The following is a 288,358-nucleotide window of genomic DNA, read 5'->3' on the forward strand; positions in this document are numbered from 1 at the left end:
ATAACTATCACTTACCAATATTAAATCAAGAACAGACAAACAACTTAAATAGACCTATAACCCACAATGAAATAGAAGCAGACATCGAAAGCCTGCCAACCAAAAAAATTCCAGGGCCAGATGGAATCAATCCAGAATTCTACCAGACATTCAAGGAAGAACTGATACCACTACTCCTCAAACTTTTCCACAAAAATAGAATCAGAAGGTTCATTGCCAAAAAGTCTTTATGAGGCCACAATAACCTTGGTCCCCAAGCCTCACAAAAGACAATTAAGGAAGAAAACTACAGACCATTATCCCTGATGAACATTGATGCAAAAAAAAAAAAAAAAACTCAATAAAATATGGTAAACAGAATTCAAGAAAACAACACAGAAATCATCCACAATGTCCAAGTAAGCTTCATCCCTGGAGTGCAGGGATGGTTTAACATACGAAAATCTGTCAACGTGATCCACCATATAAACAGAAAAAGAAAAACCATATGATTATCTCCCTAGATGCTGAAAAAGCCTTCGACAAAATTCAACACCCTTTCATGATAAAAGACTTGGAGAGGTCAGGGATAACAGGAACATACCTAAACACAGTAAGTGCAATATACAGCAAACCAACTGTCAACATCAAACTGAGTGGAGAGAAACTTATGCCAATTCCTCTAAAATCAGAAACAAGAGAAGGCTGCCCTATATCTCCATATCTCTCCAATATCAGACTAGAAGTTCTAGCTAATGCTATAAGACAACAAAGGGATATCAAGAGGATCCAAATTGGAAAGGAAGAAGTCAAACTGTCACTATTTGCAGATGATGTGATAGTTTATATAAGCGACCCAATAAACTCTATCAGGGAACTCCTAAAGCTGATAAACACCTTCAGCAAAATAGCAGGATACAAGATAAACTAAAAAATATCAGTAGCCCTACTTTTTTCAGACGACAAAGAGACAGATAAAGAAATCAGAGAAACTTCACCCTTTACAATAGGCTCAAGAATCATAAAATTTCTTGGTGTAACACTTACCAAACAAGTAAAAGTCCAATATAACAAGAAATTTGTGGCTCTAAAGGAAGAAATTATATAAGATACCAGAAATGGAAAGATCTCCCATGCTATTGGATAGGTAGGATAAACATAGTAAAAATGGCAATCTTGCCAAAATCAATCTAAAGATTCAATGCAATTCACATTAAAAGCCACCACAATTCTTCACTGACCTTGAAAGGATAATAACCAACTTTATGTGGAAAATCAAAAAACACAGGATAGACAAAACAACCCTATACAATAAAAGGACTTCAGGAGGCATCACTATTCCTGACTTTAACCTCTATTACAAAGTTATAGTTATGAAAACAGCCTGGTTTTGGCATAAAAATAGACAGGCACACCAATCCTGATATTAACCCACACACCTAAGAACACCTGATTTTCAACAAAATATCTAAAATTATACAATGTAGCAAAGACAGTATCTTCAACAAATGGTGCTGTTACAATGGGAAGAGAATGTGTAGAAGACTGTAGATAGACACATGTGTGTGGCCATGCTCAAAACTCAAGTACAAATGGATGAAAGACCTCAACATCAATCCAGCCACCTTGAACCTCTTAGAAGAGAAAGTAGGAGGTACCCTTGAACAAATTGGTATAGGAGACTGCTTCCAGAACATAATACCAGTGGCACAGACACTGAGAGAAACAATTAATAAATGGGACATCTTCAAACATAAGCTTTTGTAAGGCAAAGGACAAATTCGACATGACCAAATAGCAGCCCACTGACTGGGCAAGATTTTCACAAATCCTATATCCGACAAAGGGCTGATCTCTAAAATATACAAAGAACTCAAGAAACTAGTCAACAAAACACCAAATAAGACTATTAAAAAATGGGGTACAGAACTGAAGAAACAATTCTCTATAGAGGAAATCAAAAAGGCTGAAAGACACTTAAAAAAATGATCCAAATAGCTACCAAGGAAATACAAACGAAAACAACTTTGAGATACCATCATACTCCTGCCAGAATGAATAAATTAGAAACACCAATTATGACTTATGTTGGAGAGGATGTAGAGAAATGGGAACACTCCTCAATTGCTGGTGGGAGTGCAAACTCATACAGCCATTTTGGAGATCAGTGGCGGTTCCTCAAGAAAATGGAATTAGTTTACCACAGGACCTGGCAATCGCCTTCTTAGGAATATGACCAAAGGATTTACATCCGTGCATCAAAGACATCACTTCAACTATGTTCATAGCAGTACTATATGTAATAGCAAGAACCTGGAAGCAACCTAGATTCCCCTCAACTGAAGAATGGTTAATGAAGATGTGGCACATCTATACAATGGAATACTACTCTACAGAAAAAAAAAATAATGGTATCATGAAATTCGCAGGCACGTGGATGGCACTTGAAACCATCCTGAATGAGGTAACCCAGTCACAAAAAAAAAAAAAAAAAAAAAAAAAAAAACAATCAGAGTATGTACTCACTCATATAGGGATTTTAGACCTAGATGAAAGGATCACCAGCCTATAATTCACACCACCAGAGAAACTAGGATACAAGGTGTATTCTAAGAGATACATATAAAGTCCCTCAAAGAACCAGTAAGGGACATGTCCCCCCAGAGCTCAGGTGAGGTGGACAGCAGTGAATGGACAGAGAAGTTGGAGAAAAAGAGGGGGAGGAAAGGAAAACATGTGAGACCAGGAAGATTGAGACTTGTAAGAATTGAAGACAGGAGAGAGAGAGAGAGAGAGAGAGAGAGAGAGAGAGAGAGAGAGATAGAGAAAGAGCATAAAGAGGGAGCTAATATTGTTTTGAAGATAAAACTGAACACAAAGAAAGGTCTACAGAACTACAAGACTGCTGCCATCTAACAATTTGAGCTTCCTTGGAAAGGCTACTACCATAAATGCCCTTCCCGAGGAGTGAGATAAACAACTAACTTATCCATGGATTCCCATCTAATGCCTGTTGGAAACATGAGCAAACACCCATACATAAACACTGAGTCAAAGTAGAACCCAGATGCAGATGCAGAGGACAATACCAGGCAGCAGAAACACATAGAGACTGCATACCTGAATAAGGAGTAGCTAACAGGCCACCAGACTGATAGCTGGGAATCCAGCATGGGGCTGACTCAGCCCCCCCTGTATATAGGTCCCAGCCAGAAGGACTGAGCAGTCTAAGGGATGTCATACAGTGGATCCAGGATGTATCCCTGGTGCACAAAAGACTTCACGAACACATCCCCCATGGAGGGATAACTGCCTTAATCTAGAGATAGGAGAGAATCCCTAGTCCCCCCTTCACCTTGCCTGTCAGTTCTACATGGCCCCATCTGGATGGCATTACCTTACATATGGAATTGGTATGGGGGATGTGAGGGGAGGATGGTTAGGGTGCATGTGAGAGGGCAGAGAGGGTAAAAGGGAAAGAGGGAACGAGGGAGAGGGAACTGGAATCGACATGTAAAATAATAATTTAAATAAAATGCTTTGACTCCAAAATTTAAGTTTAAGTACAAGTTACTAGGGAAATGGATTTCTGTTTTTGTTTCCACAGAAAATGAAAAGATGTGGATTCCTTCCAGACTAATGTGGTTTGATCAATCCAGACCACCTGAAGCAGAGTACCAGGTGATCCTACATTCAAACATCTGCACAAAGCAGCCTTACAGACTACAGTAATCTTCTTCGAATCCCTCATATAAGCATCTCTTAACTGCAGGAAGTACTTTGGAATGAACGATGCCCAAATTCCCAAATATTGTCTATAAATATTTGTTTTTATTTAAATGGACTTGGTTATACAAAATAAAAAATAAATAAATAAAAATTAAAAAAATGTGATGACTCATAAAGCCCTACCCTCAAAGCCATGAGATCTTGAATTCAATCTTCAGATTTCTAGAAAAATAATCAATATTGCTGGTTCGTGTCATGTCTTAACCCCACCAATTTTGAAGCAGAGGGAGGCAGATCACACAAAGTCTGCTTGGTCTTTTCGGTGAGTTTCAAAACAGGGCTTCACAGGTTAAACATTTCTAAAGGGAAAAAAATATAATAGTGGCATAAACTTCTAACTTAAGGATTGGGGAGGCAGATATAGGTGGATATTGGAGGCTTAAGCATCAAAGCTATGAGAGACCTTGTCTCCAAAATATGTAAGAAGAATTTAGAAGCGTGAGAAAGGTTGAACATTTGAGGATATTTGCTGCCCTCGAATAGGAGCTTGTTTCAGTTACCAGAACATACAGTGGCTTACTACTTTCCTAACCCTTATTATAGGGAGTACAGCAAACACTTTTGACTTCACTGGGAACCAGGTTCACAAGCAGCACACTGAAATGCATGCAGGAAAAATGCTCATAGTCATGCAGGAAAAAAATCTCATACTGTTGAAAGTTAGCATTTAGAACAAAAACAGGGTAGACAGTATCAGCCAAAATTTTATCTCTGTCCTCCTTCACTTTTTCTCATATATATCTGTGCTATCATCACCCACAAAGAATAAGTGGGTACATAATAGCCAAGGACATCTACTGACACAAATAAGTAGTACCAGACAAACTTTAGCTTTCGTGGCTGTTTTAATGATCAAAGCTGTATACCATTGAGACATCAAGAATGGATGTGATTATTTGGGAAACCCAGGAAGATTTGAATGGTAATGCTGAGGGATCTCATGTTCCAATTTCTGTTAATGGAAAATCTTACCACCTGTTTCTACATATGAAGTAATTCTAGCAGGAAGAATTCCTTTGAATGTAATGAGAATTGATCCTCGTAGTGAAGATCATTCAAGCAGAAGATAGCATTAGAGAGAACAGTAACTTTAAATTAACATAAACAATTTCTTTGCTATATAAATTTTCTCTTTTCTTTTAAACTCTGAACGTCAAGTTATGTACATGTGAAGTTGGGTGTACACTTGTACATCTCTCTTGCTTGAACATATGGCAAGATTATAACAATGCTAACTGAAACTATATTTCTACAAGATATAATTAATATTCAGTCTACTCTCTTTATATCTACTAGGAATAAAGCAGATTCTACTAAATTGATTTTTGTTGATAAAGAGATGTTCATTGGATTATTGGTTTAAGTGTTTTATAATTTGACTACTGAATTGAAAGTGAAAAACTGGCTTTGTTTATACTTGAATATAGATACTGCTGATGGCACATTGCTTTTGTTTCATTGTGAAAATGAAAAATCATGAAGTCTGTTGTTAAACTGGAAAATACTGTATTTAGTACCACTGCACTATACATTTATTAATGGTAAATATGTTAACTGTAGGACAATAATTTAGGGGTATTTTACTACAGTAAAAATTAAAACAGGAAGTTGGGCATGGCGACCAATACCTTTCATCTCAGCACCTGAAACAGAGTTTCTATTATCAGGATGGCTGTGGTCACCCTGAAGTATAACAAAAGTCAAGTAATAAAAAAGGTCCTATTTGCCCTTCATTGCTAAAAGTCCTAGTTGGTTATCTTTACATTATTTTCAGTTGCCTATAAGCTACTTAATTTTTTGACAGTAATTGTCTGTTTAATAGCCCTGGGCACCTTGGAACTCACTTTGTAGATCAGGTTGGCCTTGACCTCAAAGAAATTCCTTGCCCTTATCCCTTCCAATTGCTGGAATTAAAAGTGTATGCCACCACCCCAGTGACAAACTGTCTTATTTGTAAATTTAAACATTTGTCATTCCTATTATCTCCTGGAACTCACAATTCTTTGACCTTACTATAGTCATAGCTTATTTCATACAGTAATAAAAAAGAGATACAACTCTCCTTTGACTAGAAAAGAATTGGATACTCAAGTAGAATTTCTTAGAAAACAGAAAAAGGAGAGAAAGCAGAACTTAAGCTACTACAAGAACAGGATAAGAAACTATTTAAAATTCTTTCTATGTATGATGTTGATAGAAAAGCGGTCCCATCTTAGAGGAGCTGAACTTGATTCAACATGTGGCAACTTTGAGGGAAAAAGAGTTATGCTCACTTCATTCATTCTCCACTAAACTTCATTCAGATTCTAGGTATCTTATAATAATTGTATTTATTTTAAAAATCTAGGCATGAGCAGTTTGTCAACAATTTTCAACAAATCATATTGCATATAAAGTAATTAGTACCTAAGTCTGATACAAGTTTTGAAGAAAGATGTAGTGAGTGAAGTTTAAAGCATCATTTCTTTGTCATTGGAGAACATTGAAGAACAACACAAGTTGCTAGATCAGGAATTATTTGCTCACGTTATGGCGTAACACCTCGATAGTAATTATCAGTTTGAAAAAACTGACAGCCTGTGCCGTAGTTATAAATAAAGTGCCAGTGTGAATTAAGGGAGGTATAGGCATGCATCTCTTAAGTCTGAGGCCATCCTTGTCCACAGAGTAAGTTTGGGCCAGACTGGGATACACAGAGTAAAGCTTTCTTTAACAAAGTGTGCCTTGTGCAGGAGGAAAGTAGATGAAGACCAAGAACACAAAGAATCCAATAATAAAATGTAATATATTTGTTTTTAGTATGTGAGTGTGACAGAGATAGAGACAGGCAGAATTAGAGAAAGAATATGTAAAATATAAATTCAATTCCAAGTGTCAATCTTATTAATCACTTTCTCACTTATGAAGTTAAGATTTTTAGCCAGTGAGACTTAGAGATCTCTTAACTTGCCAGTGATAAGATGTAGGTGGACTTTCTTCTCAGACACTCTTGAACTATCTTTCCCCAAATAATAACACAGACACTTCTTAATTATGAAAGATAGATCTTTAACTTAACCTTGTTCCTAACTAGTTCCTATGACTTAACCAATGTATATTAGTTTATGGATTGCCATTCTTTATGATCAGCTCCACACATGTTGTCATGGCATATCCCCTTCCTAGATTCATCCTAGGGGAGTTGTTATCTTGGCCCACTAGCCTGGATTAACTTTTCCTTTTGAACTATTGGCCATTCAGCTTTTTATTAAGCCAATTAGGATTCTTAGTCAAGCAAGGTAAAACAGCACCACATTTTCAATTTTCCCACAACACTAACATTTGGAGCATCTTCTTCTAATCTAAGCATTTTGATTCATATAAGTTCCTTATAGCTGAAGTAGAAAGTATTGCATTGACTTAGGTGCCTCCTCAGCCCGTATTTTGCTTATTTAGTGATAGAGGCTGTACTCAAATATTATAATCTCAGGAATCATAGACTCTAACTGATGATCACTAATAATAGCCCTTTTAATTTAGAAAAACAGTCTTACCCACATTTTGTGTGAATAAGAAATGTAATAAATATACTTAAAATAGTAATTGGCATGAATTCACCATTTTATCTACCCTAATATTTAAGTATAATAACAATATAAATACTTTTTCGAAGCTGGGCATGGTGGCTCATACCTTTGAACCAAATACTCAGGATCCAAAATCATGAATCTCAATGAATTACAGCCCAGTCAGGGTTAAATAATGAGGCCATTTCTTAAAACACAACAATAGACTGGAAAAAATGACTAAATGTTTAAGAACACTGACTTTAATTCTGGAGGTTCTATGATAATTCCCACCAACAACATGGTACATCACAATCATCTACAGTGAGATTTTGTGCCCTCTTCTTCAGTGCAAGTATACATTCAGGTAGGATACTACATTTACTAAGTAATTGTTTAAAATGGTACATAACAACAAAACAAGTCAACATTTTTATTTTCTTATAGGTCTGATATCATATGGCAATAACAGAATTACAGTGTATGTTTGCCTGGCATGAAAATATGCCTCTCAGCACCCAATGAAGAAGTATGATAACACACACCTAAACTATAATCCCAACATTTAGGAGGCTAATTGAAAGTCAGCCTGTGTCACACAGAGGATATATGAATATAAAAAAAAATATGTATCATTAGTAAGCGCTTTCTCTCCTCAAGGGGCCAGGCATTTTCCTATGAGAGAATAGAAGGCTAGCTTTCAACATTTTCGTGTAGCCATGCCTTTCCATGTGCCATGCTCAAACCTGAAACCTCTGGCATAGATGAAGAAGATAAAGAAGCTTTGGCTGCAAATAGGATTCTATCAAAGTCTGGTAAGTAAATCAATTAGCTCTGCTTAAATAGTGCTCTGGGAATTTCTGTGTTTATTACCATATCTTACTTCCTTCCATTTTGGGCCATCAAAGTCTTGTTTTATTTTAGCACATTTTGTGAGTACATACCTTAGCTATCTTGCATTTATAATCTTAAAAGACTAGTCGGTTTACTTTTATAGCTTTATGTTTTAATTTTATTTAAACATGGAAAGGTGAAGAAATGAATATAAAACTATGGCTATAACCTATTCCTTTTTCTTTTTAGCTCCAATTGGAAATGGATCACTTAGTAGAACTGAAATGCAAAACATAAATCGAGTGATTGAGATAGTTTAATTAGAGCTGGCTCACTTCTGGGACAGGCATTTTTATAGCCACATGTAGAGATAAGCTTTTATACCTTACGTTTGTGGTTATTACATAGGTGGTTATCTTAATGTGGCCACTCTCACAGGACTTTTCTAAGTTCAGACACTCACCAGGATGTTCTTTATTTTTACTTCTGGGAAGATGGTGCCAAGCATTAAAATATGCACTGACTCAGTTTTCTTGTTATAAATAAAGACTACTAGCTGTGTGGTTGTGGTGCACAAATTTATCATCAGCAATCAGGAGACAGTGGCAGGTGGTTCTCTGTGAGTAAAAGGCCTAAAGTAAGGGTTTGCAAAAAAAGAAAAACCACACATTTCAGAGAATTTTTATCAAAGTTTACCCTTTTACTCTATTCCCTCTAATGTGGTTTGCTTTTATGCCTCTCTCCCTTTTTTCTTGTATAAGTTATATTTTTGTTTATTCCTAAGTCATTTTTTGTCACAGGTTTTCTCCATAGGTTTTGTGACTGTCCAGTTCCTATGCTACTTTGAATAATAGAATAAAAAACAAACTTTTCACAATGTAGAGTTAGGTACCTGGAATACCAAACACAAGAACAGTGGTTCTCAACCTTTAAAATTTGTGATCTTTAATACAGTTCCTCATGTTATGTTGAGCTCCAACCATACAATTAATTTGTTGCTATTTCATCACTGTAATGTTACTACTATGGATCCAATATAAATACCTGATATCTTGTATGTGATCCCAACATGTCTAGAAACACAGGTTGAGTATCGCTGTACTAAAGGAATTTGATTGAAATAAGCAAAAAATACTGAAACCCCCAAAACCCCATTACTAACCTTTTATGTTGCAGAATAGTACATAGAAATCCTGCTTCATCTTTATGGTGCAGAGATTATATGGTTAAGAAACTATTATGAAATATATAAGGCAGTATTTGAAAGTGTCCTGGTGTGGGAATGGAGAAGAAAATTTTTTCTGTAGTTTGAAGGAATATTATTTGCTTTTCTCTATTGTGAAATTAGCCATCATGCAGCATGTCAGGTGTGTAAGCACATACCTGTAGTCCTAGCACTGGGAACCTAAAGGATTGTCATGGGCTCTACTGCAGCCTGAGCTTCACAGAGAAAGTATAAAGCATTATCATTATAGAAGTCAGAAACAGTGGAATTAACACAAATCAAATCAAGACAAAATCCAAAAATTGAGGTGTGCCTACAGATTCTTCCTCTGTTTCTTTATTTCTAGTTGCAAGTAGACAGAAATCATGGACAGAAATAAACAAGAGGAGTCCATGGATGGCACACCCACATTTTTGTTAGCATGAAAGAGTTTAGTGCTCCCTACAGTGCTTCATAGGCTATAGCAATCAGGCATTATATAAAAAATGCTAATGATTACTTGCCCCTGGTTGAATAGTACACCTAATTTATAATATGTAACCAGTTTTATGAATATGTTAGAAATTAACAAAATTCAAAAGTTAAAAAAGATATCTTTTGTATGGCCTTGAGGATTGAACCCAGAGACTCAGATAAGTTCTCTTATTTAGCTATATAACAAGCCCGATATTTTTCATTTTCTAGTAGTGCTTGGAAGTTAACTCAGGCCTGAACTTGTGCTAGTAGTAAGTACAGAAGTTAATGTGCAAGTAAAGGAACCATTCTATTTCAGTTCTTGAATGCAGGCCTCCTTGCACCCGCTTCACATATTCTCTATTCAATTTCTTTGTAATTAGAAAAAAAAATGATCATACCTGCCTCAGATGTTACATGCCTTTACTCTCAGCACTTGAGAGGAAGAGGCAGGCATAGGCTACTAAGTGAGTTCCAGGGAACATGGTACCATTACAGATAAATTGTCTCTCAAAAAATAAAACCACAACAAAAGCAAAGAAACCAACACGAAATATCTCACTCTGTAGCTCCAGATAGCCTGGAACACCTATATATGCCTGCCACAAAAGCTGGAAATAAAGACTTCCTACTCAATATACTCAATACTGTGTCATCTCACATACAACAAAGAAGAGAACACATTTTACATATACATATATTCAAACATATCTTATAAGGGAACATACAGGGAGGGTGCGTACCAGGCCTTCCCACTTGCCTAATGATGTATTGACAATGGTTTTTAAGGGAGGGGCCTTTTTTCTTATGTAGTATTGCTATTGAAAAGTTGTCCTTGTTCCTATAAATAACCTTTCAACTCTGATCTGGTAAGCAACCATGATTGAAAGTTCTTGGAGTCAACTCCATCAAAATAAAAAAAAAAAAAAAAAAACTAGATGGGATAGTTCACAAGAAGAATGGATTCACCAGCCTTGGAAAGGTAATGAGTGAGTAAGAGGCTGAATATAAACAAAAAATCACATACATGCATGAAATCATGAAACACAGGCAGGGATTGTTGATGACACACAACTTTAATCCCAGATCTTTGGAGGCAGAAGTTGGTGTATTTCTGAATTCAAGAGCAGTTTGATATAGAGAGTGAGTTCCAGGAAAGAAAATTAGGGCTAGCAATACATAGAGAAACTCTGTAACAAACTCATATTTGAAATGTCTTTATTATTTAATATATTTGTTCTTTGTGGTTTTTGTAGTTACTATTTTATGGTATTCTTTCCTTTGGATTATTTCGTGTCACTCCATTCTTAGAGGCTGAACTATTTCAGCCTTTCAGGGTCTAAAGTAAAATTTATTTCATTTCATATTGGAAAAACATTTCCAGTGAATATAAATCTTACATGCAGATCCACTGATGGGAGATTTCATTCTGTAAATATTTATCCCTTATTGGTTATTGAATAAAAGACTGCTGGCAAATAGGAAAGAAAGATAGGTGGGACTAGGAGACAAGGAGTATAGAGGAAGGAGGAGGGAGGATTTCAAGATAGGGGAGATAGAAGATGGAGGATGGAGAGTGCAGAATGCCAGCCTCTCTCTTTTCTGTAAAATAAGACCATGTGTAAATACTTAGATTAGCAGAATTAGGTTAATATTTAAGACAGAGATAGCTGACAAGAAACTAGTAACTGACTAACAGCATTGTATCAAATATAGTGTCTCTGTGAGTTATTAGGAACAGGCGAGGAGGTGGGATTAGACTGGGAATGGAAAAACTAATTAAAACATAATGGCCCCCGAATGTGGACAATGAGAATTTCCACTTAAAACTTAAGAAAAGCTTAGAAAGGGCTTTAGAAACGAAAAAAAGGGCTTCTTGGTAGCAGCATTTTTTCTTAGGTAGGCTCTGTTTTTCTAGAGACAAACAGGCATTTGTTCCGCTTCTTTAAGGGAGTTTTCCTGATTCAGCACAAGTGGCAAAAAAAAAAAAAAAAACCACTGAATGGGGTTTAAGAAGGGCTGCTAACAATTCATTGGTGTGTATGTAAGCTGGCAGTGACAATGACAACATCTCCAAGCTGGCAGCATGTTACTGGAGGATGGCAGTAAAGTCTCAGACTTTGAACAAAGCTCTCAGTTCTGGCAGGAAAAGTATCCACTGCCATCTTTGATAGACAGAGTCTAATACAGTTGTAGCTTTCATTTTAGCAATAGTGTTTAGCAAATAAAAAACTCATGGCCACAAAAAGATATCACTTTACAGTAAACACAAATTCTCATTAAGATTTACAGTGTGTTTTAAAATATATGTTAGCTTGGGAGAGAAAATTAATAAAATATTTTTAAAAAGACAGAGGCCACATGCCTTTCATTCCAGCACTCTGGAGGCCAACAGAAGCAGGTCTCTTTGACTTCAAAGTAAACCTGATATACAGAGATAATTCCTGGACAGATAAAAGTTACACATAAAAACCCTGTCTCAAAAAAAAAAATGAAAAAAAATAAAAATAAAATAAATAGAGTATTTTTAAAAAAAACACTTAAAGACAGGAAGCATAAAAAGGGGGGTGGGGATACTATATTTTCTTTTGTTACCTTTAAATTATTTGACAGCTGAGGAAATAGCAACAACTGTTAAAACAAATGCTGCTGTAATTTACATTGTAAAATGTTTTGACTGTGAAATGTTACTGGGAGAAAGGACTTCTATTTTTGTTTCCACAGAAAATGAAAAGATATTCCTTCCAGAATAACATGCTTTGGTCATGCAAGACCTCCTGAAACAGCATACCAGTTGATCCATTATTCAAAACAGTTGGTCCAAGGCAGCCTTACAGTCTATAGCCTCGATTTCTTTGACTTCTTAGGATACCCCATGACAGCCTCCCCTACCACCAGGAAGCACTTTGGAAAGAACAACGACAAAATTCCCAAATATTGTGTATAAGTGTATGTTTCCATTTATATGGGCTTGGTTATAAATGGTTAATGACCACAACCAATCTTTTTAAAGAAAACAGAGGATTACGTTATAGATATGAATACTCTGTTTTGGAATCGATTTTCATTCATTGATACAATTTAATGTCAAATTTGTGAAATGTGTATTTCTCTTCTTGTTTAGGTATTGTGTTTATATAGCTCATTTAAAAATGTACTGTATAATACAATAGAGTTTATAGAAAATATTCAAAATTTATAGTTAATTTTGATTTCTAGATAAACAAATATGTATTTGAGATGAATAAGCATTCTGTAAACAGTTGAAATAGCTACATAATATAGTTTAAAATGGTTTAGGCGCAACTGCTCATGGCAACACCACTTGTGTAAGAAAGGAAGTTGGACATCGAAGGAACTCATTATGGAATTTGTTTCCTATATGGCAAGACTAGCAATTAGGACAAGATACTGCTCTTGTTCAGACACTTTGATTTATGCTGTATGATCTGAACATGTAGTTCCCATAGGAAACTGACTCCTAATGAAAGATGGACATTGACCCAGGAATTCTGCTTCATGAAAGAGTCTGCCAGACATTATGCAGCAAACAGAGAAAAGTGACTGACAAAATGCCAATACCGGTGGACAGTTTTGTAAAGTTTTTTGCTTTGCTGAGGAGTCTGCTACACACAATATGGCCTATAGGCTGAAGATGGAACACTACAGAAGAGCACTGGGTGACTTACCCGTTAAGCTGTCTCTCTCAATTCTAGATTTTATATATAATCCTTCTGTGGTCTTTGAATAGTTGAAGACAGATAGTTATGTTAATAGTTTTCCTTACTTAACATTAAAGAGAAATTACATAAAAGACTTCAGACTCACAAAGATGTATAGAGGAAGAATGTTTTCTTTAAAACTTGCTATTTTTTAAAATTTTATCTCTTCTTTTATTTTTATTTATTTATTTATTTATTTTATATAACCAAGTCCATTTAAATGAAAACAAACATTAACAGACAATATTTGGGAAATTGGGTGTCGTTCTTTCCAAACTACTTCCTGCTGATAAGGGGTACTGTCATGGGATATTCGAGGAAGATTCAGAAATCCTGGCTGTAGACTATAAGGCTGTATGCATGTCCAGCTGTTTTGAATGTAAGCTCACCTGGTACTCTGTTTCAGGTGGTTTGGCTTGATCAAACCACATTAGTCTGGAAGGAATCCACATCTTTTCATTTTCTGTGAAACAAAATAGAAATCCTTTTCCCCAGTAACTTGTCCTTGACCTTAAATTTTGGAGTCAAAGCATTTTTTTTTTAAATTTAATTTATTTTTTTTACATGTCGAACCCAGTTCCTTCTCCATCCCTCCCTTCCTCTCTCCTTCTCTCCCTTCTTCCCTCTCTCCCTCCCTCCTTCCCTCTCTTTTACCCTCTCTGCCCAATCACATGCACTCTAACCACCCACCCCTCTGATACCCCACACCAATTCCATATGTAGGGGAATTCCATCAAGTTGGAGTCATGTAGATCTGACAGGTCATGTGAAGTAGGGACTATGGCTTCTCTCCTTTCTCTAGATTAAGGCAGTTATCCCTCCATGGGGAATGTGTCCAAAAAGTCCTTTTGTGCACCTGGGATACATCTTGGCTCTTCTGTCTGAGGTCTCTTAAACTGCTAAGTCCATCTGGCTGAGACTGATATTCAGGGGGGCCTGAGTCACTCCCATGCTGGCTTCCCAGCTATCAGTCTAGTGGCCAATAGCTCCACCTTGTTCAAGTAAGCCATCTGTATGTGTTTCTACTGTCTGGTTTTATCCTCTCCATCTGCATCTGGGTTCTAGTTCGACTCAGTGTTTATGTATGGGAGTTTGATCCTGTTTCCAACAGGCATTAGTTGAAGGGCTCCATGGATAAGTTAGTTGTTGATCTCACTCTCCGGGAAGGGCATGCATGGTAGTGTTTCCACGGATGTTCAAATATTTAGTTGGCAACAGTCTTGTACTTTTCTAGACATTTTTTGGGTTCAATTTTATCTTAAATCAAATATTGGCTCCGTCTTTTATGTTCTCTCCCTCTCTCTCTGTCTCTCTCTCTCTTTCTCTCTCTCTCTCATGTCTTCTATTCCTAACAAGGCTCAACCTTCCTGGTGGCATATGTTTTCATTTCTTACCCCTCATTTACTCCTACTTTTCTCTCCATTCGCTGCCCCCCCACTTCCCCTGAGCTCTGAGGGCCTTTTTCATTCCTGGTTGTGAGGGTCATTATATGAAACTCTTAGAATACTCCTTGTATCTTAGTTCCTCTGGTGGTGTGAATTATAGGCTGATGATCCTTTGATCTAGGTCTAAAATCCAAATATGAGTGGGTACATACCGTGCTCCTCTTTTTGTGACTGGCTTAACACATTCAGTATGGTTTCTTCCAGTGCCATCCACTTGCCTGCGAATTCCAAGATACCATTTTTTTTGCTCTGCAGAGTAGTATTCCATTGTGTAGATGTGCCACATCTTCATTAACCATTCTTCAATTGAGATTGCTTCCAGGTTCTTCCTATTACATATAGTGCTGCTATGAACATAGTGGAACAGATGTCTTTGTTGCATGGATGTGAATCCTTTGTGTATATGCCTAAGAGTGGGATTGCTGGGTCCTGTGGTAAACTAATTCCCATTTTCCTGAGGAACGGGCATATTGATCTCCAAAATGGCTGTATGAGTTTTCACTCCCACCAACAGTGGATGATTTTCCCATTTCTCATATCCTCTCCAACATGAGTCATCATTGGTGTTTCTAATTTTAGCTATTCTGGAGGGGTAGGATGGTATCTCAAAGTTGTTTTGCAATTCCCTGATAGCTAAGGATGTGGAATATTTTCTTAAGTGTCTTTCAGCCTTTTTGACTTACTCTATTGAGAATTGTTTCTTCAGTTCTGTACCACATTTTGATAGGGTTATTTGTTGTTTTGTTGACTAGTTTCTTGAGTTCTTAGTATATTTTGGGGAAAAACTTGCTAAATACTAATGGACTAAATATTGTTTAATGTGATTCTTTTTTGATAAGTGTTGTGTTATATATTTTGCTTTGTTAAAGTTAAAACCCATTTTTTTATTTTAGATACAAAAGAGGAGATGGTTAGAGATGTCATTCTATACATATATTTCTCTTATTGGTTAATGAATATTAATCCTTTTTTGCCAATAGGAAAGAAAGATAAGTGGTGCTAGTAGACAAAGAGAAGAAAGTATGGAGTAGTGAGAATAGTCAAGATGGAGGAAATCCAAGTTGAAAGACAGAGAGAGCAGAATCCCACATGGAAGCACTTAGGTTAATAGAAATGGATTAATATTTAAGACAGAGCTAGTCAATAAGAAAGTAATAGCTGACAAACAGCATTATGTGTTACTTGGGCCAGGCATATCTTTATCTCCAGGCTGGCAGAAAAACTAGTCATAAAAAATCCACCATAAGAATTTTGAAGACATTCTGCTGTGGCATACTTTTAGTTTTCTGTTCTTTTCCTTCTGCTTCTTTTCTCAAATTTCCTTGCTGGTTTAAAGAAACCTGCTGTCTTCTGTTATACTAGGTATCCTGATTATCTCTTTTGGATGACTCTTCTGTGGTGCATAATGCTAACACAGAGTAAATACTGTGCTTAACTTTGTCTTTTGCTTTCATATTTCAATGGTACTATAATATAATCTCTATTGTTCCATTTTAGCCAGTTGGAAAACATTGAAGTAAAGACTATTTTTAATGTAAAAAAAATTATATACTGCACTCAGCATTTAAATCAACAAAATGCTTTGTCTATACACATACAATTGCTAAATAGCTTTATCAGATCATATATACATACATATATATGTATATATACATATATGCATACATATATACATGTATATATGCATACATATATACATACATATACATATATATGTATATATACATATATATGTATATATATATATATATATATATATATATATATGATGAGTAGGAAAAAAACTATTGTATACTGAGAAAGTACATCTGCATTCTAATCTTGTTTGAGTGATATATAAGAAATTTTTTTAAAGTTCTTATTAGTACCATATCCAAATTCAAAAACCAGAGCAATACCTTAGAAAACTCATTTTCTTGGTTTCTTTATAGAAATAATCAATGGTAGGTTTATATTTTTAACCATACCCTTGTACTATCTATCACTTTAAAAAGCCATCAAGTTAGCAAACTAAACTACATTTTAGTAAATAGTTTGATCTCTGAAAACAAAACTGGAAAACAGGCATATATATGAAATACACCTTTGAAATATTTGGTAAAGACATGACAAGTATATACATAGATGAGTAGCTTGAGTAATAGAATCTTACCAAACTGTAGATTAAAGCATGCAGATGAGTATGACCACCTGATCCAAAGTTTAAATTCATTTCAGGATGAACCTGTATAAATAATGCTATGGTTTAAGACATAGAGCAAAGGATCTCCAGCCTATAATTCATACTGCCATCAGAACTAAGGTACAAGAAGAATTTTAAGAGATTTATATAAGGTCCTTCACAGAAAGGGGCAGAGACAAGTTTTACAAAGCACATGAGGAGTCAGGGGAAAATAAGTGGAGAAAGAGAAGGAAAGGAGAGGAAAGAATGTGGGCATAGGAAGAATGAGAGTTAGGGGAGGAAGAGAAGAGAGAAGAGATAAGAGACAGAATGAGATAGAGAGAGAAAGAGAGAGTTTTAAAAAGTGAGAGAGAGAGCATAAAAGACAGAATCATTCTTGGTTTGAAGATAAAACTGAACCTAATGAAATGTCCAGAGACCATCAATACTTACTCCACCTAACAAATTGAGCAACAGTAGAAATGTCCTTCCCTGATAATGAGATCAATATCTAACTTATCCACACACTTGGAGCCCTCATCTAGTAGCTGATAGGAAATGAAGCAAACACCCACAATTAAATACTGAGCTGAACTGGAATCCAGATGCAGAGAGGGAGGACAAGACCAGGATCTAAGAACACATAGAGGCAGCTGACCTGGAAAAGGATAAGCTAATGGGTCCCTGAACTGATAGCTGGGAAACCAGCATGGAACTGCCTCAGACTCCTTGAACATGGGACTAAGATAGAATGCCTGATCAGCCTATGGGAACTCACACAGTACAAACAGAATGTATTCCTGGTGCACAAAAGGACTGTGGACACATACCACATGGAGTAATGCTCCCTTACCTTAGAGACAGGAGAGAAATTCTAGTCCATACTCCAAAGGACTTGACAGATTAATATGACCCCTCCTGGAGTGTAACACCCTACATGTGGGAATGTGATGGGAGGGTTGTTAGGGTGCATATGAAAGTGAGAAAGAGGTAGGGAGTGAGGGAGGAGTAGGGTACTGGTATCAATATGAAACAATGTATTACTGAAAAAAGTATATTATGAAACATAAGACCTTTGAAGAAATTAATTTTCTTTTTCAATAAACAATACCATAACTAAATAAATAATGCTATGGGAAGGCAAGTAATAGATAAATACTATTTGCAGCATACTACAATTAAAGAAACTTCATGGTATAAAAGACAGAAAAAAAATAATCTTTGCTTTTTATTCAGAAGAAAAAAATGGCAACAATGTGGTAATACTTAGTATGTTTCAATGAATTTTCATTGATTATCACTTAAGCCAAGGTGATTAAAACCTTACTGTATAATTTTGCATACAATGGACACATTATACAATCACAGCATTTTCAAAACCTTTAGAAGTTTTTAATATGTAAAATTAGGTAACCTGAATTGAAAGCACTCAGAAAAGGAACACAGCAAAAGAAATGTCAAAGGCACTATGAATCTCTAAAACTACAGCTTCAAAAGTTATCACACATGCAAGCAATAAATGAGTCATACCTGAGATCATTATGCTAACAAAATAATTACTAATATTATTATGAAAATGTCTAATCGCCACTTTAAAAATTCCACTGTCAAGGTCATGAAAACATTACTGATTCTATGTCAATATTAGTTGCAAGAAACTTCTGAAATCATAAAAAAAGTAAGGTAATCTGAGTATTCAGAAGTGGGCCTATAGTCTCATGTTTTCTTCTGGAAGCATTTCAATTTCACCCACCAGGTCTTTATAAAAATAGTATCTTTCCAGCAAAGAGTGAATTGCATTCCGGAGAAGCAGGGAAATGGATTTAAATTATTTGCACCTCACAGTACTCAGTAGGCTGTGTTTTTCAAACAATCAACCTTCATTTCCTTAATGGTCAATTAACTAGCTAAATGTTATTTTTGGGTTTAACCACAATAATTACCAGATTAATTAAATATCTGCAAGATTTATAATCCCTCATTTGGGAATTTTTATTTTTTACTAATCAAAGAACATATATATCTGTGAGAAAGACTCCTCAACTATTAAAAGTTCAAAATTTCATGAGCAGCTAAAGTCTGCTTCAATTGTTAATATGCCTGCACCTGCAATTAGCTGTAACAACAATTAAAACATGTATTGGTTTTTCGTGTAATATTTTCTCAGATCTCCACCCTCTATATTCTTCCAAACATTGCTTGTTACACATACCAGTTATATATGAAAGTTTTTTATAAATTCACAAAGGCAAGATTCCTAGGAAGAATAAAAACCCTTCTTAAAACTGTACAGTGTAACAACAATAAATTATTTGCAAAGGATTTTATTTATTTACATGCTGAGTAGGCATTAATCTCAGGTGTGCCAGGGTACATTAATGTTTACTGTGTGCCTTGCAGTACAGGAATTCTTTAACTTAAAAATTGAGGAACTCGTTCATCTTCACAGAGATAATGAGCATTTTTCCAATGGAAAAATCAAGAAAGATCTGTCCAAAGTCATCCAACATCACACAAATGACTATACAGGTTGCCATCGGATGTATCCTTCTCTGCATCTCAGTGTGTGCATGGCTCTACATGTGGAATTGTGGTGGGGGATGGGAGGGGATGGTGGTCAGGGTGCATGGGAGTGGGAAGAGAGGGAAAAAGAGAGGAAGGGAGGGAAGGGGGAGCATGAACTTGGATCAACATGTAAAATAAAAAAATAATAATTATAAAATAAAATAAATGGGTCCCTGAGGAGATACAGACTAGAAAGTAGATCAGAAAGCTCAATGTCAGTATCTTAGCACCTGAAAGGGATGCCAGTTGAGGAAGCCATTTGTTTGTCTCTAATAATTAGTGCCTATAAAGGACTCAATACAAATTAGTAACCATAATAAAATGAAAATACATTATAGCACACATTAGCAAATCTTAGAAACTTCCATGTGTTCACATCTGATGTCACTTCTTTAGTCCTGCACAATATTTTAAGTCGTCTGAATGTTATTGAGCAAAGGAAATCTGTTCTTTAACAGTGCATAATGTGACTTAATATTTGAACTATGGTCACTTTTAAATGTCACAAAAATATCTGTACTACTGTACACCATGTCTTATTCTACACAATGTTACTATTATTATTACCCTTTCTATAGTATAACATATTCAGGATTGCTATGTCTACAGTAGTTCTTTTATTGTCCAGAATTTTTGGATATCCTTGGTAATTTTTGTCTCCTAATGAAATTTAAGAATTTTTCTTATTTCTGTAAAGAAATATATTTTAGTAACTTTTGGTAGGACATCCATTTTCACAATATTAATCCCAGTAATGTATAAGCATGAGATCTTTCTTATCATCTGACACCTACAGTTTTTTTTATGTCTTTTTTGAATTATATTTATTTGTTTTATTATAACTTTAACATTTTATTATATGAGACTTTAGCTTCCTTGATTTAATTCATTTCCATAACACCCTTACCCCACCTGCCCCCAAGACAATTACCAATGGGATTGTTTCTTTGAAATAGACAGAAAATCCTACTACGTGAGTATCCATTAGCATTTGGAAGTTACCAGAAAATAGAGTCATCTTTCTTAAATGACATGATCTTGGAACATTGATCATAATCCACGGCAGCGCTCACTCCCAAGAGAATTTGGGGTTTGTGCAGTAAAGATGAGAACACATTTTGCAAACCAGGCTGCCCTCAAACTCACAGAAATCTTCCTGCATCCTCATTACAGTTTAAGGGATTAAAAGTGCACCACCAACAAATTCACAACTCGCCAAGAAAAACTTAAAAGATTCAGTATCTTTAGCAATCAGGGAAATGGAAATCCCATGGACTCAAACATTCCATCTTACACTGTTCAACATGCCCCATATGAAAAGACGTCATGCAGGAGAGGATGTGGAACCAGAGGGTAAAGTCCCGTATTGCTGGTGGAATTGCAAACGTACAGACCCACATTGGAAGTAATTATGGCAGTTATTCAGAAATCTAGAAATCAAACTTCCATAAGACCCAGCTATTTCGCTCCTGGGTATATATACAAAGGATGCTTCAGAATCTCTGTTCAAAGAAACATTATTCATTATAGACAGAATTTTGTTTCGTTTTGTTTTGTTTTTGCTTTGTTCTTTAAATTTATTTATTTATTTTATATAACCTACTCCATTTAAATGAAAAAAATATTTATAAACATTATTTGGGAATTTGGGCGTCGTTCTTTCCAAACTATTTCCTGCTGGTAAGGGGCGCTGTCATGGTGGATTCAAAGAAGATTCAGAAATCCTGGCTGTAGTCTGTAAGGCTGCTTATTCCAGCTCTTTTGAATGTAGGATCACCTGGTACTCTTTTTCAGGTGGTCTGGCTTGATCAAACCACATTTGTCTGGAAGGAATCCACATCTTTTCATTTTATGAGAAACAAAAATAGAAATCTGTTTCCCACGTAACTTTTCCTTGAACTTAAATTGTGGAGACAAAGCATTTTTTAATTAATTTATTATTTTATATGTCGATTCCAGTTCCCTCTCCCTACCTCCCTCCTTATCTCCCTTTTACTCTCTTGGCACTCTCACATGCACTCCATCCATCCTCCCCTCCCATCTTCCCACACCAATTCCATATGTAGTGGAATGCCATCCAGTTGGGGTCATGTAGATCTGACAGTTCATGTGAAGTAGGGACTAGGGTTTCTCTCCTGTCTCTAGATTAAGGCAGTTATCCCTCCATAGGGATGTTGGCAAAGACCTTTTGTGCACCAGGCATACATCCTGGCTCCACTGTCTGAGGTTTCTTAGACTGCTCAGTCCTTCTGGCTGAGAACCGTATTCAGGGGGGCCTGAGTCAGTCCAATGCTGGCATCCCAGGTATCAGTCTGGTAGCCCGTTACCTCCTCCTTGTTCAGGTAATCTATCTGTATGTGTTTCTGCCGCCTGGTATGGACATAGTTTTGTAGGAAATATTTAGATGTCCCTCTACAAATGAATGGATAAAGAAACTATAGTACATTTACACAATGGAATATTACTTTGATGTTGAAACTAAGGACAACAGAAAATTTGAAGGTAATTGGAAAAAGATAAAAAAAAAAAATCCTATATGAGTTTACGAAGACCAAAGAGGACAAATAAGGTATATACTCACTTATAATTTGATATTAGCTGCAAAATAACTTTAATGTTATCCACAGACCCAGACAGACTAGGTTAGATTCATGGGGGATGCCCAGGTCAAACTGGAATTGGGCAATAAGTGATTTCAGTAGACTGTGGTTATATTTGGTTGGGGAATGTGAGTATTCACGGTGGAATTGCAACAGGATGGGTAGTTATTGAAAGAGAAGACTAAATGGGGGCATTTAAGGCTATGATAAAAATCGGGAACAAGGAAATCACCGATGATTCTGTAAGGATGACACCAGCTAAGATTTATAGAATGGAGCCTGCATGATAATAACCTGGGCACTGTGCATGTATGTAACCATTTTTTCATCTAAGTCTCATTGTAATACACCTAAATGTGGGAACAGGATATAACTGTCGATTTTACTGGCCCCTGTTTCACAAATTGGATTTTCTGGTCTAGCTTTAATACAAGGGAAGCTTCTTAGTCATACTGCAATATAATATGCCATTTTTGTTAATATCCATGGGAGGCCTGCATTTTTTTGAATGGAAATGAAGGAGAAGGGTTTCGGGATGTGGGGAACAAGATAAGTAATACGGATGTAAAAGAGAATAGAGAAGGGAACGGAAACTGGGCAGCATGAAAAATAAATAAGTAAATGTTTACGTATTATTTTTTGAAAAACAAGAAAACTCAAATTTGTGAGAGGAAGAAGAGTGGATATGGAAGGAAAAAACAATGTATGAATATCTCCAGAATTTATAAAAATTTTAAGACAATCTCTTCCTATGAATACCATCAACTCTGGTTACATGCATTCCCAAACCAATCAATTTTCTGGTTGCTACTATAACAGATTTAATTTTTTTCTCGTTAAATTTCAGTATGATGAATGCTATTTTATAAAACAGAAAGTGTTACAGGTGTAGTTCAGTGATAGATCATTGCCTTATGTGTAAGTTCCAGGATTGTGTCTTTTCTCAAGTACAATAACAGACAATTTTAAAACATGAATACAATTCAGAAGTATATATTCTAAATAAAAAAGAACATATTAGAATGATTGGTGTCATAACTAGTAGAGTGTTTGCCTACCAAAGATTGGGACCTTGGTATTGTTCCCACGAATGTGAAAACAAAAGACAACAAAGCATACAAATGTTGTTATAAAACCACTAACAATACAAGGTTCAAAACTTACTGTCTTACACAAAGGGAAAAATTCCAGATTCATACTAACCTCTCCTATTTCCATCCTAAAGGTGTATTAATTATGGCAAACTATGCAGAGATGCAAAAGGGACATGGTTCTTGAGATACTCTTCCTTGGAAGAGAAGATATCCTTCCCTGTAAGAGTATGTGACTACCAATAAAGTCATGGTGAGATCCTAAATAGAACAAGTTTAAAGAAAAGCAAGCATGATGTGTCCATGAGAAAGGAGCAAACTCGATTATAGTAATATTTTGCTGGATTGAATGAAAGGAAATCAAAGAAAAAGTAACGGCTAAGAAGCACAGGACATTTGGACATTATTGGGGTTTTGTTAAAAAAAAATGACCAAGATTAAAACATGGAGTTTATACTCCAAGCATTAGATGTTATACCACAAGTTGACAGACTTAGCCATGTGAATAAAGATAAAATAAGTTAAACTAAATATAAGCAAAACCAAACCCAGCAATGACAGAATCAAGAATCTGCCTGACAAATGAAAATCTTCTAACATCATTTGTGAAGTCTCCTCTCAATACTAATCCCAAGTACAAGCCTGGTCACCTATGAAACTGTAACTGTTAAATTATCCAGAGTGGCAAATATGAAGAAATTTAAACTATAACCATACAAAAGGAAATTTCATCCTGAACAAAATAGGTCCAAAGCTCTAGACTGATAGTGTGCAAAAGAAGCACCCTTTGAGAAGGTGACAAGGACTAGCTAAAATATCCACAGATTTTAAAGGTCAATTGGAGACAGGACACAGAGTTTAGAATCCCTAAAAGCTCTGCTACCAAGCCTGCACTGACCATGTTTCTTCAATGGACCTTCACTAAGTGCTTCTATTAAAAACCATGGAGGAGCAAAGACACAGTGAAAAGAGCCCCAAAGTCACAGAGCATTTGACATCTCACAATTAGGAACTAAGCCTCTGAAGCTTCACAGAGAGAAGCTGCAATGAGAGTTAAATGAAATGACTGAGTAATTTCCACTGCCCCTCTTTGTCCACAATATCAGAGGTTACTCTATGTAACCCATATGAAGCAGAGACATAACATTTAACAGAGAGACCCTGAATTGCTTAGAACCCAATGCACCAAAAGCCAAGACAGTCTCAGTAAAAGACAAACCATGACGAAATTTGGCAGTGCACCAACGTGTCTGCATTTGTGAAGAAGAGAACGGTGTCCCTGGGACATACATACTTTTCCTTTTGAAGGGAAGCCAGAGCCCATCTCTGTAGAATCTGTACACATCAGTGTGTACTGACTGTCAAATATAGGAAGAACTACCGCAGCACTCCTGTGCTGAAAACCATTTATTAATTCTGTGTTTTTTCATTATGCTCTCTTTTGTGGCCACAGGTCCTTCTCTACGCAGACATTCTAAGAATTTATAATTACATCTCATCCCACATCGTCTGCTGCACACATTTCAGTGTAAAACAAATGTCTCCTCAGCAATAAGTGTCTTTGTATGAATTCCCAAGAAAATTTCTCCCTTTCTGTGTCTTCAAAATTTTATTGCACTAGACTTGACTTTTATCTAGACAAGAAATATTTATGCAGTTCTCAAAAAAAACCTAATATTTTTTTTTAAACCAGGCACTTAAAATAGTAGAGAAAGGATTAAGGCATACCACTTATATCCTATGCAACTGTGTATGTTATGTATAGTACTAACCAAAAAAAGTCCTTGAAAATGTACCAGTACAATTAAAAAACATGGTAAAAAATTGATACATTAAAAATTGAATATACATTGCCTGAGCATAAAGAAATGATATGGAAAGGGAGAATAGGAAGATGATTTGAAGTTACAAGAGCAAAAGGAAAATATGCCCAGAGATAGAGAACAATAACAAAGAAAAGACATTCAGAACAGTACACAGAGCTACAACAATCTGAGGAAGCAGATGAGTAGTGTTCCTGTATTTGATTTGTTCATATATCTATGTTATTCAAGTTCTTCTTACATGACAAAATTTCCTTATCATACTGTCAACAGTGGCAAACTTGAATGAACTAATTCACTTTTAAACACATATGCATAGGTCAAAGTGAATCTATTCCAATGAAACTATGGCCACTGTGGTAAGATTTCCACTTTTGTATTCTTAATATCTGACATATAATCTAAGCACACCATGATTATCACTATGACAATCTTTCAATATGAAAATATCTAATATTTAAATATGTACTTCAAAAACATTTTAAACATTAAAAAAATGTTTAGTCAAATGTTATACCACTTTGCTATTCCCTTACAATAAATGTGTACCCCGGGCTGGCCTCAAACTCCTGATCCCCTTACCTCTGCCTCTTTCTGCAAACCTACAAGTTTGACGGTGTGTAGGCAAGTAAGTACCTGTGTTTGAAGGATACCTCAAAATAACTTAAAATAAAAAAAAATTGAATGTATACCTGAATCATCCAACGTTTCTTGTATCAGGATATTTAAGAAGCAGATTTGAAGAGAGGACAGGTTTTCACTTTGGCAACAGTTTCTGAGGGTATTGAGTATTATTTTCTGTGAGAGAATGAATTACTCTAGCAGGGACAGAGGGATTTAGATTTCAGGACCCATTGACTACTATGGGTACATGTATCAACTGATGATCTTCAAATTCTTTTTCTGACCTTTCAAAATATTCAATATTCCTTGTTTGGCTAGATAACTGAGAATGATTTAGAATTCCAGGTTCAGCACCAGAGGAAATCAACTTTGTAAATTTCGTAGTTCAAAAAACAGAGACTTCAATAATTCATTTTTTCGATTCTTTTTAAATATTTCAATTTTTGAGGGAGAAGGAGATTTTTAGACAGAGCCTGTCCTGGATCTAGCTGTGGAGACCAAGCTCTCCTCGATTATTTTTCCTTTTCAAATTACCTTTTATTTGAAATTACACTTCCCCACATGTATTTTATGATCCAATACTATAAAATAACCAATAACCCAATACTAAAATTTCTAAAATCAATTTGTGAAATTTTTCTAGGTGATAAATGGTGGCTGTCCTTCAGTAAATAAGGGAATACTTTAGTTTCTGTATATAGGACACAGAAAACACACTTCAAAATTTTAACATGTAATTTTCAGGATAACATGTTTCATAGGAATATGCAAGGTTTCAATTCCTAAAAGATGACTTAATTTTTATGTTCAATCTTAGATTCTTCACATAGATTCATGCTTTCTACACTCATCTGTGACTGGTCCACGCCACTCCTGATAATCTTGACATGACTGATCTAGAGTGTTATTTATCTTCCCCAAAGAAAGTTAAAAAGCAGTGTATCTTAATTGCAGATATCTAATACTAGGACATGCACTATACTATACACCACAAATCTTTCAAAAGATCATTTCTTTCCTCCTAGTAGGGATTTAGTCCCCTGTAAATGCAAAGAAGATCCACGAAGTACAACAGTCCTGTCCTTTCACAACTATTCAATGACGTAAGTGATAATTACAACTTTAAGAGTATAATAAAGCTTGGAGAAAAGCAACACAGCTGGACACACTATAGATTAGTTAAACTAAGTGGTATTTGTACTGTTTTAAGGACTAGGAAGCATTGAAAGCTCAAAAACTCCAAATCCACCCCCCAAAAATGGGGTGGTCCTTGCTACCAACCAATTTATTATCAATAGTATCTTGGGCTGTAGGAGTGAGATTTTGAACGTCACCTGTACCCGCTATAACAAGGAGAAAGTGGCCTTCTTCTGTACTTGTAATCATTAATGTCATATCTGTCATAGCATCGGTAACACACTCTATCATTGTAAGAATCTCATCATCACCATGCAGTAGTCGCACATGCCTTTAATCCCAGCATTCAGGAGGCACAGCCAGCAGATCTCTGAATTTGAAACCAGTCTGGTATACAACAGCTAGTTCCAAGACAGTCTCCAAATCCAAAGAGTAACACTGTCTCAAAAAAAAAATCTGGTCACATACTACCAGAAGCACCTCCTCCACTGCCTTCTACACCACCATCATGAGGTGGTCTGCCCATATAAGACCCTGGTGTCTACATGTGTGCTCTCTTGGAGATATAAGAATTCACATATATTCCGTGAACTTCCTCCTCCAAAACATGTGTCATTTCCATAGCTTCCTTAGTGTCATCTATCCCCTGAAAATATGCAAAAGCAATTGTACATGTGTTGGGGATAATGGACATCCTCACAACCTCAGGTCTCTGACATGGAAAATTACTGGCTGTTAAGAAAGAAACAAACTGTTCAGAAGAATATTCCAATGTATGGACTTTAAGTGTCACAGCCAGGCAAAGAATAGACAGCATAAAGCATTTTTTTAATTTAATTTATTATTTTACATGTCAATCCCATTTCCCCCTCCCTCCATCCCTCCTTCGCTCCCTCCCCTGCTTTTACCCTCTCTGCCCTTTAACATGAACGCTAACTACCCTCCCCTCCTATCCCCCACCGCAATTCCATATGCAGAGGAATGCCATCCAGTTGGGGTCATGTAGATCTGACAGGTCATCCTGTATAGATATTGGTGATATTATGAACACTAGTTCAACCACACACTACCAGATTTTCAATATGGATTCAACCTCTTATCTATCAGTAAGTGTGAATAAGTTAAAATTCTTAATGAATAGGTTCTCATCACTACACATGGAAATAACATTAACCCATGGGGATATTTTATAATGAAATGAATACATGATATACCATTGAATACAACCTGATCAAATTCAATAAATTATATGTAATATTATTAGTAAATTGCAGAAAATGAGTACACAGCACTTTTGTAAAGGTTTGCCTTACGCTATAGCTATAAGTTTATCCTAATATTTACTGTGAAGTTTCAAACCTAGTACCCACACTCATTGTTATTATCTGTCCACAGTCTTTAAGTTGTGATTATCAAAACTTGAAAGAATGATATAGTGGGTACTCCTGCATAAGTACATACCAGTCATAAAGTAAAAGATACCCAGCCTACAATTTATAAGCACAGAGAAGCTTGAACCCTTTTCCAAAACAGCTTATAGGGGTAAACTATTAATGAGATGAGACCCTCATTCAGCCCACTTGTTTAACATCTATGACAGGCTACAGAAAGATACGTAGGCTTCCATGTGCCAAGATTACCAGTACGGGCTATCACACCTGGAATCCTTCATGATGCCTAATTTTATTATATATGAATACAGAGAAGATTTCCTCAAACTTCAGAAAGAGTTTCCTGCTCCAATCCCACTTCTCAATACCTTAAAATAGTTATTATACACTTCAAAATAGTTTCTTACCAAACAGTCTCTGCACCATGAAGATGAAGCAGCATTTCTGTGTACTACAATGAAACATAAACGTTTAGTAATGTTTTTTTTTTTTTTTTTTTTTTTTTTTTTTTTTTTTTTTGCGTTTTGGGTATTGTTTGCTATTTTCATACAAACTCCTTAAGTACAGTGATTCTCAACCTCTGTGTCTAGACATAATGGGCTTACATATAAGATACCCTGCATATCAGATATTTACATTGGATACATAATATCAATCTTACAGTTATAAAATAGCAAAAACTAATGTTGTGGTTGGGGGTTACCATAACATGAGGACCTTTATTAAAGTTTCACAGTATTTGATAGGTTCTTGTGCTTGGTATTCAAAAAACCTAACCCTACATTGAGAAAAGATTTATATCCTGTAATTTAAAATGGCATATGAACAGTTCTGTCAGCAAACCTATGAAGAAGTCCTGTCTCAAAAATGACATATGAATAAAGCTAAAATAAACCTTCAACAACAGAAAATATAAAAGCAAGCCACTTTAGTTGGAATGGAGTAAAATGGAAAAAAATGATAGATATTCCACAAAATGTCTTTTCTTTCTCTTTTTTTCTAACCATTCCTTTATGCTTTTAAGTCACAGAGATCCACCTGCCTTTTTGTCTTGATTTCTGAGATCAAATATTTGCACCAACACCACACAGCTTAGTGCCCTTGTATAGTAACATGAAAACTGAGTGAGGAAATATTTTTAAGGCTTGGTTCCATCTAATCAGATGTAAAAATACAGAACTTCCTGTTGAATTTCTGAGCTTGTATAAACCTTCTGATGGCAGTCATGTGAAGATTACCATGTCTGTATGAACTAAAGTTGGAAGGGATGAAAGCCTATCCCTGTTCCTGGCTATGAAAATGCTGGTACCGTAACTAAGCCATCTCTACTTAAATATTCTCAATCACTTGATTATGTTTTACATTTTCACTTTCTTAATGTTTTTCATTTTCAATTCTTCTAAGTGATCCACTTCCAATTGCAGCTAAAGCAAAAAAAGGCAAACCTTATAGCCATACTTCCATATTCACTTCTTTACTACTACAAGTTTAAATAAAATTATGACAAAACGCTATATAAGTAAATCAACACATCTTATAACATTACAAACAAGTACAATATAAAGTATGTAACCACAAAATATGGCAAAATATAACTTGTCTTTGCTGCACCAAGGCAGTAGGTAGTACGACAATGGACTAAACCCAGCAATGCTCACATAGCATTATTTACCAAGCACCCATTGGTTTTATTACCACAATTTGATACAGTCTCTGCCTTCTTCAAGTGTTTGTAACATATCATAGAAGTTTCAGGAATAAGAGTGGGGCCTTTTGCACTCTGCTTCATTTTTCTGAATTTCTAATTCCCATATGTAGCAAGGAAAGGCTGTCGTTACACTGAAGTTGTGGAAGCTAGACTTCTATTATCTCAAAGAAAAATGTCTGGGCCCAGTAGATGAGCAAGCACTATATATATATATATATATATATATATATATATATATATATATATATTCATATCTTCTCTGTGAGACACAGGCTGGGTTTTACTTGTCACCCTGAGTGCTGGGATTATAGATTAGGCTCCATGATGTTGGATATGTTAGCCGTCGATCGCATTATCAATGAAGGTCATCATTTATGGAAGCCTTTCCATTGTTGCTCAAATTGTTAGTTTGGTTCAGGCTTTTAGTACTCTGGAAATTACTTTAGTCTCAGTTTTCTCTTCAAACCTATAGTGGCTCACTCTTTTATGTTGCATCACTCTCTCTCTCTTCTCTTCTCTTGTTTATTCCTCCCTTGACTCAATCTTCCTAGTTCCACAAGCTTTCATCTCATCCCCTTCTCTTTGTCCTAGTTCCATCTAAATTCACTGTCCATATGCTCTGGCGATTTTGTTCCTTTACCCTTCTCTGAGGGACCATATATGAAAATGTTAGAATCCACCATGAAACTGTGTTTCTCATTTGGTGTGAATTATAGCCTTTTGATACTTTGCTCTAGTATCATATGTAAGAGCGAGCACATTCCATATTCCTATTCTTGATGCTGGGTTACCTCATTCAGCATGGTTGCATCATGTTGCATCCACTTGCCTGCGAGTTTCAAGATTGCATTGTATTTTTTCGCAGAGTAATATATCATTATGTAAATATGCCACATATTCTTTATATATTCTTCATTTGAGGGTCATCTGGGATGCTTCAACATTTTCATAAGTTGTGATTGGTGTTTGTAATTTTAGCCATTCTGGCAGGAGTAAGACGGTATCTCAAAGTTGTTTTATTTGATTTTCTCTGATAGATAAGGTTGTTGAGCACATTTGTTTATGTCTTTCAGGATTTTTGACTTCATATTTTGCAGATCAGCCCTTTTTCGTATACAGGATTGGGGAAGATATTTTCCCATTCTGTGTGCTGCTATTTGTTCTTTTCAACTATGTTTTTTGACTTAGAAAAGATCATCAGTTTGAGGGGATCACATTTATTACTTGGATGTTGGTATGTAGAAAACTTCAGACATAACCATGTCTATTGCTATGCACAAAACTAAAGTACAAATGGATCAAAGACATCAACATAAATCCAGCCACACTGAAACTCTTAGAAGAGAAAACAGGAGGTACCCTTGAACAAATTGATATAGGAGACCGTTTACCCAACATATCTCCATTAGCAAAGACATTTAGATCGGCAATGAATAAATGGGGCGTCCTCAAACTTAGAAACTTCTGTAAGGCAAAGGACAAAGTGGACAAGACTAAATGGTTGCCAACAGACTGGGAAAAAGATTTTCACCATTCCTACATCAGACAAAGGGCTGATTTCCAAAATATACAGAGAAATCAGTAAACTTGTGAACAAACATCAAATAACCTTATAAAAATGGGGTACTGAACTGAAGAGAGAATTCTCAGTAGAGGAAATGAAAAAAGCTAAAAGACAACTTATGGTAAAGAAGATGTGGAGAAATGGGAATACTCATCCATGTCTGGTGGGATTGCAAACCCATACAGCCATTTTCAAGATAAGTATGGTGGTTCCTCAGGAAAATGGGAATTGGTTTATCACAGGAACTGGCAAACTCCCTCCTAGGCATATACACAAAATATCTACATGCATGCAACAAAGACAAGGGCTCAATTCTTTTCATAGCAGGATTATTTGTAATAGCAAGAAGCTTGAAGCAACCTAGTTGCCACTCAATTGAAGAATGGATAAAGAAGATGTGGCACATCTACACAACGGACTACTACTCTATGGAAATAAATAATGTAATCTTGAAATTCACAGGAACGTGGATAGAAATTGCAGAAACCATCCTGAAGATGGTAACCCAGGCACTAAAAGAGAAACATGGTAAAGAATGAGAGAACATAGAAGAGGGAACCATTGTTGGTTTGAATAGAAAACTGATCCTAAAGAAATGTCTAGGGATATACAAGGCTGACTCTAACTAAAAATTTGAGAAACTGTGGAAAGGCTACCATAAATGTCCTTCCCTGATAATGAGATCAGGAAACAAGTTATTTACTTTCGTGGAGCCCACTTTTAGTATCTGTTGTAAACAGAAGCAAACATCCATAACTAAACACTGAGTCTAACTAGAATGTAGATGCAGAGAGAGATGGAAAGATCAAGTTGGAGAGACACATTGATGCAGCTGACCTGATGAAGGAGGAGCTAATAGGACCCCATAATGATAGCATGGGTCAGACTCAGACCCCCTGAATATGGGTCTTAGGTAGAAGGACTAAGCAGTCTAAGTAAATTCAGACAGTGGAACCATGATGTATTCCTGGTGCATAAATGCAACTTCCAGACACATTCCCCATTGAGGGATACTCCCTTAACCTAGAAATAGCAGAAAAGTCCTAGTCTCTACTTTAAATGAGTTTTCAGAAATACATGACCCCAACTGGATAGCATAACACTTTATGTGGAGTGGAGGTGAATGGGAGGGGAGGGTGGTCAGGGTGCATGGGAAGGGGAACAGAATGTAAGTGGGAGGGAGGGAATGAAGGTAGGAATAGGGATCGACATGTAAAATAAAAATATAATGAATTAATTTTAAAAATCAGGTATGCAGGGACTCATGATTTTCCAAGAGGATTGGGGGATCTAACTGAGATCTGGCAGTCTGTAGTTGAGGCCACTCTAGCACAGGCCCAGTGATGGGTTTCAAGTATCCATTAGGACGTTTTATTTCACTTGTAAAAGTTATTTTTCATATGTAGTATCCTACTTGAATGTCTGCTTATAGAAAAGAGTGCACCAAATCTCATTGTAGATGGTTGTAAGCTACCATGTGGTTGTTGGGAATTTACTCATATCCTTTATTTATTCACACAAAAGATGAGTTAGATTTAGTTTCTAATTTAAAAAGGAATAAGATTTGGGCTATGATTAGGAATCATGGCCTATGGTCTAGAATTCCTGATACTACAAGATTTAAGTTCAGTCTCTATCACTAAAATAGGCAAATAGGGGATGAGGAGGTATCTCTAAATAAAGTACAAACTCTAAGGACCTGAGATAGAGAAAAATGTTGAATCTAGAAGTTGATGTTTGAAATCTTAGTCTTGTGGGACATTAAATCATTATGTGATAGTATGCTGCTCTTTAACTTGCCTGCCTAAGGCACTTAATTGGTTTAACAAAAAGCTGAATGGCCAATAGGTCAAAAGGAATGGATAGGCAGGACTGCTGGTTTGACACAAAAACTCAGAAAGATTAATCTAGCCTTGGACGCATCCCAGGAAGACATAGAGGGGGCTGAGGATACAGAATAGCAGACAATAGACTAATAGACATAGATTAAGTTATAGGAAATAGTTGCAAACAAGGTAAAGTTAAAGGCCAAACTTTCATAATTTGAACTATCTGTGTCATTTTGTGGGGATGGATTGTTCCAAGAAAATCTCACAAGAAACTCCCACTACATCTTAGCACTTGAAAGGTGAGAAATATCTGTAAGTCTTAGTGGCTGAAAAGACTACCTTCATAACTGAGAATCTAATTAATAAGAAGAACACTTGGAATTTAATTGACCTTTGGCAAATGATCTCTATCTCACTCTTTCTCTCTCTCTCTCCCTGTAACATGCACAAACAGACACACACACACACAAACAGTAAACAATCAGATATATTCCATATTGTTCTAAGTTGATTGTCTTCACCTATTTGGTCCCTCTACTGTGCCCTGGCTGTCCCCAACCTCACTCTCTGGACAAGGCTGGCCTAAAGCTGAAGAGATGCCTACTTCTGCCTCCATTTATATACACTGACATTTATTTATAACTAAGGAAAAAGGTGTCAGATTTTTCAAACTGATAAATAAAAGTGAGTTCTTACTCCATAATCTACCAATGTGTGCAGTGCCTCAGTGTTGTTCAATGACAAAGAAAATACACTTTCAAATTCACACAATACATCTTTTTCAAACCTTGTAACAGGAGTTAATTCTAATTCTTTCATATACAATGTGATTTGTTTATTAATATTGACAGACTTCTTCTTAATAGATTCCTAAAATAACCAAAAATTATAATGAAATACCTAAAAGATGAGTGAAGTTTTAGGGGAGAATGAATGCAGCAGCTTACCTTTGTTTCCCTCAAAGTGGCCCCTTTTTTTTTAACAGGTTCAGCTCCACTAAAATGTGGTCAGAGGTGATACCCACAGCATACATTGGCATATGAAGAAATTTAAAGAGTTCCTTATATTGTTATTGGAGTAGTTTATGTTCTGATTTCACTCTTTTTTTTCTGTTTTCTGAGAAATTCTCCTTGAGTATCAAATTCTTTTCTAGTCAATGGAGACTTGTCTCTTTTTCTTTCTGTATGGAACGAGATATGAGTATATTAAGTACCAAGGATGGTAAGGGAACTACGAAGTAATAGGAATGCCAACTGGTTAAATATACAAACAAAGCATTTTAAGCCTGGGGTGGGGGGCACACATTTTTAATTCTAGCACTTGGGTGGAAGAAGGACATGGGTTATCTGTGAAGGGGCCACGCTTGTTTACAAAGCAATTTCTGAGATTGGAAGGGCGATTAAACAGAGAAAAACTGCCAAAAATGTAAGTTATACCTAACAGAAAATAATGCAAAGTGGATCAACTAATACTTCTAGCAAGGAAGGACAATTATGACTTGGTTTCTTTCTTGTCTTCTGGTATGTGGCCAAGAAATACTTCAGGGTCCTGATCCTCCAAACACTGTCACTGTTGCTAATATTACAGTTATATTTCCCTGTAGTGAGATAATCATTCTGTGGCACTGACCATGCCCATTGGGGGGGTGGAGCCATGGGCAGATGCGACCTGTGGAAGGAGGTCTGAGGAAGAGCCTGGAAAAGCTCTCTTGCTGGTGGGACTCAGACAGGAGAGATTCAGGTGGAATTTCCTGGTGTTTATCTGTCTAGGTTGTTAGATATTTCTCCCTAAATAAACATCTATTCGGCCTATTTGTTTATCCTGATTCTTATTTAACCAAGATATGTGGTGTCAGAAGTGGGATTAGGATTTTCACGGGACCTGGGTTTTACCCAGGCAGCCCTTTCTCAAAGGGCAGGGTCCCTTGCTTAACCAGGTGGACTCACCACAGCTTTGGGACATTTGCCTCTTCCTTACATCTCCTATGCCTCCACAGTGAACCTGAGAGGGCACTCACCACTTCTCATATTTTGCCCATTTCTGCACTGGATCTTGCCCTCATCACCTGCACTGCTTGTGTGTTTCCCCGTTGTTAATCTTAAGGTCTCAGCGATTCCACAAGACTCCTTTTAGTCATTTGTCTAAAAAAAATTGGCTTGCCATAGTTTGTTTAGAGCTATTGTACAGGGACCGGGATCAGAAGGATCATCTCCTGGTGGACGACATTTGGCGGTACACTTCCGGGCAGAACCGGGATCAGACGGGCATTGGCAGGTAGGCGCTATTGGTGGTACACTTCAAGGTATAACTATTACAAGCTAAGATATACAACTAAAAGCATCTAAGTTCCAGGACAGCAGAATTACACCTAAGGTAATTGTAACATCCTTTGCAATTTAAGCTGATGTAATATCTGAGGTCAATTGTTCCATAACTATGGCAGATAATTTTACAATGCAGGACTTTAGAAATTCTTTTACTACATATGGAAGGACTTTTAGTAGAAGAAAATTATGACTGGACCAATATGTACTTTTATATTGTGATAGCAATGGGTTTCATCATTAACATGATATTCTTAAAGAAATGGTTTGAGATTACAGCAAACAATAAGGAACTTGTACAAACAATAGGAGACTTAGTAACAAGGATTCGAAACATTGAAAATGATAGAATTCAAAGCATAGAAAGCATAGAACGAAAGGTTCAGAATATTTAAAACAGAATTTGTTTCATGTCTGAAACCTCAGTAACGAGAACAGAAACAATGCAATGCATTAACACTCTAGCAGTAACAGCTTGTTCCTGGTTGGAGGAAGCTATTAATAAGTTTAAAAAACTGGAACGTCAGATAGAAAGACTAGATGCCATGTCTGAGGATAATGGCAAGCTAACAGTTAGAACATTGTTTCTGAAAGGCAGTTTACATGCCATTCAGACAATATCTAAGGATGAGAAGATTAAAAACATGGATTCATTTGTAGTTGGAGAAAGTAAGCAACTGACTGATGCAATGAAGTGTCTAGAAAGTTATTTGATTCAAGAAGTTCAGACACTCAAAGAAACAATGGTGAATAGACTTCAGGCTCTAGAAGACCTTCAGTCTCAGACATCAGAAGAAGAACTACAGGTAACAGGGCATGAAAAATATTTAAAATGTTCCACACTATTTAGGGTCAGGGGAGCTTCCCTGTATATATTAATGAAAAACCAGCAAGGAAAAAGCACACAAAAGGTGTCATTGCATATCAGTGGGAACCAGTATGTATGAAATATTTAAAAGGTATAAAGGAAGCAGTCGTCTCTTATGGAATGCACTCACCTTATGTGAAGCAATTAGTAGAATCATGGGCAAGGAATAACAAGGTAACCCCTAAGGATTGGGATCAAGTAATATCAGCTGTCCTTGAATACTCCTCTCAATTAGAATGGAGGGCTATATTGAGAGAAGAAGTGAAAGCTTTTGAACTTCAAGGCTTAAAGAAAGTTTATAAAGCTCCCCAAGATAAAATTCTTGGTGAGGGTCTTTATGCTGACCCAGAAAACCAATCTTCCTATGATGAACATATCTTGTCTCTATGCAGTACAGTAGCTTTGAATGCTTGGGATAAGGTTCATGAATTAGGAGAGAGGATAGAACCCTATACCAACATAAGGCAAGGAACAAGAGAATGCTTTAGTATCTTTCTAGAAATATTATCTAGGGCAGTACAATTAGAGGTAGCAGACATAGATTATAGGCAAATACTCATAGAATCATTAGCTTATAAGAATGAGAATCCTCAATGCAAACAGGTGGTTTCACCTTTAAAAATGCGATCAGCACCCCTGGATGAATGGCATCATTGAGTATAATGACAATAAGACTGAAATATGGGTAAGAGAAGCCATATCTAAAGGTCAGAGAAGACATCAAGATAACAGAGTTCTTTACTATGTTGACTTAGAAGCTTGGGGAGGACAACCAATCTGCAAAGATTTGAAGAAATATCAACATGTCAGATGTTATAACTGTGGTAATATAGGACATCTAAAAAGAAATTTTACGCAAAGCTTCCCTAGAAATAACACTCAAACAGAATGCCTCAGGCTCGTGGGTTATGTAGAAGGTGTGGCAAAGGCAGACACTGGACAAATGAGTGTAGATCAACCAGAGATAAACAAGGAAACCCTTTACCATTGGATAATTTCTTGGGGGGGGGCTCTCGAAGGCTCCCAAGTGACAGGTGGTCCAAACATTCTCAGTCACAATGGAAGACAATATCCCACAGGACAATTACAAAATTCTTAGCCTATTATAAAAACATATACTGCTCTGAATGACAAGTTAGTGATGGAAGTTGAACCAAACATGACAGAAGGATATAAAAAACGTATATTTTGGCAAACCGTTATAAAGAGTCATAGGCCTAGAATGATAGTTAAGATGAATAATAGACTGTTTGACAGTTTACTGGACAAAGGTGTGGATGTACCTATCATATCTAATAAATCTTGTCCTCGAAGATGGCCCCTGCCTGAGGTAAATGATCAATTCTTAGGGATTTGAAAGCTGTCTCAGGTAAAACAGAGCACGAGTTGGATTGAATGTATAGGACGAGAAGGACAGAGAGGAAGGATGAGACAATATGTGGTTGATGTTGTAATAAATTTATGGGGTCGTGATCTATTACAGCAATGGAATACACAGATTAACATTCCTTCAGTATTAGATAGGAACATGATTGTGGAAAAAATATTAAAAGTCCTATACAAGACAGATACCAAATATCCAGGCTGTACAAAACAGAATACAAGAGCTGAACATACAGAGGAACCAAAAGCCCTACCTTTAAAATGGCTAAGGAAGGAATCTGTCTTGGTAGGACAATGACCTATGATCTCTGAGTAGTTAAAAGCTTTAGAATGCATGGTTCAGGAACAGCTAAATGCTGGACATATCGAAGAACCAACCAGCCCTTGGAATTCTCCTGTATTTTTGATAAAAATAATTTTGTAAATGGAGAATACTTACAAACATGACAGCCATCATTAATGTTATCAAGCCAATGGGCTTTCTACAGCCTGGAATGCACTTGCCTTCTTTGATACCCAAAGAATGGCCTATTATAGTTATTGATTTAAAGGATTGCTTCTTCACTGTACCTTTACAAGAACAAGATAAAGAGAAATTTGCCTTCACGGTACTTAATTCCAATAATTCTCAACCGGTAAAGAGATATCAATGTAAGGTTTTGCCACAGGGAATGCTAAGTAGCCCCACCGAGTGCTAAAATTTGGTACAAAAACCCCTAGAAATAATTCATAAATAATTTCACAATCCATAATCTATCATTACATGGATGATATATTATTGGTGACTCTAAAGGAGAAATATTAGAAAAAATGTTTGAGAAAGTAAATTTACCTCACTGGGTATTACAAATTGCACCAGAAAAAATACAAAAAGGAGAGTCTAAAAACTACTTAGGAAATAAAATAATCCTACAGAAAATTAGACCACAAAAAGTACAGATCAGAAGAGATCACTACCAGACTCTTAATGATCTTCAAAAATTACTAGGAGAGATTTCTCAAATGCAATCCATTATTGGAGTAGAAGGGCATAATTTGAAAAAGCTGAAAATTGCCCTAAATGGAGGTAATGACTTGAATAGTCTAAGAATACTATCACTGTTTATACATTTACAAGATGTCAGAAAGAGGACTCATCCGAGATATATATATATATATATATATATATATATATATATATATATATATCCCATATATCCCATACGGGTCTGCCAGGTCCTCTAGCAGAAAACAATGATGAAATTTACCGTTTATTGATAGGAAGTGTCCTAGAAGGCTCAGATTTTCTTAAGAAACACCATGTGAAATCAAATGTTTAAAAAAGGATTTTTCTATCACATGGGAACAAGCCAAGGAAATAGTAAGGAAATGTCCTACTTGCTCATTTCTTTACCACCATGCTAACCCTAAATGTATAAATAGGAATGAAATATGGCAAATGGATGTGTTTCATTTTGCAGAATTTGGAAAATTAACATATGTACATCACACTATAGATACATTGTCAGGGTTTCAATGGGCTACTGCTCTGTGCTCTGAAATTGCTGATTCTGTTACCACACACCTGTTAGAGGTAATGGCCATTATGGGCATACCTGCACAAATAAAATCTGACAATGCTCCAGCATATGTCTCCAGCAAATTGATACAGTTTTTTGAGTATTATAACATAAAACACATAACTGGTATACCACACAATCCTACAGGACAAGCAATGGTTGAGAGATCCAATCGTCCTTTAAAAGAAATGCTCCATATATAGGCAGGAGGAACCAAGGCACTCAAACACAGATTACATAATGCTTTATAAAAATTAAACTTTCTTAATGCTAATGAAAAAGGAAAAACAGCTGCAGAAATACACTGGAAAATAGAAAAAAATTCTGAACCAAAACAGCCAGTGTACTTCACGGATGAATTGACCTCAGAATGGAAAGCAGGATATGTGTTTTTCATTCGGGTAGGGGTTTTGCATTTGTATCTACAGGAGAAGAAAAACTATGGATATCATCTCAGTTAATCAAGATCCGAGTTGAACAAGAGAAACATCTTAATGAAGAGAAATGACAAGTCATCCAACAAATTAGGTCCCATGAGGTATGTGGAGACCTTTCAAAGTTATGGGAAGTGTTCTGTTCTTGTTCTTACAGGAAAACAGAGAAAACCTATCATCAAACAGCCAAAAACCACTGAACATGTAGGTACTTATGGAAGAGAAGACAGCTCTTCAGAAACAATCACTTATTGAAGCAGAATCTGATATATGGTAAAAATCACTTAATTATAGTAAACTATTTTTATAAGAAATCTACTTCTCTCTACTATATTGTATTCCTGAAGTCCCAATTAATGTAAACCAATGCTGGCTTTAGAGTTGGATTTGGCTTTCCTTCTCTAAATTCAATCATGTTTAAGCTTAAATTCATGGTTTCTGCCTTAAGTCAAGAAGACAATTGTTGTAAGTCAGAAGAAAGCAATATCTGGAGACTCATTTCTTGTATGCAATTTTCTCTTTGAAATCCTTATTTTCCCACATATATTTTAATTTGTTGTCTTTCCCTAAATCACACCTTAAAACTTGAAATTTTTACTTTAATATTGATGTGTAACTTTTCCACAAGGAATAATGATTCCTAACAGCAGTCTTTGAACTCTCCAGAAAGAAGATGGGGCCCCACATCATCGGTTCCACTTGACTCAACCTGATGCATCTGAATTACAAACATCACCCTAAAACCGATTTGAGACTATTTTGTTCGAGACAACTCATGACTAGCTAGCTGTAATGGTGCACCTTCTTATTACACCCTGGCCAGAGTTTTAAATAGAACTACAGTCAAGATTTTTCTGCCACACAGTGACTAGCTGCCTATGCCACAGCCAGTTCTGTTGAGAAATTTAGTTGCTAATTTTTTTTCCTACAGGATCAATTGGAGCTATCATTGTCCTATTTCAGGAGGAAATAGCCTTAAGATAAAAACACTCCCTTTCCCTACCCTTGGAGTTGTGGGATTATCGTCATCTTCTTTGGGTTGGTTTTAGTTATTTAGGGTTAGGTATGGAAGGTGATGCTTACACTCAGCTTTCTCTTTTAGACAGGAATAGGGAATCGTTACAAAAGTTATTGTTTAGATGGGATACAGGTAGATTAGCCTATTTTCTTGTGAATTTGAGTAAGAATGAGATAGTATTTTACAGCTTATGTTGTTATATATTCTTAAATGTGGTAAGCTATGTAAAACTAAGTTTATATTTTTTTTATATTATGTGAAATCTTTCCACTTATGGTGGTTTATGAACATTTTTACCATATTCTATGCATGTATACTTTTCTTGTATTCAAGAGATTTTGTGTATTGATACAATTTGGGATATTTATCATGATGCCCTCCCTTCATAGTTCTACCTCTTGTCTTGAAATTTATACTCTACCTATATTTTAGTGATTTATATGTATGTATATGTATATAGTTATAGTGTTTAAGTATTTGTTCCTGCTTTACTCATGAAAGTTTTAGTCAGTTTTTTAGCTAAGTTCCTGAGTATTACAGATTGTCTTCACTCATGTTTCCTCTCCCTATGAGATTATTCAGATATAGTTGCTTTATCTTCAATCACTTTATAGATATGAAGAACATGGCATTCATTGTTGCTCCTCATGGCATAGTGCAATTTCCTCGAAAATATGTTGGAGACTGTTGTTGCTCCTGCTGGAGTTCATTCTCGCCTCAGCTAATGGCCTGTTTGCATGGAATTACCCTCACCTTGACCACTGATTTGAATGTACAATCATATGTGCTTGTAGGAGACAAATATAGAAGATTGCTGGACCTTGCCAAATCAGGGTAAGACAGCCATTACAATTCCCTTCTGTTGTTGTGGTCTGTTAAGTTCTCTTGTCCTTAGCCAAAACTGTGTGTATCAACATTGCTGTGAGAACTAGGGGGGATGTCCAGGAAGCTTGCTGTTTCCTGGCTGTTCCTTTTGGAAGTTGCCCATCCGCACTTCCTGTCTACCCTAGTATCATTATTTTCTTTCTCAGGTCTTGATGAGTTTGAAGATTAAACTATGTCATCTATTATTCAATCTTTGTAGTTAGATACATTAGGTACTAGACTTAATGTTTTCCATCTTAGGAAAACTCTATTGTATACTCTGTTATGCCTTCACCCTAGGACTAGATATGTAGTTCATTTTGTTCTCCATTTTCCTTTTCTTAGAGCACACTGTTTTGTATATAGATTTGTATTAAGCCTAAATCTGTTCTTTAGAGTAAAAGGGGAATTGTAGTGAGATAGTCATTCTGTGGGATTGACCACGCCCATTTGGAGGGTGGAGACATGGGCAGATGCAACCTGTGGAAGGAGGTCTGAGAAAGTGCCAGGAAAAGCACTCTTGATGGCAGGACTCGGACAGGAGAGCTTTGGGTGGAATTTCCTGGTGTTCATCTTTCTATGTTGTAAGTTATTTCTCCCTGAATAAACATCTATTCGGCCTATTGATTTATCCTGATCCTTATTTAACTGCGATAGGTCCCCATGCCCAAGTTCCCTTTTCCTAATTTTACTGTAGTAAAATACCATGAATTATTGCCCTGCAATTAACATCTTTGAGTAAATACATATTTACTCATATTTAACAACAATTTACTCATATTTTCTCATATTTAACAACAATCTTAATGAATTTCCACCTTCACAATGCTACAAACGCAGTATGCACTCAACACAATCTATATTACAAGTACAAACACAGCCAGTTTTTCACTTTCAATACAGTACTCAAATAACACAATACTTACACTAATATTGCTATGAACACCTCTTTACCAATAACTATCAATACAGTAGATCCTGCTCTATTGCTAGTGGATAAAGAAGGCAGCAGAGTAAGTATTATTTATATATTGTACAAATATTGTTTCACTTAGTATTGTTAAAAACTTCCTATATATTCAGGGAAGACAGATCTATTAGTATACACAAAAGAATATCATGTACCTAATTTCAGATGAGTGAAATTGAGTGTTAAAGAAAAAAAAAGAAATTTAATGTAGCAAATCTACATCATTTATGTTAACTTAATGAACTTCTTAAATATCATGGTCTGCTTGAATGTTCTTCATGTCCTGGGATCAATTATCCTTACCTTTGAATGGCAGTTTGACTGCTAGTCTTACTCTCCCTACAGATATAGGTGGTTTTCTTTTTGGAACATGAGATCCCTCATCATTACCTTTCAAATATCCCTAGGTGTCCCATATTTTCAGTACCATTCTGGATGGCTGAGTGGTATACAGATTTGATCACTAAAGGGGCCAAAAAGGATAAAGTTTGTCGGGTACTTCTTATTTGTATCACTACATATACTTGCCTCTTACATACCCACAGATTATATATATATATATATATATATATGAAGAATGTATGGAGGACAAAGATCAAGTTTGGGGTGATACTGTCTGCCTTGTTTTTTATGTAAATCTAAATTACAAGACTCTGAGATTCATTCCTGCATGTATTTAAGCATGTTGCTTGTGAGCCTGGTGCCCATTGACGTCAGAAGACAGTTTTGTATTCCCTGGAATAGCAGTTCAGGACAGTTGTGAGCTACTACATGTTCAGGAAACTGAAACCTGCTCCTATGCAAGAAATGAAAAAACTCTCAAATCATCAACCTATCTTCAGCTGCTGTCTTGTTTTTAGGTATTTTGGAGATGAATTATCTCATTGTTTTGATGCTTAACCTACCAATATCCACCTTTCTCTGCATCTCTAATGCTGGAGTTAGAAGTATATGCCACTTGTATGTTTTTCCCCTCGAGAAAAGATTCCTCTATAATGCCCTGGCTGTCTTGAAACTCATGCTGTAGGACAAGTGGCCTTTGGGAGATCTTTCTTCCTCTGCTTCCAAACTACTGGTCTTAAAGTCATAAACCACAACTTGGCAATATGGCTTAATTTGCAAGAATTGTGGGGATTAAATTCAGGTTCTCATGCTATTAAGGGAAATACTTTACAAATTAATCATTTTGTTCAAGTTTTCCATACCTGCTCTTTCAAATAAATATTGATGCCTCTCATTGTTCTGAAGTTAAACTATTATCATGCTCAGAAAAACTGAAATGCCGTAAGAAGTGTTTGATATGTATTTCATGTTAACATGGTAACTGCCTTTCACATTTCTCCAAATGGATCCCTACTCCAAATAGAATGCTTTCCACTTGTATTGCTAATCTGAAAACACATTTCTTTCTCTTAGATACATACTAGCTCCCAAGCACTCTGAACTGAAACAACTGAAATATGGCTTCAGTTGTGCTCACTACTAAGGGTACTCAGTTCTTCCTGCTCATATTTATTGTTGTTCATTTGCTACAACTGAGCAATGAAACACAATGTCGAAACTCAATGAGGCCAAGTGGAGTTCATTGTTGGATGGAACATAAAGAGCCTGTGTTATCTCAGTATGAATGATTAATATTACTCCTACAATTTTATTATGTTTGCTCATGATGTGCATTTGAGAAATGCAAATGCCATAAATTATATCTTATATGGATGTGTTCTGGTGATAGACCTCATGTCTTCAGGCTTATATCATGGAAGTAGAGATGCCTTTACCTACTAAGTTTCTTATCCAAGCCCCTAAATGCCTGTAAGCCTGCTGTTTCAAATAAGGCAGCAACATCTGTACCTCTTGTTCTCACTGCAGAAAGATCGGTGCCACTCAATTTACCTTCATAAGAATTGTCACAGCCTCTGTGATTTGTAATATTGCTTCCTCATTTATCCCTAATAGCTTTATGTTTCCTAAAGGTGAAATTTTAAAGCCAGCCCTCAGGAGGCAGAGTCATGTAGATGTTTGAATTCAAGGCCAGCCTGGTCTACTGAATGAATACCAGGACAGGCACTGCTATACAGAGAAACTGGGTCTTGAAAAAGTGCATATCTTTTAGGGGCTATAATTAAATAGTTGTATGTGTTAAGTCATTGTATCCTTGCCTTCTTTTTCACATGAATTCCTTGAAAACACAGAATATCTAAGAGACAATGATGTAATTGTTTGTGAGAAATTAAGAAAAAATCAATAAAGTTTAAGTTCTGCTTATGTACACTGTTGTTTTTTTGTAAAAGTTGAATGACATGTTAAAAGTATTTCAGAGGTTAATTTGTATAAACTTGCACAAGACTATTTACCATTCATTTGTTGTAGAATGTTGACAATGTTCTTCAATAGTACATACTCCCAAAATATACCCGGAAATATAAGAATATATTAATGAAATATATTAATGAAATATATTAATGAAAATAGTACTAACATATGTTAATATATTAAAAATTCTAAGAACTATGCATTATTGAAATAATTTTCCATTTATGAATTTGAAATTAGATAATAGTATCAATAAGCAAGGAACATCTGTCTGTTTATTTTCAAACAAGAAGGAAAATTCACTCTTACCTATATCAGTGAGATTTCTGTAAGTGATCAGCATCACATATTTGTAGACAGTTTTAAGTGGAGTATTTAGCAACGGCCACTATTCAAGCGTTAAACTGATGTGCATATCATCATATTTCACGAAATCCTAAAATAACCCATACATACGTGGAATGGGAAGGGTGATACTCACATAAGAAATGCCTTCTTCTTTGACAAGATAGTTATAATATCCTGGTGATTATAACACGGTCTTCAGGATGTATGCACCTAGTCACATCAGAGGGAAAGTAATTTGGAGTTAAACATGAACCATATCTTAGCTTTTCAAATTGCTTATAGCCATGAGAAAGAAATTACAATGAAGAGGCATAAAGGGAGAAGGAAGCATGTAGAACAACACTACTGAGAACACATCTAATAAACTATATGACAGGCCCGGCATATCACAGCAACACACCAGGCCCTGGTAGTAACTTCTGTCATTGTGAGGTTTACATTGCCATGAAGGGACAACAGGGACACTGACATCTTTGAAAAACAAAACAAAAATGAAAACTAAAAGAAACATTTAATCGAGGAGTCTCAATTAAAACTATCATCATGTGTGCATATAGGCAGCAATGGTCCTGGAGGTTATAGTTAAAAGCTTAAAAGAGAGGCACCAGCATGTTGACTAATACAGTGGGCAACACATTGATGGTAAGAAACCTCAATCGTGTGACCAATAGAGGCATAATTCATCCAACATTGAAAAGGTAAATGTAAAAAAAAAAAAAAATCCACACTTCCTCCTACTGTCACTAGTGTGATCACAGACTATGAACTGAGAGCTGCAGAATCTTCATGGCACCAAACGATACCCACTGAATGTGGGTGACACTTACATGACTTGATATGCTGAGGGGCCCATGTCACTGAAACCAGGACCCATCCCAGGTGCATGAACTGGCTTTTGCATGGATAATCCCTGTGATGGGATTATTTGCTCATTCTTGATGCATGTTGCAGTGCCTTAGTCCTTTCTCAGATTGATTTGACAGAGTTAGTAGAATATTGGAAATAGGTCTTTCCCTTTGAGGTATTGATGTGGGACATAAAAGGAAAGATAGTTTGTAGATTAGGCCAGGCCTAGCCTGTAACTTTCAACCCTCCTTCATCAACTCAAGTTTTGTGGTAAAATTGTCTAATGTCATGCAAGGGTTTCTCAATTTTTAAGGAAGCTTTAAATGAAAAACCTAAATATATACAAAATTTTTAAAAATTAACTCTTGGAAAGAAACAAGAAAATCGTTTTGAACATCAAAAAATGTAAGCCTAAATATATATCATTTCTTAATTTTATGTAAAAGCCCCATACATTTAGGTAGCTATGGGTAGTGCAAGTCTATAATTGCAGCACTTGGAAATAGGGACCAATGACTGCTATAACCTCCAAGCTAGCCATGTCTATAAAGCAAGACCCTGCTTAGAAATAAATAAATATAGATAAAGGAACTTATTTGTAACCATCTCATATTTAATTAGTGAAAATCACAAGCCAATGTGATGGTGCATGTCTCGCTTGGCATTCAGAAGCTTGAGGCAGGTGTGACCAGTTCAACATCTGATAGGACTGTATAGCTTAGAGCCTATCTTAGAAAAAGAACAAGTAAGATGAAAATACACAATAAAACATACATTTACTTCACCACACTAGAAAAGATGGAAATAAAATTTTATCATTCTGGTGTGCTTTTCTGCTGTGCTAAAACACCGACCAAAAACAATGCAGGCCAGAAAGGGTTTTACTTAGCTTACACTCCAGGTCACTGTCCCTAATGAGAATAACAGCATCAACTCAATCAGAAACTGTGGAGGAATGGCATTGCTATCTCATCTCTGGCTCTCTCACTTGCTCACCTTTTTTATACAGCCCAGGACAACCTGGTTTGTCCTATGTCGAGCAAGTCACTCAGATGTAAACAAAGCACAATAGATGAAAACTCAGCTGAAACACTTCCCATTCCAAACCAGGCCATAAAGTTGACATGTAATGTATGTGAATTAGGGCATATTTTAAATTGTGAGATGTCCAAAAAATAATTTGCAGCCTACATTGATATACTTCTGTAGTAACTGTCTATAACATTCTGCCTTTATGTAGCTGTAATATTTTTCCCATCTAAACAATACTGTCCCGAACAATGCCTTATTCCTCTCTAAAAGATAAAACAGTGTGTAAGCTCCAACTTCCGTACCTGACCCTAAATAACTAAAACCAACCAAAAGAAGATGGTTATTATCACCAAACTCCAAGGGTAGGGAAAGGGAGCATTGTTATATTAAGGTTACTTCATGCTGAAATGTGATGATGATTGCTCCATGGGATCCTGTAGGAAGAAAATTTTAGCAACCAAATTTCTCAACAGAACTGGCTGTGACATATGTAGCTAGTCGCTGTGGCAGACAATTCTTGACTGTAGTTCTATTTTTAACTCTGGCCAGGGTGTAATAAGGTGCACTATTACAGCTAGTCATGAGATGCCTCAAGCAATACAGCCTCAAACCAGTTTTAGTGTAATGTTTGTAGTCCAGATGCATCAGGTTGAGTCAAGTGGAAATGATGATGTGAGTTGTTTCTGTGATTTCTAGAGTTTATATACTACCCTTCTGTGGTCTTTGAATGAGTTGAAGTTAGATAGCTTTGGTTATAGTTTTCCTTAGTTAAGCTTAACGATATGTTACATATAGGACTTTAGATTCACCAATATAGGATCGATGATAGAATATTTTCTTTAAATATTGTTAAATATTATTGGACTAAATATTGTTAACTCTTACTTGATAACTGTTATATAATATATTTTGCTATGTTAAGGTTAAAACCCTTCTTTTTATTTAGACAGAAAAGAGATGATGGGTGGTTTCATTCTGTATGTTTTTCTCATAGTGGTTAATGAAGAAAGCACTGTTGGCCAATAGCAAAGGAAGATAGGAGGGACTAGGAGACAAGGAGGAAAGAGGAAGTAGTGAGAAGGATTCAAGATGGAGAGATAGGGGAGACGGTATGCCTGCCCCATTCTCTGGAAAGATTAGAGCACGTGAAAATACATATATTTAACAGAAATGGGTTAGTACTTAAGACAGAGCTAAACGATAACAAACTAGTATATGGCCAAGAACACTATATCAAATATAGAGCCTCTGTGCGTTAATTGGGGCTGGTGTGGAACCAGACCAAGGGCAGGAGTAAAAAACTTACTCCTTAAAGAGATTCAGTTTGAATTCTCTTTTTTTCTTATTTTTGTAAACATTAATAATAATATTTTTATTTTATATAACATAGTCCATTTAAATGAAAACAAACATGTATAGACAATATTTGGGAATTTGCGCGTTTATTCCAAACAACTTCCTGCTGGTAAGGGGCGCTGCATGGGGGATTCTAAGAAGTTGCGAAAATCCTGGCTGTAGTCTATAAGGGTGCTTTGTCAAGCTGTTTTGAATGTTGGATCACCTGGTACTCAGTTGCAGACAGTGTGGCTTGATCAACCACATTAGTCTGGAAGAAATCCACATCTTTTCATTTTCTGTGGAAACATAAATAGAAATCCTTTTCCCCAGTAACTTGTACTTGAACTTAAATTTTGTAGTCAAATCATTTTTTTAATTAATTTATTATTTTACAGGTAAATCCTAGTTCCCTCTCCCTCCTTCCCTCCGTTTCTTCCTCCCTCTTTCCCTCCCTTTTACCCTCTCTGCCCTCTGACATGCATTCTAACCACCCTCCCTAACCATCCCCCAACCCAGTTCCATATGTAGGGGAATGTCAACAAGTTGGGGTCATGTAGGTCTGACAGGTCATGTGAAGTAGGGACTAGGGCTTCTCTCCTGTCTCTAGAATAAGTCAGTTATCCCTCCTTGGGGATGTGCCCTAAAAGTCCATTTGTGCACCAGGGATACATCCTGGCTCCAGTGTCTGAGGTCCCTTAGACTGCTAAGACCTTCTGGCTGAGACCCATATTCAGGGGATCCTGGGTCAGTCCCATGCTGGCTTCTCAGCTATCAGTCTGGTCGCCTATTAATTCATCCTTGTTCAGGTAAGCTGGCTCTATGAGTTTCTGCCACATGGTCTTCTCCTCTCCATCTGAATCTGAGTTCTACTTGGGCTCAGTGGTTATGTATGGGTGTTTGCTCTTGTTTCCTATAGGCATTATAGAAGCTGGTGAACCTACAAAGTAATATTGGGGAATATGTTATATAATTCACCCAATTTCAGGTGGCCAAAAACATCTAAAATCTTAAGTTCTTTGAATTGATTCATATTTCTGCCTAGACTTGTGAAATGGGCCCCTGTTGTATCACCTCTTCAACAAAATTTGCTCAGTAGCTTCTTTTCTCTGGCTAACTTTTTCCAAGGGCAGTAAATATGTGAGGGCATACCATATACTACTTTACAACTCATTGCCCTAATAATGGACTTATCTCAAAGCCACTGAGACATCACCTACATTCCCAACCTGATTATTTTTCATTCAATCTCTCTCATACATGCATATATGTGTGTATATGTGTCTATCCATATATGTATGTGTATATAATTGTATATATATACATATATAATCATATATTGCACTTGAACATCTCACAATTTATTCACACCATCTTTTCACTCCAAATCTTAGGTTATCAGCTCAGCCATCAATCATATCCCCCTCTTCGAGTTGCAGACCAATTTGGAGACCATTAATGGCAGGCTATTATTCTCAAGTTCTCAAGTTTCCACAGGGACCCATCAGAAATTACCTGAAAACCAAAGCCCCTGCTGGGACGGAACACTGCATGCTTGTTTTGGATGCCACATTGAACTCACATGCTGGTAGCCTGAGGATGCCCAATGGAGGGGTCTACAAGCACTCAGACACCTAATGGAGCTGTTCCGAGATGCCAGGCAAGTCCCCAATCACCATTGCTGCCTCAGCTATCCAACATGGGTGGAGAGTCACCAAGAAGAAAGAGGGGCTGGAGCTGCCACTCCAGGAATTGCCCTGGCAAGCAGCCTCCTTTTCCTTCATATTCTCTACCTGACTTCATACCAATAAAACACACTAAATTTTTTGAGATTTCCTCTTTCTTTGTAAGGGATGGGCAGAAGGAAAAACACTGTACTTGTTTCTTCCTTTACTCAAGAGGTTGAGAGACAAAGATGCTTAGGAACCTGGGCAACAACTGCTCTCCTTGCCTTGGGAAAAGGCAAAATAATATTGATGTTCCTCACCATAAAAAGAGCACTGGTGAAGGTCTCCAGTGAAACCACATTTTAATGTATATAGGTAGCCAAGCTGAGTCCCATCTGGGTAAGTGAAGGCCCTCAATTCTTTGATATAATAAAAAGAAACCAAACTGGAGGAAAGGGTGTTTTCCACAAACAAGTTCCCAGGTTCAACTGTCGCCCAAGGCCAGTACATAAAGCAAGATCAGCATTAAGAAGAGAAATTAGCAGGTGTCCTGACCAATCTCAGCACTAGAAGGTGAACCAATGTCTGGGAGTTCAAAATTATGTTTCATTAGATAGATTTTGAGGTAAGAGTGGAATTCATTAGGCCATTTACTGGAAATCCACAAGTAAAATAAATATCAGAGGCAGCGAGGAAGGTAACTCAGGGACACAGGCAACCACTTCACCAGACAGAAAAAGAACAGGTGATATATCCCTTTGTTGTTGAAGCAAACTCTTAGCTCCCCAATGCCTCACAACACAGCAGGAGGCCTTTCTCTTTTCTCTATTCAATTCAATGGACTCACCCCATCTTATACAGGCGCCCTTCATAACTTTACCAGCTCTTCATCTTCCATTTGCATGCTCAATCCTGCAGGTTTCTCCTCCTAACCCATATCTATTTTAGATGATGTTTGTGACTTTTCCTTACTTTTAACCTAAAATATAGTTTTATCCATATTCTGAGATTTAAAGGATGAAATATTTGTATTCCTACCCAGTAGTCTCACTAGATTTTGCAAGGTTTTGCATTGTCTCCATAATCACAGAGAGAATCATACAGGACAATCTTTTTCTGGATCACTTTGCTTGTTAAAATGACACTCTCAATGGGGTGGCTTATGACCATCAAAAAACACAGTCATTTGTTTAGGACTCATAAATAGAAAAAATAAAATTGTGAAGTAGTAAAAAATAATGTTGTGGTTTGTGGTATACATGGCAAGAAGAAATAAATAAAAACAGGGAAAAAGTAGGAGGGTTGAGATCCTCTGGTGTACGATTACTTTGGAATAGCTTCAAGGAGGGCTGTCTGGATGTAGTCAGTATGCCCAGGTAAATGTTTACAAGGTTTACTTTAGATGAGTTAAAGACTCTCAAGGCAAGGTGGGCATTATGTCCTGAGTTTGAGTGAGTATAATGCATTTATTCATTCTGAGATATTTAAAAACATATTTGTTTTTATTATGAGCATTGGTGTTTTGTCTGCATGTATGTCAGAGTTGGAGCCACAGATCTTAAGAGTTATTGACAAGTATGAACTGGTATGTGGGTGCTGAGGACAGACCCTTGGTTCTCTGGGAGCACAGTCAATGCTCTCAACTCCTAATCCAATTCCCAGGCCCTTGCTTGTTTTTTGTTTGTTTGTTTGTTGTTGTTTTGTATTTTTGCCTTCTGCTGGTAATGAATCCATAGATCTAAACTTACCACACTATCTTTCTCTACTTTCCTTTGTCAATGTTACTATCAGTACACCAGAAGGAGTGTCTATTAGTTTTGAAAGTTGGCTTGGGACTGTCGAATGCTTTGTGTATGTATCATCAAGTTAAAGGCTATAGCTCCAAGTGACTGAGAGCTTGCCCTTTCTTGTAAATCTCTGCCTACATTTTGAAATCCTTTAACAGTTCTTCTGAACTGGCAGGTATTTCTCAGATTTCATTGATTTTTAATCATCTGCATGGCTAAACCACATGTATATTCTAAAAACTGATAATCCCAGGATCCATGGAGAAAAATAAATAAAACTGAGAGAGAACAAGAAGACTAACCCTAACCCCATGTGGATTTAGCTGAGTGGAAGGACTGTGGGAATGGAAACTTTGGTCAGAACACTTTGTATGAAATACAAACAGAAGGAACTAAAGAAAGAAAGGAAGAAATAATAGAACATTCTCAACATAACCCCTTCTCCAAAAACAAAAATAAAAAAGAAACAGTGCGGTGGTGTCACAGTTCATAAATCCCAGCCCTTGGGAGGCAGAGCCAAGCTATTTTCTCTCTGTTTGAAGACAGTCTGGTCTCAAGAGTGAGTTCCAGGACAGAATGCAAAGATGCATAGAATCCATTTCCCCAAACAATTAAAATAAACAAATAAATAATAATACAAGACAGCAGAATTCTGTGACTATAAGTGATTCTTTCTTTATATCCAACCATACTCAGCTAGCAAGGGTCACTGTTCTGCCCCAGATGAGTTATATTCAAGAAATATAGGTTATTGAGTTTAGGCAAAGTGGGCTTAAGCTGTCTGCTTATAAAAAGCCATCATCAAAACATGGAAGACGTTCCAGTTAATATAGCATCACTCAGTCATCGTGAATGTCCCTGGATCAGCAAAGAGGAATATAACCCCACACTTCTAAAGCAAACAATATCCAAGTGAGTCCTTCCTTTGATTTATCCTCACAAGAGGAAAGCCATTAATTTGTATAAGGAAGACAGAAGGACCCAGAAATTTGATGATGATGTTGATGAATAAAACTCTGGCACCCTAAAAACAAATACAATATACACTAAAATTTTTTGAAATTCCTCAGAGATAATATATTACCAACTGAGATGATGTTATTTGGATATCTATCATTCAAGAATGTTTGTTTTCCTGACTGACAACACACTTGCTGGAAGATAACTTCTCATAGGCATCATGTAGATTATGTTGAATTAGGTGAAGGAGCCATGGAGAGTAAGAGGGAGCAAGGGTTCATAATGACAAAATTCACAAGGCCAGCCCAGATGTTAGAGAAAATCCAGCAAAGCTGAGCCACATGTCGGCTGCATTACCTACCTTGGTTTTGATTTCCACTTTTTATTTACTTTTTGAATTTGAAACATATATATATATATATATATATATATATATATATATATGTATATAAATTTTCTTTTCATCTTGAATAAGGTGAAAGAGGTACTCACCAATTTTATTCTATTATTATTATTATTTTATTTTTTATTGTTTTATTTTATTTATTTTTTATAACCAAGTCCATTTAAATTAAAACAAATATTTATAGAAACTATTTGGAATTTGGGCATCATTCTTTCAAAACTACTTCCTGCTGGTAAGGGGCGCTGTCATGGGGGATTCTAAGAAGTTGCAGAAATCCTGGCTGTAGTCTGCAAGGCTGATTTTCCCAGCTGTTTTGAATGTAGGATCACCTGGTACACTGTTGCAGGCAGTCTGGCTTGACCAAACCACATTAGTCTGGAAGGAATCCATAGCTGTACTTTTTCTATGGAAACAGAAATAGAAATCATTTTCCCCAGTATGTTTTCCTTGAACTTAAATTTTGGAGTCAAAGCATTTTTAATTTAACTTATTATTTTATATGTCAATCCCAGTTCCCTCTACCTCCATCCCTCTCTCTCTCCCTCCCTTTTATCCTCTCTGCCATCTCACATGCACCCTAACAACCCTACACTCTTATCCCCCACCCCATTTCCATATGTAGAGTTTTCATCTCCACTTATTTTGTTTAGTTAACTTACTAACATACCAAGATGGAAGAAAGCATATGATATACTTTTTTAGGTCCTTTTTGTTCTTTGTGTTTCCTATTGGGAACTTAAAACCATTTTCACATGAAGAATTGTGAGGATGCTCTCCTATTGAGAAAGCACAGTCTTACATTAAAGGGAAAACACCACCCAGGTTTTGATTTCTATGTAGAGTGAGGCGGAAAGAAAAAGAAAATAAGAGACAAGAAATGAGAGTTTACAAACAAAGGAAAAGGGATAAACGTTACAGACTAGGTGTTGGTGATGCTGGCCATCATTCCTATCAGCACTAGGAAGGCAAACACAAATTGTTCTCTGTGAATTCCAAACCACATTGATTACAGAGAGTGTTCTAGGACAGTCTCCAAAGGAATAGAGGAAATCTTTGTCTGAAAAGATAAACCGAATAATGATAATGGTGATAATAGTAATTATAATTTAAAAATAGTTCCTGTATTTATTTTATGGATGAGTATACTATCTGCATGTATTCTATTTTACTAGAAAAGTGCAAAATAGGTCACTAAGTGATCTCTGGAATTTATAGATAGTCTGTCCTCCTGGACCCTATTCTTTAATATTTTCTGTGTGTGTGTGTGAGTGAGTGTGTGTGTGTGTGTGTGTGTGTGTGTGTGTGTGTATACAACGTTAGAATACTGGGTACTTATATGATACAGCAGCAGGCAATGGAATGTATACAAAACCTGTGACCTGAGTGACCAGAAATGCAACCTCCATGCCACACTCTTCCCGATTTTACTTATGAAAAATAGAAAGGTAGACAAAGAAAGACTCACTTTGGAATCAGTATCTGGGCTTCTTCACTTATCCAAGTTAAAACAAGCACAACCACATGTTTGTTCTGTGTTAGCCTACACTTCCAGACTACTTCAGTTTTCCAATGATACATGAAGTTTTTTCTGAGCTCCAGGCCAAGTTTCCATTGATTTTCTTCATTTGTTTTTTTTTCATTTCACCTGTATTAAAGCCATGATAATTATTTTAACTCTATATTTTTGAATGTGAATGGAGACAAGAGGAAATCGATTTCTTGGAGTGGGCTGACATAATAGAAAAATGGGTAACTAATAGGAAAATTAAATTGATAGATAGGTACAAAGACTTGTAAGGTGTAATTACTGTGCAGTAGTCATGTGAGATTTTATCAGAAGTACTCAGAAAGCTGTGTGAGTTTGAGTTCAAAAGATTCTCAGGTCAGTAAAGGCTGCATAGAGTAATCTCATCTTGAAACAGAAAAAGTAATGAAAAAGGAGAAGAAGAACAAAAGAAATTTATAAGAAAGATGAAGAACAAGAATTCCAAGAAGAAGAAGAAGAAGGAAAGAAAGAAGAAGTTGATGAGAAACCAAAGAAGGAAGAAAGAGGAAAACTCAGTACGGAGCAAGAAATATTGCCACATTCTTTTAGTGTAACCACTCTAGAGCCAAGCGAATCTATGAGTTTATGTCCACTGTGTTCTACAGATTGAGTGCTGAGACAGTCAGAGCTATAAAAAAATAACAATGTCTTGGAAAAGAGAAAACTAACTTTTTTGCACAAAATGAAATTTAAATCTGAAATTTTCCATGCTCAAATTGAGTATGATAGTTTTCAGGGAAGCAGATGAGAAGCACACTCACAAAATAAATGATAAAACCAAAAGCAAACAATTGTCTATAGTTCAGTGAAAAGCTAGAGAGAGACAAGAAGAGTAACAGGATTTCAATGATTTAATAATTCCCAATGAATCCGTAATTACAAATACAAGATAATTATGGCCAAACTTTGTTAAGCCCTGTAGCAAGAAATGTCCCATTTGCCCTTGACAAGGCTGGAGTTTTCATGCTTTGCTTGCCCTGTCTCTGCTGTATAGTAGGATCAATAACAGTAAAAGAGGCATTCTAATTTGGAGTAGCTCACTGCTTTCACATCTGTTCTCAGAAAGAATTCCTGCACCACATAGTGGATCACAGTTAAAGGGACAGGCCCTGTCTTAAAAAAGCAAGTGAAAATATAAAGTAAGCAAAATAAAGTTTATTTTTCCTCATAAACCTGAAAATAACAGAATTCCTAACAGCAATGAAGGGATCCCCTCCTCGACCAATGTTTAACTGGAAAACATCACACATGCATATCTGAATATTCCAGTGGAGATTGGTGCTGATTCCCCTCACCGTTAATCTCAGTATTTCAAAAACACAGGCAGAGGCATGTGGATTTCTGACTTTCAGGCCTACCTGGCCTAAAAAATAATTTTCAAGACGGGCTCTGAAGGTACAAAGACAAAAGCAGTTTGAAAACCAAATGAAAGGAAAAATGTAGGAAGGTAGAGAGAGTGGAGGAAATGTAAATATGGAGACAGTAAGAAAAAAAAAATACAAACAAACAAAACTAAAAAAGAAACACAGTCCCTAACGCAGAAAATTAATAGATTCCTGCTACTATTATTCTGCTACTATTGGGCTCAGGTTTCATTTACTCAAAAATATGTAACAAAATTCCAACTTTTTACTAGAAAGGATGAATCAGGACTCAGTCCTCTGAATATTGAAGGTGGAGAATTTTCAGCTCACCAAGACATCATTGTGAGTTCTAAGACAGAAATGGGTATACAGAGAAATGCTGAAAAAAAAAAATGGGAAGTCAGAAAGACTTCCAATCAGCCCCCAGCCTTCTTCTCATCCTATCTACCCAAAGCTTCCAACAACAACCAGAATAGCTTTGTTCTGAGTCTGTGTTGTGGCAACACCACAGTTTATGTATTGCTTTGAGTAAATGGAACTGCTCCAGACACCATAGAATATTTCACTGATATAATACCTGAAAAATACCACTGATATAAGCAAACAAGATAGGAATATAGAAGATAGATGATAGATAGACAAACAGACGGGCAGACATACAGATTGATAAATAGAGACATAGACAGATGCATAGATATATACATAGATATACAGATAAATAGAGAAGAGATACGTGATAAATGAGAAAGTTGAAATTAGCCTGGGTATGATTGGATTGCAGGATTAAGGAGTCAGAGCATGTCTACGGTACATCATAGAGAGCTAGTTACAGCACAGCCATTATGACAAAAATAGACCATGTTTTGACAAAAGAAAGTAATTAATTAATCATAAATACAAATACTATCCACACCAAATCATTTGAGGCCAGTGCTGGACATCTTCTTTATGAGGGAATGGGTAAGCCCTTGTCTCCAGTCACCTACATGTCATTCAGGTCTCTTTTATATATTATTTTTTACTTATTTCAATAGTGTTTTTGATGTGTGGAGCTTAGTGTTTGGAATTGTTTCTGTGTGTCAAATAAAACGTGAACTAAGAGATTCATCTGCGTATTTCCCCAGTGCTAGGAAGATAGTTGAGCAGCACTGTGATAGGATCTCTTTTATTTCTTGATCAACAGGAGAGTTTAAAATCAAATTAATGTTGGCACCAGTTCATGAACACACATACACATGGAGAGAAAGGACATGGATAAGGAGGAATAATAAGATACATGTACACGTTTACATTTCATTATTCTGAATTCCAGGGCCAGGCAGAGGGACCCAGTCAACATTATCTGAGACAAGGTAATGCAGGTATTATTATTCAAGTCTCTTGTGATTCTTCCTTTGTAGCCTCTAAGATTATTACCTGCTCATATTCAGTATGTTCCCCTTAAAATTGCCCTTCTCCCTCCCTCTCTCTCTCTCTCTTTCTCTATGTCTCTATGCCTGTCTCTGTTTCCTTTATCACTGTAGTGAGAATAGTTTAAAAATGTACAGTGCTGGCTATCTACAGAGATGGCTCAGCACTTACATGCACTGGCTGTTCTTCCAGAGGCCTTTGGCTCAATTCCAAGCAAGCACAGGGAGGCTTGAAAAAAGTGCACAATAAGTAAGTCTAAAATTATCCACAGTAGAGATTCTGCATCAATCAACATAATGCTCTTTCCACATCCTCCCATCTCCTTTACACTGGGACAAGGCTGGATTTTCATGCTCAATACACTGTTGATTCAATATCATAATGGTCTATGTAAAATAATTTGTAGTAGCTCACTACATTCATGGCAGTAATCAGAAAGAAGTCCTTGGTAATACAATGAGATGCTTTTTGTGGAGGACAGATAAAAGACAGGCTCTGCCTCAGTAATAATAAAAAAATGAATGAATGAATAGAAAGCAGTGCAAAATGTGAGGTAAAACAAATAAATATTTTCTGAGATAAATGAAAATGACTAATTTCAAATCAGCAATGATGGCTTCCCTGACTGCAACAAGAAGGTAAATTTTAAGTGAAAGATGGACAAATATGAATATTTAAATATTCCAGTTACTGTGTCTTCCCTACAGATTATGGCTTTGTGCCCTCAACAAACATGTGTGGACATCTAGGTCATGGGGCTAAAGACACAACTCATTTATCTGTGCATGAGGAATGACACAAACATGTAATATAAAGTAAGGGAGAGGACAAGAGATTCCCTCACGAAAATGAAACACTGAGCAAATGATGGCACATAGTATATTCAGTTATGTGGAAATTTATAGGTCTATTGCCCACCTTCAAAAATAATCTAAGGGTTTAAATAATTGACTTCAGTACACACTTTAAAAAAATCACAAAAAACATATAATCCAATTAAACACTAGAAAGAAATGGCTTCAATACATCAATCAACAAATTGGAAAGCTGGCAGAGGTGGAAAAATCCTTAATCCAGTGACTCACTCAAAAAGTAGAGTCAGGTGGACATCTGAGATTCTGGGTCAATTCTAGTTTGCAGAGCTACTCCATCACAGCTAGGGATGTTACATAGAGAAATCCTGTCTCAAAATCTAACTAACTAATTAACTAACTGTTAGTTAGTTAGTTAGGGGAATGGAACCTTTGACTGGCCAGTATTCTAAAACATGATGACTAGAATATTGAAAAATATACATAGTGAAAAAGAAACCTGAGAGGCATTCCAAATTATTGACAAGGATGGGAATGCATAAGAATCATTACAGTAGAACTGAGACATGTCCCTTTAGTTATTTATTTTTTAAATTTCTCGTTTGTTTGATTTATTAGCCAATGGAATTCATCAGCTTTTGAGTTCTATTCAATCACATTTTTTTGTTCTTTGGGCATATTAACCCCTAGTTAACAGGGGTCGAAACCTAGGGTGCCCTTGAAAAAACAACAAAATCTTAAGTACTTGTTTTATAATGTAACATACAGAATTATATATATTTAGTGAGGAATTAGAGACAGATAACCGTGATATAATGGTGACTTTAAGTTAGAGCAACTGATACTCATTTTTATTATTTATTCATGGTGGGTTCTTCCTACTCACTCACCTCTGCTAAAACTAAAAATTACTTAAATGTACAACCAGAAGCAACCAAATTTTAGATAAATCCCAGGAGAAATAAAGAAGGAGGGGAGGGATGGAGGAAAAAAATCAGACAGAAGAGAGATTCTCAATTAGCAATGCAAAAAAACAAAACAAAAATCATGCAAACCTATTCCAAAATATTGTCCCTACTTTGTAGTTTGGATTCAATTTTACTTTATGAAAAAAAAAAAAAAACATTTACACAGTTTTATCTTGAAAGAGAACCCAGTTGCCACTATTTGCGCAGACAACAGTATGCCTGCTTTTGATAAACAAACCACTAAATAGAAAAATGCTCTGTATAGAGGTAAGCTAGATGAGCTCCCATTTCTGAGAAGTAAAAAATGCATATACGATTTCAGTATCTAAACCTGAGGTTATCTTAAGTTGATAATGACAAAAGAATGGAATACATTTCGCCAACAGAGTCTTAGTGAGCGTATAACCACACCTAAGTGCAGGCTCATGATGAATCTTGCAGAAGTTGTGGGAATGGGAAGTGTGGTCATAATGCATTTTATGAAATTTTGAAAAAGAGGGAAGTAAATAAATAATGAATAAAGCATTGATTCCATAATCTCTTTTCCAAAATAAAATATAAGCTAAAAGGTGGTGGCACATGCCATTAATGACTGCCCTTGAGTAGCAGAGAAAAGCTAATCTATGTATGTTTGAGGCCAGACTGAAGTCCAGTGTAAGATTCAGGACTGTATCCAAATATACATAGAATTTGTTTCTTCAACAAACAAAATAAACAAATAAAATAAATAAAGACAAGTCAGCAGAGTACTGTACTTGTAAGTGTTCCTTACTTTTTATCCATTCACTATCATGTAGTTATTGTTCAATTTTGACACAGGTGAGGAATATCCAAAATATATAGGGTATTGAGTTTAAGCAAAGTTGGCTCCAGCTGTATGTTTATAGAAAGCCATCATCAATACTTGGCAGAAATTACAGTTAATGCAGCAGCTGTCAGTCATCTATGAATATCCCAGGGTCAGCAAATAGCAGAAACATCACACAGTTCCTAAAGAAACAATGTCCAAGTGAGGCATTCATTTGAATTATCCTCAAAAGAAGAGAGACATTAATTTGCTAAAGGAAGAATGGAGGAGCCAGAAAGTGGTGATGATGTTGGTGAATAACAATAACTCTGAACTACTATACAACAAATATGACATAGACTGAAAAATAGTTCTTTCCCAGTCTTCACACATAATTAATACCTAATTATATGACAAGGTGTTTATCTTACTGACTAGCAACACTCTTTCTAAAAGGCTACTTAGAACAACCATCATGGGTCACATGTTGTATGGATGGAAAGAGCCATGAAGGGGAAGGGGATCGAGGGAATAATATAGACAAATCTGACAGGAAATGACAAAATTCACTGGGAAAGCATATCTGTTTGAAAAAATCCAATAAGCTGACCAACATATCAGGTGCACAATCTCCTTTCCTTTTCATTTCCTCCTGTTGCATAATACTTGAATCAATTAGTATTTGTGCAATTTCTGCATATTGTATTGATGGAAGATTTCTTCTTAGTCATTTATGACTCGTCCCAGAGTAGTGCTTCTAAATTTCCCCAGCAAAGTCTTCAGGATACTACCCCCTGCCTGCTTTAAAGGAGACTGTTTATCTACTTGCAAAGGTCTTCCTCATTCATTGGAGGTTTTGAGACCCATAAAGAAGCCAGTAGCCTCTTTAACGAGCTATGAGACACTCTTGAAACAGTGTTGCTGTACTCACACAATAAAAACAAGATTTTCAAAACCAAGTAAACTTCAAATGATCAAGCAGAAATCATAAATAGAACCTTTCAAAAAAAGAAAAAACTAAACAAAACAAACAAACAAACAAAAAAAAAAAACTATCCCCTATATGACAGGGACTCAAACATACAGCACACTTTAAGTGAAAAAGAAAACAATAGAAAAATATGACTGGAATAAATAAGTAGTCATAAGGAAAATTTATGCTGAAGAGCATGTGGAGAAAGTGGGACTCTCCTCAACTTCTGGCGGGAGTGTAAACTCGTACAGCCATTTTGGAGATCAGTATGGTGGGTGGTTCCTCAGGAAAATTGGAATCAGTCTACCACAGGCAATTCCAATCTTATACATATACCCAAATGTTCAACATGCATATAACAAAGACATGTGGTCAATTCTGTTCATAGCAGCATTATTTGTAATATCAAGAACCTGGAAGCAACATAGATAATCCTCAATGGAAGAATGGATAAAAAAAGATGTGGCACATATATAAAATGGAAAACTATTCTGAAGGAAAAAATGGAATCTTGATATTCACAGGCCAGTGCATGTCACTAGAAGAAACGATCGTGATTGAGGTAACACAGCCACAAAAAGAGGAACATGGTTTGTACTCCATTATATATGGATTTTAGACCTATAATCCATACCACCAGAGGAACTAGGTTGCAAGGTGTATTCTAAGAAATTCATATAAAGTCCCTAAAAGAAGGTGGAATGGATAAATCTCCAATATCACATGGCAAGTGAATGGAGAGAGAAATAGGAGAAACAGAAGGGGAGGAGAAGAAAGCACATGCGAAAAGGGAGATTGAGCCAGGGTAGGAATAGAAGACAGAAGTGAGACACACACACACACACACACACACACACACGCACACACACACACACACACACACACAGAGATAGAGAGAGAGAGAGAGAGAGAGAGAGAGAGAGAGAGAGAGAGAGAACTAACCTAAAAGAGGGAACCATTATTGGATTGAAGAGAAAACTGAACATAAAGAAAGGTCAAGAGATCAACAAGACTGCCGCCAACTGATAATTTGAACAACTGTGAAAAGGCTATCATAAATTTCCTTCCTGGATAGTGAGATCAACATCTAACTTATCTACCATCATTGAGCCTTCATCTAGTACTTGATGGAAACAGAAGCAAACACCCATAACTGATCAGTGAGTTGAACTAGAATCCAGATACAGAGGGGGAGGAAAAGACTAGGTTACAGAAAAAAATGGAGATAGCTTAGCTGAACAAGGTGGAGCTAACAGGCCTCGAGACAGATAGCTGGGAATCAGATATGGGTCTCAGCTAGACAGGGACCTCAGACAGTGTAACCAGGATGTATTCCTGATGCACCCAGTGCATTGCAGACACATCCCCTTGGAGAGATACTCCCTTAACCTAGAGAAACGAGAGAAGTCCTAGTCACTAATTCAAATGACTTGATAGATTAACATGACCCCAACTTTATATCATTGCCCTACCTGTGGAATAGGGGTGGGAGGATGGGATGGGAGCATGGTCAAAGTGCATATGTTGGGGGAGAAGAAAAGAGGGAGGGAGTGAGGGAAAGAAGGAAGGAAGAAGAGAGAAAAGGAGAGAGAACTTGGATCAACATGTATAATAAAAAATTAAAAATTAAAAAAAATTGATATTTTATTTAGTTTCTCTTTAAAGAAGGAAAAAATCCACAACAAACTTACCAGCAAAAGTAAGTAAATATAAATAAAAATATGCAATATGACACAACTATAACTTACAAGGAATTGAGGAAGATAGGTATCCCTACTATTTTTAAATATTTAATTTTTGCTCAAGATTTTCTTGCTGAATAAATATTAATCAATTGCCAAACTGGGGATGCTAATACTATGTATGTCTGTATTTGTTCAATAAGTACTGTAAGAGAGACAAATCAGTATCATTTCATTAAACACATGATAAACATGTTGATAAATTTCAGATAAGCAACAATATTTGTAATAGTCACAAATGATATAAAGCATCTATGATTAGTCTAACTAAACCAGGGCAAGACCGGCAAGACAAGAATTTTATGTCCTTAAAGAAAGAAACTTTATAATATATAAGGAAATAAGGACTGAGCAGTCTATGGGACCTCAGACAGTGGAGCCAGGATGCATCCCTGGTGCACAAAAGGATCTTGTGAACATGTCCCCAGTGGAGGGATAACTGCTTTAATCTAGAGACAGGAGAGAAGTCCTACTTCCTACATCACATGACCTTTCAGATCTCATGACATCAACTTGATGGCATTCCCCTACATATGGAATTTGGGTAGGGGGATGGGAGAGGAGGGTGGTTAGAGTGAATGTGAGAGGGCAGAGAGGGTAAAAGTGAGTGAAGGGAGGGTGGGAGGGAGGGAGAGAGGGAGAGAGGGAGAGGGAACTGGGATCTGTATGGAATACAGTTTTTCCTCCCGCCTCTGGTCTTGTGCCGCCACCGCGCCAGCCCCAATTAACACACTGAGCCTTTGTATTAGATATAATTCTGTTGGCCCGTTACTAGTTTCTTATCGGCTAGCTCTATCTTAATTATTAACCCATTTCTATGTATTTCCACGTGGTCTTACCAGGGAGAGGCAGATGGCGTTTCTATTCTCTCCAGACACTCCATCTTGACCCCTGCTTCCTACTTCCTAATTCCTCCTTGTCTCCTAGTCCCTCCTATCTTCCTTTCCTATTGGCCAACAGTGCTTTATTCATTAACCAGTATGAGAAACATGTACAGAATTTCATCTCCCATCAGGGATCCACATGTAAAATAATAAATTAAATAAAAATATTTTGACTCCAAAATTTAATTCCAAAGACAAATTCCTGGTGAAAATGACCTCTGTTTTTGTTTCCACAAAAAAATGAAAAGCTGTGGATTCCTTTCAGACTAATGTGGTTTGTTCAAGCCAGACTGCCTGCAACAGAGAACCAGGTGATCCTATATTGAAAAGATCTGGACAAAGCAGCCTTACAGACTACATCCAGGATTTCTGAACCTTCTTTGGATCCCACATGACAGCCTCCCTTACCAGCAGGAAGTAGTATGGAAAGAATGATGTCCAAATTCCCAAATATTGTCTATAAATGTTTGTTTTCATTTAAATGGACTTGGTTATATAAAATAAATAAATAAATAAAAAACCAGAACATTGTGAATAAAATAAAGAAAAAAAAAGAAAATAAAATGGAAAGATCTACCTTGCTTACAGACAAGATGGACCACTCTAGTAAAAACGTTACACTTTCAAAAATCAATCTACAGATTCAATGCAATCCCAATCAAAGCCCCAACACAATTCTTCACAAACTGACAATGAACATTATGTTCTTATGGAAAAACAATAAACCTAGGGTACCTAAAATACCCTGTAGAATACAGGAAATTCTAGAGGCATCAGTGTTGCTGAATTCAAGGTCTACTATAGAACTATAGAAAAAAAAAAAACAGATTGGTATTGCCATATAAACTGACACTTGGTTCAATTAAATGTAATCCAAGATGCTGACATTAATTGACTCATATGGACACCTGACTTTTGACAAGAAAAGCAAAATTATACATTTTTATAAGAGAAAGCAACTTCACAAAATGTTGCTGTTGTAACTGGATATTGACATATAGAAAAATGCAAATTGATACAAATACATCACCTTTCAAAGAACTCAGTCCAAGTGGATCAAAAACGTCATGCAGAAGCACGTGGGCAGTCAGAATTATCTGCAACCATGTTACAAAGAAATGACATCATTTGCATGGAAAAAAAGTGATGAAAAATAGGAGGCAAAGTTGCTTAATGTGCTGAAAGGAGAACTCTTTCAACATGGATACTCAGAGAATATCATATTCAAGACAAACTTGCTCTTTTTGCATTTTTTCAAGGTTTTGAATGGCACTGATATATACATGTATATATCCATGGCTTCATTTGAATATTTGGATAGCTCAAATTGGAATTTTTAAGTTATAGAACAGATATCCCACTGTATATAAGAAGTTATTTTAAGTTATCAGTTATATTTTATATTATTTTATTTTTATGTATACATTTTTCTGTCTGCTTCTGCCCTAAAGATCAGAAGAGAGCACCAGATCTCATCTCAGATGGCTGTGAGGCATCATGTGGTACTGGGAAATACTAAATTTTTTAGCTGTCTTTTTCATGGCTACTCTGTGTAGCTTTGGCTCTCAGGAAATACACTTAGTACTTTATGCTGGCCTCAAACTCACAGAGGTTCTAATGTCTTTCACCCCCTGAGAACAGGGAGTAAATTTGTTTTATTAGTAAAATATAAGCCACTTTTGTTTCCAAAATGTCATGTGTATAAAATATTTTTTCTTACCACCAGCAACTTTGGCTTCTTTGAGAGACTATTTATTTGTGTTTCCTTGGCTGTTCTCTGTAGACTTGGATGGGGTGGAAGGCAGAGATTTGAATTTAAAGTTTAAAAGCATGTATCACCTGGTAACGATATAAAATGAATTAAAATAATTTAACTTCATTTTCTATGTGTTAGTCTGAAGGTTTCAGACTGACTAGGACTGGACTTAAAGAAAGATGACACTGCCATGTGTGTGGGAGTAATTGAACCCATATCTTGAAATGTGCAACTAGTGATGTTAACCATGAACCAATTATCCAGGTGGTTATATTTTTATATTACTATTTTTGACATTTGTGTTCCAATCTGCCTGCATCCACAGATTCCTGAGTTGGTTATAAAAGTTCTTTTGCAATAACATTATTTGGTCTTACTCTCTGCATGCAGAAGGGATGTACAGTATTATATTTGCAATGACATCTTCATTGTGGTACCAGCACTGAAAACCTTGTTTTGGAATAGGCTTCATTTGTTTGTATTTAGCCTGGAAATGTTTATGTAGGCCAGGGTTTTCTACTTTCACATGTCCGTTCTTTGGCTGCTGGGATAAAACAAAGACCAAAAACAATGAAGGCTAGAAAAGACTTTACATAAGTTACTGTGCAGGTCTCAGTCTCTAATGGGAATTAGAGTAGGGACTCAAGAAAGAAAGGAGGCAGAAACCTTGCAGGAAGGCAGTTGCCACCTCATCTCTCTCACTCACAGTAGTTTCTCTATGAAAGCTCAAGACAACCTGGGATGTCCTATGTTGATCAAAATAATGTCAAACAGACATAGACACAGCACAATGGATGAAAACTCATCTGTGGCTCTTCCCAGGCCACTGCAGGCCACCAAGCTGGAGATAAAGTGTATTACAGCATGTTACAAAATTGTGAGAGGTCAAAAGAAAAACAAACAAAAAACAAAACTAATTTGCAGCATATTTTGACATATATCAATAGTAACCATCTATAACATTCTGCCTTTATGTGGTTGTAATACAATGGAAAGCCAGTCTTAATGGAGGACCACAGTTTGGGTAGGTGGACCTGGAATTGCGGCTACAAAGTCAGTGGGGCAGCAGGGGAGAGTACTAAATAATTCCTTTTCATTCTTTTACTGTGATAAACACTCTAAGAGAAAACAACGTGGTAAAGAAATGGCTAACATGACTATCTGTCCCGGTCACAAAACATCACTAAAGGACTCAAGGCACTAGGAACTGAGGGCTTGTGCTTACCTAGATTTCTTTAAGGCCAGAACAACCTGGCTAGTGGTTGTGCTGCATAACCAATCGGCCTTCATGCATCAGTAGTCAAGATAATTACCCAAAGGCCAATATAATCTTTACTTTCGTCTCATGTGATTGATTTCTGGTTGTTTCAACTTACCAAAGCATAGATAATGAGAAAACTCTGGAATACCCCAAAACAAAACAGAAACAAACAAACTAAATAGAAAACAATCCTAAGATAAATGGAAAAAGGTCTGGAGGTCCTACGAAGGACTTCTTTACTAAAACCTCTTCCCATGCTTTCTAAATTCTAGTGATAATTATTGGATTTATTTTAGTTGTCAATTCATGGCCATGCTCTTCTCTGGGAGGCAAAGTGACAGTCAGTACACCAGAGGTACCTCCCTCTCCCTGTTCCCTTACACCACTACTAAGAATTTTTATTCCTGAGGCAATGTCTCTTTATCCTAGAAATGAAATATGGATACCAGGCTAGCCTCAAACTCAGAGATCCACCTGATTCAGCCTCTTGAATGCTGGGACTGAAGGTATACAACACTTGCCCCCAGCCTCTGTGTGTGTGTGTATGATGTATAATTAACATAAATATGAGGATAAATCCACATATTGTGGACTATAGAAAGCAAATTGCCACAGGCCGGACGCAGGTAAAGGCTAGGGATGTACAAGGCATGGTCATTAGGACAGTGTATATTACAATTCAGATCTCTGGCGTATCTTTCAAAATATCTGATCCAGGAGATTTGTTGCCCTCTAGTGGCCTTATTGTGCACTGCATTTACACAGTGCACATACATACATGAAATCAGAACTACAATACCATAAAATAATGCACACCACACAGTGAACATTTAAAGTAAAAAAGTAGAAATTTCAAGTGTTTGCACTGTGTAACTAATAAAATCAAAACAAAGTTCATGAACACAAGTGATGTGAAACAGCGTGGTCAAACAAGAACTGAAACATTATTTGTTGGAGGGATCAAGTCATTCTGCTCTGAATTACAATGAAACCAAGATGATATGTGTATGTCTACACAATTAATAGATACCCAGAGACTTCTTTAAAGTAGATGAATGTCATTCTTGTAGACATCCATATCTCATATGGCTATTATGGACGTTTTATTTCTATAGGGTTTTCAAAGATAACAGTCCTTTCTCAAGACAAATGAATTATGTCGTCCTAGTAACTTAGTACTCAGTGAACTAAACCTCCTGTTACCTTGTCCCAAAACTACATGCATATTTTCTATATTGTTCAAAAATGATGCCCTAACATAAATTATTCAAATGAAACTCCAGTGAAAATTTACTGTTCAAAACCTGGATAATGCATTCCTTGGCTGTTGTTAAATATAGTATTCTCACTTCTAAAGATGCTGCATATTTTGACTGTAATAAGACTTGTATGCCAACATCAATAAAATAGAACAGATTCCATTTTAATTTGTGCAGGAAAGCAATTGATCCTCACTCAACATTATTAAAACTCTATAGAATCTTTTAACACTGGATTGCTTGCAAAGCTACTAGATGTAACACTAGATTTGCAATAATATTGTGGTAGTTTTTGCATTGTAGTCGCTAAGTCAACTGCTGCTAGTAAATTTCAAAGTTGCACATATTTCCATCAGCAAGTGAGGCATGAGGCAAGTGATAGACACTTAGCTGAGACAGAATGTAGAGGCCGGTAATTCCATCCACCCAGAAGTTTGAGATGGGTGAGCACAATACCAACATGAGCCAACCACATCAAGTAGTCCATGCATAATACATCACTCTCAAATGTTACAGGTTCTTGCATTTAATTATGCACTGTTCTCATACAAACACCCAACTATGGGGAAAAAATTCAGAGATGAAATTTGAATTCTAGTACAAAATAAGGATGGGGAAATTTTTATAGAATCTGCACAATTTCATGTGACTGAACCAATCTGAAAACTTGAGTTCATTGAGTTGAGAAGTACTTCTGCTCTGTCTCACAAAATGTACTCCTGTTGTATAAACTGAGAAACAAAATTTGGCTGATGAAAACTACCTCATACTTGCTCAGGGAGCTGGGTATCGGCTTCTTTTATCTGCCTGCCTTATTTCTTAAATGGAGTCACTTTGTGAGGGCATACCATATGCTATTTTTACTATATTATCTGTGCTTAACTCCTTGACCATATTGTGGACCTAAAAATAATATTCTTATGTCAAAGCTACTGAGACAAAAACTATTCTCTTTAATTGTTCATTTTTCACTCACTGTCGCACACATGTGTGTGTATGTAAGTGTATATATACAAACACCTATATGAATACATTGTATTTGAACATCTCACAATTTATTGACACTGAGTATTCGTTCCAACTTCTATACTAGCAGCTAAACCTACAAGCATATATCAGTCTTGGATATGGGGACCAATTTGGAGACCAGAGATTGCAGGCTATAAAACCCTTGTTCTGCAGTTTCCACCGGTACCGATCAGAAACTGATGTCAGATATTGCAGCAGGCACATACTGGGTGCCACAGCAAAATCATCAGCTCGGACCATGATTAACCACAGTGCAGGCTTGCACACGAACTTGGACACCTGGGACAATTCTCTCCCCAAACTCATTGGTCCACCTGCAGTTTGAATAGATGCACCAGGCCATGAAAAGTGTTTCACCAGCAGACAAGGCTGGCTGGCCAAGGGAACACCTTGATCCCAGTGGCCCGGATCCCCGACATGACTGCCCTACCAGGCGTAAAACCCTAGCCTACTAATGGCCTGTGGCCTGGGCACCATATTGATCCTCCTTGTCCATGCTACACTTCCTTGTGTGCACTATGCCCATTGTTCATCTGCAGTCCTGAGCCCACTGGCCACAGTTTGCCAGCAGCAAGTTTTCATAAGAAGTCCTAGTGGGCAGCCTGCTTTAGCAATCCTCATATGCACAGTGCCTAATGCAGCTGGTTCAAGATGCCAGGCCAATCTCCAACCACCTCATCCTCCCCTCTCCCACAGGGTTTGGGGGACACATGGAAAGAGATGTGACAGGAAATGTCACATCGAGCAGCTTGCTGGGTACCTGCCCACTATTCGCTCAGATTCTCTACCTTCCCTTGTAGCCAATAAAACTCACTAGCTTTGATGAGCTTCCATATTTGTACTTAAGGGATGGGCAGCAGTGAACTCAGTGCCTTTGTAAGCTAAAGATATTAAGTGAAAATACTCTTAGAGAGCTGGATAGCAACTGCTCACCTTGAACTGGCTGAAGGCAAATCAACAATTATGATCCTCACCATCCAAAAGAGCACTGTTGCAGGCCTTCAGTGAAACCACATTTAACTCTTAAATGCTAGCCCTGTTGAGCCCTATTTAGATAAGTAGAGGCCCTAAGTTTTATGCTTCATTAAAAACAAACCAAACTGGTGGAAAAAGCATGTCACACAAATAGTTTCCCAGTATCAACACTTTATATGCCATATTCTGTAGGTCTTTAAAAGGTTTGAAAATCGCCAATTAGTCTCAAATACATCTTAAATACATCTTGAAAAATGAACTAACTTAACTCTAAGTTTTGACTAACATAAGTAACCATCTATAATCGGTACTAATTCATACATTACATTTGTATATGATCTATAAAAACACAATACCTAAAGAAGAGGGGAAATAAACATACCACCAAATTCATATGCATAATCCCCTTTTCACCTTCAAAAAGAATTGGCTGTGATCATAAACCATTTATAACCAACCCCATTTAAATGAGATGACATTTATAAACAATATTTGGGAATTTGAGCATCGTTCCTTCCAAAGTGCTTCCTGCTGGTAGGGGGCACTGTCATTAGGATCCTAAGGAAAACAGAAATCCTGGCTGAAGTCTGGTAGGAATTATTGCCCAAGCTGTTTTAAATGGTGGATCTTCTGGTACAGTGCTTCAGGGGGTCTTGCTTGATCAAACCATTTTAATCTGGAAGGAATCTATAGCTTTTCATCTTCTTTGGAAACAAAAATAGAAATCATTTTGCCCTGTAACCTGCCTTAGACTTAAATATTGGAGTCTAATCATTTTTAAAATATATGAATTAAATTAATTCAGCAGTATTTCTTTTAAAAATTGTTATTTTGTCAGCAGTCAAACAATTTGAAGACAACAGAATAGCATATAGTATCCAAAGTTCCTCTGTGCTTTTCATTTTTATGTGGTTTTTTTATTACTCTGTTTATTTCACTTTTTTTTTCAATTTTTTTGAGACAGGGTTTCTCTGTGTAACTTTCAACTGTCCTGGAATTAACTCTGCATACCTGGTTGATTTTGATATCACAGACAACTTCTTGACTCTGTCCCCTTAGTGCTGGAATTAAAGGTTTCAGACCACACACTCAGCTACTCTATGTCTTTATAAAACCAAATGTTGAGGGAATGTAAGGACCATTGATTGCTAATGTTTGTTTATTTTAGATCTGTTGATAGTGCTGGTATTGTGATTTTATTTGCCCTTCTTTACCCTTGGTTTCTGGTAAAGAGGGACTGTCTTTTGTCTATTCTTTTTTAATGTAGCTTTCCTTCCACAATTTCTGTAGTGAATTATTTGTAGATATATATTGTAAAAATTTGGCTTATTCATTAAATATCTTGTTTTCTCCTTGTCTAGTGATGGAGAGTATTGATAGGTATAGTAGCCTGAGCAGGTATCTGTGTAAAACATCTATCTGGGACCATATATCCTTTGGAGATTCCATGGAGAAGTCATGTTTATATTTGATAGGTCTGCCTTTATATGTTTCATGGCAATTTCCTTCACTGCTGTTAATAAGCTTTGTTTAGTCTCCATGTAGCTGTTTTGAATATTATTTGTTGATGGGTCTTGTTTTGTTTTTGGGACCAGACTATTTGGCATGCTTCTTCTAATTTCTTGGGCATGTCCTCCTTAAGATTCGGAAATTTTTCTTCACATATCTTGTGCCCTAGCACCAGTCATGCTGACTGGAGCATGTTTCTCATACCCATGAGGGGTCTCTCAGGTATTATACACTAGAACAGTAAATTTATTTCTTATACACTACACTGGTAAATTTATTACTTAGACTGGTAAATTTATTTCTCAGAACTAAGCTGGTCTTTTTTTTATGTTATACCCCTTGGACTCCAGTGTCATGTTAGTTTCACAAATCCTTCTGACACACTCATGGGGAGAAAAACGCTTAAAAAATCATATGTCAAACATTATGACTTCTGCTAGTGCTTGGGAATGTGTTTAGTGCAGCTGCCATCTTGACAGTGTGGCCTAGCCTCACCCCAAGTGGTTCTTCCCTCTGCTACACCAGCCACCAAGGCAACACACTCCTCCTGTAAGCTGTTTATGAAGTTTAATTTTCTATTATAAAAGGTAGTTTTTCTCTACCTCTTTGTCCTTTGTAGTGTAAATCTAACCTACTAAGTTAAAAACAGTTACAGTAAGGCAGGAGGGCTCTAAGTAAAACATCCATCCACAGCTTCTCATCCTGGATCCAGTTTTTGAAACAGATTAATTAATTACAGGGGACAAGTCTTTCCTAGCCACCTATTGCTTAAAGTAAGCAACCAAAGACATTTTTTTTCTATTGAGGTGAACTAAATATCTAATGTTCAGAGATCTGGAGAACATGGCATTCAATATGTTTCATTAAAATCTTTTATTACAAAGAGACAGGCCAGCTTCTGGATGCACCCATCTCCTCCAAGAAGATTGATGGACACTGAAGAAACTACCCACAATATGGGAAATGGTAGCCACTGAGAAATCGTGGCTTTCCTCTCTACTGATGGAAAAGTCTCCAAGGACCATGGGCAACAGGGCTTTGCAATCGACTTTCTCCCTGTTTCTTGGTCCAAGTGTAAGTATGTACTCCAAAAGCTTTTAAACCACAGGTTTCATGCCATCAGCACAAGACAGATATATTTAAATCTTCTGACTTCAACAACTGTGGAGGTGCTGGGGTTGGCTGTTCATGCAACCAGCTAACCAGTCTCTGTTACACTTAAATCATTCAGTTAAAATTTTATCTTTCACAAGAACTCTGTTGATTTTAATGTGTGATAATTTTGTCAGCTTAAATCAACAGCCAAATTTGCAACTGTTACAAACGAAATATTTAATTTTGCTACTGTTAATATCCTTATCATTAACCAAAAGATTCAATGAGCTACTATTTGTATTCTGAAAGTATACTAAACACCATAAAATACCAATATATGATCTGAACTAAAACATGGCTCTAAAAAATCATAACTATGATTATAAACTCAAAAAAGGGGATTTTCATTGTGCTAAAATCTGTCAGTTGTATGTGTTAATTCTTTCAGCCAAATTGTTTCTAACAGGATTTTGCTGCTAAGATGCCAACTATTTATCTTTTCTCAAACTCCAAGGCTTCTTGTAAGTTCCATGGAGCCAAATTGGACTCACTCAAATAGGTCAGATGTACTCCAAATAAACATTTCTCAAATTTACTCAAACTTTTCCAGGTCCCACGACTCCATTTTCTCACATCCAAAACACTATCTGTTCTTACAATTCTCCCCTCAAGTACGGGGACCTAAGGGAAATATTTTTCTAAACATAACCTTGACTTCTTCTCTTCCAACATCTTGACATGTCTCACAGAGCCATCCTGTCAGGCCTGCGATGAAAAAACCAGCAACCAGGATGTGGCAGCACCATAGCTTTCTCAGACCCCCAAAGTGATCAATGCCAAATTCAGCAGAAAGGAGTATTGAGAATTCAAAGTTCGTATTCTCTAATCTGCCACACCCAACCCCCAGCTTCTTTAATAATAGTAAGAGGTGGAAATGTTGGGAACCAGCAGTCTGTTGACACTGCATCATGACAATGCGAGAAATGCACCTGGCCATGTCATCGCTGTCTTTTGTTACCTGGCTGTGCATGAAACTTGGCAAGGGAGCCAACTGTGACCCCCACAATCTCCTCCTCTCTTCAGCTCTTCTTATTACACCTCCTCTACCTCTTCTTCATTCTTTCTTCTCTCTCTTTCCTGATCTCAGTTGGCCAGCAACTATAACCCTTTCTCTCCTCTCTATCAATTAACTCCCCATGGTCGCTGAATATTGTGTGGGGTTTGTAAGAATAATTTTTGCAATAGAACATCAACCTTGCCTTCTCTGTGCTTGCTTTGCCTTGCCTTCCCTTCCATTGCCTTGAATAGCCTTACCTTACTATGCAATTCCATTCATTCTCTTCCCTTGCCTTGTCTTCTGTTGCATTGCAATGCCTTGAATTGACTAGTATTGCCTTGAATTTTCTTCCAGTCTGTAACCTTCCCTTAGGTTTTGCATTTCCTTTCCTTTCCTTCACTTTCAATCTCTTGCCTTGATTAGAATTTCCTTGCCTTAGCTTCAACAAACCCCTGGTTTTTATAACTTCCCTTCCATTCTATTGGGTCTCCTTCCCCTTTCTTCCTTTCTCTTCCTTTCCATTTATTCTCCTGGTGTTGGCATGCTTTCCTGCCCTTCCTTACCTTGCCATACCCATTTTCTCTTCCATTTCTTTCACTTCACTTATATTCTTTCACTTCCCTACCCTTCCATCCTCTGCACTTACCTTCCATTGACATATATTGCACTCCCTTGACTTCCTTCCATTTCACTCTGATTTCCTTTCTATTCCTTTCCCATTTCTTCTCTTTCCTTCCATGACTTTCTCTTCCCTTCCCTTCCTTTGTCTTTTATTCCATTTTCTTCCGTTTTTCCCTTTCATTTCCCGTCCCTTCCTTTCTCTTCCCTTATGTTCCCTGGCATTCATTCCCCTTGATTTGTCTTACATTTTGTGGCCTTCCCACCCCATTCCTAGCCTTGCCTTACAAATTGTCTTCCTTTCCTTCATTCCCTTCTCTTCCCTTGTCTTGCCTTTCCTTATCTTGCCATGCATTGCATTTTTTGTTTTCCTTTCCCTAGACTATTTGCCATTTCTCTTCCATTTGCTACTCTTCACATCCTTCCCTTCTGTTACCTTGCCTAACATTGCCAAGCCTATTTCCTCCCCTTCCATTCCTATCTCTTCCATATCCTTCATTTATCATCCCTTCAGTTCCCTTATTTTCCATTAACTTCCCTCCCTATTACTTGCCTTGACTTTACAATCCTTCCCTTCCCCTCCATTTTATTCTCTTCCCTTGGCTTGTCTTGGCTTATCCCTTCCCTTGCCTTTCTTTCCCATTGCATTTTATTGACTTATCCCCTTTTCCCTTCCCTTCTCTTCCCATCCCCTGCCTTGCCTCTCACTTGTCTTCCCTTCCCTTCCTTTACTTTGCTTTGCTTTGCCTTGCCTAGCATTCCATTGTCTCCCTTTCTGAATGTCGCATTCCCTTACACTTTCCATTCCCTTCTGTTCCCTTTCTTTCTTTTTGCTTCCTTTCCCTTCATTTTTCTTGCATTGTGTTGCCTTGCATTGACTTGCATTTCCCTCCATTATCTCCCCTTCCCTTCCATTCCCTTCCATTGCATTGCCTTTACTTCCCTTCCATTGCCTTGTTTTGCATTACTTTGTGTAGCATTGTCTTGTCTTCCTCTCTTGTCCATAACCTTCACTTTAATTTTCCCTTCCCTTGCCCTGTCGTGAACTGTGTAGACTTGCATTTCCTTCCCTTTCATTTCATTCTCTCCTCTTCCCTTGTCAATTTCCTTCCATTCCCATTGCTTCCATTCTTGGCCCTTTTCTTCCCTTCCCTTCATTTCCCTCCCTTTATCTACACTTCCAATCCCTTCCCTTCATTCCTTTTGCCTAGCCTTGCCTTGTAATCCCTATTGTCTTCCCTTGCCTTCTTTTCATTTCCCTTCCCTTCCCGTCTCTTCTCCTCACTTCCTTCCTTTCCATTCTCTCCTTGGCCTAGCATTGCCTTTCCTTTGCCTGTCCCATCCCTTTCCTTCACTCCCTTTTCCTTGCATTCAGTTCCCTTTCCTTCCTATCCCTTGCCTTGCATTGATTGCTTTCCATTCTGTTATAGTTCTTAACCTGATGATTCGTTCCCTTCCTTTCAATTCTCTTCCTGTTGCCTTGCCTTGATTTGCACTGGTTTTTCTTATAAAGTTTCTTGCCTTGACATAACTTGTTTTCCTTTCCTTGCATTACCATGTCATGCCATGGATTTTGAACTGCCTTCTGTTGCATTGCATTGCCTATCCTTGCTTTCTGTTTCCTTGCTGGCCTATTATTCTATTCATGTCCTATGCATTGCTTGCACTTCCATTCCATTCCCATCCTTTGCCTTACCTTGAGTTGCCTTGCATTGCCTGTATCATTCCCTTCTATTTTATTATCTTCACTTGCATTAACTTTTCTTAACTTGCATTGTGCTGTGTTTGCTACAGTTCCCCCAATAGCTTAGAGTGACCTACTGCCATTCCTTCTCATTTCTTCCCTTCCATTTTATTCCCTTCCTATTCATAGCCTTACTTGTCCTTGCCTTGCCTCTCCTCTTCCCCTCCTTTCCAGTCCTTTCTCTTCCCTTCCTTTTACTTGACTTCATTTGCTTTGTTTTTACTTGCCTTTCTTTTAAATGACTCCATTGCATTGTCTTGCTATTTACATGCCTTGTATTGTATTGTCTTTCCGTCCTTTGCATCCCTTGACTTTTAACAAGCCTTCCCTTGCCAGGTCTTGCCTTCATTTCTGTTGCAGCACTTCCCTTTCCTAGCCTTACCTTATTTTTTAATTTCCCTTCCTTTCTCTTGTATTCCCTTCCTGTCACATACCTTCCCATATTTTGCCTAATGTTCCCTTTCCCTTCTTGTCTTTTTCCTTCCATTCCATTCCATTCCATTCCATTCCTTTTTCTTGCTTTTCCTAACCTTGGCTTCTGTTGCCTTGCCTTCCCTTCTACTCCATTCCTTCGAGTTGCCTTTTCTTTTTCTTACCCTTTTCACTACCCTTTCCTTTCCATTCTCTCCTTTGCCCACCATTTCCTTGCATTTAACTTTCATTTCCTTCCTTTTTTTCACTTTCCATTTCCTTCTGATCCTTTCCTTCTCTTCACTTCCCTTCCATTCCTAACCCTCCATTTGCCTTGCCTCCCCAAAAATGCCACTCCCTTCATTCCTTCCATTTCCTTTTGTTGCCTTGTCTTCCTTTGCTTTTTCTTATCACTTGCTTTGCCTTAACATAGCTTTTTTTGCCTTTCTTTGCATTGTCTTGCTGTGCCTTGAGTTTTACCTTGCCTTGTGCTGCATTGCATTGCATATGCTTATATTACCTCGAGTAGATTTTTCATACGCCTTGCTTTAACTTACTTTGCTTTCCCTCCTTTCCCAACCCTTTGCTTCATTGCGTTTGCATTCCATTGCCTTGCCATGCCTTGTTTTCCATCCATTTCTCTTCCCTTTTCTGTTTACTTTTCTTACATCCCCTTCCCTTCATTTCCCTTCCTCTCACTTGCCATGCCTTGTTTATCCTGCTTTTCCCTTGAGTTGTCTAGCTGTTTCTTTCCATTCCCTTCTCTACACTTCCCCTCACTTCCATTTAGTTTCCTTCCCTTTCTTTGCCTAGCCTTGCCTTTTATATTTCCTTCCCAGCCCTTCCTTTCCATTCATTTCCTTCCATTACCTTCACTTCCATTTCCTTTCATTGCATTGACTTTCATTGGCTTTCATATCCATGACTTCACTTCTTTTTCCTGCCCTTCTTTTAAATTTTAATTTCCCTTCCCAGCTATTCACTTCCTTCCTTTTCCTTTTCCTTTTCCTTTTCCTTTCCCTTTCCTTCTGTGGCATTGCATTGCCTTGCCTTGCTTCACTTGACTTCCATTGCCAAAGGTAGCATTGCATTATCTTTTCCATTCAGTTTCCTTTCCTTCTTTTGCATTCCACTCCTTTGCCTAGTCTTGCTTACTTATCATTACCTTGACTTGCATTGACTTATGTTGCCTTGCCTTGTCATGCATGCCGTAAATTTCTGTCCCATGCCCTTTCACTTGCCTTGCCTTTCACATGAATTTCCTTTTCTTCCCTTTCGTTCCCTTGCATTGACCAACTTTCCTTACCCTGCCTGACCTTTTCTAACAATTGCCTTCTCTAGCATGCCTTTATCTTTACTTTCCTTCCCTTAGTTTACCTTGGCTTTTGTTTCATTGGCGTTTGTTCCATCACCTTCCATTCCTTTTCATTCCCTTTTCTAGCCTGGCTTTGCATTGCCTTGCCTTCTTATCGCTAAACTTTCCTTGTATTTTCAATTCCATTGCAATATCTTCATTCCCAACCCTTTCTTATCCTAGCCTTACCTAACAAATTTTCTCCTGTACCTTCACTTTTTTTACCCTATGCTTGCATTGACTTGCCTTGTCTTGCCTTTAATTCCCTTAACTTGCCTTGATTTACACTTTCCTCCCTTCCCTTCCCTTCCCTTGGCTTATTGTCTGATTTCTTTGATTGTATTGCCTTCCCAAATTTTCTCTTCCCTCCTCTCCCCATGCCTTGAATTGCCTTTTCCCTTCCCTTCAATTCCTTACAAATCCCTGTCATTGTGTTGCTTAGCCTTGCCTTGACTTGCCTTATGTTGCCAAGTGTTGGCTTCCCATAGCCTCTTTAGTCTTTTCTTTCTTTCACTACCCTTCCTGTCCTTTCCCATTCATTCTTTAACCTAGCCTTTTCCCTTACCTTCTCTTTCCTTCCATTGCCTATTCCTTTCCTTTCAATTCCCTTCTGTTTCTTTCTGTTTCATTGTCTAGCCTTGTCTTTCCCATTCAATTGTCTTCACTTTCCTTCTCTTCCTTTCATTTCCATTCCATTCTATTACCTATCATTCCATTGACTTGATTTCTTAATTTCTTTGCCTTCATTAGACTTGCTTGATTTGCCTTGCCTGCCATCCCTTACCTTGAATAGCCTTGCCAAATTTTGCCTTGCCATCCTTGCCTTATATATCATTGCCTTTCCTTGCCTTGCCTTTTCATGTGCACTGCATCTCATTTGCATTTTCTTGCCTTTTTTTTATTTTCCTTCTCTTGCCTTCCCAATACTTATCTTCCCTCACTTTTTCCATTCCTTTGCATTCCCTACCCTTCCATATTACTCCCTCACATTCCTTTGCCTTGACTTCCACTGCCTTGTCTTGTGTTTCCTTTCCCTTCCCTTCCTTGCCCTTTATATGTCTTACCTTGCCTTCCTTTCCAAATCCTTCCCTTTCCATTTCCCTTCCCTATGCTCCCGTTCTTTCCATTCCATTTCCTAGGCTACTCAAAACTTAAGCCTTTTGTTCCCTCCCATTCCCTTCTATTAAATTCCCTTCCCTTCCTTCCCCTTCCTTTCCCAGCTATTCCTTCACTTGCCTGGACTTGACTTGCCGTGCCTTCCCTTATTTTCATATGCCACTCATTGCCATCCCCTTTCCCATCGCTTGCCTTGCCATGCCTTTTCCTTGCATTTTTTTTGCCTTAATTATTTTTCCTTCCCTGAATTCCCCATCACATCCTTCCCTTTTGCCTTCCTTTCAGTTCCATATCATTTCCTTCCCTTGCCTTCCCTTACCATACATTTTCCAAAACATTCACTTGCCTTCCCTTAAATTCCTTCCCCCATTCCTTAACTATTAATTTCCCATTCCCTTCTCATCATTTCCCTTGCCACATCTTGCTTTCCTTTACCTTCCCTGAAATGTTTTGCCTTTGTCCTGCCTTTTACTTCCCTTTTCTTCCATTCCCTTCCCTTACCCTCATTTCTATTTTATTCCTTTCAATTCCTGTGCATTGGCTTCCCTACACTTGCATTGACTTGCCTTCAATTCACTTATGTTCACTCATTGTTTCCCTTCCATTCCCTTTTCTCCTCACATTCATTTCTATCCCTTAACTTCCCTTTCATTTTCCCCTTCATTCACTTCCATACTTTTGCCTTAATTACCTTTGCCATGGCTTGCCTTTTATCTTCACTTGTTTTTCATTCCTTTCCCTTCCCTCAATAGAACTGATTTGCCTTGTCTTTTATTGTATTCCCTTCCCATAATAGCTTTTCCTTTCCTTTTCCTCCCATTTTCTTCCATTTCCTTTCATTCTCTTACTTTGCATAGACATGCCTTGCTTTTCCTTTCCAATTTTCTTCCTTTCCCTTGTCTGCCCTTCCCTTCCCTTTCTTTACTTCCCCTTCCCTTTTATGGAATTGCCTTTCTTGCCTTTTTTTTTTTTTACTTGAAATGAGTTCACTTCACTTGCTTTCCTTATCTTCCCTACATTTCCATTCTTTCCCATCCCTTTACAATCCTTGCCATACTTTTTCCCTTCCCTTCCTTTCTTATCCCTTGCCTTTCTTTCCATGTGTAACAATTTCTTGCCTTGAGTTTCCGTTCTCTTCCATACCATTTATTTCCCTTTTCTTCCCTTGCTTTGCCTAGATTGTCTTCTGTTGCCTTCCTTTACTTCCCGAGAGTATCCATGCATTTTCCTTTCCCTTATTTCCCATTCTGTTCCCTTCCCTGCCTTTTCCCTGTCTTTTCTTCTTATCCCTTAATTTCCCTTTCCTTTATTTCCTTCCCTTGCCTCGATTTTCCTTGCCTTTCCCTTTATTACCTCGCCTTTATCTATCTTTTCCCTTACCTTCTGTTCCTTTCCCTTTCATTTCCATCCCATACCGATACTTTGGGTGCCCTATCCTTGCTTTGCCTTTTCCCTTCCCTTCTTTTCATTTACCTTGCCTTCCCTTCCCTTCCTCTACATTCGCTTCATTTGCCAATCCTTGACTTGACATTTCCTCTTCTTCCTTTCAATCCTGTCCCTTCTCTAACCTTGCCTTCCAACTCTTACTTTCCCTTGTCTTGCCTTAACTGGCTTGTTTTACATTCCCTTCCTTTCCCTCGCCTTCTCTTGTACTTTTCTCCCCTTCCCTTACCTGCCCTTTCTTTCCCTCCCTTAACTTCCCTTGTCTTTTCTTGTTTGACTTGTTTTCCATTCTCTTCACTGTTCTTCCCCTAATCTTCAGAACCCTTGTCCTTCCACCCCTTCCCTGCCCTTTCCTTCCTTTCCCTTGCCTTGACTTCCCTTATCTTTTCTTTTGACTTGACTTGCCTTGGTTTAACCTGATTGCCATGTCTTGCCTTGACTTGAATTGCATTGCATTGCTTTTCCTTGCGTCGTTATTTCCTTGATGGTGCATTGCTTTTCCTTGCCTTGCTTTGCCTTGAATTTTCGCATGATTTATAATTGACTTTACTTGCCTTCCCTTAACTTTCCTTCCATCTCTGCCCATTCCTTTTCTTGCCTTCCTTTTTCTCTTCCCTTCCTTTTTCACCAATTCCCTCTTCTTTCTTTATCATGCATTGTCTTGATTGCCTTGATTTGTGTTGCATTTCTTCCCATAATAGCCTTCCCTTCCCTTTTAATCCCCTTCATTATTGCCTTACTTTGAGTAGCCCTGCCTTACCTTGTCTTTCCTCTTCCCTTACATTTCCCAAGCTATCATTCCCTTCCCAACCTTTCCCTTGCCTTCTCAACCGTTGCCTTGTTTTCCTTGCCAAATCTTCACTACAGCTGCCTGCCTTTCCATCCCTTGTATTACATAGCTTTGACTTAAATTGTAATCTGCCCTTTGTTGCATTGATGTGCCTTGGCTTGTGTTGCCTAGACTTTTAGCATGCCTTCACTTAAGTTTTTTTTTTTTTTTTTGCCTTGCCTTCCTTTCATTCCATTTCTTCTCATCCCTTTCTATTCCTTGCTTTCTTTTTTCCCTTCAATTCATTTCTCTTTCCTTCCCTTCCCTGTCTTTGCATGTCTGCCATTTTTTTTGCCTTGTGTTTTCCATCGATTCCTTGCCTTCCCTGCCCTGGCCTTTCCTTCCCTGCCTTTCCTTTGCCTTGTCTTGCCTTCTGTTCCCAAGTCTTTCCTTGCCTTTCCTATTCTATTCCCATCACTTCCTTAAGTTCCTTTCTAATTCCTATCCTTGAATAACCTATTTTTCCCTTTCTATGCCTGCACTTCCCATCATTTCCCTTCCTTTGCATTTACTCTCCTTGCCTTGCCTCCTTATCTTTCCTTGCATTATCTTGCCTTTTCCATTTCCATTCCTTCCCATGTTTTCACTTCTTTCCCCTTCACTTGTCTTGTCTTTTGCATTCACTTCAATTCCCTACCCTTCCTTAACCTTCATTTATATTATGTTTCCCATTACCTTCTCTTCATTTTCCTTGGCTTGCATTCCCTTTACCTTTACATTGCTTCCCTTCCATTTTATAATTTTCCATTCTCGTCACAGTGCATACATTTCCTTGTATTGCCTTCCCATTTTTCCCGTTCGATTCATTCCTTTCTTTTCTTCATTTCTTTTATCTCTTCCCTTGCTTACTATTCCACCTTTCCCTTGCATTGCTTGCCTTTCATTGCATTGCCTTGCATTGACTTGCATTCACTTACCTTGCCCTTTATTCCCTCCTATTTCTTTATCATTTGCTTTCCATTCCCTTTAGTCCTATTGTCTTCTTTTCCCTTCCATTGTCTTCCTTTGCCTACACATTTCTTGCTTTGCATTTTTCCTTCCCTTTCTTTCATTTGTCTTGTCTTCCCTTCCATTCCATTCCCATCCTTTGCTTAGCCTTGACTTGCATTTTCACATTTCTTCCTTTCATGCCACTTCCATCCCCCCATTCCCTTCCCTTGCCTTGTGTTTATTGTCTTGCTTTTCATTCTCTCCCCTATCTTTCCATTGCCCAGCCTTGCTTTACATTTTCCCTTCCCTTTCTATTTATTCCCTTCCCATTTGGTCCCATCCCTATCATTCATTTCACTTCAATTCTATACCTTTCACTTCCCTTTATATCTTTTCACTTCCCTTCTATTACCTTGCATTCCCTTCTCCAGCCTTGTGAATTTACTTGTCATGCACTCAGTTCACTTGTTTGCCTTTCATCACCACCCTTTCCCGTTTTCTCCTTCCTTCCCATCACTTCCCTTTATTTCCTTTCTATTCCTGTCCTTTTCATTTGCTTCTCTTCCCTTCCCTTCCTTTTCTATTCCTTCCCATAAATTGTCCCTTTCATTACCTTCCCTTGCTTTGCCTAGCATTGCCTTACTAGCCTCCCATTCCATTCTCAAGGGTTTGCATTGCTATTAATTTTGTTTTGCTCAGCTTCGTTTCTCTTACCTTCCCTTGCTCTCATTCCCTTCCCTTTCTTTCCCTAGCCTTGCCTTTTCTATTCCATTCATTTCCCATCCAATACATTACATTCCTCTCCATTCTCTTCCCTGACCTTTCCATTCCCTTTTCTTCCCCTCCATATTCCCTTCCCTTAAGTTCCATTCCATTCCTTTCCTTTCCCTTCCTTTGAATTGTCTCCCATGTTGTGTTTTCTATTTGCCTTCACTTCACTTGCTTGCCTTGCTTTGCCTTGCCTTAATTTGCTTTTGCTGGCCTTGACTTGCCTTGCAATGCTTGCCTTCTCTTCATTTCCTTTCCATACATTTGACTTACATAGCCTTGCCTGCCTTGTTCTTTTCCTTCACTGCACTTCCCTTCATTTTAATTCTGTTCCATTCCCATATTTTTTCTTGCCTTTCCTTGGTTGTCTTGTCTTCTGTAGCCCTTCCTTTCTTTATTTTACCTAAATGTTCCACCTCTTTATGCTTCACATCCCAACACTTCTCTTTCCTTCCTTTCTTTTAGCTTCTTCCTGTTTTCTTCCCTTCATTTCCATTGTCATTTTCACTTGCCTTGCCTTTGTTAACTTTCTTGTCTTGCCTTGAATTTTGTTGCCTTGTCTTGCATTTAAGTGCCTTTACTTTTAACTTGGCTTGACTTTGCATTCACCGTGACATAACTTCCCTTCCTTTTTCTTCCTTCTCACAATTTTTCTTGTCTTGCTTTTCTTTTCCTTCCTCTTCGCTTCCCTTCCTTTGTAATGTGAAGAGAGGGAAAGAGGAAGAAAGGGATATGAAGGCAAGGGAAAATAAAGTAAAAAGGAAAGCTAAAGGATGCAAGAGAAGGGAAGGTAATTTTTGGGAATGGAAGGGAAAGTAATAGACGGGTGGGGAAGGGAATGAAAAGAACTGGAAGTAAAAAAATGCAATGGAAAAGGGAAGGCAAGGGAAGGGAAGGAAAGGAAATGGAATAGAAGTGAAGGGAAAAGGCCAAGCAATGTATGTTTCAGAAAGACAGGGAGAAAGGGAATGGAAAGAAAAGTAAAAGGAAAGTCAAGGATAGGCAAGGAAAGGCAGAAAAAAGCAAGGGAATGGAAGGGAATGGAATGGAAGGGAATGGCAAGCAAGGCATGACTTTGCAAATCTTTACAAGGGAAGTGAAGTGAATTGAATGTAAAAGCAGGGCATAGCTAGAAAAGGCAAGATAAGATAATGATCAGGGAGGGAATGTAAAGGAGAGGAAGGGAAAGGAAGAGAGAATACAGGAATTGGAAACGTAATACAAGGGAAGAGAAGGAAAAGAAAGGCAAAGCATGGTAAAGGAAAGGAACGGTACGGAAGGCAATCAAAGGGAAGTGAAGGAAAGGGAAAGGCAAAAAAAAAAAAGGCAAGAGAAATGAAGGGAATTATTGGGAAATCAGGGTATAAGAAAAGGCAAGGGAAGGACAGGAAACCAGAAAGGAAGGGAATGTAAAACAATGCAATGGAACGAAATAGAAATTGCAAGGTAAGGAAATGTAAGGGAAGGCAAGGCATGGCAAATCAAGAAAGGTGAATGGAAGGGAAGGGAATGGATGAAAAGAAAAGGGAAGGCAAAGGAAGGTAAATAGCAAGGTATTGGTAGGGAACTTAAGTAAATTAAAGAATAGGTAAGGAATTGGAAGGGAATGTAAGGGTAGTGAAATGAAGGGAATGGAAATTTAAGGCAAATAAAAGAATGACAAAGGAATGGAAGATGATAGAAGAGAAATGAAGGGGAAAAGGATGGCAAGGAAAAGGAATGGAATGAACGTTAAGGATTACTTATGGAAGACAAGGTGAAAGGCAAGGCAAGAAGAGGGTAGATAATGGAAGGGAGGTCAAGACAAGCAAGTCATGTCAAGGGAAGTGAAAAAAAGCAAGGCATACGAATGGAAGGGAATGCAAGGCAAGGGAAGTGATCAAAAATGTTAGTCAAGGCTAGGGAAGGTAAGGCAAGACAATGCTTGGCAATGCATGGCACAGGAAGGACAATCTAGGTAGGGAATGAATGGAAGAGAAGAGAAAAGTAAATAAGATGGAATTGAATAAAGGGAACGAGATTCAAGACAGGAAAGGAAAAAAGTTTGACAAGACTACAGATGGGAATCAAATGAAAGGAAATGCAAGGCTTGCAGGGGAAGGAAATAAATAGTGGGAAGATAAGTGAATGGATAGAATGAAACAGAAAAGGCAACACAAGGGAAAGGACCTGAGGGGGAGAGAAGGGTAGGAAATGGGAGGATTGGGAAAAGATGGGAAGGAAAATCAAGGGTAGATGAGGGAAAAGAAGGGAAGGCAAAGCAATGAAAGTGAAAAAGCAAAGGAAGGGAAGGGAAGGTAAATGCAAGGCAAGGCAAGAGAAAGGAAGCAAACAAAATAAGCAAACAAAATGGCATGGCATATCAAAGAAGTGAAATGTAGTTAAGAAAATGGACAGGAACATATAAATCAAGGAATAGCTAGTCAAGGGAAGGTAAGGGAATGGAATGGAATTGAAGGGAAGGGAAGGGAAGGATTTGTAAAGCATGACTTAGCTCAGAAATGGAAGAAAAAGCGAGGCAAAGCATGGCAAGGAAGTCAATGGAAGGGAGGAGAAAGGCAAAGCAATGGAGGCATGACAAGAAAAGGGAGGGAAGGGATAACCCATGGTAATGCAAGGCAATAGAAGTTAATGAAATGGAAGGGATGGCAAGTGAATGCAAGGGAATGGAAAGGAATGGAGGAGAGCAAAAAGATAAAGGCAAGAGAAGGAAAAGGAAGGCAAATCAAAACACCTATGATATAAGATTTTACTCTGGACAGACTGGCTAAAATTAGGAACACCAATGACAACTTTTGCTGGGGAGGTTGTGGAGAAAGGGGAACACTGCTGGTGGCAGTGCAAACTTGTACAGCCATTTTGGAGATCATTATTGGAAACAGTGAACAGGCAATCCCACTCTTAGTTATATACCCACTTGAACCACATCCATGCAACTATATCCGTAGCAGCATTATTTGCAATTGGAAGAACCTGGAAGCAGCCTTGATGCCCCTCAACTTATGAATGGATAAAGGAGATGTGGCATATTTCCTCAATATAATATGACACTGCAGGGGAAAAAAAACAATGGAACCGTGAAGTTCACAGGCAAATGAATGTAACTTAAAGAAACCATCCTGAATGAAGTAACCCAATCAGAAAAGAGGAACCTCACATGTATTGACTCATATATAGATTTGAGGCTTAGAGGAAAGGATCAACAGCCAACAATTCATGCTGCCAAAGAAACTAGGACTCAAGGAGTATTCTAACAGATTAATACATGGTCCATCACAGAAGGGGAAAGGGACAAGTTCTCCTGGGCATATTGGGAGTGGGGAGAGAGTGAGTGGAGAAAGGGAATGGGAGGAGAGGAAACCACGTGGGACTAATAAGAATAATTCAGGGAAGAAATATAAGGCAGAAAAAGAGAAAGAGAGACAGATACCATAAAATAGGGAACCATTATATAGTTGAAGAGAAAACTGACCCTAGAGAAATATCGAGAGACCTGTAAGACTGATCCTAAAAATTTGAGCAACAGTTAAAGCCTATCACTAATAACCTTCCCTGATAATGATATTGATTACTAACATATTCACCATCATATAACCCTCATCTAGTTGCTGATGGAAACAGAAGTAGAGACACAGAGCTAAACACTGATCCAAACTGGAATCCAGATGCATAGAGGTTGAAAAATGCCAGGATAGAGTACAACAGAGACAGCTAATCTGAACAAAGAACAGATAATGTGCCTCCAAACTTATAGCTAGTAATGCAGCATTGAACCATCTCAGACACCCTGAACATGGGTCTCAATTAGAAGGCAGGGAAGTCTAAGGGACCTCTGCCAGCAGAACTAGGATGTATGCCTGGTATACAAAAATATTTTGAGAGCAATTTCTCCATATAGGGGTTCTCCCTTACCCTAGAAATTGGACTGAGGGAATATATGCTACTCCAAATGACTTTACAGATTTAGATGACCATTCCAGGAATGTATCCCCTAAATGTGTAGTGGGGAAAATGGGTGGGAGTGTTGCATCAAGGGAGCATGGAAGTTAGGGAGGGAGGAAGAATGGAGGGGGAACTGGGTTCAATATGTAAAATAAGAAAAAATTATAGTAAAATAATTTAAAAACATGTATATCTAAAAGAAATTGTTGTGATTTTTGAGGAAAGAGACAACTTAATTAGCACTGACAAGAGCAACATCAAATAATCAATAGTTTACTGATAAGAAAGGATTTCTCCTCTCAAGTAAAAAAAAATAAGATTCTCTTTTGACTCTTGATATAAACTTAACAAAAGAATGAGTAAAGATGACAGAAAGTCAATACCTTCCACAAAATAATGTGTACTTAGGGTAAGGGATGAGGGTTACATTAGGTTTAAGGTTAAGTTTACGGTTCAGGTTAGCTTTAGGTTAGGATTAGGATAAGGTTTTGTGTTAGGTTTAGAGTTACCATTATGGCTTATGTTAGGCTTAGCATTAGGGTGATGGCAGATGTCATTCTGTATATGTTTCTCATACTGGTTAATGAATAAAGCACTGTTGGACAATAGGAAAGAAAGATAGGAGGGACTAGGAGACAAGGAGGAATTAGGAAGTAGGAAGGATGAGTCAGGATGGAGAGCCTGGAGGGAACAGAACAGCAATTCCTCTGCTCTCGGTACAACCACGTGGAAATACATAGAAATGGGTTAATAATTAAGACAGAGCTAGCCGATAAGAAACTAGTACCTGGCTATCAGCATTATATCAAATACAGAGTCTCAGTGTGTTAATTGGGGCTGGCACAGCAGCAGGACAAAACCAGCGGCAGGAGGAAAAATCATACTTCTTACATTAGGGTTAGGATTAGGGTAATGATTAGGGTTAGGATTATGGTTAGGATTGCATTCAGGTTAATTTCGGGTTAGGATCAGTATAATCTGTTGGATTAGGTTTAGGATTAGGGTAGGTTGAGGCTTATGGTTAGGTTTAGGCTTAGGTTTATGATCAGGATTAGGGAAAGGGTTTGGAAAATGATTAGGGTTAAATTGAGGTTTCTAGCTATCTCTAGGACAAGGATTAGGATTAGGGTTTGTGTTATGGTTAGGTATAAGGTTAGGGTTAGTGTTAGTATTAGGGTTAGGTTAAGATAACAGTTAGGGTTAGTTTTATTGTTAGGATTTAGGTTCATTTATGTATTTGTGTTTTTTTAGCATAAGAGTTAGTATTACGGTAAAATTTAGGGTTAGCTTTTGTGTTGCAATTAAGGTTGTGATTCCTGTTAGAGTAAAGTTAGGTTATGGTCTGGCTAGATTTAGGGATAGTGTTAGCTTTACAGATAGAGTTAAGGCTAGGCTTATGTTTGATGTTAGAGTTAGTGTTAGGGATAGGGTTAGGACAAGACTACTGTTAGCATTAGGTTGAGGGTTAGGATTAGGTCTAGGGTTAGGTGTAGGGTTAGGAATTTCTGTTAAGAATAATATATTGATAGACATCGGGTTTGGTTTTGGGTTATGGTTAGAGCTAGTTCTTAATGATGAGGTCAGGGTTAAAGATAGGGTTAGGATTAGTGAGAGGATTTATATTTGGTTTACAATTATGTTTTATATTAGGGATGTGATTATTCTTAGTGTTAGGGTTAGGATTCAGGGTTAGGTTTAGTTTTTGGATAATGGTTAGGATTAGGGTTAGGGTTCAGTGTTTATGTTAGTTTTAGTATTAGGGTTAGTGTTACTGTTAAAGTTATGGTTAGGTTAGGGTTAGGGTAAAGTTAGAGACAGGGTCCAGGTTAGTGTTATTATTAGGTTTAGGTTTGGATTTATGTTTAGGATAGGGTGATGGTTAGGGTAATATTAGGGTTAGTGTTTGGGTTGTGGTTAGCGTTAGGATTATATGTAAGGTTTAGGTAAATATTAGGGTTTCAGGACAGGTTTGGGTTAGGGTTAACATTATGGATAAGGTTAGAGTCATGTTTAGGATAATGTTAAGGATGGGTTTCTATGTAGGGCCCATGTTAGGTTTACGGCTAGGTTTAGGGTTAGGTTCAGGGTAGGGCTAGGTTTCAGTTTAGCGTTTCTGTTAGCATAAGGCTTAGAACTAGAACTAGGGTTATATTTAAAGTTAGGCTTACTGTTAGGTTAGCTTACTAACTGTTAGGTTAGGCTTACTTTAAGATTAGGTTTCAGGATAGGGTTAGGTTTAGTGGTGAGGTTTAGTTTAATATTAAGGTAAGTGTTTGTTTTAGGGTTAGGGTTAGGATCAGGATTGAAATTAAAATTAGGGTAATATTAGTGTACAGTTCAGGTTACCTTTAGGGTTAGGGCTCGGTTTAGGTTTCGGGCTGGTTTTATGATTAGCGCTCAGGTTAAGGGGAGGGCTAGTGTTAATGTTAGGTTTAGGGTTAGTGTAATAATAGTGCTAGAGTTATTGTTATGGCTAGGGTTAGGTTAATTTTAGGGTAAAGGTTTGGGTCAGCTTTAGGGTTAGTATTCATGATAGTGTTTGGGTTAAGTATGCCCTTTCAGTGAGGGTGAGGTTAGGGATACGTTTAGGTTTAGGTTTAGTGTCAGATTCAGTATTAGGTTTGGAGTAATGTTAGGGTTATATTTCTGATCAGGGTTAGGGTTATTTTCAGGTTATGTGTAGGGTTATTGTTAAAGTTAGAGGTTAGTGTTAGTGTTAGGGTAATTTCATATTAGGACTGAGGTTAGCCTTCTGATTAGAATTAGGTTCAGTGTTAGGATTTTGGTTAGGATTAGAGTTATGCTTTATCTTAGGGATGGGATTAGTGTTAGTGTTATTGTTAGGATTCAGGGTTATGTTTAGTGTTTGGATAATGGTTAGGATTAGGGTTAGGACTCAGTGTTAATTTTAGTGTTAGAATTAGCTCGTAAGGGCCGCTGTCATGGGGATATTGAGAAGATGCAGAAATTCTGGCTGTCTTCTGTAAGGCTGCTTTGTCCAGCTGTTTTGAGACTAGGATCACCAACTACTCTGTTTCAGGTGGTCTGGCTTGAATAAACCACATTAGTCTGGAAGGAATCCACTGCTTTTCATTTTCTGTGGAAACAAAAATAGAAGTCCTTTTCCTCAGTAACTTGTCCTTGAACTTAAATTTTGGAGTCAAAGCACATTTTTAATTTAACTTGTTATTTTACCTGTCAATCACAATTCCTCTCCCTCCTTCTCTCCCTTCCATCCTCCCTTCTTCCTTCCCTCCTTCACTCCCTTTTACCCTCTCACATGAACTCTAACCACCCTTCCCTCCCATTCCCCCACCCCAATTCCATATGTAGGGGAATGCCATCCAGTTGGGATCATGTAGATCTGATAGGTCATGTGAAGAAGGGACTAGGGCTTTTCTACGGTCTCTAGATTAAGGCAGTTATCCCTCCATGGGGGATGTGTTCCCAAGGTCCATTTGTGCACGAGGGATATATCCTGACTCCTTTTCTGAGGACCCTTAGACTGCGCAGTCCTTCCGTCTGAGACACATATTCAGAAGGGCCTGAATCTGTCCCATGATGGCTTCTCAGACCATTACCTTGTCCTTGTTCAGGTAAGCTGTCTCTATGTGTTTCTGCTACCTGGTCTTGTCCTCTCCATCTGCATCTGGGTTCTACTTCGACTCAGTGTTTATGAATGGGTGTTTGCTCCTGTTTAAAACAGACAATAGTTGAAGGCTCCACAGATAAGTTAGTTGTTGATGTCACTCTCCGGGGGACATCTTTTCCCAGTCTGTGGGCTGCCGATTGGTCTTGACGGATGTGCCTTTGCCTTACAGAAGCTTCTAAGTTTGCACAGGTCCCATTTATTAATTGTTTCTCTCAGTGTCTGTTCCCCTGGAGTTATGTTCAGGAAGGAGTCTCCTATACCAATTTGTTTAAGGTAACTCCTACTTTCACTTCTAAGAGGTTCAATGTGGCTGGATAGATGATGAAGTCTTTGAGTTTTGAGCATGGCGACAGACATGGGTCTATCTGTAGTCTTCAACACATTCTCATCCAATTGTGCCAGCACCATTTACTGAAGATGCTATCCTCGCCCAATTGTATAATTTTAGCTGTTTTGTCGAAAATTCAGGTGTTCATAGGTGTGTAGGTTAAAGCAGGATTTTCAATTGATCTCCTTTTGTTGTCTTATAGCATTAGATAGAACATCTAGTCTGATATTGAATAGATATGGCGAGAGAGAGGGCAGCCTTGTCTTGTTCCTGATTTTAGAGGAATTGACTTATTTTTCTCTCCATCCATTTTGATGTTGGCAGTTGGTTTGCTGTATATTGCTGTTATTATGTTTAAGTATGTTACTGTTATCCCTGACTTCTCCAAGACCTTTATCATGAAAGGGTGTTGTAATTTGTCGAAGGCTTTTTCAGCATCTAATGAGATTGTCATGCGGTATTTCTTTTTCAGTTTGATTATGGTGGATCACGTTGATAGATTTTCGTATGTTAAACCATTCCTGCATTCCAGGGATGATGCCTACTTGGTCATATTGGATGATTTCTCTCATGTACCCTTGAACTCGGTTTGCCAGTATTTTATTGAGCATTTTTGCATCGATGTTCATCGGCGATATTGATCTGTAGGTTTCTTTCTTAGTTTTGTCTTTGTGAGTCTTGGGTACCATGGTAATTGTAGCCTCATAAAAAGAGTTTGGCAGTGAACCTATGGTTTCTATTTCGTGTAACAGATTGAGGAGAAGTGGTATTAGTTCTTCCTTGAATATCTGGTAGAATTCTGCTCTGAATCCATCTGGCCATGAACTTTTTTTGGTTGGAAGCCATTTCGATGACTGCTTCTATTGCATTGCGTGTTATAGGTCTTTTTATGTTGTCTGTCTGTTCCTGATTTAAAGTTGGGACATTACTTCTGTTATTTCTATTGTGTCATTGTTGAGTTTCTGATTTGTGGTCCTGTCTAGTGTTGAGAGTGGAGTTTTGAAGTCTACCACTATAAGTGCTTGAAGTTTCGTATGAGCTTTGAGTTATAGTAGTGTTTCATCTACGAATATGGGTGACTCTGTATTAGGGTCATAGATGATCTGAACCGAGACTTTATGTTTATGGATTTCTCTTGCGATTAAAATGAAATTACCATCTTCATATCTTTTGATTAATTTTGGTTTGAAGTCTCACTTGTTAGATATTCGGATAGCTCCACCTGCCTGTTTCTTCTTTCCATTTGATTGGAAAATCTTTTCCCAACCCTTTATCCTGAGACATCTTTCTTCTGGGCTGCAAAGATGGATTCTGTCTTCGTACACATTCTGTTAGCCTGTGTCTTTTTATAGGTGAGTTAAGCCCATTAATGTTGACGGTGAGTAAGAACCATTGATTGTTGTTGCTTGTTTGATTTAGGTTTGTTTTTTAGTATTATTGTGAATACATTAGCTCTAGTTTACCCTTGGTTTCTGGTGTAGTTGGATTATCTGTTGCCTACATTTTTGTGGGCACACTTACCTTCCTTGGGATGGAGTTTTATTTCCAATATTTTCTGTACAGTTGGACTTGAAGATACATATTGGGAAAGTCTGGTTTTCACATTGAATATCTTTTTTCTCTATCTATAGTGATTGAGAGTTTTGCCGGATATAGTAGCCTAGGCTGGCTTCCTTGTTCTCTTAATACTTAGAGAACATCTATCCAGGACCTTCTGGCCTTGAGGGTTTCCATGGAGAAGTCAGGAGTTATTTTGATAGATCTGCCTTTATATGTTACCTGTCCTTTTTCTGTCACTGCTCTTAATATTATTTCTTTATTCTCTATGCTAGTTGTTTTGATTATTATATGTCGATGGATCTTTTTTCTTTAGTCCATCCTATTTGGGGTTGATAAGCTTCTTGTACTTTCATGGGCATGTCCTTCAGATTTGGAAAGTTTTCTTCGTTGATTTTGTTGAATATGTGTTTTGGCACCTTTGAGCTGGGTTTTCTCTCCTTCCTCTATGCCTATTATTCTTAAGTTTGGCCTTTTCATGGTGTCCCATATTTCCTGGATGTTTTGGGTTAAGGATTTGTTGGATTTATGATTTTCTTTGGTCGATCAATCTATTTCTTCTAGTTTATCTTATGCACCTGATATTCTTTCTTCCATCACTTGAATTCTGTTGGTTATGCTTGAGTGTGTAGTTCCAGATTTTTATGCCCAGTTTTTCTATTTCCTAGCATTTCTTCGGTTTGTGTTGCCTTTATTTTCTCTATTTCAGTTTTCAAGTCTTGAAACGTTTCATTCACCTGCTTAATTGTTTTTTCTTGGCTTTCTGTATTTTCCTTAAGGAATTTGTTCATTTCTTCCACTTTTTTGTTTGATTTTTCCTCCATTTCTTTAAGGGATTTTTCTCACCTCTTCTTTGAGGGCCTCTATAATTTTTTGATGGTAATTTTAAGTTGTTCCCTTCTGCTATCTCTGCTTTGTTTTTGTGTTCCATTCTAGTTGGTATAGATTCCCTAGATTCTGGTGGTTATCATGCTTGTCTTTCTGTTGTTAGGTGTTTTCTTGTATTCCCTTCTTCCCATAGCTTCTTCCAGTAGGTGTTGTTGGGTGTCTCCCCTTTCTCTATGGTACTTCCCTGGTGGGCTTATGTGGGTCAGAGATTCAATATCTGTAGCTCTTTCTGGTCCAAGGTCTATAGGAATTCTCTCTGCAGACAGGGACCTAGGGATGGGGTCAGGGCTGAGGATCCAGTAGAAGATGCCACTAGCCAATGGCTTTAGAGGAGAAAGCCTGAGCTGAAACTTGGGTAGTTTCTGCAGGATAGTATGATCTCACTGGAAACTAGCACTCTTCAGCTTAGGCCTCTTTCTTTAGCAGTGGTCTGCTTTGGGTGTCTAGTTTCTTGCCAATGGGAACTCAGAGTGGACCAGCAGGGATAGGCAGAACTCCGGGAGTGGCCCAAGACTCTAGCAGAGGAGGGGAGGTGTTGTCAGACACCAAGCAGGTGGAAATGATGGGTGGTCCTGCATGGATAGGACGGCCTCCTTTGTTCTGATTTGCTCCAAAAAGTCTCCAAAGTAGTGTGGACCCTTGCTTCCACCCTATGTTCCTGTGCTCAACCAGAGTGGCAGGACAGTGGGCAGGGTAGAGCACAAGGTGGGGGGGCAGGCTCGAGGTGGGGATGGGTGGGGGTGTATCAGACTTCTGAGGGTGCTCTCAATGGGGGCAGTATACAGGAGCAGCAAGATCAGGGGCCAAACCAGGGAGTTCAGGGGGGTGGAGAGTTTGTAGGAGAGAGGCAGCCCTGATTGGGCCCAGACTCACCTCTCGCCAATAGCTCGTGGAAGAGGAAAAAACGCTAAGCTGAAACTTGGGAAGGTTTTGCAGGGTAGTGGGATCTCACTGGAAACTGGGACTCTCCAGCTGAGGCCTCTTTCTTTGCCAGAGCCCCTTCTTTTCTCAACTTGCATTTTAAGTTGCATTATTTATCACTTTCTTTCCTTGCTTTTCCCTTCTCTAACTTCAAATTCCTGTTCCTTAGCTTCCCATCCCTGCCCTTCCAATGCCTTGCATTACGGAGATTTCCATTCCTTCCACTTTCACTTGCCTTGCTTTGTATGTCTTACCTTGCGTTTCTAGGAAGTATGGTCTTGCCTTGCCGTACGTTTAAAACTTCCTTCCCTTCCCTTCCTTTGAGTTACATTACCTTCTCTTCAATTCCCCTCCTTTCCATTCCTTTCCCTTCATTTCCCTTCTCTACCCTATGCTTGCTTTGCTTTGCCTTTACTGTCGCCTTGTCTTGGATTCTCTTTGGTTTTCTTATCTTCTCTCCCTTTGCATTTCTTTACTTACTACTTCCATTCCCTAATTTTCCTACTCTACCCTTCACTTCCCTTGCCTTCATCTACCTTTGATTTAACCTACCCTTGTTTTGCCTTGCCTTCCCTTCCTTTCCTTTCCCTTGCCTTGCCTGTACTGTTGTCTTCACTTCCCATCATTTCCTTTACCTTGCCTTTCTTTTCCTTCCTTCATTTCCCTTACCTCCTTTCCCTTTCCTTCCATTAAATTCCCTTCCCTTATTTTGCCTTGCCTTGCCTTTTCAAGCCTTACCTTGCCATTTCCATTTGATTACCTACCCTTAAATTTCCATTGATTCACTTCCATTCTCTTCCTTGCCTTTCATTTACCTCCATTGCATTGACTTGCCATGTATTATATTGCCTTCTCTTTCCTTATTTTCCTTGCCTTGCCTTGGCCTTACATTGCCTCGCCTTGTGTTATATTCCCATTGCTTCCATATCCTAGACTAACCTTGGCTTTTCCTTTTACCTCTTTTTGCTTCTTTTCCCTTCCCTTTTATTCTATTTCATTTCCTACATTGAACTGCCCTGTATACACTTTAGTTCCCTTACCTTACCTTCCAGTCCTCTTCAATCCCTTCACTTCACCTCTCTTCCCAAGCATTCTCTTCACTTTCCTTTCCTAATCTTGTCTTGCTTTCTTTTGCCTTGCCTAGCCATTTACTTGTGATACCCTTACATTCCATTTCCTTTGATTCCTTGTCATTACTTTATTAGCTTTGCATTAATTTGCCTTCCTTTACATCACAATGCATTTCCTTCTTTTCCCTTGCCTTGGCTTGTGTTGTCTTCCTTTCATTTCTTTTCGATTGCCTATCCTTGTTTATATTGTTTCCCTGACTTTCCTTCACTTCTTTTCCCTTTCCTTGACTTACATTACATTGCCTTGCCTTTTATTCCCTTTATTTGATTGCCTTTTCCCCATTCACTTCTCTTGCTTTCCCTTCCCTTCCATTGCCTTGACTCACATTCACTTCTCTTCCCTTCTATTGCCCTGATTGAAAGCCTAGTCTTACATTTCATTATTTCCCATCCTTTTCCTTTTCATATCACTTACGTTTTCTTGCATTCTCCTCCCCTCTTCTCATTTCTCTTACCTTGCATCTCATTTGTAGTCTTCCATTCAATATTCTTGCCTTGATTTTCTCTTCTCTTCCATTCCCTTACCTTTTACTTTTATTCCATTGCATGCCTAGCATCAACTTGCTTGTCTTTCCCCTTTTCTTTCCTTCCTTTCCATTTCATTTCCTTTCTTTCTATCTTGTACTTTCTTTTCACTTCCCTTCAGTCTTCTTCATTTTCCTTCATTTCCGTTGCTTTATTTTCCCATTCATATGCTCCACTTCTCATGCCTTCACTTTGCTTTCCTTTCCGTGCCTTGAATTCTTTCCCTCTTTTCCCCTTCCATCTTTCATTCTTTGTCTTGTTTTTTTTTGGCTTCCATGTTCTTCCATTTCCTAGAACAGCCTTGCATTTGCCCTTCTCACTTCCCTTCACTTCCCTTCTCTTCACTTGCCTTGGCATGTCTTACCATGCCTTCCTTAGTTTTCCATTACTTGCATATGTGTTTTCCTTCCCTTCCTTTTTTTGACAATCCCTTCCCTTCTTTTCCCTTCCCTTCCCTTCCATTCTGTTGTCATTACTTGCCTTGCCTTTCACATTTGTTTATGTTTCCCTCCTTACCCTTGACTTCCCTTCTAATCCATTTCCCATTTCCCTGCTTTCCCTTCTCTTCCTTTTATAACACCTCCCTGTACTTTCTTTTGTTTCCTGTCCTTTTCATGCCTTCCCCTTCACTTCCCTTCCCTTTCCTTCCTTTACATTTCTTTCTTATGCCTTGCCTTCTCTTGCTTGCCTTGCCTTGCATTCTCTGCCATTCATTGCCTTCCCTTGCCGCGAATCTCTAGCAAACCCCTGCCTTTTCCCTTCTGCTCCCTTCACTTCCCTTCTTTTGCCCTGCATTAATTTGTTTTTACTTACCTTCCTTTGACTTTACTTTCCGTTTTCACTTCGAATCAATCCCATGCCTTACCTTGCGTTGTATTTTTTTTTCCATTTCAATGACTTGCATTGCCTTTTTCTTTCGCTTGTGTTCCATTCAATTCATTTTCCTTCAATTCTCTTTCATTTCCTTGTCTATAATTTCCTTGTCATTCTTTCCCTTTCATTTCAATTCCTTCGGATTCCTACCACGCTCTCCACTACCATTCCCATTCCTTGCCTTGCCGTTTCACTTGCCTGGCCTTTAAAACTGTCTTGCCTTGAAATGACATGCCTTCTCTTTTAACATGCTTTGCATTTCCTTGCCTTGATTTTTCTTTCCTTGCTTTTCCCTTCTCTTTCTTTTTGTTCCCTTTCCTGTCCTTTCCTTCCCTTGTCCATCCATGCCATGCTTTGGCTTTACTTAATTTTAAAATTTCCTTTCCCTTTCAATTACCTTGCTTTGCTTTCCATACTAACCTCCATTTCTTTTCACGTGCGTTTCCTGGCCTTGTCTTTCATTTACTTTAGTATCCCTACCCTTCTCTTCATTTGCCATAACTTTTCTATCCCCTGCCCTTGTATTTATTAACTTGCCTTTTAAAAATCATTTTCTTGTCTTTCTGCAGGCCTTCCATCTTATTTTCCAACCCCTTCCATTTTTTTCCTTCAATTCCATGTCTTGCCTTGCTTTTTTCTTCTCTTCTGTTCCTTTTCATTTCTTTCCTTTCCCGTGCTTTTCCTTTTTCTCTTCCATTGTCTTTCCATCACTTTCTTTCCTACACTTGTCTCCCTATACATTGCCTTGCCTTGTATACTCCAATCACTTCCCTGCCCTTACCATCACACTCTTGTGATACTTTCCGTTCCTTTTCTTTTCCGTTCCCATACGTTCCTTTGCTTGTCTTGTATTTTCTGTTCCCTTTCCTTTTCTTCCCTCCCTTAGCCTTGCATTGTCCTTCATTTTGTTTGCTTCTCTAGCCCAATCTTGCCTTTTCCATTCCCTTTCCTTCCCTCCCGTCCCCTTCCCTTCTGTTCCCTTCAGTTTCCATACATTCATTTTCTTTGCATAGGTTTACCTTGCCATTTCCCTGCCATTTTGTTGTCTACTCTTTTCTTCCCTTCCCTTCTGTCACCCTCCCTTCCATTTCATAGACTTCCTTCTGTTGTGTTGCCTTTCATTAGCTTCAGTAACCTTGTAATGACTTTATTTCCCTGCATTCCCTTCTCATCCCTTCCCTCCCCTCTCATTCCATTGCTATGCCTAGCTTTGCCTTGCCTTTTCCATTCCTTTCCCTTGATTTCCCTTCACTTACCTTCAATTACCTATTGTTTCCTGGCCTACCTTCCATTGCCATCCCTTCACTTGCCTGCCTTGCTTTGCCTTTACATTTCCCTACCCGTTACTTTACTTGCCTTGCTATGACTTGCCTATCCGTTCCATTAACTTTCCTTTCTTCTTTTCTCTTGATATGCATTGCATTGACTTGCCTTGCTTTACCTAGCCTTCACTTCTTTTCATTCCCTAGCCTAGCCTTGGTCTTTTCCTTTCCCCTCCATTTCTTTCCCTTCCCTTCCATTCAAAATCCTTGACTTGCATTAATTTGTCTTGCCATCACTTTTCTTGACATATCTTGCCTTTTCCCTTCCATACCTCTTCTTTCTTTATCTTCTCTTCCTTTCTAATGCATTGAATTCCCTCGACTTCCATTAATTTCCCTTCTGTTCCTTTCCCATCCACTCTTTTTCAATCCCTCACATTGCCTTTCCTTGCCATGCCTTCCAATCCCTTACATTGACTTACCCTTTTTTTATGTTCAATTCCATTCCCTTGGCTTTACATACCTTCTCCTCACTTGCCTTCACTTGCATTACCTTTGATTCCACTCGCTTCCCTTCCTTTCCATGCATATTGCTACTGTTTACTTTCTTTGCTATGGGTTTTCAATTTGCTTTCTTACCTTACATTTTACCTTGCCTTGCCATTATTTGCATGACAATACCTTGTTTTGACTTGATGTGCATTGCCTTGACTTTCCTCTCCTTTAATTGTAATTCCTTCCACTCCATTGTCTTTTTCGTTTCCTTCACTTTCTTTCCCTTTACTTCCTTCCATTCTCTTCCGTTCTCCAGAATTTTCTTTTGATATAAATATTCTTGTATGTTCATTTGTATTGACTTGCTTGGCATTGCTTTAACTTCCATTTCCTGCCTCCCATTCTCTTTCATGTCTTTGCCATGCCTCCTTCTTACCTTCTCTAGCAATGCATGGCATTTTATTTCCTATTCTTATATTGGCTTGCCTTGCATTTTTAACTGCCTTCTCCTTCCTTCATTTACCTTCCATGGGCTTCTGATACCCTGTTTTTTCCCTTGGATTATATTTCCTTCCCTTCCTGCCTCTCCCCTTCCATCCCTTTACATTGCCTAGCAATTCCCCTTTGTTTCTTTTCCTTATTCTTCCTTTTCCTCCCATTGGGTGCATTTAGCTTGCCATTTCTCTGTGGTTACCTTGCCTGCTACTCCCTTCCTTGCCTTTTCTATCCTCTGCCTTCCCTTCTATTCCTTCCATTCCCTCCCATTCCTTTTCCATGAATAGCCTCGTCTTGACATTTCCCCTTTACATCCCTCACTTTCAAATCTCTTAACCTTCTCTCCCCTACCGCTGGCCTCCTTTCCCTTGCCTCTTCTTTACTTAACTTGTGTTGCCTTCAATTTTCTTCCCTAGAATTGCTATGACTTTCCTTTCAATGATTTTTCTTCCTATTGGTTGCCTTCCCTTTCTTTCTCACCCTTGCATTCCCTTGCCTTTACTTGCCTTTCAATCTCTTCCCTTCCCTTCCCTTACTGGCCTTATGCTTTCCCATGCCTTCCCTTTCATTCCCTTCCCTTGTATTTTCTCTTGCTTTGTGGTGCCATTTTGAAATTTGCTCCTCCCCTCAGCATTGTTTTTCCTTTTTGCCTTTTCTCTTTCCTTCAAGTCCCTTCCTTTTCCAAGGCTTGTCTTGTCATTTTCGTGCCCTTCTCTTTGTTTTCCTTCTCTTCCCTAATAATGACATCCCTTAAGTTGTCTTGGCAGAAATTGCTTTGCATTGCCTTCCGTTCGTTTCCATATCCTTGTTAGGCCTGTTCTTTTCCTTTCCCTTCCATTCTTTCCTTCTATTACCTTCCCTTCTATTCCAATGCATTTGTAATGCCAAGCTTTGGCTTACCGAGACTTTTCAGATTTCTTTCCTTTAGTTCCCTTCCCACTATCCCTTCAATTCTATTCCATTCTCTTCCCCTCTATCCATTTCATTCCCGTGCCTTCGCTTTTCATTGTTTCAATGTCCATTTCTGGCTTGATTTGCACTGCCTTCCCTTGTTGTTTGATTTTTTTCTATTCACTTGCCTCTCCTTTCATTGCCTTGCCTTGCATTTCCCTTCCATTACCTCCCTGGTTCTTCATTCTCATCCCTTTCTTTAATTGATTTTCCCTACTCTACCCTTGTATCACCTTGCCATTTCCCTTCCATTCTTTATCCTTCCATTCCCTACCTGTGCCTTTCCTTCTCTTTCCCTCTCGTCCCCTTGCCTTTCCTTCAGTTCCTTTGCCTTCCTTCCTTTCCTTTCCTTTGCATTTTCTGATTCTTTCCCTTCCCTTGCTTGACTTGCCTTTGCATCTGTTGATTTCCTTTCCTTCCCATCCCACCTCTTATATTTTCCTTTCACATCACTTTCCTCCTGTTCCCTGACTTTCGCTTCAATGACTTTGACTACCATTGCCTCACCTTCACTTTCCTTGTCTTCCATGTCCTTTCTGATCCTTCCATTGAATTTGCTCTTACCTTCTCTTCAATTTAATACCATCCTCTTCCCCTACCCTCCATTTCCTTTCATTGCTTTTCCTCTCCATGCTTTTCCTTTTCTTCCATTACCTAGATTTTCCATACATTTTCCTTTTTCTCCTTTTTCTTCCCTCCTGTTACTTTTCCTTCAATACAATTCCCTCCCTTTCCTTCCTGTCCCTTCTCTTCAGTTCCCTTCCCTCTCTTTCCTTTGTCTTGCCCAGCCTAGTCTTTCCTTTGCTTTCCCTTCCATTCCTTTCCCTTCTTTACCCTCCCTATTTATTGCCTTGCTTCTTCCCTTCTCTTCCCGTCCCGTAGTTCCCTTAAATTCCGTTTTTAATTCCATACCCTTGTCTTCACTTTCCTTCTCACCTTTTGTCTTCCATTCACTTCCCTTGATTTGCCTTGCCTTGCTTCTGATCCCTTACCTGACCTTGCAATTTCCCTTCATTTTTCTACCTTTCCTTTCTGTTCTCTTCCATTTTCTTCCATTCTCTTCCCTACCCATTTCTTCCTTTCCCTTCCCTTTGCTTCAATTGAATTGATGAGCATTTCCAAGCCTTTCCTTGTCTTTCTTTTCCATTACCCCCATCGCTGTCTTCCTTTGTTTCCTCTTAACTTGCATAACATATACTCACCCATCCTTTTCACATGTTGTGTTACTTGCCTGGCATTGCCTTTTCCGTTGTCTCCCCTTGCCTTCCTTGCCTTCCCGTTCCATACCTACCCTTCCCTTTTCTTGCCTTGCCTTATTATACTGTACCTTTCCTTACCGAGTCTAGCATTTTGACTTACCTTGCTTTGCCTTTCACACTTGCCTTGCCTTATATTGCATTGCCTTGCCTTGCCACCTGTTGCCTTCTTTCTCTTCCTTCATTCCATTGCCTTTCCTAGCTTTGCCTTTACACTTCCCTTTATTTTTCTTACATTCCCTTCTGATCTAGTCCATTAACATACTCTTGCCTGATTCCCTTGCTGTGCTTTGCCTAAGCACTTAAATTACCTTTCCATGTGCCTTGTTGCCTTCCCTTGCCTTGCTTTGTATGCATTGCCTTGCTTTACCATTTTTTACTAGCCTAAAATTTTCACTTGCTTTTCATTGCATTCCTTTACTTTTCACTCCCTTCTCTTGCCTTCACTTCCCTAACTTTCCTTTCCCTATGCTTCCTTTCTCTTCCCTCCCTATTCCTTCCTTCCCTTCAATTTTCTTTACTTCCCTTCCCTTGACTTGCCTTTACTTTTCCCTTCTATTTCCTTCCTTACAATGTCCTTCCTTTAACTTTCCTTGCATTGTCTTACCCTTTACTTGCATTGTCTTACCTTACATTCCTTCTGCTCACTTCTCTCCCCTTGAATTTCCTTGGCTCTTTACTTGCATTCACTTCCTAACTCTCACTTTCCTCCTTTACATTGAAATTTCCCTTCCCTTCACATGCATTCCTTTTCATTTTCCCCACTTGGCTTGTGTTGCCTTTACTTTATTTCCCATTTCTTCCATTTTCTTCCCTTTCCTTTCCTTCACTTTCCTTGCCTTGACTTGCATTTTCACTTGTCTTTTCCCTTGCAATTTCTTCCCTTGCATTCCAAAACAATTTCTTGTGTTTTCTTTCCTTCCTTGCCTTTCCTTCCCTTGACTTTTTACTTTTCTTGCTTCGCCTTACTATTCATTGTCTTGACTTGTCTTTCCTTGAATTTCCCTTCCCTTCCCTTGCTTTGAAATGTCCTGTCTTTTCTTGTTATGACTTTTATTTACTTACTTATTCATTCTTATTTTACATAGCAATCCCAGTTACATCTGCATACCTCCTTCCCTCCCTCTCTCCCACCCTCTGATGACACCCAAACCCACCCCAAATGGACCCTGATGTATTCCTGGAGGTGTCGTCTCAATCTGTCAAATCATTTGTGGGAGGTAATTGGCCCTCCCTCTTGCCTCTAGATTAAACAAATGCCCCCTTTGGGGAATATGCTACCAAAGTAATTTTGTGTACCAGGAAAAATCCTGGTTCCATTGTCAGACTTCGCTTCTACTGTCCAGGCCTTTGAACTGAGACCCATGTTCAGGGGGTCTGAGTCAGTCCAATGCTGTTCTCTCACCTACTACTTTGGAGGGCCATTAGTTTCATCTCATTTAGGTCACCTGTCTTTGTGGTCTGGTCTTGGACTCCTTGTCTGCACTTCGATTCCATTTTGGCTTAGTGTCAATCTGTGGGTGTCTGCTTCTGTTTACACCAGCTACATGATGAGGGACCTATAATGTTATATAGCTTAAACTTCAATCTCACTATTAGTAAAGGAAATTATTGTAGCTATTTTACTGAGGCTCAAATTATTGGATTGGTTTAGTGTTGTAATTCTATTTACAACTGTCTAGATTCATTTTTTTTTCTTGAAACATATAATGGCTGACTCTGTTTTGGTCTGTCTGTCTGTCTGTCTCTCTCTCTCTCTCTAACGGTTTCTTTCACCTATTCTTCACTTGCGTCAAACTTTCAAGTCCCATGTGCTTTCCTCTCCAATCACTGCCCACCCCCACTCGCAAAATGCTCACTAGATCATTTCATTTCACCTATTGTGAGAGACCTTGTATGAATTTCTTATTTTCTCCTTGTATCCTAATTTCTGTTATGAAGTGAAATATAGGCTTGCAATCCTTTGCTATATTTCTGTAAGCAATATATGAGTCAGTACATTCCATGTTCCTCTTTTTTTGTCTCCCTTACTTAATTGTGGATGGTTTATTCAAGTTCAATATGGTTGCCTGCAAATTTCAAGATTCCATCTTTTTTTTCCCGCTATGTAGTATTACACAGTGTAAACATTCAACATCTCGTTTATCCATTTCTGAAGGGCATCTAAGCTGCTTCAAGGTTCTTGCTATTAGAAATAATGCTGCAATGTGCATAGTTGAACACATGTCTTTTTTGCAAGGAAGTGGATCATTTTGGTACTAGCCAAGAGAGGCATTTCCCTTTCTTGTCGTAGACTGATTCCTATTTATGTGAAGAACTGCCATACTGATTTCCAAAATGGCTGTACAAGTTTGCACTCCCGCCACTGTGGGGGAGTGGTCCTCTTTCTCCACATCTTCTATAGCATAAGTTGTCTTTTCTGTTCCTAATATTAGCCTATCTTGCAAGAGTAAAATATTGTCTCAGAAATGTTTGATTTGCATTTCGCTGATAGTTTAAGATCTGAGATGCCATTATGTATATATGTTTCTCATACTGGTTAATGAATAAAGCACTGTTGGCCAATAGGAAAGGAAGATAGAAATTGATTAATAGTTAAGACAGAGCAAGCCGATAAGAACAAGTAACTGTCCAACAGAATTATAGCAAATGCAGAGTCTCAGTTTGTTATTTGAGGCTAGCACAGCGGTTGGACAAGACTGGAGGCAGGCTGAAAAACCTTACTCCTTACATATGGCATCCATGTGGCTTATAAGAACGTCCACTTGAAATTTAACAGAAGCTTAAAAAAGGGTTTTAGAGACAAAAGTACAGAGACAAGCAAGGTTTCTTGGTAGCAGCATTTTTCTCAGTTGGACTCTTACTTGCGAGAGAAAAGCAGATTGCGTGGTTTATTTAAAGGAGGATTCCTGACTCAGCATAAGAAGCAAAAAAGCAAGACTTTAAGAAACTCTACTAACAATTCATTGGTATGTATGAGAGCTGGCAATGGCAGGGACCACATCTCCAAGGCGGCAACATGGGGCTGGATGGCAGTGCAGGCCATGGCAGTAAGCACAGCTATCACTGCTGGCGGTAAAATAGCTGCTGCCTTCTTTAAACCCAGGCAGAAATAACAATGGCTTTCATTTACCAATGTTGTTGTTTACAATATAAAAGACTCCTGGCCAGAAAAATGTAAAGATTTACTGTAAAGACAGATTCACATAAAAAAAAAAAAAAAAAAAAAAAGCTAAAGTTTTACACTGTGTTTTAAAATACACGTAGACATGGAAAAATTAATAAAATGGTATTAAAAAGACAAAGAGGAACTGAATGAGTTGGCACACGCCTTTAATCCTAGCACTTGGGAGACAGAAGCAAGCAGATCTCTGTGATTTCAAAGTTAGTTTGCGATGCAGAGTAAATTCCAGAACAGATAAGAGTTACACAGACAAACCCTGTCACAAAAAATAGAACAGAAAAAGAATAATAAAAAACCCACAAATAGAAAAATCTAGATACTATATGATATTATATTTTCTTTGTATTTTTTGACTGCTGAGGAAACAACAACTGTTAAAGGAAATGCTGCTGGACCAATCCATATTATATATTTCAAAAATGCATTGACTCCAAAATTTAAATCTGAGAACAAGTAACTGGGAAAATGTTTTGGATTTTTGTTTCCACAGAAAATGAAAAGCTGTGGATTCCTTCCAGACTAATGATCCAACGTTCAAAACTGCTTTGACAAAGCAGACTTTCAGACTACAGCCAGGAATTCTGTCTTCTTAGGATCCCCAGTGTCAGTGCCCTTTACCAGCAGGAAGTAGTTTAGAAAGAAGGACGCCCAAATTCCCAAATATTGTTTATAAATGTTTTCATTTAAGTGGACTTGGTTATAAATTGTTAATGATCATAGCTAATTCTTTTTAAAGGTAAAAGGAAATTATGGTATACATAAGAATACTTTGACTTGGAATGGATTTTCATTTATTGATACAATTTAAGGTCAATTTTGTGATGTGTATATTACTCATCTTGCTTAGGTGTTGTGTTTATATAGCTCATTTAGAAATGTAATGTATAATGAGTACAGATTTTAGATAGTTACCTATAATAGGTAAAATTAATAGTGTAAGTTAGGATTTCTTGATGTATAGAGATGTATTTGAGATGGATAGGAATTCTCCAAATCTTTCAAAGACCTACAGGACATGGCATTTAAAATGGTTTAGAGTTTTTCTTGACAGTGAGATAGAAATGCTCCTGGCAACACCACATATTTCAGAAAGGAAGATGGACATCGAAGAAACTCATATGGAGTTTGCTTACAGTATGGCAAGACTAGCCATTTGGACAAGATACTGCTCTTGACTTTATGCTGTATAAACTGGACATGCAAGATCCAAAGAAAAGCGACTGCTGATACAAGATGGACATTGCTACAGAGTTCCTGCTTCATGGTAGTGTCTGCCAGATATTTGCAGAATACAGAGAAAAGTGACTGACAAACTGTTAACACAAAAGACAGTTCAAAGTTTCCTGTTTTGCTGAACAGTCTGCCAGACACTCTATGGACAATGGGCTGAAGGTGGAAGATTACAGAAGAAATTCAGGTGACTGACAAGGCAAGATAACTGTCATTTCCTTCTGAGGTCTTTGGAAGAGTTGAAGACAGACAATTGTGGTTATAATTTTCCATAGTTAGGATTTCAGATAAGTTACATGTAGGATTTTTGACTCACAAAGATAAGATAGATGATGAAATATTTTCTTAAATTTTGCTAATTGTTAATGGACTAAATATTGTTAACTTTGATTCTTACTTAATAAGTTTGATATATTTTGCTTTTAAGGTTAAAACCCTTCTTTTTATTTAGACAGAAACGAGATGGTGGGAGATGCCATTATGTATATATGTTTCTCATACTGGTTAATGAATAAAGCAGTGTTGGCCAATAGGAAAGGAAGATAGGAGGGACTAGGAGACAAGGAGGAAAGAGGAAGTAGGAAGGAGGTGTCAACATGGAGAGTCTGGAGAAGTGAGTACCGCCAGCCGCCTCTCGCTGGAAATACATAGAAATGGGTTAATTCTTAAGACAGAGCTAGCCAATAAGAAACAAGTAACTTTCCAACAGAATTATATCAAATACAGAGTGTCTGTGTGTTATTTGGGGCTAGAGCAGCAGCAGGACAAGACTTGTGGGGGGCTGAAAACCTTATTCCTTACAATCTTGACAACTTTCTTAAGTGTCTTTCAAACTTTTTTATTTCCTCTATTGAGAATTCAGTTTTGTTTCTCATTTTAATAGGGTTATTTGCTGTTTTCGTTACTAATTTCTTGAGTTTGTTTATATATATTATATATATTCATATTTGGAGTTAAGACCTCTTTCAGATGTAGGATTAGTGAAGATCTTTTTCCAGTCCCTGGGCTGCAGTTTCGTGTTGTTTACTGTGTTCTTTGCCTTACAGAATCTTCTCAGTTTTAGGATGGTTACGCTGGGAACAGGATAGAGGTCTGAACATGTTTTGGGGCTATTTTCCAGAGTTTCTAGGGGATGGTATAAGAGGGATTTGTCCTAAACTGGTCCCATACTCACCTCTGGCAGAAGCCCGGTGATAGGGTTCCTGTTTTGCCTTCTCATCCCTAGAAGATTCTTGCAGTTTCACTCCTTTCCCATCCTACCATTAGTTAGGTATGACTGATATATTTTCTCCCATTCCCATCCTTTCCTTTCCCTTGTTTTACCTGCACTTACTTTTCCTTTCCGCTTTCCTTAGCTTACCTTAATTATCCCTTCCATTCTCTTGCCTTTATTGCCTTCCCCTTCTCTTCTCATCCCTATACTTCTCTCCTCTTGCCACGCCATGACTTATTATACCTTGCCTTGCCTTTCATTTTCAATTGACTAGACTTTCCTTGCTCTTCCTTTTCCCCAGAATTGCTCTGACTTGCTTTGTCAAGTCTTTTAACCTGCCTGCTCTTCCATTCCCTTCCCTTTACTTCTGTTCCATTCCCTTCCCAACACATTTCCCTTGCATTATCTTGCCTTCCCTTCATTTACCTTCCTTTCTATCCCCTATCATTGCTTTGCCTTTTCCTTTCCCTTCCCTTTTATATAGTTTCTTGCCTTCTCCATTCCATTGCATTAACTTCTCCTATATTCCATTCCATTGACTGTCCTTGATTTGCATTTTCTTTCCTTCTGTTGTCTTCCCTTCTTTTCCACAGGCTTTCCAAGCATTTTCACTTACATTCTCTTCTTGTCCCTTACTTTTGATCACCTTCCCTACCCTTTCATTCTTTTGTCTTCCCTAGCCTTGCCTTTCCATTCTCTCCCATTCCATTTCTTTGCCTGGCCTAGCCTGGCATTTGCTTTTCTTTTCCTTCCTTCCCTTTCCTTCACATGCCTTCCATTACTTCTCTTTCTTTCATTTTACTGCTCTTCCCCTCCATGACATGCTCCTTTTTCCTCCGTTTCATGTGCCTTTCCTTGAACTTTCTGTTCTTTTCAAATCCTTTCCCTTCCTTTCCTTTCCTTGTGCTTCCATTTGCTCCCTTATTCTCACCCACCCTTGCCAAGATTTCAAATGCATTGCCTTGTTTGCTTTGCATTTTCATTCCCTAACCTTGTATTTCCTTGCCTTGCCATTTAACCAGGCTACCTTTTGCCTTGCTTTCCATTGCAATACCTGTTATTCTGCCTTATATTTCCTTCACTTCCCTTCCAATGTTTTTCCTTGCAGTTTTCCTTGTATTAACTCTTCCCTTCCTTCACTTTCCTTCTCTTACCTTGAATTCCCTTTTATTTTTCCTTCCCTTCCCTTGCCTTGCCTCTTCTGTCCTAAACTTTTCTTACCTTTTAGCTCCCATCACTTCTTTTCCATCACTTGCCTTCCCTTCCCCTCCCTTTCCTTCTCCTGTCTTGTCTTGCCTTCCAATTTCTTTTCCCTTCTCTTCTCTTCCCTTCCTTGCCTAGCATTGATTTTCCTTTTCATTACTTTCCTGGTCTTGTCACTTCAATTCTTTCCCTTCCAGTCCCTTAATTTGCCTTGCCTTTCTTTGCCTTGTGTTATATTCCCCTCACCTCCCTATCCTTGCCATGCCTTTTCCGTTCTGTTCCCTTACCTTTTACTTCCCTTCGTTTTTTTCCCCCTTTGGTAGGCTTTCCATTGCTATATGCCCCTTGCCTTGCATTTCCCCCTCTTTTCCGTTCCCTTCCTTCTCTTCAATTGCCTTGCCTTCACTTGTCTTGTGATGCTTTCCATTTCTTTGCTATTTTCCTTCCTTTCCCTTCACTTCTATTCTAGTACCTTCCCTTACCTTTCATTCTCTGGCCAGGCTTTTTCACTTCCCTTCCCTTCCAAATCATTACCTCCACTTGCATTACATTTTCCCTTGCATCAACTTTCTTTCCTTTACTGTTCTTTCCTCCCTTCCCTAGATAAGCCTTGTGTTTTCTCTTCTCTTCAATTTCCTATCCTTTCCTTGCCATACATTTCCTTCCTTTTTTCTTGCGTTTTCATTTCCATTCCCTTCCCTTCCATGCCCTTGCCTTGCCTTTTGTAGCATTCCATATGCTTCCCTAAACTTGCACTGCTTATTCCCTTTCCTTCCCTTGACTTACTTTCCTCTGATATCCTACTCTTCCCTACACTTTTCGTGCCGTGGCTTTTATCTTCTATTCTGTTATGTTCTCTTCACTACTCTTACCTTGCATTTTCCCTGGTCTTCTGTTCCCTCCCCTTCCATTAACTTGTCTTTCATTGACTAGCCTTGATTTGTGTTTGGATATATTGTCTTCCCTTGCCATTTTCCTTCCCTTTTCTTTCCTTTGCTTCACTTATCTTCCCTTCCTTGCACTTTAATTCTTTCTCTGGCATTGCCTTGGCTTATCTAGCCATTTCCCTTCCATTCCCTTATCCTCAGAAACCTTCCCTGCCCCTGAATTGCCTTACTTTCACTTGCTTTCCTTTTATTCCCTCCATTATCATTACCATGTCTTTCAGATTGCTTCCATGCTGTTCCCTTTACTTAACACCCCTTCCCTTCCTTTACCTACCCTTTTCTGTTCCCTTCCCTCTTCTTCTTCCATCTTCTTCCTTTCCTTTCCCTTACCTTTGTTTGCCTTTCATGCGATTTTCTTTTCCTTCTCTTCTTTTCTCTTCCCTATTCCATTGCCTTGCCTAGAATTGCCAACATTTCTATTACCTTCCCTTGCCTTGATTCAGCTTGCCTTGAAGTCTCTTATCTTGCATTGCAATCACTTCTCTTTTGCTGGCCTTTTTAAAATCTTTCCTTATTTTCCTTTTGCTTTTCCCCCAACTATTCCCTTCAATTCTCTTGCCTAGTCTTGACATGCCTTGCCTTTCCTTGCCTTGCCCTGACATTTTCCTTCATTTCCCTTCAATTTGCTTCCTTCTTTGACCTGATATTCCTTGCCTAACATTACCCTCATGCCACTTGCCTTCTCTTCCTTTCCCTTCCCTTCTCGTATTTTGCCTTGAGTTGTCTTGCCTTCCCTAGAAATGCTTTGCATTTTGCCTTCCATTTTCTTCCCTGCACTTCAATTAAGTTGAGTTGCCATGGCTTTTCTTACCTTGCTGAATTGCTCTGATTTTCCTTTCCCATTCCTTGCCTTGCCTTTCTATGCCTTGTCCAGCCTTGACCTTCCTTGACCCACCTAGCCATTCCTTCCTCACCTTCCCTTGCCTTGTCTTTTAACTTGCCTTCCATTTTCTCTTGGCTTCCCTTGCTTCTATTGTCTTTTAATTTACAGTATTTTCCTATCAATTGTTTTCCCTTCCGTTGCCTTGCCTTGGGTTTTCCTTGAATTTTCCTGCCTTCTCTCCTTTTCCTTCTCGCCTCTTCCCTTCACATGTCTTGCCTTTTGTTTCTGTTCCTAGCCTTGACATGTCTTTTGCCTTCCATTCGCTTTGCTTCTCTTCCTTTTCATTCAATTGCCTTGCTTTGCCTAACCATGCATTTTCCCTTCTGTTCTTTTCCCTTCCCTGCTCTTAACTTCCCTTGTCTTCCTTTCAATTACCATCCATTCCCCTGTGGTACCTTCCATTTCTTTCGCTTTAATTTCCTTACCGACCTTTTCCTTCAATTTCCATTCCTTTCATTTCCTTGCCTTGCCTTGCATTGCCTTTCCCTTCCTTTCCTTTCCAGTCCATTCCCTTCACATTTCTTCCTCTACTATTCATTTTAGCATTTCCTTGTCTTGCCTGCTCTATCTTTTCCATTCCTTCCCTTCCATAGCTTTCACTTTCCCTTCATTTTCTTGCTTTATCTTACCTTTTCACTAGGCTTGACTTCCTTTGTATATCTTAAATTCCCTTCCCTTGTCCTGCCTTGCCTTGCCTCATCTTGTCTTACATTTTCAAAGCTTTGACTTTTTACCTAACTTCCCTTCCATTGCCTTGACTTGTCTTTCTCCTTTCCTTCCCAATCCTACACTTTCCTTCCTTTGCAATGCTTTACCTTACATTGTCATGCCTTGCCTTGTCTTCCCACTTCCCTTCACTGCTTTGCCTTGAATTGCCTTTCCTTATACCCACCCTTGCATTACCTTGCCTTGCATTACCATACTTTCTAAACTGCATTGTCCTGCCTTGCCATGGCTTTGAACTGCTTTGCTTCCCTTCTCTTGCCTTCCCTTCTCTTCCTGTTGCTTGAATTGCCTTACCATTTCCTTTCCCTTGTCTTCCATTCCCATGATTCCCTTGTCTTTTCCATTCCAGTCTGTTCTATTCCCTTGCGATCCCGTCTCAAAACTTGTCTTGCTTTTCCTTGCTTACTTATATTGCTTAAATTTTCTTGCTATGTGTTCTGTCTCTTTCTTTCCTTACACTTGCCTTTCCTTTCCTGTCCATTTCCATCCTTTTTCTTCGCTTCAATTTTCTTGCCTTGCCTTGCCTTGCCTTGTTTTGCCTTCTATTCCCTACACTTGCATTGCCTTCCCATTTTCCTTTTTTTACATTGTCTATGTTTCCCTTCTTTTGCTTTGCCTTGCCTCACTTCCCCCTTACATCCCTTCATTTCCCTTCTCTTTTCATTCCATCCGTTCACTTCCAATCCCTTTCATTTCCTTGGCTCGCTATCCCATCCCTTGCCTTGCCTAGCCATGCCTTTCCTTTTGGCTTGTATTCATTTCCTTTCCCTTCTCATGCCTTCTTCTTTCTTTCTTTATTTATTTTATATAACAAAGTCCAATTAAAATAAAAGAAACATTTATACACAAAATTTGGGAATTTGGGTGTTGTTCTTTCCAAACTACTTCCTGCTGGTAAGGGGCGCTGTCATGGGGGATTCGAAGAAGTTTCAGATAATCCTGGCTGTAGTCTGTAAGGCTACTTTGTTCAGCTGTTTTGAATGTAGGATCACCTCATACTCTGTTTCAGGTGGTCGGGCGTGATTAAAACACATTAGTCTGGAAGGAATCCATATCTTATCATTTTCCGTGGAAACAAAAATAGAAATCCTTTTCCCCAGTAACTTGTTCTTGAACTTAAATTTTGGAGTCAAAGCATTTTTTTATTTTAATTTATTATTTTACATGTCGATCCCAGTTCCCCTCCATCCCTCCTTTCCGCATCCCCTCCTTTCCTTCCTCCATCCATTCCTCCTTTTACCCTCTCTGCCCTCTCACATGCACAATAACCACACTCCCCACCCATCCCCTCACCCTAATTCCATATGTAGGGGAATGCCATCCAGTTGGGGACATGTAGATCTGACCGGTCATGTGAATTAGGAACTAGGGCTCCTCTCCTGTCTCTAGATTAAGGCAGCTATCCCTCCATGGGAAATGTGTTTGCAAACTCCTTTTGTGCACCAGGGATACATACTGGCTAAACTGTCTGAGGTCCCTTAGACTGCTCAGTCCTTCTGGCTGAGACCCTTATTCAGGGGGTCCTGAGTCAGTCCCATGCTGGCTTCCCAGCTATCAGTCTGGTGGCCCGTTAGCTCCTCCTTGTTCAGGAAAGCTGTCTGTGTGTGTTTCTGCCACCTGGTCTTGTCCTCTCCATCTGCATTTGGGTTCTAGTTCGACTCAGTGTTTATGTATGGGTGTTTGATCCCGTTTCCAACAGGCATTAGTTGAGGGCTCCATGGAGAATTTAGTTGTTGATCTCACTCTCCGGGGGAAGCCAGAACAACCCTATACAATAAAAGAACTTCAGGAGGCATCACCATTTCTGACCTTAATATCTACTACAGAGCTCTAGTTTTGAAAACAGCCTGGTATTGGCATAAAAATAGACAGGAAGACCAATGGAATCGAATTGAAAATCCTGATATCAACCCACTCACCTATGAACACCTGATTTTCGACAAAACAACAAAAATTATAAAATGGGGCAAGGACAGCATCTTCAACAAACGGTGCTGGCACAATTGGATGAGGGTGTGTAGAAGACTGCAGATAGACCAAGTCTGTCGCCATGCACAAGACTCAAGTCCAAATGGATCAAAGACGTCAACATCAATCCAGCCACATTGAACCTCTTAGAAGAGAAAGTAGGAGGTATTCTTGAACAAATTGTTATAGGCAACCGCTTCCTGAACATAAATCCAGTGGCACAGACACTGAGAGAAACTATTAATGAATGGGACCTCTTCAAACTTAGAAGCTTCTGTAAGGCAAAAGACACAGTGGACAATACCAAACAACAGCCCACAGACTGCGAGAAGATTTTCACCAATCTTATATCTGACAAAGGGCTGATCAACAAAATATAGAAAGAACTCCAGAAACTAGTCAACAAAACACCAAATAACCTTATTAAAAATGGGGTGCAAAACTGAAGAAAGGATTCTCAATAGAGGAAATCAAAAAGGCAGAAAGACACTTAAGAAAATATTCCACAACCTTAGCTATCAGGGAAATGCAAATAAAAACAACTTTGAGATATTATCTTACCCCAGCCAGAATGGCTAAAATTAGAAACACCAATGATGACTCATGTTGGAGAGGATGTGGAGAAAGGGGAACACTCCTCCACTGCTGGTGGGAGTGCAATCTCATACAGCCATTTTGGAGATCAGTATGGCGGTTCCGCAGGAAAATGGGAATTAATTTACCACATGACCCGACAATCCCCCTCTTAGGCATATGCCCGAAGGATTCACATCCATGCAACAAAGACATCTGCTCAACTATGTTAATAGCATCACTACTTGTAATAGCAAGAACCTGGAAGCAAAATAGATGCCCCTCAATTGAAGAATGATTAATGAAGATGTGGCACATCTACACAATGGAATACAACTCTGCAGAACAAAATAATGGTATCTTGAAATTCACAGGCAAATGGATGGCACTTGAAGAAACCATTCTGAATGAGGTAACCCAGTCACAAAAAGAGGAACACAGTATGTACTCCCTCATATATGGATTTTAGACCTAGATCAAAGGATCACCAGCCTATAATTCATACCAGCAGAGGAAGTAGGATACAAGGTGTATTCTAAGAGATTCATATGAAGTCCCTCACAGAACTGGAAAGGGACAAGGCCCCCAGAGCTCAGGGGAAGTGGAGGGGGCAGCGAATGGATAGAGAAGTTGGAGAAAATGAGGGGAAGGGAAGGAAAACATGCGAGACCAGGAAGATTGAGCCGGTTAGGAATAGAAGACAGGAAAGAGAGACAGAGAGAGAGAACATAAAATAGGGAGCCAATATTGGTTTGAAGATATAGTTGAACATAAAGAAAGGTCTAGATAACTACAAGACTGCTCCCAACTAAAATTTGAGCTTCCATGGAAAGGCTGTCATCCCTTCTTTTTGATTGCATTAAATTCACTTCCCTTGGCTTGGCTTGCCTTGTCTTGCCATTCCTTTTCATGCATTGCATTTCGCTTCCCTGCCATTTCCTATTCTTGCCTTGCCTTGTCTTTCCTTGAACTGCCTTGCCTTGCTAGGCCTTACTGGCCTTTCCTGGCCTTCCATTGACTTTTCACTTACTTGCCTTTACACTTCCTTTATCTTGCGTTGCCTTTTCCCTTGTTCTGCCTTCCCTTTCTTTCCCTTCCCTTGCCTCATATTTTATGTTGCATTGCCTTGCCTTGGCTTTTTTTTTTGTTACCTTGAATTCCCTTCACTTACCTGGTCTTAATATGAATTGCCTTTCTTTTTCAATTCTTTTCTCTCTTCCCTTAAATTTCCTTGGCCTGTCCTGTCTTTTAAATTAAATTCCCTCCCATACTTTTCTCTTCCCTTGCCTTCCTTCACATTTGCCTTGGTTTGTCTTTCTATCTTCTCTTTCCCTTCACTTCTCATTAAGTGCATTGCCTTTACTTTTCTCTTCCCATCCCTACCCCTCTATTCCTTTCAATTGCCTTCATTTCTTTTCTATTTTCCCTCCACTTCCATTCCATACCTTTATCTCCCCCCCATTGCCTTCCTTTCCCTTCCCCTTTCTCTTTACTTCTATTGCATTCCCTTCCCTTCTCTTCCCTTTCCTTGTCTTTTCTATTACATTCCCTTCTGTTACCTTGCCTTCTATTCCTTTCATTTCCCTCCCTTGTGTTGCCTTCCCTTCTCTTGCCATGTCTTTTCCCTTTCTTTCTATTCCCCTCCTTTCCTTTCAATTACCTTACTATCCATTACCTTGCCTTATGTTGCCTTTCCTTTTTGATTCCCTTCCAGTACATTGTCTTCCCTTAGCTTCCCTGCCCTTCCAGTCCCTTGAGTGCCTTGCCTTCCTTTCATTTCCCTTCCCTTCAATTCCCTTCACTTATATTTTATTTTCTTGCCTTGAATTTTAACTTGCCTTGCCTAGTCATTTCACTTGAATACCTTTTGTCCTACCTTGCTTTTCATTACCATTTTCCTTCCATTGCCTTCCTTTTCCTTGCCTTTTCTGTGCATGCCTTGCATTTCCTTTCTATTTAACTTACCATGTCTAGCACTCCCTTGCCTTTCCCTTTAAATTGCCATGTGACTACAATTTCTTTGCCTTTCTCTTTCCTTTCCATTGTCTTCCCTTCCCTTCCTTTAGACTTACCTGGCCTGTTCGGGCCTTTTGCTTTTCCTTATATTCCATTTCCTCTATTTTTTTTTTTTTACTTTCCTTGACTTCCCTTTCTCTTCACTTGTTTTGCCTTGCCCTTTCCCTTCCCTTCCTTCCCTTCATTTCCCATCCATTGTCAACTCTAATTTTGAACTTACATTTTTCCTTACCTTTTCATGCGATCCATAACTTTCCCTTCAATTCTCTCTCCTTGATTTATATATTTTTGCTTTTATTCCTTTACGTAGACATTTTCATTCTTTTCTTTTTCTTTTTGATTTTCTTCTCTTGCCTTGCATTTCCATCCCTAGCATTGTTTTTGCTTTTCTTTCCATTCTCTTCCTTTCTATTCTCTTTTCTTCCCTCCCCTTACATTCTTTCCCATCACTTCTGTTCCCTTGCATTCCCATCATTTCCTTTCTTTTCTCTTCTCTTCCCTTTACTTCCATTCCCCTGCCTTGCCTTCTCTTGCCTTGCATAATATTTCACTTTCCATCCATATCCTTGCCCTTATTTGTCTTGTCCTATGTTGTCATGCTTTGGCTTGCTTTGCTATGCATTCCTTGCCTTTCCATGCCTTAACACTTCCTTTTCTTTTCACATGCCTTACCTTTCCAGTTGTCATGCTTGCCTGCCTTAACTTTCTTTGCTTAGCATTTTATATTTCATTGTCTTCCGGTTGTTTCCTTGAATTTAATTGTCTTCCCTTGCCTTCCCTTTTTACTTCCCTTATTTTTCACTTGCCTTGCTTTGGCTTTCCATGACTTCTAACATTCCTTCCCTTTTCTTCTCTTCCTTTCCCTTCCACTCCATTTCCTTCCTTTCCCTTGCATTGTTTGCCTAACTTCTTTCCTCTTCTCATTCCATCCATTTCCTTGCCTTTTTCCTTCCCTTCCATTTTCTGCACTTCTCTTCCCTCCCCTTGCCTTCCTTTCCATTGCTTTTTCCTTACACTTCCATTGCCTTCCCTAACCCTCTGTTTCCATACCATGGTTGTTTCATTCCATTCCATTTCCTTTCCTTTCATTCTTTTCCCTTAGCTTCTCTTCCCTTCCATTATTTTGCCTTCCCTTCTCTTCCATGACATTGGCATTTCTTTCCATTTTCTTTTATTTCTCATAAATTTCCTTCCATTTCCTATTGTTCCAGTCACATGCCCTGCCTTTTCTTCTGTCTTCTCTTCCCTACACTTCCTTTCCCTGGTCCTCTCTTCCCTTGCCTTACCTTGATTGCCTTACAATCCTTGACTTCCTTTGACTTCCACTTCCTTCCATTTTTCCCTTCTGCGGCTTCTTATTGTGTTGCCTTTTCAGTTGACTCATGTTGCCTTTTAACCAGTCATGCCTTGCATTGCTTTGCCAAGCCATCAAACAAGCCTTGCCTTACCATGCTATGCCTGTTTTCCTGTCTTATCTTCCCTTCCATTCCAATCCCTTCCCTTCCCATCTCTTATATTCACTTCATTGTTCTTCCCTTTCAATCCCTTACCTTCCCATGGCTTGCCTTGTGATTTCCTTTGCAATGCCATGCCTACCTTTTCTTTCACTTCCAATCCCTCCCATCTTAGGTTTTTCTTTTCCTTTTATTCTTTTCCCTTTCCTATACCATTTTGTTTCCTTCCATTGCTTTCCATTCCATTGCCTTGATTTGCTTTCCCATCCCTTCATTAGTGTCGTATTGAATTTTCCTTTCCATTCTCTTTTCTTCTGTTCCCTCCCTATATTTTCCCTTCCATTCCCATATTTTCCCTTCCCTTACATTCCACTCTCATTCCTAGACTAGCCTTGTCTTGCCTTACTTTCTTTGTTCCCTTCCATTTCCTTTCTTGCCCTTGCTTTCAATTTCTTTCCTTTCCATTTACATGCCTCCCTAACCCTCTTTCTTTCACTTCCCTCCAATTTACTTGCCTTGCCTTTTCACCTCTCTTTCAATGCTTATCATTCCCTTCCATTGACATGCCTTTCCTTTCTTTGCCATTCCTAACCTTGTCTTCTCACTTCTCTTATCTTGTTTTGCTGTGCCATGCATGTAAATTAACCAGCCTAGCCTTTCCTTGGTTTCCCCTGACATCTACCCTGCTTTGTCTTTCCTTGCTATACCTTTGAAACTGCTTACCTTTCCTTTCCCTTTCCTACTCTTCTCCTCCCTTCCTTCACATTCTTTTCCCTTTCCTTGTCTAACCTTTCCTTGGCTTTCCTATTACTTTCTTTTACATTCCCTTACCTTCAGCTCCTTTCATTTTCCTTGAATTGCCCTGCATTGCCTTTTCTTGTCTACACTTTCCTTGTCTTAACTTTTTCCTTCCCTCCTGTAACCTCGCTTTACTTACCTTGCCTTCCTTTCCCTTGGCTTTTCCCATCACTTCCCTACCATTCAGGTCCCTTACCTTGACCTTTCAGTTTCCTTCCCTTCCATTCTGTTGTGTTAATTAGCCTTCAATTGCATTTTACTCTCTCTTCACTTTGCTTACATTCCATTCACTTTGCTTGACTTGTTTTTTTGTACCTTCAATCCCCTTCCCTTGCTTTTCCTTTTCCCTTCACTTCATTTCCACTCCCTTGCAGTCCATTCCCTTCAAATCCATTTTATTCTGTTCACATCAATTGTGGTTCCTTTCATGTACTTACCATACCTTATCCCTTGCCATGTATTAAACTTTTTTACTTTCTCTTCCCTTCCCTTCTCTGGCCTTTTCCCTTACTTTCCTACCCATCCCAGACATTTCCTTCGCTTGCCTTGCCTATATATACCTTGAGTTTTCTTTTCTCTTTCCTTGAATCCCCTTCCATTTATTTTCCTTCCCTTAACATGCCACTCATTTTTCCTTCTCGTCTTTTCCCTTCCCTTTTCTTAACTTTCTCTTCCCTTTGGATACCTTCCCTACCATCTCTTCCCGTCCCTTCTTTTAACTTCCTTTTCCACATCTTGCTTTTCAATTCCCTTCCATTCCTTAACCATGCCTTGCCTTGGCTACCCATGAATTGCCATTCGTTTCCATTATCTTCCCTTGTTTACCATCCCTTCCATTCCCTTGGCTTGATATGTCTTGCCTTCTTGCCTTTTCCTTGCCTTACCTTGAATTTTTCTTGTCTTGCTGTTTCACATTCCTTGCCTTGATATTTTTTATTTGCCATGATTTGATTTCCCTTGCCTTGTCTTGCTTTATACCTTGCATTACCTTGCCTTCGCTTGTGTTCTTACCTTGCCTTGCATTGATTTGCCCTGCATTGCCTTTTCACTTGCTTTGCATTCTCATAAGCCATGCCTTTACTTCCTGTCCTTTATCTTTCCTTCATCAACTCTTTCCTTGCCTTTCCTTGCTATGTCCCTTCTCTCCCTTAGAATCCCCTTTCCTTACCTGTTATAACGTCCCTTTTCCTGTGTCATGCTTTCCTTCCACACATTTCCCTTACTTTCCTTTTAATTCCTTTTCATTGCTGAGCCTTTCCTTACCATTCCTTGTCTTCCTTTATTTTTCTTCCCTTCCCTTACTTTCCTTCCATGACATTGCCTTGCCTTGCCATGCTTTTACTTTTCACCTGTTTTGTCTTTTTATTTCCATATCCTTTCTCTGAATTTTCCAATCTGTTCCCTCCCCTTCCTTTCCCTTTAATTTCCTTACCTTCTCCCGAGTGATACTTTCCTTTCACACATTTCCCTTACTTTCCTTTCTATTCCTTTTCATTGCCGAGCCTTTCCTTACCATGCCTTGTCTTCCTTTATTTTTCTTCCCTTTGCTTACTTTCATTCCATGACATTGCCTTGCCTTGCCATGCCTTTACTTTTCACCTGCCTTGTCTTTTCGTTTTCATACCCTTGCCCTGAATTTTCCCATCCTTTCCCTACCTTTCCTTTACCTTTAAATTCCTCACCTTCTCTTGCCTTTTCTTTTCCCTTCCCTTCCTTTCCATCCAGCATTTTGCCTTCCGTTGCTTCCATTCCATTGCTTTGTCTTTTCATTTCCCTTTCCATCCCTTCTGGTAACATTACTTCTCTTCCCTTTCCTTCCCTTCCCTTCCATTCCCTTTCATTTACATTTTTCTTGAAGTGAATATGGTTCCCTTCCTTTCACTTCACATCCCTCCCCATGCATTGCCTTTTCCTTTCCCTACCCTTTCAAACCATTCCCTTCCATTCCCTTTCAGTCCTTTCCCTTCCCTTTCTTTCCCTTCTTTTCTCATCCCATATTTTCTCTTCCATTTCATTCCCATCCCTTGTACTTCCTTAACTTTCCATGCATATCATTGCCCTGCCTTCAATTACCTTTGCTTGTGTTTCCTTGCTTATTTCTTTCCTTTCACTTCTTTTCCCTTCCCTTTATTTACCTGCTACTATCTTGCCTTGCTTTGTTTTTCTCCTCTTTTTTACTGAATTCACATTCGCTTCCCTTCACTTGCCTTACTATGCTTTGCTTTGTCTTACCATGCCTTTCTTTTCCTTCCTTTTCCTCACCATACCTCTCCTTAACTTACCATGTCATTTAATATCCCTTCTTTACATTCTCTTTTTCTTCCTTTCCTTTGGCTGCCTTTCTGTTGCCTTGTCTTCCTTTGCCTGATTTCTTTCGTTTTCCTTCCATTAGCTTCCTTTTAATTGACATTCATTTCCTGGCCTTGGTGTGACTTTCATTGTCTTCCTGGCCATACATTCCCATGCCTACATTTGACTTATCTTTCCTTGCATTTTCACTTGCATTTCCTTTTCAATTAGTTTGCATTGCCTTCCTTTACTTTCCATTCCATTAACTTATCTTTCCTTCCCTGCTTTGCATTTCCATTACTTTTGTTTGTGTTACCTAACCTAGAATTTTCTCACCATGCTTTGATCTGCCTTCCGTTATCACTTCCTTTCCTTTGTTTCCCTTTCTTTTGCTTGCCTTGCCTTGCCATTCCTTGCCTTTTCCTGTCTCTTCACATCTATTCCCTTCCCTTCAATTCCATTCCCTTTCCTTCCATTCCCTTTCTTGCCTTCCCTTGTTCTGACTTCTCTTTAAATATCAAATCACCTATCCTACCTTTCCCTCCACTCCTTCCCCTTTGTACATCATATATTCAATTGCCTTGCATTTCATATCTTTTCTTCTCAAAACTCCACTAACCTTGCCATGCCTTTCCTGCTATTACTTTCCCTTCACTTTTTTCCCTTTCCTTCCTTTCCTTGCCTTCAATTGCCTTGATTTGACTTCAGTTCCTTTCCTTTTACCTGTCTTGTATTTTACCTTTCAATCCCTTTCCATACATTTCCTTCTATTCCCTCTTCATGACTTCCATTTTCTTCCCTTCTGTTCTACTCCCTTCACTTATATTCCACTTATTCCTTTCCCTTCCCGTGGCTTGCCTTCACATGCCTTCGCTTCCCTTGCCTATTCTTGCCTTGCCATTTCCCTTAACTTTTTTCTTTTTGGACTGTTATTTAATTTTTATTTTACATATTGATCCATGTCTTATATACCTCCCTGCCTCCCAATTTCCTTATTGCTCATGACTTCATTCCAAATGACCACTGCCTTGCACATCCCCACTACACATGTAGTGTGATGCTTTACAGGTTGGGTTATCTAAATCTATTAACATATTTGGAGTAGGGACAAGGCCTTCTCTCATGTCTCTGGGTTAAATGATTATCCATCCATGAGTGATGTGACTACAAAGTCCTTTTGTGCAGCACGGATACATCCTGGTTCCACTGTCTGAGTTCCCTTAGACTGACCAGGCTTACAAACTGAGACCCATGTTCAGAGAGTCTGTCTTTCCCAAGATGTATTCCCAGGTATCAGTCTGGAGCCCTTTAGCTTCTCCTTGTTCAGGTCAGCTGTCTTTGTGTGTTTCTGTTGCCTGGTTTTGTCCTGCCTCTCTACATCTGGATTTCAGCCCATCTCAGGAATATGCTGTTGGTATTTTCTTCTCTTTCCATAATCCAGTGGAACAGGGCTCTATGATGTTGGATAAGTTAGTGTTTGATCTCTTTATCAGGGAAGGGCATTTATGGTAGTCTTTCCACTGTTGCTCAAATTGTTAGTTGGGGTCAGTCTCGTAAGTCTCTGGACATTTCTCGAGGTTCAGCTCCCTCAATTATGGTCTCTCTCTCTCTCTTTCTCTCTCTCTCTCTGTCTCTCCCTATCAATTTTCTCTCATTTATTCCTCTCCTGACTCAAGTTCCATCTGCTTTCCTGCGGATTTCAAGAGTACTTTGTTATTTTCTTCAGAGTAGTTTTCCATTGTGTAAATGTGTTACATCATCTTTATACATACTTCAGTTGTGTGGGATATAGGTTACTTCCAGGTTTTTGCTATTACAAATAATGCTGCTATGCACATAGTTGAGCACATTTCTTTGGTGCATGGATGTGGATCACTTGGTATATGCCCAAGAAGGGTATTGTTGTGGTAGACAGATTCCCAATTTACTGATGAACTGCCATACTGATCTCCAAAATGGCTATAGACGATTGCTCTCCCACCAGCAATGAAGGAGTGTTCCTCTTTCTCCAAATCCTCTCCAGCAGTTGAATTTTGTGCATGGCGATAGGCATGGATCTTTATGCAGATTTCTACATACCTTCATCTAGTTGTGCCAGCATAATTTGGTAAAGAGGCTTTCTTCTTCCTAGTTTTGTCAAAAATCAGGGGGTGATAGTTGTGTGGGCTAATATCAGGATTTTCAATTTGATTCCCTTTGTCTACTTGTCTATTTTTGTGAAAATACCAGGCTGTTTTCAGAAATAAAGCTCTGCAGTAGTTCATAAAATGCTGATGCCTCCACAAGTTCCTTGAAAGTTCAGAGTTATTTTGGGTATCTTGTGTCTTTTGTTTTTCCATATCTAGTTGATTATTCTCTTTTCAATGCCAGTGAAGTGTGTGGGGATGTTAATTGGGATTATATAGTATCAGTAGATTGGTTTTTGCAGACTGCCATTTTACTATATTTATCCTACCTATGCAAGAGCATGGTAGATTTTTTTTTCCATTTTTTTGGTATCTTATTCAATATCTTTCTTAAAGACACCAAGTTCTTATAAGTGTTTCACCTGTTTGGAAAGTGTTACCTCAAAATACTTTATGTTGTTTACATTATAATAACGTCAGCTGTTTCACTTAATCCATTCCCAGCCCTGTTTTGTCTGAATAAAGTAAGGCTACTGATTATTTTTAGTGTATCTTGTAGCCTGCCCTTTTGATGAACTTGTTTATCATCTCTAGGAGTTCACTCTTAGAGATTTTTGGGTAGTTTTTTTAAACCATCATATCTTCTAATAGAGATGGTTTGACTTCTTCCTTTTCAATATGAGTCCCCTTGAATTACTTTTGCCTTATTGCTTTAGCTACAACTTGATCAAACATATATGGAGACAGAGGGAAAACTTTCTTGTTCTTGATTTTAGAGGAATTGCTTTAAGATTTTCTCCATTCAGGTTGATGTTGTCTGTTGTTTTACTTTATATGTTGTTGTTATCCCTCACGTCTCCAAGATCTTTATCATGAAAGTGTGTTGAATTTTCTCCAAGGCTTTTTCAGCATCTAGGGAGATGACAATGCAGTTTTATTCATTTTCAGTTTGTTATATGGTGCATCACATTGATAAATTTTCATATATTAAACCATGCCTGCTTTCCATGGATAAACCTACTTGGGTGAATTATTTACCTGATGCATTCTTGATTCAGTTTGGCTGTATTTTATTTAGTATTTTTGCATCTACATTCATGAGGGATATTGGTCTGTCGTTTTTGTTCTTCATTTTTACTTTGTGCAGCTTGGGTAAAACAGAGATTGGGTGTCATAAAAAGAGTTTTATAATGAATCTTCTCTTTCTATTTTGTGGAAAAATTTGATGAGTATTGGTAATAGCTCTACTTTGAATCCTGCAGTGTAGCTATGAGACCGTGGACATTTTTTGTTTGGAAGTTTTTTGATGACTGCTTCTGTGCCATTAGAGTGTACAGGTCTATTTATGTGTCTTGTCCTAGATTTAATTCTGTAAGTGTTAATTATTAAGAGATATGTCCATTTCCTTTGAATTTTCAAATTTTCTGGAGTACAGGTTTTGGACATATGTCCTGAATGTTATCTGAGTTTCCTCAATGTCCGTTGTTATGACCAACTTTTTTATTTCTGATTGTGTTAATTTCCATGATCTCTCTCTCTCCCTCTCTCTCTCTCTTTGGTTTTTTGGATTAAGGTTTTTGTGTTGATTTACCGATTTCTGCTTTATTGATTTCAGCCCTCAAATTGATAATTTCCTGGCATCTCCTCCTCCTTGGTCAGTTTACTCCTTTTGGGTCTAAGAATTTCAGTTGCTTTGTTAATTCTCTAATGTAATTATTCTGTTTTCTTCATAAGGGCACTTAGTACATGGAAAATCTCTCATAGCCCTGCTTTCAAGGTGTCCCATGAGTTCGGAAATGTTGTATCATCATTCTCTTTGAATTTTAGGAAGTCCCACTTTATTTCAGCTTTGAAACCTGTATGGTGCAATCCCACACTGTTCATCTTCCATGAGTTTGTAGGGTGTCTGCTACTTATGTTGTTGAATACCAACTTTTATGTATGGCAGTCTGATAAGATACTGGAGAGGATTCCATTTTCTTTCTTTTTTAACGTATCTATTGAGGTATGTTATGTTGCCTAGCTTGTTATCAATATTAGAAAAGGTTCTATGTGGAGCAGAGAAGAAGGTATATTCTTTTGTATAAGGATGTAAAGTTCTATAGTTGTCTGTTAATCCCAAATAATTCATAACTTCTGTAAGTTTCTTTGTTTCTTGGTTAAGATTCTGACTGCTTGTCTTGCAGAGCAGTGAGATATCCCACTTTTAGTGTGTGAGGTTTTATGTGAGATTTTTGTTTTAGTGGCACTTTTTATATTTATTATTTATTTATATTTTTTACGGACGTAGGTGCCTTTGTATTTGGGGTATAGATTTTCAGAATTGAGACTTTGTGCTGATGGATTTACCTGAGAAGAATATGAAATGACTGTATTAATCTCTTTTGATTGAATTTGTTTTGAATTCAAAATAGTTAGATATTAGAACCTGCTTTCTTCTTGGGTCCACTTGATTGGAAGTTAACTCCAAGCCCATTTTCTTGACCTACTGTTTTTCTTTGAAGTTTAAATGTGCTTCTTGTATTCAACAGAAGGATGGATTCTGTATTTGTATCTATTCTGCTTGCCTGTGTCCTTTATAGGTGAGTAAATCCATGAATGTCAAGGGAAAGTAACAACCACTGTTTGTTAATGCATATTAGTTTTATATTTGATTTTGTGGGCATATTGTGGTTATATTTGCTCTGGTTTAAGCTTGGGTTCTGGTGAAGGGGAATTATTTCTTGCCTATGTGTTTGTGAGCATTGTTAACTTCCTTGTGTTGGAGTTTTCTTACCAGAAATATCTGTAAGACTGGGTTTTATATACATATTGTGAACATCTGCCTTTGGCAATAAATATGTTGTTTCTTCCATCTAAAATGATTGATAGTTTTTGCTACTTTTACATTCATGGTCATGTCCTTCAGATTGGTAAAGTTTTCTTTTTTATTTTACATTATTATTATTATTATTATTATTATTATTATTTCAAATATCGATCCCAGTTCCCAGTTTTCTTGAATGATTTTGCTGAATACAATTGTGATGCCTATGAGGTAGGCTTTTTCCCCTTCTAGTATGGATATTATTCTTATTTTTGCCTTTTCCTGGTGTCCCATATTTCCTGGATGTTTTGTGTTAAGGATTTGATGCATTAAAAATTTTCTTTGGTCCATGAATCTATTTCCTCTAGTTTATCTGCAGTGCCTGAGATTATCTCTTCCATCTCTTGTACTCTTGCTTATGTCTTCAGTTTCTGATTGTTTGCTCAGTTTTTCTATTTCGTGCATTCCTTCACTTTTTGTTTTCAGTTTTCAAGTTTGAACTGTTCTTTACAGCTTTTTTTTCTTCCAAATTTTCTTACTTTTTCTTCCATTTCTTGGAGGGATTGTCTGACATTGTCTTTGGAGGCATCTATACTGTTATTAAGTAATTTATTTAAGTAGTTCTCTTCTGCTTCCTCCGCATTGCTGGATTCTGGTCTAGTTTGTGGAGAGTCCCTAGATTCTGGTAGTATTATGCCTTTCTTTCTATTGTTGTGTGTTTTTGTTGTTGTTGTTTGTTTTCACATATTCCCATGGTTTCTTTTATTTGTTACAGGTGGTGTCTCTCCCTCTCTATGTTAATACCCTTGTGGGCTTAAGTGGGTTAGATATTAGATGTGTACAGCTCTGGGTGGTCCAATCTATACACAATGTCTCTTGTCTTAAAATGGTTCAGTTATAGAAGTCAAGTATCAGACTCTAGCTGGAGCATGGCAATGGGGGTCAAAGATTCAGCAAGCAGGGAATCAGGATGATCCCACAGTGCTAGGCAGATATCTGGCCTGGGTCTGGAACTCTGGCAGAGGACTGGTAGTGGGGGGTCTGTGAACAGACAAGCAGGGACTCAGGATGATACAGCTTGGTTAGGCATTTCTCTGGCCTGGGCTAGGAACTCTGGCAGAGGAACAGTTGTAGGGGTCACAAATCAGGAAGGCAGGGATTCAGAGTGATCATCCTTGGACAGGCAGGTCTAGTGCCCTCTTCCCTTAACTTTACTTCTTTTTCCTTCCTTTCCCATCCCTACCTTGCATTTTTGAACCATTTCTTTGTGTTGTTCCTTCAAATCCTTTCCTTTAATGTCCCTCATCTTCCCTTCTTTTCCATTCTTCTCTCTTATCAGTAGTTCCCTTCATTTCCATTTCCATTCATGTTCTTCCCTTGCATTGCTCGACTGGCCTTGCTTTCCATTACCTTCCCTTCCTTACCCTTCTCTTAAGCTGATTTGCAGTGCCTTGCCTTAGCTTGTCTTGACTTGCTATCCTTTCCCTCCCATTCCTTAGCATTCCCTAAACATTTTCCTTCCATTCCCTTCCCTTGACTTCACTTCCCATCCTTTCTGTCCCCTGACTTTCCTAGCCTTGCTTTGCCTTGCCTTTTCACTTTCCTAGCTTACCCAGCTCTTCCAATTTTTCCCTTCCATTCCCTTCCCTTCCTTTGCTTTGATTTGCCATTTTAGTAGAATGTGCTTGCATTGTCTTGCCTTTTATATTCCCTTCCCATTCCTTTCCTTTCCTTTCTATCTATTTGATTCTCATAAGTAACCTAAACTTACCTTGAATTTCTCTTCCCTTCCCTCCTGTGTTTTCCATTCTCTTCCCTTTTCTTCCTTTGCATTAACTTACCTTCCCTTCATTTTGCCTTTTCATTCCATTCTTTGCCTTGCCTTGCATTGCTTTGCCTTGCCCTGTGTCCTGTGCCTAAATTTCACTTGGCTCACATTGCTTTTTCAATTCCCTTGCCTGTTCTAATGCCTCTCCTTGACTTCCTTTATTTTCAATTACATTAACTTATCACTCCTTGGCTTGCCTTATCTTTCCTCTTTCCTTCCTTTATGTACAATTCCCTAGAATTCCCTTTTCTTACTTAGCTTTGCCTTCCCTTTTCACTTCCCTTTCCTTCCTTTCCCTTCCCTTCCCTACCTTTGACTTATCTTTCTGTGTGTTGCCGTTTCCTTCTTTTCCTTTCTCTTCAATTCCAGTGTCCTGGCTTCCCTTGCCTTCACTTCACTTTTCCCTTCAATTCACATCTACTCCCTTCCCTCCCTTCCTTGCATTTTGTACATTTTGGCTTGTCTTCCATTGCCTTGCATTTCCTTCCTTTTCCTTCTCAAACCTCCATTAACCTTACTTTGCCTTTTGTTCCTTTCTTTTCCATTTGTTTTTCTTTCCTTCCTTGACTTGCAGTGCCTTCCCTTACAATCCCTTCCTTTCTCTACATTGTCTTGTCTTTTACCACCCAATCCCTTCCCATAACTTCAATTCTCTTCGCTTTCCTTCGCTCTGGTTCCTTTCTCTATTGTTCACTTCTGTTCTCTTCCCTTCCCTTCTTTTCTTTTACCTTCATTCCCTTACCTTGCCTTCCTTTGCCTTGTCTTGCCTTCCTGTATGTTCCCTAAAATTGTCTTCCCTTTTCCTTTACCTTTTTTTCCCTTCCCACCACTCCCTTTGCCTTGTCTATTCTTGCCTTGTCTTTTCCTCCCAATCATCTCCTTTAACTTCCCTTCTCTTCTATCTCCTACATTTCCTGCATTTCGCTTTACTTCCCTTTCCATTCCTGCTCTTCTTTGCCTTGCTGACAGGCCTGGCTTGCCATTAGATTCCTTTCCTTCCCTTCCATTCTCTTAACCTGCCTTGCATTTTCACTTGCCTTATTTGTTCACTTACCTTGCTTGTCCTGCGTTTTCATATTGCTCCCTTCCATTACTTTCTATTATCTTTTTTGCCTTGCATTTTCTTTTTGATATGCTTGCCTTTCCTTGCCTTGAAGATTTTTCACCTTCCCTTCCCTTTCCTTCCCCTTCCTTTGCTTCTGTTCCCTTGAATTTTCTTGTCTTGTTTTGACTTCCCTTTTCAGTTCATTTCCCATCTACTCCATTGTCTTCCCTTCCTGTCGTATGCATTCTTTGGCCTTTTGTTCCTTTCCCTTTCAAACCTCCCTTGAGCTTACCTTGACTTTTCCCTTCCCATCTCTTCCCTTCCTTCTCATTCCTTCCTTTTACTTGTCTTCCCTTTTCTAGTCTTCCTTTACATTGACTAGTGTTTGTTTCCCATCTCTTCCTTTCAATTTTCTTCCTTCTCCTTGACTTGTTGTGATTTGTCTTGTCTTTCCATGTCTAGGTATGCCTAGATGTGACTTGCCTTGCTTTGCATATTCACTGGCAGTGCACTTTCAATCTCCTTTTCTCACCTTCCTTTCCTTTCCCTTCCCATAACTTGGCCTGCCTTGCCTTGAATTTTCCCTACCACTCTGTCCTTTCCCTTACCTCTCTTGCCTTGCTATGCCTTGCGTTTCCCTTCCCATTGTCTTCTAATCCATACCATATCATTCTGTTCAAGTCTCTTCTTTTACCTTTTCTTGTATTCTCCTGCATAGCCTTGCATTTTCCTACAATTCACATCTCCTCCCTTCCCTTCTTTCCCTTCAAATAACTTGCTTTTTCTTTCATTGCTTGCCTTTCCTTCCTGTCCCTACTTGTACATCACCTATATTTTTCGTGCCTTTCCCTTCCCTTCTATTCTCATTGCTTCACTTCCCTTTGATTCCCTTCCATTTCCTTGCCTGCATTAGACTTGTCTTGCCTTTCTTTCCTTTTCCTGTATTTGCCTTGCCTTTTCACTTCTGTTTTCATTCATTCCCTTCGCAAAACTTCTCTTGCCATTTCCAAGTGTGCCTGGCCTTTTACCTGCCAGGCCCTTCCCTGATCTTCTCTTTAATTCTCTAATTTTCCTTTTTGTACGTTCCCTTTTTTTCTCATCCCTACTATTCACTTATCTTTCCTTGACTGTCCTTGCTTTCCATTGCCTTCCCTCAACTTGCCTTCCTTTTCCTTACCATTACATCCCTCTCCCTTCCATTACTTTTGTAACCCTTTGCTTTTCATAACTTCTCCCTTCAATTCCCCTCCGTTCTCATTGCCTTGCCTTGCAATGCCGTGTCTTTTTTGGCCTTTCCTTGTTTTCGCTGGACTGTCCTACACTTCCTGATATTTCCCTTATTTCCCTAGAACTTTTGCCTTTTTTTTTCCCTTCTGTCCCATTCCTTTCCCTTCACTTCCCATCATTTACATTACCTTGCTTAACTAGGCTAAACTTACCTGGCATTTTCCCTTGCCTTGGTTTGCCTTGCCTATTCAAATGCCTTGTCTTGCCCTGCCTTTTGCATCTGCTTCTCTTATTTATCTTTCCTTTCCTTTCCCTTAACTTCAGTTCCTAACCTTCCCTTCTTTTCTGTATCATTGCTTTTCTTTTCACTTATGTTTACTTTTTTCCATTCCCTATCTAATTCTTCACTTGTATCTTCTAACCTTGCCTGTTAATTTTTATTGCAATCCCCAAACTTGCCTTTATTTCTCTTCCCTCACCTTCTATTATGTTTCCTTCATTTCCCTTTACTTTCCTTTCCATTTCTGCTCTTCCCTAGACTATATTGACAGGCATTGCTATCAATTAACTTCCCTTTCCTTGTATTCCGTTCCCCTATTCTGCCTTCCTTGCCTTGCCTTACCTTGACTTCCCTTCCTTCATTTCCCTTCCCTTCCATAGCATCCCTTTCCATTTCCATTCCTTCCCCTTTCTTTATTTCTCTTCTTGTCAATTACCTTGTCTTTCCAAGCTTTGCCATGTCTTTGTACTTTCCATTCCTCTAGCTTTGACATTACACTTGCCGTGATTGTCCAGGCTTTTCCATTTTCCTTTCCATTCCCTTCCCTTGCCTTGCCTTGCCTTTTCCATTTCCTCTGCTCCCCGAACCTTGTCTTTCCCTTTCCATTTCCTTCCCTTCCCTTGCCTTCCTTTTCCATTTCCTTCTCATACCTTCCCTTGTCTTGCCTTCCCTGGCTTTGCCTTCCCTTCTTTTAAATTCATATATCCTTCTTTCACTTGTATTCCCTTCCTATGTGCTGTCTTGCCTTCCCTTCATTTGCCTTTCCTTCTTTCCCTTCTTATGCCTCCCATAAATTTACGTTTACATGTCCCTTCCCTTTTCTTCATTTGTCTTCCATTCCTTGTCATGTCTTCCTTTGCCTTTACTTGCAATTGCTTCCCTTCCCTTCTTTTCCTTTCCCTTGCTTTGCCTTGCTGTGCCTTGCCTTGTCTTGCTTTGGCCTGCCTAGGAATGAAAATACTTGACTCGACTTGTGTTTTCCCTTCCCTTTTATTCCCTAGAATTCTATTACCTATCCAGGCTTTGCCTTCCACTTTACTTTCCTTTTTCTTCCTTTACCTTCATTTCCCTTCCTTCCCTTGCCATGACTTGCCTTCCTTTATTTCCCTGGTTTTAAATCCACTTGCCATGCTTTCCCTTCCCTTCTTATCCCATCCCTTGTTTATCCTTGCCTATCTATGACTTCCTTTCCCTTCTCTTTGCATCCCTCCCCATGCCATTCCTTATTTTGCCTTCCCATTATTTCATTTGCTTGCATTTTCCTTCCCTTCCCTTCTCTTTACTTGCCTTGCATCTTATGTTGTTTACGTGCATTCTTTGTGTTTTCTTGCCTTGCCCTGCATTTTCACATGCCTTGCCTAGCCTTGGTTTCCCTTTTCACTTTCCATCCATTGCCTTTCCATTTATCTTCCATTGCCTTGACTTGCCTTGTGTTCCTTGCCATGACTTCCTTTTTCTTGTCTTGCCATGTCTTGCAATGCTTTGGCTAGACATTCCTTATCATGCCTTTTCACAACACTTGCCTTTTCATTTGTCTTGCTTTCCCTTCAATTCCTTTCTTTTCCCTGAACTTCTATAGTCTTGCCTAGCCTTGCCTTTTCCCTTCCCTTCCATGCCTCTATAATCCCCTTCAATTGCCTTGCCTTATTTAGCCTTCCCATTCCCTACAATTTCCTTGACTTCCCTTTCCTTTGCTTTCTTTTGCCTACCTTTTTTTTCTACCCCCTCCCCTAACCTGGCCTTTCCTTTTCCCTTTTAATCTGTTTCTCTTCTCTTTCCATCCATTCAATTCCATTGCCTTATCTTGCCTTCAATTCCATTGCCTTCCCCTTTTCCCATGCTGCCTTTGTTTCCCTTCCCTATCCTTGCCTTGCTTTACCCTTCACTTTTCGTCACTTACGATCCCTTGGCAACCCATCCCTTGCTATAACTAGCACTGTCTTGCCATTTACATTCCAGTCCCTTCAGGTCTCTTCTCTTCCCTGCACTATCAGTCCCTTCGTGTCCCTTTCATTCCCTCCCATTCATTTTTCATCCCATCTCCTCCATTGCCTTACCTTGCTTAGTCAGAATTTATGTTACTGCCTCTTGCCATTCTTTGCCTTTTATCTTCCTTTCCTTTCTATTCACTTCCCTTCCATTACCTTGCCTTGTGTCGCCTTGTCTTCCCTGCTATCCCTGTCCTTCTATTGCCTTTAATCTTGCCTTCCCTTGTCTTGCATTTCCTTTTCTCTTTTGTCTCCTACCTTACATTTCTCTTTCCTTGCCTTGCCTTCCCTATTCCATTCAATTCACATCTCCTCCCTCCTCTTTTCCCTTCCCTTCCCTTCCTTTCCCTTCCTTTGCCTTCCCTTTTCTTGCCTTGCACCCCTTTCCCTTCTCATACATCCTGTACCTTTGTCTTGACTTTGTACTTCCCATTTCTTCCGTTTTCAACACTTCCTTACTATTTATTCCATTGATTTGCCATTTACCTTACAGTGCATTCCTATATCTTCTCTTTCCTTCTCTTCTTTCCATTTCCTCCCATATCCTTTCCTGTTACTTAACTTCTGTCATCTTCATGTCCCTTCCCTTCCATTCCATTGGCTTCCCTTTCCTTCCTTTCCCTTGCTGTGCTTTTTTAAATTCTCTTCTCCTAACTCTCTTTCCTTTCCCTACCTGTCCCTTCCCTTTTCTTCTCTTCTCTTCCATTGGATTGCCTAATCTGGCAATGTCATTTTCATACCCTTCCCTTTTAATTTCATCCCTTACATTACCTTGTCCCTTGCAGAAACTTCTATCATTTCCCTTCTATTTTTATTTCATTCAATTCTTTTCCATTTCCATCCCTTCTCTTCTCTTCCCTTGCCGTGCAATGTTTTGTTCCCTTGCCTTAACTATATCATCCATTCTTTGCTTTCTATTGCCTTGCATAGCCTTGACATTCTGTTGACCTGTCTTATTTTGCCTACCATTCCCTTCACTTGCATTTTCTTGCCTTTACTTCCACTTCTCTTCTATTTGCTAACATCCCTTCCCTTTTTCTTCCTTTCCTTTCCCTTTTGTTGCATAGCCATTACTTGCATTTTGCATTCCCTTCTCTTCCCTTCCCTTCATTTCCATTCTATTGACATGAGTTGCATTGCCTTCTGATTTCTTTCATTTTTTATTCTCTTCCCTTGAGTTTACCTTTTCCTTTTCTTTCCTTCAATTCCTGTCCCTTCTTTTACCTTCCTTTCACTTTGTCTCCACTTCATTGCTTTGGCTTTCCTTGCCACCCCATGCCTTGCCATTCTCTTTCTATTCTTTGCCTTTCCTTCTCTTATGCTCGCTTACCTTAACTTGTCCTGCTTGCTTATATCCTCCCATTTCCATCTGCTCCATTCCCTTCCTTCTATTACCTAAACTTCACTTGTCTTGCTTTCCCTTGCCTTGTCTTTAAATTTGTGTTGCCTTGCCTTGATTTGTCTTTTCTCTTCATTTCCCTCCCTTCCATAAGTCCTGGGATTAAAGGTATATGATTATACTGCAGGAAATCTTTATTCTTTATTCTGATCTCCAGACAAATGTTATTATGTCATAGATCATATATCACCTTATGTCCCTAAGGAAGCATGTGTTCCACTGTAAAATTCTACTGAGTGAGTGGATACTGAGGTGAAAAAAGCTGTTATGCCACCATAGAATCCAATGAAGCTTGGAATGCTATAAGGATACAGTTCTAGCCTCTGGATTTTGTCTGAATAAAAGAAAAATCTTTCAACATTTCTATAACAACCTACAATTGCATACAGTGCACACAATAGACACAATAACTTAGTGTTCTATGTAAAGCTGCCCACAGACAGTCTCTGTCTATACAATGGGCAAAGCAGGGAATTGAGAACAATGTAGGCAAATCAATCTAATGCAGTAATATCAGCACTTTAGGCAGTGAGGAGGGTGCTTCTGGACAAATCAAAGTTGAGTCCAAACTCCTACTGCAATTATGATGGTAAAGCACTTATGCCCCACAAAGTTATCTATAGCAGTCTGAGGATGATTGGACTTTATAAAAGTAACAAAATGAAAATTCCCTCTGTATTCAGCCTTCCCCAGCTACTCCAGACAAATTCATCTATCCTATTATGTTTCCAGTGCTTCTGAAACTTAATAGATTTTAGTGGTGGAAATAAGGAACTCTCTGGGCAGGCTTAAAAATATACCTGGTCAAACACCTCAGGACACTTTCATTTACAAATGTTTTAAGTTTAGTTTGTAACAGGGGATTTGTCTTTTTAACAAGTTCCCTGGTAACCTCCATATGACTGCATGTGTGTAACACATACTGAAACACAAAATCCTCTCATGAATAACAAACAATTTTTGGATCAGGCAATGTGCATACAAAATGTGTGTGTGTTTGTGTGTGTGTGTGTGTGTGTGTGTGTGTGTGTGTGTGTGTGCAAAATTAACTGGTAAATAAATTCCTCAGTCAATAAAGGAGATCTGCTGTCATTTTGTCTATACTTTAATAAACAAGTTGGCCTGAAGTTCAGAGATAAAAATACCCAGCCACTAGAGAATTCTTACCTCCACCAAAGCTCAGACTAAAGGGATGATCTTGTCTTCAGACTTCACTCTGAAAATGCTGCCTTAGAATGGGCTGTGTTGTGCCCCTGTTTCCTTCCATGTTGTAATCTTCTTTCCAACCTGCCATATCTTTTCTTGTCCAAATATCCTTAGTGCTGGGATTAAGTCATGTCACTTTAATGCTTTGGGTAACCTTTGTGTGCTCTCTTTTCACTTGAGACTAGAACAATTTTTGTGGTTGAGCATGGCCTTGCATTATCAGAGATCTATCTAATTCTGTGTACATGTGATGGGATTTAAGGTGTGTACCACTGTCAGTCCTTTAGGGCTAAGTAGTGTGGCTAATTTTTTACACCAGTCTTAAGGCAAACTTTAAGTGCTTGCACATGAACAAAATAATACAATACTAATATTTGTAAGAAAGTACAAAGATTACATTGGGTTATTCTAATGCCTTTGTATTTATAGGAGAAGAAAAGTTTTGGATATGAACACAACTGAACAAAATCCATCTGAAGAGGGCTAACTACTTCATGAAGTTTTACTGCAGGAATTGTGTAGAAACCACACAAAATAGGTTGAGTTTTCTGTTCTTGTTACTAGAAGAAAACATAAAAACCCAAGTTTAAGAGGCCAAAATGACATTAGATATATAGATATTTAAAGAAGAGAGAATTCCTATCCATAAAGAGTACCATCAGCAAAGAAGGATCTGACTCATGGTGTCAATATCTGTTATTATGGAGTGATTTCTATGCCTAGTCTTTATCTGCTTACTTCCTAGTACTCTCCTAGTCCAAATTTATGTAAAACTGGCTGTGGAGTTGGATTTGGCTTTCCTTCTCTAAATGGATGCATGTTATTAAAGTGAAATACAGGGTAATGGTAGGTTAGGGTTGGGGTAGAGTTAGAGTTAGTGTTAACTTTATGGATAGAGTTAAGGCTAAGCATAGAGTTGATGTGAGAATTAGTGTTTCAGCTAGAGTTAGGAAAAAACAACTGTTAGGGTTAGGTTTAGGGTTATGATTAGGTCTAGGGTTAGGTTTAGGGTTGAGGGATAGGGTTAGGTTTCAGGTTAGGGATTTGTGTTAAGGTTAATTTATTGATAGAGATCAAGTTTGGGTTTGGGTTACGGTTAGTGCTAGGTCTACAATTATCAATAGTTTAGGGTAATGATAAAGTTAGGGTTCAAGATAGGACTAGGATTAGGGTTAAGTTTTGGGTTAGGTTTAGAGTTAGGTTTTCAGTTAGGGATGGGATTAGTGTTAGGGTTATGATTCAGGGTTAGGTTTACTGTTTCGATTATCGGTAGGATTAGGGTTATGGTTCAATGTTAATTTTAGTTTTAGATTTAGGGTTAGGGTGATTGTAAAAGTTAGGGTAGGGTTAGGGTTGGAGTAAAGTTAGAGATAGGGTCCAGGTGAGGTTATATTTAGATTTAGGGTTAGGATAATGTTAGGGTTAGTGTTATTTTTAGTTTTAGGTTTGGATTTAGGTTTAGGATTAGGGTGATGGTTAGGGTAATATTAGGGTTAGGATTTGGGTTGTGGTTTGGGTTAGGATTATAGGATAGATTGAATTTAATATTAGGGATTCAGGACAGGTTTGTGTTAGATTCGCCTTATGGATAGTGTAAGAGTTATGTTTAGGGTAATGTTAAGGATAGGATTCTGGTTAGGGTCCATGTTAGGGTTAGGGCTAGGGTTAGGGTTTTGTTAGGGGCAGGGTTAGGGCTAGGCTTCAGGTTAGTGTTTGTGTTAGTGTTAGGCTTAGGCCTAGAATTAGGGTTAGAATTAGTTTAGTCTTAATGTTAGGCATAGATTTAAGGTTTGGTTTCAGGATAGGGTTAGGATTAGTGGTTAGGGTTAGTTTAATATTAGAGTAAGTGTTTTTGGTTAAGGTTAGGGTTAGGATCAGGGTTTGAATTATGGTTAGTTAATATTAGTGTACTGTTCTGATTATCTTTATAATTAGTGGCAAGGTAGGGCTAGGGTTAGATTTAGTGCTGGGTTTATGGTTAGGGTTAGGGTTAAGGTGAGGGCTAGTGTAATGCTATGTTTAGGGTTAGTTTAATATTAGTGCTAGGATTAATGTTAGGGTTAGTGTTAGGCTAATTTTAGGGCAAAGGTTTGGATCAGCTTTAGGGTTAGTATTCATGGTCGTGCTTGTGTTATGTACCCCTTTCAGTTAGGATGAGGTTACGGATAGGTTAGTGTTAGGTTTAATGTCAGATTCAGGATTATGTTTGGTGTAATGTTGGGTTACATTTTAAGTTAGGGCTTGGGTTAGTTTCAGGTTAGGTGTAGGGTTAAAGTTAAGGTTAGAGTTAGCTGTTAGGTTTCAGGTTACTGTTAGGGTTAGTGTTAGGGGTAGTTTTATGGTCAGCATTAATCTTAGGTTTTCTTTTACTTTAAGGTTTATGGATAGTATTACATTTAGATTCAGTGTTAGGGTTAGAAATCAGAGTTAGTGTTAAGGTAATTTCATATTAGGGTTCATGTTAGCCTTTGGATTAGTATTAGGGTTAAGGTTAAAGTTCAGTACAGCATTAGAGTTAGATTACTATCTTATTTTAATCCTAACATTAACAATCAACCTAGCCCTAACCCTAACCCTAAACCTAACCCTAATTCTAGGCCTAAACCTAATCTAAATCCTAACTCTATGCCTATCCCTATCCCTATTCCTGTCCCTGTCCCTGTCCCTGTCTCTTGCCCTAGCACTATCCCTAGCCCTAACCAGAACCAGAACCAGAACCATAATTCTGGCTCTAAACCTAACCCTAACCCTAATCCTAACCCTAACTCTAAACATAACCCTAAACTTAACCGAACCCTTTCCCTAACTCTAACCATAATCCTAACCAAATACTATTGTATGGATAAGAAATCTATTATATTCTTCAGGAAAAGAGGCACTGTCTCTTTTGGCAGTAGTTAGAAATATGAATAGAACAGTGATAAAAGGTGACAGAAACGAATTACCAATCTATAAATAGAGGACACTTAAAAAAATGATTGTAATTCTGAATTAGAAAGTTTATGTCATTGCAGTTATGTGAAATCCATTGCTGTTGAACTATTAAGTGCCTTTGACTTACTGTGTTTTTAGAATTATGCTTAAATAAGTGGTATGTTTAGAAGAATATGTTATTTTTTATGTAAAGAATAAACTTATTTTCACATAAACTCCAACATAAAGGCAGAGGATTGGTTAATGGTAAGAAAAGCTTCACCTAGAGTAGTAAAATAAGAAAGAACTCATTAGTCATTTAATGGAAATGTGAATAAAATAGCGCTTCTTGCCAATAGTATGTGTTGTGGGTTTCTAAAAAGAGGCCATTCAATTTGGATTGCACTTATCTATTTGATAATGAATAGGGGCAAGATCTTTTTCAAGTGTTATTAGGAATGTCAATAGACATTGCATACAGTTAAAAGAAAGCCATTGTCATTTTTCTGAATGCAAGGTTCTTCAGCTTTGTTTATATTTATCTAAATTAATGTCAGAATGCTTACAAAAATATGCATTCCCTTTTCAGTGAAAAGCAGCCCTCTCTCAAATAGGTGTGAAGAAATTGTATTCCAATAGAAAGTTTGTATAGAACAATATTATGTGATTTCTAAGTAAGAGACACTTTCACTTTCACAGAAATATAAACAACAAAAGAAGACATTGAGTACTGATAAGTAATGCATTGTTTATGGAAAGAGAAAGACCTCTTTAGACTGTTGCTAGAAATGATATGGGAATAGAGACTACTTGACACAAACGCATTTTATGTTAAGAATATTGGTCATTTCACGTTCAATTGTACTTATCATTAATGTGCACAAGCTTTTTTCAGCAGATCTGGCCTGGCCTAAATCTCTAAACTGAATTTAGCAATGTGAATGAATAAATTTATGTTTAGAACAGTCATTGGGATTTATAGGACAGACTCAAATTCATTGCTCATCAAACAGCAACATGGAAGAAGAGATAGTGTACTGATAAGAAATGATATATGCTCAAAGGGTGAAGCCACGATTCTCTTTCATCTATTGTTATAAGTGCAAACAGACAGTGATAATAGATGAAAGAATGGCAAAGTCTTCTTCTGAATAAAGGTATTTCAGGTCAGTGGCTGGTGTTAGTTTATATTTAGGGCTAGGTTATGTTTTAAGATTAGTGTTAGACTTATGTTAAGGTTAGGGTTCAGGTTAGCCTTAATTTTAAGATTAGGATCAGGGGTTGGCTAAGGATTATGGTTAGGTTTATGGTAAAGTTTAGTGTTTGTGTTAGTGATGGTGTTAGTGGTAGTGTTATCTTCATTGTCAGTATTTGGGTTGAGGTTAGCCTTAGGGCAAGGAATAGGATTAGTTTAGATTTAGGTTTAGGGTTTGTGTTAGCCTTAGGTATAGGATTGGTTTAGAATTAGGGTTAGGCTTAGTTTATTGTTAGGGTGCAGCTTCCGGTTAGATTTAGAGTTAGGAGTATGATTTGGGCTAGTATTATGGTTAGATGTGGATTACAGTTAGGCTGATGATAACGATTAGGGTTAGAGTTAGGCTTAGGGCTAGTGTTAGGTTTAGTGATAGGATTAGGGTTAGGGTTAAGTGTAAGTTTAACATTAGAGTTAGGGTGAGGTTGAGGGTTACTCAACAGTGTAAAGTTTAATGACACACATTATTTTTAGAGTGAAAAATGGCCATATATCCAATTAATTATGAATCAAATGTGTACAAAATGGATTTATGTGTACATGAAGAGACTGTTTTCTAGGAAGGAGAAAACCTCTAACTTCCAGCAACTGAAACTTGAAAAGAAGAGATTGTGTAGAGGAAAAATGTGTTATTGTCTCTAGGAAAAGAGACATGATCTGTTTGTATAGTATGTAGAATACAAAAGAATCTTGATGTTTAGTTCAGAGAAATGCATTGGCTTTGTCAATATTGAGAACACTTCATCTATGATTGTATTACTCTATGTGAAAGTTATTGTGGATAAGGGTGTTTAGCATGCATTGCATTCTCTGCTAATGGGTGACATAAGTGACACAGTGTATTTTTTATTTAATTATTTTACATGTCGATCCCAATTCCCTTTCCCTCCCTTCCTCCCTCACTCTCTCCCTAACGTTTACCATCTCTGCCCTCTCACCTGCACTCTAACAACCCTCCACTCCCATACTCCCACCCAAATTCCAAGTTTAGGGGAATGCCATACAGTTGGGGTCATGCAGATTTAAGAAGTATTTGAAGTAGAGACTAGAACTTCTCTCCTGTTTCTAGGTTAAGGCAGTTATCCCTCCACAAAAAAATGTGTTCACAAGGTCCATTTTTGCACCAGGGATACATCCTGGTTCCAATGTCTGAGGACCCCTAGACTGCTCAGTTTTCTGTATGAGACCCATGTTCAGGAGGGCCTGACTAACTCCCATGCTGGCTTTCAAGCTGTGAGTCAAAGGGCCATTAGCTCCTCCTTGTTCAGGTCAGCTGTCGCTCTGTGTTTCTCCATCATGTCCTCTCCCCCTACATCTGGATTCTTGTTCGACTCAGTGTTTAGTTGTGGGCGATTGCTTATGTTTCCAACAGGTATTAGATGAGGGCTCCATGGATAAGTTAGTTGTTGATGTCATTATACAGGAAGGGCACTTATGGAAGCCTTTCCATGGAAGCTCAAATTTTTAGTTGGCAGCAGTCTTGTAGTCCTCTAGACCTTTCTTTGGGTTCAATTTTCTCTTCAAACCAATATTGGCTCACTCTTTTATTTTCTCTCAATCTCTCTCTGCGTGTCTGTCTGTATCTCTCTCTGTCTCCTGACTTCTATTTGTACCCAGACACAGTCTTGCAATTTGCATGTGTTTTCATCTCCTCCACCTCTCTTTCTCCTACTTCTCTTTCCATTCATGCCCCCCACTTCCCCTGAGCTCTGGGGAACTTGTCCCATCATGCTTAATTGAGGGAATGTATATGAGTCTCTTAGAATAAACCTTGTATCCGAGTTCCTCTGGTAGTGTGAAATATAGGCTGGTGATACTTTGTTCTAGGTCTAAAATCCATATATGAATGAATACATACTATGATCCTCATTTTGTGACTGGGTTACATCATTCAGGATGATTTCTTCAAGTGCCATCCACATGCCTGCGAATTTCAAGATACCATTATTTTTTCTACAGATTAGCATTCTGCAGAGTAGATGTGCCAAATCTTCATGATACATTTTTCAATTGAGGAGCATCTAGGTTGCTTCCAGGTTCCTGCTATTACAACTAGTGCTGCTATAAATATAGTTGGGAACATGTCTTTGTTGCGTGGATGTGGATCATTTGACTATATGACTAAGAGAGGGTTTGCTGTGTCCTGTGGTAAACTAATTCCCATTATCCTGAGGAATCGCCATACTCATCTCCAAAATGGCTGAATGAGTTTGTACTCCCACCATCAGTGGAGGAGTGTTGCACTTTCTCCACATCCTCTCCAGCTTGACATGTTCTTGGGGGTACTTATTTTAGCCATTCTGGCAGGAGTAAGATGGTATCTCAAAGTTGTTTTGATTTGCATTTCCCTGATAGCTAAAGATGTTGAGCAAATATGGTGTATACATTTATGAAAAGCCGTGGATCCCTTCCTGTTTGGTCAAGCCCGTCTGCCTGAAACAGAGTACCAGTTGGTCCTACATTCAAAAGAGCAGGTTGCCAGGATTTTATTGAGTATTTTTGCATCGATGTTCATCAAGGATGTTGCTCTGTAGTTTTCTTCCTTAGTTGCATCTTTGTGAAGCTTGGGTAACAAGATTATTGTGCCCTAATAAAAATATTTTCCCAATGAACCCTCTGTTTCTATTTTGTGGAACAGTTTGAGATGTATTGGTATTAGTACTTCCTTCAAAGTCTGGTAGAATTCTGCACTGAATCCATCTGACACTGGACTTTTTTTGGTTGGAAAGATTTTGATGACTTCTTCTATTTCATTGTGGTTTATAGGTCTTTTTAAGTACTTTGTTCTTGATTTACTTTTGGTAAGTGATAGTAATACAGAAATCTTTCATTTTCCTTTGAATTTTCAATTTTTGTGGAATACAGGTTTTTCAAAGTATGACCTGAAAATTGTCTGGATTTCTTTTCTGTCTGTTTTTTGTTTTTTTTTTTTTTTGTTCCCCTTTTCATTTCTGATTTTATTATTTTGCATGTTCTCTCTCTGCTTTTTCATTAGTTTGGTTAAAGGGGTGTCTATCTTGTTGATTTTCTCAAAAAAACATATCTTTGTTGCAATGCTTATTTTATATTGTTTTCCTGGTTTCTATTTTGGTGATTTCAGACTTCATGTTGATTATTTCCTAGCGTCTGCTCCTACGGGGTGAGTTTGTTTCTCCATGTTGTAATGTTAATTCTCTTTTGTGACTATCCTGTGTGTCCTTAATATGGGCACTTAGTGCAATAAAATTCCCTCATATCACTGCTTCCAAGGTGTTCCAGAAGTTCACGTATATTGTGTCTTCATTCTCGGTGAATATTAGAAAGTCCTTATTTTTTATTTTCTACTTTGACTCAGGTGTGGTGCAATTGCACATTGTTCGGTTTCCATGAGTTTGCAGGTTTTCTGCTATTTGTGTTGTTGTTGACATCCAATTTTAAAGCATGGTGGTCTGATAAGGTACAGGGGACTATTTCTATTTTCTTGTATTTGTTCAGGTTAGTTATGCCACCTAGTACGTGGGCAATTTTAGAGAAGGTTCCATGTGGAGCAGAGAAGAAGGTATATTGTTTTGTGTTTGGATCAAATATTAAATATTCTATAGGTGTCTGTTAAACCCAGTTGAGACCTAACTTCAGATAGTTCTTTTGTTTCTTTGTTGAGATTCTCATTGGTGTCCTTGTCTAGTGTTCAGACTGGTGTATTGAATTCTACCAATTGATGTGTGTGAGGTTTTATATGAGCTTTGAATTTTAGTAGAATTTCTTTTATGAATGGGGGGGGCTTTGTATTTGGGGCATAGATGTTCAGAACTGAGATTTGTGTTGATGGATTTGACCTGCGATGAATACGAAATGACTGTCTTCATCTCTTTTGATTAATTTTGGTTTGAAATCTAATTTGTTAGATATTAGGATATCCATGCCTGCTTGCTTTTTTGTTCCATTTGATTGGAATATCTTTTCCCAACACTTTACCCTGAGGTAATATCTATCTTTGCAGATTTACATGTGTTTCTTGTATGCAGCAGAAATATGGATTCTGTCCTCATATCCATTTTGTTAGCCTGTGTCTTTTTATAGCTGAGTTAAGACCATTAATTGTGAGGGTGAGTAAGGACCTTTGATTGTTGTTACTTGGTTGTTTTAGTTTTGTTGTTTGACAGTGTTATTGTGACTATATTTGTTCTGCTTTACCCTTGGTTGCTGGTGTAGTTTGATAATCTCTTTCCTACATTATTGTGGGTAACTTCCTTGGGTTGGAGTTTTTCTTCCAATGCTGTCTGTAGTGATGGATGTGTAGATACTTATTGGAAAAATCTGGTTTGGGCATTAAACATCTCGTTTTCTCCATGTATAGTGATTGGGAATTTTACTGCTTATAGTAGCCTGGGCTGGCATATTTGTTCTCTTAATACTTGTTGAATATCTATCCAGGACCTTCTGGACTTGAGGATTTACATGGAGAAGTCAGATGTAATTTTGGTAGGTCTGCATTTATGTGCTACCTGACCTTTTTCCTTCAGTGCTCTTTATATTCTTTCAGTTTATTTAGCAATGGGTTCATATAGACAGTATGACAAGCAGTAAAATGTGTTTTATTGGAAAGAAAGACCTTCATTTTCACAACATCAGCACCATAAATACTAGGGATTTTTAAGCTTAAAAAAAATGACTTATCTTCTGTAAAAAAGGGGAATGTAGTCTTAAGGCTTTTGCTAGTAACAAGAATAGAAGAGTAAGTCTACCTGATAGAATTTCATTGTCGGTTTTCTTTTTTTTTTTTTTTTTTTTTTTTTTTTCAGAATAGAGGCCTTTAAACGTGATTTTAATTATCAATGTGTACATTCTTATGTGCAAGCTTATTTTAAACACAATTATCAATGAAACAGGCCTATTATGATATATGTAGTGATCACTGTTTGAATAGGAAGTATGTTTAGAACAAGATGATGTGATTTGGTATGAAACAGAAAGCCTCTTTTTCACGAAAAATACCAACTTGATTGGAAAGATAGTGTACTGATAAGAAATGTTTTTCCTTCCTTAGAAAAGGAGACAGGATCTCTGTTGAATGTTGTTAGAAATGCCGATAGACATTGACTGTAGTTAAATAATAAAGCCATTGTCATTCTCTAAAATTAAGGCATTTCAGCTTTGTCTGTATTTATTAATGTGAAAGTTAATGTGAGAACGCTTACAAAAATCCATTCCCTTTTCAGTGATAAACACCCCTATCTCCCTGTATGTATGAAGAAATGTTCTACAAGTAAGAATTATGTTTGGAAGAAGATCTGGGTATTCTAGGAATGATAAATTTTCACTTTCACAGAAATACAAACAAGAAAAGAAGTTATTGTGTGCTGATAAGAAATACCTTGTCTATTCTAGGGAAAGAGACAAGATCTCTTTCAACAGTATTTAGAAACATTAATTGAACAATGAAGAAATGAATTTCCTTTCACAATAGATACCATGTGAATAACAATTGTAATTTCTCTGTTAACATTAATGTGGATTGTTTATTGATAAGAAAACTTTTGTCTTCTCTGGGTAATCAGGGACGACCTATTTACACTGTAGATAGAAACATGAATAGAAAGGTTCATAAAAGGAAGTGAAATGCATTGCAGTTCTCAAAATCTGTGCCACTCCCACTGCCATTTTTGTTTACAATGGAAAAGATAATTTGATGCATTATTGTAAAACTCATTGACTTTAATTGTACCTAATTCAAATGTCTTATTGTGTTTTCTGCAATGTCTTTGAATATGGAGTATGTTTAGAATATATTGCATTTTGTATTGTAGGATAAAATACATTTTCACAGATGGCAATGATTGAAGATCGAAATCCCCTTCCATCTCTAGGAAAAGATGAACAACTTTTTAGGCTCTTCCTAGAAACCATAATGAAATAGAATCTAATTGATAGAAATGCATTTTGATTTTACGAATATGGGTCAGTTCTACTTGATTGTAGTCATCCTTGTGAACGTTGGGGACATGATTATTTGGTAAGTTTTATCTTTTCACCAAAACTGGCCCATTTTCCTTTACCGTATTTATAAATGTGTACAAGTTATATGCACATTTAGAAAAATACATTATGATATCTAGGAAAGAGACAACATTTGCACATAAAAGAGCAATATCAAAGAAGGGATTGTGTATGGATACAAAATGATTTCTCCTCTCTAGGAAATGAAGCAAGATTATCATTTAACTGTTACTAGAGACACAAATAGACAGCGAGTATAGATGAACTAAAGACAATTATCTTTCTCTGAAAGGAGGACACTTCAATGCTGGGAGATGCAATTCTGTAAATGTTTCTCATACTTTTTAATGAATATAGCACTATTTGCTAATAGGAAAGCACTATAAGCGGGACTAGGAGACAAGGAGGTTTCAAGGAAGTAGTAGGGAGGATTTAGCATGCAGAAGCTGGGGAGAACACAATGCCAGCGCCTCTCCTGTAAGATGACACCACGTGGAAATACTTAGATTAATAGAAATGGGTTAATACTTAAGACAGCTAGCCAATAAATAACGAGTAACTGGCCAACAGTATTGTCCCTAATAAAGCATCTCTGTGTGTGATTTGTGCCTAGAGTGGCAGTGTGACAAGACCAGCAATGTACAGAACAACCTACTTATAACATTTCAACTTCATTGTGCTTATCAATGTAAAAGAATGTTAGCTTTCTCTTACATGAAAAACATTCTTTTCACACTGTGTAACTGTCCACATCTCTAAATCTGTATGAAGCAAATATGTGTAAAAGGAAGTGTGTTGAGAAGAAGTCCTTCTGTGTTCCAGGACAAAGACATATTCTTTTTCATAGACACACAAACACGGAAAGATTGCGTATTGAAAATAATTTATTGTCTTCTCTAAAAAAAGAGGTAGGATCTTTTTCAACAGCATTTTGAAACATGAATTGAACAATGAAGGAAATGTAGGGGAAATGCAATGTTTTTCCCAATAGAGACCACTTCAGCAATGATTATTGTTCTCTGTGTAAAATATAATATGATTGTAGTCATATGAAACTCATTTCATATAATTAAAACAAGTTCCGGTGTCTTACATTTTTTTTGCACTGTGTTTGAATAGGAACAATGTTTAGAAGAACAAATTGCATTTTTCGGGAAGGTATGAACTTCATCAAATAAACAGCAACATAAACATCCCTTTACTTCTTCTTCTTGTTTAGAACAAGAAGTTGTGATATGAAAATTGTTAGATTTCCTACTTTATAGATTTCAGCCCTCAAATTTATTATGTCCTTGTGTCCTATCTTTCGGGGTAAGTTTGCATCTTTTTGTTCTATGGCTTTATATTGTGGTATTAACTCTCTAATATGACTATCCTCAATTTTCTTCATATGGACACATAGTGCAATGAACTTCCCTCTTGGCACTGCTCTCATGGTGATCCACAAGTTCAGGTATGTTGAGTCCTCATTCATTTTGAATTCTAGGAAGTATTAATTTCTTTATTTCTTTCTGCTTTGAACCAGGTATGGTGTAATTGTGCACTCTTCCATTTCCAAGTGTTTTTAGGATTTCTGCAAATTGTGTTGTTGTTGAATTCCATCTTAAATGATTGGTGGTCAGATAAGATACAGGGGACTATTCCAAACTTTTTATCTGTTGAGTTGTGTTATGTTCTCTAGTTTGTGGTCAATTTTAGAGAAGGCTCCATGTGGAGCAGTGAAGAAAGTATGTTCTTTTGTATTGAATGGAATGTTCTATAGCTTCCTATTAACACCAAATGAGAATGAAATTTGTTAATTCTTTTGTTTCTTTGGTAAGATTGTACCTGGATTTCATGTCTAGCATCAAGATTTGGGTACTGAAGTCTCCTACTATGAGGGTGTGAGGTTGTATGTGAGGTTTGAGTTTTAGAAGTCTTTCTTTTAAGAATGTAGGAGCCTTTGTATTTGGGGCATAGATTTTCTGAATTGAGATTTTGTGCTGATGGATTTCTACTATGATGATTACAAACTGTCTGCTGTCTTGTGTTTTCATTAATTTTGTTTTGAAGTTTAACTTTTTACACATTAGCATAGCTACACCTGCTAGGTGTTTGGGTCCATCTGATTAGAAGTTCCCTTCTGAACACTTTGCCCTGCTGTAATATCTCTCTTTGAAGCTGAGTGTGTTTCTTGTATGCAACAGAAGGTTGTATTTAATATTCATATCCATTCTGTTAGCCTGTGTATTTCAATAGGCAAGTTAAGACCATTAATTTTGAGGGAAAGAAAGGACCATTTATTGTAAATTCTGGTTAGTTGTAGATTTGTTGTTGGCGGTGGTATTGTGTATATAATTTCCCTGTTTTATCCTTTGAGTTATGTTGAAGTGGGACTGTCTATTGTGTAAGTATTTGCCAGCATATTTAACATCCTTGTGTTAGAGTTTTCCTGAATTTTAATAATGTATTTTGAAAATCTGGTTTTGTCTTTGAATATCTTGTTTTCTACATCTACAATGTTTGAGATTTCTGGGCATAGTGTTCTGGGCTGGAATTTATTGACACTTAGTATATATGTAACTTATATCCAGGAACTTCTGTCTCTGAGAGTTTTCATGGACAAGAGAGTTGTAATGTTTATAAGTCTGCCTGTAGGTTTTACCTGGTCTTTTCACTTTGCTATTATTAATATTCTTTCTTTATTCTGTATGGTATGTGTTCTTTATTCTGTATGTTATGTCTTATTGCCTGTCAAGTGGTCTTTTTTCTTTGTTCCATTGTATTTGGTGTTTGGTATCCATCTTGTACTTTCATGGGCATGTCCTTCTTCAGGTTTGGAAAGTTTTCTTCAGTGATTTTGTTGAATATATTTTGAGCATTTTATAGCTGTGTTTCTTAACTTTATTCTACGTCTATTATTTTTAGATTTGGACTTTTCACAAAGTTGCAAATTTCCTGAATGTATTGTGTTAAAGATTTGTTGGACTTAAGGTTTTCTTTGGTCAATGGATATATTCCTTTTTAGTTCATCTTCAGTGCCTGAGATTATCTCTTCTATCTCATGTATTCTATTGTTCATTCTTTTGCTCAGTTCTTCTGTTTCCAGCATTCCCTCAGTTTTTGTTTTCTTTACTGTATCTATTAAATTTTGAAGTCTTGAACTGTTTCCATCACCTGTTTCATTGTTCTGCCTTTGCTTACCTTAGTTTTTTAAAAGAGAATTTTTCATTTCTTCAATTTTTTTCTACCATTTATTTAAATGATATATCATATCGTCTTTGAGGGTCTCTATCATTTTTATAAAGTTATTGTTTAAGTCAATCTTTTCTGCTTCTTCTGCTTTAGTGGTTTCAGATGTAGTTGTTGTATAGTCCCTAGATACTGTTGGTGTCATGCTTGTATTTTGTAATGTGGGTCGTTTCCTTGTATTGCTATCTTTCCTTCATTCCCTCTTGGATGCAGGTGGAGACTGTCTCTATGCTACCATCTCAGTGGGTATAGACATGCCAGGATTTAGCTGTAGCTCTCTGTGGTCCAACTGTAGAGGAAGTTGCTGGCAAAGGCCCAGTGATGAGGATCAAATTTATGCAGGTGGGGACTTAGCATGGTCCTGCAGGTATAAGTGTCTTTTTTTTTTTTGCTCAAATGAGGTAATGGAAGTTTCCAGGAGGTGGAAGGATTATTTATCCACCCTCTGACCCAGTGCTCTACAAAAGCATTGGGACAATAGATTCAGAGTGTTGGGAGTAAAAGTTCTGGATTAATGGTTTTTACATAAGTGTGTTAGGGGTATTCTCACTTGGGACAGGATATAGGGAGAACAAGATTTAGGAGTGAACCAGACAGTTTCCAGTGAAGGGCTTGGGAGGTATTCGGCCAGAACTGGTCCCAGACACACCTCTGGCATTGTCAGTACTCAGGGTATTCGGCAAAGTCCCAGAGATATTCTAGAGTCCCAGCGATGGTTGTGAAAGATCAGGGAGGCTGGTAGGGGTTATTTCTACCATGTGGTATTTCTCCTATTTGTAAAACATCAGGAGTGTCTGTATTCACTGTATTCATCCTCTATTTCCATGTTTGGATTGATTATAGATTTTTCTTTCTCATTTAAGTTTTTCTAAAAATGTATTTATTATGCAAACAGAATTCAGCTTACATACCAAGAGTGGGCATCAGCTCTCATTATAGATGAGTGTGAGGCCCCATGACGTTGCTGGGAATAGAATTCAAGACCTCTGGAGGAAGAGGTAGTGCTCTGAACTTCTCAGCAATGTTTTCATGCTGTCTCATTTATGGTATACTCAAAGATATGCATTATATTCTGTAAAAATAAGAGGCATGATCCCTTTGGATGGTACTTATAATATGATTGGAAACATTATGTTTAGGTCAGAGAAATGCATTGGCTATCACATCACTCGGATCGCTTCAACTATGCTTGTAATACTCGATGAGAAATTTAATGTGACCTCGGTTTTGGGGAATGCATTTTATTCTCTGCTAAATAGGGTCCTAAGTCACAAAGTGCCTTTAAGAATGTGTTTGAATAGGGAGTATGAGTAGCAGAAGTAACTGTTTATCTGGAGAAAAAGAGAATTTCCTTTCTAGGAAACGAGGAAAGACTTCCTTACAGTGAAATATAGTCTATTTGACAGAAATGCATTTTGTTTTAAGATACAGGCAACTTTAACTTCAATTGCAATTATGAATGTAAAAGTTAATGTGAACATACTTTTTGAAAAGATTTATCTTTTCAGCAGAATGGGTTTTATAAACCACACTGTATTTAGAAATGTGTAAGATGAAGGTGTATATTTAAGACAAGTAGTTTTAAGTTTTAGGAAAGAGCCAGCTTCAATTGCACATAAAAGACAACATCAAAACCTCTTTTTTTAAATACAAAAGCAACGTGATAAGAGAGATGGTGTACTGATAATAACTGTTTCTCCTCCTCTAGGATGGAGGCAAGATATATTTCAACAGTTGCTTGAAACACCACTTGAGTATAGTTAAAAAAAGCTACTGCAATGCTCTGAATGGAAGTCACTTCAGTTTTGATCATACTTATCACTGGAAAGTAAATTTCAGAACACATACAAAAATATGAATTGTCTTTCCAGTAAAACACTGCCCTATTTATAACTATGTATAAAGAAAATATATTCCAATCATAAGTGAGTTTAGAATATTAGATTGCGATGGACGTTTTCACTTTCACAAATACATAATCAAGAGAAGAAAAGATTGTGTGCTGATGAGAAACTCATTGTCTCTTCTAGTAAATAAGTTATTTCTCATCGAGTAGCACAATCTTATTTGAAGTGACTTCTCCATTGAGAACGACAATGCATTTCTCTGACATAAATATCAAGTTTCTATTGATATTCTATTGACCATTCAAAGATATCATGTCTCTTTTTTTAGAGAGAATAATGCATTTCTTTCCAGTACACAGTCTCTACCATTTATGTTTTAGTTGTAGGTATAGAGAGGTTGTATTCTTCCTAAAAACACAGTGTATAAACCCATTTCAAACACTTTCCCTTCATACAGACTTGGAGATAAAGGCTTTTATACTTTTTCATGTAACAGACACATTGTTAAATTTTATATTATTGAGTAACCTTAACTTTATGGCTAAACTTATGCCTAATTCCAAGACCTACACTAAATCTAACAACACACTAACACTAATCCTTACCAAAAACCTTAACATAACACTAACCCTAAGCCAAACCATATTTGTAATCTTATCCCTAATGCTAAACTCAACCCTAATACTAAAGATAATAATAACCCTAAACCTAAACCTACCACCCCTAGCCTTAACTGTAACACTAATCCTAACCCTAAAACTAAAACTTAACACATACACAGACCCTAAACCTAACAGTAAAACTTAACCCTAGCATGAAAAAAAATCTAACCTTAAACTAAACATTAAACATAACATTACCCTAACCATAACACTAACCCTAACACATAAACCCGAACTTAAATTAGCCCAAACTAAGAATAACCCTAACATTAACACAACCACTAAGCTAACTGTAACAATAAACCTATCTCTTACCTTAAAACTAAAACTAACACTAACACTAACACTAGCACTAACCCTCAAGCTGACCTTGACACTAAACAAACACTAGCCTGAACACTAACCCTAACCACAATAACTCTAATTGTAACCCCATCCCTAAATATAAATCTAATCCTAACCTAACCCTAAGGATAAAATGAACTGAAAATATGAGACTAAATCAATCCCTAAAACTAACACTATACCAAATCTCACCCTAACTCTAAAGTTATACTGAACCCTATCCTTAACCCTCATCTTAAAACTAAATCGAACACAAAACTTTAATTGACTTTAGGCCAAACCTAACACTAACATGTAAACCTAACCTTAACACTAACCCTAACTCTAATGCTAAACCTAATCCTACTACTAAAACAAACCCTAAACTAAATTTGGATTCCAATTCTAACACTACGGATAACGAATCCAAACACTAAAATTATCCCTAACCATAACCCTAATCAAAGACCTATCCTGTACATTAACCTAAACCTAGCCTGAATGCTAACCCCAAGCAAGTCCTAAATTTAACATTAATCCAAACAGAACACTATCTCTAACTTTACCTTAACCCTAAATATGAGCATAATCTTTATCCTAACATAGGCTTACCAGAACACAAGACCTATCACTAAAGTTAACCCTATACCTAACTTATCCATAAACTCAATCTAACTCTAAAGCTATACTTAACTTTAACCCTAGCCCTAATCCTAATCCTAAGGTTAACCTGGACCCTAATATGAAATTACCATAACACTAACTCCAACCTCTAACCCTAACCCTAAATCTAAATGGAAATCTAACCATAAACCTAATAGTAAAACAAAACTTAAGACTAAAGCTGACAATAAACCTAACCCAAACACTAACCTTAACAGTAACCTGAAACCTAACACCTAATCATAACCTGAACTGTACACATAATACTAAACTAACGCTAACCTTAACCTAAAACCTAACGCCAAACTCTAACCTTAACCTTAACCCTACACATAACCTGAAACTAACCCAAGCCCTAACCTAAAACCTAACCCTAACATTACACTAAACCTAATCTTGAATATGACACTAAACCTAACACTAACCCTATCTGGAAGGGTATATTTAACCCAAACACTATCATGAATACTAACCCTGAAGCTGACCAAAACCTTTGCCCTAAAATTAGCCTAACACTAACCCTAACTATAACCCTAGCCCTAACATTACATTAACCCTAAACCTAATATTACACTAGCCCTCACCTTAACCCTAACCCTAAACCTAGTACTAAACCTAACCCTAGCCCGAATACTGCCACTATCCCTAAACATAACCTGAACCATACACTAATATTACCTAACCACAATTCCAATAATGATCCTAACCCTAAGCCTAATGCTAACACAAACACTAACCTGAAGCCTAGCCCTAACCATGACCCTAACTGAAAACTATCCTTAACATTACCCTAAACTTAACTCTTATCCTATCAATATCGCGAACCCTAACCCAAACCTGTCCTGAAAACCTAATATTAATCTAAAACAAACCTATAATCCTAACCCTAACCACAACCCAGACCCTAACCATCACCTTAATCCTAAACAAATCCAAACCAAAACCTTACATTAACCTAACCCTAAATCTAAATTTAACCTAACGTGGACCCTGTCTGTAACTTTACTATAGCCCTAACCCTCACCCTAACTTTAACAGTAACCCTAACCCTAAATCTAAATCTAAAATTGACACTGACCCCTAACCCTAATCCTAACCATAAACAAAACAATAAACCAAACCCTGAATCCTAACCCTAACCCTAATCCCATCCCTACATTAAAACCTAACTCTAAACCTAACCCAAATCTTAACCCTAATCCTAACCCTATCCTGAACCCTAATCTTAATATTACCCTAGACCTAATGATAATCATAAACCTAGCTCTAAGCATAACCTAAACTCAAACCCGATCTCTATCAATAAATTAACCTTAACACAAATCCCTAACCCTAAATGTAAGTGACTCTATCCCTCAAACCTAAACCTAACCCTAGAACTAACCCTAACCCTAAACCTGACCCTAACAATAGTCTTGTCCTAACCATAGCTTAAACACTAATTCTAACATTAACCCTATTCCTAGACTTAACTCTATCCATAAAGCTAACACTAGCCCTAACTCTAGGCCGACCATAACCTACCTTTACCGGAATTTCACTTTAATAACATGTATCAATTTAGAGAAGGAAAGCAATATCCAAGTCCACAGCCAGAGTTAGTTTTACATGAATGCGGGCTGCAGAGTTCTAGGAAGTAATAAGATAAGACTAGGCATAGAAATCACTCAATAAGAACAGATATTGGCACCATAAGACAGATCCTTCTTTGTCGATGGTTCTATTTCTAGATAGGAATCCTATCTTCTTAAAACATTTATACATCTAATGTCATTTTGGCTTCTTGAAACTGGGTTTTTCTGTTTTCTTCTAATATCAAGAATAGAAAACACACCCTATTTTATGCAGATTCTACACAGCTCCTGCAATCAATCTTCATGAATTGGTTCACTCTGTTCAAATGTAATTTGTTCAGTTGTGATGGTATCCAAAACTTTTCTTCTCCTATAAAATCAATGGCATTAGCATACCCTATGTAATATTTGTATTTTCTTACAAATGTTTTTATTGTATTATTTTGTTTATGTTCTAGTACTTAAAGTTTTCGTTAAGACCAGGGTACAAAGTTAGCCCCACTAGTTAGCCCTAAAGGACTGAAAATGGTACACAACTTACATCCCAGACATTGGCACACAGAATAAGATAGATCTCAGATAGTGCAAGGCCATGGTGAACCATAAAAAGTGTTCCAGTCTAAAGGAAAAAGAGAGTGAGCACAAAAAAGGTGACCCAAAGCATTACATTGACCTGAATTAATCCCAGAACTAAGGATGTTTGGACAAGAAGAGATATGGCAGTTTGAAAGAAGATTAGATGTTTGAAGGAAACAGGAGATCAGTGAATTCCCTTCTACGGAAGCAGTCTGAAGACAAGATCATCCCTTGATTCTGAGCATTGGTGGAGATAAGAACTCTCTAGTGGCCTGCTATTTTTTTCCTCTGATCTTCAGGCCAAGTTGTTTATTAAAGTATACATAATATGAGAGCAGATTTTGTTTATTTTCTGCAGAATTTCTCTATTTACCAGTTCCTTTGACACACACATGCGCACGCGCACACACACACACACACACACACACACAATCACACACACACACACACACACACACACACACACACACACACACTGTGTACGGAAATAGCCTAATCCAAATTTTTTTTGTTTGTTTTCATGGAAAGATTTTGTGTTTCATTATGTGTTACACAAATGCAGACGTACTGAGGCTACCAGGGGACTCGTTAAAAAGACAAATCCCCAATTACAAGCTAAACTTACATAATTTGTAAATGAACGACTTCTGAGATGTTGTACCAGTTATATTTTTAAGCCTCCTGAGTGAGTTCCTTATTTCAACCACTAAAACCCACTGGTGAAGAAATGTTTCAGAAGCACTGGAAATATAGCAGGAGAGATGAATGTGTCTGGAATAGCTGGAATGTCTGGAATACAGAAGGAATTTACATTTTCTTACTTTTAAACAGTCCAATCATCCTCTGTCTGCTATAGTTAATTTTGTGTGGCATAAGTGCTTTACCATCATTATTGCAGTAGGAGATTGAAGGCAGCAATGAGTTGGCCAGAAGCATCCTCCTCAGTGCCAAAAGTGCTGACATTACTGCATTACATTGTTTTGCCTACATTGTTCTAGATTCCCTGCATTGTCTATTGCATGGAGACTTCATGTGTTGAGCTTTACATAGAACAATAAGTTTCTGTCTCTATTGTTGAGTGCACTGTATGCAATTGTAGGTTGATAGAGAAATGTTGAAAGATTTTTTTGATTGAGACACAATCCAGAGACTAGAATTCTATCCTTATAGCATGCCAAGCTTCATTAGATTCAACGGTGTCATAACAGCTTTATTTTACCTCAGTCTAAACTCACTCAGGTATTTTAAAGTGGACCAGATGCTTCCTTAGGCACATATGTTGATATACGATTTATGACATAAAAACATTTGTCTGGAGATCAGAATAAAGAATTATCAACAAGCGTAGAGTACAGGTAGTGCAGCATATACCTTTAATCCAGGGCTTATGTAATGGAAGTGATGTGAAGGCACGTGAAAGGCAAGGGAATGGAATTGAAGGGACACTAAGAGGGAAGGGAAGGGTAGAGACATGAAGGTGAAAGACAATGTAATGCTATAAAAGGCAAGGGAATGGTTGTGAAGTTAACGGAATGGAACAACAAGGAGGAGGAAAATGAAGGCAAGTATATGGAAGGGAAGGGAAAGCAAGGCATGTCAAAGGATGACAAGGCAAGGGAAGGGAATGAATGATAAGGGAAGTTAAGGGATGAGAGACAATTGAAAAGGCAAGAAAAGTTTAGGAAATATAGGAGAAGGGAAAGGAAGACAAGGGAATGCAAGGCAAGACAAGGAATAGGAAGGGAAAGGAAGAAAGAGAACTAAAGGTAAGGAAAGCAAGGAGATGTGTATTGAACTGAAAATAAAAAGCAAGGCAAGGATAGGTAAGTTAATGAAAGGGATGGGATTGGAATGGAAGGAAAGGGATAAGGGAAGGAAATCAAGGCATGTTAAAAAAAGGGAGGGAAGGGAATGGAATTGAATGGATGGAAAAGGAAGGGAAATTGAAGGCAAAAAGGGCAAGGGAAGATAATTGAAGGGAAGTGAAGGGTAGAGAAAAGTAAATGCAAGGAATGAGTTGTTAAGGTAAAGAAAAACATGGAAGACCAGGCAAGACAATTGAAGAGTCTAGGCAAGTGAAATGCTATAGCAAACCACGACAAGTGAAAACATGGCAAAGTAGGCTTCTCATGACTAGGCAATAAAATGTAACTCAAGGAATGGGAAGGAAAGGGAATGGTTTGAAGGGAAGTGAAGGGAAAGTAAGGGAAAGAAAGAATAAGGTAAGGGGAGGTTAGGCACTGGATGGGAAGGGAAGGGAATACAATGCAAAAGAAGGCAAGGAAAAGTAAGACAATGGAAGGGAGAGATGGAAAGTGAATTTAAAGAAAGGCAGGGGAAGTTAGGGGAACGTAGAGCAAAATGAAGGTCAAGGCATGACAAGTGAATAGACAAGGCAAGACAAGGGTGGGGAAGTCAAGGGAATGGAAAGGAAGGGGAGAGAAGTAAATCAAAGAGAAAGGAAGAAAAGAAAAGCAAAGAGTAAGAAAAAAAGAAAGGGATAACTTAAGGGAAGTCTAGGCATTGGATAGTAATGGAAAGGAAGCAAAGAGAAGACAAAGCTAAGAAGGCAAGACAGGGCAAGGCAAGGCGAGACAAGGTAAGGCAAGGCAATGTAATGGAAGATAATGAAAGTGAGTAGAATGTAATGAAATATAAAGTAATACAAGGAATTGTGGAATTGTAAGGCATAACACTTCAATTTAGGTGATGGGACTAAGGGAAGCAAAGGGAACAGAGAGAAAAAGGCAAGGCATGGCTAGGCCATACAAAGGAAGGGAAGGAAATGGAAAGGCAAGAAAAGCAAGAACAGTCAAGGGAAGAAAAAAGAATTGAATACAAGGCATTGCATGGGAAGGAAATTCAATGCAAATGAAGTGGAGAGATTGGGAAGGAAAAAAGATAGCAAGCAAAGCAAATGAAAACACCTGACAAAAGAATAAGCAGAGGACCTAAAACCCAGTCCAGGCTATATTCCATCCAAACACAAAAGAATATACCTTCTTGTAAAGTGTATGGTTTTTCCACCTGCTGCTGCCTGGTCTTGTCCCGCCGCAATGCCAGCCCCAAATAATGCACAGAGACTCTGTATTTGTTACAATGCTATTGGCCAGGTGCTAATTTCTAATCGGCTAGCTCTGTCTTAATTATTAACCCATTTCTATGTATTTCCACGTGGTCTTCCTGAGAGCGGAGGAATGGCGGTTCTGTTCTCTCCAGGCTCTCCATCTTGGCTCCTCATTACTACTTCCTATTTCCTTCTTGTCTCCTAGTCCCTCCTATCTTCCTTTCCTATTGGCCAACAGTGCTTTATTATTAACCAGTATGAGAAACATATATACATAATGGCATCTGCCATCATCTCCTCTTATCTGTTTAAATAAAAAGGGTTTTAACCTTAACATAGCAAAATATATTATACATCAGTTATCAAATAAGAATCACAATTAACACTATTTAGTCCATTAACATTTATCAAGATTTAAGAAACTATTCCATCATCTATTCCATCTTTGTGAGTCTAAATTTAATCCTGACTAAGGAAATCTATAACCATAACTATCTGTCTTCAACTCCTTCAAAGACCACAGAAGGATAGTATATAAACTCTATATATGACAGAGACATCTTGCTTTGTCAGTCACCTGAAGTTCTTCTGTAATCTACCATATTTATCCCATAGGACATATTGTGTCTAGCAAACTATTCAGCAAAGCAGGAAACTTTAAAATGCCTTCTTGTACTGGAAGTTTGTCAGTCAATTTCCTCTGTGTCATGCAGACTGTCTGGCAGTTTCTTCCATGAAGCAGGAACTCTATAGCAATGTTCATCTTGAATCGGCAGTCACTTTTCTATGGATTCTGCATGTCCAGTTTATATTACACAAAGTCAAAAGTCCAGACAAGGGCAGTATCTTGTCCACATGGCTAGTCTTGCCATATTAAAAGCAAAATCCATAAGGAGTTTCTTCAATGTCCATCTTCCTTTCTGGTGCAGGTGGTATTGCCAATAGCAATTATGTCTCACTGTCATGAAAACCCTAAACCATTTTAAATGCCATATTCTGTAGGTCTTTGAAATGTTTGAACAATGCCTATTCATCTCAAATATATCTCTGTATATCTAGAAAACTTAACTAACGTAACTATAATATCTGACTATCATAGATACTATCAATAATCTGTATTGAATTATACATTACATTTCTAAACAATACTTAAACAAGAGGAGAAATATACATATCACAAAACTGACCATAAATTGTAGCAATTAATGAAAATCCATTCCAAAATATAGTAATCATATCTATACCATAATTCCCTTTTTACCTTTTAAAATGCATTGTCTGTGATCATTAACCATTTATAACCAAGCCCATTTAAATGAAAACAAACATTTATAAACAATATTTGGGAATTTGGGCGTCGTTCTTTCGAACTACTTCCTGCTGGTAAAGGGCGCTGACATGGGGGAATCCTAAGAAGATGCAGAAATCCTGGTTGAAGTCTGTGAGGCTGCTTTGTTCAAGCTGTTTTGAATGTGGGATCACCAGCGACTTTGTTTCAGGGGGCCTGGCTTGATCAAACCACATTAGTCTGGAAGGAATCCACAGCTTTTTATTTTCTGTGGAAACAAAAATAGAAATTCTTTTCCCCAGTAACTTGTCCTTGAACTTAAATTTTTGAGTCAAAGCATTTTTAAAATATTTAAATTGAATTAATTCAGCAGCATTAGTTTTAAAAGTTGTTTCCTCAGCAGTCAAACAATACAAAGACGATATAATACTATACAGTAACCAGATACTCTCTGAGCTTTTCACCTTTATTATTACTCTCTTTCTTCTATTTTTTTTTTTTCATTTTTGAGACAGGGTTTCACTGTGTAACTCTCATCTGTCCTGGAATTTACTCTGCATACCAGGTTTACTTTGAAATCACAAGATCTGCTTGCCTCTGTCTCTCAAGTGCTGGGATTAAAGGTGTGTGCCACCATACCCAATTCCTCTTTGTCTTTTTAAAACCATTCCATGTTTTTTTCTCTATTTCTTCCAAGCCTACGTATATATTTTTTTTTTAAAAAAAACACACTGTAAACCTTTAGAGGTTCTTCTTAATATGAATCTGTCATTATTGTAAATCTTTATCTTTTTCTGGCCATGAGTCTTTATCTGTTAAACAACAACATTGCTGAAATGAAAGTCATAGTTGTTCCTGCCTGCTTTACCAAAGATGGTGGCGGCTATTTTACTGCCAGGAATTGAGAGTTGTGTATACTGCCTTGGTCTGCAATGCAATCCAGCCCCATGCTGCCAGCTTGGAGATGTGGTTCCTGCCATTGCCAGCTCTCATACACACCAATGAATTGTTAGCAGAGTTTCTTAAAAGCCTTGCGGTTTTTTGCTCTTATGCTAAGTCAGGAACCTTCCCTTAAAGGAGCCGCGCGAATATCTGCTTGTCTCTCGCAAAGCAGAGTTCAAACGAGAAAAATGCTGCTACCAAGAAACCTTGCTTGTCTCTGTTCCTTTGTTTATAAAACCGTTTTTCAAGCTTTTGTTAAATTTTAAGTGGAATTACTTATTAGCCATGTGGGCGCCATTTGTAAGGTGTATGGTTTTTCCGCCTGCCGCCACCTGGTCTTGTCCCGCCACCATGCCAGCCACAAATAATGCACAGAGACTCTGTATTTGATACAATGCTATTGTCCAGGTGCTAGTTTATAATCAGCTAGCTCTGTCTTAATTATTAACCCATTTCTATATATTTCCAAGTGGTCTTCCTGAGAGCTGAGGAATGGCGGTTCTGTTCTCTCCAGGCTCTCCATCTTGGCTCCTCATTACTACTTACTATTTCCTCCTTGTCTCCTAGTCCCTCCTATCTTCCTTTCCTATTGGCCAACAGTGCTTTATAATTAACTAGTATGAGAAACATATATACATAATGGCATCTCCCATCACCTTCTCTGCTCCACATGGAACCTTCTCTAAAATCGAACACATACTAGGTGACATAACAAACCTCAACAGATACAAGTGAATAGGAATAATACCCTGTATCTTATCGGACCACCATGCTTTAAAATTGGAATTCAACAACAACACAAATATTAGAAAACCTGCAAACTCATGGAAACTGAACAATGTGCAATTGCACAACTCCTGGGTCAAAGAAGAAATAAAGAAAGAAATTAAGGACTTTCTAATATTCAACGAGAATGAGGGTACAATATACCCGAACTTATGGGACACCTTGAAAGCAGTGCTACAAGGGAAGTTCATTGTGCTAAGTGCCCATATAAAGAAAACACAGGATATTCAAATAAGAGAATTAACAGTACAACTGAAAGCCGTATAACCGAGAGAAGCAAATTCACCCCGCAGGAGTAGATGCCAGGTAATAATCAACTTGAGGGCTGAAATCAACAAAATAGAAACCAGAAAAACAATACAAAAAATCAATGCAAGAGTTGGTTTCTTGAGAAAATCAACCAGATAGACAAACTTTTATCCAAACTAATGAAAAGGCAGAGAGAGAGAGCATGCAAATTAACAAAATCAGAAACAAAAAGGGGAACATAACAACAGACAGAGAGGAAATCCAGACAATTTTTAGGTCATAATTTGAAAATCTGTATTCCACAAAAATTGAAAATTCAAAAGAAATGGACAAGTTTCTGGACAACTATCACTTACCAAAATTAAATCAATAACAGACAAACAACTTAAATAGACCTGTAAACTGCAAAGAAATAGAAGCAATCCCTGAAAGCCTTACAACCAAAAATAGTCCAGGGCCAGATGAATTCAGGGCAAAATTCTACTAGACATTCAAGGAAGAACTAATACCACTACTCAAATTGTTCCATAAGATAGAAACAGAAGGTTCATTGCCAAACTCTTTTTATGAGGCCACAATAACTTTAATACCCAAACCAAACAAAGCCACAACTAAGAAAGAAAACTACAGACCAACATCGATGCAAAAATACTCAATAAAATATTGGCAATCCGAATTCAAGAACACATCAGAGAAATCATCCACCATGACTAAGTAGGCTTTGTACCTGCAATACAGGGATGGTTTAATGTACGAAAATCAATCAACATGATCCATCATATAAACAAACAGAAAAAGAAAAACCATATGATTATCTCCATAAATGGGGAAAAATTCTTCGAAAAAATTCAACACCCTTTCATGATAAATGTCTTGGAGGGTTCAGGGATAACAGGAACAAACCTAAACATAATAAGAGCAATATACAGCAAACCAACACCTAACATCAAACGGAATGGAGAGAAACTTAAGCCAATTCCTCTAATATCAGGAACAAGACAAGGCTGCCCTCTCAATCCATATCTCTTCAATATCGTACTAGAAGTTTGAGCTAATGCTATAAAATAACAAAAGGAGATCAAGGGGATCCAAATTGGAAAGGAAGAAGTCAAACTGTCTCTATTTGCAGATGATATGATAGTTTACATAAACGACCCAATAAACTCTACCAGGCAACACCTACAGCTGATAAACACTTTCAGCAAACTAGCAGGATACAAGATAAATTAAAAAAATCACTAACCCTAATTTTTTCAGACAACAAAGAGACAGAGAAAACAAGCAGAGGAACATCACACTTTACAATAGCCACAAGCAACATAAAGTATCATGGTGTAATGCTTACCAAACAAGTAAAAGAACTATATAATAAGAACTTTGTGGCTCTAAAGAAAGAAATTAAAGAAGACACCAGAAAAATGGAAAGATCTCCCATGCTCTTGGATAGGAAGGATAAACATAGTAAAAATGGCAATCTTGCCAAAAGCAATCTACATTTTCAATGCAATCCCTATTAAAATCCCACCACAATTCTTCACCGACCTTGAAAGGACAATAATAAACTTTATATGGAAAAACAAAAGACTCAGGATAGCCAAAACTATGTTATACAATAAAAGAACTTCAGGAGGCATCACGATTCCTGACTTTAAGCTCTTCTACAGAGCTATAGTTGTGAATACAGCCTGGTATTGGCATAAAAGTAAACAGGTAGACCAATGGAATCGAATTCAAAATCCTGATATTAACCCATGCACCTATGAACACCTGATTTTCGACAAAACAGCTAAAATTATACAATGCAGTGAGGACAGCATCTTCAACAAATGGTGCTGGCACAATTGGATGAGAGTGTGTAGAATAATGCAGATAGACCCATGTCTGTCGACATAAACAGAACTCAAGTCCAAATACATCAAAGATCTCAACATCAATCCAGTCACATTGAACCTCTTAGAAGAGAAAGTAGGAGGTACCCTTTAACAAATTGGTATAGGAGACTGCATCTTGAACCTAACTCCACGGGCACAGACACTGAGAGAAACAATTAATAAATGGGGCCTCTCCAAACTTAGAAGCTTATGTAAGGCAAAGGACACAGTCGACAAGACCAAATTGCCGCCCACAGACTGGGAAAAGATGTTCACCAATCCTATATCTGACAAATGGCTGATCTCCAAAATATACAAAGAACTCAAGAAACTAGTCAAAAAACACCAAATAACACTATTAAAAATGGGGTACAGAACTGAAGAAAGAATTCTCAATAGAGGAAATCAAAAAGGCTGTAAGACACTTAAGAAAATGCTCCACATCCTTAGCTATCAGGGAAATGCAAATCAAAACAACTTTGAGATACCACCTTACCCCTGCCAGAAAGGCTACAATTAGAAACACCAGTGATGATATATGTTGGAGAGGATGTGGACAATTAGGAACCCTCCTCCACTGCTGTTGGGGTGCAAACTCATACATCCATTTTTGAGATCAGTATGGCGGTTCCTCAAGAAAATGGGATTTAGTTTACCAAAGAACCCGGCAATCCCCCTCTTAGGCATATACCCAAAGGATTCACATTCATGCAACAAAGACATCTGCTCAACTATGTTCATAGCAGCACTATTTGTAATAGCAAGAAACTGGAAGTAACGTAGATGCCCCTCAGTTGAAGAATGGTTAATGAGATATGGCACATCTACACAATGGAATACTATTCTGCAGAAAAAAAAATAATGGTATTTTGAAATTCGCAGGCAGGAAGATGGCACTTGAAAAATCATCCTGAATGAGGTAACCCCATCACACAAAGAGGAACACAATATGTACTCACTCATATATGGATTTTAGAAATAGATCAAAGGATCATCAGCCTATAATTCACATCACCAGAGGAACTATGATACAAGGTATATTCTAAGAGATTCGAATAAAGTCCCTCACAGATCTGGGAAGGGTCAAGTCCCCCCAGAGCTCAGGTTAAGTGGGGGGAGCAGCAAATGGAGAGAGAAGTTGGAAAAAATAAGGGGGAGGAAAGGAAAGCATGTGCGACCAGGATGATTGAGCCTGGTTAGGAATAGAATATAGGAAAGAGAGAGAGTGATTGACAGAGAGGGAGCCAATATTGGTTTGAAGATAAAATTGAACACAAAGGAAGGTTAGAGAACTACAAGACTGCTCCCAACTAACAATTTGAGCTTCCTTGGAAAGGCTATCATAAATATCATTCCTGGAGAGTGAGATCAACAACTAACTTATCCTTGGAGCCATCAACTAATGCCTGTTGGAATCAGGATCAAACACCCATACATAAACACTGAGTCGAACTTTCTAGTTCAGAGAGGACAAGACCATGTGGCAGAAACTCATACAGACAGCTTACCTGAACAAGGAGGAGCTAATGGCCACTAGACAGATAGCTCAGAAGCCTACATGGGACTGACTCAGTCCCCCCTGAATATGATTCTCAGCCAGAAGGATGGAGTTGTCTAAGAGACCTCAGACAGTGGAGCCTGGATGTATCCCTGGTGCACAAAAGGACATTGTGAACCTATCCCCCATGGAGGGAAAACTGCCTTAATCTAGAGACAGTCGAGAAGCCCGAGTCCTTACTTCACATGACCTGTCATATCTACATGACCACAAGTGGATGGCATTAACCAACATATGGAATTGGGGTGGAGGGATGGGAGGGGGTGGTTAGAGTGCATATGAGAGGGCAGAAAGCGTAAAAGGAGGGAAAGATTAGGGAAGGATGGAAGGAGGGAGGGAGAGGGAACTGGGATCAACATGTAAAATAATAAATTAAAAAAATGCTTTGACTCCAAAATTTATGTTGAAGGACAAGTTAGTGGGGAACAGGATTTCTAGTTTTGTTTCCACTGAAAATGAAAAGATGTTTATTCCTTCCTGACTAATGTGGTTTGATCACACCAGACCACCTGAAACAGAGCACCTGGTGATCCTACATTCAAAACTGCTGGACAAAGCAGTCTTACAGACCACAGCCAGGATTTCTGAAACTTCTTCGAATTCCCCATGACAGCGCCCCTTACTATCAGGAAGTAGTTTGGAAAGAACAATGCCCAAATTCCCAAATATTGTGTATAAATGTTTGTTATCATTTAAGTGGTCTTTGTTATATAAAATAAATTAAAAAAACGATAAGTTGGTGGAATAAAATTAATATACACAGTGAAAAGAAAAAAATGTAATGTATAATGTAGTACAGATTATGGATAATTACCTTTCATAGTCAAAGATTAGAGTTTAGTTAAGTTTTTAGTATTTTAAAGATACACAGAGATGTATTTAAGATAGATAGGATTTCTTTAAATCTTTCAAAGACCTTCAGAATATGACATTTAATATGGTTAAGGGTTTTTCTTGACAATTAGCCATAAATGCTCCTGGCAAAACCACCTGAACCAGAAAGGAAGATGGAAGATGGACATCGAAGAAATCTGTTATAACGTTACTTCCAATATGGCAAGACTACTCATTTGGACAAGGTACTCCTCTCTTCTGGACTGTTTTACTTTATGCTGTATAAACTGGACATGCAGGACCCACAGAAACGTGACTGCTGATTTAAGATGGACATTGCTACAGAGTTCCTGATTCATGGAAGAGTATGCCAGACATTCCGTGGGACACAGAGTAAAATCACTGACAAATTGCCAATACAAGAAGACAGTTTAAAGTTTCCAGCTTTACTGAAGAGTCTGCCAGACACACTATGGCCTATTGGCTGAAGATGGAAGATTACAGAAGAACTTCCGGTGACTGAAAAGGCAAGGTGTCTCTGTCATATCTAGAGTTTATACATTATCCTTCTGTGGTCTTTGATGGAGTTGAAGACAGATAGTTATGGTTATAGTTTTACATAGTTAGGATTAAAGATAAGTTACATATATTACTTTAGACTCACAAATATAAGATAGATGATAGAATAGTTTCTTTTAATCTTGCTAAATGTTAATGGACTAAATATTTTTAACTGTGATTCTTATTTGATAACTATTGTGTTATATATTTTGCTATGTTAAGCTTAAAACCCTTCTTTTTATTTAGACTTAAAAGAGGAGATGATGGGAGATGTCATTCTGTATATGTTTCTTATACTGGTTAGTGAATAAAGCACTGGTGGCCAATAAGAAAGGAAGATAGGAGGGACTAGGAGACAAGGAGTAAAGAGGAAGTTGTAAGTAGTAGCCAAGATGGAGAGACTGGGTAGATAAGACGCTGGCTATTTCCCCGGTAAGAAGACCACGTGTAAATACATAGAAATGGGTTAATAATTAAGACAGAGCTATACGATAATAAACTAGTAACAGTCCAACAGATTTTATCAAAAAAAAAAAAAAAACTTGAGAAAAGGATAAGCAAAGGACCTCAAACCCAGTCTAGGCAAGCAAGCATGGAAACAAAAGTCAATCCAAGATAAAAGGAAATCAAAAGCAATGCAAAGCATGTGAAGAGGCAAGGTAAGTAAAGTCATGGCAAGGCAAGGCAATACAATTGAAAAGACAAGGCAGGGCATGGAAAGGCAAGGAGCAAAAGGCAATGCAAGACAAATCAAGGCAATGGAATTGAAAGGAAAACAAGAGAAGGGAAGTAAAGCCAGGTAAAGCAAGGAATGGGAAGGCAAGTCATATGAAGGGAACTGGAAAGGAAAAGGTAATGCATGGTACGCTAGCATAGGAAATGAATGCCAAGGTAAGGCAAGACAAGGATAGGCAAGGCAAGAGTAGGAAACAGAAGAAAGGACCTTGAAAGGATAATAATCAACTTTATATGGAAAAACAAAAGACCCAGAATAGTCAAAACAACCCTATACAATAAAAGAACTTCAGGAAGCATCACGATTCCTGACTTTAAGCTCTACTACAGAGCTATAGTTCTAAAAACAGCCTGGTATTGGCATAAAAATAGACAGGCAAACGAATGGAATCGAATTGAAAATCCTGGTATTAATTCACACACCTATGAACACCTGATTTTCGACAAAACAGCTAAAATTATACAATGTGGAGAGGACAGCATCTTCAACAAATGGTGCTGGCACAATTGGATGAGGGTGTGTAGAAGACTGCAGATAGACCCATGTCTGTCACCATGCACAAAACTCAAGTCCAAATGGATCCAAGACCTCAACATCAATCCAGTCACATTGAACCTCTTAGAAGAGAAAGTAGGAGGTACCCTTGAATAAATTGGTATAGGGGACCGCTTCTTGAACATAACTCCAGGGGCATAGACACTGAAAGAAACTATTAATAAATAGGACCTCTTCAAACTTAGAAGCTTCTGTAAGGCAAAATACACAGTCGACAAGACCAAATGGCAGCCCACAGACTGGGAAAAGATTTTCACCAATCCTATATCTGACAAAGGGCTGATCTCCAAAATATACAAAGAAACTAGTCATGAAAACACCAAACAACCCTATTTAAAATGGGGTACAGAACTGAAGAAAGGATTCTCAATAGAGGAAATCAAAAAGGCTGAAAGACACTTAAGAAAATGCTCCACATCCTTAGCTATCAGGGAAATGCAAATCAAAACAACTTTGAGATACCACCTTACCCGTGCCAGAATGGCTAAAATTAGAAACGCCAATGATGGCTTATGTTGGAGAGGATGTGGAGAAAAGGGAACACTCCTCCACTGCTGGTAGGAGTGCAAATCATACAGTCATTTTGGAGATCAGTATGACGGTTCCTCAGGAAAATGGGAATTAGTTTACCACAGGACCCAGCAATTCCCCTCTTAGGCATATACCCAAAGGATCCACATCCATGCATCAAAGACATCTCTTCAACCATGTTCATAGCAGCACTATTTGTAATAGCAAGAACTTTGAAGCAACCTAGAAGCCCCTCAATTGAAGAATGGTTAATGAAGATATGGCACATCTGCACATTGGAATACTACTCTGCAGAAAAAAATAATGCTTTAGTCATTAAATATCTTGTTCTCTCCATCTATATTGATTGAGAGTTTTGCTGGAGAGTGAGATCAACAACTAACTTATCCATGGAGCCCTCAATTAATGCCTGTTGGAAACTGGATCAAACACCCATACATAAACACTGAGTCGAACTAGAACCCAAATGCAGATGGTGAGGACAAGATGGAGAGGCTGAAACACATACAGACAGCTTACCTGAACAAGGAGGAGCTAACTGCCACTAGACTGATAGCTGGGAAGCCAGTATGGGACTGACTCAGGCCCCCCTGATTATGGGTCTCAGCCAGAAGGACTGAGCAGTCTAAGAGACCTCAGACAGTGGAGCCAGGATATGTCTCTGGTGCACAAAATTACTTTAAGAACATATCCCCCATGGAGGGATAACTGCCTTAATCTAGAGACAGGAGAGAAGCCCTAGTCCCTACTTCACAGGACCTGTCAGATCTACATGACCCCAACTGGATGGCATTCCCCTACATATGGAATTGGGGAGGGGGGATGCAAGGTGAGAGTGTTTAGAGGGCATGTGAGAGGGCAGAGATGACAAAATGGAGGGAAGGATGGAGGGAGTGCTGGGGGAGGGAGGGACAGGGAACTGGGATCGACATGTAAAATAAGATATTAAACTAAAAAAAAAAAAAAAAAAAGGCTTTGCCTCCAAAATTTACGTTGAAGGACAAGTTACTGGGGAAAAGGATTTCTATTTTTGTTTCCACAGAAAATGAAAAGATGTGAATTCCTTCCAGACGAATGTGTTTTGATCACGCCAGACCGCCTGACACAGAGTAAAAGCTGATCCTACATTCAAAAAAGCTAGACAAAACAGCCCTACAGTCTACAGCCAGGATATCTGAATCTTCTTCGAATCCCCCAAGACAGCGCCCTTACCAGCAGGAAGTAGTTTGGAAAGAATGATGCCCAAATTCCCAAATATTGTGTATAAATGTTTGTTTTCATTTAATTGGACTATGCTATGTAAAATTAAATAACATAAAAAATATAATAAAAAAAAGAAAAAGCAAGGGAAGGAAAGGGTATGGAAGGGAAAATGTAGGGCAAGACATTGCAAATGAAATTGCAATGCACGTGAAATTGTAAGTTAAGGAAAGACAGGGCACAGATTATTAATTTGAAATGCAACTCAATTCATGGCATGGCCTGGCAAGCCAAATAAAGGGAAATCCAGGGGAGTCAAATCGCAGGGAAATGCAAGTCAAGTGAAAGGGCAATGTAAGTGAAAGGAAAAAGAAAGTCAAACTAAGCCAAGTGAATTCACAAGACAAGGCAAGGCAACGGAAGAGAAGGGAATGGAAGCAAAGCTAAGAGAATGAATACAAGGCAATCAAAGAAATGAAAGTGTAGAAAATAGCAGAGAAAGGAAGGAAAGTGAAAAAACAAGGGAATGGGAAGGAAGAAAATGTTAAGGAAGGGAAACGAATGGGAAAGAGAGTGAAGGCTAGGGAAGGGAAGCGACTTTCAGAAAAGTTAAAAAAAGTAATGCAAGGCAATTGAAGGGAAGTGAAGGATACTGAGGTGAAAAAGGGCAAGAAATGGAAAAGACAAGGTAGGGAAGGAAAGGAAATGGTTGAAAGACATGTCAAGGCAATGCAATGGAAGGGAAATTAATGGAAGGAAAGGGGATAGAAAGGCAAATCATGACTAGGTATGTAAAGGGAAAGGAAGCAAAGGGATGGAAAGGGATTGATGAAAGGGGAATGGATTGGAAGGTAGTTAAAGGGAATGGATGGGTAGGGAAAAGGCCAGACTAGGCTACTGAAGTGAAGGAAAGTGGATGTTAATGAATAGAGACAATGAAAGGGCAGAGAAGGGAATTGAAGGTAAACGACAGATAGAAAGGGATGATGAATGAAGGGAATGGATTAGGCATGGCTAGTGAAAGGAAGGGAAGACAAGGATATGTAAATTAAGCCATGGAAAGGTAAGGTAGGAGATAGGAAGTGAAAACAAGGGAAGTGAAGAAAAAAAAAGGAAGTGAAAATTCAAGGGAGGGAATAACACACAAGTTAAGGCAAGGGAAATCAAGGCAGTGCAAATAAAGGGAAGGGAATGGAAGAGAGGACAATGGTAGGGAAAAGGCAAGTAATGGCTAGGAATAGGATGAATAGGGAAGGAAAGGGGACTAAATGGAATTGAATATAAGGGAAGGAATTATAACATAAAATGAAGGGGAATTTAAAACAAGGGAAGGGAGAAGGTAAGATGAAGGAAGTCAAGTGCAGGGAATGAAAGGTTAAGGATTATAAGGGAAGTCATAAGGCTAGGTAATGAAAGGGGAGAGGAGAAAATATAAACGAAGGGATGAAAATACAATTAAAGGGAAAGGCACGGAATGACAAGGGAAGTGAAGGAAGGGAAGGGAAAGAAAGGAAAGGGAAAGCAATGGAAAAAAACAAGGCATTGTAAGGGAAAGGATTGAAAGGCAAGGTAAATCAAACCATGTGAAGTGAATTGAAATGGTAAAACAAGGCAAGGTCATGCACAGCAATGTAAGGAAAGGCAAGGGAGGTGAGGGAAGGAAAGGAAAATGCAAGGCAAGTCAAGGAAAACAAAGGAAAGACAAAGCAGCATAAGGGAAGAGAAGGGAATAGAAGGGGGTGAAGAAGGCAAGAAAAGTATTGGAGGAGAATGTTAGGAAATTGAAGGGAATGAAAAAGTCAAGTCAAGTCAATGGGAGTGAAAGGAGTGGAAGGAAAGTAATAGAAGTCTACTTAAGTCAAAAGAAAGGCAAGGTGAATGTAAAGGCAAACAAGGCAAAAAAGCCAAGACTAGTGAAAAGACAAGGCAAGGCATGAGAAGTGAAGGTTGCGGAATGGAAGGAAACTGAATTGAAGGGAAAGGAAGTGTAATGGCAAGTCAATAGATAGGTAGGAAAGGCAAGGTAAGAGAATGGAACAGGCTAGGTTAAGGAAGGCGAGGAGAGGAAAGAGAAGAGAAGAGAAGGGAAGGTAAAGGCTAAGCAATTCAAGGGGAGAAAAGTGAAGGATTGAAAAGTAAATGCAAGGGAAAAAGCAAGTCAACAGCATAATGTAAATGAAGGGAAGGGAAGGAAAAGTACTGGGAAGCAATGGTGCAGAAAGTTAATGAAGTGAAGTGAATTTAAGGGAACATAATTCAAAGGATGTGAAGAAATTGAAGGGAAGGGAATGAAAGATAATTTTAATGAATGGGAATGGAAAGGACAGGAAGGGTAGGGAAGGTAAAGAAACTGAAATGGCAAGTCAAGTCAAGAGAAATGAAAATGTAAAGCAAGGAAAAGAAAGGAAATGAAATTCAAGTCTATGCATGGGAAGGAAAGGCAAGGTAAGTGAAGTGTAAATATAAGGTAAGCAAGGTAAGGCAAGTAAAGTCAAGTGAAGTGAATAGTAGAGTGGGGAAGGAAATGAATACAAAGGGCATATCTAGGCCAGGGAAGGGAATGGAAGGGAAAGAATGTGACATAAGCAAAGTCAAGGTAAGACAAGACGAGGCAAGGGAAGGAATGTGAATAGCAAGGCAAGACATGGCAAAGAAAATTAAGGCAAGGCAAGGCTGCTTTAAAGGCGTGACAAGACAAGGTGAGTCTGCTTAAAGGGAAGGAATGCAGGGAAACGCAAGACATGACAAGGGAAGTTAATGGTAGTGATGGGTAGGAAAAAAGCAAGTTCAGGCAAGGAAAGGAAGAGAAGAAAAGGGAAAGGAAATGTAGGGAAGGGAAAGAGAGGGAGAAGAAGTGAAGGGAAATTGAAGGAAGAGAAGGAAAAACAAGATTCGGGAATGCACTTGAAGGTAAATGGCAAATCAAGAGTATAAAATGTAAGGAAGTGTTGAAAAGGGAAGATAAAGAAGTTGAAAGATAAGACAAAATTACAGGATGTATGAGAAGGGAAAGGGGTGCAAGCAAGAAAAGGCAAGGCGTAGGAAGGAAAAGGAAGGGAAGAGAAGGGAAAAGAGGAGTAGGAGATGTGAATTAAAAGGAAAAGGGGAGGTGAAGCAAGAAAAGAGACATGTAAAAAAAGGAAACTGAACTGAAATGGAAAGGCAAGACAAGGGAAGGCAATGCAAGGCCTGGGATAGCAGGGAAGACTAGGCATCACAAAGCAAGGTAAGGTAAGGTAAGGGAACTGAAGGAAAAGTAAAGAAAGGCAAGAAATAATAATCGTAATCCTGAGAAACCAAAGTAAGGCAATGGAGGAGATAGGATGAAAAATGAATGGGAGGGAAGGAAAGGGAATAGAGGGGACTGAAGGAGCAGGGAAGCGAATAGAAGGGAAGTGACTGGAGTGTAAAAGGAAAGACAAGGCTAGATCCAGCAAGGGGTGGGTTTGGGGTTGGCAAGGTTCGCAAGGAAAGAAAAGTGAAGGGTAAAAGCAACGGTAGAATAGAGAAAGGAAATGAAGGCAGCATGGGAAAAGAAGAAGGCAAAGGAATTGAAGGCAAGAGAAGAGAATGGAATTGAAAGGATGGAAAGAGAAGAGAAATAGATTAAAATGGAAAAGGCAAGGCCAGGTTAGTGGAAGGGGTAGGAAAAAAAAAGGTATGAAAAAGAAAGCAAGGGAATGGAAGGGAAGGAATTTGTGGGGAAAGAGAAGGCTAAATAAGGCAAGGCAAGGGAAGGGAGTTCTAGAAGGGAAGCAATGGCAAATAAAGGCAAAGTTAGACATGGCAAGGAATGGACGTCAAATGAAGAAAGGTGAAGGGAAAAGTAAAGGTATGTTTAGGAAAGGCATAAGAAGGGAAAAAAGAAATACAAATGATGGGAAGGCAAGACAGCACATAGGAAGAGCAGAACAGTGAAAGGACATGTGAATTGAAAGGAGAAGGGAAGGCAAAGCCATGGAAGCCACGAAAAGGGAAGGGAAGGGAAGGAAATGGAAAAGTCAAGGCAAGGGAAGAGAATGGAATGGAAAGATAAAAAAAAGAAAAGCCAGGGAAATCAAGGAAAGTGAAATGGCAAGGCTAGTGGAATGGCAAATGCAATGGCAAGGCAAAGCTTTTAAAAACAAGGTAATGTAAAGAAAGGGAAATAAAGAGAGGGGAAGGAATGGAGAGGAAAATGTAAAGGGATGCTATGGAAGTAAATGGAAATAAAGAAGTGACGTCAAGATAAGGCAAGGCAAGCAAGGCAAACTAGGGGAAGGTAATACAAGGAAAGGGAAGATAATTGATTGCAATGACTGTCAATCAAGGCATGGGAAGACCAGAAATTGGAAGGGAATTAAAGGGAAGTGAACATAATAGAAGACGAGGGGAGAAAAATGAAGGCAAGTTTGGGGATTGCAATAAAAATGAACAGGCAAGGTTATAAAAAAAAATCTGAAGACTAGGATAGGGAAGGCAAAGAAGGAAAGGTAAGTGAAAAGCAAAGCAAAGATAGGGAAGGGGAGGTTAGAAACTGAACATAAGGAAAGGAAATATATGGAAGTGAAGCAGATATAAAAGGCAGGGTAAGGAAAGAGATTTGAATAGGCAAAGAAAACCAAGGGAAGGGAAAAGGCCAGGTAAGTTTAGTATAGATAAGGCAATGCAATGGAAATGAAGGGAAGTGAAGAGAAAGGAAGGGAACAGAAGGGGAAAGAAAAGGCAAAAAATTCTAGGGAAAGTAAGGGAATTATCAGGAAGGGGAGGTCAGTCCAAGCAAAAAAAGGAAAGGCAAAAAATTAGTAGGCAATGCAAGGCAAGGCACAGGAAGCAAAGAGAAGGGAAGGGAAGTGAAGGGAGAAGAAGGTATGAAAAGCAAAGGGTTAGAAACGTAATGGAAGGGAAAGAAAGGAAAGTATTGGTAAGGAAAAGGAAGGCTAGTTGAGGGAGGGCAATGAAAAGCAAGGGCAGTCAAGGCAAGATAAGTGAATAGTAAGGAATGAGATAAAGTGAAGGTAAGAATAGGAAAATTAGAGATGTAAAGAGAAGACCAGGGAAGAGATTGGCAGGTAAAATGATAGGTTTGGCTGGAAATGGCAAGAGAAGTGTTGGGATGAGAATGAATGAAAACAGAAGTGGAAAGGCAAGACATCTTTAGGGAAAAGAATGAATGGAATTGCAAGGCTAATGAAGGCAAGGAAAGGAAGGGAAGGGAAGGGAAACAATGAGAATAGAATTGAAAGGAAAGGCAAGAGGAATATAGGTGATGTATGAGAAGGGACAGGAAGGAAATGCAAGGCAATGAAAGTAAAAGGCAAGTTATTTGAAGGGAAAAAAGAAAAGGGAGGAGATGTGAATTGAAGGAAATTCAAGGCAATGCAGGAAAAGGCAAGAAAAGTGAAAGCAAGAGACAGGAACAGAGTGTTAGGTTAGGGATGGGAAGGAAATGGGAAGTAAAAGGCACCACGTAGCAAAGGAAGAGTAGGTAAGGGATAGGACAGAGTAGGGAAAAGGCAAGGCAAGACAACTTAAGGGAAGGGAAAGGAAAGGAAGGGGAGAAAAGGAGATTGAAAATGCACTGCCAGTGATAATGCAAAGCAAGGCTCATTACATCAAGGCATATCAAGACATGGCAAGACAAGAAAAAGCACAACAAGGCAAGAGAAGATAAGAAAACTGAAAGGAAGAGATGGGAAAGAAAGACAAGTTAATACAAAAGAAGACCAGAAAAGGGAAGACAAGTAACAGAAAGGAATGGGAGGGAAGGGAAGAGATGGGAAGGGAAAAGTCAATTTAAGCTCATGGGAGGTATGAAAGGGAAAGGAATGAAAGGCAAAACAATGCATAGGACAAGACGGGAAAGGAAGGGACTGGAGGAGATGGGAATTGAAATGAAAAGGAAATGCAAATATAGAGAAGACAATTCAAGGGGACAGAAGCAAAGGAAAGGGAAGATAAGGGCCGGTAAGTTGAAAAAAATTGAAGGCAAGGCAAGGCAAGCAGAGGAAAATAAAAATGCAAGGTAAGGCAAGAGAATGGAATGTAATGGAAGGGAGACATATGAAAAGGCAGGACAAGCAAGGCAAGTGAACATAGAAAGGCAAGTGAAAAGGCAAGGCAGGTAACGAGATGGGAACAGAAGGGAAGCTGATGGCAAGCAAAACCTGTCAGCAAGACAAGGAAGAGCAGGAAAGGAAAGGGAAATGAAGTGAAATGCACGAAAGGGAGGAGATTGAAAGAGAAGGGAAGTTAAGGGCGATGATTTGAAGGAAAAGCCAAGGCAAGACTAGAAAAGGCAAAGGGAGTGATGGGAATGGAAGGGGGAAAATTTAAAGGAAAGGCAAGGCAAGGATAGGGAATGTAAGGGAAGCCAAGGCAAAGGGAGGCAAGGTAAGGGAATGAACAAAAAAGAAAAGAAGGGAATGATAGAGAATAGAAGTGAAGAATAGGGAGTGGAATAGGTGCAAACAGAAGGGAAGAGAACAGAAGTTATAGGAAGGGATAAAATTAGAGAAATGAAAGGAAGGAAAGGGAAGGCATTTCAAGTCAAGGAAGGAAAGGGAAGCAAATGGAAGAGAAAGGAACAAAAGGCAATATCAGGTTAATGGAGGTTTGAATAGGAAAGCGAAGGAAATGAAAGGCATTGGAAGACAATCCATGGTGTACAAAGAGTAAGTAAGGGAGGGAAGGGAGTAGTTGTGATTTGAAGCGAAAACATAACTGAAGGCAAGGGAAGGCCAGGCACTGGGATGGAAGAGAAAGGAAGAGAAGGGAAAAGACAGCACAAGGCAAGGCAAGTAAAAGAAAGTGTAGGGAAAGGAAGGAAAAGGAAGAGAAAAGGGAAGGCAAAGCAAAGTGAGAAAATGGAATTCTAGGGCAGTGTACAGAGAGGAAAGAAAGGAAAATGGTAAGGCAAGGCAAGTAAAGACAAGTTAATGTAATGGAAAGTAAGGGAAGTCAAGGAGAGGCAATAGAACAGGCAAGGCAATTGAAAAGGCAATTGAGCCTAGTCAAATTTAGGCATGGGACACAGGACAAGGCAAAACAAGGTAAGGCAAGGAAAAGACTGGGAATGAAATTAAAGGGAAAAGAAGGAAAGGTAAGTCAAGGCAAAGGAAGACAAGGCAAGAGAATGGAAGTCAAAGGAGTGAAGGGAACTGATAGGATATTCAATGTAATTTCAAATTACTTATGATAATCAAATAGAAGGATAGGCAAGGCAAGGAACGGGAAGGGAATAGAAAAGGAAGGCAATGCACACACATTCAACTGAAATCACAAAGCAAGGCAAAGGAAAGGACAAGAACTGAAAGGAAAAATTGAAAAGGCATATTAAGCAAGGGAAGTGAAAAGACAAGGCAAAACAGGGCTAGGAAAGAAAAGGGGATCGAAAGGATGGGAAGTGAAGTCAAAGGAAGGGAAGGAAAAAGTTTAGGGAAAGCTAGGGAAAGGGAGGGAAAGGATAGCAAGACAAGGCAAGTTAAGGCAAGGCATGGCAATGCAGCTTAATAGAAGAGGAGTGAAGGAAAAGGTAATGGAAAGCAACGCCAGCTTATCAATTCAAGTGAAGAGCAGGAAAGAAAAAGGAAGTGAATGGAACTACAGGTAAGAGATAGGAATGGAAGAGAAGGAAAGATAAGGAAGATTAAGGGAAGGGATTTGAAGGAAAATACAAAGAAATGGTTCAAATGTGCAAGCTAGGTTTGGGAAGATAAGGAAAGAGTAGTTAATGTAAGGGATGAGGACACTAGACCTGCCTATCCAAGGAGGATCAAGCTGAATCGCTGGCCCGCCAGATTTCTGATCCACACAACTGGTCCTCTGCCAGAGTTTCTAGCCCAGGCCAGAGAAACTCCTAACCCAGGTAGATCATCCTGATACCCTGCTTGTATGTGCACGTGCACTGACTTCCCATTACCAGTCCTCTGACAGAGTTCCAGACATGGGCCAGATATCAGCCTATCCCTTTGGGATCTTCCTGGGTCCCTGTCTGCTGAATCTTTGAACCCCATTGCTGGGCCACAGCTAGAATCTGATATTTAACCCCCAAATTGAGCCATTGCAAGATGAGAGACATCCTGAAGTGCTTGGAACACCCAGAGCTAGAAACATCTAATATCTAACCACCTAAGCCCACCAGAGGATTAACATACAGAGGGAGACACGCCCCCTGCAACACATAAAAGAAGCCATGGGAAGATGTCAAAACAAACAACAACAACAAAAAAAAACATAATAATAGAAATAAAAGCATAACATCACCAGAATCTAGGGACTCTACACCAACTAGAACTTAACACAGAAATGCGGATGAAGCAGAAGAGAACTACGTAAATAAATCACTTAATAACAGTATGGATGCTTCCAAAGACAATGTCAGAAAATCCCTTAAATAAATGGAAGAAAGAACAAAAAATTGGAAGAAACAGAAAACAGGTGAAAAAAAGAAGTTCAAAACTTGAAAATTGAAATAAAGACAATAAAGTAAACACAAACTGAAGGAATGATCGAAATAGTAAAACTGAGTAAACAATCAGAAACTAAAGACATAAGCAAAACAAACCGAATAAAAGAGAATGAAGAGAGAATCTCAGGCACTGCAGATAAAGTAGAGGAAATAGATTCATGGAGCAAAGGAAGTTATTAATGCACCAAATTCTTAACAGAAAACATCCAGGAAATATGGGACACCATGAAAAGGCCAAAAATAAGAATAATATCCTTAGTAGAAGGTGAAGAATCCTACCTCAAAGGTGCCAAAAATATATTCAGCAAAATCATTCAAGAAATCTGGGAACTGGGATCGACATGTGAAATAAATAACTAAATAATAATAATAATAATAATGTAAAATAATAAAAGAAAACATTCCCATTCTGAAGGACATGCCCATTAACATAAAATGAGCAAAAGCTATCAATCATTTCAGATGGAGATAACAACACATTTAATGCCAAAGACATGTTTTCACAATATGGATATAAAATCCAGTCGTACAGATATTACTGGAAAGAAAGCTTCAACACAAGGAAGTTACCTATGCTCACACAGGTATAGGCAATAAATAATCCTACTTCACCAGAACCCAATCATAAACCGGGGCAAATACAACCACAATACCACCACACAATCTAATCTAAAACAAACAGGCATTAACGAAGAATGGTCCATACATTCCCTTGACATTAATGGACTTAACTCTTATATAAAAGACACAGGCTAGCAGAAAACATATGTAAACAGAATCTATCCTTCTGATGCATACAAGAAACATATTTAACCTTCAAAGAAAGACAGTACCTCAAGGAAATGGGCTTGGGAATATCTTCCAATCAAGTGGACCCAAGAATCTAGTAGGTTCTCATATCTAACGATTTAGAATTCAAAACAAATTCAATCAAAGGAGATGAATGCAGTCATTTCATATTCATCACAGAAGAATTCCATCAGCACAAAGTCTCAAGTCTGAACATCTGTGCCCCAAATTCAAAGGCACCTACATTTGTAAAAAATATAAATACATAAAAAGAAAAAAAAATGCTACTAAAACAATAATCCTACATAAAATCTCACAGACTAAAAGTGGGAGATTTCAACACCCAAGTCTCACTGCTAGACAAGAACAGCAGTCAGAAACTTAACAAAGAATCAAAGGAACTAACAGAAGATATGTATCAATTGGGATTAACAGACATCTGTAGAACTTTCCATCCTTATACAAAAGAATTTTTCTCTGTTCCACATGAAACCTTCTCTAATATCAATAACATGCTAGGAAACATAACATACCTCAACAGATATATTAAAAGAAAGAAAGAAAGAAAGAAAATGGTATAATCTCCAGTATCTTATCAGACCATCATACATAAAAGTTGGTATTCAAGAACATCAACATAAATAGCAGAAACCTTATAAACTCATGGAAGCTGAACAGTGTGTGATTGCACCATACATGGATCAAAGATGAAATAAAGTGGGACTTCCTACAATTCAAAGAGAATGATCATACAAAATTTCTGAACTCATGGGACACCTTGAAAACAGTGCTATGAGAGATTGTATTTGTACTAAATGCCCTTATGAAGAAAACAGAATATTCACATTATACAAGCAACAATGCAACTGAAATTCTGAGAATAATAAGGAGGAAACTGTCCCAGGAGGAGGAGATGACAGGAAATAATCAATTTGAGGGCTGAAATCAAAAAAGCAGAAACCAGTAAAACAACACAAAATACTTTATCCAAACTAACCCAAAAATAAAGAGAGAGAACATGGAAATTACCAAAATCAGAAATAAAAAGAGGGTCAAAACGCCGGACATTGAAGAAACTCAGATGACATTCAGGCCATACCTCGAAAACCTGTACTCCACAAAATTTGAAAATTCAAAAGAAATGAACAAATTTCTGAATAACTAACACTTACAGAATTAAATCTAGGACAAGCCACTTAAGTAGACCTGTAAACTCTAATGGAATAGCAGTCATCAAATAAAAAATTCCAAACAAAAAAGTCCAAGGCCTCGTAGCTACACTGCAGCATTCAAATAAGAAAATTACCAATACTCATCAAATTTTACGACACAATAGAAAGAAAATATTTATTACAAAACTCTTTTTATCGCAATCACCATGGTACCCAAACCAAACAAACTCAAAATGAAGAACAAAAACTATAGACCAATATCCCTCATAAACATTGATGCAAAAGTACTCAATAAAATACAGCCCAAACTAATCAAGCATACATCAGATAACTCAATCACCCAAGTAGGTTTATCCATGGAAAGCAGGGATGGTTTAACATATGAAAATTTATCAATGAGATGCACCATAAAACAAACTGAAAATGAATAAATCTGCATTGTCATCTCCCTAGATGCTGAAAAAGCCTTTGAGAAAATTCTACACACTTTCATGATAAAGAGTTTGGAGACATGAGGGATGACAAGAACATTGCTAAACATAATGAAAGCAATATACAGTAAACCAATAGGCAACATCAAACTGAATGGAGAGAATCTTAAAGCAATTCCTCTAAAATCAAGAACAATAAAAGTTGCCTTCTCTCTCCATATCTGTTTGATATTATGCTTCAATTCTATCTAAAGCAATAAGGAAAAAGGAAATCAGGCGATACAAATTGGAAAGTAACAAGTCAAACTATCTCTATTTGAAGATGATGTGATAGTTTACAGAACCTACACAAAAATCTGTACTAGGGAACTCCTAGAGCAGATAAACACATTCATAAAACTAGCAAGATACAAGATAAAATCAACATAATCAGTAGCCTTATTTTATTCAGACAGAAAATGGCTGGGAATGAAATAAGAGAAACATCTGACTTCATAATATCAACAAACAACAAGTAAGACCTATAAGAACTTTGTGTATTTAAGAAAGAAATTGAAGAAAATACCAAAAAATGGAAAGATCTACCATTCTCTTGCATAGGTAGGATAAACATAGTAAAAATGGCAGTCTTGCCAAAAGCAATCTACTGATTCAATGCAATCCCCATTAACATCCCAGCACACTTCTTCACTGACCTTGAAAGGATAATCATCAGATTTATGTGGAAAAACAAAAGACCAAAGATAGCCAAAATAACTATACAATAAAGGAACATGTGGAAGCATCACCATTTTACGAACTACTATAGAGCTTTATTTCTGAAAACAGCCTGGTCTTTTCACAAAAATAGACAAGTAGACCAAGGGAATCAAATTGAAAATCCTGACATTAACCCACTGAACTTTATCCCCCTGATTTTTGACAAAACAGCTAAAAGTATACAATGGGAGGAGGAAAACATCTTCAAAAAATGATGCTGACACAACTGCATGAAGTTATGTAGAAAACTGCATATAAATTAATGCCTATCGTTATGCACAAATCTCAACTTCCAATGGATCAAAAATCACGACTTAAATCCAGCCACAGTAATCCTCTTAGAAAAGAAATCGTGGGTTACCCTTGAACAAATGGAGAGAGGATACTGCTTCCTGAACATAACTTCACTAGCACAGCCACTGAGATTGACAAGTAATAAATGGAACCTCCTCAAATTCAAAAGCTTCTGTAAAGCAAAGGACACAGTTGACAAGATGAAATGGCAGCCCATAAACTGGTAAAAGGTCTTAACCAATCTTATTTTGACACAGGGCTAATCTCCAAAATAGACACCGAACTTGAAAAATTGGTCAAGAAAACAACAAATAACCCTTTCTTAAAACTTGTGGACAGAACTGAATAGAGAACTCTCTAAAGATTAAATAAAAAAGGTTAAAAGACACTGAAGAAAGAGTCTTTTTTTTTTTTTTTTTAGTTATCTGGGACTTGTAAATCAAAACAATTTTGAGATACCATCTTACTCCTGCCGGAATGGCTAAATACAGAAACATATATAAGAACATATGCTGGAGAGGATTTGGAGAAGGGGAACACTCCTTCACTTATAGCATTTTGGAGATAAGTATGGCAGTTCCTCTGAAAAATGGGAATCTGTCTACCACAGGACTCAACAATTCCCTTTTGGTGCATATACAAAATGATCCACATCCATGCACCAAAGACATGTGCACAACTATGTGCATAGCAGCATTATTTGAAATAGCAAAACCAGGAAGCAACCTAGACCACACTCAACTGAAGAATGTACAAAGATGATTTTGCACATATACACAATGGATAACTACTCTGCAGAAAATAACTATGGACTTTTGGTATTCGCAGGCAAGTGTATGGAACTTGAGGAAACCATTTTGAATTTGGTTACCCTGTCAGAAAATGAGGAAGATGATATGTACTCAGTGATATGAAGATTTTAGACATAGAGCAAAGGATCCAATCCTATAAATCACACTGCCAAATCAACTAGGAAAAAAGCAAGCTAATAGATTCATATATGGTCCTTCAAGCAAGTGGTAAGGGACAAGATCTACAATGCACATGGGCAGTGGGGGAACATTGGGTAATGGGAACTAATTGAAAGAGAAGAGGATGCACAGAAAGCAGAGCGAACTATGTAGATTGAGGCAGGAGGAGAATAAATGAGAGAAAACAGAGAGAAAGAGAGAGAGAGACAGGCCATACGTGATGGAGCCAGTGTAGGTTTAAAGAAAGAGTTGAACCTCGACAAATGTACAGATACTTACGAGTCTGACCCCAACTAACAATTTGAGCAACAGTGGAAAGACTGCGATAAATGCCATTCCCTGATTAAGACCATCAGAGAGCACTCTGCCACTGGCTGATGGAAACAGAAGCAAACACCCACAACAAATTGCTGAGCCAGGCTGGAATCCATATATAGAGACCAGGCAAAAGAACAAGGAGGAACTAAAGGGCCCCAGACTGATAGCTGGGAATCCATCTTGGGACTGACTTAGACTCTATGAACATGGGTCTCAGGTAGTAAGCCTGGGCAGTCTAAGGGAACTCAGACAGTGAAACCAGGGTGTATCCGTGATGCACAAAATGACTTTGTGGTCACATCACTCATGGATGGATAATCTGTTAACCCATAGACATGACAGAAGGCTTATACCCTACTCCAAATGAGTTAATAGATTTAGATGACACGACATGTAAAGCATCTCACTACATGTGCAGTGGGGAGGTGCAAGACAGGGGGGAATTGGAATGAAAGCATGGGACATGAGGAAATTGGAAGGCATGGAGGAAGACAAAACATGGGTCAATGAGTAAAATAAAAATTAAATAATATTCAAAAATGAAAAAGGTAAGGGAAATGGCAAGGGTAGAATAGAAAAGGAAAGGGAAGGCATGTGATGGCAAGCCATGGAAAGGGAAAGAAATATATGGAATGTAAGTGAAGGGAGGATAACAGAATGGAAGAAATGGGAAGGCATGGAGAGGGAATAGAAGGAAAGTTATGGGAAAGGATTGAAAGGTAAAATGCAAGGCAGATATAAGGAAAGGAATTGCAGTCAAATCAAGGCAATTGATGGCATGGAAAGGAAGGAAAGGGACGAAAATGAAGGGAAGGGAATATCAGGAAAGGAAAGGCAAGGCAATGTTAGCGGAGGCTTGAGAAGAAAAGGCATGAAATGCAAGGCAATTGAATATATGGCCAGGTATACAAACAAAAGGAAGGGAGGGGAAGTTTGGATAGGTGTTTTGAAAGTTAAAGCCAAGGCAAAACAAGGGAAGGCAGGCAAGGGAATGAAAGGAAAGGGAATGGAATGGAAGGGAAGCGAATAGATGGTAAGACACAGGAAAAGACAGGAATGGCAAGGCAAGGCAAGCAAAAGAAAGGGAAAAAAGGAAAGGAAGTTATAACGGAAGGCAGAACAAAGCAAAGTGAGGGAATTCTAGGTTAGGTAACATAAACAAAAGGAATGGAAAAGGCAAGGCAGGCAAGGAAAGATAAGTTAATGGATTGGAAAATAAGGGAAGGCAATGCAAGCTAATTGAAGAGCAAATGCAAGTGAAAAGGCAAGGCAAGATAAGTCAAATGTAGGCATGGGAAATTAGTGCAAGGAAGAGAAGGAAAGTCACAAAAAGGCAAGGAAAGAATGTCAAATGATAAGGAGGTAATGGAAGGAAAGCAAATATAATCAGGCAAAGGAAGACAAGGCAATAGAAAGGCAGGCAAATAATAGGGAGAAAAGGGAATTTAAAAGAAGTGAATGTATACATCAAGGTAAGGTAAGGAGAGGTATAGGGAGGGAAAGAAAGGAAAAGCAAGCCATGGGAAGACAAAGCAAAGCATAGTAAGGCAAGTGAATGGAACAGATGTGTGGATTGAAAAAAAAATGAAGAAAAACAAGGGAAGGCTAGAAATCACCAGGTAAAGAAAGGGAAGGGAAAAGAAGGGAAGGGAAGGAAATAATCCAGGCATGGCAAGCAAAGGTAATTGAAGGCAGGACAATGATATGCATGGAAAGGAAACATAGTACAAGGGATGGGAAGGAAATGGAAGAGATAATATGGGATGAGAAAAGAATGAAAAGAAAGGGGAGGGAAAGGACTGAAAGGGAATAGATGGAAATGGTTTGAAAGTGTAGGGAATGGAAAAGGCAAGGCATGTGGAGGTAAATGAAGTGAAAGGAAGGAAACAAATCACTTCAAAGTAAAGAGAAATTAAAGGTAATGGAAGGGAAGATAAGTGAAGGAAAGTGAAGGAAAGGGATGGGCATTGAAGGGAATAAATGGGACTAGAAGGGAAAGAAAGCAAAAGGAAAAGAGAAAGCAATGGAAATGAAGCAAGGGGAGGCAAGGTACTGAATGGAAAGGAACGAAGGGAAAATAAAAGGCAAGGGATGGTAGGGGAATTAAAGGGAAAGGAAGGGGAGGGAAAGGATTGCAAACTTCAGAGCAAGGAAATGCAAATGAATAGACAAGGCAGGAGAAAAGTAAAGGCCTGGCAAGGCAAGGCAATGTCAGGGAAGGAAAGTAAGGGAAGGGAAGAAAAATAAAAGAAGACAAGGCATGGTAAGGAAAGGCTCAGCAATGAAAAGGAATAGGAAGGAAAGAAAGGGAAATGTGTGTAAGGAAAAGAAAATGTGGGAAAAGGGAAGTTAGAAAAGACAATGCAAGGCAATTCAAGGAAAGTGAATGCAGTTGAATGTAAAGGAATGTAAAAGAAAATAATAGGCAAGGCAAGGTTAGGCAAGGAAAGGGAAAAGAATGGAAAGGAAGGGAGGGGAAGAGAAATAAAGGGAAGTGAAATGTAGGCACTTTCAAAATTATAACAAGGAAATACAAGGCATGGTAGTACCTGGACAAAGCAAGGAAAGGCTAGGCTGGTTAATTGGCATGCCAGACACAGAAAAATAAGATAAGACAAGTGAGAATGCAAGGTAAGGCATGGCAAAGTAAGGATAGGGATGGTAATGGAAGGGAATGATAGGCTTTAGAAGAGAGGGGAAAATGGCAAGGCAAGGAAACTGGAGGGAAGTGAAAGAAAGAGAGGGCAAGGGAGGCATTGTAAATGGAAAGGAAAGAAATGGTAGGCAATGGAAAGAAAGGAAATATAAGGGATCCAGGAAAGCAAGACAGGACAAGGCTAGTCTATAAATGATAGTGGAATGGAAGGGAAGGGAAACGATGGGAATGGAAGGGAAGATATAGGGAGGGAAAGGAAGAGAAGAGATTGAAAAGGAAAGGTCAATATGACATTAAGGAAGGGATGGGAAAGCATGACAATGCAATGTGAAAGAAAGCAATGGAAGGGAAAGAAATGGTATAGCAATGGGAAAAGAATAATAGGAAAAGAAAAACCTAAGTAACGGGTGGGAAGGGAAGCAAAGGAAAGGTAGGCATGACATTGCAAGGGAAATCACAAAGCAAGCCTTGGGAAGGTAAAGGATTGAAAGGGAAAGATACTGAAGTGAAGAGAAGGGAAGGGAAAGAGAAAGGAAGGGAAGAGATGGGAATAGAAGGGAGGATAAGACAGATAATCAGGCATAGCAAGGCAAGGCAAGGGTTGTTTGATGGCTTGGCAAAGGTTCAAAGGCAAGGCAAGCCAACTGAAAAGGCATGGCAAGAAGAGGCCACAGCAGGGAAAAATTGGAAGGAAATATAAGTGAAAGGAAGTCAAGGAAGACAAGGTAATCAAGGTAAGGCAAGGGAAGGAACGGCCAGGGAAAGGAAGTGGAGGGAAGACAAAGGAAAAAGCAGGGTAAGTGAATGGAACAAGAGGAAATGGAAGGGAAATGATGAGAAGTCAAAGAAAGGGAAAAGATTTGGCACTGTTATGGAAGAGAAGGGAAGGCAAAATAAAAGAAGGCAAGACAGGGGACGAAAAAGGAATTAAAGGCAAGGCAATGGAAGGGAAATAAACAGCCATCATATGGGAACAGAGGGTTAGGGAAGGCAATGGAAGTGGAAGGAAAAAGCAAGGGAAAAGCAAGTGGAGGGAAGTGAAGTACAGAAAAGGGAAGGGAAGGAAAAAGGCAAGGCAATGCATGGAATCAGAATAGGAAATGTTAGGCAAACAATGAAATGGAATGTAAGGAAATAGAATGTAAGGAAAAGGAAGGGAAGGAAAAGGAAGGAAAGGGAAGGTATGTTAGAAGGCATGTGAAAAATAAGGGAAGTGAAAAGGGAAGGCAAGGAAAGACATGGAAATTCAAGGTAACAAACACAAGGCAATGAAATGTAAAATGCTAAGAAAGTAAAGGCAGGCAAGCACGATAATTGGAAAGGTAAGGCATGGGAAAAAGTACGAGAGTAGTAAGGCAAGGCATAGAAAGACAAGGAATGCACAGCAAAGCAAGCCAAAGCATGTCAAGATAAGGCAAGGCAAGGAAGGGCAAAGATATTGATGAAAAGTGAAATATTATTCAGGGCACGAGAAGGCAAGGCAAGGGAAGGGAAGTAAAGTGAAGAGAAGAGAAAAGAAGGTAAACTATGTGAATAGAAGGGAAGGAAATGGATGGGAAAGAATGGAAGGGAAGGGAAGGGACGAGAATAGAAAGGAAGAGAATGGAAAGGAAAAGCAAAAGCAATAATGGGAAAGGGAAACCCAGAAAGAGAAGGAAATCAAAAGGAAAGGAAAGAATGAAAAAGGTTATGTAAAGGAATCAAAGGAAAGAAATAATACAAGTCAAGGAGAGAGAAATGAAGGGAAATTTATGGATTGCAGGTCAATGTAAGGAAAATTGGAAAGCAAAATAATAGTTGGCAATTGAAAAGAAATGAATGGAAGGAAGGCTAAGGGAAGGGACTGGAAGGGAAAGGAAAAAGCAAGGCAAAGTAAGTGAAGAGAATAAAGACAAATTAAGGGAGATCAAGGAATGTGAAAGAAATTGAATGGAATTGAATGTAAGGAAAAGCAAAATGCTCCAACAGGCTGGGTAAGGCTAAGAGAAGGGAAGGGAAGACAATAGAAGGAGAAATGCAAGGAAGTTGTAATCACAAAGAGAGTAAAATGGAAAGGTAAGGGGTGGGCTAGACATGGTGAGTTAATCTGCAAGGCAATGCAAGGCATGGACAGGCAAGGCAAGGAAATGAAAGGCAATGGAAGGAAAATTGTAAGTAAAAGCAAGGTAACACAAAAGGTATTCAAGTGAAATGGTTAGGCAAGGCAAGTTACAATTCAAGGCAAGTCAAAAATGTAAGTGAAGGGGTTGGAAGGGTAAGGAAGTGAAATGAAGGCAAGGCTGTCAAGGGACTGTAATGGCAGGTAAGGTAAGGTAAGGGAATGTACTGGAAGTGAAGCAAAAAAGAAATGAAATAAATCATAAGGCAAGGTAATGAAGAGTACGGATATTGAAATGAAAGAAAGAAAATGGAAAGAAAGGGAAAGACATGGCAAGAGAAGGGAAGGCAAGACAAGGGAAGGGAAATGAAGGGAGTGAAAGGTAAGGTAACAGAAGGGATGTGAATGGAATAGGCAAGTAAAGAGAACAGAAGATTGGGGAAGACAATGGAAGTGAAGGAAAAGGGGAAGGAAAAGGAAGGCAATGGGAGGGGAGGGAAAGGTACGGAATGGAAGTTGAGGGAAAGGAGAAAGGAAATGAAGGCAATCGCAGGGAAGGAAAGGGTAGGGATGGAAAGAGAAAAGGCAAGGCAATGCATGGAATGAGAAGTGAAGGGAAAGAGACGATATAAAGACAATCCTATGCAAATGTGAAGGAAGCAAGGGATGAGAAAATATGGAAGGGAATTGAATTTAAAAGGCAGGACAGGCCAAAGAATTTTAAGGGAAGAGAAAAGTGTATTGAAAATGCAAGGCAAGTCATATCAAGGTAAGGTAATTGAAGGTATTCCAAGGAACAAACAAGCCAAGGCAAGGTAATGCAATATAAACTGTGAGACAAGGGAAGGGAAAGAAAGGGAAAGCAAAACAAGTGAAAAGCCAATGCAAAACAAAGGAAGTGAAAAGGCAAGTACATGAAAAGTCAAGGGAAGGCATGGATAGGCCACAAAGGCCTAGCATGACAAGGATGTTCAAGGAAAGAAGAGAAACAAAAGGAAGGGAAGAGAAAAGTCATGTCACGAGTAGGGACGGAAAAAAGGAAGGGCATGTCAATGGAAGAGGAGAGAAGGGAGAAGGAGAGAAGGAAAGAAAATTCAAGGTAAACGCAAGGCAAGGCAAGACAACGGAAGGGAAAACAATGGACAAGAAAATATGGCAGATGAAAAAGGCAAGGGAAGTCAAGGGGAGGCGAGAGAAAAGGGAAATCAAGTTAAAAGACAAGGCAAGGAAAAACAAGGGAGTGGTGGCATGGTAAGGCAAGGAAGGTCAAGGCAAGACAAGGCTCAGAAATGCAAAGAAAGGAATGGGGAAAAAATCAAAGCAAGTATGCAAGGGAAAAAAATCCCTAGCAACTCAAGTTAATTGAAGAGAAGGGAAGCAAATGAAAGGCAAAGTGCCAAACATGTCTAGGCAAAGCAAGGGTTGTGAAGGCAAGGCAACTCAAGAAAAATAAAGGGAAAGGGAGAGAAAGGAAGGGAAGGCAAGGGGCGTGAGCAGAATGTCAGGCAAGAAATATCAGGTCAAGGGAAGTGAAGCAAATTGAAATGAAAGGAAGGAAAATGTCAGGACAAGGCAAGGAAAGGAAAAGCATGTTAAGATAAGGAAAGGGAAAAGGGAAATGGAAAACAAGGAAAGATACAAGAACAGGCCAGAAAAAGGGAAGTGATTGCAATGCAAGATAAGAAACTTCAAGGCAAGTTGGGGCAAGGCAAAGGAAGGGAATGGAAATGTTGGGAATGCTAGGGAAGGCAATGGAACTTAGAATAGAAAAGAAGGCAAAGAAAAGGAAATGGCATTTCAATGACAAAGTAAAGGGAAAGTAAAGGTGGAAGATGGAAGAGGAGAGAAGGGAAAAGAAAAGGCAAGGGGCATTAAGGAAAGGGAAGGATATGGAAGCAATATGAAAGACATGGTAATGTTAGTGGAGGGAATAAAAGGAAAGGAAGTGTTTGAAAGGCAATGCAAGTGTAGGGAACGGTTCTGATGAGAAGGGAATGGAAGTGGAATGGCTAGGTAAGCCAAGGCAAGGCCAGAAAAATTATTAGAGTGGACGTGAAGGAAAGATAAGGGAATCAAAGAAAATGGAAGAAAAGAAAATGGCAAGGGAAAGTAATAGTTCCAAACACAAAGCAAGGCTAGACAAGACAAGAAAAGTTAATGGAAGGGAAGGGAACAGAAGACAAGGGAAAAGGCTAGGTAAGCCATGTGAAGACAACAGAATGGCATAGAAGGTAAAAGGCAAGGCAAGGCAAGGAAATTTTAGGGAAGTATAGGATATCAGAGGAAAGTAATCCAAGGGAAGGAAATGGGAAAAGCAGTGCAAAGCTATGGAAGCATATGGAATGCAACAAAAGGCAAGGCAAGTGCATGGAAGGCAGTGGAATGAGAAGGGAATGGAAATGAAAAGGCAAGGTAAAGGAAGGCAAGTTAGGGCAAGGAAAGTTTAGGTATTTGAAGAGAACCTAAAACACAAGGCAAAGCTAGGGTATGGAGGATAGGAAAAGGAAGGAAATGTGATGCAAGGGAAAATGTAAGGCAAGTGGAGGAACTGATTTGAATGGTAAGTGAAGCAAAAAGGCCTGGCAAGGGAAGGGAATGAATGGGAAGTTAAGGCAGGAGAACAGAAGTGAAGGGAAAGGAGGAAAATGCAAAGGAAGGGAAGGCAATGCAAGACAAGTGAAGGCAAGGCAATTGAAGAAAAAGAAGGGAAAAGGAAAAGAGAGAAAATTCAAAGCAAGTGGCATATAGTGATGGAAACATTATCAAAGGGAAAAAAAGGAATGGAAGTAACAGGGAAGGGAAGGGAAGGTAAAAGGCATGGATAGGTAAGGGGAGTGAGCGGTATATAACACATGCCAAAGCAAGGCAAGGCAAAGGAAGGGAGTGGAAGGCAAAGAATGGAAGTTACAAGGCCGGGAAAATAAAGAAAATTAAATGGAAGGCTAGGAAAGGAAGGGAAGGGAAGAGAAGAGAAGGGAAAAGAAAATGGAAGGCAAGATAAGGCAAGGCAAGGAAAGGGAGGGCAAGGGAAGGCAAGGGATGTGAAAAGAGGTGATGGGATCTAAAAGATAAAAAAGGTTAGGATAGAAAAGGCAAGGTAAGGGAATGGAAGGGAATGAAAATGAAAGGGAATGCAAGGTAAGAGAAGGAAACTGAAAGGAAGGGAAGAGAAAATACAAGGGAAACTGCAAGGCAAAGCATTGGAAGAGAAGAAAAGGAAATGTAAGCAGGATAACAGGTATAGCAAGGCAAGGCAAAATCTAGGCTGGTTAAATGGCAAGACAAGGAAATGCAAGGAAAGGGAAGGAAAGTGCTAAGCAAGCAAGGCAAAATATTTGAAATAATGGCAAGGGAAGGTAAGGATAAGGGAGCAAATGGAAGCAAAAGGAAAGGAATGGAAGGGAAAAGATTGAAAAAGAAGCAATACTACAAGGAAAGTCAAATCAACCGAAGGCAAAAGAAGAATGTCATGGAGGGGAAGTGCAGTGAAATGAAAGGAAGAGAAGTAATGGAAGGCGTGTGAAGGAAAGGGAAGAAAGGAAAAGGAAAGGAAATGCCATGCTAGGCCAGGCAAAGGAATGGAATGGGAAAGGCATGGAAAGGCAAGGCTAGGGAGGACAAGAGAATGAAAGGCTAGGGAAGGGAAGCACAAAAAGGGACACAAAGAGAATGTAAGTGAATAGGCTTGGCCAGGCTATGGAAAAGAAGGGAAGACAACAGAAGGAAAGAAAATGCGATACAAGGAGAGTCTATGGCATGTAATAGATGAGAAGTTAACGGGATGGAATGGAAAGGGCAAGAAAAAGGTATAGAAGGGAAGGGAAATGAAAAGGCAAAGCAATGATAGGGGATAGAAGGGAATGTAAGTGAAGGGAAGGCAAGATAATGAAATAAAATATGTTGGCAAGGGAAGGGAATGGAACAGAAAGTAAGGAAAGGCAGGTTAAAAGACATGGCAAAGCAAGGCAGGGAAATTCTGGTGAAAATGGAGAGCCAGGAATGTGTAGTCAAGTGAAAATGAAAGGCAAGACAAGATAAAATAAGGAATGGCATGGCAAGGAGAGAGAAGTATAGGGTTGAGAAGAGAAAGGGAAGGCAATAAAGACAAGGGAAGTGAAGGGGAAATGAAGGCAAGCTAAGGAAAGGGGAGATTAGGAGACAAAAAGCAAATGCAGGTAAGTCAAGTGAAAGGAATTGAAGGGAATGAGAGAAAATAGGTCACGCATAGCTGGCTAATGGTTAGGATGGAAAGAGAGTGAAACTTCAAGGATATTCTATGGATTAGAAGGCAAGGAAGGAACCCTATCACCGGGCCTCTGCCTGAGGTGAGTCTGGGACCAATTTATGTCCCAGACTCACCAGAGGGTGAGAGAGAGAGAGAGAGAGAGAGAGAGAGAGAGAGAGAGAGAGAGAGAGAGAGAGAGAGAGAGAGAATAACAGAGGCAACCATTATACCTTTCAAGGGAAAACTGAATCTAGTCAGTTGTCCAGAGAACTACAACACTAATCAAAACCAATAATTTGAGCCACAGTAAAACGGCTACAATTATTCCCTTAACTAATAATGAGATTGAAGTTTAAGCTATATACTATCATAGTTCCTACATCCAGTAGCTGGTGGAAACAGAAGCAGACACCCACAGATGAACACTGAGCCAAACTGGAATCCAAGTACAGAAAAGGAGGCCAAGACCAGACCAAAAAACATCACACAGACAGGTGACCTAAACAAGGAGAACCTAATGGCCCCCCAAACTAATAGGTGAGCGTCCAGCATTGGACCGACTCAGACCCACTGAACATGCGTCTAAGTTCGAAGGCCTGGGCAGTAGAAGCAACCTCTGACAGTGGAACCAGGATTTTTCCTGGCGCACAAAATGACTTTGAGAGCATATTCCCCAAGGAGAGATATCCGCTTAATCTAGAGGCAGGAGGGAGGGCCAAGTACCTTCTCCAAATGACTTGACTGACTGAGGCGACCCCTCCAGGAATGCATCAGGGTCTATTTTTGGTTGGGTTGGGTGGCATCAGTGGGTGGAAGAGAGGGAGGGAAGGAGGTATGCAGGTGTAACTGGGATTGACATATAAAATAAGAATACATGAGTAAGTAAATAAAAGTCATAACAAGAAAAGACAGGGAATCTGAAAGCAAGGTTATGGAAGGGAAGGGATATTTAAGGCAAGACAAGTCAAGACAATGAATAGAAAGGCAAAGCAAGAAAAGAAAAAGTCAAAGGAAGGAAAGGAATTAAGGAAAGCAAATACAAAAAAAGTGTTATAGAAGGCAAGGGAAGAAAATGCAAGGGAAAAGACATGTGAAAATGCAAGTCTAGGCAAGAGAAGGGAAGGGAAGGGAAGGGAAGGGAAGAAAATGAAAGAGCACGGACATAAATTAAAGGCAAGGCAAGCCAAGAGGGAAAAATGAAAATGAATGGATATGAAGTGATGGGAAAATGCAAGGTAAAGGAAGGCAAGGGGAGGGGAGGCAAAGGTAGGAATTGAGTGGAAGTAAAGAGACAAGGAAATACAAGGGTATAGAAGGGAGCAGAAGGAATTGAAGGTAAGACAATGCGAGCAAATTGTAAGGAAATGCAAGGAGAGATAAAGGAAGGATATTGTAGGGAAGGAAGAGGAAGGGGAAAGTAAAGGCAAGTCAAGGGAAGGTAAGTAAATAAAATTGAAGGGAAGGAAGCAAAGGGAAGGGAAGAGAAGGAAAAGGTAGGGAAAGAAAATGTAGAGAAGTCAAGGGAAAATGCAAGGTAAGGCAAGAGTAGTTAGTGGAATGTAAAGGAACACAAGGAAAGGCAAGTGAAAATTTTAGTCTAGTAAAAAAGAAGGCAAGGCAAAGCAATGCATCCAAAGCAAGGCAAAGGAAGGCAACAAAGCAAGTGTAAAGGTAATTCAAGTTCTTAGGCAACGCATGGCAAGGGAATCAGGCAAAAGTATGTAAAGAAATTGATTGGAAGGGAATGAAAGAGAAATAAAATGAAGTGTAAAGGCAACACTAGGCAAACCAATGGAATGAAGGAAGAAAAGAGAACGCAACAGGTGGCAAGGCAAGACAATGCAATATAAGGCAATGCAGGTGTGAAAGGCAAAGCAAGGTAAGTCAAAACGCTAGGCACGGTAAGGAAAGGTACAGTATATTAAAGCAACTCAAGAAAAAGGAGGGGTGGGTATGGAAAGGAAAGACATATGAGGCAAGAAAAGGCAATGGGAGAAAAATGAAAAGGCAATGGAGGCAAGGAAAACAACGTGTGAAAAGGATGGGTGAGTAAATGTTATGCAAGGCAAGAGGATGCAAAGGAAGTAAGGGATGGGAATGGAAAAGAAAGACAAGGAAATGCATGAAAATGCACGTCAATGCAAGCGAAGGAAAGGAAGAGAAGTGAAGGCTAGGGAAGAGAACAGAAGAAAATAGAAGAGAAGGGAAAGGAAAGGTATAAAAATGAAGGGGCATTTCAAGGTCAGGTAAGGGATCAGAAGCAAGGCAAGTCAAATCATGGGAAGTGAATGGAAGACAAAAGTTGAGAAGAGAAGTGAACACAATGTCATGGATTGAGAAATGGAACTCAAGGCAAGTACGAGAAGGAAAGAGAAGGGAAGAGGCAAGGCAAGAAATGGGGAGGGTAAAGAAGGGAAAGGAATGGAATGGAAAGCAAAGGAAAGTCTAGGCTGGGCAAAACAAGGGAAAGGAAGGGAAGAGAAGAGAAAGGACAAGAAGGAAGGGGAGGGAAGGGTATAGAAGGGAAAGTAACAGGAGGGAAGAAAAAGGAAAAGGTATGGAAATTTAGGTATTGGAATGAAAGGAAAAGTAATAAAAGGAAAGGGAGGGGGAGAGGAGGGTATTAAATTGAAAAGAAGGTAAAAGCAAATGCAATGGAAGGGACAGAAAGGACAAGGAAGGCAAGGAAACTGAAGGTGAGACAATGGTAGTGAAAGGTAATGAAGGCTAAGTCAGGGAACAGACGGAAAGTGATGTGAAAGGAACATACAAGAGGTTGGATGGGAAGGAAAGGGAATCAACATATGGTAAGGCAAATCAAGGCAAGGGAATGGAAAGTATCTGAAAATGCAAAGCAATGGAAGGGAAGGAAGGCAAGAGAAATGAAGGAAAGGCAAGGGAAGGAAAGTGAAAAGGAAGGAAAGGCACAGGTAGTGAAAGGAAGGATAGAGAATTAAAGGGAAATGGCAATGTGTTTCAAGGGGAGAGAAAGGAAAAGCAATTAAAGGAAACGGGTGAGAATGAAGAAACTGAGAGGTAATGGAAGGGAAAGGAAAGCGAAGTCATTGCAAGGAGAGGCAAGGGAATGGAAAAAAAATCAAACAAAATGGATGGGAAAGGAATGGAATGGAAGGGAAGAGTTAAGGAAAGGCTAGATAAGGGAAGGCAGTGCAAAACTTGCCAGAAACGGATAGTGAAACAAAGAAAATTGAAGGCTCGAGAACGGAAGGGAATATAGGGTAAGGGAATGGAATAGAAGTGAAGGGATATGATTACTACGGAAGGGAAAGGAAAGGGAAAAGACGAGAAGGGCCCTAAAAAGACAAGAGAAGCCTTGGAAATGGAAGGGACTTGAAGGAAAGAGAAAGGGCAAGACAAAGATATGAAAGGGAAAGAAATGCAAGGCAATACAAAGCAAGACTAGGGAAGAAAAGGTAAAAGAGTAGAAAAGAAAAGGCAAGTGTATGGAACTGAATGGAATGGAAGTGAAGTTATGGGAAGGTAAGGGAAAAGGCAAGGTGATGTAAGGCAGATGGAGGGAAGTGACAGATAGGGAAAGAAGGGAAAGTAGAAGGAAAGGCAATGCAAGGGTGAAAGAGCAAATTTAAAAGAAAACAACAAAAAGAAAGAGAAAAGACAATTGAAGGGAAAGAAAAGGGATGGAAAAACACAAGGCAAGTCAGTAAAGGGAAGGTCATAGAATGAAAGGCATGGCAACGCAAGGGAATGGAAGGGAAAGGAATGGAAGACAACCAATAGGAAGAGAAAGGCATGGAAATGAACGGCATTGCAATTCTATGGAAGCAAATTGAAGGCAAAACAAGGTAGGAAAAGAATAGTCTAGGGAAAGGAGGCCAGAGGAAGGGAAGATAAGTTTAGGAGATTTGGAGGGGAGGGAAGGAAATGGGAAAAGTCAAGACAAGGCTATGCATGGAGAAGGAATGAGAGGGAATGGAAGGAATAGAAGGGATGGGATGGGACAGAAAAGGCAAGGCAAGGAAACAAAGGAAGCAGCATTCAAGATAAGGACAGAGAAATGGCAAGATAATAGCTGGCAAGGTGAGGAAAAGAAAGAATAAGGAAAGGAAACAAAGAGGAATGGCTAGGCAATATAAGGGGATGGATGGAAGGGGAGAGGAAGGAAGGGAAGGAAAAATAATGCAAGGGAAAAAACTGGGTAAGACAAGCCCACGGAAGGGAACAGAAGGTGAAGGAAGGAAGGGGAAGGAAGTTAAAAAGTCAAGGCAAGACAATATAGGAAAAGGGAAGAGAAAATGCCAGGTATAGCTAGAGAAGGTAAGGAAAAGGTCTGACAATAACGAGAAAGGGAAGTGGAGGAAGGAAATGGAAGTGAAAGGAATGAAATGGAAGCAAGGCAGTGCAACTGAAAAGGCAAGACCATTTATATCACAAGAAAAGGCTGGGGAAAGGAAGAGAAGGGATGGAAGTGAAGTGAAATAATGTGAAGAAAAGGAAAAGACAATGGAGTGGAGGAATTAAAATTGAAGGAGAGGAAAGTCAAGGCAATGAAAATCAAGTAAAAGGAAGGAATTGCCATGCAGAGCATGGCAAGGCAATTTAAAATGCAAGTCAAGACATGGATATTAAAAACGCATGACAAAGAAAGTGAACTGCAGCAATTTGAATGGAAACGAAGGGAAAGGTGGGGAATGGAAGGTAATGCAAGCGAAGGCAAGTAAGAGAAGGGAAGTAAAGGCAAGGGAATGGAATTGAAGGGAAAATACAAGGTAAGTCAAGGTAAGAGATTGGAAGACATGGCAAGGTAAGGCAATAGGAGGGAATGGAAAAGAGTGTATGGGAAAGGAATAGAAGGGAAGGGAATGAAAGTCAAGGAAATTCAATTCATTAGATAGACAGAGAAGATAAGGAATGAAAACGGATGAAAGGAAAAAGGAAAGACATCCCAAGGGAAGTGAACCAAGGTAAATTAAGGCAAGTCAAAGATTGTGAATTAAGGGAAGGGAAAGAAATGGAATGGAAAAGTAAAGACCAAGGCTAGGGTAGGGAATGGAAATGAAGTGAAGACCAGGTAAAGCAAGGCAAGTCAATCCAATGCATGTCAAGGGAAAAGAAAAAAAAAGGAAGTCAATGGAAATGATAGGAAATTCATAGTAAGGCAAGTAATGTAAAGGGAAGGGAAAGGAAATGTAAAGGCGAAGCACGGCATGGGAAGGAATGGTAATGGAAAGTTTCCCAGGAAAACGCTAGGTAATTGACACGAAGTGAAGGGAAATCAAGGGAATGGAATGGAAAAGGCAAGGCAAAAATAGGCATAGCAACGGAATGGGAGGGAAGGGACGGGGGGAGAAGGGAAGTAAGGAAAGAAAAATTCATTACAAAGTTAGTGAAACTAATGGAAGACAACACAAAGAAGCCAATCTAGGAAATGGAAGGGAGGGTGACATAAGGGAAGGGAAGGAAAGAGTAGACAAGAAAAGGGCAGGGAAATGGCAAGGTAAATCTATGCAAAGAAAAGGAATGGATGGAAACTGAAGGGAAGGGAAGGTGAGCAGACAGGAGGGAAAAATGGAAGGGAAAAGGCAAGATTGGGCTAGAGAAGCAAACAAAATGAAAGACAATTCAAGGCTAAGGAAGGGAAGAAAAGAGGGGAACAGTAAATGCAAGACAAGCAATAGGAAGGTATGAGAACAGAAAAGAAAAGGAACGGAAAATAACACAAGAGTGTGATGGTAAGGGTAAGGAAGTCATTGGAGGGTAAAACGCACGGCAATGTATAGGGAGACAAGTGCAGGAAAGGAAACAATGGAAAGGCAATGGGAGAGAAAATGAAAAGAACAGGAAAGGAAGGAAATGAAAAGGAATGGAAGAGAAGAAAAAATTAAGGTAAGACATGGAAAAGAAGGGAAGAAAACGGAAGTGATTGGAAAATAGGATGAAAGTTCTGCAAAAAAAGGGCAAGTTAAAGGGCAAGTTAATAAAAACAAGGGCAGGTGATTGAAAAGTTATGCAAAGGAGGGGAAGGTTAGGTATATGAACATAAGTGAAAGGCAAGGCAAGGCAAGGCAAGGGAAAAGAAATGGAGGTGAAAGTAAGGAAAGCCAAGCAAGGTAATTGAAAGGGAAAGGAAATTTTAAAGTCATGTCAAGCCAAGGCATGACATGGATAGACAAGGGAAAGAAATGAAGGAAAGGGTATAAAAAGAAAGAGAAGGGAAAAGCAAGGAAGAAAAGTCAAGGCAAGGAAATGCAAGGAAAGTTAAAAGACAAGGCAATTCAATTCAAGGTAAGACAATTGAAAAGGCCAGGCATGTGAAAAGGCAAGGCAAGGAAAGTGAATGGTAGTGGAGGGAGTAGTAGGAATCCCAAGGAATTGAAAGGAAAGGGAAAGAATGGCAAGGAAATTATAGACAAGGAAACAGAATAGAAGTGAAGGCAACTGAATCAAAAGGAAGACAAGCGAAGGAAAAAAGCAATGCAAGTCAAGGAAACGGAACAAAAAAAAAAAAATGTAAGGCAAGGTAAGGCAAAGGAATTGAATTGAAGTGAAAAGAAAAATTCAATCCAAAGAATGGTAAGTAAAAACAAGGTAATGCAAGTTAATACAAGTCAAGAGAAGTGAAGGGAAGTGAGCAGATGGGAAAATGCAGGGTTTTCCTAGAGATTGGATGTAAGGGAAGCCATGAATGGAAAGAGAATGCAAGGCAAGGCAAGCAAGTGAAGGCAAGGCATAAGAAAGAAAGGTAAAGGAAGGAAAGGGAAGGGAAGTGAAGCGGAAGGAAAGTAAAGGACAGGAAAAGAAAGAAAGAGCAGGGAGGGGAAATAGATGGAAAAGAAGGGAAAGGGGAGAAAATGTGAATTGGATTGGAAGGGAAGTCAAGGGAAGGGAGGGAAACATTAAAAAGGTGAAAGGGAAGGCAAGTAATGGCAACAGAATGGAAAGTAAGGTAAGGGAAATGCATATGCAAGTGAAGGAAAACTAAGCAAGGCATTGTAAGATATGTCAAGCCAACTAAAGAGCATGGAAGTGAAGGGAAGTGAGGGGAAGGGAAAAGGCAAAGCTAGGCTAGAGAATGGAAGAACAAGGAAGTGAAAAATGCAAGGCAAAAGAATGAAAGAGAGAAGAGAACAATGGGGAATGAATAAAGGCAAGGAAAGGAAAGGAAAGTGAAGGGATGAGAAGTAAAGCATATGAATGGGAAATGAAAGCAATGGAATGGAAGGAAAGGGAAGGAAACAGATAGAAGTGGAGAGAAGGGATGGGATAGAAGCGACAGTAAGGGAATGGAAAGGAAGGAAAGAGAAATGGAAAGATAAGCAAGTTGAGGCTAGTCATGAAATGGAATAAAAGTAAAAGGGAAGGTAATGGAAGAGAAGAGAAAATTCAAGGCAAGGCTAGGAAATTTAATGGGGGGCTATGAATGAGAGGAAAGTTAAGAGAAATACTAAGATGGGAAGGGACTACAAGGAAAGGCAAAGGATGGATGGGAAAGAAAGGAAATTTAAGACTATGTTTTCAAATCAGGGCAACAAGGGAAGAGAAGGGAATGTGAGTCAAGGAAATGGAAGGGAAGAGAAAGCAAGGGAAGTGAATTTGGAAATGGTAATCAAATAAAGGGAATAGAAGGCAAGGCAATGTAATGTAAGTCAAGGAAAGTGAAGAGATATGAAGGGAAGGTAGGGAACATTTATAAACAATGCTGGGCAATAGAAAAGAAGTGAAGGGAAGACAACACAATCCAAAACAAGGAAAAAGAAGGAAATGCAATGTGATGTAAAGGAAGGCATCTTAATGCAAGTCTAGTAAAAGAATGGCATGGGAATCCAAGGAAATGGAAGGTAAGGGAATAAAAGGGAAATGGCAAGGCAAGGCAAGAGAAAGCAAGGAAAGAAAAATGAAGAGAAGGCTTGGGAAGAGAGGTGAAGTGAAGGGATTGTAAAGGACTTAAAAGTAATTTAAGGGAACTGAAGTGTATGCAGGACAGGTCAAGTGAAGTTAATTCCATAGAATAAAAGGGACGGGAAGAGAAGTGAAATGAGGCAAAAGGAAAAGCCAAGGCTAGGGTAGGGTATGGAAATAAAGGAAAAAGTAAACAAGGCAAGGCAATGTAAGGCCAAGGCAAGGCAAGGCAAAATAAGGAAAGGGAAGGCAATATAATACATGGCAAGTCAATACAATGGACGTAAATGGAAGACAAGAGAATGGAAGTAAATCAATGGAAATTTCAGGGAAGGTAATCAAAGAGAAATGGCAAGGCAAGGCTAGAAAAGGCAAGACAAGACAAAAGATGGGAAGGAAATTGTAGGGATTGAAAAAGAAGGGAAGGGAAGTGAAATGGCAGGGCAAGCTTGGTACTTTGTATGTCAATGGAATGGAAAGGAAGAGTAGGTAAAGGCAAGGAATGGAATAGAAGGGAAATGAAAAGGCAAGGCAAGGCTATGAATATGAATGGAAGCAACTAGAGGAAAGGCAATGCAAGGCAACAAAAGGGAGGGGGTCGAAAAGAACGAACAGAAAGGAAAGGGAGATAAGGAAAGGTAATAGAATTTAAGGGAAGAGAATGGGATAGAAGGGAAGGGGCAAGACAAAGAAAGAGAATGTACGTAATTGGAAGGCATTGCAAATTAAGGCAAGGCAAGGAAAGGAAAGGGAACTGAAGATCATGGAAAGAAAAAAGTAAGGCCAGGCAAGGCAAGGGGTGGGATCTAAGAGAAGCAAGGAGAACATCAAGACATGGCTGTGAAAGAAAATGGAAGTGAACGAAATGGAAGGGAACAGAAAAGCAAAGGCAAGTGAAAGGAATGGAAGGAAGGGCAAGGGAAAAGTAAACAAAAACAGATAAATAAAGAATATAATGGAAGGATTGTGAAAGGGAACCAGGAAGGGAATGAAAGGGTAAAGGCATAACAAGGGAAGCAAAAAGATGGAAGCATTGGAAGAGGAAAGGAAGGCAAGGTAAGGTAAAGGAAGTGATGGGGAGGGAAGACAACAGACAAGGCAATGAATGGGAAAGGAAAGGGAAGGCAATGCAAGACAAGTGTAGGTTAAAGCAAAAGTAGATGAAGGCAAGGGAAGTGAAGGGAATAGTAGAAATTTAGGGAATGTAAGTACTAAGTAAGGAAATTCAAGGGGAGAGATCATAAGAAAAATGAAAATAACACAAGACAAAGGCAAAGCAAAGCAAGGGTAGGGAAGGGAAGGGAAAATGAAGAGAAGGTAATGCAATGGAAATGAAGGGAAGGCAAGGCAGTTTTAAATGTATGGCAAGGCATGTCAAAGCTTGATATAAAGGCAAGGTAAGATATACAAGGCAAGACAAGTGAAAATGGAAGAGACATAAGTCTACATAACGTAAGGCATTGGAAGGGCAGGGATCGGAAGCTTACGGACAGGACGTTGAAGCTTCAGAAAGGAAAAGCAAGGAAAGAAAGTGATAAACAAGGCAAATGAAAATGTAAGATCAAGCAAGACAAGGGAAGAGAATGAAAGAAAATGGAAGGGAAGGCAAAGGCAAAGCAAGAAAAGGCAAGGTAAAGCAAGGCAAGGCAAGGAAGCTAACTTAAGGCAAATTAATGCAAATCATGGAAAGGCAAGTTAAGAAAGCAAGAAAATAAATGGAATGGGAAATAAAGGAATGAAATTGACAAGGCAAAGTGTAGGGTGGAAAGAAAATTTCAGGAGAGGCATGTCATACAATGCAGGGGAAGGGAATGGTAGGGAAGAGAAGGGAAGGGAAGGGGCAAAACAAGGTTAAGCATGAGAAGTGAAGGGAATAGAAAGGAAGGGAATGAAATGGAAGGGAGAAAAAGGAAGGGGGAGAAAAGGAAAGACAAGGCTTGGGAAAGGAAGAAAAGAAAGTCAAGTCAGGGGAAGTGAATAAAAAGTAATGGAAGGGAATGGAATGGAAAATGCACGGTAAAGGACGGAATGTGAAGACATGATTAAAGAAGGGAGTAGACAAGGTAAAGTGAGGCAAAGGTAGGTAAGGCAATGATAGGGAAGGGAATGGAAAAGGAAAGGCAAATCAAGGCACCTGAAGAGAAGGGAAGGGGGCAGAAAATAAGGGAAGGGAAGGAAATTCAAGAAAAATGAAAGGCAAGGGAATAGAAGTGAATGGGAGGTGTAGGAAGAGAATAAAAGTGAATACAAGGGACTGGAAAAGAAAAGGCAAGGCTATGCAATGGAAAAGAAGGGAATGAAAAGGAAAGGAATGGGAGGACAAAGAAGTGAAAGTAAGCATAAGTAATGTAGGAAAAGGCAAGACACAGCTAGGCAAGGGAAAGCAAGGAAAAACATTGCAAAATAATGCAACTTAAGAAAGTCAAGGGAAAAGAAAAAGCAAGTTGTGGAAAGAAAGTGATAAGAAGAGAAGGGAAAAGGCAAGGTAAAGCAAGACAAGGGTAGGGAAGTGACAGGGAAGTAAGGCAAAGGAAAAGGCAAGGGAAAGTAAATGTAGAGAAGTTAATTTAAATGAAGGAGTGCAAAACAATGCGAGAGAAGTGGCAAGGAAAATGTTGGGAAAGGAATGGAATGGAAGGGAATAGATGAAAATAAGGGGAAGGTTATGGAAGGAAAGTAAAAGGAAAGGAAGAGAGGGGAAAAGAGAAGGGAAGGCAACAGAAGTAAGGGGAAGGGAAGGGAGAAAGGGGAAGCAAAGGGAAGGGAAAAGAATGCGAGTTAAAAGGCATGGAATGTGTAAGGAATGGAAAGGAAGGCAAAGCAATGTATGGTACTGCAAGAGAAGAAAACAGAAGGGAACAGAAAAGGCAAGGGAAAGGAAAGAAAGCGAATAGAAGGATAATGAAAAAGAAAGGTAAAGGAAGGCAAGCAGAGGAAGGGTATGGAAAAGAAGGAAATGGAAAAAGCAAGGCAAAGCAAATGGAAAGAATGGAAACTAAAGTAAGGGAAGGCAAAAAAAGCAAGTAAAAAGGCAAGGCAGGAGACCAGAAGGGAATTAAAGGGAAGGGAAGAGATGGAAAGGAAGAATCGGGAATAGAACGGATGTGGAGGGAATGGACGAGAAGGGAAGGGGAAAGTCATGGTAAGGGTGGGTAATGTAAGACAACACAACCCAAAGCAAGTTTAGGGATATGAGGGGAAGAGAAGGGAAGTAAAGGAAAGGGAAAGGAAGGGAAAATGCAAGGGAGGCAAAAGAAAAGAAATGTAATGCAACATAATTCAAGGCATGGGAAGGGAAGGGTATGTAAGGCAAGACAAGTCTATGGAAAGAAAGGGACCATAAAAGGAAAATTAAGGGAATGTAGAGTAAGGAAAGTATGTGTAGGGAAAAGGCAATATAAAGGAAGGTAAGTCGGGGAAGCGAAGAGTGGGGAAATAAAGGGAAGGTTATTGGTCACATTATGAAAGGGGTGATATAGGAAGGGAAAGTAAGGGAACAGAAGACAATGCAATGGAATGGGCAACACAATCCAACGTGTGCGAACAGAAGAAAAGGGAATGGCAAGGAAGGAAAGTGCAGGCAATGGAAGAAAAGGGAAGAATGGATTGATGTCATCGCCAGTAAAGGCAAGGAAAGGAAAGTCGATACAAGGCAAAAATAGGAAAGGGAAGTCAAGGGGAAGGAAGGTAAGAGTATGTATGAAAAGGAGAGGAAACCAAAGTGCAAGGCAATGAAAGAGGAGAGATGAGAAGGGAACAGAAGACAATGCAAGGGAAAAGGCAAGGCAAGGGTAGGGAAGGAAAGAGAACACAAAGGGCTAGGCAAGTAAAGGAAGGAGAGAAGACAAGGCAAGGGAAAGAAAAAATGCAAGGTAAAGGGAGGCCAGGAGAGGGAAGGCAAGTGATGCAAAGGAGGGGAAAAGAATTGACAATGCAATACAAGGGAAGAAAATGAAAGGGAAAAGAAGGGAGGACAAGGCAATCAAAAGAAATAGCAGGAAAAGATTATTGAAGAAGAGGGAAGGGAAATAATGGAAGGGGAGGGAAGAGTAGGGAAGGGAAAGAAGTTTTAAAGGCATGTCAAGGCTTGGTAATAAAACTCTTTAAAAGGCAAGGCAATTAAATACAAGGCAGGGCAAGTGAAAATGAAAAGCAAGGCAAGCTAAGGAATGGCATGGCAATGAAAGACATGGGAAGGGTTGGAATGTAAAAGGAAGTGAGAGTAAGAGAAAGAAATGCCAAGAAAGTGAAAATGCAAGGCAACTGAAAACCATGAGAAAGAATGGCAAAGCTAGTATAGCCAAAGGAATGGAAGGGAAGAGAAGGGGAGGAAAGGCCAAGAATGGAAGTCATGGCATAAAAGAGAACTGAAAAGGAAGAGAAGGCAAGAGAGCCAACTAAATGCAATATAATTCAAATCAAGTCACAGAATTGCAAGAAAAGGATGGAAGCAAAAGTTAAGGGAATTGAAGGGTAAAGAGAATATAACAGAAAAAAAATGCAGGGAAGGCAAGTTAAAGCAATGCAAGTGAATTGCAGAGTAAGGTAGAGAAGGGACGGGAAGAGAAAAGACAATCCTAAGGAAGGGAAAAGAATGGAAAGGAAAGGAAGGTAAGAGAAATAAATGGAAATGAATGAATGGAAGGGAATAAATAAGGGCAGACATGGCATGGAAAGGTAAGGAAAATCAAGGTAAAGCAAGGGCAATGAAGGGAAGGGGAAAATAAGAAAGGAAGGGAAGAAAGGGGACGGGAAACCCCAAGGCTAGGCTAGGAAAGTTAAGCAAAGGGGAAAAAACACAGGCAAGTCAAAAAGAAAGAAAGAAAGAAAGAAAGAAAGAAAAGAAAAGAGACCAGAAAGGCAAGGCAAGTAAATTAAAGGAAAGGTATGTAAGGAATAAGTTTTTCGACCAGCCTAGGCCCTTCACAGTGGCAGTCCCAATTAACTCACAGACACACTGTATTAGTTATAAATGCTGTTGGGCAGTTATTTGGTTCTTATCAGATAGCTCTGTCTTAAATATTAACCCATTTTTATGTATTTCCACGTGGTTTTCTTACCGTGGAGCCAGCTGGCATTTTGCTTTCTCCATACTCTCCATCTTGACTCCTCCTTACTCCTTCCTCTTTCCTCCTTGTCTCCAAGACTCACCTATCTTGCTTTCCTATTGGCCAAGAGTGCTTTATTCATTAACCAGTATGAAAAACATATACAGAATGACATCTCTCATGAAAGGGAAGGGAAGGAAACAGAAGGGCAGGACAGGGAAAAGGCAAGGCAACTCAAGGGAAGATAAGGCAAGGCAAAGTAAGGTAAATCAAGACAGGTGTAGAGAAGGAAAGGAAAGTGAGGGGAATGGAAAAGGCAAGGATTATGGAACAATAGGAAGCAAGGGGAAAGCAATGCAAGAAAAGGCAATGCAGGATAATGTAAAGCAAGGCAAGGCCAAAGAAGGAAAGGGAAAGGAATGGAAAGGAATTAAAGTCAATGGAAAACAAGGAAATGAAAGGAAAGGCAAGAAAAGGGAAAGGAATCGAAGGGAAGGGAATCAAAAGGAAATGGGAAGGCAAGGGTACGGGAAGCAACACAAGGCAAATCAAACAAAGGAAGGAAAGGGAAGGTAGTGGAATGGAAGGGACTGGAATTCAAGGCAGGGGAAAGGAAGAGGAATCAAGGCAAGTAAAAGAAAGGGAAAAGAAAGGATTTGAAAGCAAAGGAAGGAAAGGGAAGCTAGTTGAATGGAGGGACAGGAATTCAAGGCAGGGGAAGGGAATGGAAAGCAAGGCAAGGGAAAGAAAGGATGTTAAAGCAAACGAAGGAAAGAGAAGGGAAAATGTATAGCAAGTCAAGAACAGGAAACTGAATAGTTCTCAAAGCAAGGTAAGACAATGGGAGGGAAGAGAATGGAAGGGTAAAGGCTATGCAAGTCAAGAGAATGAAAGTAAGACAAGAAAATGGAAGGGAAGTAAAGATAGGTGAATGGAAGTGAAGGAAATGATTAGGAATTAAAAACAGAGCATGTCAAGTAAAAGGAAGGCAAAGGAAGGGAATGGAAATGATAAGTGAAGGGATGTGAAGGCAAATAATGTAAATCAGAGAAAGTGAAGAGGCAGGAAGTGAATTGATTGGAATGGAAAAGTCAAGTCTATGCATAAGCAGTGGACGTAAATAGTAGGCAACACAAATCAAGGAATTGGAAAAGAATGAAAGGGAAGGTGATGGAAGGGAAAGGCAATTCAAGACTTCCCTTCCCTTTCCTTGCCTTACATTTCCCCTTGTATTGTCTTTCCTTTCTGTCATTGTATTACTTTTCTCCCCTTGCCTTAACTAGGCTTATCTCTTGCATTTTCTTGTCTTCCCTTTCTTTCCCTTCCCTGGTCTTCCCTTGCATTTCCAAAACTTTTCTGTACCCTGCTTTCCTACCCTTCCATTCTCTACTGTTGCCTAACTTTACTTTGCCTTTTCCTTCTCTACCCATGCCTTCATATACTTTCTTTTCCCTTGTCTTACCTTTTCGGTCCCTTACCTTACTTTCTCTTCCTTTCAGCTAACCTCCCTTGCCGTGCCTGTTTCAGTCTTTGTTCTCTTTCGTAGCATTGTCTTTCCTCTTCTCTTCCCTTCTGTTCCATTCCCTTCCCTTTTCTAGCATTTCCTGACATTTTCTCTTTTGTTCTCTTCTCTAAACTTCCCTTTCTTTCCATTGCCTTCTCTATTCCTTTACCTTCTCTTTCTTCCACCACCTTACTTTCATTCCTTTCCTAGTCATTCCTTTCCATTGCCTAAACTTGCCTTGCCTAGCCTTCTTTTGCCTTGCTTTGTCTTGACTATGCTTCCATTATCTAGCCTAGCTTTTCCTTTTTCTTTCCCCTCCCTTTCTTTCAATTTTCTTCTTTTCAATTGCTTTGTTTTGCCTTAACTTGCATTGTGTTCTCTTACCTTACTTGGATTTCTTTTTATTTTACATCAATTTCCTTGTCTTCTATTTTCTTCCCTTCTCTTTCTCTCTTTTGCGTTCCCTGACTATCCATTCTGATTGTCCCTTGGGCTTTCTTTGACTTGTATTGCCTTCCCCTCCCTTGACTTCCCTTGCCCTATCATTTTCCTTAGCTTCTGTTCCCTCATTTCCTTAATTTCCTTTACCTTTGCCTTGCCTTACCTGTCCTTTTCATTCTCTTCTCTTTAATTCTTTACCTTGCCTTGCCTTTCAATTGATTGCATTCCCTAGTCTAGGCTTGTCTTTTCCCCTCCCCTCTTTTTCTTTCCCCTTCCTTCTTTTACTTGCTTTGGTTTTCCTTAACTTGCATTGTGTTACCTTTCATTTCACTGCTTACCTTTTCATTCCTTCCCTTTCCTTGTATGCCCTTTACTTTTCTTCCATTCCTTTCCCTTCCATTATGCTTCCATGCCATCTATTCCATTCCCTTGTCTTGCCCTGCATTTTCATTTCCATTCCCTTCATTTCCCTACCCTTTCCTTGCCATACATTTCCTTCCCTGCAAATGTCTTGCCTTTTCCCATCCCTTCCCTTCCCCTTGCTTAGCTTGCCTTGGTTTCCCTGCCATTCTCTTACTTTCCTTCCCTTCTGTTCAATTCACATCCCTTCCCTTTTGCTTTTTTTGCTGCCTTTTCTTGACTTGATTGTGTTGCCTTCCATTCACTTCCCTAGCCTTGCCATTCCATTTCCCTTCTCTTCCATTTTCTTCCCTTCCCTTGTCTTTCCTTCCCTTATTTTCATGTCACTTCCATTTTCTTCCCTACCTTTCCCTTCAACAACCTACCAGTTACTGGATTGCCTTGTCTAGAATTGCCTCCTCTTGCCTTTCCTTACCTTTTCTATTCTCTTCCATTTCCATTTCTTTGATTCCATCTACTTCCTTTCATTTGCTTTTTCTTGAATTGCTTGATATGCCTTGCCTTCTATTCAATTCCAATCCCTATACTAGATTTCCTTTTTCCCTTCCTCTCACTTCTTTTCCATTTTTCCTTTCCCTTCCCTTTCCTTCCTTTCACTTGCATTTTCTTGTCTTTTACTGCCTTCTCTTGCCTTTCCATTTTCCTTTGCACTTCTTCCCTTTCTTTTCCTTCATTTCCCTTATCTTCCCTTGACTTGCCTTGTAATGCCCTCACTTCCATTCGCTAGCCTAGATTTGCCTTTTTCCCTTCCCCTCCATTCCATACCCTTCTCTAGTTTTCAGTTGCCTTTATTAGATATGACTTCATGTTTCTTCAATTCACGTACATTTCTTTCTCCTCCCTTCCCTTCCCTTGTCTTGTGTGTGTTTCCTTACCTTCTCTTCCATTCCCAAGCCTATACTTGCATTATACATTCCCCTCACTTTTTTCCCTTCACATCTCTTCACTTTCCTTGACTTGAATAAAATGTCTTGTCTTGCCTTTCCTTGCTATTTCACTTCCCTTCTAACCAATTTCCTTCAATTCCCATCCCTTCCCTTGCCTTTTCTTTCCTATCCTTGTCTTGAATTGGCTTTCACCTCCTTTAACTACCTTTTTATATTCTGCCGTACTTTGCCTTGATTTGCCTCAAATTGCTTTGCCCTGTTCCATTCCCTAGCCCAGCCTTGCCTTTTCCTTATGCCCCATTCCCTTCCATTCTGTTCATGTGCCTTGATTTTCCCTACCATGCCTTGACTTACATTCCCTTTAATTGAAATCCTTTTTCATTACCTTCCCTTGACTTCCCTTACCTTCCTTGTCTTAATTTCCTAGCCTTCTATTCTATTCACTTTTGTTATCTTCCTTTGCCTTTCCTTTCTTTTCCTTGCCTTCCCTTCCTTTCCTATCCTGTCCCTTCCTTTCATTTTCATTCACTTCCATGCCCCTCCGTTTCTTTGCCTTGCATTTAAATTCTTTAGGTTCCTTGCATTTTCCTTTACATTCCATTACTTTAATTTAGCTTCAATTCCCTTCTCTTCCATTTCATTAATATGAATAGCCTTGCTTTGCCTTTTCCCTTTCTTTCCTTTCCTTCCCCTTCACTTTCATTCCCTTTCCTTCATTTCCATTCATTCCATTCACTACATTTTCCTTAACTTCCCTTCCATTTTTGTTCCTTGAATTGACATTTCCATTCCTTCCATTCCTTTCCCTTTGTTTCCTTTACCTTCCTTTGTCTTGCCTTTCTTTCCTTGTTTTGCCTTACCTTTTCCCTCCATTCCCTTGCCTTTCCATCTTTTGCCTCCCTGTGTCTAGCTCTGCCTTTGTGATCCCTTCCCTTTGTTCTATTCCCTAGCCAAGCATTGTCTGTTAGTATCCAATCCCTTGCCTTAACGTTCCATAACATGCTTTGCCTTCCCTTCTCTTGACTTGCCATTTATTTTCCCTTCCAAAATCTTCACTTCTTTCCCTTCCCTTGCATTACCTTTCCTTCCCTTCCTGACCCTTGTGTTAACTTGCCTTGTCTTCCATTCCCTTGCTTTTCTTCCAATCTTTTCTTTTCCATTCCCTTCCACTCTCATCTCTTCCCATCCCTTTCCATACCCCGAATTGCCTTGCCTCCCATACTCTTTCTAACACCTTCGTTTCCTATTTCCTACCTTTTCCTCTCCTTCCCTTTCTTCCCAATCTTTGATAAAATTTCCTTCTATTACTTTCTATTCCCTTCCATTCACTTCCTGTCCTTTACATTCCTTCCTTTCCTGATTCTCTCCCCATCATTTGCCTGTCCTTTTCTCTTGCATTGTCTTGCCTTCCCTTCCCTTAATTTACCTTCTTTCCCTTTGCATGGCCTTGCCTACTCCAATCCCCGTCTTTTCCTTCCCTTCCCTCTCCTCCCCTTGCCTTCCTTTACCTTGGCTTCTCACATTCCTTCCATTTTATTCCTTTCCTTTGCTATGCATTTACTTTCCCTTCTCTTTTCTTTTCATGCATTACCGTGTATTGCTTAGATTTCCCTAGCCATATCTTCCCTTTTCACTTTCATTGCCTTCCGTTTCCTTTTCTTCCTTTCTCTCCCCTTGCCTACCATTGCCTTTTCTTTTCCCTTTTCCTTTCATTACCTTCCTTGCCTTGACTTGCTTTTGCTTGCCTTGTGATTCCATCCATTGGACTCCATTGCCTTGTGTATTTCCTTTTCTTCCTTCCCTTCCCTTCACTTTCATTGACTTGACATGCCTTGCTTTGCCTTGCCTTGTGCTCTTCATCTTCCCTTTCCTTGACTTGCCTTTAGACATGAATTGTCCTATTTCCCCTTCTTTTACCTTCCCTTCTCTCCACATGCCTTGCCTTGCCTTTTCTTTCCCTTCCCTTCTCTGCCTTTGTCTTCATTATTCTTGTCTAATTTAAATTCCATATTCATTTCCCTTCTCATGCCTTTACATCCCTTCCTTTCCATTCCCTTGCCCTTTAAGGTCTGATCCATTCCCTCTCCCTTTGTTTCCTTCTCTTCAGTTAACTTGGCTTACCTTGAAATGCTTTTCCTTTCCTTTCCTAGCTTTGTCTTGTCTTTTATCTTACATTCCTGTACTTCAATTCCCTTTTCTTCCCTTCTATTTTTTCACTGCCATCCACTTCCATGTCTAGCTTTAGCTTGCCTATTTTCTTCGGTTTTCTCCCCTACCCTTCCATGTCCTTGCATTGCCGTGAATTGTCTCTCCTGCAGTTTTCTTTCCTTTCCTTCTATAGCCTGTTCTCTTCACTTTCCTTCCCTTCCCTTACATCCTCTACCTTTCCTTGCTTTGCTTTTCCTTGACTTGCAGTACCGTGCCTTGAATTACCTTCCTTACCTTCCCTTGCATTTTCAGTTGTCTCATCTTGCCATGCTTTTCCTTAAATTCCCTTGTCTTTCCTTTCTTTTTCCTTCCCTTCCATTCTATTCCCTTCCATTTCCTATATGTGTGTTGCCTTTCCTTGCCTTTACATTTTTTTTATTTTCATTTAACATGCCTTACTTTCTTTCCTTTCATCTCGATTTCCATAACTTCCATTTCCTTGCTTTGCCCTTTCACATCCCTTCATAATGGTTCCCTTCATTTCTTTGCCATGCCTTTCCTTAAATTTCCTAGCCTTCTATTTTCTTACCTTGAATTTTAACTATCTATACCTTGCCTTGATTTGGCAGGCCTTTTAATTTACCTTCCCTTTCCTTTCTTTGTTTTCCCTTTCTTTCCCTTTCCTTGACTTGCCATGCATATCCCGTCCCTTCCTGTCCTTTCCCTTTCCTTTGTTTTGCCATTGTCTTTCCTGACCTTCCTTTCCTTACAGTTCTCTGCACAAGCATTGCCTTTTCTTTTACCTTCCAATCATTTCCCTACCCTTACCTTCGCACCCTTTCATTAATTTACTGCTCTTTCCCCATCCTGTTCCCTTACTTTTCTATGTCTAGCTATGTCTTTTCTTTTCCTTTCCCTTTATTTCCTCCCCTTGCCTTGCCTTGCATTGCATTCTTTGCCCTTATCTAACTCAATATTGCCAATTCTCTTCAATCATCTTCCCTTCCTTTTTCTTGCCCTGCCCTTGCTTTCCTTTACATGTCCTTCGCTTCTCTTCTTTTCACTTTCTTTTTCTTTCCCTTTCTTCTATTCCCTTGTATCCCCCTCCCTTCCATTTTCTTACATTTCTATTTATTTCCTATCCCTTCCATTCCCTCAACTTTCTTCTTTTGCCTTGACTTGGCGTGCCTTGCTTTGTGTCCTTCCCTTCTCTTCCATTGCCTACCCTAGCATTGCCTTCTCCCTTCCCCTCCCTTTCATTCCATTCCATTATGTTCACTTGGCTTGAATCCCCTTAAATTGCCTTTCTTTCCCTTCCCTTGACATGCCTTCTGTTTTCCCTTCAATCACTTTTATTTTCTTCCCTTCTCTTTCTTTCCCTTGTCTTGAATGCCTTGGCCTCCATTCCCTTCAATTCTGTTCCTTTTCAATCCACTCCCTTCCCTTCAATTGCCTTACATTGACTTGTGTTCCTTTCACTTCCCTTAACTTACTTTGCAGTTTACTTTTTTCTCTTCCTTTCCATGCCCTTGACTTCTCATCCATTTTCTTCACTTTTCTTGCTTTTTCTATTCATTTACTTTTCATTTCCTTGGTATCACGTCCCATCCATTTCCTTCCTTGCCATCAATTTTTTAAACTTCCTTTCCTTTCCCTTACACCTCCATGCTTATCTTTGCCTTAAAATTTCCCTTCTTTGCCCTCCCCTTATCTTCCATTCTCTTCTATTCCCTTTTATTCTCCATTCCCTTGACTTAACTATCCTTTCCTTGCCTGCCTTCCATTTCCTTCCCTGCCCTTTACTTGCTGTGCCTTGCCATTTCCCTTCCATTCCCTTTCCTCTGAGTTATTTGCCTTAAGATTCCTTGCCTTGCTATGACATGACTGGCCCTTCCATTCCCTTCCCTTTCTTCTTGTACCTTGTCTTTACTTGTATTGCCTTGCTTTGTATGGCCTTCCCATCTCTTTCATTCCCTAGTGACCCTTGCCTTCTTCTTTCCAATTCCCCTCATTTTCTTTCACTTCCATTCTCTTCAGTTGCCTTAACATGACTTTACTTACCTTGACTTCCCTTCCCTTGGCATTCCTTGTCTTTTCTTTCTGCACCTTTTATTTCCTTTCCTTCTCTACCTTATCCTTTCCTTTACTTGCATTGATATCCATCCCCTTCCATTCTGTTCATTTTCCATCCATTCCTTTTCCTTCCATTGTCTCACCTTTTCTTGCCATCATTTCACTTCCCTTGACTCACATTACCACTTCCCTTCTTTTTCATTCATTTCTGTTGCCTTCAGTTTTCTTTTCTTTCCTTGCCTTCACTTGTATTACCTTCCGTTCCCTTTCCTTCACTTCCACTCAATTTCCATCATTACCCTTCACATTTATTGCTTTGTTTTCAATTTCCTTGCCTTACCTTGCAATTTAACTTGCCTTACCTTGCTTTTCCTTACTTTACCATGCATTACCTTGCTTTGACGTGACTAGCATTGCCTTGACTTGCCTGTCCTTCAATTTGCTTTCCTTCCATTCAATTGATCTTTCCCTTCACTTCACTTCCTTGCCTTCCTTTTACTTGCACAGCCTTCTGATGTGTTTTAATTGCCTTGCCTTTCACTTGTTTTGCTTTTCTTTCCATTCCTTTTAATGCCACTCTTCCTTGCCTTCCCTTCCCTTCCATTTCCATGCCTTGCCTTACCTTGTCTTGTGATGAGTTGCATTTTATCTTCCTTGTTTAATATTGTCTTGCCTTGCATTTTAAACTGCATTCACCTGCCATCCTTTCCATCCACTTCCCATTCCTTTCCTTCCCATCTCCTTCTTTCCATTGCCTTGCCTTTAATTGTTTCTTCCCTTGCATTGTCTTAGCTTCACTTCCTTACTCTTCCCTTTCATCCCCTTCTATTGTTGATCCATTTGCCTTCCTTTTTCTAATCTTCCCTTCCTTCTCCTTGCTTTCATATACCTTGTCATTTTTGTTTACTTCCCTTGCCTTTCTTCCCTTCTTTCCTTGCCTTGCATTATTTGCCTTGCATATTCCCTTCCCTTCATTCCCGTTCTCCTTCCTTGCCTTGGCTTACCTTTTTATTTGCACTTTGTTACTTTCCCTTCATTTCGCTTCACTTCTATGAATATGAATTTTCTTTCTTTTATATTCCCTTCCCTTTCCCTACCCTTAGTTCCCTCCCCCTGTCTTACTTTACCTTGCCTTTTCCGTGCCATTCCATTCCCATCCCTTCTCTTAAATTTCCTTTACTTCATGACCCTTGCTTTGTCTTTTCCATTCCTTTCCCTTGTCTTCTCTTGCATTGACTTGCATTGCCTTACATTTGTTTCCCTTCAATATTTGGGTATTGAGTTTTCACTCCATTCCCTTCAATTCCATTCCCTTTCCAAGCCTCGATATGTCTTTTAACTTCCCTTATACTATTTTCCCTTATTTTCCCTCCCCTTTTATTTCCCTCACTACCCTTGGCTTGCCGTGAATGCCTTGTGTTGCCTTACATTTGCTTACCTAGCCCAGCCAGGACACTTGTGTTCTGTTCCATTCCATTCCCTTCCCTTCCTGTCCCTTCCTTTCTTTTCCTTTCCATTCCCTTCCCTTTTATTGCATTCCATTTCCATGCCTAGCTTTGACTTGCCTTGCATTGCTTTTTATGTTCCCCTACATTTCCTTATATTTCTACCCCTTCCTATTCATCCCATCCCTTCCGTTCCATTATTTTCCTTTCTCTTGCTTCACGTCCCTTCCATTCATTTCATTCTCCTATTTTGGTAAGTCTTGCATTTCTTTCCATTACCTAACCATACCTTGCCATTTCATTTTACTTCCCACTACTACCCTTCCCTTCCATTTATATCACTTAATTTTCCTTCTCTTCCTAAACCTTCTCTTCCTGTCCCATCTTCTTCCCTCCCCTCCACTCCACTTTCATTAACCTGCCCTTACTTTCCCTTTGCTTTTCTTTGATTCTCTTCCATTCCATTACGCGTCATTTTCTGGCCTAGACAAGTTGCTCTTCAATTTCCTCCCCCCTTTCCCTTTTTACCCACCCTATATATATTTTTTTAATTTTCCTTTCCCTTTACTACCCTTCATATCTCTTCTCTTGCCTTGGATTCCTTTTTTCATTCTGTCTACTTCACTTCCCTTCCTTTTTTTTTATCTTGCCTACCATTGCCTAGCTATTCCTTTCCCGTGCCATCCCCACCATGCTCAGCCATCATTTCCCATTCTGTTGCATTCCCTTCACATGCCTTGCCATTATCCCTTGTATTGCCTTACCTTGCCTTCCTTTCCCTTCCCTTTCCTTCTCCCCGTATATTTCCTCGCGATTTACCTTCCATTCTCTAAACGTCTCTTCCCAACCCGTGCCTTCCCTAAATTTCCCTTTCCCATATCTTCCCTGTATCACTTCCCCTCCTTTCCTTTGCCTGGCGTTTTGTGATTTTTTGCCTTCACTTGTCTTGATTTCCCTTCCCTTCCATATTTTCTCATCACTTCCCTTCTAAACCTTGCCTTATCTTTTCAAAAACCTTAGCTTCCATTCTCTTTCCTTCCCCTCACTTCCCTTCACTTCCCTTTCCTGAATTTCCCTTCACTATCATTCCTCTCATGGCCTAACCTTGATTTGCCTTCCATGTCCATTCTGGGGCTTCCATTGCAATTTCCCTTACCTTCTCATTTTCCTATACTTATTTCCCTTACTTTCTTTTGCCATGCTTTGTTTATAATTTTGTGACTTTTCCTTGCATTGTGTTGCTCTTTCTTATATTCCTAAATGATTCCCATACATGTTCCCTTTTCATAACTTTCATTCCCTTCTTTTCCTTTGCCTTCCCTTCCATACAATTCCATCCTGGCCCTACTCTTACTTTCCCTTGACTTGTCCAGCCTTTGCCTTCTTTTGCCTTACCCTTCAATTCCTTCCCTTCCCTCTCTTTCCCTTCTGAATCCTCCCCTTGCCTTTCATGTTCTCTTCCCTTCCTATCTCTTCAACTGCCTTGCCCACCTATTTCCATTCCTTTCCTTTCTCTTAACTATTCTTCGTAAATTTTGCCTTTCCTTCTATTCACATTTCTTGCATCACTTTGTTTCCCTTCCCTTGCCTTGAAATTCCCCTTCCATTTAAAAAATGTTCTTTCCTTTCTCTTCCCTTCCCTTGTTTTCCCTTCCATTCTATTATATTTACTTTCCTCAACTTTTCTTTCCTTGCATGAACTTTCCTTTCCTTTCCTTGCCGTTCCTGTGCATTTCCATCTAATTTCCATCCCATCCCTTCCTTTTCCTTCCTTCCTCTTGCCTTGCATAACATAAGCTTGCCTATCCTTCCCTTATATTCCCTTTCCTTCACTTGTGTTTACTTGCCTTGCATGGCTTTTCACTTAACGTCTCCTGCCTTATCTTGCCTTACTTGCCTACACTTTCCATCCCTACCCTGCGCTTCTGTTACCTTGCCTCACCATACCCTGCTTTGAGATACCTTCCCTTTTGTTTTGAATTACCTTGCCTTTCATACCTGCCTAGACTTACATTGCATTGCCTTGCCTTCCCTCCCTCCTTACCTTTCTGTTCCCTTACCTTGCCTTGACTTGCATTGTGTTCAATTTCCTTGGTTCTTTGCCTTCCAGTGCCTTGCTTATCCTTGCTTTTCTACTTCCATTTACTTCCTAACATTCCATTACCATCCATTGCTTACCATTCTCTAGCCTGAATGCCTTGCCTTGCCTCCCTTATATTAACATATCACTTGAATTTCCTTTTCATTTTTCTTGCTTTACTTTGCCTTGCCTTTTCACTAGCATCATTTTTTTTTTTCACTTCCCTTCCTTTGCCTTCTTTAACTTTCTGTTCCCTTCCTTTGCCTGGCCTGGTATTTTGCCCTACCTTCTCTTGCCTTGTTTTTCCTTTTTTCCTTATTATCATTCCTACCCTGGTTTTCCCTTCCATTTCCAATTCTTTACTTCCCTTCACTTTACATGCCTTGCCTTAAGTTTCCTTTCATTGCCTTATATTTGCTTGCATTGTCTTCCCATCCCTTTCTTCAGATCCTTTCTTTTACCCTTGCATTTCCTTGACTTTTCCCTTCTATTCCCTTCCTACGTTTAACTTACCTGCCCTTGCTGTCCTTTACCTTGCATTTTCCCTTTTCTTTACTTACATTCCCTGCTATCACCTTGGCTTGCATTGCCTTAACTTTCTTTCATTGTCTTCCATTTCCTTCCCTTCCCTTCCATTCACTTGCCTTTCCTTGTTTTCCTTTTTAATTGTCTTTTCCCTTGCATTCACTTGACTTTTTCCTTGTCTTGTTATATGTTTCCTTTCATTGCCTTGCCTTGTCTTGCATTAAATTACACTTCTCATCACTTCCCTTCACTTGCCTAGCCATGCCTTCACATGCATTAAATGTTTACTTCTCCTTCTTTCAACCCTTCCTCTCTTCCACACTTCCATTTCCTGTAACCATCCTCTGATCTCATCTCCCTACCAATTCACAAGTAGGTTGATGTCTACCTGGAGGAGCCATCAATATATTTCAATTATTTTTTAGTATGGCCTATGCCCCCACACATGCCTCTAAATTAATTGAATATCTCTCCATGGTAAAAAGCTCCCAAAGACTTTTTGTGAACAAGGAAACATCCTGGATCCAGTTTCAGAGTTTTATTAGACTGCCCAGGCCTTCTAACTGAGATCCATGTTCATGGATTCCCAGCTATCATTTTGGGGGCCCATCAGCTTCCCCTTGTTCAAATCATTTGTCTCTGTGGGGTTCTGTAGCCTGGTCTTGCCCTCCCTCTCTACAACTGGATTCCAGTTGGACACAATGTTCATCAGTGGGTGTCCCCTTCTGTTTCCATTAGCTCCAAGATGAGAGCCCTATGATGGTGGATAAGTTAATCATAAATTTCAATATCAGAGAAGGGCATTATCATAGCCTTTGCACTGTTGCTAAAATTGTTAGTTGGGGTCAGTCTTGCAGGTGTCTGGACATTTCTCTAGATTCACCTTTGTCTTTAAACCAATAGTGGCTGCATATTTTATGGTATCTATGTATTTTCTCCCTTCTATTCCTCCCCTACCTCAATTTTCTCATTTTTACATGCTTTCATATCGCTGTTCTTCTATCCCCTAGCACCCTCACTGCTGAGAGTCTCCCCACTCCCAATAAGCTCAGAAGATCATCTTCATTTCACCTTCAGCGAAGAATTTATTATTCATCACTTAGGTTCCTATTTGTATCCTAGTTTCTCTAGCGTTATGAATTACAGGCTGGTGATCCTTTGCTCTATGTCTGAAATCAATATATGAGTGAGTATATACCTTTTTCCTCTTTTTGTTTCTTCAAGTTCCATCCATTTGACTGCAAATTTCATGATTCCATTTTTTTCTACTGAGTATTATCCCACTGTGTCATTATGCCACATCTTCTTTATCCATCCTTGAGGTCCATCTAGGTTGTTTCCAACATTTAATGTGAAAAATAATGATGCTACAGTAACAGTGGAACACATTTCTTGTTTGCATGAATGTGGATCACTTGTTTTCATGCCTACATGGGTACTGGGGTAGACTGATTCCCATTTTTCTGAGGAAGAACCATACTGATCTCCCAAATGGCTGTAGATGTTGGCACTCCCACCAGCAGTGGAGGAGTGTTCCCCTGTCTCCTAGCTCCATACCCTCTCCAGCATCATTTGTCATTGCTCTACCTAATTTTAGCCATTCTGGCAGTAATAAAATATTGTGTCAGAGATGTTTTGATTTGTATTTCCCTGATATCTAAGGTTGTTGACTAATTTCTTAAGTTTCTTTCAGCCTTTTTAATTTCCTCTATTGAGAATTCTCTCTTCAGTTCTTTACCTCACTTTTAATAGGGTTATTTGGTGTTTGGTGACTAGTTTATTGATTTCCTCGTTTACTTTGGAGATCAGTGCACTGTCAGATGTAGGATTGGTGAAGATCATTTCCCAGTCTGTGTGATGCCATTTGATCTGGTCAACTGTGTCCATTGCCTTTTAGATTTATCTCATCCTGAGGATGTCCCATTTATTAAGTGGCGTTCTTAGCACCTGTGCTAGTGAAGTTATGTTCAGGAAGTGGGCTCTTGTATGAATTTATTCAAGTATACCTGCCAGTTTCTCCTCTAAAAGGTTTAGTGAGTCTGAAATAATATTGAGGTGAAATATTGGTCCATTGGACTTGAGTTTTGTTCATAGAAGTAGACATGTATCTATTTAAACTCTTCCACACAATATCATACACTTGGGCCTGCACCATTTGTTTGAAGATGCTTTCCTCCTCCTGTTTTAGATGTTTAGCAGTTTTGTCAAAAATTACATGTTCATAGGTATGTGAGTTAATATTATGATTTTTGATACAAATGTGTTGCTCTACCTGTCTATCTTTGTACCAATACTAGGCTGTTTCGTGGACTTTAGCTCTATAGTAGAGCCTGATTTTGGGGTGGTGACGATTCCTGAAGGTCATTTATTTTTCTGGATATCTTGGGTCTTTTCATTTTCCATATGATCTTGTTTTTCTTCCTCTCAAGGTGTGTCTGCACTGAATCCTGTGCTTTTTTGGTTTGGAGACTTTCAAAGACTGCCTCTGTTTTACTTTGTTGTATAGGTCTATTTAAGTTGCTTATGTGTTCTCGATTAAATTTTGGTGATATTTATACATCATTTTGTCCATTTCCTTTGAATTTTCATATTTTATGGAGTAGGATTTCAAAGTATTACACGAAAATTTTCTAGATTACATAATCTCTCTTTTTGTATCTGATTTTGTCAATTTGCATGTTTTTTCTCTGCTTTTGGTTATTTTGGCTTTAGTCTTGTCTATCACTTTGATTTTCTCATCAAACCAAATCATTGTTGCATTGATATTTCTGTATCCTTTTCCTGGTTTCAGCCCTCATATTGATTGCTACATGGCATTTACTCCTCCGGGATGTGTTTGCTTCATTTTGGTCTCAAGCTTTCTTTTGGTCTCAGTTTAATTCTGAAATTCTTAATGTGACTACCCTCCATTTTCTACGTATGGTCACTTAGTGGTAATGAATTTTTTGAATATGATTTCAACACCTTTGTTCTGGGCTTCTTTGCCTTCATCTATTCCTATTATTCTTAACTTTGGCCTTTCAATAGGGTCTCACATTTCCTGGTTGTTTTATGTTAAATATTTGTTGCATTTAAGATTTTCTTTGGTTGATTAATGTATTTCCTTTCATTTATCTTCAGAGTCTGTGATTCTCTTGCACTCAGTTGGTTTTGCTTACATCTGTAGTTCCTAATAGTTTGCCCAGTTTTTCACTATCAAGCATTCCATCAGTTTGTGTTTTCTTTGTTGTCTCCATCTGAGTATACAAATCTTGAACTGCTCCCTTCACTTGTTTAATTGTTTTTCTTTCCTTTCCTTAATTTCTTTAATAAATGTGTTCATTTCTTCCAATTTTTTTTTACATTTTCTTCCAATTCTTTACTGGATTTTGACACATCATCTTTGATTTTCTCTATATTTTTTTTCAGGAGTATTTTTAAGATGTTCTCATCTGCTTTATCTGCTATGCTTTGTTCAGATCTAGTTGGTGTAGAGTCCATGGATTCTGGTTTTGTAATGTTTGTGTTTCTATTGTTAGATGTTTTCTTATATTGTCATCTTCCTATTGCTTCTTCCAATGAGTGCAGGTGTGAGAAAGAGCCAGAGAAAGCTCTGTTGCTAGTGGGACTCGAACAGGAAAGCATCCGGTGGAAATTCTGGTGTTAATCTGTCAAGGTTGTAAGTTATTTCTCCATGAATAAACATCTATCAGCCTATTTGTTTATCCTGATCCTTATTTAACTTTAATATCTGGTTTCAGAAGCTGGATTAGGATTTTCACGGGACCTAGGTTTCACCCAGGTGGCAGACACCAATCCCCTTCCCCAGTATCCCCAAAGGTCAGGGTCCCTCACCTATTCATGTGGACTCATCATAGCTTTGGAACAATTGATCTGCCCTACAACTCCTTTGCCTCCACATCGGGCATGAGAAGGCAGTCACTGCTTCTAATTTTTTTGCCCAATTCTGCCCTTTGCATGCACGCAGAGCCACATGGCAACTGCCCTGCTTGTGAGTTTCTTGCAATTAGCCCTGTGGTCCCAGCATTTCCACAAGGCTCCTATTACTCATTTGTCTAACAAAATTTCTCTTGACATAGTTTGTTTATGCTATTCTACAGGGACCTGGATCAGAAGGATTTTATGTGGCTAGACGATATTTGGTGGAACACCTCCAGGCTAACTACCACAAGTTGAGATCTGCAACTAAAACCTTCAAAGTTCCAGGACAGCATCCTTTGCATTTTAAGCTGATATATCACTGATCAATTGTTCCATATATGAGGCAGATAATATTCAATGCAGAACTTTAGGATTTATTTTACTTCACATATAGAAGGGATTTTAGAAAAAGAAAATTATGACTGAACCAAATTATTCTTTTATTTTATAATAGCAATGGGTTTCATCATTAACATGATATTCTTAAAGAAATGGTTTGAGATTACAGCAAACAATAAGGAACTTTTACAAACCATAGGGGACTAAGTACCAAGGATTTGAAACATTGAAAATGACAGAATTCAAAGCATAGAATGCTTAGAAAAAAAGGTTCAGAATATTGAAGATGGCAATGGAGACCTGACAGGTAGAATACATACTGTAGAACATAAAATGACCAAGTAGAAAACAGAATTTGTTTCATGTCTAATGCCTAAATAACCAGAAGTGAAACAATGCAATACATTAACATGCTAGAAGAAAGAGGTTGTTCCTGGTGGGAGGAAGCTACTAATAATTTTTTAAAAAAATGGAACATCAGATAGAAAGACTAGATGATAGTATCTCTTCCATATATGAGGATAATGGCAAGCTTGCAGATAGAACATGTTTCTGAAAGGCAGTTTCCATGCCATTCAGATAATATCTAAGGAAGAGAATATTAAAAACATGGAATCATTTGTAGTTGGAGAAAGTAATAAACTGACTAATGCAATGAATTCTCTAGAACGTTATTTGATTCAAGAAGTTCAGATACACAAAGTAACAATTGTGCATATATTTCAGACTTTAGAAGATCTTCAGTCTGACACATCAGAAGAAGAACTACAGGTAACAGGGCATCGAAAGGACTTAAAATTTTCCACAACAATTAGGGTCAGGGGTGCTTTCCAGTATCTATTAATGAAAAACCAGCAACAGAAAAACACCCAAAAGGTGTCATTGCATATCAGTGGGAACCAATACGTATGAAAGATTTAAAAGTCATATAGGAAGCAGTATTCTCTTGTGGAATGCACTCACCATATGTGAAGCAATTAGTAGAATCATGGGCAAAGAATTACAAGGTAATCCCTAAAGATTGGGATCAATTAATATCAGTTGTCCTTGAAAAATCCTCTAAATTATAATGGAGGGATTTATGGAGAGAGGAAGGAAAAGCTCTTCGCCTTCAGGGTTTAATGAAAGGCTATAATGCTTCTCAAGATAAAATTCTTGGTGAGAGCCTTTATGCTGACCCAGAAACCCAAGCTTCCTATGATGAACATATATTGTGTCTATGCAGTACAGCAGCTCTGAATGATTGGGATAAGGTTCATGAATTAGGAGAGAGGATAGAATCTTATACAAGATAAGGCAAGGACCTAGAGAACACTTTAGTGGGTTTTTAGTAAAATTATCTAGGGTAATGCAATTACAGGTAGCAGACGTAGATTCTAGTCGAATACTCATAGAATATTTAGCTTATGAGAATGTGAATCCTCAATACAAACAGGTGATTTGGCCTTTAAAATGCGATCTGCACCCTTGGATGAATGGGTTCTCTATACAGCCAACATTGAATATAATGACAATAAGACAGAAGCATGGGTAGGAGAAGCCATATCTAAAGTTTGAGAAGTCATCAAGATATCAGAGTTCTTAACTATGGTGACTTAGTAGCTTGGGTAGTAGAAGCCATCTCCAATGGTTAGAAGAGTCATCAACATATCAGATGTTGTAACTGTGGTAAGATAGGACATCTAAAAAGAAAATGTAGGCAAAGCTTCCCTAGAAATAACACTCCCAGGAATGAATCAAACATAGGGCTCATCTTCCTGAGTTATGTAGAAGTTGTGGCAAAGGCAGACACTGAAGAAATGAGTGTAGATCGACCAGAGACAAGCAAGGAAACCCATTTCCATTGGAACACTGATTGGGAGTCTCTCAAGTGGCCCCATGTCACAGGTGGTCTGAACATTCACAGTCACAGTGGAAGACAATCTCCCACAGAACAATTAGAAAATTCTGTGCCAAGTATAAAAACTCATAACCCTGTGGATGACAAACTTGTGACAGAAGATGAATAAAACATGACAGAAGGAAATAAAAAAAACATAAATTTTGGCAAACCTGTATAAATAGTCAAAACCCTAGATTGATAGTTAAGATAAATAATAGACTGTTTAACTGGTTACTTGACACAGGGGCAGATGTAACTATCATAACTAATCAATCTTGGCCTCGAAGATAGCCCCTGCATGAGGTAAGTGTTCAATTCTTAGGTATTGGAACCCTGTCACAGGTAAAAGAGAGCACAAGATGGATTGAATGTATAGGATCAGAAGGACAGAGAGGAAGTTTGAGAATATATGTGACTGATAAAGTGATAAATTTATGGGGTCATGATCTATTACAGCAATGGAATACACAGATTAAAATTCCTCCAGTATTAGATAAAAACAATAAATGACCTCATGATTGTGGAAAATATAGTATAAAGTATAAAGTACTATACAAGACAGATAGCAAAATCGAGGCTGAAAAAGAAAAACAGAATACAAGTGCTGAACAAACAAAGGATCCAAAAGCACTACCTTAAAAATGGATAACAGAGGAACCTGTCTGGGTAGGACAATGAACTTTGACCTCTAAGAAGTAAGAAGCTTCAGAAAGACTGGTTCAGGAAAAGGTAAATGCTGGACATATCGAGGAAACAACAAGCCCTTGGAATTCTCCTGTATTTGTTATGAAAAGTTTTTGGATCAATTAACATCAGCCGTTTTGGTAAATGGAGAAGGCCTGAATGCCATCAATAAAGTTATCCAGCCAAAGGGCTCTCTAAGGCCTGGAATGCCCTTGTCTTCTATGATAACCAAAGAATGTCTGATTACAGTTATTGATTTAAAGGTTTGCTTCTTCACAAAACCTTTACAAGAACAAGATAATGAGAAATTTGCCTTCACAGTACATAATTACAATATTCTCAACTGGTGAAGAGATGTCAATGGAAGGTTTCGCCACAGGGAATGCTAAATAGCCCCACTCTGTGCACATATTTTGTACAAAACCGCTAGAAATACATCGTAAAAAGTTTCCACAATCCATCATCTATCATTTAAAGGATGATATATTGTTAGATGACTCTAAAGCAAAAATATTTGAAAAAAAATATTTGAGAAACTAAAGGAAGTTTTACCTCACTGGTGATTACAAATTGCACCTGAAAAAAATACAAAAAAAGTGACTCTATCACCTATTTAGGATATAAAATAAGTCTACATAAAATTAGACCACAAAAAGTACAGATCAGGAGAGATTGCTACCAGACCCTTAATGATCTTCAAAAAAAAAAAAAAAAAAAAAAAAAAAAAACAAGGAGAGATTTCTCAACTGCAAACCATTATTGGAGTAGAAGGGCATGATTTATAAAACTTGAAAATGGCCCTAAAAGGAGAAAAGGACTTGAATATTCCACAAATACTATCAGCTGAACCTGGAAAGGAATTAGAATGGGTAGAAAATATTATACTAGAAGCACATTTGAACCATGTGGATACAAACCTAGACCATATTCTTGTATATTACCATCAAGAGAATATTCTTCAGGGATTTTGCTGCAAAGAGTAGATATATTAGAATGGATATTCCTACCACATAAACAGAATAAAAAACTAAAAACATATATAGAAAAGATCTTTGACTTGATTATACAAGGTAAATTACGACTTCATCAGCTATCAGGAAGGGACCAAGCAGAAATTGTAGTTCCTTTAACTAATGAGGCAATTTCCTCCTTATGGAAAGATAATGAATATTGGCAGAGAGCATGCAGTAATTTTTTGGAATGATTAGCAACTATTATCCCAAAACTAAGAGATTCAAATTCATAAAGAAAACGATTTGGATCTTTCCATGCATTGTAAGAAAAATACCTATTTCTGGAGATCATACATTCTACACAGATGCAAACAAATCACATAAGGCAGGATATAAATCAGGAAAAATTTGCAAAGTGGTTCAAAGCACTTACAATTCTGTCGAAAAGGCAGAATTTTATGCCATTCTCATGGTACTTATCGATTTTACAGAACCCCTCAATATAGTTACTGACTCTCAATTCACAGAGTTATTTTACACATAAAGACTGAAGAATATATTCCTGATAATAAAGAATTAAATTCATTGTTCATACAGTCACAAGATACTATCACAAAGAGGAACCATTATATATATATATATATATATATATATATATATATATATATATATATATATTAATCACATCAGATCCCATATGGGTCTGCCAGGTCCTCTAGCAAAAGGCAATGATGAAACTGATCATTTATTGAAAGGAAGTGTGCTAGAAGCCTGCGAGTTTCACAAGAAACAGCATATAAACATAAAACGTTTAAAAAAAGGATTTTTCTATCACTTGGCAAGAAGCCAAGGAAATAGTAAGGAATTGCCCTACTTGCTCATTCTATAACCAATCTTCTTTACTAATAGACAGTAACACTAAAGGTATAAATACAAATGAAATATGGCAAATTAATATTTTTCATTTTGCAGAATTTGGAAAATTAAAATATTTAAATCACACTATAGATTCATTTTCAGGGTTTTTATAGGCTACTGCTAAGAGCTCTGAAAAGGCTGATTCTGTTATCACACACCTGTTAGAGCTAATGGTCTTTATGGGCATACCTGCAGAAATAAAATCTGCTCCAGCATATGTCTCCAGGGAATTGAAACATTTTTTGAGTATTATAACATAAAGCACATAACTGGTATACCACACAATCCTAAAGGACAAGCAGTGGTTGAGAGATCCAATCCTACTTTAAAAGAAATGTTCCATAAACAGGCAGGAGGAACCAAGACATTCAAACACAAATTACATAATGCTTTTTAACATTGAAATTTCTTAATGGTGATGAAAAAGGAAAAACAAAGCTGCAGAAAGACACTGGACAATAGTAAAAAAATTCTGAATTATATCAGCCATGGTATTTCAAGGACGTATTGACCTCAGAATGGAAAGCAGGATATGTGTTACATTGGGGTAGGGGTTTTTCATTTGTATCTACAGGAGAAGAAAAAGTATGGTTACCATCTACGTTATTCAAGATCCGAGTTGAACAAGAGAAACATCTTAATGAATAGAAATGGCAAGTCATCCAACAAATTAGGTCCCAGGAGGTGTGCGGAGACCTCTCAAATGTAGGGGAAGTGTTCTGTTCTTGTTCTTACAGGAAAACAGAGAAAACCTGTCTTCAAACAGTCAAAAAACACTGAACATGTAGGTGCCTAAAAAAGAGAATACAGCTCTCCAGAAACAATCACTTAATGAAGCAAAATGTGATAAATGGTAAAATTATTCAATTCTAGTAAACTATTTGTATACAGAAATCTATTTCTCTCTACTATCTATTATTCCCGAAGTCCCAATTCATGTAATCCAATGCTGTCTATGGAGTTGGATTTGGCTTTCCTTCTCTAAATTCAAGCATGTTGTTAAAATTAAATTCATGGTTTCTGCCTTAAATCAAGAAGAAATTGGTGTAAGCAAGAAGAAAGCAAAATCTAGAGACTCATTTCTTATAAGCCAATTTTCTCTCGGAAATCCTAATTTTCTCACATACATATTAATGCTTATTGTTACCATTCCCTAATGCATACCTTAAAACTTGAAAATTTTATTTTAATATTGATGTTTAAGTTTTCCTCAAGGAATAAAAATTCCTAACAGCAGTCTTTGAACTCTCTGGAAAGAAGAAGGGGCCCTACGTTATCATTTCCAATAGAGTCAAAATGATTTATCTGAACAAAAAACATCACCCTAAATGTGTTTGAAACTGTATTGCTCGAGAAACTCATGAGTAGTAAGCTGTAATGCTACATCTTCTTATTACACCCTGGCAAGAATTTCAAATAGAACTACAGTCAAGCATTTTCTGCCACACAGTGACTAGCTATGTATGTCACAACCAGTTCTGCTAAGAAAATTGGTTGCTGAAAAGTTTCTTCCTACAGGATCCCATGGAGCAATCAACATCACATTTCAGCATGAAGTAACCTTAAGATAACAATGCTCCCTATCCCTACCATTGGAATTTGGGGAGAATAGGCATCTTCTTTGTGCTGGTTTTAGATATTTAGCGTTGGGTATGGAAGGTGATGCTTACACTTGGGTTTATCTTTTAGACAGGAATAGGGTATGGTTGGGAAAGGTATGGTTTAGATGGTATTTAGGTAGATTAGCCTATTTTCTTTTCAATTTGGGTAACAGTGATTTAATAATATTTTACAGCTTACATTGTTATATATTCTTGTATGTGGTAAGCTATGTAAAATTAAATTTATATTATGTTATCTTGTGTGAAATCTTTCCACTTATGATGTTTTATGCACATTATTTTTACCATATTCTATGTATGTACACTTTTACTTATGTTCAAGATATTTTGTATATTGATACAATTAATGCACATTTATTCTTGCCATATTCTATGTATGTATACTTTTCTTGTATTCAAGACATTTTGTATATTGATATAATTTGTGATATTTATAATGCTGCCCTTTATAATGCTACCTCTTGTCTTGAAATTTAAACTTTACCTCTATTTTATGGACATATATATATGTCCATATATATATATATATATATATAATATATATATATATATATAATATATATATATATATATATATATTATATATATATATATATAATATATATATATATATATATATTTATTGGAACTCTGATACACTCCCACCCATCCCCAATGCCAGCCTAATCCACCTAACCTGTGTCCTACCCCACCCACGGACCTGCCACTCTGGTTGAGCACTGGGACAGAGGGTGGAGCCAATAGTACACCCTACTTTGGAGACTTCTCGGAGCAACTCTGAACAAAGGACACATAACTATCCATGCGGGACCACCCATAATTTCCACAGGCTTGGTCTCTGACCCTGCCTCCAGTCCTCTTCTAGAGTCCAAGGCCCCTCCCAGAGATCTGCCCATCTCTGGGGTTCCACTCGGAGTTCCTTCAGGCAAGATCCTTGACCCACAAATCCTGGCCTCTGCCAAAGAACGAGGTCTCAGCTGGAGAGCACCAGTTTCCAGTGAGATCCCACTATCCTGCAAAACCTTCTCAAGTGCCAGCTCAGCTCTTCCTTTCTTCCGCCAACTATTGGCCATAGGACCACTGTGACTACCTGCTGGCATCTTCTTCTGGATCCTCATCCTTGACCCCATCCCTGGATACCTGTCTGCGGAGGAACCTCCTAGAGAGCTTGGACAACACAGAGCTACATATATTGAATCTCAGACCCATATAAGCCCATCGGGGAATTACCATACAGAGAGTGGGGAACACCACAAAAACGTACTGGAAGACGCTATGGGAAGAAGGCAATACAAGAGAACACCTAACAACACAAAGGCAAACATTACACCACCAGATTCTAGGGAATCTATACCAACTAGAATGGAACACAACAACAAAGCAGAGGAAGCAGAAGGGTACGACTTAAAAATTACCATCATAAAAATGATAGAGGCCCTCAAAGAAGATGTTAGAAAATCCCTTAAAGAAATGGAGGAAAAAACAAACAAAAATTGGAAGAAATGAACAAATTCCTTAAGGAAAGTACAGGAAGCTAAGAAAAAACAATTAACCAGGTGATGGAAATGGTTGAAGACTTGAAAACTGAAATTGAGAAAATAAAGGCAACACAACCTGAAGGAATGCTGGAAATTGAAAAGCTGGACAAAAAATCGGCAACTACAGACACAAGCATAACCAATAAAATTCAAGAGATCAAAGAGAGAATCTCAGGAGCAGAAGATAAACTAGAAGAAATAGATGCATCGACCAAAGAAAATCATAAATCCAACAAATGCTTAACACAAAACATCCAGGAAATGTGGGACATCATGAAAAGGCCAAACCTAAGAATATTAGGAATAGACGAAGGTGAGGAAGACCAACTCAAAGGTGCTGAAAACATATTCAACAAAATCATCAAGGAAAACTTTGCAAATCTGAAGAAGGACATGTCCATGAAAGTAAAAGAAGCATACCAAACCCCAAATAGTCTGGACCAAAGCAAAAAAGACCCATCGACATATAATAATCAAAACACCTAGCATGCAGAATAAAGAAAGAATATTAAGAGCAGCAAAGGAAAAAGGACAGGTAACATATAAAGGCAGACCTATCAAAATTACACCTGACTTCTCCATGGAAACCCTCAAGGCCAGAATGTCCTGGATATATGTTCTAAAAGTATTAAGAGTACATGGATGCCAGCCCAGGCTACTATATGCAGAAAAACTCTCAATCAATATAGATGGAGAGAACAAGATATTTAAAAACAAATCCAGATTTTTCCCAATATCTATCTACAAATCCAGCCCTACAGAAAATATTGGAAGGAAAACTCCAACCCAAGGAATTTAACTATGCCCACAAAAATGTAGGCAAAAGATAATCCAACTACATCAGAAACCAAGGGTGAAGAAGAATATATATATTCACAATACCACTGCCAACAACAAACCTAAATCAAATAAGCATCAACAATAAATGGTCCTTACTCACCCTCAACATTAATGGTCTTGACTCAGCTATAAAAGACACAGGCTAACATAATGGATACGAAGACAGAATCCATCCTTCTGCTGCATACAAGAAACACATCTTAGCTTCAAAGATAGACATTACCTCAGGGTAAAGGGTTGGGAAAAGATTTTCCAATCAAATGGAAATAAGAAGCAAGCAGGCATAGTTATCCTAATATCTAAAAAGTAAGACTTCAAAACAAAATTAATCAAAAGTTATGAAGATGGTCATTTCATATTCATCTCAGGAGAAATTCATCAACACAAAGTCTCAGTTCTGAACATCTATGCCCCTAATACAAAGTCACCCACATTCGTAAAAGAAACACTACTAAAACTCAAAGCTCATAAAAAACCTCACACACTTATAGTGGGAGACTCCAATACACCACTCTCAACACTAGACAGGACCACAAATCAGAAACTCAACAAAGAAACAAAAGAATTAACAGAAGTTATGTCTCAGCTGGGTGGGTTAACAGATATCTATAGAACATTCCATCCAAAGACAAAAGAATGTACCTTCTTCTCTGCTCCACATGGAACCTTCTCTAAAATCAAACACATACGAGGTGACATAAAAAACCTCAACAGATACAAGAGAATAGGAATAGTCCCATGTATCTTATCTGACCACCATGCTTTAAAATTGGAATTCAACATCAACACAAATAGCAGAAAACCTGCAAACTCTTGGAAATTGAACAATGTGCTATTGCACCACTTCTGGGTTAAAGAAGAAATAAAAAAAGAAATTAAAGACTTTCTAATATTCAATGAGAATGAGGATACAACATACCATAACTTATGGGACACCTTGAAAGCAGTGCTATGAGGGAAGTTCATTGCACTAAGTGCCCATAGAAAGAAAAGAGAGGATAGTTACATAAGAGAATTAACAGCTCAACTGAAAACCTTAGAAGAGGGAGTAGCGAATATACCCCGCAGGAGTAGACGCCAGGAAATAATCAACTTGACGGCTGAAATCAACAAAATAGAAACCAGGAAAACAATACAAATAATCAGTGTAACAAAGAGTTGGTTTTTTGAGAAAATCAACAAGATAGACAAACCTTTATCCAAGTTAACGAAAAAGCAGAGACAAAACATGCAAATTAACTAAATCAGAAAGAAAATGGGGAACATAACAACAGACACAGAGGAAATCCAGACAATTTTCAGGTCATACTTTGAAAATATATATTCTACAAAAATTGAAAATTCAAAGGAAATGGACAAGTTTCTGGATAACTATCACTTACCAAAATTAAATCAAGAACAGACAAACAACTTAAATAGACCTATAACCTGCAATGAAATAGAAGCAGTCATCGAAATCCTTCCAGCCAAAAAAAAAAGTTCAGGGCCAGATGGATTCAGTGCAGAATTCTACCAGACATTCAAGGAAGAACTAATGTCACTACTCCTCAAATTTTCCACAAGATAGAAACAGAAGGTTCATTACCAAACTCTTTTTATGCAGCCACAATATCTTTGGTACCCAAATCTCACAAAGACACAACTAAGAAAGAGAACTACAAACCAATATCCTGGATGAACACCGATGCAAAAATACTCAATAAAATACTGCAAACCGAATTCAAGAATACATAAGAGAAATCACCCAACATGACCACGTAGGCTTCATCCCTGGAATGCAGGGATGGTTTAACATACAAAAATCTATCAATGTGATCCATCATATAAACAAACAGATAAAGGAAAAACCATATGGTTATCTCCCTAGATGCGGAAAAATCCTTCAACAAAATTCAACACCCTTTCATGATAAAGGTATTAGAGAGGTCAGGGATAACAGATAACAAGAACATACCTAAACATAATAAGGGCAATATACAGCAAAACAACTGCCAACATCAAACTGAATGGAGAGAAAATTAAGCCAATTCCTATAAAATCAGGAACAAGGCAAGGCTGTTCTCTCTGTCCATATCTCTTCAATATCGTACTAGAAGTTCTAGCTAATGCTATAAGACAACAAAAGGAGATCAAGGGGATCCAAATTGGAAAGGAAGAATTCAAATTGTCTCTATATGCAGATGATATTATAGTTTACATATTTGACCCGATGAACTCTACCAGGGAACTCCTACAGCTGATAAACACCTTCAGCAAACTACCAGGATACAAGATAAACTCAAAAAAATCAGTAACCCTACTTTTTTCAGACGACAAGGAGACAGAGAAAGAAATCAGAGAAACATCACCCTTTACATTATCCACAAGCAACATAATGTATCTTGGTGTAACGCTTACCAAACAAGTAAAAGACCTATATAATAAGAACTTTGTGACTCTAAAGAAAGAAATTAAAGAAGATACCAGAAAATGTTAAGATCTTCCATGGTTTTGGCTAGGTAGGATGAACATAGTAAAAATGTTAATCTTACAAAAAGCAATCTACAGATTCAATGCATTGAATCGCACCACAATTCTTCACCAACCTTGAAACGGTAATAATCAACTTTATATGGAAAAACAAAAGACCCAGGATAGCCAAAACAACACTATACAATAAAAGAACTTCAGGAAGCATCACGATTCCTGACTTTAAGTTTTTCTACAGAGCTATAGTTCTGAAAACAGCCTCGTATTGGCATAAAAATAGGCAGGTAGACTAATGGAATCGAATTGAAAATCCTGATATTAACCCACACACCTATGAACACCTGATTTTCGACAACAGCTAAAATTATACAATGGGGCAAGGAGATCATCTTCAACAAATGGTGATGGCAGAATTGGATGAGGGTGTGTAGAAGACTGCAGATAGACCCATGTCTGTCACCATGCACAAAACTCAAGTCAAAATGGATCAAAGACCTCAACATCAATCCTGCCACATTGAACCTCTTAGAAGAGAAAGTGGGATTTACCCTTGAACAAATTGTAATAGGAGACAGCATCTTGAACATAATTCCAGGGGCATAGACATTGAAAGGAACAATTAATAAACGGGACATCTTCAAATTTAGAAGCTTCTTTAAGGCAAAGGACACAGTCGACAAGACCAAATGTCAGCCCACAGACTGGGAAAAGATTTTCACCAATCCTATATACAACAAAGTGCTGATCTCCAAAATACACAAAGAACTCAAGAAATTAGTCATCAAAACACCAAATAACCTAATTAAAAAATAGGGTAAAGAACTGTAGAAAGAATTCTCTATAGAGGAAATCAAAAAAGCTGTTCAACTATGTTCATAGCAGCACTATTTGTAATAGCAAGAACCTAGAAGCAACCTAGATGCTCCTCAATTGAAGAATGGTTAATGGAGATGTGGCACATCTACAGAATGGAATACTACTCTGCAGAAAAAATAATGGTATCTTGAAATTCGCAGGCAAGTGGATGGCACTTGAAGATAGCATCCTGAATGAGGTATCACAGTCACAAAAAGAGGGTCACAGTATGTACTCACTCATATATAGATTTTAGACCTAGATCAAATGATCACCTGCCTATAATTCACATCACCAGACGAACTAGGATACAAGGTGTATTCTAAGAGATTCACAAAAAGTCCCTCACAGAACTGGGAAGAGAAAATTCCACCAGAGCTCAGGTAAAGTGGGGGGGCAGCGAATGGAGAGAGAAGTAGGAGAAAATGAGGGGGAGGAAAGGAAAACTTGTGAGACCAGGGAGGTTGAGCCTGTTTAGGAATAGAAGATAGGAAAGGGTGAGAGAGACAGAGCCAGAGTGTGAGAATATAAAAGAGGGGGCCAATATTGGTTTGAAGATAAAATTGAACACAAAGCAAGGTCTAGAGAACTACAATACTGCTCCCAACTAACAATGTCAGCTTCCGTGGAAAGGCTATCATAAATGCCCTTCCCGGAGAGTGAGATAAACAACTAACTCCTCCATGGAGCCATCAACAGAATCAAACACCCATTCATAAACACTGAGTTGAAGGCATGTGCGACCAGGATGATTGAGCCTGGTTTGGAATGGAAGATAGGAAAGAGAGAGAGAGAGAACATAAAAGAGGGAGCCAATATTGGTTTGAAGATATAATTGAACACAAAGAATCGTTGAGAGAACTACAAGGCTGCTCCCAACTAACAATCTCAGCTTCCATGGAAAGGCTATCATAAATGCCCTTCCCGAAAAGTGAGATCAACAACTAACTTCTCCATGGAGCCCTCAACTAATGCCTGTTGAAAATAGGAGCAAACACCCCTACATAAACACTGAGTCGAACTAGAACACAGAAGCAGATGGAGAGGACAAGACCATGCGGCAGAAGCACATAGAGACAGCTTACCTGAACAAGGAGGAGCTAAGGGCCACTAGACTGATAGCTGGGAAGCCAGCATGTGACTGACTCGGGCCTCCCTGAATATGTGTCTCAGTCAGAAGGACTGAGCAGTCTAAGAGACCTCAGACAGTGGAGCCAGGATGTATCCGTGGTGCACAGAAGGACTTTGCAAACATATCCCCCATGGAGGGATAACTGCCTTAATCTAGAGACAGGAGAGAAGCCCTAATCCCTACTTCACAGGACCTGTCAGATCTACATGACCCCAACTGGATGGCATTCCCCTACATATGGAATTTGGGTGGGGTGATGGGAGGCGAGGATGTTTAGCCTGCATGTGAGAGGGTAGAGAGTGTAAAAGGAAGGGAAGGTGGAAGGGAAGGCTAGGGGGAGGGAGGGAGAGAGGGAGAGGTAACTGGGATTTGCATGTAAAATAATAAATTAAATTAAAAAAAAAATGCTTCGAGTCCAAAATTTACGTTGAAGGACAAGTTACTGGGGAAAAAGATTTCTATTTTTGTTTCCACAGAACATGAAAAGATGTGGATTCCTCCCACACTAATATGGTTTGATCACACCAGACCTCCTGAAATAGAGTACAAGCTGATCCTACATTCAACACTGTTGGATAAAACAGCCCTACAGACTACAGCCAGGATTATCTGAAACTTCTTTGAATCCCCCATGACAGCTCCCCTTACCAGCAGGAAGTAGTTTGGAAATAACGACGCCCAAATTCCCAAATATTGTGTATAAATGTTTGTTTTCATTTAACTGGACTTTGTTATACAAAATTAAATAAAATAATAATAAAAAATTTCTTGACTCAGCATATGCAGCAAAACAACGCACGGCTCTTAAATAACTCTGCTAAGAATTTATTGGTATGTATGAGAGATGGCAATGGCAGTGACCATAACTCCAATCCGGCAGCATGCTTGCTGGATGGCAGTGCTAACCAGGGCAGTGACCACACTTTCATTGCTGGCAGTAAGGTACCTGCAGCCATCTTTGATAACTGCGGCATAAACAACAAAGTCTTTAATTTTAACAATGTTGTTGTTGAACAGATAAAGACTCATGTCTAGAAAAAGATAAAGATTTACAGTAAAGACTGATTCATATGAAGAAAAATCTCTAAAGGTTTATAGTATGTTTCAAAAAATACATAGGCTTGTATAAAAAAAATAAATAAAAAAAAAACAAAAACAAAAAAAAAACATGGTTTTAAAAAGACAGAGAACAGCTGGTATGGCAGCACATGCCTTTAATCCCAGCACTCGGGAGACAGAGGCAAACATCTCTATAATTCCAAGTAAACCTGGTAGGCAGAGTGAATTCCAGGACAGATAAATGTTACACAGTTAAACCCTGTCTCAAAAAAAAAATATAAGAAAGAGAGTAATAATAAAGCCCCATAAAATGAAAAGCTCAGAGAGAATCTGTATACTGTACAGCATTATATTGTCTTTATACCGTTTGACTGCTATGGAAATAACTGATAAAAGGAATACTGCTGGATTAATTCAATTTATATATTTTAAAAATGCTTTGACTCAAAATTTTAAGTGTAAGTACAAGTTACTGGGGAAAAGGATTTCTATTTTTGTTTCCACAAAAAAATGAATAGCTGTGGATTCCTTTCAGTCTAATGTGGTTTGAGCCAGCCAGACCCCCTGAAACAGAGTACCAGGTGATCCTGCATTCAAAACAGCTGAACAAATCAGCCTTGCAGAGTACAGCCAATATTTCTTAATCTTCTTGGGATTCCCCCATGACAGCGCCCTCTATCAGCAGGAAGTAGTTTGGAAAGAACAACGCCCAAATTCCCAAATATTGTTTATACATGATTGTTTTCATTTAAGTGGGCTTGGTTATAAATGGTTAATGACCACAACCAACCTGTACCATTTTTAAAGGTATAGATATGAATACTTTGTTTTGGAATGGATTTTCATTTATTGATACAATTTTAGGTCAATTTTGTGATATGTATATTTCTCCTCTTGTTTAGGTATTGTGTTTATATAGCTCAATTAGAAATGTAATGTATAATGTTGTACAGATTATAAGTAATTACCCATGTTAGTCAAAGCTTAGAGCTAAGTTATTTAAGTTTTTCATGATACACAGAGATGTATTTGAGATACAAATTCTTCTAACCTTTCAAAGACCTACAGAATATGGCATTTTAAATGGTTTTGGGTTTTTCTTAAAAGTGAGATATAAATGTTCCTGGCAACACCACCTGCATAAGAAAAAAAGATGTACATTATAGAAACACGTTATGGAGTTTGCCTCCAAAATGGCAAGACTAGCCATTTGGGCAAGAACTGCTCTTGTCTGGACTGTTTGACTTTATGCTGTATAAACTGGACATGCAGGACCCACAGGAGAGTGACTGCTGATTCAAGATAGACATTGCTACAGAGTTCCTGCTTTATGGAAGAGTCTGCCAGACAGTCTGCAGGACACAGAGAAAAATGACGATAGTTTAAAATTCCCTGCTATGCTGTAGAGTCTGCCAGACACACTATGGCCTATGGGCTGAAGATGGAAGATTAAAAATGAACTTTGCTGACTAGGCAGTGAGGTGTCTCAGTCATTTCTAGAGTTTATATGTTATCCTTCTGTGGTCTTTGAAGGAGTTGAAGACAGATAGTTATGGTTATAGTTTTCTTTTGTTCGGCTTAAAGATAAGTTACTCAGACTTTATCCACACAAAGATTGAATAAATGATGGAATATTTTCTTAAATCTTACTAAATATTAATGGACTAAATATCGTTATCTGTGATTCTTATTTGATAACTGGTGTGTGATATATTTTGCTATGTTAGGGTTAACACCTTTCCTATTATTTAGACAGAAAAGAGGAGATAATGGGAGATGTTATTCTGTATATATAGTGAAAATCTAGCTTTTCTTGAAATATCTTGTTTTCTCTGAATATAGTGATTGAGAGTTTTGCTATATATAATAGCCTGGCCTGGCATCCATGAACGATTTTTATTTACACAGCATCTATCCAGGAACTTTTGTCCTTGAAAATTTCCATGGTGAAATCATGTATACCTTTGATAGCTCTGGCTTTGTATTTTGCTTTCTTTTTCCTTCACTGCTTTTAATATTTCTTCTTTATTCTGTATGTTAGTTGTTTTGATTAATAAGAGTCAGGCGTCTTTTTGTTTTGGTCCCATTTATTTCTTTTTCCATATTCTTTTATTTTCATAGTCATGCCTTTCTTCTGTTTTGGAAAGTTTTGGTCTATGAATTTTTTGAATATATTTTCTGCACCATTGGTCTTGGCTTCATTGCCTTCATCTATCCCTATTATTCTTAACTTTGGCCTTTAAACAGTGTCTCATATTTCCTGGATGTTTTGTGTTAAAGATTTGTTAGATTTAATATTTTCTTTGGTTGATTATTCTATTTCCTATCATTTATCTTCAGAGTCTGTGATTCTCTTGCACTCTGTTGGTTTTGCTTACATCTGTAGTTCCAAATACTTTGCCCAGTTTTTCACTATCAAAAATTCCATCAGTTTGTGTTTTCATTATTGTCTCCATCTGAGTTTACAAATCTTGAACTGTTCCCTTCACTTGTTTAATTGTTTTTTCTTTCCTTTCCTTAATTTCTTTAAGCAATTTGTTTATTTGTTCCAATTTATTTTTTAGATTTTCTTCCGTTTCTTTACTGGATTTTCTCACATCGTCTTTGATTTCTTGTATTTTTTTTTTTCAGGAATATTTTTACATCGTTCTGATCTGCTTTATCTGCTTTGCTTTGTTCAGGTCTAGTTGATGTATTGCCCATACATTCCATTGTTGTAATGTTTCTCTTTCTATTGTTAGTTTTTTTTTTTCTTGTATTGCCATCTTCCCATTGTTTTTTCCAGTGGGTGCAGGTGAGGACTCTCTAACTATACTACTCCCCCAGTGGGCTTACCTAGCTCAGGATTGAGATGCCTGCAGCTCTGGGTAGTCCATACAATTTAGTTCTCTTCTCAGGCAGTGGCATGGCAATGAGTATCAAAAATAAAATAGGCACGGTCTCAGAGTGTTTCGATGGAGGTAAGCAGATCTCTAGCAGAGGCCCTGTGCTCAGGCACGGAGTTGGGGTCAAAAATCAGGCAGGTGTGTCTCTGGGTGATCCTGAGTGAATAGTGCGGGACTAGAGTGCTCAGAGGTTGCAAGATTTTCTCACCGGCCCTCTGGTCTAGGGCTCATACAGACCAGTGCTGCAATGGGCTAGGTAGGGCCCAGGATTTTAGGAGAAAAGGTTTATGGACAAGATGACTAAGAGAGTTCATGCTGGGGACCACACATGGGGGGAATAAGTTTCAGGTCTAACCCCGGGAGTTCCCAGGGAAGGGTGTGATAGGGATTTGTTGTAAACTGCTCCCAGTCCCACTTAAATCATAGGCCAGGTGGTTAGGGTGCTGCCTTGCCTTGTTCTTTCTAGAGTTTCCTTGTATTTTCACTTCTCTTCACATCCCATTCTTTACATAGCCAGGCCGAAATTATTTCCTCCCATTCCCTAACCTTTCTTTCCTTTCACTTGCTTTGACAAGTTATTTTTGTCTGCAGCATTTCCTTCCATTCACTTCTTTCCCTTAATTTCCCTACCCTAGCATTATCATATAATTTTCATTTATTCCATTCCCTTCCTTTCATTAACATCCCTTGCCTTCTTTTACCTTGCTTTTCTTCTACCTTTTATTTTTTTCCTTTAACACCCCTTCCCTTCCCTTCACTTTGTTTTCCTAGACTTGCAATGCCATTTCATTTTCCTTCCCTTCCCTTCCCTTCTCCATTGCCTTCCTTTCCCTTCCCATCATTTCCTTCCTCTTTCATTTCTTTTCCTTGCATTTTCTTCCCTTGGATTTTTTATCCCTTCCATTCCTTCAAGTCGCCTTAAATTTTCTGTTTTCATTCTTTCCTTTAAACTTCCTTTCCTTCCTTTCTCTTCCTTTCCTTCCCTTCTCCTCGTTCCGTTCACATCTTTTGCCTTGCCTTTTCTTCCCTTGCCTTGAATTTACATTCTCCTCTCTTTCCCTTTTATTTGCTTTCTTCCCTTCCATTCCTTTGCCTTCCCAACACTTACCTTGCCTTGTCTTGCCTTGGCTAACATTTCCCCTCATTTCACTTCCTTTCCATCCATTCCCATCAATTCTGCTCCCTTTGCTCTGTTTGGCTTGCATTGTGTTGCTTTCCCACCTCATTCCTTGCCTAGACATGCCTTGCCTTTTGCCTTCTGATCACTTGCCTTCCCTTCTATTCCCTTCAATAAAGCTCAGTTACCTTCTTTTACCGTGACTTGCCTTGCCTTGCCTTCTCCTAGCCATGCCTTCCTTACCTTTCTTTTCCTTGCCTTTTCTCTTGCCTTGCCTTACATTGCCATGGCTTGAACCTGCCTCCTCTTCTCTTGCCTTGCCTTCCCTCCTTTTCCTTGTCTTGCCTTGCGTTTTCCTTTGCATTTTCTTGCCTTCCCTTCTTATCCCTTACCATGCTCTACCTTGTGTTTCCATCCCTTGCCTCACAATGCCTTTAAACATCCCTTTCTTTCCCTTCCTTTCCATTCCCTTGCCTTGTTTTGCCTAGCCAAGCTTTTCCTGTTATTTCACATCCCTGCTCATCCATTCTTTGCTTTTCTTTCACTTTCCCTCCTTTCCAAATTCCAAGTGTAGGGGAATGCCATCCAGTTGGTGTCATGTAGATCTGAGAGGTCATTTGAAGTAAGGACTAGGGCTTCTCTCCTCTTTCTAGGTTAAGGCAGTTATTCCTCCACGAATGATGTGTTTGCAAGGTCCATTTGTGCACCAGGGATACATCCTGTTTCCAATGTCTGAGGACCCTTACACTGCTCAGTTTTCTGTATGAGACCCATATTCAGGAGATCTTGACAATGTCCCATGCTAGCTTGCCAGCTGTCAGTCTATGGACCAGTTAGCTCCTCCTTGTTCAGGTCAGCTGTCACTCTGTGATTCTCCATCCTGATCATGTCCTCTCCCTCTACATCTGGATTCTTCTTCAACTCAGTGTTTAGTTGTGGGTGTTGCTTCTGTTTCCAACAGGTACTAGATGAGGGCTCCATGGATAATTTAGTTGTTGGTGTCATTGTACAGGAAGGACATTTATGGTAGCCTTTCCATGGAAGCTCAAATTGTTAGTTGGCTGCAGTCTTGTTGTCCTCTAGACCTTTCTTTGTGTTCAGTTTCCTCTTCAAACCAATATTGGCTCACTCTTTTATTTTCTATCTCCATCTCTCTCTCTGTCTGCCTATCTCTCTCTCACTGTCTCCTGAATAATATTTGTACCCAGACTCAGTCTTCCTAGTTGCACGCGTTTTCATCTTCACCACCTCTCTTTCTCTTATTTCTCTTTCCATTCACGCCACCCCCATTTCCCCTGAGCTCTGATACTTTGCTCTAGGTCAAAATCCATATATGAATGAGTACATACTATGTTCCTCTTTTTGTGACTGGGTTACGTCATTCAGGATGATTTCTTCAAGTGCCATCCACATGCCTGCGAATTTCAAGATACCATTATATTTTCTACAGATTAGCATTCTGCAGAGTAGATGTGCCAAATCTTCATGATACATTTTTCAATTGAGGAGCATCTAGGTTGCTTCCAGGTTCCTGCTATTACAACTAGTGCTGCTATAAATATAGTTGGGAACATGTCTTTGTTGCGTGGATGTGGATCATTTGACTATATGACTAAGAGAGGGATTGCTGTGTCCTGTGGTAAACTCATTCCGATTTTCGTGAGAAACCACCATACTCATCTCCAAAATGGCTGTATGAGTTTGCACTCCCACCATCAGTGGAGGAGTGTTGTACTTTCTCCACATCCTCTCCAGCTTGACTTGTTATTGGGGGTACTTATTTTAGCCATTCTGGCAGGAGTAACATGGTATCTCAAAGTTGTTTTGATTTGCATTTCCCTGATAGCTAAAGATGTTGAGCACTTTCCTAAGTGACTTTAAGCCCTTTTTAATTTCCTCTATTGAGAAATCGTTCTTCAGTTCTGAACCCCATTTTTAATACGGTTATTTGGTGTTTTGATGGCTACTTTCTTGAGATCTTTGTATATTTTGGAGATCTGCCCTTTGTCAAATATAGGATTGGTGAAAATCTTTTCCCTGTCTGTGGGCTGTCGTTTGGTCTTGTCCACTGTGTCCTTTGCCTTACAGTAGCTTCTAAGTTTGAAGGTGTCCCATTTATTAATTGTTGCTCTCAGTGTCTGTGCCCCTAGAGTTACGTTCAGCAAGAGTTCTCCTAAACCAATTTGTTCAATGGAAACTCCTACTTACTCTTCTAAGTGATTCAATGTGGCTTGATTGATGTTGACATCCTTGATCCATTTGTTCTTGAGGTTTTTGCATGGCGATAGACATGGGTCAATCTACTGTCTTCCTCGCACCCTCATCCAATTGTGCCAACACCATTTGTTGAAGATGCTGCTCTTGCCCCATTGTATAATTTTAGCTGTTTCATTCAAAATCCAGTTATTCATAAATGTGTATGTTAATACCAGGATTTTAAATTCTATTTCATTGGATTACCTGTCTATTTTTGTGCCAATACCAGGCTGTTCTCCAAATTATAGCTCTGTAGTAGATATTACGGTCAGGAATGGTGATGCCTCCTGAAGTTAATAGGGTTGTCATGGCTATCCTGAGTCTTTTGATTTCCAGAAAAAGTTGAAGATTATCCTTTCAAGGTCAGTGAAGAATTGTGGTGGGTTTTTAATGGGTATTACATTGAATCTGTATATTGCATTTGGCAAGATTGTCATTTTTTTCTATGTTTATCCTACCTATACAAGAGCTTGGGAGATCTTTGCATTTTCTGCTATCTTCTTTAATTTCTTTCTTTAGAGTCACAGAGTTCTAATTATGTAGGTCTTTCACTTATTTGGTAAGTGTTACCCCAAGATACTTTATGTTGCTTGTGACTATTGTAAAGTGTGATATTTCTCTGATTTCTTTCTCCTTCTATTTGTTGTATGAAAAAAGTAGCGCTACTGATTTTTTTTTAAGTTCATCTTGTATCCTGCTAGTTTCCGGAAGTGTTTGTAAGCTGTAGGAGTTCCTTGGTAGAGTTAATTGGGTCGCTTATGTAAACTATCATATCTTCACCAAATAGAGACAGTTTGACTTCCTCCTTTCCAATATGGGTCCCCTTGATCTCCTATTGTTGTCTTGTAGCTTTATCTAGCACTTCAAGTACGATATTGAAGAGATATGGAGAGAGATGGCAGCCTTATCTTGTTCCTGATTTTAGAGGAATTGGCATAATTTATCCCCATTCAGTATGATGTTGGCAGTTGGTTTGCTGTATATTGCTCTTGTTATGTTTAGGTATGTTCCTGTTATCCCTGACCTCTCCAAGATCTTTATCATGAAAGGGTGTTGAATTTTGTTGAAGGCTTTTTCTGCATCTTGGGAGATAATTATATGGATTTTCTTTTTCCGTTAGTTTATATGGTGGATCACCTTGATAAATTTTCAAATGTTAAACCATCCCTGCAATCCAGGGAAGAAGCCTACTTTGTCATGTTGGATGATTTCTCTGCTGTATTCTTGATTTTGGATTGCCAGGATTTTTTTTCCTTTTTTTATTTTTTTATATAACCAAGTCGATTTAAATGAAAACAAATATTTATAGACAATATTTTGGAACTTGCATGTAGTTCTTTCAATACTACTTCCTCCTGGTAAGGGGCGTTGAAATGGGAGATTCTAAGAAGTTGCAGAAGTCCTGGTTGTAGTCCACAGAAAATGAAAAGCTGTGGATTCCTTCCTGTTTGGTCAAGCCAGACTGCCTGAAACAGTGTACCAGGTGATCCTACATTCAAAACCGTGGTTTGCCAGGATTTTATTGAATATTTTTTGCGTCGATGTTCATCAAGGATGTTAGTCTGTAGTTTTCTAACTTAGTTGTGTCTTTGTGAGGCATGGGTACCAAGATTATTGTGGCCTAATAAAAAGATTTTTACAATGAACCTTCTGTTTCTATTTTGTGGAGCAATTTGAGTTGTATTGGTATTAGTACTTCCTTAAAAGTCTGGTAGAATTCTGCACTGAATCCATCTGACACTGGAATTTTTTTGGTTGGAAGGGTTTTGATGACTTCTTCTATTTCATTTTGGGTTTTAGGTCTATTAAATAGTTTGTCTGTTCTTGATTTACTTTTGGTAAGTGATAGTAATACAGAAATATTTTCCTTTCCTTTGAATTTTTAATATTTGTGGAATACAGGTTTTCCAAGTATGACCTAAAAATTGTCGGCATTTCCTCTATGTCCGTTTTTATGTTCCCCTATTTGTTTCCGATTTTATTAATTTGCATGTCCTCTCTCTCCTTTTTCATTAGTTTGGTTAAAGGGTTTTATATCTTGTTGATTTTCTCAAAAAACCAACTCTTTGTTGCATTGATTATTTTTATTGTTTTCCTGGTTTCTATTTTGGTGATTTCAGATTTCATGTTGATTATTTCCTTGTGTCTACTCCTACAGAGTGAGTTTTATTCTCCTTTTTCTAAGGCTTTCAGTTTAGCTGTTAATTCTCTTTTGTGACTCTCCTGTGTTTCTATCCTATGGTAACTTAGTGCAATGAACTTCCCTCGTAGCACTGCTTTCAAGGTGTTCCAGAAGTTCGTGTGTGTGTGTGTCCTCATTCTCGCTCAATATTAGAAAGTCCTTATTTTTTTTTTCTTCTTTGAACTAGGTGTGGTGCAATTGCACATTGTTCATGTTTGCAGGTTTTTTGCTATTTGTGTTGTTGCTGAATTCCAATTTTAAAGCATGGTGGTCTGATAAGGTACAGGGGACTATTTCTATTCTCTTGTATCTGTTCAGGTATGTGGGCAATTTTAGAGAAGGGTTCATGTGGAGCAGAGAAGAAGGTATATTCTTATGTGTTTGGATGAAATATTCAATAGATATCTGTTAAACCCATTTGAGACCTAACTTCAGATAGTTCTTTTGTTTCTTTGTTGAGTTTCTCATTGGTGGTCCTGTCTAGTGCTGAGAGTGGTGTATTGAAATCTCACAATTGAAGTGTGTGAGGTTTAATATGAGCTTTGATTTTTAGTAGCATTTCTTTTATGAATGTGGGTGCCTTTGTATTTGGGGCATAGATGTTCAGAACTGAGACTTTGTGTTGATGGATTTCACCTGCGATGAATACGAAATGACCATCTTCATCGCTGTTGATTAATTTTGGTTTGAAGTCTAAATTGTTAGATATTAAGATAGCCATGCCTGCTAGCTTTTTTGTTCCTTTTGATTGGAATATCTTTTCCCAACCCTTTACTCTGAGGTAATGTTTATCTCTGAAGCTTAGATATGTTTCTTGTATGCAGCAGAAATATAGATTCTGTCCTCATATCCATTTTGGTAGCCTGTGACTTTTTATAGGTGGATTAAGACCATTGATTGTGAGGGCGAGTAAGGACATTTGATTGTTGTTACTTGTTTGTTTTAGTTTTGTTGTTTGACATTGGTATTGTGACTATATTTGTTCTGCTTTACCCTTGGTTGCTGGTGTAGTTAGATTATCTATTGCCTACATTTTTGTGGGTGTAGGTACCCTCCTTTGGTTGGAGTTTTCCTTCCAATACTTTCTGTAGGGATGGATTTTAGATACGTATTTGGAAAATTTGGTTTTGGCATTAAATATCTCGTTTTCTCCATGTATAGTGATTGGAAGGTTTGCTGTTTATAGTAGCCTGTGCTGGCATCTTTGTTCTCTTAAAACTTGTAGAACATCTATCCAGGACCTTCTGGACTTGAGGATTTACATGGAGAAGTCAGATCTAATTTTTATAGGTCTGCCTTTATGTACTACCTGTCTTTTTTCCTTCAGTGCTTTTAATATTCTTTCTGTTTATTTAGATGTCGGTTCAAATAGGAAGTATGACAAGCATTAAAAAGTGTTTTCGTGGAAAGAATGAACTTCATTTTCACAACATCAGCACCATAAATACTAGGGGTATTTTTAACTTAAAAAAATTCTTATCTTCTGTAAAAAGGGGGAATGTAGTCTTTAGGCTTTTGCTAGTAAGAAGAATAGAAAAGTAAGTCTACCTGATAGAATTTCATTGTGGGTTTTTTTTTTCAGAATAGAGGACTTTAAACTTGATTTTAATTATCAATGTGTACATTCTTATGTGCAAGCTTATTTGAAACACAATTACCAATGACACAGGCCTATTATGATATATGTAATGATCAGTGTTTGAATAGGAAATATGTTTATAACAAGATGTTGTGATTTCTTACGAAGTAGGCAGCTTCTTTTTCACATAAAATACCAACTTGATTGGAAAGATAGTGTACTGATAAGAAAAGTTTTTTCTTCCTTAGGAAAGGAGACAAGATCTCTGTTGAATGTTGTTTGAAATGCCGATAGAAATTGAGTGCAGTTAAATGAAAAAGCCATTGTCATTCTCTAAAAGGAAGGCACTTCAGATTTGACTGTATTTATAAATGTGAAAGTTAATGTGAGAACACTTACAAAAATCCATTTCCTTTTCAGTGGTAAACACCCCTATCTCCATGTATGTATGAAGAAAGGTGCTTCGAGTAGAAGTTATGTTTTGAAGAAGATTTGGGTATTCTAGGAAAGACAAATTTTCACTTTCACAGACATACAAACAAGAAAAGAAGTTATTGGGTGCTGATAAGAAATACCTTGCCTATTCTCAGGAAAGAGACAAGATCCCCTTCAACAGTATTTAGAAACATTAATTGAACAATGAAGAAATGAATTTCCTTTCACTATATATACCACGTGAATAACAATTTTAATTCTCTCCATTAACATTAATGTGGGTTGTTTATTGATAAGCAATCTTTTGTCTTTTCTGGATAATCAGAGAACATCTATTTCCACTGTAGGTAGAAACATGAATAGAACAGTTCATAAAAGGAAGAGAAATCCATTTCAGTTGTCATAATCTGTGCCACTCCAACTGCCATATTAGTTTACAATGGAAAAGTTAATTTGATGCATTATTGTAAAACTCATTGCCTTTAATTGTACCAAATGCAAATGTATTATTATGTTTTCTGCAATGTCTTTGAATATGAAGTATGTTTAGAAGATATTGCATTTTGTATTGTAGAATAAAATGCATTTTCACAGATGGCAATGTGTGAAGTTCAAACCCCGTTCCATCTCTAGGAAAAGATGAAAAACTTATTAGGCTCTTCCTAGAAACCCTAATGAAATAGAGTCTAATTGACAGAAATGCATTTTGATTTTACAAATATGGGTCAGTTCTTTTTGATTGTAGTCATCCTTGTGAAATTTGGGGACATGATTATTTGGAAAGTTTTATCTTTTCACCAAAACAGCCCCATTTTCATATACCGTATTTATAAATGTTTACAAGTTAGATGTGCATTTAGAAAAATACATTATGATATCTAGGAAAGAGACACCATTTGCATATAAAAGATGAATATGAAAGAAGGGATTGAGTATTGATACAAATGGTTTCTCCTCTCTAGGAAATGAATCTGTTTTTAGAAACAGGAATAGACAGTGAGTATACGTGAAATAAAGACAATTATCTTCCTCAGAAAGAAGGACACTTCAATGCTGAGAGATGCAATTCTGTAAATGTTTCCCATACTGATTAATCAATATAGCACTGTTGGCTAATAGGAAAGCAAGATAGGCAAGACTAGGAGACAAGGGAGTTTCGAGGAAATAGTAGGGAGGAGTCAGCATGCAGAGACCGGGGAGAGCACAATGACAGCGCCTATCCTGTAAGATGACACCACTTGGAAATACTTAGATTAATAGAAATGGGTTAATACTTAAGACAGCTAGCCAATAAATAATGAGTGACTGGCCAACAGTATTATCCTTAATACAACATCTCTGTGTGTTATTTGTGCCTGGAGCGGTGGCGTGACAAGACCAGCGATGTACAGAAAAACCTACTTATAACATTTCAACTGCATTGTACTTATCAATGTAAAAGAATGTGAGCTTTCTCTTACATGAAAGACGTTCTTTTCACACTGTGTAACTGTCCACATCTCTAAATCTGTATGAAGCAAATATGTGCAAAAAATAAGTGTGTTGCGAAGAAGTCCTTCTGTGTTCTAGGACAAAGACATGTTCTCTTTCACAGACACACAAACACGAAAAGAAAAGATTGTGTATTGAAAATAAGTTATTGTCTTCTCTAAAAAAAGAGGCAAGATCTTTTTCAGCAATATTTGGAAACATGAATTGAACAATGAAGGATATGTAGAGGAAATGTAATGTTTTTCCCAATAGAGACTGCTTCAGCAATGATAATAGTTCTCTGTGTAAAATATAATATGATTGTAGCCGTGTGAAATTCATTTCATATCATGCAAACAAGTGCCGGTGTTGTACATTCTTGTTTGCACTGTGTTTGAATAGGAACTATGTTTAGAAGAACAATTTGCATTTTTCGGGAAGGTATCAACTTCATCACAGAAATAGCAACATAAACAGATGGGATAGTATGAGCAACAACACAATTTGCAGAAATCCTAAAAAATGTGGAACAGTGCACAATTACACCATACCTGGATCAAATAAAAAAGAAATAAAGAAATTAATACGTCCTAGAATACAAAATGAATGAGGATTCAACATACCTGAACTTGTGGAACACCATGAAAGCAGTGCTAGGAGGGAAGTTCATTGCACTACGTGCCCATATGAAGAAAATGGAGGATACTCACCTTAGAGAGTTAATACCGCAACTGAAAGCCATAGAAAGCCATAGAACAAAATAATGCAAACTTACCCTGAAAGATAGGACACAAAGACATAATAAATTTAAGCGAGGAAATCTAACAATTTTCAGATCACAACGTCTTGTTCTAAACATACATCTATTTTATACACATTTATAAATACTGTGTAGCATGATGGGCATGATTTATGGAAAAGATAATGCTTCTCAAATAAGCACGTTCATATAAAATTTTACATATATAAGTACAATCAAAGTTGAACTGTCCTCTACTTATAAAAACAGAATGCACTTCTGACAATTCGACTGTATTCAATTGTCGTATCTGGAAAAAGTCTAAAGTGGTCTTCCTCTTTTCTTAGAGAAGTAAAGGGATTTTTTTATGCTAATACTATCCTATCTATTTATGTTGCTGTTTCATATCCGCTCTGTTAGCCCGTGTATTTCAATAGGCAAGTTAAGACTATTAATGTTGAGGGAAAGAAATGACCATTTATTGTAAGTTCTGGTTAGTTGTAGATTTGTTGTTGGCGGTGGTATTGTGTATATAATTTCCCTGTTTTATCCTTTGAGTTCTGTTGAAGTGGGACTGTCTATTGTGTAAGTCTTTGCCAGCATATTTAACATCCTTGTGTTAGAGTTTTTCTGGATTTTAATTACATATTTTGAAAATCTGGCTTTGTCATTGAATATCATGTTTTCTACATCTACAATATTTGAGATTTCTGGGTATAGTATTCTGGGCTGGAATCTGTTGACGCTTAGTGCATGTGTAACATATATCCAGGAATTTATGGCTCTGAGATTTTTCATGGAGAAGACAGGTGTAATTTTTATAGGTCTGCCTATATGTTTTACCTGGCATTTTCAATTTGCTAATCTTAATATTCTTTCTTTATTCTGTATGTTATGTGTTCTTTATTCTGTATGTTATGTGTTATTGCCTGTCAAGTGGTCTTTGTTCTTTTTTCCAATCTATTTGGTGTTTGGTATCCATCTTTTACTTTCATGGGCACATCCTTCTTTAGCTTCGGAAAGTTTTCTTCAGTGATTTTATTGAATATATTTTGAGCATTTTTTAGCTGTGTTTCTTAACTTTCTTCTATGTCTATTATTTTTAGATTTGGATTTTTCACAATGTTCCAAATTTCCTGAATGTATTGTGTTAAAGGATTTATTGAACATTAGATATTCTTTGGTCAATGGATATATTTCCTTCAGTTTATCTTCAGTGCCTGAGATTACCTCTTCTATCTCATGTATTTATTGTTAATTCTTTTGCTCAGTTCTTCTATTTCCAGCCTTCCCTCAATTTTTGTATTCTTTATTGTATCTATTAAATTTTGAACTGTTTCCATCACCTGTTTGATTGTTCTGCCTTTGCTTTCCTTACTTTTTAAAAGAGAATTTTTCATTTCTTCCATTTTTTTCTACCATTTATTTAAATGATTATATCATATCGTCTTTGAGGGTCGCCATCATTTTTATGAAGTTATTTTTAAATTCATTCTCTTCTGCTTCTTCTGCTTTAGTGTGTTCAGATGTAGTTGTTGTGTGCTCCCTAGATACTGTTGGTGCCATGCTTGTATTTTGTAATGTTGGTCTTTTTCTTGTATTGCCATCTTTCCTTAATTCCCTCTTGGATGCAGGTGCAGACTGTCTCTATGCTACCTTCTCAGTGGGCATAGACATGCCAGGATTTAGCTGTAGCTCTCTGTGGTCCAACTCTAGAGGAAGTTGCTGGCAAAGGCCCAGTGATGAGGATCAAATTTATGCAGGTGGGGACTCAGCATGGTCCTGCAGGTATAGAAGTGTCTTTTTTTGCTCAAAGGAGACTAAGGAAGGTTCCCAGAGGTGGAAGGATTATTGTATTCACCTTCTGACCCAGTGCTCTACAAAAGCATTGGGACAGTAGATTCAGTAGGGAACAGAGTGTTGGGAGTGAAGGTTCTGGATAAGTGGTTTTTACATAAAAGAGTTAGGGGTGTTCTCACTTGGGACAGGATATAGGGAGAGCAAGACTTAGGGCTGAAACAGAGAGTTTACAGTGAAGACCTTGGGAGGTATTTGGCCCGAACTGGTCCCAGACCCACCTCTGGCATTGTCTTTACTCAGGGTATTCTCTCGTGGATAGTTGTTATTCGGCAAAGGCCCCAAGCTCTGCCAGAGTTCCGGCAATGGTTGTGAAAGGTCAGGGAGGCTGGTTGGGGTTATTCTACCATGTGGTATTTCTCCTCATTATAAAATATCAGGAGTGTCTGTATTTATCCTCTATTACCATGTTTGGATTGATTATAGCTATTTCTTTCTCGTTTCAGTTATTCTAAAAATATATTTATTATGCAAACAGAATTCAGCTTACATACCAAGAGTGGGCATCAGCTCTCGTTATAGATGAGTGTGAGGCCCCATGACGTTGCTGGGAATAGAATTCAAGACCTCTGGTTGAAGAGGTAGTGCTCTGAACTTCTCAGCAATGTGTTCATGCTGTCTCATTTAATTTTTAAATCCTAATTGAATGGAACATTTATAGGACATCTTTTAAGATTATATACTTAAAATCTGAAGTAATATCACAATTCCTATGAATCTTCCCTGAGGGATATTCTCAGTATTTAAAGACTGCTTGATATAATTTGTTTTCCTTGTAGTTTCATTAGCTACCATTTTCTGTTTTTATGTCTGTCTTTCAAAGTTCACATCTGTGAACTTATTCTTAGTTCAGTCTCATTTTTCTCACTCTCATTCAGTTTGAGATCATTTCCCTTCTCATGTTAAGTATCTGCTACTTCTAATATCGCTGCTTTGATTTTCTGCCAAATGATTTCATTTTGCCATATGGCATCATATGTTTAATGGATCCACAATCAGAGTGATAGTCTTTATCTCCCAGTACGCTGCTGGTGTTACTCATCTCTGTGGAAAGTATACATTGATTTTTTTTGATAAATTAGCTGATCATTATTCTTCATTTCTCCAAATTTCCTATTTGGTGTCTCCTCATTTTTATCAGTCTTCTTTTGGGAGGCTTTCCCATACTAGGCCTAGAAAAATCTTCAAGTGTAATTAATTACAATAAAATTGATGGGTTTAAAACTAATCATTTCTTATTTCTTCTAGTTTCTATTAACAGAACACTAGAAGCACTCTGGCAGGTAAATTTCATTCAGATTATTCGGTACTTTTATTCATGTTTCACCTTTGACCTAAACATGCAAAGTGTCTAAATAGCTTTAATAGCTACTTTTGAGATTTAGTAGCTTAATATGTCACTGAGGAATCTCTCTGTATAGCATGGTTTGTGGGAGACTCATAGCATAGAGATTATTTTCCGCAAATATGTACAAAAACAGGTAAAGAGACAGAAGAGCAAGAATCAGGCAGATGATACATGCTCTTTAAATCACTAGAATACAGAAGTTGGATGAAATAAATCATGTTCCAGTCTATTGAATAGAAATGATTTACGCAAAGAAGATGTTCAATGTGAGAGGAATGTGGAAGCATGGAAGTTATTATCACACTAGACACAATAAAAAATATAGGTGTTTATTGAGCAAATATACACTGAAAAATAAAAACAAATAACACTGCAGAACAAGGCAGCTTTGCAGAATACAGCCAGAATTTCTGCATCTTCTTAGGATCGAACATGACAATGCCCACTACCAGCAGGAAGCATTTTGTAAAGAACAACTCCCCAATTCCCAAATATTGCTTATAAATGTTTGTTTTAATTTAAATGGGGTTGGTTAAAAATGTTTAATGATCACAGCCAATTCTTTTAAAGGTAAAAAAGGAATTATGGTATAGATATGAATACATTGTTTAGGAATCGAATTTCATTTATTGATACAATTTTAGGTCAATTTTTAAATATGTATATTTCTCCATTTGTTTATTGTGTTTGCATGACTCATTTAGAAATGCAATCTATAATTTAATACAGAATTTAGATAGTTACCTATAATAGTCAAAACTTAAGATATGTTTTGCCTATATCCAGATGCATATGGAGAGAACAAATCTAGGTGGAAGAAACACATAGAAACATCTTACCTGAAAAAGGAGGAGCTAATAGGCCACCAGACTGATAGCTGGGAATCCAGGATAGGACTGACTTAGGCCCCCTGATTATGGGTCACAGACAGAAGGACTGAGCAGTCTAAGGTTCCTCAGACAGTGGAGCCAGGATGTATCCCCGGTGCACAAAGGACCTTGCAAACACATCCCACATGGAGGGATAACTGCCTCAACCTAGAGACAGGAGAGATGCCCTAGTTCCTACTTCACATGACCTGTCAGATCTACATGACCCCAACTGGATGGCATTCCCCTACATATCGAATTGGAATTGGGGTATGGGAGGGGAGGGTAGTTTGGGTGCATGTGAGAGGGCAGAGAGTGTAAAAAGGAGGAAGAGAGGCAGGGAAGGAGGGGCAGAGGGAGGGGCAAAGGGAGGGACTGAGGGAGGTAAAGGGAATTGGGTTTGACATGTAAAATAATAAATTAAATAAAAAAAGTTTGACTCCAATTTATATTCAAGGACAGAAGGAAATACTTTGGAAAGAACGATGCCCAAATTCCCAAATATTGTCTATAAATGTTTGTTTTCATTTAAATGTACTTGGTTATATAAAATAAATAAATAATTAAAAATATAGTTAAGTTAATAAGGTTATCTAGATATATAGATATATATTTGAGATGAATAGGCATTCTTCCAAACTTTCAAAGACCTACAGAGTAAGTAATTTAAAATGGTTTAGAGTTTTCTTGATAGTGAGACATAAATGCTCTTGGCAAAACAACCTGCATCAGAAAGAAAGATGGACTTGAAGAAACGACTTAAGAATTTTCCTGGCAATATGGCAAGACTAGACATTTGGACAAAATAATGCTCTTGTCTGGACTGTTTTACTTTATGCTGTATAATCTGGACATGCAGGACCCAAAGACAACTGCCGGCTGAAGCAAAATGGACATTGCTACAGAATTTCTCCTTCATGGAAGAGTCTGCCAGACAAACTGCCAATACAAGAAGACAATTTAAACTTTCATGCTTTGCTGAAGATTCTGCCATAAGGAAAGGGAAAAGACATATGAACGCTAGGGAAGGAAATACAAGGCAAGACATGTGAAGGGAAGAGATGAGAAGTGAAAAGAAGGGAAGGCAAGAAAATTCAATAGAAAACCAAAGTCAAGGCAATTCAAGGCAAAGGAAGTAAAAGCAATGGAAAGGAAATTGCTGCAAATTAATAGGCTTGAGAAGGCAATGGAATGGAAGAGAAAAGGGAAAGCAAGTTAAAAGACATGGGAAGAAAGGCAATGAGATCATGACTAGGTAAGGGAAGGGAGGTGAAGGTAAGACTAGGCCCAGGTATGCATGGAAAGGAATGAGAAAGGAAAATCAAAGCAAATCAGCAAAGGAGGAAAAGCCATGGCAACTCAAGTTAATTGAAGGGAAGAGAAGCAAATGGAAGGCAAAAAGCAAAGCATTTCTAGGCAAGGCAATGGTTGGGAAGGCAAAACAACCCAAGGCAAAGAAAGGTAAGGGAAGGGAAAGGAAGGGAAGACAAGAGGCATGGGGGGAATGTTCATCAAGAAATGTCAGTGCTCGGGACGGGAAGCAAATTGAAGGGAAAGGAAGGAAACTATAAGGACAAGGAAAGGGAAGGGAAGGCATGTGAAGACAAGGTAAGTGATGTGAAGAGAATAATTGGGAGAAAAGTAAAGGATAAAGAAGTACAAACAAAAGAAATAACCAGGCTAAAAGGAAGTGAATGCAATGCAATAGATGAAACTACAAGGCAAGGTGAGGCAAGGAATGGGTAGGGAATGGAATGGAAATGTTGAGAAGGCTAGGGAAGGCAATGGAAAAGGGAAGAGAAAAGAAGGGAAGGGAGAGGAAATGACATTGCAATGATAGGCAAACAAAGTAAAGGGAAAGGGTAAGTATAAAGATCAAAGAGGAGAAAATGGAAGAGAAAAGGAAAGGTAAAGGAAGACAAGTGATGTTAAGGAAAGGGAAGTACAGGGAAGCAATGTAAAAGACATGGTAATGATAGTGGAGGGAATAAAAGAAAAGGACATGAATTAAAGCAATTCAAGGGTAGGCAAGGATTCTGAAGAGAAGGAAATGTCTAAGGAAGCTCAGGCAAGACCAGTGAAGGAAATAGAGTAGAAGGGACAAAATGGAATCAAAGAAATGGAAAGGAAGGACAATTGCAAGGGAAAGAAAGATATACAAACGCAAAGCAAGGCCAGTCAAGGCAAGACAAGTGAATGGAATGGAAGGGAATGGAAGCGAAGCTAAAAGGCAAGGTAAGACTTCTGAAGAGAAGGGAATGGAAGAGACGAGAAAAAGCAAGGCAAGGAAAGTGTAGAGAAGAGTAGGACATCAGAGGAAAAGAAGGCTAGGGAAGGAAAAGGGAAAAGCAGTGAAAAGCTGGGGAAGCAAATGGAATACAAAACATGGCAAGGCAAGGCAAGGCAAAGAAAGGCAATAGAATGGAATTGAAATGAAAAGGAAAGGTAAAGGAAGGCACAATATAGGAAGGAAATGGTAGGGAATGAAAAAGAGTAGAAAAGACAAGGCCCAGCTAGGGAAGGGAGGGAAGGAAAAGATAAGTAAGGAAAGGCAATGCAAGGGAAAATGTAAGACAAGAGGAGTGAATGTTTTGAATAGGAAGGGAGGTTAAAGGCTTAGCAAGGGAAGGGAATGAAAGAGAGGGGAAGGCATGAGAACAGAAAGGAAGGGAAGGGAAGGGAAGGAAAAAGGCAAGGGAAGGGAGGGCAATGCAGGACACATGCAATACAAGGCAGTGGAAGAGAAGGAAGGGGAAAGGAAATGAGGAGAAAATGCAAGGCAAAGGTCATATTGGGATCGGAGGTTATCAAAGGAAAAAAAAACATGAAGGGAAGTAAATTGGAGGGGATGGAACAGAAAAGGCATGAGCAAGTTAGGGAAGTGAGGGATATATATCTAAAGACAAATCAAAGCAAGGCAAAAGAAGGTAGTGGGAGGGAAAGCAATGGAAGGTAAAAGGCCAGGAAAGGAAAGAAAATTACATGGAAGGCTAGCAAATTCAAGGCTAGGAAAGAAAGGGAAGGGAAGATTAGGTAAATAAAAAATGTAAGGAAAGATAAGGCAAGAAAGGGAAAGAGAGAAGGGGGGAGCCAAAGGATGGGAAGTGAAAGGATGGAAGGGAACACATAAGAACAGATTAGGGTAGAAAAGGCAAGGCAAGGGTAGAGAAGGGAATGGAAAATGAAAGGGAATGCAAGATAAGAGAAGGAAAGTGAAATGAAGGGAAGAAAAAATACAAGGGAAAGTGCAAGGCAAAGCTTTGGAAATGATGTGAAGGGAATGGAAGGCAGAATAACAGACATAGTAAGGCTAGGCAAGTCAAAGTCAAGGGTGATTAAACTGCAAGAAAAGAAATGCAAGGTTAGGGAAGGAAAATGTAAAACAAGCAAGGCAAAGTATGGGAAAAACTGGCAAGGGGAGGTTAGGTTAAGGGAGCAAAGAGAAGGAAAAATGGAAGGAAAGGAAGGGAAACGATTGGAAAAAAAGAGAAATGACAAGGAAAAATGAGTGGAAGGCAATGTAAGCATGGCATGGAGGGCAATTGCAGTGAAAAGAAAGGAAACGAAAGGGTGAGAAGTCATGGAATGCATGTGAAGGAAAGGGAAGCGAAGGAAAAGGCAAGAAAATGCCAGGATAGTCCTGGAAAGTGAATGAAATGGGAGAGAATGGGAAAGGCAAGGCTAGGGAAGACAAGAGAATGAAAGGGTATGGATTCGAAGTAAAGGAAAGACAGGAAGAGAAGGGAATGGATATGGCTTGGCAAGGCTAAGGAAAAGAAAGGACAACGACAAATGGAAAGACAATGCAAGGAATGGAGACTCAATGGAAGGGCATAGGGTAGATGTTAAGGGACCGGAAGCGAAAAGTCAAGAAAAAGGTGTAGAAGGGAAGGGAAAGGGAAAGGAAAAGCAATGATAGGGGATATAAGGGAAGGTAAATGAAGCGAAGGAAAGATAATGCAAGAGAAAGGTGTAGACAAGTGAAGGGAATGCAATGGAAGAGAAGGTAAGGGAATGGAAGAGAAGGCATGTTAAAAGACTTGGCAAAGCAAGGCAGCGAAATTCTGGTGAAAAGGAAAATCAAGAAAAGACTAGGCAAGTGAAAAGGAAAGGAAAGGCAAGGTAAAATAAGGCATGGATTGGCAAGGGATGAGAATTATAGGGATAAGAAGAGAAAGGAATGAGCAATAAAAGCAAGAGAAGGGAAGGGGACACGAAGGAAAGGTAAGAAAATGGGAGTGATGTGAAAGAAAAGCAAGTGAATGCTACTCAAGGTAAAGTAAGGGAAGGGAATGGGAGAAAATAAGTTACGCATGCCTAGCTAATGGTTTTGATAAAGCAGGGTAACAGAAGCCCAGGGAAAGGAAAGGAAGGGAAGGGAAGGTTAAGGAAGGAAGGGAAAGGCAGTTAAGAAGAGAAACCAAGCCAATGTAAGACAAGTAAAGAGAAAATGCAAGGCATGGTTCGATAGAGAATGTAAGGAAAAAGCATGGCAATGTCAGGGAAGAGAAGGGGGGAAATGGAATTGAAAGTAATGGAAAGCAAGGAAATACAACTGAAATGGAAAGACCATTGATATCACAAGAAAAGGCTAGACAACAGAAGGGAAGGTCACGGAAGGGAAAGAAAGTGAAGATAAGGAAAAAGGCAATGGAATGGAAGGAATTAAAATTGAAAGAGATGAAATTCAAAGCAGCGCAAGTAAAGTCAAAGAAACTTAGTGCCATGAAAAGCATGTCAAGGTAAGTTAAAATGCAAGGCAAGACAAGGAATTTGAAAATGCAAAGGAAAAAAACTGAACAGTAGTAATACGAATGGAAAGGCAGGGAATGGAGTGGAAATGAAAGGTAATGAAAGTGAAGGCAAGTTAGGAGAAGGGAAGTAAAGGAAAGGGAATGTATGTGAAGGGAAAAGGCAAAGTAAGTCAATGGAATGTAATGGAAGCCATGAGAAGGAAATGTAATAGGGAGGAATGGAAAGGAGTGGATGGGAAAGGAACAGAAGGGAATAGAAGTCAATGAAATTCAATGCATTTGAAAGGAATAGAAGATAAGCAAAGAAAAGGGATGAAAGGAAAAAAGGCAAGGCATATCAATTGAAAGAAGGCAAGGCAAATTAAGGCAAGTCAAGGCAAATGAAGGGAAGGGAAAGATATGGAGCAAAAAGTAAAAGACCAAGGGAATGGAAATAAAGGGAAATCTAGGCAATGTAAGGCAAGAAAATTCAATGAAATTCAAGGGAAAAGAAGAAAGGGGAATCAATGGAAAGAACAGGCAAGTCATTGCAAGAGAAGTAATATAAAGGGAAGATAAGGGTAATGAAAAAGGCAAAGCAAGGAAAGGGAAGGGATAGCAATGGATGACAGGCCAGGAAATGCTAGGTAATTGATGGGAAGTGAAGTGAAATCAAGGGAAGGGAATGGAAAAGATAAGGCAAGGCAAAGTTAGGCATAGCAACGGAATGGCAGAGGAGGAAACAGAAGAGATGGGAAGGAAGTGAAAAAATCATTACAAGGATAATGAATCTAGTGTAAGTCAACAAAAAGAAAGGCACGCTAGTGTATGCAAGGGAGAGAGAAAGAAGGGAATGGAAGGAAAGAATATAGAATAAAAGGGCAGAGAAATGGCAAGGCAAGTCTATGCAAAGAAAAGGAATGGATGAAAACTGAAGGGAAATGAAGGGAAAGGAAGGTGAGGGGATGGAAGGGGAGGAAAAGAAGTGGATCTAAAAGGCAAGATTGAGCTAGAGAAGCAAACAAAATAAAAGGCAATGCAAGGGAAGGAAAAAGAAGGAAGGGGAGGGAAGAAAAGGAAATGGAACAGAAAATACAAGGCAAGTGGCAGGAATGTATGGGAACGAAAAGAAAAGGAATGGTAAAGTAATACAAAGTTGTGAAAGTAACAGTAGAGAAGTAATTAGAGGGTAAAAGGCAAGGCAGTATATAGGAGAGAAGTGTTGAGAAAGGAAATGATGGGAAGACAATGGAAGAGAAAGGAAAAGTAAGGGAAAGGAAAGAAATGAAAAGGAACCGAAGAGAAGAAAATAGCAAGGCAAGAGATGGAAGAGAAGGGAAGAGATGGGAAAATAGGATAGAAGTCCTGCAAAACAAAGACAAGGAAATTCTTGTCAAAAGGCAAGTTAATAAATACAAGGGCAGGCGATTGTGAAGGGATGGCATGTGAAGTTAATGAAAGGTATGGTAAAGGAAGGGAAAGGTAGGGATAAGAAATGAAGTGAAAAGGCATGGCAAGGAAAGGCAAGCGAAAAGAAATGAGAGAGAAAGTAAGGAAAGCAAAGCAAGATAATTGAAAAGGAAAGCAAATTTTAAAGTCAAGTCAAGCCAAGCCAAGTCATGGATGGACAAGGAAAGGAAATGGAAGGTAAAGGAACAAAAAGGAAGAGAAGGCAAAAACCAGGCAAGGAATGTCAAGGTAAGGAAACTGAAGGGAAATAAAATGACAAGGAAAGTAATTTCAAGGAAAGACAATTGAAAAGTCCAGGCAAGTGAAAACTCAAGGCAACTAAAGGGGATTTTAGTGAAGGGAGTGGTAGGGATCCCAAAGAATTGGAAGTCAAGGAAATTATAGGTGAGTAAATGGAAGAGAAATTAAGGCAAATGAATGGAATGGAACTCTAACAAAGGAAGATGGCAATATATGTCAAGGAAATGGAAAAAAAATATACCACAAGGCAATGTAAGGAAATGGAATTGAATTGAAGTGAAAAGGCAAGTCAAGCCAAAGGAAGGCATATAAAAATTAAGTAATGCAAGTCAATACAAGTCATGAAAAGGGAAAGGAAGGGAGCAGAAGGGAAAATGCTGGTCTTTGAATGTACAATGGAATGCAAGGCAAGGAAAACAAGAGAAGGCAAGGCATGAGAAAGAAAGTGGAGAGAAGGACAGGGAAGGGACAGGAAGAGAAGAGAAAAGGGAAAATGGGGTAATGGATTAGAAGGGAAGTCAAGGGAAGGGAGGGAAACATAAACGAAGGTGAAAGGCAAAGCAAGTAATGGCAACAGAATGTAATTGAAGGGAAGGGAATGAAAGAGAATGAAAAGGAAGGGAAACAGCTATGTAAGTGAAGGAAAGCTAAGCAAGGCATGATAAGGCAATTCAAGGAAAGTGGAGAGAAGTGATTGAAGGGAAGTGAGGGGAAGGGAATATGCAAGGCTGGGCTATGGAATGGAAGCAAAGAGAAGCAAAAAACATGACAAAGGAACGAAAGATGGAAGGTAAAAGGAGGAAAAGAAAGGCAAGGAAAGGAAAGGAATGTGAATGGATGAGAAGGAGAGGAAATGAATGTGAAATGACAACAAAGAAAGTGAAGGGAAAGGATGGGAAGGAAAAGGATGGGGAATGAAGAGGAGGAAAGGGATGGAAAGGAAGGGTAGAGATTGGGAAGGAAGGAAAGGGAAGGGGAACGTCAAGTAAGTCGAGGATAAACATACAATGGAATAATAGTGAAACGGAATGGAATGGAATGGAAGAGAAGAGAAAAATTTAAGTAAAGCTAGGAAACTGAATGGAAGACAACAAATGAGAGGCTAGGTAATAAGTGAGAAGAAGGAAGGGAATGGAAGGAAAGTTAAGTGATAGGATAAGGCAAAGAAAGGGAAAGAAAGGAAATGTAAAACAAGGCTATCAAATCAGGGCAATAGAAGGGAAGGGAATGGAAAGGAATGAGTTTCAAGGCAAGGAAAGGGAAGGGAATGCAAGGTAAGTAAAGGGGTAATGACAACCATATAAAGGGAACAGAAGGATAGGAAATGTAATGTAAGACAAGAAAAGTGAAGAGAAGTGAAGGCAATAGAAAAGAAGCAAAGTGAGGACAACACAAGGCAAGGCAAAAGAAGGAAATGTAAGATCATGTAAAGGAAGGTAAATGAATGCAAGGCTAAGAAATCCAATGCAAGAGAATGAAAGGAAATGGAAAGGAAGGAAATGAAAGGGAAATGGCAAGGCAAGAGAAAGCAAGGCAAGTTACAGAAAGGAAAGTGAATAGAAGGCATGGGAAGGAAGGTGAAGAGACTGGATTGAAAAGGACTGGAAGGAAAGGTAAGGGAACAGAAATGTTTGCAAGAGAGGGCAAGTGTAGGAAATTCAATAGAATTAAATGGAAGGGAAGGGAAGCAAAAAGAGGAAAAAGGAAATTGCAATGATTGGTTAGGATATGGAAGTAAAGGGAAAACAACACAAGGCAATGCAATTTAATGCCGAGTCAAGGCAAGGCGAAATAAGAAAAAAGAGGAATATAATGGAGGGAAAGTCAAAGCAATGCAAGTGAATGAAAGTCAAGACATAAGAAGGGAATGAATCAATGGAAATTTAAGGGAAGGTAACCAAAGGGAAATGGCAAGGCAAGGCTAGGAAAGGCAAGGCAAGAAAAAGGAAGGGAAGGGAATTGAAGACAAGGAAAGGGAAGAAAAGGTAATGGAAGGGAAAATGCAAGGCAGAAAGAAATTATACGATAAAGCATTGCAATTGAAGTTATCAGAAGTGAACGAAAGGGAACTGAACAGAAAAGGAAAGGCAAGAGGAAAGGGAAGAGAAGGAGAAAAGCCAAATAAATAAAGGTTAGATTGAAACGGTAGGGAAAAGAAGGCAAGGGAACCAGCAAGGGAATGGAAGGGAAAAGGCATGACAAGGGAAGCAAAGAGATGGAAGGGAGAGAAACGAAGGTAAGGGAAAGGAAGGGAAAGAAAAGGAAGGTAAGGTAAAGGAAGTGATGGAAAGGGAAGACAACATAACCGGCAAGGTAATAGAAAGGGAAGGAAATGAAGGGAAGTCAAGGTAAGGCAAGGCAAGTGTAGTTTAAAGCCAAAGTTTTTGAAGGCAGGGGAAGTAAAGAGAGAGTTGGAAAATTATGGAATGGAATTAGTAAGTAAGGAAATGAAAGGAGATAGACGGGAAGGAGAATGATGAAGAGCAGACATTGCAATGGTTGAGACAAAGCAAAGCAAGGTTAGGGAAGAGAAGGGAAGGGAATGAAAGGGAAGGTAATGAAATTGAAGGAAGTGATGGGAAAGCAGTTTTAAAAGCCAGACAATGCTTGTTAGAAAGGCAAGGCAAGACATACAAGGAAAAGCAAGTGAAAATGCAAGGAACAGAAAGTTTATGTAAGGCACAGCATTCGAAAGGCATGGATGGGAAGCTGAGAGACAGGAATTTGAATTTATTCAAAGGGACAGCAAAGAAAGAGATAAACAAGACAATTGAAAATGCAAGTTAAGGGAAGACATGGGAAGGGAATGATAGAAAAGGGAAGAGAAAGGAAAAGGCAACACAAGACAAGGCAAGGTAAAGCAAGGCAAGACAAGGAATTTAACTTAAAGCAAGCTAATGCAAATCAAGGAAAAGCACAAAAGCAAGAAATGAAAGGGGAAGGGAAAATAAGGGAATGTAACGGACCAGGCAAAGGATGAGAAAAAAAAAATAAAATTCCAGGAGAAACACATCAAGAAAATGCAGGGGAAGGGAAGGGTAGGGAAGAGAAGGGAAGAAAAGAGTCAAGGCAAGGCTAGGCTTGGGAAGTGAAGGGAAGGGAAAGGAAAATAATGGAATGCAGTGAAAAAAGAAGGGAAGGAAAGACAAAGAACAAGACAAGGCTATGGAAAGAAAGAAAAGCAAGGCACGTCAAGGGAAGAGAATGAAAAGGAATGTAAGAGAATGGAATGGAAATGCAAGGTAAAGTATGGTCTGTGATGGCATAATTAGAGAAGGGAGAAGACAAAGTAAAGTGAGGCAAGAATACCTAAGGGAATGATAGGGAAGGGAAAAGAAAAGGCAAGTCAATGCATATGAAGAACAGAGAAATGAACTGAAAATAAGGGAAGGCAAGAATATTCAAGGAAAAATGCAAAGCAAGGGAATGGAAGAGAAGGGGATGGGAGGGAGGGAAAGGGAAGGGAATACGAGTGAATATAAGGGACTGGGAAATAAAAGGCAAGGCTATGCAATGGAAAAGAAGGGAACAAAAAGGAAGGGAACTGAATGACAGAGAATGGAAGAGAAGGATAGTGAATGTAGGAGAAGGCAAGACACAGTTAGACAAGAGAGAGGAATTCAAAGCAATACAAAATAATTCAAGTAAGAAAGGCAAGAAAACCGAAAAGTCAATTCTATGAATAATGTGATTTGAAGGGAAGGGAAAAGGTAAAGTAAATGAAGGCAAGGGTAGGGAAGTGACAGGTGGGGAATGTAAGGCAATGTAAAAAAAAAAAAGAAATAAAGAAAGGAAAGTGAAATTAAATGAAGGGAATTCAATACAATAGAAGAGAAGTGGCAAGGAATGTGTTGGGAAAGGAATGGAATGGAAGGGAATGGTTGGAAATGATGGTAAGAGAATGGAAGGGAACGGAAAGGAAGGGAAGAAAGGGGAAACAAAGGGAAGGGAAGGCAATACAAGGAATGGAATGGGTGGGAGAAAGGGGAAGGAAAGGGAAGGGAATGGAAAAGAAGGGGAGGGGAAAGCATTAAATGGATAGGGAATTGAAAGGGAGGCAAAGCAATTCATGGTAATGCAAGAGAAGTAAATAGAAGGGAACAGATTGACAAAGGAAGGGAAAGAAAAAGGAAAGGTGAAGGAAGGCAAGAAGAGAAAGAGAAGGGTAGGGAAATGATGGAAATGGAAAATGCAAGGTAATGCTAAGGGAGAGAAGGGAAACTAAAAGAAGGGAATGCAAGCAAAAGCAAGCAAAAAGTCAAGGCCAGAGATCAGAATGGCATTAATGTGAAGGTAAGAGATGGAAAGGATGAAAATTGAATGGAAGGGAAGTGGAGGGAATGTAAGAGAAGGGAATGGGAAAGGCATGGCAAGGGTAGGTAATGTAGATAAACCAAAGCAAGGTAAGGGAAATGAGAGGAAAGGAAGTGAAGGAAAGGAAAGGGAAAGTAAGTGAAAAGGCTAAGGGAGGCTAAGAAAAGAAATGGAAACAACATAACTCAAATAATAGGAAGGGAAGGAAAAGGAAGGGAATGATATTTAAGACAAGACAACTGTAGGGAAGGAAAGGAAGCAAAAAAGGCAAGGTAGGCGAATGGAAAGTAATGGAAGCCAAGACAAGTGTAGGGAAATGTCAAGGTAAAGGAAGGCAAGTGGGGGAAGAGAAGAGTAGTGTAATAAAGGGAAGGGAATTGGCCAGACTATGGAATTGGGGATATAGGAAGGGAAAGGAATGGAACACAAGACAATGCAAGGGAAAGGGCAAGTCAAACCAAGGTGTGGGAACAGAAGAGAAGGTAAAGGAATGAAAGTGAAGGCAAAGGAAGAAAGGGAAGGCAGCAATGAAATCATGGCTGGGAAAGGCAAGATCAGTTCAGGCAATACAACGCAAAAATTGGAAATGGAAGGTAAAGGGAAAACGTAAGAGTAGGGAAAGGAAAAGAAACAAAACAGCAAGGCAATTCAAGGGGAGTGATGGAAACGGAACACAAGTCAAATTAGAGAAAAGGCAGGAAAGGTTACAGAAGCAAAGAGAACAGAAATGGCAAGGCAAGAAAAAAGGAAGGAGGGAAAGCAAGTCAGGGGAAATGAAAAATTCAAAGTAAAGGGAGACCAGGGAAGGAAAGAGAAGTGTATTTAAAGGAAGGGAAGATAATTGGCAAGACAATACAAGGGACAAGGAAGAAAGGGATAGGAAGGGAGGACAAGACAAAAGAAATGGCAAGGACAGGATATGGAAGAAGAGGGAAGGGAAAGGAACGTTAAAGAAGGGAAGAGTAGGGAAGTGAAAGAAAGGGAAGGATGTTTTAAATACATGTAAAAAACTCTTCAAAAGGAAAGGCAATACAAGACAAAGAAAGACAAGTCAAAATGCAAGGTTAGACAAGATAAGGAAAAGTATGGCTATGATTTACATGGGAAGTGGAGATATGGAAATGGAAATGATAGGAAGGGAAATAAATGAAAAGAAAGTATAAATAAAGGAAACTGTAAACCAAAGTAAAGTAAATAGAAGGCAAATAAGGCAAAACAAGGAAAGGGAAGTGAGGGTAAAAAAAGGGAATAGAAGTTATGGGAAAAAGCAAGGCATGGGAAAGAATGGAAATGGAAGACAAAGAAATTCACATCAAGGCAAGAGAAGGGAAAGGAATGGAAGGCAAGGCAAGGAAAAGAAAGGAAAAGGAGGGGAAGGTAACAGAAAGGAAGGGAAGGAAAATGCAAGGCAACTCAAGGAAAGAGAAGGCAAAGCAAAGTAAGGTAAGTCAAGGCCAGTGAAGAGAAGGAAAAGGAATGGGGGGGGGTAGAAAAGGCAAGGCTTGGCAAAAAGGATGTAATGGGAAGACAACACAAGGCAAGCCAATGCAGGACAATGTAAAGTAAGGCAAGGCAAAAGAAGGAAAGGGTAAAAAAATAAAGCAAGTCAATGCAAGTAAAGGAAAAGCAAGGCAAGTGAAATGAAAGGAATCAAAGGAAATTTAATCAAAGGGAAATGGAAGGCAAGGCTAGCCAAGGCAATGGATTGGAAGGGAAGCAAAGGGAAGAGAATGAAAGGGAAGTTCTATATCAAAGCTAGGGATGGGAAGGGGAAGTGACAAATGAAAGGCATGGCAAGGAAATGGAAGAAATGGAAGGGAGGGGATAAGTGAAGGTGTGGGAATATAACTAAATGGAAGGCATGACAATTTAAGGCAAGGAAAGAGAATGGAAGTGAAGGTCAAGGAAAAGACAAGAAAAGGTAATGGAATGGAAGGAAATGCAAGGAAAGACAAGGCAATGGTAGTGAAGGGAATGGAAGAGAATGGAAGGTAACAGACTGTATAAGGCAAGGCAAGGGGAATGGAGAATTTTGAAGGCATGAGTAGGGAATGGAAGAAGCAAAGTAAAGTTAGGCAAAGATAGTGAAGGGAAGAATAGGTAATGGTCAGAAAAAGAAACAACAATCACTGAAACTGCAGAGTAGTTAAGGGAAAGGCAGGGAAGCCAAGACAATGCAATAGAAATTGGAAGGCAAGAGAAGGAAAGGCAAGGCAAGTCACAGCAAGTGAAGAGAAAGGAAGGGAAAAATGAAACATGCAAGGCAAATAGAGGACATCACAAGGCAAGGTAAACCAGGGGAAGGGCAGCAATGGGAAAAGAAGGAAAGGGAAAGAATGTAAGGGAGGACAAAAGACAAGGAAATAGCAGGATAGGAAATATTTGGGCAGGCAAATCCAGGCACAGAAAGGGAAAGAAATGGAGTGGGAGGGAAGAGAAGGATGAATAAAGGGAAGTGGAAAGACATGACAAGGAAATGGAAGATAATGGAGGGGAATACAATTCAAGGCAAAGAAGGGGAGAGAAGAGTAGAGAAATAAATGGAATGGACATGAAAAGACAAAGAAACTGAAAGAAAGGAAATGGAAGGCAAGGAAATTTAAGGCCTAACAAGGAAAGGCAAGAAAAGTCAAGGGAATCCATGGCAAAAATAGGAAAGGGAATAAAAGGTGAAGGAAGGCAGGAGTATGGAAAGGACAGGAAACAATACAGCAAGGCAGTGCAAGGGGAGAGATGGGAAGGAAACACAAAAAAAATGCAAGGGAATAGGCAAGGCAAGGGAAGATTGAGGAAAGGAAGAGAACAGAAAGAACAAGGCAAGGAAAAGAAAGGAGGGAAGGCAAAGCATGGGAAAGGAAAAATGCAAGGTAAAGGCAAGCTAGCAGAATGAAGGGAAGTGTATGCAAAGGAAGGGTGTTACCAAAGCAATGAATGGGAAGGGAATGAAAGTGAAAAAAAAAAGGAGTGCAAGAAAATCAAAAGAAAAGGCAAGGAAATGTTAGGGTAGAAGAGGGAAGGGAAAGAAATGGAAGGGAAGGGAAGAGTAGTGAAGGGAAAAGGAAAGGATGTTTTAATGCCATGTCAAGACTTGGTATTAAAACACTTTAAAAGGTAAGAAAATTGTGTAGATATGCCACATCGTCTTTATCCATTCTTCAATTGAGATGTACCTTGGTTGCTTCCAGGTTTTTGTTATTACAAATAATGCTGATATGAACATAGTTGAACAAATGTATTTGTTCCATGGATATGGATCATTTGTGTATATGCCTAAGAGGAGGATTACCTAGTCCTGTGGTAAATTAATGCCCATTTTCCTGAGTATCTGCCATACTAATCTTCAAAATGGCTGTATGAGTTTGCACTCCTACCAGCAGTGGAGGAGTGTTCTGCATTATCCACATCCTCTCCAACATGAGTTGTCATTGGTGTTTCTAATTTTAGCAATTCTGGAAGGAATATGATGGTATCCCATAGTTGTTTTGATTTGCATTTCTAAGTGCCTTTTAGTCTTTTGATTTCCTTTATTGAGAATTCTTTCTTCAGTTTTGTACCCAATTTTAATAGGGTTGTTTGGTTATTTGTTGTCTAGTTTCTTGAGTTCTTTTGGTAATACTATTCTGCAGAAAACAAAATAATGGAATTTTGACATTCACAGGCATGTGGATGGCACTTGAAGAAACCATCCAGTATGAGGTAACCTAGTCACAAAAAGAGGAAAATGTTATGTACTCGCTCATATATGTATTTTAGTCCTAGAGCAAAGGATCACCGGGCTGTAATTCACACAACCCAAGCAGCTGGGATACAAATTGTATTCTAAGAGATTCATATGAAGTCCCTCACAGAAGGGGAAAGAGACAAGTCATCCAGAGTATAGGGGAAGTGAGGGGGGATTGAATGAGCAGAGAAGTAGGGAAAAGAGAGAAGGAGGGGAGGAAAACTCGTGCGACTAGGAAAAATGAGTCAAGGTAGGAATAGAAGTCAGGAGAGGGAGAGACAGAGAGAGATAGAGAGAGAGAGAAAGACCATAAAAGAGAGATCCAGTATTGGTTTGAAGCGAAAAGTGAACTTAAATAACAGTCTAGAAACCTGCAAGACTGCCGCCAAATAACAATTTGAACATCCGTGGAAAGGCTACAGAAAAATGTCCTTCCCGTACAGTGAGATCAACAACTAACTTAGTCATGGAGCCCTTATCTAATGCTTGCTGGAAACAGAAGCAAATTTCCACAGAAAAACACTGAACCAAGATGCAAATGGAGAGGCCAATTACATGTTGAAGAATCACATAGAGAAAGTTGACCTGAATAAGGAGGACCTAACGGGTCCACTGATAGCTGCGGAGCTAGGATGGAACTGCTTCAGGACCCTCTGAATATGGGACTCAGCCAGTAGGACTGGTCAGTCTTACGGACCTGAGACTGTAGAGCCAGGATGTATCCCTGGTGCACAAAAGGACTTTGCCAACACATCACCCATGGAGGGATTCTGCCTTAACCCAGAGACAGGATATACGTCCTCGTCCCTACTTCAAATGACCTGACAGGTCTACATGATACCACCTGGATGTCATTGGCATACATGTGCAAGTGGGTTGGGGGGATGGGAGGGGAGGTTGGTCAGGGACCATGTGAGGGTATAAAAGAGGGAGGCAGCGAAGGAGAGGGAACTTGTTCAAAATGTAAAATAATAAATAAAGGCAAGACAAGCAATACAGGGCAAGGCAAGTGAATATGCAAAGCAAGACAAGATAAGGAAAGGCATGGCAATGACAGACATGGGAAGGGAAGGTGTGGAAATGGAAATGGGAGGAAGGGAAATAAATGCAAAGAAAGTGAAAATGAAAGGTAATTGACCCCAAGAGAAAACAAGGCAAGGCTAGTATAGCCAAGGGAAGTGAAAAGAAAATAAGGGAATGTAAAGGCCAAATAGGGAAATGCAAGGCAAGACAAGAGAAATGAAAGGTAAGAGAAGGCATGAAAGACAACTCAAGGCAAGATAAGGCAAATCGAGTCACATCAATGCAAGAAAAGGAAGAAAACAAAAGTTAAGGGAATGGAAGGGAAAAGGGAATGGAAGGGAAGGAAATTTGAGGAAAGGAAAGTTAAGGCAATGAAAATGAGTTGCAGAGTAAGGAAGAGAAGGGAAGTGAAGAGACAAGACAATCCTAGGGAAGGGAAGAGAAATGAAAGGAAAGGAAGGGAAGAGAAATGAATGCAAGTGAGTGAAATGAAAGGAATAAAAAAGTGCAGACAATGCTAAGAAAGGAAAGGAAAAATCAAGGCAAAGCAAGGGAAGGGAAGCAAAGGGAAAAAAAAAAAAGAAACGAAGGGAAGATAGGGAAATGAAAAACCTAAGGCTAGGCTAGGGAACTCAAGCAATTGGAAAAAACACAGGCAAGTCAAAGGAAGAAAAGAGAAGAGAACATAAGGGAAAGGCAATTCAAGGCAAGGAAAGGAAAGGAAAGAATGTCAAGGGAAGGGAAGTGAACAGAAGGGAAAGGATGGACATAAAGGGAAGAGAATGGAAAGGAGGAAATGGAAGGGAAAACCAACACACTTCAAGCCTAGGCATGGCAATGGAATGGAAGGGAAGGGAAGGGAAAGGAACTAATCAAATGGAAAAAAAGTCAAGACAAGGCTAGGAAAGCAAATAAAAGGCAAATAAGGCAAAACAAGGAAAGGAAATTGGGGTAAAATGGAATAGAAGGAATGTTAATTGGAAAGGAATGGGAAAGAATGAAAATGGAAGAAAATGGAATTCATGTCAAGGCAAGTGAAGGAAATGGAACAGAAGGCAAGGCAAGAAAAAGAAAGGAAAGGAAAGGGAACTAAAGGTAAGGGATGGGAAAAAGCAAGGAAACTCAAGGGAAGAGAAGGCAAGACAAAGTAAGGTAGGTCAAAGTGGGTGAAGAGAAGGGAGGGGATTGGAAAAGGCACGACTTGGCAAAAAAGGAAGCAACGGGAAGACAACGCAAGGCAAGGCAATGTAGGACAATAAAAAGCAAGACAAGACAAAAGAAGCAAAGGAAATGAATTAAATGGAATTCAAGTCAATGCAAGTAAAGGAAAGGAAATGAAAGACAAGAGAGGCAAAAGGAATAGAAGGAAAGGTAATCAAAGGGAAATGGAAAGGCAAGGGTAGGGTAAGCAAGCAAAGCAAATCAAAGAAAGACACATTGCGAGAAGGGAAGGGATTGGAAGAAAATGGAAGGGAAACGAAAGGAAGGAAGGGGAAGAATAGTGAAGATAAAGGCCTCATATGACATGGCAATGGAATAGAATGTAATGGAAAAGGTTGGAAAGAAGGGAAGTAAAGGGAACAGAAGAAAATTGAAGTGAAGGGAGAAGAAGGGAATGGAATGGAAGGTAAGGGAAAGAAAACATGGTGGAGTGGAAGGCAAGTCATCACATGGAAGGTAAGGGAAGGCTAGGGAAAAGAGGGGAAAGCAAAATGAAAGGCTTGGCTAGGGAATGGAAGCAGAGGGAAGGAAACACAAGGCAAGGCAAGGTAAGGCACGGAAAGGCAAACACAAGATGGAAATGGAAAGTAATTTACAGTAAGTCAAGTTAATGCAGGACAAGTAAAAGAAAGTCAAGGTAAAGAAGGGAAGGGGATATAAGTCAAATGACAAGGCATGGGTAGGAAATGCATGCCAAGGTAAAAGAGGGAATAAAAGTGAAGAGAAGAAAAGGGAACTGAAGAGAAAATGCAACGCACGCCTTGGCACTTGGAAAGGTAAAGGAAGGGAAGGAAAACAAGGCAAGAAAAGGGAATGGAAAAGAAGGGAAGGCAACAGAGTGGAAAAGGCAAGGCAAGGGGAATGAAGAATTGTGAAGGAATGATTAGGGAATGTAAGAGGTAAAGTAAAGTTAGGCAAAGATAGTGAAGAAAAGAATATGTAAAGGCCGTAAAAAGAAACAACAATCAATGTAACTGGAGACTAGGTGACAGAAAGAAAGGGAAGGCCAGACAATGCAAGGGAAATTGAAAGGCAAGGGAAGGAAAATCAAGGCAAGTCAAAGTAAGTGACGAGAAGGGAAGGGACAGAAATGGAAAACACAAGGCAAGTAAAGAAAATGGATGGCATTAAAGGCAAGGCAACAGGGGAATAGCAGCAATGTGAAGTGAAGGAAAAGGAATTGAAGGGAATGGAAGGGAGGGGGAATGACAATGGAATGGAAGGATAGAAAACATTTGGGCAGGAAAATCAAGGCATGGAAAGAGAATGAAATGGATTAGGAGGGTAGGAAAGGGAATGGCAGATAAGGAAAGATAAAGGATGAAAAAAGGGAAGTAGAAAAAGTAAACCTGGTCAAAAATGGAAGGAGGTGTATGGAAATGTTACGAAAGACAATATAAGGGAAGATAATGGAATGGAAAAGGCAAGACAAGTCAAGTGAAGGGAAGTAAGAGAAGAAAATGGAAGAAAAGTGAAGTAACGATAGGTGGAGCTAAGTGCAGGAAAGGGTTAGGAATGAATGACAAGGCAAGTCAAGCAAAGTGAAGAGAAGGAAAGGCAAAGGAAGGGAACGGAAATGACCAGGCTATCAGGGGAAGGGATGTGAAGACAAAGTAATTCAAGTCAAAAATGTGAAGAGACATGAAAGGAATGGTGTGGAATGGAAAAGTCAAAGCTAGGGCTCAGCATTGGAAGTGAAGTATAGGCAACAAAAATCAAGGAAAGGCAAAAAAACGAAAGGGAAGGGTAAGACAATTCAATGGTAGGCAAGGAAAGGAAAGACAAAGCAAGGCAAGGGAATGGAAGTATATTTAAGGGAAGGGAAAGGAAGAATGTTAAGAAAATCGAAGGTAATGAAAAAATGGGACTGGAATGGAAGGGATGGAATGAAAGGCAAGGGAATGGAATAAAATTGCAGGTTAGGGAAAAGGCAAGGCAAGTCTAGGCATGTCAGTGAAAAGGAAGGGGGAATGGAATGGTAGAGAATGGAGAAAGCATGGCCAGACTAGGGGCAAAAGGAAGGCAACAGAATGAAAAGAAGGGTGAAGGAAGGGAAGGGAATGGATGGGATGGGAGGGAATCGATGGAAATGGTAGGGAAAAGTCAAGGAAGACAAGGTAATTCAATGTAAGGCAAAGCATGGGATGAGAAGGGAAAGCAGGAAAGGGAAATGAAGTTTTGGGAATGGAAAGAAATGGAAGTCAAGGAATGGGAATGGAAAGCAAGGGAAGGTAAGGGAAGAGAAAAAGCAATGCAAGTCAACAGAAGGCAATTCAAAAGAAGAAATGAAATTGCACGCGAACAGACTTGTAAGGAAATGATGGGAGAAGGGAATACACAAGGGTAGGCTAGGAAATAAACTAAAGCCAAAGTGAAAACAATGCAAGGCAATGTAAGGTAGGGAAAGCAAGAAAAATAAAAAGACAGAAAGTGAACGGAATATAGTGGAAAAGCAAGTTAAGGCAATGCAAGTAAAGACAAGAACAAGCAAATCAAATGAATGGAGGTGACAGAAAGGGAGGGAAGAGAAATGGCAAGAAAATGCAAGTGAAGGGAGGGAAAAATAATGATATTGAAGGTATGAAATGCAATGGATGTTAAAGGAAATCAAAACAAGAAAACAAAAGGGAAGGGAACAAATGGAATGGAAGGAATAAGGCAAGGAATGAAATTGCTTGGATTGACTATGGAATAGAACAGAAAAAAATGGAAAGTAAGGAAGGAAATGGAACAAAAGGAAAGCAAGAAAGAAAGGAAATGTAAAGCAAGACAACATAAGGCAAGAGAAAAGAAGGGGAGGTAAGGGATGGAATGGAAAGGGAAAATGCCGGGCACGGCTAATGAAGAGTATAGATATCAAGGCAATGGAACAAAAAGAAAGGAAATTAAATGGAAGGGAAGACAAACGACAATGAAAGGGAAAGGAATGGAATGGAAGACAATGTAAAGGAAGGGAAATGACAGGTAAAGTAACACAAGGGGAGGGAAAGGAAGGGAATGGAAAGGAAAGGAAGGAAAGTTAAGAGAAGGAAAGGCAAGACAAGTGAAGGAAAGAGAAGGGAACAGACTAGGTAAGGTAAAGGAAGGGAAGTGAAGGAAAATGGCAAGGTAAAGGAAAAAAGGGGAGGGAAAGAAAGAGGGAAAAAGGAAGGAAATAAAATAGGCTGGGCAATGCAATGTGAGAGAATAGAAAGGAAAGGAGAGACAATACATTGGAGAAGGCTAGAAAAGGCAAGTTTAGGGAAGTTAATGGAAGGGAAGGAACAGTAAAAAGCTAATGGAAGAGATGGAAAGTAAATTACGGGAATGGATCAGAAGGGAAGTAAAGAAAGTGAGGGCAACAGGAATGGAAGGGAATGAAAGTGAAAGGTCAGGAAGGGAAGGGAAGTGAATGGAAGGAATGTAAACCTAAAAGGGAAAATGTGCCTACAAAAGTGAACGGATGTCTAGGCAAGTCAAGGAAATAAAAAGGAAGGGAATGGAAGGAAAGGGATCATAATAACAAATCAAGGGAAAATAATGGAAGTAAATGCAAGGGAAAGAAAGGGAAATGGACAGATAATAGAAGTCATGGGGAGCGAAAGGAGAATAAGTGTAATGGAAAGGAGATTCAAGGGAAAATGCAAGTAAGCAAAGCTAGGGAAGAGGACGAGAAGGGGAAGGGAAAGCAAAACAAGGAAAGGTAAGAGAAGGTAACAAAAAAGGCAAGGCAATGTAAAGGAAGGAATGGAAGGTTAGGCAAGGGTAAAGGTAAGGTAAAGGAAAGCAAGGAGATGAAAGGGAAGTGTATGGAAAGGAAGGGAAGGGAATCTGCAAGGCAATGTAAGGGTAGATAGGGGAAGGCAAGGCAAGGCAATTCAAGGGGAATGGCAGGTAAGTCAAAGTTAGGGAAGGAAAGGGAAGAAAAGGGAACTGAAGGAAAAAAGAGAATGGAAATTAAGTGAATGCAGTTTTAAAGCACGACAATGATAGGCAATAAATGTCTTTAATAGAGAAGACTAGGCAATGCAAGGCAGGACGGATAAAAATTCAAGGCATGGCATGGCAAGTGCAGGCAACAAAAGGAGGAAATGTGATAGAAGTGAAAGGAAGGTAATATAATTCAAGACAATTGAAAAGGCAATGTAATTGGAAAATTAACTAATTGCAATGAATGGCAAGGCCAAACAAGGTAAGGGCAAAAATGAAAAAGGAAGGGAAAATATCAGATTGAAGGAAAAGAAAGGGAATGGAAGGGAATGGGAGGGAAAAGGCAATGGAAAGTGAAGGAAGGTTAGGGAAGTAAAGGGAATGGACTGGCCAGGCAATGCTAGGCTAGGGAAGAGAACGGGAAGCACGGGAAGGGGAGAAAATGGAAGGAGTGTGAGGAAAGACAAGAGAAAAAGCAATAAAAGCATAGAGAAAGGAGGAAAGGTCTAGGTAAGCCAATGCAAGTCAAGACAAGGGAACTGAAGTAAAGGGAATATAAGGAAAGTGAAGTTAGAATACAAAGCAAGGGAAAGGTAAGGATATACAGGAAATATCATGGAAAGGAAGAGGGAAAGTTAAGGTAGGCAAGGGTAGTGATTGGAAGGGTAGGGATTGGAGGGGAAAAGAAAAGGTAATGTATTGCAAGGGGAGAGCAGGAAATGGATATAAAGGGAAGGCAAGAAAATGCAAGCAAAAAGAAGCCAATGGAAGAAAGAGGAAGGGAAGGAAAGGGTTGTCATGGGAAGGCAAGAAATGCCAAGACATGTGAAGGGCAGTGAAGGGAAGAAAAGGGAAATGAAAGAAAATGGAAGCAATTGGAAAGAATCACAAGGTAAGGCAAGAAAAAGATTAAGAAGGCAAGGTAATGCAAGGGCAGGAAGTGCAGGGAAATGAAATAGGCAAGTAAAAATTGGAAGAGACCAGCAGGTAGAAGAAAGGCTAGGAAAGGGAAATAAAGGAAATGGATGGCAATGCAATTCTGGTCAATGCATTAGAAAAAAAAGTGAATGGAGAGGAAATGCAAGGAAATGGGAAAGACAAGACAAGGCTGGCCAAAGGAAGAGAACGGAAGGAAGGAAAAGAATGATAGAGAAAGAATAGAAAGGACGGGAATAGAATGGAAGCGATCAGAATAGAAGGAAAAGGAAGGGAATGGAACAAAAGGGAATGGAATCAAATTAAAGGGAAATGATGCTAATTAGGGGATGGGAAAGAAAGGTAAAAGAAAGTATAGCAAAGCAATACAAGGGAAAATGATACACAATACAAGTAAACGGAAAAGACAAGCCAAGACAAGGGTAGTGAAGTGAATTAAAGGGAACGAATGGAACTAAATGTCAAATCTTAGGAAGGCATTCAATTTTAAGCAAGATAAGTCAAAAAGGAACTGAATAGAAAAGAATAAGAGGAAAGGAAAGATAAATGTGAAGGCACAGGAAGGAAAAAGAGGGGAAGGTAATAAGCAAAGCAAAGAATGATGAGGGAAGGAATGAGAAGGATAGAAAACAAAAACAAGAAAATGAAACACAAGAGAAGGCAGGGGAAGGGAGAGGAATTGAAGGGAAGAGAGGTAGCAGAAAGGAAGAAAAGAGAGTTCAGGTGAAGGGAAATGTATAGGCAAGGCAAGTAAAGTGAAGTGTAGGGAATGGATGTGAATAGAAGCCAAAGGAATGGATGAGAATTGAAGTGAAGGGAAGTGGATGGAAGCAAAGTAAAGTGAAATAAAGGTAAGTAAAAGGTAGGAAAATACAAGCAAAGGTTAGGCAAAGCATAGGTAGAGATGGAAAGAAAAAAAGGAATGGAGGGAAAGAGTAGGAAAGTGTATAGATGGAAAATGAAGGCAAAAATAGTGATGGCAATGGTAGACAAGGCAAAGCAAAGGATGGGAAGAAAAGGGAAATGATGGTAAAGGCATGCAATGGAAGGAAGGCAAGGCATGTAAAGGCAAGGCAAGGGTGTATATTGGAATGGAAAGGAAGGGAACATAAGGGAAAGTGAATAGTAGGAAGGGAAGCAAAATCACAAGAAAATGCAAGGATAAAGAAAGGAATAAAAGCAAGGCAAAACAAGGAAGTGAATTTAAAGGAATTGTATTGAAGTGATGGGACAGGAAAGGATTGAAAGGAAAGGGAAAGTAAGGAATTAAAATGAAAGGGAAGGGAAGGGAAAGGAAAGGAAAAGACAAGGCCAATGAAGGGAAGTGAAGGTTATGGAAAGGAACAAAGGTGAAAGACATAGCAATGCAGGGGGTGGGAAGGAAAGGTATGCATAAAATACAGGGGAACAGGCACGGGAAGGGAAGAGAATTGATGAGATAATAAGGCAAGGGAAAGAAAAGGCGAGGCACAAGGAGTTAAGAAAGGAAAGGCAAAATAAAGGAATAGAATAGAAGTCAAAGAAGGAAAAATAAAAGGGAAGTCAAGAGAAATGAAAGGAAGGACAAGAATGGGAATATTTAAGACATGGCAAAGATAGAGTACTGAAGGGAAGGTAATGGAAGGGAAGGCAAGGAAATACAAGAGAAAAGAAACAAAAGGGGCAAGAAGGAGTAGCAAGGGAAAAGAAGAAAAGAGAATGTAAGGGAAGGGAAGTGAATAGGCAATGCAAGTCCAAGAAAGGAAAGGGAAGGAATGGAAAGGGGAAACAAGGAAAAGTAAGGGAAGTTAATTGAAAGCAATGAAATGGGAGAGATATGAAGGGAAGAAAAAGCCTTGGGAGAAAAGACACATGAAAGAAAGGTAAATAAAGGAAAGGGAAAATGAAACCTAATGTTAGGCAAAGCCAGGATACATATGGGATAGAAGGGAAAGGAAGGAAATGGAATGGAAATAGGAAATGGAATAGGAAAGCAAAGGAAATGTAAGGAAATAGAAGGGAAAGTTAGAGAAGCAAAGGGAATGGAAGGAAATGAAAGGAAAGAGAATGTAAAAGGCATGGCAAGAAGAGTGATGGGAAAAGTTTGCAAGGCAAAGCATGGCCACGGAAGAAATATGAAGGGAAAGGAAAGGAAGAGAATGGAAGGCAAGTAACGTCAACACAAAGAAAGGAAAGTAATGGAAGGGAACAGAATAGAATAAAATAGGCAAGGCAAACCTTGGTAAGGTAAGAAAAAGGAAGGGACAGGTAGGAAATTGGATGATCAGAAGGGAAGCAAACAGCATGATAAGGCAAGGCAAAGAAATGGAAGGAAAGTACCACCCTAACATCGACCCTAACCAGAAACCTATCCCTACCATTACCCTAAAAACTAATTCTAACTCCATCCCTAATGCAAACCCGAAGCCGAACCATAACATTAACATTTCCCTAATGCTAAACTCTAATATTAAACCTGTACATATCCCTAATCCTAACCTTAATGCTAACCCTAAAACTAACTGTACCATTATTCCTAACCCTAATTCTAACACTTACACTAATCATAAACATAACCCTAACCCTAGTGGTAGACTTAGCCCTAACCCTAACACAAACAGTATCCTGAACCGCAAACCTAATTGTACTCCTAACCTTCATCCTATGCCTAGCCCTGATTCTAACCCTACAACTATCGGTATCATGATCCAAATCCCAACATAATCATAAACCAAAACCTTCAACCTAACCATAAACCGACGCTAACATTGAAATTTAACCATAGGCCCAACCTTATCACTATCCTTAAAAATAATCATAACCCTAACCCTAAACCTACCCCTAACATTAACCATAATCCTAACCCTAAACCTAAACCAAAACCTAAACCTAAGCCTAATCCTCAACCTAAAACTAACCCTAACCATAAACCTAACCCTAGCCCTAATCCTAACCTTAACTATAACCATAATCCTGACTCTAAACCTAGCCCTAATCCTTAACCTAACCCTAAGGCCAACAAGATTCCAAAACTTAACTCTAAACATAACCCAACCAGAAACTAACCCTAATACTTGCCCTATACCTAACACTAACTCTAAACATAATCTTAACCAATACCTAACGTCACTCTAATGCTAACACTAAAAATAACTCTGAATTGTATACTAATGCTTCATTCTAATCATAAATGTTAATCTAACCCTACTACTAGCCCTAAACCTAAACTATCCTGAACCCTGCCCTATCTTTTACCCTAAACCTAACCCCACACCTAACCCTTACCCTAACCCTAATACTAATCCTAATCCTAGCCCTAACCTTAATCTTAACATTAACACTAATACTAGCTCTAATCCTAACACTATCTATAATACTAATGCTAGCCCCGACTCTAACACAACTCTAACCTTAACATTACCCTAATCATTACACTAACCCTAATTGTAAACCTAAACTTAACCATAGCCATAACCCTAGCCTTAGCCCTAACCCTAAACCTAACCCTAATCCTAAATCCCAGTCTAATCCTAATCCTAACCCTAAGGCTATCCGACATCATAAGTCTAAGATCATAGCTAAGTGTAACAGTATCCCTAACCCTAACCCTAAAACTAAAACTAAACATATCCCTATCCATAAACCTAACAACTAACCTGACTTACCTTTTATTCAAAGGAAAGGTTTGCCTTTCTTTCATCTATGCTCACTGTTTATGTTTATAAAAGTTAAAAGAAAATCTTGTTTTTTTTTTTTATTTCCTTGAAAGGAGAAATCATTTCTCATCAGTACACTGCTCTTTGAAGTTTCTTTTTTATGTGCAACGAAAGTTGTCTCTTTCCTAGTAATATCGATTTGATCTCACCATACATTTTTAAAATTATTTTACTTACAGTATTTTTTTATTTGACATATTGATCCCAGTTGCCTCTCTGTCCCTCCCTTCTACCCTTTCTTCCACCCTCTCATGATCCCCAACCACCCTGCTATCTCATTTGCCACACTTCACATACACATTGATACATTATGGAGAGGCCATGTAAATCTGTCAAGACATTTTTAGTAGGTACTAGGCCATCCCTACTGACAATAAGTTAAGTTGGTATCACACCATGGGTAATTGCTCCAAATAGGACACCCTGGTTCCACTCTCAGATGTCCCATAGACTGGCCAGGCCTTCTAACTGAGACCCATGTTCAGGGGTTCTGAGTCAGTCATTGGACTTGATTCCCACCTATCTGTCGGGGGGATGAGGGCTGAATAGCTCTTCCATGTTCATATCAGCTGTCTCTGTGGGTTTGTGTAGCCTGTTATTGTCCTCAATCTCTGCATCTGGATTCCATCTTGGCTTTGTGTGTAGCTGTGGGTGTCTGCTACTGTTTCCATCAGCTACTACATGAGGGGTCTATAATGTTGTATAAGTTAGTCATCAATCTCATTAACAGAGAAGGACATCTATGCTAGCACTTTTACTATGGCAAAACTTTCAAGTTAGGATTAGTCTTTTTGGTCTCTGGACATTTCTCTAGACTATGTTTTCTCTTCAAACCTAAAATGACTACCTCTTTTATTTTCTCCCTCTTTCTTCCGTCCCTCTCTCTCTCACTCTCTCTTTATCTCGGAGAGACATGTCTATTTCAGCCCTGATTCAATCTTCCTATGCCCAAGTGCTTTCCACTTCTCCCTTTGTCTTTCTTCTAGACAAGTCCCAATCACTCTCCCCTCACTCCCAGGAGATCTTTTCCCATTTTCCTTCCTTGAGGGTCTCTGCATGAACCTCTTAAAATCCTCCTTGTATCTCAGTTTATCTGACTGTGTAAATTATAGACTAGTAATCCTTTGCTTTATGTCTAGAATCCATATATGATTGAGGACATATCATGTTCCTCTTCATGTGGCAATCTCATGAGCAGTGTAGGATTGTTTCCCTTTCTTCACATCCGTTTGAGCATAAAGGTGTCATTGGAGTTCCTAATTTTAGCCAATTTATCAGGAGTAAAATGGTATCTCAGACTTATTTCGATTTGCAATTTACTGATAGCTTAGCAAGTTGACCAATTTCTTAACTTCTGTTCCATCCTCATGGTTTGCCTTTTTCTTTCCCTTGTTTACCCTTCCCTTTATTTTCCATAGATTTCTTACTTCCCCCTTTCCTTTCCCTTCCCTTTCCTTCTATTCCTGACCTTTCACTTGCTTTGGATTTTTTTCCCGTCGGTTCCATTCCATTCTTTTTGGCTTTATTCAATTCCTTTCCAATCTTTGGCCTTGGCTTTTCTAGTATTGCCTTTACTTCCCTTGTCTTCCCTTCCATAGCATCCCCTTGCATATTTCTTTCTGTTATCCTCCATTCCATTCCCTCTGTTTGCCTGTCTTTCCTAGCCTTGCCATATCTCTTCTCTTCTCTTCACATCCCTTACCTTCCATTATGTTCCCATCCCTTGTCTAGCCTTGAATAGTATTTCCTTGCCTTTTCGAATCATGTCAGACATTTTTTTCTCTTGTCTTATTTTGTCTTCCTTTCCCTTCCATTTCTTTCCCTTCTCTGGTTTTGTTTACCATGGGTTATCCCTTCCTTTCCTTTGTCACGTCCCCATTGCTTGGCCTTACCCTAACTTCTATTGCCTTCCCTTGCATTTTCTTCCATTCAGTAGCTATGACTTTCCTTTTCCTTTCACAATATTCTCTTTGCTTTGACTTCCAATACTTTTCTCACCTTACACTTTTCCTTTAATTCCCTTACCTTCATTCCACATTCCTTGAAGTGCCATGCCTTTCCTTGGCTTCCTTTCTGATGCCTTGCCTTGCATTTCCCTTCTCAACTCTTCCATTCCCTTGCATTGCCTTTCCCTTGCAATGTTTTGCCACAATCCTTTCTCTGTTTGCCCTTTGTGTTTTCCTTTCCATTTTTAGTGTTAGGGTATGTGTTACTGTTGTGTTAGTGTATGGATGAGCCTTAGCGCCAATATCTGCATTAGTTGATGCTAGGATTTTGGTTAACGTTATGATCAATTACAGCCTTATTATTAATCTAAATGTTATGCTTAGGGTTAGAATTGCTAATCAATTTTAAAGTTAATGAGTTGTGTCTTATATACAACACATTCATTTAACTATGATAATGCCCCCACTTCCATATCTCTGAAGCAATACCTAGGAAATGGAAGGATGTGTAGAATATAAACCTGTGTTTTACCGGAGTTAGTCCACCTCGCTTTTACAAACCATAAACAGGGAAAGAAGACATCATGTTACAGGAAGAAATGCATCATTGGACTCCAACTCCAGTCCTCTGCTGGAGTCCAGGGCCCATCCCAGAGATCTGAATATCTCTGTGGGTCCACTCTGAGTTCCTGACAGCAAGAACCTGGACCCTAAAATCAGGGCCTCTGCTAAACAATGAGGCCTCACCTAGAGAGTTCCAGTTTCCAGTGATATCCGATTATCATGCAAAACCTTCCAAAGTTTCACCTCAGCCTTTGTATTTTTCTGCCAGCCATTGGCTAGAGTCAATGGCTAGTGGCATCCTCTACTGGATCCTCAGCCCTAACCCCATTCCTGGGTCCCTATCTGCAGAGAGACTTCCTCCTATAGAGATTGGACCACACAGATGTTGAATCTCAGACCCACATAAGCCCATCCGGGAAGTACCATAGGGAGAGAGGGGGATACACCACCAACACCTACTGGAAGAAGCTATGGGAAGAAGGCAATACAAGAGAACACATAACAACAGAAAGACAAACATGACACCACCAGAATCCAGGGAATCTACACCAACTAGAATGGAACATAACAACAAAGCAGAGGAAGCAGAAGGGTATGACTTAAAAATTGCCATCATAAAAATGATAGAGGCCCTCAAAGAAGATGTGAGAAAATCCATTAAAGAAATGGAGAAAAAACAAACAAAAAAGTGGAAGAAATGAACAAATTCCTCAAGGAAAGTAGAGAAAGCCAAGGAAAAAAAATTAAGCCAGTGAAGCAACCAGTTCATGACTTGAGAACTGAAATAGAGAAAATAAAGGCAAAACAAACCAAAGGAATGCTGGAAATATAATAACTGGGCAAAAAATCAGGAACTACACACACAAGCATAACCAACGGAATTCAAGAGATGGAAGAGAGAATTTCAGGTGCAGAAGATAAATGAGAAGAAATAGATTCATTGACCAAAGAAAATCATAAATCCAACAAATCCTTAAAAAAAAATTCAGGAAATGTTGTACACCATGACAAGGCCAAAACTAAGAATAATAGGCATAGAGGAAGGTGAGGAAACCCGGCTCAATGGTGCCAAAACATATTCAACAAAATGATAGAGGAAAATTTTCCAAATCTGAAGAAGGACATGCCCATGAAAGTACAAAAAGCATACCGAACCCCAAATAGGCTGGACCAAAGAAAAAAGACCCCTAGACATATAATAATCAAAACACCTAGCATACAGTATAAAGAAAGAATATTAAGACGAGCGAAGGAAAGAGGAGAGGAAACATATAAATGCACACCTATCAAAATTACACCTGATTTCCCATGGAAACGCTCAAAGCCAGAAGACCTGGATAGATACTATATCCAACAAAACTCTCAATCACTATAGATGTAGTAAACAAGATATTTAATGACAAAACCAGATTTACCCAATATGTATCTACAAATCCAGCCCTACAGAAAGTATTAAAAGAAAAACTCCAACTCAAGGAAGATAACTAAGCACGCAAAAATGTAGATAATCCAACTACACCAGAAACCAAGGTAAAGCAGAAAAACTATATATTCACAATACCACTGCCAACCACAAACCTAAATCAAACAAGCATCAACAATCAATGGTCATTACTTGCCCTCAACATTAATATCAACTCACCTATAAAAAGACACAGGCTAGCAAAATGGGTACAAAGACAGAATCCATCCTCCTGCTGCATACAAGAAACACATCTAAGCTTCAAAGGTAGACATTACCTCAAGGTAAAGGGTTGGGAAAATATTTTCCAATCAAATGGAAATAAGAAGCAAGCAAGCATAGCTATCTTAATATCTAAAAGTTAGACTAAAAACCAAAATTAATCAAAAGTTGTGAAGACGATACTTCATATTCATCGCAAGAGAAGTCCAATAACACGAAGTCTCAGTTCTGAACATCTATGCCCCTAATACAAAGTCACCCACATTAATAAAAGAAACACTACTAAAACTCAAAACTCATATAAAGCCTCACACACGTATAATGGGAGATTTCAATACACCACTCTCAACAATAGACAGGACCACAAATCAGAAAATCAACAAAGAAACAAAAAAAAAAAAATAACTAACACAGGTTTTCTCTCAACTGGGGTTAACAGACATCTATAGGACATTCCAATCAAAGACAAAAGAATATATCTTCTTCTCTGCTCCATATGAAACCTTCTCTATAATCGACCACATACTAGGTGGCATAACAAACCTCAACAGATACAAGAGAATAGGAATAGTCCCCTGTATCTTATCTGACTACCATGCAATAAAATTGCAATTCAACAACAACACATATAGCAGAAAACCTGCAAAATTATGGAAAATGAAGAATGTGCAATTGCACCACTCCTGTGACAAAGAAGAAATAAAGAAATTCAGGATTTTCTAATATTCAACGAGAATGAGGACACAACATACCCGAAGCTCATTGCACAAAATGCCCATATGAAGAAAACAGAGGATAGTCACATAAGACAATTACCAGCGCAACTGAAAGCCTTGGAACAGTGAGAAGCAATCTCACCCTGTAGGAGTAGATGCCAGGAAATAATCAAATTGAGGATTGAAATCAACAAAATAGAAACCAGGAAAATAATACAAAAAATCAATGCAACGAAGAGTTGTTTTTTTGAGAAAATTAACAAGATAGACAAACCTTTATCAAAATAAAAGAAAAAGCAGAGAGAGAACATGCAAATTAACGAAATCAAAAACATAAAGGAGAACATAACAACAGACACAGAGGAAATGCAGATAATTATCAGGTCATAAGTTGATATTCTGTATTCCACAAAAATTGAAAATTCAAAGAAATTGGACCAATTTCTAGATAGCTATCACTTACAAAAATTAAAAAAAAGTGCAGACAAACAACTTACATAGACCTATAATCCTCAATGAAATAGAAGAAATCATCGAAAGCCTTCCAACTAAAAAAAGTTCATGGCCAGATGGATTCAGTGCAGAATTCTACCAGACATTCAAGGAAGAACTAATACCACTACTCCTCAAACTGTTGCACAAAATAGAATCAGAATGTTCATTGCCAAACTCTTTTTATGAGGCCACAATAACCTTGGTATCCAATTGTCACAAAGACACAACTAAGAAAGAAAACAAAAGATCAATATATCCGATGAACATTGATGCAAAAATAATAAAACACTCGCAAAACGAATCAAGAATACATCAGAGAAATCATCCACCATGACCAAGTAGGCATCATCCCTGGAATGCAGGGATGGCTTTAAGATAGGAAAATCTATCAACGTGGTCCACCATAAAAAGAAACACAAAAAGAAACACCATATGACTTTCTCCCTAGATGCAGTAAAAAAAGCCTAAGACAAAATTCAGCACCCTTTCATGATGAAGGCCGTGGACAGGTCAGGGATAACAGGAACATACCTAAAAACATAATAAGAGCAATATACAGCAAACCAACTGCCAACATCAAACTGAATGGAGAGAAACTTAAGCCAATTGCTCTCAAATCAGGAACAAGACAAGCCTGCCCTCTCTCTCCATATATCTTCAATATCGTTCTTGAATTTCTAGCTAATGCTATAAGACAACAACAAGGTGTATTCTAAGAGATTCATATAAACTCCCTCACAAAACCGGGAAGCATTGAGTCCCCCAGAGCTCAGGGGAAGTTGGTAGGGCAGCGAATGGAGAGAGAAGTAAGAGAAAATGAGGGGTAGGTAATCAAAACATGAGCGACCAGGAAGATTGAGCTTGGTTAGTAATAGAAGACAGATGAGAGAGAGAGAGAGAGAGAGAGAGAGAGAGAGAGAGAGAGAGAGAGAACTTAAAAGAGGGAGCCAATATTGGTTTGAAGATAAAATTGAACACAACGTAAGGTTTAGAGAAGTACAAGACTGCTCCCAACTAACAATTTCAGCTTCCTTGGAAAGGCTACCATAAATGCCCTTCACGGAGAGTAAGATCAACAACTTACTTATCCATGGAGCTCTCAACTAATGTGTGTTAGAAACAGGAGCAAACACCCATACATAAATACTGAGTCGAAGTAGAACCCAGATGCAGATGGAAAGGACAAAACCAGTCAGCAGAAACATATAGACAGCTTACTTTAACAAGGAGAAGCTAAGGGGCCAACAGACTGATTGCGGGAAAGCCAGCATGGGACTGACTCAGGCTCCCGTGAATATGGGTCTCAGCCAGAAGGACTGAGCAGTTCTAAGGGACCTCAGACAGTGGAGCCAGTATGAATCCCTGGTGCACAAAAGGACTTTGCAAACACATCACCCATGCAGGGATAACTGCCATAATCTAGAGACAGGAGTCCCTACTTAACATGACATATCAGATCTACATGACACTAACTGGATTGCATTAACCTACATATGGAATTGTGGTGGGGGAGGGGAGGGGAGGGTGGTTAGTGTGCATGTGAATGTAGAGAGTGTAAACGGGAGGGAAGGAAAGAGGGAGAAATGGAGGGAGGAAGGTAGACGGAACTAGGATCGACATGTAAAATAATAATTTAAAATAAAAAAAAAAATGCTTTTACACTAAAATTTAAGTTAAAGGGCAACTAACTGGGGAAAAGGATTTCTATTTTTGTTCCCACAGATAATGAAAAGTTGTGGATTCCTTCCAGACTAATGTGTTTTGATTAAGCCAGACCACCTGAAACAGAGTACCATGTGATCCTACATTCAAACAGAAGTAGTAAGCAGCCTTACTACTACAGCCAGGATTTCTGAATCTTCTTCGAATCCCCCATGACAGTGCCCCTTACCAGCAGGAAGCAGTTTGGAAAGAACGATGCCCAAATTCCCAAATATTGTCTATAAATGTGTGCTTTCATTTTAAAAGGACTTGGTTATATAATATAAAAAATGAAAAATTTAAAAAAAATGAAATGCATTATCTTCTCTAGGAAAAGAGGCATTGTCTGTTTACTAGGCACTTAGAAACATGAACAGAAATACCTGCTTTTCTCAGCATAGAGGCCTGTTCACCCACACTTGTCCTACTCAGCTGTACTAAGGTAACGCATTGTAATTTCTACTAATGATGGTTGTACTTCACACAGTGTATTTAGGAATGCTTTCGATTTGGAAGTATGACTAGCATAATAATAACTTTTTTTTGAAAGAAGAAACTTCTTTTTCTCATAATGAGCAACATACATTCAACGGTGTCATTAAGGTTAGAATCTTCTCAACTTGTGTGAGAAAAGAGGAAGGAATTTTTAGGCTATTACTAGCAACAAGATTTGACTAGTGTGTCTAATGATGGAAATGCATTGTGTTTTTGTAATAGAGCCCGTGTAAATTTGATTGTAATCATAATCGTGAAAGTTAATGTTAGAATGTTTACAACGAAATGCATTCTCTTTTCAGAGAAAATCTTACATACCTATATCAGTAAGTACTTATGAAGAGATTGTGTTCAAATAGCAAGTATGTTTAGAACAACGTCTTGTGTTTCGTAAGAGGCTTACACACACACATAAACAGGAAAAGAGGAGACTATGTGCTGATAAGTGCTGCATTGTCTCCCCTGGGAAAGGAGGCACGATTTCTTTGGACAGTAGTTAGAAAAATGAATTGAACAATAAACATTAATGTGTTAGAAAATTTAATTGCCTTTCACAATAAGGACCACATGAACTATGATTGTTCTTCTCTGTGTGAAAATTAATGATGCTCGTATACAGATGAGAAATGCATTTTCTTCTCTTTGAAAAAGGCAAGATCTCTTTCGATTCTAGTAAGTAACATGGATAGAAATAATAGAACAAAAATGTGAGAAAAATGCACTAGCTTCCTTAAGTTCACGCCACATCAACTATGATTGTAGTTCACATGGGAAAAGTTAATGTTTTCGCTATACTGTCAAACTGATTGCCTTTAATGGTAACGAGTGCCAGCGACTCACAGTGCTTTTAGCAATGTGCTGAATAGCAACATTGTTCTGAAGAATGTGCATTTTCTAGACAAGAATAAACTTCGTTTTCACAGAAATGGCAAAAGACTCAGAAGGGACTCCTGGGTCTTCTCAAGGAAGGAAGGAAGACCTCCTTAGGCTATTACTAAATATGATATAGAATATAATCTATGTGTCAGTAATGTATTTTGTTTTAAGAATGGAGGCCACTTCAACTTCGATTAGACTTTTCATTCAGAATTTCAATATGACTGTGCTTATAGCAAAGCTATACCTTTCAGGCAGAACGGGCCTATTACGCTACACTGCCTTTAGAAACGTGAATGAAAAACATGTGTTTAAAACAAGGTGAAGTGATTTCTAGGAAATGGACAAAGCGTTTTAAGTGAAGGGGTGACATCAAAAAAAAAAAAAAAAAAGAACATAGTGTACTATTAAAATTTATTTCTCTTCTGTATGAAAACAAGCAAGCTTATTTATCTCTCAAATGTTATTAAACCTCAAAAAGACAGTGAGTGTTGAAAAAAGAGAGACAAAGCTGCAATCTGAATGTCGTATACTACAGGATAGAAGTAAGGTAACTGTTGAAGTCATGTTTGGTATTCAGATTAGGCTTAAGGTTAGTGTTAGGTTTAGGGTTAGTGTTAGGTTAGGGTTAAGTTAAGGTAAGGGTTAGGGTTGGGGTTATGGTTAGGTTTAGGTTTAGGGTAAGGTTTAAGGTTAGGGCTGGAATAGGGTTAATGTTAATGTTAGGGGTTAGGGTTAGGTTTAGCATTAGGGTTAGCGTTCGGATTAGGGTTAGGTATAGGGTTAGCTTTAAGGTTTGGGTTACTGTTAGTGTTATGATTAGTGTTTGGGTTTGGGTTAGGGTTAGGGTTTGAGTTAGGTTTAGGGCTAGGGTTAGTGTTAGGGTTAGGGGTATGGTTAGGTTTGGGGTTAGGGTTAGGGTTAGGAGTAGGGATAGTTTTACTGTAATGGTTAGGGGTTAGTGTTAGGGTTAGTGTTAGGATAAGTGGTAGGATAACGGTTAGGGTTAGGTTTAGGGCTAGTGTTAGCGGTAGGCTTAGCATTAGGGGTATGGTAAGGGTTAATATTTGGGTTAGGGTTATGGTTAGGGTTAGGGATAGTGTTAGGGTTAGGGTTAGATTTAGGGTTATGTTTAGGGTTGGGGTTATGGGTTAGGTTTTGGTTTTGGGTTAGGGTTAGGGATAAGGTTATGGGTAGAGGTAGGGGTAGTTTTGGTACTAGTGTTAGGGTTAGGGTTTGTTTTAGGTTTAGGGTTAGGAGGTTAGGTTTATGGTAGGGTTAGGGATAAGTTTAGGGTTAGTGTTAGCATTAGAGTTAAGGTTAGGGTTAGGTTATACTGTTAGGGTTTGTCTTACGTTTAGGGTTATGTTTTGGTTTAGGGTTAGCTTTAGCGTCAGTGTTAGGTTTAGTTTTAGTGTTAGGGTTAGGGTTAGGATTAGGGTTAATGTTAATGTTAGGGTTAGTGTTAGGGGATTTGTGTTAGCGTTATGCATAGTGTTAGTGGTTAATGTTAGGGTTAGTGTTATGGTTAGGGTTAGTGGTAGGGTTTGGGTAAGCATAAGGGTTAGGTTTAGGGTTAGTGTTATCATTGGTGTAGCAGTAAAGTTAGGCTTATGTTTAGAGTTAGTGTTAGGGTTATGTGTAGGTTTGGTGTTAGGATTAGATTTAGGGTTAGGGATAGGGGGTTAGCATTAGGGTTAATGTTTGGGTTAGGGTTAGGTTTAGGGGTAGAGTTAAGGTTAGTTTTACTGGTAGGTTTAGGGTTATAGTTAGGGTTTGTGTTAGGGTAGGCATTAGGGTTAGGGATAGGGTTAGTGGTAGGGAAAGGGTTAGGATTATGGTTAGGAATGAGGATAGGGGGTTAGGGTTATGGTTTGGGTAACAATTACGGTTAGTGTTAGTGTTAGTTTTAATGTTGTAGTTACGGTTAAGGTTAGGTTTAGGGTTTATTGTTAGGGTTAGGGTTTCGGCTTGCGTTAGGGTCAGGGCTGTGTTTAGGGTTAGCATTATGGTTAGTGTTAGGGTTTGGGTTACATTTAGGGTTATGGTTAGTGTTAGGGTTTGATTTAGGTTTAGGGCTAGAGTTAAGGTGAGCGTTAGGGTAGGGGTATAGTTAGTTTTAGTGTTAGGTTTAGGGGTTTTGGTTAGAGTTAAAATTAGGGTTTGTGTTCAGGGGAGGTTTGGGGTTGGGTTTAGGGTTAGGGTTAGGGGTAGGATTAGGGTTGGTCTTAGGGTTAGGGGTAGGGTTAGTTTTAGTGTTAGGTTTAGGGGTTAATGTTAGCATTAGCGTTAGGGCTAGGGTTTTGGTTAGGGTTAGGTTTATGGTTATGGTTAGGTTTAGGTTTAGGGTTAGGGTTAGGGGTAGCAGTAGGGTTAGGGTTAAGTTTAGGGTTAGGGATATGTTAGTATTAGGGGTAGAGTTAGGGTTAGGTTTAGGGTTAGAGTTAGGGATAAGAAGTTAGTGTTAGGGATAGCATTAGTGTTAGGGTTAGGGTTTGGTTTAGCATTGTGTTTATGGTTAGGGTTAGTGTTTTATTTAGGGGTTAGGTTTAGGTTTTGTGCTAGGGTTAGGGTTAGGGGTAGAGGTAAGGGTAATTTTAGTTGTAGTGTTAGGGTTTATGTTAGGCTTAGGGTAAAGGGGGTTAGGGTTATGGTATGGTTAGTGTTAGGGTTAGCTTTATTATTAGCGTTAGGGTTATGTTTAGAATTAGGGTTTAGTGTTAGGGTTAGGTTTAGGGTTATGGTTATGGTTTGGTTTAGGGTTAGCTTTAGCGTCAGTGCTAGGTTTATTGTTAGTGTTTGGGTTGGTGTTAGGCCTAGGGTTAGGATTGGGTTAGGATTAGGATTAGGGTATACGGTTAAAGTTAAGTTTAGTTTTGGGGTTAGGGTTAGCTTTAGCTTTAGGGTTAGGTTTAGTGTTAGTGTTAGGTTTAGGGTTACTGTTAGGGTTAGGATTGTGTTATGGTTATCGTTAGGATTAGGGTTAGGGTTACGGTTTGGGTTTTGGTTAGGGATAGGGTTAAGGTTAGGATTAGGTTTAGGTTTAGGGTTTCTGTTAGGGTTAGGGTTTGTGTTTGTGTTAGTGTTAGGGTTTGTGTTAGTGTTAGTGTTAGTGGGAGGGGTAGGGGTAGATTTTGGGTAGGGATAGAGTTAGAGTTATGGTTGGGGTAAGGGATAGAGGTTTAGTTTTAGGGTTAGGGATAGTGTAGCATTATGTTTAGGGTTAGAATTAGGGGTAGGGTTAGGATTAGGTTTAGCATTTGTGTTAGTGTTAGGGTTAGGATTATCATTATGGTTGGCAATGGAGTTAGCTTTAGGGTTTTGGTAGGGTTAGTGTTAGGGTTAGGCGTATGGTCATGGTTAGGGTTAAAATTAGGGTTAGTATTAGGGTTAGGGTTAGTTTTAAGGTTAGGTTAAGGGTAAGTGTTAGGCTTAGCGTTAGGATTAATATTAGGTTTAGCATTAGGGTTAGGGTTAGGGTTAGGTTCGGCATAAGGGTTCTGTTTATGATTATGTTTAGGTTTAGTGTTAGAGTTATTGTTAGGATTATGTTTAGGGTTAGTGTTAGTGTTATCATTAGGTGTAGGGTGAGAGTGGGCAAGAGTTACGTTTACAATTAGAAATAATTGGTGAGGGTTAAAGTTTATGTTAGGGTTAGTGTTAAGGTTAGGGTTTTACTAAGGGTTAGTGTTATCCTTAGCGTTAGGGTTAGGGTTAGCATTAGGATTAGGTTTAGGGTTAGATTTAGAGTTAACGTTAGGGATAAGGTTATGCTTAGGGTTAGGGGTTAAGGTTAGGGTAAGTTTTAGTAATAGGATTAGGGGTAGGTTTTGGGTTAACATTTGCATTCGGTTTAGGATTAGGTTTAGCATTAGTGGTAGTGGTATAGTTAGGGAAAATGTTTGAGTTTGGGTTAGGTTTAGGCATAGGGTTAGTGTTAGGTTTAGGGTTTTTGATGGGGGTTAGGGTTAGTGTTAGGGTTTGGGATAAGACTTGGTTTAGGGTCAGGGTCAGGAATAGTATTAGCATTACGGCTAGGGAGAGGGTTAGGGTTAAGTTTATGCTTAAGATTTGGGTTGGGGTTAGGGGTTAGCATTAGGTTTAGGGTTTAAATTATTAGTAGGTTTAGTTTTAGGGTTAGGTGTTGAGTTATGGGTAGTTTTATTTGTAGGCTTAGGGTTAGGCTTTGGGTTTTTGTTACGATTAGGGTTAAGTTGTTAGGGTTAGGCTAGGTTTAGGGTTAGGGGTTAACTTTAGGGTTAGGTTTACCTTTAGGTTTAGGGTTACCATAGCCTTAGGAATAGGGTTAGGGCTAGGTTTAGGGTATGAAGTTACATGTATGGTTACGTTTTTGTTTAGGGATAGGTTTAGTGTAACGGTTAGGGTTTGGGTTATGGTTAGGGTTAGTATTAGGGTTAGGGATAGTGTTATTGGTAGGGTTATATTAGGATTAGAGTTTGTTTTAGGATTAGGGTTAGGTTTTGGTTTAGGGTTATTGTTAGGGTTAGGGATAGAGGTTTAATTTTATGGGATAGGGTTAGGTTATGGTTAGGTTTAGTTTTAGTGTTATGGTTAGGGTTATGGTTAGGTATTGGGTATGTATGAGTCTTAGCACCAATATCTGCATTAGTTAGTGCTAGGATTTTGGTTAGCTTTAGGATCAATTTTAGCATTATTATTAAGCTAAATGTTATGCTTAGGGTTCAGATTGCTAATCAACATAAAATTTAGTGAGTGGTCTCTTATACGATACACATTCATTTAACCACAAATAACCTCATTTCCATCTCTCTGAAGCAATACTTGGAAATGGATGGATGTGTCGACTATGAACATGTGTTTTACCGGAATTGGAACACCTCTCTTTTACAAAACATAAACAGGAAAAGAAGATATCATGTCCTAGTAAGAAATGCCTTACCCTCGCTAAGAAAAGAGGCATGGTCTGTTTAGTGGGCACTTAGCAACATGAATATAAATGCGTGTCTTTCTCAGCATAAAGGCCTGTTCATCCACACTTGTACTACTCTATTGTACTAAGGTCTTGTTGAACGCATTGTAATTTCTAATAATGATGGTTGTACTTCACACAATGTATTTGGGAATGCTTTCAATTTGGAAGTATGACTAGCATAAGAAATTGTGTTTTCTGGTAAAGAAGTAATTTCTTTATCAATCATTCAGCAACATATATTCTACGGTGATTTAAAGGTTAGAAATTTCTTATCTTGTATAAGAAAAGAGGAAGGAATCCTTTAGGTTGTTGCTAGCAACGAGATTTGAATAGTGTGTCTAATGACGGGAAAGTGTTGTGTTTTTGTAATAGAGGCCGTGTTTATTTTATTGTAATCATCATTGTGAAAGTTAATGTGAGAATGTTTACAACGAATTGCTTTCTCTTTTCAGAGAAAATCTTACATACCTACTTCTGTAAGTTTTTATGAAGATATTGTGTTCGAATAGTAATAGTTTTTATAACAAGGTCTTGTGATTTGTAAGAAAGGTGCTTTCACACACATATAAATAGGAAATGCATAAATTTTGCATTGTCTCCACTGGAAAAGGAGGCAAGATCTCTTTCTACGGTATTAAAACATGAATTGAACAATGAAGAATAATGGGTTAGAGAAATGAATTGCCTTTCACAATAGAGACCACAACTAGAACTGTTCTTCTCTGTGTGAAAATTAATGATGATTGTATACAGATGAGAAATGTATTTTCTTCTCTGTGAAAGAGGTAAGATCTCTTTTGATTCTAGCTAGTAATGTGAATAATAGTGCAAAAAACGTGATAGAAATTAACTAGCTTCCTTAAATTGATGCCACGTCAACTACGATAGTAGTTCTCACTGGGAAAGTTAATGTTTTCGCTGTAATGGTAGCCTTTAATGCTAATGAGTGCCAGCAACTCACAGTGCTTTTAGAGATGTGCTGAATAGCAACATTATTCAGAATTAT

This window comes from Phodopus roborovskii, unplaced genomic scaffold (genome assembly GCF_943737965.1).
Source record: "Phodopus roborovskii unplaced genomic scaffold, PHOROB, whole genome shotgun sequence".
In the NCBI taxonomy this organism is placed as follows: domain Eukaryota; kingdom Metazoa; phylum Chordata; class Mammalia; order Rodentia; family Cricetidae; genus Phodopus; species Phodopus roborovskii.